General features: G+C 45.8%; 6 protein-coding genes across 11 annotated transcripts; 4 read left to right on the top strand and 2 right to left on the bottom strand.

Moving 5' to 3' along the window:
- Positions 1-112,033: 112,033 nt before the first annotated feature.
- CLDN5 (claudin 5) lies at positions 112,034-114,505 on the top strand. Its single transcript, XM_077874689.1, has one exon. It carries the CDS (start codon positions 113,041-113,043, stop codon positions 113,893-113,895), a length of 855 nt encoding a protein of 284 aa, XP_077730815.1. The 5' UTR covers positions 112,034-113,040; the 3' UTR covers positions 113,896-114,505.
- Positions 114,506-117,078: 2,573 nt separating this feature from the next.
- On the bottom strand, positions 117,079-149,594 carry CDC45 (cell division cycle 45). Of its 2 annotated transcripts, XM_077874686.1 has the most exons (19): positions 149,318-149,585; positions 149,127-149,186; positions 148,061-148,153; positions 146,957-147,094; positions 145,868-146,020; positions 137,805-137,860; positions 136,147-136,195; positions 134,776-134,837; positions 133,275-133,325; positions 131,799-131,918; positions 130,107-130,238; positions 129,604-129,702; positions 128,708-128,869; positions 125,126-125,264; positions 124,942-125,025; positions 123,271-123,389; positions 120,819-120,890; positions 118,710-118,781; positions 117,079-117,209 (listed from the first exon to the last, which is right to left on the bottom strand). In XM_077874686.1, the coding sequence occupies exons 1-18, from the start codon at positions 149,366-149,368 to the stop codon at positions 118,712-118,714; spliced, it is 1,710 nt and encodes a 569-aa protein (XP_077730812.1). In that variant the 5' UTR covers positions 149,369-149,585; the 3' UTR covers positions 117,079-117,209; positions 118,710-118,711. The 2 variants fall into 2 exon arrangements, with proteins under 2 accessions (XP_077730812.1, XP_077730813.1); XM_077874687.1 differs by lacking the exon at positions 128,708-128,869 and having other exon boundaries at positions 149,318-149,594.
- A 502-nt stretch (positions 149,595-150,096) lies between these two features.
- UFD1 (ubiquitin recognition factor in ER associated degradation 1) lies at positions 150,097-174,334 on the top strand. Its single transcript, XM_077874688.1, has 12 exons — positions 150,097-150,252; positions 153,363-153,495; positions 153,877-153,909; positions 156,853-156,974; positions 160,581-160,711; positions 163,080-163,152; positions 167,125-167,193; positions 167,993-168,058; positions 168,292-168,339; positions 169,057-169,145; positions 170,284-170,365; positions 174,211-174,334. Exons 1-12 carry the CDS (start codon positions 150,250-150,252, stop codon positions 174,283-174,285), a joined length of 924 nt encoding a protein of 307 aa, XP_077730814.1. The 5' UTR covers positions 150,097-150,249; the 3' UTR covers positions 174,286-174,334.
- A 146-nt stretch (positions 174,335-174,480) lies between these two features.
- Positions 174,481-181,123, top strand: C27H22orf39 (chromosome 27 C22orf39 homolog). 2 transcript variants are annotated; one of them, XM_077874694.1, is made up of 3 exons: positions 176,860-177,017; positions 177,140-177,307; positions 180,047-181,123. In XM_077874694.1, the coding sequence occupies exons 1-3, from the start codon at positions 176,994-176,996 to the stop codon at positions 180,173-180,175; spliced, it is 321 nt and encodes a 106-aa protein (XP_077730820.1). In that variant the 5' UTR covers positions 176,860-176,993; the 3' UTR covers positions 180,176-181,123. The 2 variants fall into 2 exon arrangements, with proteins under 2 accessions (XP_077730819.1, XP_077730820.1); XM_077874693.1 differs by lacking the exon at positions 177,140-177,307 and having other exon boundaries at positions 174,481-177,017; positions 180,047-180,187.
- Positions 181,124-184,418: 3,295 nt separating this feature from the next.
- Positions 184,419-188,867, bottom strand: MRPL40 (mitochondrial ribosomal protein L40). Of its 2 annotated transcripts, none has more exons than XM_077874691.1 (4): positions 188,732-188,867; positions 187,763-187,846; positions 186,074-186,232; positions 184,419-184,859 (listed from the first exon to the last, which is right to left on the bottom strand). In XM_077874691.1, exons 2-4 carry the CDS (start codon positions 187,819-187,821, stop codon positions 184,535-184,537), a joined length of 543 nt encoding a protein of 180 aa, XP_077730817.1. In that variant the 5' UTR covers positions 187,822-187,846; positions 188,732-188,867; the 3' UTR covers positions 184,419-184,534. The 2 variants fall into 2 exon arrangements, with proteins under 2 accessions (XP_077730817.1, XP_077730816.1); XM_077874690.1 differs by lacking the exon at positions 188,732-188,867 and adding an exon at positions 188,139-188,304.
- Positions 188,868-189,157: 290 nt separating this feature from the next.
- On the top strand, positions 189,158-277,316 carry HIRA (histone cell cycle regulator). Of its 3 annotated transcripts, XM_077874685.1 has the most exons (25): positions 189,158-189,313; positions 207,870-207,932; positions 209,790-209,900; positions 211,122-211,212; positions 212,547-212,641; positions 218,991-219,086; positions 220,315-220,475; positions 222,287-222,454; positions 224,791-224,904; positions 226,732-226,802; positions 227,661-227,766; positions 229,260-229,475; positions 230,449-230,534; positions 234,909-235,106; positions 236,219-236,380; positions 254,181-254,385; positions 254,753-254,857; positions 256,112-256,260; positions 257,437-257,598; positions 258,112-258,170; positions 258,580-258,685; positions 260,191-260,313; positions 260,809-260,972; positions 263,048-263,136; positions 276,429-276,684. In XM_077874685.1, the coding sequence occupies exons 1-25, from the start codon at positions 189,277-189,279 to the stop codon at positions 276,543-276,545; spliced, it is 3,054 nt and encodes a 1,017-aa protein (XP_077730811.1). In that variant the 5' UTR covers positions 189,158-189,276; the 3' UTR covers positions 276,546-276,684. The 3 variants fall into 3 exon arrangements, with proteins under 3 accessions (XP_077730811.1, XP_077730808.1, XP_077730810.1); XM_077874682.1 differs by lacking the exon at positions 263,048-263,136 and having other exon boundaries at positions 276,429-277,316; XM_077874684.1 differs by lacking the exons at positions 189,158-189,313; positions 207,870-207,932; positions 209,790-209,900; positions 263,048-263,136 and adding an exon at positions 209,914-210,109 and having other exon boundaries at positions 276,429-277,316.
- The last annotated feature ends 9,994 nt before the right edge of the window (positions 277,317-287,310 follow it).

Genomic DNA, 287,310 nt, shown 5'->3' with positions numbered 1-287,310 from the left:
TTTATTTTGAAGTATTTTTTATATAAGGTACATGATTTAGGTTGAGTCTCTTTTTTGCCTAGGGATGTCTAATTGTTCCAACAATGTTTGCTTCATCCTTTCTTCACTGAGTTGCTTTTGAGCTTTTGTTCAAAATCAGTTGGGCATGTTTATGTGGATCTATTTCTTGAGGGGTTCTCTACCCTGTTTCACTGATCTATGCGTGTATCCCTTTGCTAATACCATACAGTTTTAATAACTATAGCCATAGAACACATACACATTATATTTTATATATTAATAAGGTAGACTATTTCTTCTCATTTCAGCAAGGTTGCAGAGTACAAGATCAATATATAAAAATCCATTGCATTTCTATATAATAGCAATGAACATGTGGAAACCAAAACTATAAATACAATACCATTTACAATCTTCCAAAAAAATGAAATACTTAGTGTAAGTCTAAAAATAAAAGACACCAATATTATTAACATGCTGAGAAAACAGAATACAGATGAGAAATGAAAGAAAATCTAAACAAAAGGAGTGACATACCATGTTCATGGATTGGAAGACTCAAAATTGTAAAGATGTCAGTTCTCCTCATCTTGATACATAGTTGCTATTCCTATCAATTTACATAAAAATACCAGAATTCCTGCAAGATTTTTTGTAGATATGGTTAAAGTTATTCTAAAATTAATGCAGAAAGGCAAAGGAGCTAGAATAGCAAGCAATGTTATTTTAACCCACTTAACATAAATTGGGCATTTCACTTTTTGTTCTAAATTATTTTATCGAGGTAGAATTTTTATGCAGTGAAATGGAAGATCTTTTTTAAAATTTTTTTTAAATTTATTTATGATAGTCACAGAGAGAGAGAGAGAGAGGCAGAGACACAGGCAGAGGGAGAAGAAGGCTCCATGCACTGGGAGCCCGACGTGGGATTCGATCGCGTCTCCAGGATCGCGTCTCCAGGATCGCGCCCTGGGCCAAAGGCAGGCGCCAAACCGCTGCGCCACCCAGGGATCCCTGAAATGGAAGATCTTAAATGCTCAATTAATAGATATTGTCAAATATATAGAACCGTGTAGCCAAAACTCCAATCAAGACCCCATTTTCATTGTCCTGTAAAGTTTCCTGTGCCTCTTCCCAGTTAATTCTGACCACTGTCACACTTGCCCCAGCCCCACATAACTGTGGATCTGCTTTCTATCACTGCAGAATAATTTTGCCTATTTTAGGACTTCAAATAAATGGAGTTATACAATACCTACTTTCAAAAACTCTGACTTTAACTCAGCATAATTATCCTGAGATTTATCCATGTTCCTAAGTGTATCAATATGTCATTTTTTACAGCTGAGTAATATTCCCTTGTGTAGATATGCCAAAACTTGTTTATCCATTCACTTGATGGACATTTGGGTTGTTTCCAGTTTTAGGCTATTACAGATATAGCAGCTATGAATATATATGTTTCAACGTATATTTCCCTTCCCCTTGAGTATGTAGTTAGGAGTAGAATGGATGAATCACATAGGTATATGTTTAATGTTATAAGAAACTGTCAACTGCTTCCATAAAGGTGGTACCATTTTACTTCCACAAGCAATATATGAGAGTTCTAGTTGTTCTGTAGCCTAGTCAATATTTTTTGGGGTCAGTCTTCTATTTTAGCTATTTTAATGGTTGTATATGGATAGCTCATTATGGTTTTTGTTTGTATTTCCTTGATGGCTAATGATTCTGAATATTTCTTCAGTGCTTATTGGCCATTTTATATGTTTTCTTTTTTAAAAATTTTTAAAATTTATTTATTCAGAAGAGACACACACACAGAGAGAGAGAGGCAGAGACACAGGCAGAGGGAGAAGCAGGCTCCATGCAGGGAGCCTGATGAGGAACTCAATCCTGGAACTCCAGGATCATGCCCTGGACCAAAGACAGGCTCTAAACCACCAAGCCACCCAGGCATCCCCTATATGTCTTCTTTTGTGAAGTGTCTATTCAAATATTTTGCCCATTTAAAAATTAGATTATCTTATTATTTATTTACAGGTATTTTTAAAATGCATTCTGGGTACAAATTTAGCTTCACATAGGTTCACTGCAGATATTTTCCCCCAGACAATGGCTTGATTTTCAACCTCTTAATGGTGTTTTTGAGAAATAAATGTTCATAATTTTAATAAATTTCAATTTATCAGTTTTTTAATATTTCATGCTTTCTTTGTTCTCTCCAAGAAATCTTGGTGGGACTTATATCAAGGTCCAAATATACTCTTCTCTGTTTCTTCTAGAAAGTTTATAATTTCAACGTTATGTTTAAGACTATGATCCAGCTTGAATTCATTTTTATGTGTAGTGCTAGGTAGATGTCAAAGTTCATTCTGTCTGTCCCCCACCCCCAGCTTATCCAAGAGTCCTAACACCATTTATTGAAAAACTGGCTTTCCCTATTGGATTGCCATGACACCATGGATGAAAATAAAGATTTTGAAAAAAATAAATAAAAAATAAAATAAAATAAATAAAAAAAAAGGTTTTGGAGATACATGATTCTTGATTCTTTTCTGAAACAATTATCTGTAACCACATAACAATTCAAAACTTTGTGGCTTAAGCATCAGTCTAGATATTTTAGTATCTATCATGGATTCTATGGGTCAGAAATTCAGGAGGGCTCAGCTGGGTAGTTCCTATGATTTCAGGCAGAGAATGTCTGGAGTTAAAGCAGCTGGCTGGACATCTCCCTTTCCATGAAGTCTCAGGGCTTCTTTATATCATCTCTGCAGGTGGGCTAGTCTGACAACTGGCTCTGGAGCTGAGCTAGCCTGGGTCCTGAAAGCATGGAGGCCTCAAGGCCCTAAGCACAAGTACCCCAGCCTCAGAAGTTGCACAGCATCGCTTCTGTTGTAATCTATTGTTTATAAGACAGTATCAGATCACTCACGTTCAGGGGGTGAGTATCAAGGCTTTAAGAGCACATGTAGGATGGAAGACATCGTCGTGGCCATCTCTGAAAAATACGATCAGTAAAAACTCATCCTGTTTTGGGGTCAATCTTTTCTCTTGGTGTTCTGCAGACTGAATAATCTATATTGATCTGTTTCTGGCCAGCAGGGTGGGGGTGGAGCTGGTGGCAAGGAGACTCCTCCATCGAGGTGACGGAGGCCTGCAGGACGAGGGCAGGATGGTGGAGAGGAGTGGGCCCATCCAAGCCCATCAGGGATGACTGCAACAGACACGGTGGGAGAAAGCGTGTGCCCGTGGGACCCCAGTGTGCCTCGGAGACATGGTGCTGAGTACAGGAGTCTGGGCCCCACGAAGGATGTGTTCCGGGAGCTGAGGGCTGCAGGGTGGGGGGGGTGGGTGATCGGGTTCAGGGGCACGGCAGGGGAGCTGGGGGGTGGGCGGCTTGGTGGGCCTGGGAGCGATGCTGAAAGCCCAGCCCGCGGCTGCACGGCCCTGACTCGTGTTTGAGTTGGCCGGGGTTCGCGTGGAGGACGGGGGAGCTGAGTGCCGCCGTCTCGGGCTCCAGGGGAGGCGCTGAGTGAGAGGGCGCATTCCGTGCCGGCGGCCGCCTGCTGGAGGACCGCCGAGGACAGGCCTGGCGCTGTCCTGGCTGCGGGGCGGGGGGGACACTGGGCTGTGTTCCGCTGGCTCTCTCTAAAAGTCGGCACCCCCCAGGGCCCACAGAGTCTCAGACCATCTCTGTGTTTTTCCTGCGTAGACAACCCCCCTTCCCAACTCACAGATCCAAAGGGATCCCTAGGAAACCACCGTTGACAGCAGGTCAAGCAGCTGTAACCCTGCCCCAAGGTGGCTGCGCTGCCTTCAGCAAACGCCCCAGCTTCTTGGGTCCAATCCAGGGGTGGGGACCACCCAGCCCCTCCCCCTTAGGCTGTCTCCCTGGCTCCACCATTTCCCTCTCTTCCCTCGGGCTGAACCCCATCCCACCTAGGGCCTTTGCTCGTCCTTGTCTCCTGGAGGCCGGCTCCTCCTTGCTGCCATCTCAGCCCACTGGCCTTGCCCGATGGACTGCTCCGCCTCGGCGCCACCACCGCATCTGTCTCGGGCACACGTGGATTTTCATTTCTGTGTCAGTGTCCCTCTCGCATGAACCCAACCCCCGAGGGCAGGCCCCTGGCCCGTCTGGTTCACATGCTTCCCTGTGACACGTAACGGGCACAGTGCACAGAACCCATGGGGTCGAAGCAACCATCTCCCACAGACACTCACCCAAGGGAGCCTCGTGGGTTTTGTTTTGGCCTGTTGCGGTGTAGGCAGTGAGGGGACCTCGGTGAGTGCCACTGCGGGAAAGGCGCCCGTGGAAGAGGCTGCGGCCCCCGAGTTCGGGTGGGGCCTGCACTCCTGGGCCCCTGCCCCAGATCCCCAGGCCGGCTGCAGCCCCCCACGGCAGCATGTACAGCCTCATGGGCATGGCCCTTGGCGGACCCACAGGGGACATCCCCGGCTCCAAGCCGGGCCCGTCTGACCTGACACAGCACCGCCCACCAGGTGTCAAAGAGCAGTCTCAAAGCCACATCACCTGTTCCTCTCCCTCATCCTCCACATCGGTCAGCAGGTCCCAAACAGACTCAGATTTGCTGTCTTCACTCCGTCACCACTGGTCTGGCCTGCTCGGGCTGCTGTGACAAAGGCCACAGAGCTGGCGGCTTAAACCACAGAATGTGTTTCCTCACTGCTCTGGGGGTGGAAATCTGCATTCAAGTGTTGGCAGCGCTGGTCTCTCCCGAGGCTTCTGTCCTTGGCTGGTCGACGTCTGTCGTCTCCCTGTGTCTTCACACGGTGATGCCTCTGTGAGTGTGTGTGCCCTAATCCCCTCTTCTTGTGAAGACACCAGTCATGCTGGATCAGGACCCACTCACCGGGCTTCATTTACCTTGAGGACCCGATCTCTAAACACAGTCACATTTGGAGGTGCTGGGGTCAGGGGCTCAGCACGTGAACTTCGGAGGACACAGTCATCAAGCACATGGCATGAGAAGCCCGAGCCCACTCTCCAGTGCCTGCCCTCCCTTCTCCCTTTACCCTGGGGGCTCTGGCCAACAGGCCTCATCACCTTCCTTCAAACATGCCAGACTCATTCCAGTCCCAGGGCCTTCGCTCTACCTGGAGCCAAAGATGAGGAGCACCCACGGCTTCTTGCACAGCTCTGGTCATGAGTCTGTATTAATTAATCAGCTAATTAATTAATTTTTAAGATGATTTTATTTACTTGAGACAGAGAGAGAGAGAGAGAGAGCACAAGTGGGGGGGTGCAAAGGGAGAGGGAGAGACAGGCTCCCTGCTGAGCAGGAAGCCCAAGGTGGGGCTCAATCCCAGGACCCTGAGGTCATGACCTGAGCTCAAGGCAGATGCTTAACTGACTTAAGCATCACCTAAGCCGCCCAGGTGACCCTGTATTTATTTTTTAATAACAACTGAGACAACTCACATACCATACAATTCACCCATGTAAAGTGTGCCTTCAAAAGTTTGTAGTATCTTCAGAGTTGTTCAACCATCCCCCAAATCAAATTTAGAACTTTTTATTGAAGTACAATTTGCATACCATAAAATCCACCCTCATAAAATGTGTAATTGAGTGGATTTTAGTTCATTCACAAAGTTGTGCATCGGTTACCACTCTCTAATGCTAGAATATTTCCATCACCCAAAAAGAAACCCTGGGGTCTGGGTCCGGAGATTGGAGTCTGGGGCTGGGGCTGAGGACTGAGTTTCGGTTTGGGGTCTGGGTCTGGAGCCTAAGGCTGGGGTCTGGGTCGGGAGTCTGGAACTGGAGTCTGGGTTTGGGTCTCTGTCTAAGGGCTGGGACTGGGATTTAAGGCCAGACTCTGGGTCTAGGGGCTGGGTTCAGTTCTACAGAGGACACTAGCCACCATTACAGACATGCAAGGATATCTTCCTACATGCTTATTGGAAAGATCCTGAGATTCCCTCCTTAAACGTGTGTGTGTATTTGTGTGTGTGTGTGTGTGTGTGTGTGTGTGTGGTAAAATATGCATAACGAAAGCGACCATTTTAAGATAGCTCAGTGGCATTAAGCACTGAGCATTCACATTGCGTGCTACCTTCAGCACCATCCATCTCCAGAACCGTTTCTCCTTCCCAAACAAAAACTCCACTCCCCTTAAACAACCCCTACACGCCCTCCCCAGTCTCTGGCCACCTTTGTTCTGCTTTCTGTTTCTATGGGTCTGACTATTCCAGGGACTTCATATAAGTGCAATCATACAGTGCTTCTCCTTCCATGTCCAGCTTCTTTCACTTAGGGTGGTGTCCTCATGGCTCATTTGTGCTGTAGCAGGTGCTGGGATGTCCTGCCTTTTCGAAGGCTGGATGATGTTCCAGTGTATGCACCTACCACATTTGTTTGTCCATTCATCCTTGAATAGTGGAACAAAAGTGAGCCCCCCAGACAGAAATTCTGCGCTTCATGGGACTTAGTCTCTAGAATAGTCAAATCCATAGAGATGGGAAGGACAATGGTGGTTCGCAGGGGCTGGGGGTGGAAATGGGAGTTAGTGTTTGACGGGGACCAGAGGGTCAGGTGGGGCTCACGGAAAGCTCTGGGGATGGATGGTGGGGATGGTTGCACGACAATGTGAGGGACCTTAACGTCCACACAACTGGATACTTAACAGTAGTTATGATGGTAAACGTAGTCATGTATAAATTACTACAATTCAAACAAATAAATAATTTAAAAAACCAATTCAATGGGTATGAAGTTTCAGGAATGCAAGATGATGAAGCTCCTGCCGTGTGCATCTTTTTCTGGTTCTGGAATCTTGCATTTTAAGACCCTGCTACCTACTGGGAAAAAGAGTCAAAAAATAGGTTGCTGACAGAGGCCAAGCGGAGGAAAACAGGCAAAGCCCAGGATGCCCCCCCACCCCCGCACTGCGGGGCGCTTGCTTGGCAAGGGGGAGCCCGTCAGCCCTGGAAGAAGACGGGCTTCCTCTGCAGACGCAGCAGCCCTGCCCTGCGCACAATTCTCCAGATGAAAACTTGAAGCTCCCGTTCGGTGGGGAGCTGAGTAATGGTGACGAGTGTCTGCATACCAAGCCGGGTCAGCGGGGAGGGAGGCGATCTTGTTTATCGTCCCCCCACGGCTAACCTCGCCGTCTTCCTCTCCGACGTCCAGCGGTGTGGTCAGCCTGGCCCGGCTGGCGAGACCAAAGAGGCCAAACAGATTTGCTTGGGCTGTGGAATTCAGGGCAGAAGGCAGGGCAGGAAGAGCTGGGGCGTTCCCTAAGGCCACGCTCAAACCCAGGGCACCAACTCCCAGCAGAAAGCTGCCTCCGGACCTCTACTGGGCAAGAGCCTCACACAGGGAGGATTATCCACAGCGGAAAGAGTGAAATGGAATAAGCAGAAAAAGCTAAGGTTTGCGGAAAGGCAATTAAAATCTACTTAGTGTAAAGTCAGGGATGCTAGCTCAGACACATGCCTTAAAACACACACACACACACACACACACACACACACACACAGTCCATTTTATTCAGAATTATATTCCAGCAGCCCAAGACGTCAGGCACTTACTTAATTAAGGAACAATAATAAGATGTATAATAAGCCTTCTATTTTTATTTTCACATTTCAGAAAATTTCCAAGTAAGTTATTGTTACAAAGCTGGTTGGAGGCTTGAGAATCGGAAGAAAATTCAGTACTCAGGGCAGCCCGGGTGGCTCAAGAGGTTTAGTGCCGCCTTCAGCCCAGGGCGTGATCCTGGAGTCCCGGGATCGAGTCCCACGTCAGGCTCCTTGCATGGCGCCTGCTTCTCTCTCTGCCTGTGTCTCTGCTTCTCTCTCCTCTCTGTGTATTCTCAGAAATAAATAAATAAAATCTTTGAAAAAAAATTTCAGTACTCAAATTAAGGGGTCATTTTGCAGTATCCAACAGATGAACACACCTGCATTAGCAAAAAGAAAGAGAGACACATTTTCCTAGCCTGAATTTCCCCCCAAATAGAAAGCTCTTGGGCTTTCTCACCAAAATGGCAGCTGCCCCTGCTGCACCTAGAAGACAAGTCCTGAGAATGAGAATATTCTCTGGGGGAGAGAGGCACCAGCACTGAGCAAAGTCGGCCTCCAGTGGAAAGAACAATGGCCCTTTGGGACTTGCAAACACCCTCTATACCCTTCTAACCACCATAGTGCAGGGGTGTCCCCAGTGGGCAGGAGGGACAGGATGGCATGGCCTTCTTGTCCACGAGTGGCCGCTGAGCCCCTGGGATGTGACTGGTCCTGATGGAGACGAGCTGCAAGAGCGACACAGACAATCTTGTGAATGAAATAGTCACGCTACGTCATCAACCATTTGCTTGTATTGACCGTATGTTGAAATGGCTTTCCGGCTACCTTAAGTTAAAAATATTAAGATTCATCTTCCCTGCTTCTTGTTATTTTTTTTAACATGGTTCCTAGACAATTTAAAATTCTACAGGGTTCTGGCATTCTATTCCTACTAGATGGCACTGGTATAGAAAATTCAGGAATGTTTGGAGATTTGGTATATGACAAAGGCAGGGGAAAGACGGGCTTATTTTTTTTTTAATTTTTTTTAATTTTTATTTATTTATGATAGTCACAGAGAGAGAAAGGCACAGAGACACAGGCAGAGGGAGAAGCAGGCTCCATGCACCGGGAGCCCGATGTGGGATTCGATCCCGGGTCTCCAGGATCGCGCCCTGGGCCAAAGGCAGGCGCCAAACCGCTGCGCCACCCAGGGATCCCAAGACGGGCTTATTAAAACAAAGTGTCACGAAAGCCATTTAGAAAAAGGCAAAATTGGATGGATACCTCACACCGTCACAAAGTTAAACTGCCAACAGTCCAAAGTTCTACACGTAACAATGAAACCATACAGGGACCAGGGGAAAACATGGCCAAATTCCTTTGTGCACAGACTCAAAACACCGCAAAGGATGGAAGAAAAGATTAAAGTTCAATGATGTGGGAAAAAATACAGCTGCCCCATGGTGAAAGGTGGCATAAATAGACGGATGAAGCACGACAGATGCAGAGTGCCTGCAGGTCATGTGCCAACATCCCTCATAGATAAAGAACTCTTAACAGCCAAGGATGGAGACAGAAAGGAAAATGGGCAAAAGATACAGACAAGACGTAACACAAGATAGACACGGTCTTAAACACCCAAAGAGATGCTCAAGTTCATCTATAAAGAGGAACCTGCTCATTGACTCACCCCGAGACAGCTCATCTGCAGTTGGACAGCTCATTGCAGGGTAGGTACACCTCATAAGCCCAGGCTGCAAAATGTCTCAGTGCCAAAGGGAATCTGGGGGTACCTAATGAGACTGCATATGCCTTTACCCTTGGATCTGTGACGCTAGTTCTGGGAATTCACCCTGAAGATACACCTCCGACAGTGTGAAATGCATGGGAACAAATGTACTCATTACAGGCCATTACAAGTATGGGAACAATCTAGAACCACGGAGCAGCAGCCAGGCAGGGGAATGCCTCACGAAGTGACCTCTTGGGCCATTAGGAGTAGTTCCAGGCTACATTTACAGGCATAGCTAATATGCTACCTTTTGTGGAGAAAGAAACGTAAGAACACAGGTGAAGGTATGTATCTCCTGATATGTGCAAAAGCAACCACATCTATAATTCCAATTTTGGACCTTGTTCATGTTTGCTACAGTCATCAATAAAATTCAGTGAAGAACAATGCATAGGGAACCCTAAAATTGAATCCAAACAGAAAACCAAACCCAACCATATTTCAAATGAACAAGAAAACCATGGAGGAGAAAACAAAAAAACAAACCCAATTAACCCAAGTTAACCGAACACAAAACTCTTACTATATAGACTCGGTCTAAAGACAGGAAGTGCAGACAAAGCTTCGTAGGTTTGACATTTGTGGTGGCGGGTACAGCAATTCTGGAACTGTCTTGCAGGTTCAGAGGACAAGCTGGACCAGAAATCCAGAGATGCTGTCAGCAGTTGGGGAAGGTGGTGCAGATGTGGCCTGGAGCGGGGCAGGGGTGCAAGGAGGAACCCGAGGTGTTGGGGTAGGGCCGGAAGTGACAGTGAGGACTCATGATGCTGTTTACTATACCTCTTTCTAGCACCCAGATGACACTGGGTGAAAATGAGCACCTAGCTCCTAGATTTTGGTGTTGAAGAAACATCCTGCTCTGAAGGAACCCAGAAGTGGCAGGCTCCAGGGCCGGGGCAGTGAAAGCATAAGCTGGGTTTGTTTTTTTTTTTTTTTCTTTTTTTTTTTTTTTAAAGATTTTACTTTATTTAATCATGAGAGATACAGAGCAGGAGAGAGAGAGGCAGAGACACAGGCAGAGGGAGAAGCAGGCTCCATGCCGGGAGCCCGACGTGGGACTCGATCCCGGATCTCCAGGATCACGCCCTGGGCTGCAGGCGGCGCTAAACCGCTGCGCCACCCAGGCTGCCCCCATAAGCTGGGTTTGGAGCAAGTTATGGTGGCAGAGAGCAAGGAGGTGCTCAAAGCAGACGGGGACACATCGGAGGACAAGGAGCCAGCCTGACAGCATCAGCATGAGCAACGGCAGTAACGGATTATAACTTGCTGAATAAAGCAAAAACCTGCAAGGCCATACTCGCAAGGAACAAACGAGGTCAGAACCCAACAGTTCTTCCTTGCAATAGGACGCCAACCAATAAATGGAGAACAAGTGAAGGAGCTCAAGGGTCATTATCTTGCAACCACCAGAGTAATAACTGACTCCGGCAAGAATTGCCAACAGATGCTAGAAAACGGTTGGGGAAGAGGTCCTGGGGAGATGTTTACTCAGCCTCAGAGTTTCTCCCAGGGGCTCCCTTATCATTGGCACAGGTGAGCACCCCGAGGAGGCACGACCTTCATCCGGGAGTGTTACGGGCCTTTGGAGAAGGACTCAGTGTCACTCCTAACGCGTGGCTATGAACATCCGATCTAGAAGAAGCGGTCAGGGCCACCAAGCAAGGGACATGCTGCAGAACGGGTGGCCTGTGCCAAGGTCAGGGACACAGTCAGGGCCAGGGGGCCACTCCAGAACCCTGACAGCAAAGTTCAGGGCATGGTCCTGGATGGGAGAAAATAGGATATTAGTGGTACAACTAGCCAGATTTGAACGTGGACCATGTATTCATAAGAGCGTTGCATCGACATTAAATTTCCCGAATTGAATACTTGACAAAACACATTGAGGTATTACCTCGCACCTGTGAGAACGCTGTTATCAAAAAAGACAAGAAATAACAAGTGTTGCTGAGGACGTGGGGAACAGGGAACTCCTTTGCACTGTCGGTGGGAGCGTAAATTGGTTCAGTTCTATGGAAAACAGCATGGAGGTTTCTCAAAAAATGAACTACCATAGGATCCAGGAAGCCCACTCTGGGGTATTTATCTGAAGAAAATGAAGTCACTAACTCAAAGAGATATCTACGCCCCCATGCTCATTGCAGCATTATTTACAATATCCAAGATATGGGAGCAGCCTAAGTGTCCATTGAAGGATGAATTGGATTAAAAAATTGTGGTATATGGAATATTATTCAGCCATGAGTGAGAAGGAAATCCTGCCATTTGAGACAACATGGATGGAGTTTGAGAGCATTATGCGAAGTGAGATAAGTCAGACAGGGAAAGAAAAATACAGTATGATCTCTCTTATATGTGGAATGTAAAACCAAAAATAATGGACTCAAGCCACAGGGAACAGATGGATAGTTAACCAGGGGCAGGAGGGGAGGGAGTGCAGTGGGGACAAGGGGACGATAAACACTTGAGCTGAGTGTTCTTGCCCTTGAGTGAAATACTCCATAGTTTTAGGGCTAAAAGACCTGACTCCTCAAATTGTCCAAGAATAATACTCATCGTAGCAGGGTGGCAGGGATGGGGCCGTGCCTATTTATACAGAAAGTGAGAAGCAAAATGAGACAAAACAGAAACAGCTGGTAAAGAAGGTGAAAGGTTAAGGGACTCATTGGACTTTCCTTTTCTGTGTTCTGGAACAGCTCGCAGAGAGCCTGTGGCCACTGGGGGTGTCTGGCCACGAAGGGGGGAGGCTGTGGCCCCATGGATCCGTCGCAGCATCTGAGGTCGTTCACGGGAGACAGTGACACCTCCACACACAGGCACACAGCAGGAAGAAGCTGACCTGCCCCTACGGGACCCCAAGCTCAGGGAGGGATCAAGGATGAGACTCTGGCCAGAGCTCAACTCCATGCTGCCCTGCCCCAGGCGCTCGTCCCGGCGGGTGCCACACCATCGGCTGTCCACCCTGACCGTGAGGACGCGGCGCCTCGGGCTCTACACATCGCACTTAATTAAGGACCCGGCTGTGGTCTGGCCTCACCGGGGCAGCACTGGTTGAAGCGCTTCCAAGCACACGTGGTGGGCTGTCGTCCCTTGGAAACGTGTGGCTAAGTAGGAACAGCCTGTGACAGGGCAAGAGGGTCCTGTGCCAACCCGAGCCACAGATGCCCCATCACCTCCTGGGGAGGGGAGGGGAACACACGCCAGGCATGGACGGTGGGGTGGGCCCCCTAAGCCAGAGAGACAGGACCCCATTTGACCTCGCATACTGCCGCGGTGACCCCGACCCCGTCCCCCCACCGATGGAGCGACACTGACTGCCCCTGGCGCCTGGTGCTTCCTCCTTCTGTGAGCTGGTCCCTGGCTGCCTGCGGGCGGAGCGGAGGGCAGCCAAGTGAAGAGCCCCTGGCAAAGGAGGCCACGGGGACACCCCCGCCCAGGGCCCCTCCTGGTGGGTCTGGAGACAGGCAGCTCTGGGGAGCTGGGAGGGAGCCGAGCCTGTGGCCCAGGGGCTGAGGGCAGGGCTCCCAAACCCCGACCCAGTGTATCCATCCTGCCTCTCACCTCGGAGGCGGGTTCTGGGGGTGAGACACCCATCAACCACAAGTCCCGGAGCCCAGCAAACCCTGCCTCCGAGCCGGAGGAGTCTGAGGCCTGGCACACAGGCGCCTGGGGAAAGGCTCTGGGCCAGCGCTTGAGCCTAGAAGACAGATCTGAGGGCAGCTGCGGAGACCAGAGCCTGCAGGGCTGGAGGTGCCAGGGCAGCGTGCGGGGCCTGGGCCTGGGCCAGGGCCTGGGCCGAGGGGGCTGAGGGGGCCGAGGGCCCAGGTCTGTAATGGCGAGAGAGGCCGGGGTGGTTCTTTTTTTTTTTTTTTTTTTTTATCTTTTTAAAAAATTATTTTAATTTTAATTTTTTTTTTTTTTTTTTTTTTTTTTTGATTCATGAGAGACACACAGAGAAAGAGGCAGGGACACAGGCAGTGGGAAAAGCAGGCTCCATGCAGGGAGCCCGACGTGGGTCTCGATCCCAGGACTTCAGGATCACACCCTGGGCTTGAAAGGCAGGAGCTCAACTGCTGAGCCACCTGGGCGTCCCATGAAGGGGGGTGGCATGAGCAGACCGGGGTTTGAGGGGGAATAGCGTGGTTGTGGCTGCAGCTTCCCATATCCCTGGGGGACAGGGTGATGCCCCGCACCCAGAGGCCGCAGACGGCTGAGGCTGAGGGCCAGGTAGAGAGAGAGCAGGGGTGGGAGGGGGAGCAAGGAGCCTGGAAGGAGGGCGGCCCGGGGCAGGATGCACAGTGACACGCAGAGTGAGGACACCGGGTGAAGCAACCCCAGCAGCTGGCTCTGCCGAGGCCGGTCCTGCTGTGGTTTCCACACACGCCGGCTGTCACCACAAATGAAAGAGCCAACTGCAGACTCCAGGGCGCTGTAGCTATGGCACTCCACTCCTCCTGTCTCCTGCCAGCCGCCCGTGCGCCCAGCACGTTCCCGCTGCCCTGCGCACAGCCCATCCAGCTCCACGGGCAGGTGACAGGCAGGGTCACTGGGCACAGGGTGTGGCTGTGATCCCACACAGCCGTGGGGAGGGGAAGCCGGAGAGGCCAGCTGGCTGCGACGTGTGCAGGACCGGGATGCAGAGAGGCACCTTCCAGCCTCCCCAACAGGTTCCTGCGGTGGAAGGTCAGCCCCCTCCCCAGACGTGTGGAAACATGCAGGGCTGTGTTGCAACCCATTTCTTTAGCAAGTATGACCCAAGAGGGAGCCTGGCCTGAATACAGGGCGGAAGATAAACGGGCTCCTTGACTAGGATGTCCTTGTCACAGGGAGAGCTGCAAGTGCAAGGTGAGGAGCCTCCGTGGGGAACCCACATGCCATGCCATTGCTTAGGGTGCTGTGGGCCCCAGGAGAAGCCAGGCCCCTTCTCCTTGAGGGGGACCTGAGGGAGGAGGAGATGCAAGCTTTGCAGGGGTGTGGAGGTTACAGACAGGAGGAGGCAGAGAGCAGAGCCCTGAGGGTGCAGCAGTGGGGTGGTGACGGGGAGGGAGGAGCATGGACTAAGCACAGAGGAATACAAACCTATGGCCCCTTCCCCAAAGTGAGGCTTAAAAGCTTTAAAAACACAATGTCTGGGTTCTGTGCGAGAGCTCCCAATGGGGTCTCTGATTCTATTTTTCAAAAAATGCAAATACTAGTTTATTGCTAGGTGAGCAGGGAAGCAAACACCGGCCTCACAGTCTGCATGCTTGGGATTTGTTCTGCACGAACCAAATTACACATTATTCCCTGTTCTGTACTTCAAAAAAAAAAAAACATTTTAATTGAACATTTTAATTTTTTTTGACATAATTATAGATTCACATTCAGTTGTAAGAAATAACACAGAGCAGTCCCTTGGCCCTTTCTCCAGTTCCTCCCAACGGTAACATCTTGCAAAACTGTAGTACAGCCTCATAGCCCGGATACCAACCCCGGGAGGCTCAGGTGACAGGACATCTCTGTCACCATAGGCTCCCCACGGGGGCCCTTCTATACCTACACCCATCCTCCTCCTGCCCCTCACTCCTGGCTACCACTAACCCATTCTCCATTCTTGTGATTTTGCCATTTCAAAAATGTCACAGCAATGGAAATGAGATGATCTAGTTTGTGATTTTTCAGGATTGAGTTTTTTTCCCCCCACTAGATTTAATTCTCTGGATATCCATCCAGGTTGTACAGCAAACAGTTCGGTTCTTCTTTCTCTCAGTGTTGTGCACTTTTCTGTGTCCAAATTCTGCATATGTTTTGTTAGATTTACATCTAAGTTTTTACTTTTTGACCATTTTAAATGGTACAGTATTTTTTAAATTTCAGCATCTATGTATTTATTGCCAGCATATAGAAATATAATTAATTTTTTTGGATGTATATATTGGGTGACCTTGCTAAATTCACTTATTAGTTCTGAGAGGGAGCTTTGGTAGATTCCTTGGAACTTTCCCTGTAGACAAATATGTTTTCTGCAAATCAGGGCACTGTTATTTGTTTCTTTCCTATCTTAGTGACTTTTCTTGCCTTATTGCACTGGCCAGAACTTCTGGCACCATGTTGAGTAAGACTGGTGAGGGCAGACATCCTTGCCCTATTCCTGACCTTGGAGGAAGAACATTTAGTCTTAATGTTAATTGTAGGTATTTCATAGATGCTCTTTAACAAACTGAGGAAATTCCCCCCTTTTTCCCTATTTTTAGAATTTTTATCATTAATGTGAGTTAAATGTTTTCAAATGCTTTTTCTGATCATATGATAGGATCATGTGAGTTTTCTTCTTTAGCATGTTAATATGGTAGGATACTTTGATTGCTTTTTGAATGCTGAGCCAGCCTGGTACCCCAGGAATAAACCCCACCTGTGCCTTGGCCTGCTCTGGCTGCCTTCCGATTAGCAAACCCCTGAGAGGTCCCCCAGTTTCTTAGACAACTGGGACAAAAGAGAATCGCTTCTAGATCTGAGCTAAAAGTGTCTGCCAAGGCCTTGGGGATGGTCCTCCCAAGGGGTCAGTCCTGGACTGGAACCAGGAACTCTGGGAACAGTACCTCCTATAGGCTGCACTGCCCTCTGGTGGCAGGGCCTGACCAGAACTAAGCTGCAGCCTGATGGGGGCTCTGGATCCCCCAGACTGTGGGCTGAGACCTCTGGAACAGGTACTAGAGATGGAAATGCATATGGAGAAAGTGCATGTACTTTCTAGAAACCCTCCCAAGGTTTTGTGATGCACAAGGTAATCCCACCTGTCTTAGAGATTAGTTGTCCGGATGGCAGGACTCCAGATGGCAGATCTTGGAACACAGGGAATAAGGCCCTAGAGTGTCTTGCTGGGTGTTCAGTCCAGCTCCGGCCCAGAGAGGAGGCAGCTTGACCCTCGGAGGCCAGACACCTGGGTTCCGTGAACACCTTCTAGGGGTCAGGGCCCCTCTCAGAGAAGGGCTTCTCCTTAGCATCCTGCCTCCAGCCCACTGGATTATGATGACAGGCCTGAAGAAGCCCGATTCCTCCAGAGGGCTCCTCCCTCCCAACACTGCCCAAGAGCTTCTTCCTGCACCTTCCTCCCCTTCACTCCTCCACTGACCCCCAGGGACCCCGCACAGGGGCCTGAAGAAGGCCCAGTGAGGACACTGCCCAGGATTGCTGAAATGGCCCCTCCACTCATCCAGATAACTGGGAACTTGGGTATAAGTGAACGTCAAGAGAAAACTCACAAAACAGGAAATAGAGTCGGTTAATCAACATTAAAAGAAGGGTTCCCTTCACTGACTTTTTTTTTTATTATTGTGGTAAAATATACATAAGATTTACAATTTTAGAGATGCCTGGGTGGCTCAGTGGTTGAGCATCTGCCTTTGGCTCAGGTCATGGTCCCGGGGTCCTGGGATCAAGTTCCACATCAGGCTCCTCACATGGAGCCTGCTTCTCCCTCTGCCTGTGTCTCTGCCTCTCTCTCTGTGTCTTTCATGAATAAATAGATAAATCTTTAAAAAAAAGATTCACAACTTTACCCACATTTAAGTGTGCAGTTCAGTGACATCAAGTACACTCACATTGTTGTGCTCTCATCCCCACCACCCATCTCCAGATCCCTTTTCATCTGGCAAAAGTGACTCTCTCCCTATTAGACACCATCTCCCCTCATCCTCCTCCCAGGCCCTGGTCCCCAGCATTCCACCTTCGGTCTCTATTAATTAGACCACTCCAGGGACCTCATGCAATTGGAATCGTACCGTCATGGTCCTTCTGTGACTGGCTTATTTCACTTAGCACAGGATCCTCAAAGTTCATTCACCTGGTAGCTTATCAGGACTTTGTTTCTAAGGCTGAATAATATTCCATTGTATAGATATATATTTTGCTTATCCATCATCTGTCAATGGATATTTGCTTTTTTTCTACCTTTTGGCTATTGTGAATTATGTTGCTATGAACATGGGTGTACAAGTATATATATATATATATATATATATATATATATTTGTGTGTGTGTGTGTGTGTGTGTGTGTGTGTGTGGCAGAGAGAAAATGCACAGGGGCAGGGAGAAACACCTGTATAGGCTGGTGTTGGTGACCCAAGTATCAAAGGGTCTTGGAACCCAGCACAGCCTTGAGCCATGGCAGCCCAGAACTAGCTCACATGGGCTGTGTGAGCAGGGGCTAGAGCCAGAGTGAGCTCCCCATCCTCCTATACTCAGATCCACCTCTCCAGGAGCTCCATGGTCATCCCTGGAGCCTACCTGGAGTGGGGTAGGGGCATTAGAAGCACATCTGGAGGGTCAGCCAGGGTCGGGAGGGTCACAGAGCCTGTCTCCTTGAGGCATGTGGGCCTCCTGGCTTACGGAAGGGCAGCCTTGGGGATGGCCCTTTACCCTCTGCAGATGGCAGATGGGCTGGTCTGGTGCCCCAAGAACAGCCTTCCTATTTTTACAGATAGACAGTGACCCTTCTTTGTGCAGATACTCAGATGGATCAAATAGCCACTTTATGTTTAACTTTTTTTTTTAAGATTTTATTTATTCATGAGAGACACAGGCGTCCCTATGTTTAACTTTTTAAGGAGCCACCATATTGCTTTCCACAGTGGCTGCACCATTTTACATTTCCCCCAGCAAAGCACCGGGTTCATTTCTCCACATTCTTATTAACATTCACTATTATTATTACTATTGTCATCTTAATGGGTGTGGGGTGGCCTGTCACTAATTTTTACAGATATATAAATTTAAACCGTGTTGAGATACTTGGCCTATCCATATTAGAAACTTTTTTTTTTTTAAATTAGAATACTTAAGGATGGACACCCTTCTCCCACATGGGTGCAGTCTCTTTGGAAAGTGGTTGGTGGCATGCCCAGGAACCTCCAAAGGCTCATAATTCTATTCCATAATTCTCATAATTCATAATATGAGGCTCATAATTCTCCAAAGGCCTGTAGTTCTATTTCAGGAAACCTAAGCCCAGAAAATGTACTCACATGAACAAAGATGCACCCATGCTGGAGAGTCTCTGAACTGTTACTCATAGGAGCAGAAAATGGTCAGACCAGTCAACAAATTTGGGATGACAGGTTAGCCACTAGAAAAAAAATAAAGATTTGAGTCATATATGAAAAATGAATTGCAGACTGAAGAGCTCTAGGGACACAGCAAAACTGTTAAACTGGTAGAAGAAATGACTGGAACTTAAGGTTTTAGCATACCCAGCTTCATCCTGGCTCTCCATCCCTAATCCTTGCAAACATGACAGCAAGAGGAAGCAGATTTGGGCCACAGAGTGGGGGGCGGGCTGCGGATTGACACGGCACCCAGATCAAGTGGGGACCGTGGCCCTGGACGTAGCGAGGGGCACCAGGACCCAGAGGGGAGGCTGAGGCAGGTGGGGAGGCCCGGCACCTTTCTGGGAAGCAGCTGGTTGGGCCAGGCAGCAGGATGAGTTCCTCACCTGGCAGAGGACTATGCATTAAACAGTGTCAGTGCTGGTGGAGGTGTGAAGAGGCCTCAGGAGAACAGGTGTGTATGTGCCCAGGTGCAAACTTCTGTGTGTGAGAAATATGCCAAAATGTTATGTTATCTCTCTGTGCCTTAACATAATACTAAAAAATTTAAAGGCTTTTTTTTTTGTTTTTAAAAAGCTTAAACATCCCTGTAATCATTATCATTTATTGCTGTTTTAAAAATATTATGTGTCACCATTTCTTGCTTTAAGCAAATATTATATTCTCTGACAACACTTTTTGACATTGTCATTCTCAAATCCAGAGCAAAAACATTAATGTCTTTTTTTACCCCCCCAAACTATAATTGGATTTTCTGGAATGTCCACTGCCTAAAACAAAGACCCATTCCTTCATCTCATTAAATCAAAGATACTAGGAACAGTTTGATTTGTTGGTCACTGTCTAAATTTAAATTTATTCAAATCTTTTGTCAGAGTTCTTTTGTTTACTAAATTCAGGGTGAAAAAAGAAGGAAAAAATCAAAAGAGGAATTTGGCTTAATAATGGTTACTAATATAGGTTAATAATGAGTACATTGCATGTATTTCAGTATTGTGTACCTTTTGGGTTAAAAAATACTCATATTCATGCCCAATGACTGGCATAACAACTTAACAACTGTCTACAAAAATATCTTGTGTTTGGGCTTAAGCATGGTTGCCAATTGCTGATATTTTTAATTCACTTAAAGGAATAAACCAAGGACCTCGAGGTCTTCCTCTCTCTGGATAATGACTAAATGAATCACTCATTAGTTGTGCAATGCTTCAATCGGGGATTCTCTGTTCTGATAAAGTGAGTGATTGTAATAAATGAATCTGGGTCACTTGGCCTCGCTGTTGACAGGGGTTTCTGCTTGCTACTTCTATTCACCGGGAGGCTCCTGCTGTACATGAAGGTCGGGAATTGAACCTGTGGAAGAGACGTCATCACAAACTGTCCAGGGAAACTGTGAGCAGGGCTGCCACAGGGCAGTGCCGGTGTCACCACCACGGACCTGCATCTGGGGCAGGGTCTCGTGCCCATGGGGTCCCTGAGCAGAGGATGGCATGAAGAACGCTCCCACCCCCTGCCATGGGCTTCTCTGCAGGTTTCTGGTTTTTATCTCAGCCCTCTCCCCTTCTCTGCGGATTCAGGTGGTACACTGCTGGCAACACCCCTGCTCCTTAGTAATGGTACCCCTGGGACCCTGACCCAGGACAGTCACCAGGGACAGAAGACAGAACGAATTCTTTAAACTCAAACAAAGCTGAACAAACTATACCCAGATCAAAGGGTCATCTAAAAAGGATCACTGGAGGCTTGTTTTGTGCCTTAGTAAAAACCCCTGTCTTAAAACAAAACAAAACAAAACAAAACAAAAAAAAACCCTGTCTTGGTGTTTATCCATCAGGTGTGTGAGCCCAGGTTCTGGAATGCTGCTGTCCTCCCAAATAGTCCCATCAGGGGAACAAGGAGGCTGGATGTGGCAGGCATCAGATGGTTACCATTTTGATTGGACGTGCAAATGACCGGTGGTGCAGGTCTGGACTGAGGCTGTGCCCAGAGACAGCAGCCCTTATTCGTCCCTGGATGTCCAGGAGGGTGACCAGAAGAAGGACTGCTCAGGTCCTGCTGGCATCCAGGTTCTTGGGGGAACTGAAAATTGAAACAGAAGCCACAGCTTGCCACAGCTGACTCACAAAACAGATAAACCGTGCCAGACTAAGCCATGACAGGCACCGTCTTTTAATGCCAGCTCATTCTGAATCATATGTTCTAAGATAAGCCTTTGCCACTGCCGTAATGCTTGTGTCAAATTTCGTAAACTGAAATCCTAATCCCCAATGTGATGGTACTAGGAGGTGGCACCTTTGGCGGGGGGATTAGGTCATCAGGGTGAAGCCCTCAGGAATGGCGTTAGTGCCCTTATGAAAGAGACCCCAGAAAGCTCCCTTGCCCCTTCGTCCATGTGAGACTACAATGAGAGGTCACCACCTATGAGCCGGAAAACAGGCCCTCGCCAGACACCCAGTCTGCCAGGGACTTGATTTTGGACCTCCAGCCTCCAAAACTTTAAGAAATAAATTTCTGTTGTTTATAAGCTACCCAGTCTATGGTATTCTGTTAGACTAGCCCGGACAGACTGACACAGCCCTGGACAACATTGTCCAACAGTGACTCCACATGAACTCACGTGCTCTAAAGACAGGACCAGGGATCCCTGGGTGGTGCAGCAGTTTGGCGCCTGCCTTTGGCCCAGGGCACGATCCTGGAGACCCGGGATCGAATCCCACGTCGGACTCCCGGTGCATGGAGCCTGCTTCTCCCTCTGCCTGTGTCTCTGCCTCTCTCTCTGTCTCTCTCTCTCTGTCTCTCTCTCTCTATCATAAATAAATAAAAATAAATAAAGACAGGACCACTCACTGGCTGTTCCAGCAACCCCTCAGTTTACAAACTCTGTCCAGTCCCTGCCAAGGCATCCTAACGTCCTACCCCTGTAAGTGCTTTTCCATCACTCCCCCCACCCCTATCCTTGCAGACTCCTTCCATCCCCATGGCCTGCAGGCTCTGTCCCTGGCACAGAGCAATAAACTGATTTTGTTAAATAAAGATGTCCCTGGTGATCTGTGTCTGCAGGACATTGATGCTGGGGAGAGACAAAAGAAAAATAAAATAAGAAAAATCAGTTTATGAACATAGACTAGGGTATGCAAAACATAGCTTTGAAGAGCCATAATGAAGATACTGATAAAGGAGACCACACAAGTACTGAGACTTCTCTATGACAAAATCAAAGTTACAAGAGAATGAACAGGTGGGATCTAGGAGAAAAATGGAACATATATCACAGGCAAAGCATTGGTAGCAGAACCCATAAAGAATCTTCCCTTAGCAACGAAAGGACTAAGTACCTAATAAAGACAGACAATTCACACAAGAAAGGAAGCATAAATGATCAATAAATGTATTGCAGGAGAGTCCAAAGTCAGTGAAACGTGAATTTAAATGAGATACCCTGTCATCCATCAGATTATTGGACATTAAAAAGTTTGGAAATATTGAGTAATAGCAAGGATGATGAGAAATGATACTCAGGTACACTGCTGGTAAGAGGGTAGTTAATACAGACATGACACAGGGCAATATGGCATTATCAATATGACTAAAAATTTTAAATATGCATCCCCTGGGACCCAGAAGCTCTGCTTCTTGACTTCCCCTACAAGACCACTCACGTGTGTGTGTGTGTGTGTGTGTGTGTGTGTGAAGGAAAACACTGAGCACGGCAGTGTGGTTTATAAGAGCAAAATCTCTCTGGGTGCAATCCGAATGTTCACGCATAGAGGGAGGCAAACCTAACACAGCGCGTGCACAGCTTGGGACATCACGAAGCAATGAAAAGAATGTGCATCAGCAACATGTCTGGTCATGGAAAGATACTAAGACATATTATCAAATAGGAAACTGGTGAGCCACACATGGATGCCATGTATGGTGAGGTGCCAAAAAAAAAATTCCAAAACTATATTGTCACTTAATATGTAGGTGCGGGAATGCAGAGAAAAAGGCTTAGAATGCCACGCACCGATCTGATGACAGCAGCCTCGTGTAGCAAGGGGCCTGGGTGGGACTCCAAGCAACTGGAAAATGGGGATGACGTAACATTATCCGGGAGAGAACAGACAGAGAAAACCACCCCCAGGTTACAGGCTCACCCGTAGGAATGAGGCACTCACAGTGCTTTATTTTTTTAATTTTTTTAAAAAGATTTTATCCATTTTTTCATAGAGACACACAGAGAGAGAGAGAGAGAGAGAGAGAGGCAGAGGGAGAAGCAGGCTCCATGCAGGGAGCCCGACGTGGGACTCGATCCTGAGTCTACAGGATCAGGCCCCAGGCCGAAGGTGCTGCTAAACCGCTGAGCCACCCGGGCTGCCCCCACAGTGCTTTATGAGCAGGGTGGGAGTCAGAATCATCCGCGAGCTGTCCCAGCCCCCTCCCACCCAGCTCTGCCCCCCGAGGCTCCAGCGGGGCATGTCTGGGTGGGCCCTGGCTGTGCCCTGGGACAGCTCACCTCACTCCACTCTCCTGACACACTGAGGCCAGCACACTTTCTAGCTCCTCCTCTAGAGTTCCGCCACCAACAAACAGGACTTTCAAACCCAGATAAGAATTTTCTTTTTTTAAGAGAAGTCAGAAAAAATGTGTCTGTTCCTTCCTCATCTGGGCTGTTCCTTCTCAGGGTAGTTGAGTGTGTGCCACCCTCAGGTACCAAGTCCAGGCTAGGGCCCTTATCTGCCCCCACTCCCCAGGAATGGGAGTGGGTTTCGGAATCCACATACTCTAAAGGAATCCTCATGCATGTCTTGCTATGCAGGGCTTTGCCCCCACTGTGTCAACAGGAAGTTCATTCCTTCAGCAAGAATTTCTGGGTGTCTGCTCTGAGTCAGCTGGGTTGACTAGCTCTTTAATACTTATCACATTAACCTAAAACTGCCACAAAATGGCACAGCAGTTGCCATGATCCTCATTCTAAAGAAGAAGAGATTGGAAGGCCGGCGCAGGAAAGTTGATTGCTAAAGAGTCCCGATTCAGGACTTCCTCCCTGGCTCTCCTCCTCTGGACCAGAAGCCAAAGCACTTTCTGAAAAGGTTACCACTTAACCACATGCATGAGATGAACACACACACAGCAGCCAAGGGCATGACCATTTTTAGGTTCTGTTGCCGCAGACAACATCCAAGATGGCCCCATGACTCCCCTCCTGGAATGCATGGCCAGTGTGATCCTTGAGTAACTCCCCTCTAACCAGCAGAATGTGATAATGTTGAGGATGTCACTCTGGGATTAGATTAGAAAAGACTCAGACTCTCCCTCTTGCTGCTTTGATGAAGCAAACTGATGTGTCGGGGAGGCCCCTGTGCCAAGGATCTGAAGGTGGCTTCCGTCCAACAGTCCACAGGAACTAGGTCCTGCCAACAAGCAAGTGAGTGAGCTTAGGAGGGGATCCCACCCAGTGGAGCTTTCTGGTGAGATCATAGCCCCAGCCCCACCTTGATTGCAGCTTCACAAGAGGCCCCATGCAGAGGACCTAACTAATGGCCAAATTCCTGACCCACAGAAACTGTGAGATCACAAATCTGTGCTGTTTTGAGATCGCTAAATGCGTGCTAATTTGTTACGCAGCAGGAGATAACTAACGCACCTTCCTAACTTAGTGATTGCTGGTGTATCTCACTTTTGTTTTGCTGGCTCCCAGCCAGAGCATGCCGTTAACTGAGGAGTAGGAGCATCACCACCTGGCTGGGAGGGGCTGGGCCACCCACTTGCCCTGCCTGGGACATGTCATATAGTCTGGTCCTTTATACCTTCTACTTTGCTTTCATAGATTGGGGGCAGGAGAAAGGAGAAGGAATAACTGTAGGGGAATGCCAATTTCCTCAGTTCTATCCACGCTTCAGTCTGAAACCTAAATGAACAAAAATAGACATCCCACTGAGTGACTTAGGCTCTTTAGGGAGGAAGGTTGGGGGTGGGACAGGGTTGATTTTAGATTACAGACACGCCAGCAACTTCAGGATGTTCCCACGATACTGGCTGCATTTGTTAAAAATACCTTCAATTCCAAAAATTACAAAGAGTGTAACTAATCCTGTTCATTAAAGCCAAGAAAAACACATCGAGTCAAACCCAATGTATGGCTGAAAGAGAGGGATTTCCACTAAGAAAGGGAACGTGCTGCTGCCCTCTAGGCCAGGCTGGCCCCATATGCTGCGTGCCCTGCCCCTGGCCCCAGACAGCAGAGCCCAGCTTCTCCCGAGAAAGCAGGCTCAGCCCCCCTTCTAGGCTCGGCCACCCCCGGGGTTTCTCCGAGGCCCCATACCCTCTACAACTCAAAGTCCAACCCAAACAGGCTGTTTCTCTCCCTAGCAGGGTCCTTACCAGGCACCAGGGACACCCCAGGCACAGGAGGGGCCCCATGACCCGGAGAAGCAAGCAAGTCACTGCTTTAGAGTGGTTTCTCCCCCGCCCCCAGTGTCCCCAGTGAACACTGGGGGAGCAGGCCAGGTGGCTGCAGAATCACAGAATGTCCCAGGTGACAACAACAGCCTGGGGACTGGGTAGTTGACCTTCCACTCGAGGTTGGCCAGGCAGGCCAGGCAGGCCACGCAACCCTGAGTTGGGCCACCATCCTCTGAGCACTGCCTAGTGGTGCCCTCCCTTCCACTGCCCACAGCATCCTCTCCTGACCCTTGCAGTTGCAGGAGCTTCATGCTCGGGGCTCCTTCCCCCTGTGCCCCCCGCCCAGCAGGCCCAGGTGGCACTGGTTTCACAGCTCCCGAAGGCTAATATCCTCCAGGAAAGGGGCAGGGCCTTCCAGAGGAAGAAGTGCCGCCTGGGCCGTCCTCATGCTGGCCACTGCCACCTTCAGGTCAGGTCTCCCGCTGACCTGTAGCAAGGGATGTGCCTGCTGGTGACTCAAAGTGACAGTGCCAGAGAGCCTGGACGAGGCAGCAAAGAGCCATGGGCAGGCCCAGGGACGAGCAGGAACCGCTCCACATCCCCATTCTCAGAGGTGGCTCTCTGCCCACTCCAAGGGCCAGGCCCCAGGCTCAGCAAGCCTGCTTCTCCCCGATGGGTGGGGACAGCATGCGCCAGCCAGCTCTGTTCCTGGGACCCACCTCGGCCACCATCATGCTGTGACCCAGTCTCGCTGAGCCTCATAGTTGCTTAAAAAAGTTTTAGTAGACTTAATTTTTTTTAGAGCAGTTTTAGGGTCACAGCAAAATTGAACAGGAAGCACAGAGATTTCCCATATGTCTCCAGTCCCCACACATGACAACCTCCTCCCCCACCAGAGTGCGACACTGGTCACAATTAATGGACATACACTAACACATCATTGTCACCCAGAGTCCACAGGTGACATTTAGGGCTCACTCTTGGTGTTGTACATCCTAGGGGTTTGCACAAATGTACAATGACATTATGCGTCGTTATAACATCATACAGAGTAGTTTCACTGCCCTAAAAATTCCCCGCTACCCCTGGCAACCGCTGATCATTGTGTCTCCATGGTTTTGCCTTTTCCAGAATGTCCTATTGTTGGAATCCTACAGTATGCAGCCTTTTCAGATTGGCTCCTTTCACTTAGTAATTTGCATTTAAGTTTCCTCCAGGTCTTTTCATGGCTTGCTAGCTCATTCCTTCTTAGCGCCAAGTAATATTCCATTGTCTGGATGAACCCTGGGTTATCTCTCCCTTCATTTCTTGAAGGATGTCTTGGTTGCTTCCAGGTTCTGGCAATTATGAATGAAACTGCTATTCACACCCATGTGCAGGTTTTTGTTGGACATATGTTTTCAACTCCTTTTTTTTAAAGATTTTATTTATTTATTCATGAGAGACACAGAGGCAGAGACATAGGCAGAGTGGGAGGCAGGCTCCACGTGGGGAGCCCGATGCGGGGCTCGATCCAGGAACTCCAGGATCACGCCCCAGGCCGAAGGCAAAGGCTCAACCTATGGGCCACCCAGGTATCTCTGTTTTCAACTCCTTTGAGTAAATACCAAGGAGCATGATCTCTGGGCCATAGGGTAAGAGTATGTTTAGTTTTGTGAGACGCCACCAAGCTGTCTTCCCAAGCGGCTGTAGCATTTCACATCCCCCCCTGCAATGAATGAGAGTCTCTGTTGCTGCACACACATTTACTTTTAAAGGCAACATTAAAAAATAATAATAAAAAAATAAAAATAAATAAAGGCAACATTTATTATTATTATTTTTGGTAAAAAATGCCTTCTTTACAGAAAATCGGAAAACATAAAGGTTAAGATGAAAATCACTCATGATTCCCTGACCCTTCACTTACTCAGCAAATCAAGGAGCATCTACCACGGGGGCCCGGGTCCAGGGCCAGGCTGCTCAGGGACCTGCCAGGTCCGTCTTCACTTAGCGGAGGCTGACTGTCCAAATCCCGACAAGTCCTTACGACAGTAGGTGGTGGAGGGAGCCTCAGATGGTGAGGAGGTGGGAGGGAAGCAGGGATGTGCCCAGCAGGGGGCCAGCTGACACCAGAGGGAGCTGCTCTGCGCAACGCAAAACACATTTTACCTAATAGCAAGTTAAGCAACTAGGCCTCCCTGCTGGAGGCTTGGGGTGACTGATCCCAGTGTACCCAGCTGTGTGCTTCCCACTGGGCCACATTGTGACTTTTGGTGGTGGCCCAGCAATCCCCGGCATTCATCCAGCCTCCTTCTGAGAAGTGTTGGCTGCCTGGCCTTGGGTAGATAATCCCACAGTGAATCCCCTTGTTTGCAACTGGGTTAGTCAACTCAGGCTAGTGCCCTGGCCACCGGACGAGAAGCTGAGGCATTTGGGGGTTTGTGTTCGTTTTAATAATCTATAGGGCTTCTAAATCTCATTATTCTATTTCATTTCCAAAGTGATAAGATCGTGGCATCCTGTGGTTTGTGTTCAAAGAGCCTGGCTGGCTCAGTTGGTAGAACGTGTGACTCTTGATCTTGGGGTTTTGAGTTCGAGCCCCATGGGGGAGGTAGAGATTACTTAAAAAATAAAACCTTTATTTCTTATTTTATTTTTTTATTTATTCTTGAGAGACAGAGAGAGAGAGAGAGAGAGAGAGGCAGAGACACCATGCAGGGAGCCCGACGTGGGACTCGATCCCAGGTCTCCAGGATCAGGCCCTGGGCTGAAGGTGGCGCTAAACCACTGAGCCACCTGGGCTAAAAATAAAATCTTTAAAAGAACCACCACCACCACAACAAAGAGCAAAATTCTCTAGAAGTAATGAGTTAAGTGAAAAAAAAAAAATACCTTTGTGGGTGGCTGGGTGGCTCAGGTGGTTAAGCATCGGATAGGATTTCAGCTCAGGTCATGATCTCAGGGTCGTGAGATAGAGCCCCAAGGCTCCACCCAGTGTGGAGCCTACTTAAGATTCTCTCTTTCTCTCTCTCTCTCTCTCTCTGCCCCTTCCTACACCCAGCTCTGTAAAGGAAAAAAAAATAAAGGGGAAAAAAACACCTTTGAGTGTGCACTTCCATGTAGGCACTTTTTAAATGGAAAATCGTCATATTTAGACAGATATAGATATTTATTAACAAAACATTAATACTTTTAAAATCTAGCTGATGAGTCTATGGAGATTCCATTTAACATTTTCTTTTTCTTTCTTTTTTTTAAAGATTTTATTTATTTACTCATGAGAGACACAGAGAGAGAGAAGCAGGCTCCATGCAGGGAGCCCGACGTGGGACCCGACCCCGGGTCTCCAGGATCACGCCCTGGACCGAAGGCTGCGCTAAACCGCTGAGCCACCGGGCTGCCCTCCATTTAACATTTTCTTATGTAAAGATATGAGATATAGCACAGATGCAGGTATATGAGAATTCCATTTAATTTTTCTCACATAACTATAGATATTAAGCAGATAGACATCTATATACCTATATGGATACAGATATTAGCTACATAGAGAAGCGATATAGAGACACATGGATATAGCTCTAGATCTGTCTGAGAAAACACTAAATGCAACCCATATCCCCATCAGCTAAATTTAAATAATACTAACGTTTTGTCATATCTATTTCATCTCTCTCTCTCTCTTTTTTTCCCTTTTGCTCAAGTGTTTGCCAGCACTGCCCAGACACATTTTATCCCTCAATATTCTGGGAGACATTAAAAGCTAAGAATTTAAAAATATAATCCTAATCCCATCACCGCATCTGACAGCATAACAAACAATAGAACACAGTTCCTTCCAACCACCTGACACCAGCCGGCTCTGGTTTCTTCCCGAGGGTTCCATGGGCGCCCCTCTGCCATGGGGTGGGAACATTTTGAATCCTGGCTCTGAGCAGAGGGTGTGGGCAGGAGCACAGACACTGCCCCGCGTAGCTCCTTCTGCCAGGGCTGCGTGGGCAGGGGTGGGGGGGATCCTTCCCACACCAGGCACAGACACACTTCATCAAACCTGTTCGTGAGCAAAAAGACATTTATTTTATCCTGGAAGAGAAAGAAACACAAAGTATTTTAGCCACGCTGCTTTTTCTGGTACTGGCCTGTTATTTATAAGGAAAATGGTCCAAGTCTACTCATTGGGACCCTCACTCTGCAAGGAAGTGAAGAGCAGACCTCCCTCGGTCCTCCAGCTGCACCCCCACAACACACCCACCATCCTTCTAGTCGGATCAAGGCGCTCTCGCTCTCTCTCACTCCCTCTTTGATTTGGATTTTCATGTGTGTGTTTTAATGGCATGTAATTCGTTCGCCGTGAGTCACTTTTTAAAGTGTATGAGTCAGTGGTTGTTAGTATATTTTAAAAGTTGTGCAACATCATAAACTATCCGGTCCCAGAATCTTTTCATCGCCTCCCCCAAAAGCTCCATACCCCTCATCAGTCACTCCCCACTCTCGCCTCTGCCCTGAACCTGTCTCTACAGCTTCGCTTACTCTGGGCGCTCAGGTAATCATAGTATGTGGCCTTTTGTGTCTGACTTCTTCCGCTTCGCAGGATTTCAAGGTTCATCCGTGTCGTAGCCTGAATCAGAACTTAATTCCTTTTCATAGCTGAATAGTATTCCACTGTACGTGTATACGACGTGCTGTGCAGCCGTACTTCCGTGGATTGACATCTGGGTCATTTCCATCTCTTGGCTGTTATGAATAATGCTGCCAGAAGCAATTGTGTACCAGTTTTTGCATGGGCACGTGCTTTCAGTTCTCTTGGGTATATCCGTACATGTGGAATTGCCGAGTTTTATGGTTATTCTGTATTTAACTTTTTGAGTAACTGCCAGAATGTTTTCCACAGCAGCTGCATCACTTTACACTCTCCTGAGCAACGTAGGAAGGTTCACATTTCCCATGTCCTTGCAGTACTTGTTATGGTCTATCTTTTTGATTACAGCCATCCTAGTGGGTATGAAATCAGATCTACCTCATTGTGGCTTTGATTTACATTTCCTTGGTGGCTAATTATGTTGAATATCTTTCTATGTACTTATTTTTATTTATTTTTATTTTTTTAAAGATTTATTTATTTATTTATGACAGACATAGAGAGAGAGAGAGAGAGAGAGAGAGAGAGGCAGAGACACAGGAGGAGGGAGAAGCAGGCTCCATGCTGGGAGCCTGACGCGGGACTCGATCACGGGACTCCAGAATCGCGCCCTGGGCCAAAGGCAGCCGCTAAACCGCTGAGCCACCCGGGGATTCCCTGTACTTATTTTTATATCTTCTTTGGAGAAATGTTTATCCGAGTCCTTTGCTTATTTTTAAATTGGGTTATTTGGCTTTCCATTGTTGGATTGTAAAAGCTCTTTACACATTCTAGATATCCATCCCTCATCAGACATATAATTTGCAAGTATTTTCTCCCATTCTGTGGGGGTTGTGTTTTCACCTTTTTTTTAAGGGATAGAGGGATAGACAGATAGAGAACCCCAAGCAGGCACTACACCCAGTGCTGAGCCCATTGTGGGGTTCAATCTCATGACCCTGAGATATGACCTGAGTTGAAATCAAGGGTCAGACGCTTAGCATACTGAACCGCCTAGGCACCCCTGTCTTTTCACTTTCTTGGTGGTATCCTTTGAAACACGAAAGTATTGAAGTTCTGAAGATGTCCAGTTTGTCTATTTTCTTCTTTGGTTGCCTGTACTTTTGGTGTGATTTATCTAGGAAACCACTGCCAAATTCAAGGTCATGAAGATGTATACTTACGTTTTCTTTGAACAGTTTTATAGTTTTAGTCCTTACCCTAGTTCTAAGTTCTTACTTTAGTTCTTATAGTTTAGTTCTTACTAGTGCTGATCAATTTTGAGTCAATTTTTGTGTATGGTGTGAGATGAGGGTCTAACTTCATTCTTTTGAAACTGGATATCTAGTTCTTCCAGCATGATTTGTTGTAAAGAGTCTTCTTTTCCCCCACTGAATTGTCTGACACCTTTATCAAAAATTTGCACATAAATGTGTGAGTTTGTGGATTCTTGGCTCTATGCCATTGACCTATATGTCTATCTTTATGCCAATAACATAGAACCTTGATTATTGCAGCTCTGTAATACGTTTTGACATCAGGAAATAGGAATCCTCCAATTTTGTTCTTCTATTTCAAGATTATTTTGGTTATTCAGGGATCCCTCAACTTCCACCTGAATATTAGGATCAGCTTGTCAGTTTCCTCAACAAAGTCACATTGTTCTGGATCTGTAAATCAGTTTGGGGAGTATTGCCATTGCTATATTATGTCTTCTAATTCACAAATATAAAATGTCTTTCCATTTACTTACGTCTTCTTTAATTTCTTCTACAATGTTTTGTACAAGAGCACTGGTACAAGTGCAAGACCACTTCTTTGATTAAATGTATTCCGAGTATTGTATTATTTTCATGCTATTGTACAAGGAACCGTTTTCTTACTTTCATTTTCATATTGCTCGTTTTTAGTGTGTAGGCATAGAATTGAGTTTTGTATATTGACCTTATATCCTGCAACATTGCTGAAGTAGTTTATTAGCTCTAATTGTTTTAATTCCTGAGGATTTTCTAGATATGAGATCGTGTTATTTGCAAATAGTTTCACTTTTCCTTTTCTAATCTTTTATTTTGTTTTCTTTCTTTTTTTAAGCTTTTATTTTTAAGTAATCTCTACACCAAACGTGGGGCTCAAATCCACAGCCCCGAGATCAAGAGTCACATGCTTCATTGACTCAACCACCCAGGTGCCCCTCATTTTCTTTCTTAATTGGCCTGACTAGAGCCTCCAGCACAATTTTGGATACAGCAGCAAAAGAGAACGGCCTTGTTTTGTTCCTGATCATCAGGGAAAGCTTTCAGTCTTAGGATGTAACCTGTGAGGATCAGGTTGAGGAAGTTCCCTTATATTCCTACTTTGTTTGTTTTTAATATAAAAGCTTGCTGGATTCCATCAGATGCTTTTTTCTGCATCTGTTGAGATGGTCATGCATTTCTTTGGTCCTTTATTCCATTGATATGGTTATTGCATCGGTTGATTATTGAACCAACATTCCTGATACAAATACTACTTAGTCACGGTATAGAATCCTTTTTAGATGTTCTGGATTTGATTCACTAGTTTTTGTTGAAGATTTTGATGTTTAGATTCATAGGGGATATTGTAGTTTTCATAGGGGCTTGTAGTTTTCTCCTTTTGTGATGTTTTTGTTTGGTCCTGCAAGCAGGATAACTCTGGCCTCATAGAGCAAGTTGGGGGTGTCCCCTCCCCTTCAATTTTTTGGGGGGAGAGTTTGAATAGATTGGTGGTAAACCTTTAAACATTTGGTAGCTGGGCAGCCTGGATAGCTCAGCGGTTTAGCGCCGCCTTCAGCCCAGGGCATGATCCTGGAGTCCTGGGATTGAGTCCCATGTCGGGCTCCCTGCATGGAGCCTGCTTCTCCCTCTGTCTGTGTCTCTGCCTCTCTCTCTCTCTCTCTCTCTCTGTGTGTCTCTCATGAATAAATAAATAAAATATTAAAAAAAAACATTTGGTAGCTATACTGTATGTTGGCAAATCGAACTTCATTAAAAACAAATGAAAAAAAAAACAATTAAAAAAATATTTGGTAGTATTCACCAGTTTCACCATCTGGCCCTGGGCTTTTCTCATGGAAAATTTTTGATTAACAACTGAATCTCTCTACTCATAAGTATACTCAGATATTCTTTTTCTTCTCTAGTCAGTTTCAGTAGTTTCTAGCTTTCTAGAAATGTGTCTTTTTTATGTAAGGTTATCTAATGTGTTGGCATATATACTCGTTTCTTATTGCACTGAAACAATGATCACAAATTTACTGGCGTAAAGTAACACAAATTTAATATCATAGAGCTCCTGAGGTTAGGTAACTGAAATGAATTTTGCAGAGCTAAAATCAAGGTGTCAGCAAGGCTGCATACCTTCTGAAGTCTCCGGGGGACAATCTGTTCCCTTAGCCTTTTCCAATTTTCAAAGGCCACTTGTATTCTTTTAAAGCCAGCAGTGTAGTATCTTCAAATCCCTGACTAACCCTCTGCCTCCTTTCTCTTATAAGGATCCATGTGATTGCATTGGCCCGTCCAGATCAAGAACCTTAACTTAGGGGCACCAGGTGGCTCAGTGGTTGAGTGTCTGCGGCTCAGGTTGGAAACCTGGGGTCCTGGGATCGAGTCCCTCATCAGGCTCCCTGAAGGGAGCCTGCCTCTCTCTGTGTGTCTCTCATGAATCAATAAATAACATCTTTTAAAAAAAAAAAGAACCTTAATTTAGTCATATCTTCAAAATCTTATTTACCACATAACATAACATATTCATGGGCTCCAGGGGTTATGACATTGACATTATTCTGCACACTGTGGCAGTCAAGTGTTCATAGTATCCCTTTCTAGTCTTTTAAATTTCTGTAACATTGATAGTGATGAGCTCTCTTTCATTTCTGATTTTAGCAATTCGTGTCTTCTCTTTTTTCTTGGTCAGTCTAGCAAAAGATAATCATAAAACACGAACTTTTGGTTTTGTTGATTTCTTTATTGTTTTTCTATTCTTTTTTTTTCTCTTAATTTTCTATTCTTTTTAAAAAAATTTTATTTATTTATTCATGAGAGACACAGAGACAGAGAGGCAGAGACACAGGCAGAGGGAGAAGCAGGCTCCATGCAGGGAGCAGGACATGGGACTCGATCCCTGGTCTCCAAGAACAGGCCCTGGGCTGAAGGTGGCGCTAAACCGCTGAGCCACCCCAGCTGCCCATGTTTTTCTGTTCTTTTTAATACACTTTCATTCTAATTTTTATTATTTTCTTCCTTTGGCTTGCATTAGGTTTACTCTTTCTTTTCCAGTTTTTAAGTTCCTTAAGTTTCTTAAGGTGGAAATTTTGGTTATTGATTTGAAATTTTTCTTCTTTCCTAATATAAGTGCTTAGAGCTTTACATTTCTCTCTCAGCACGGTTTTAGCTGTATCATGTAAGCGTTAGTATGTTGTATTTTTATTTTAATATATCTCAAAGTATTTTCTAATTTCCTTTATGACTTCTTCTTTGACCCAATGTTTATTTAGTTCAATGTTGTTTAATTTCCACATTCTTGTGAATTTCCTGAATTTCCTTCGGATTATTGATCTCTAAATTTTATTCAGTTGTGGTTGGAGAAGATACTTTGTGTGATTTCAATCTTTTAAAATTTATTGAAGGGGACGCCTGCGTGGCTCAGCGATTTAGCATCTGCCTTCCACCCAGGGTGTGATCCTGGAGTCCTGGTATCGAGTCCCACATCAGGCTCCCTGCATGGGGCCTGCTTCTCTCTCTCTGCCTGTGTCTCCGCCTCTCTCTCTCTCTCTCTCTCTCTGTGTTTCTCATGAATAAATAAAAAAATCTTAAAAAAAATAAAATTTATTGAAGCCTGTCTTATGGCCTCATAGAGTATGAATCCTGGAGAATGTTCCATATGAACTTGAGAAGAATGTAATCAGCTCCTTAAAGCTTCCTTCTTCAGGGGCAGGCTGGCTCAGTCGGAAAAGCCTGTGGCTGTTGATTTCAGGGTGGTGAGTTCAAGCCCCACATCCGGTGTAGAAATTACTTAAATAAACAAAACTTAAAAAAAAATAAAGGCCCCATCTCCAAACAATGTCGCATTCCGAGGTACTGGGGGTTAGGACATACGACTTTTCAGAGGACACAACTCAGCCTGTCACCGTGTGTAATTCATCTCCTATGCGCACAGCACCTGAGGCGTGTACTGAAACCGCGTGGGAGGGGAGGATCCCGGGCTTTGCCTGCAATCGCTCAGCAGCCGCCGTTCCGGGAGCACGATCCCAAACACTGCACCTGCCTCCATCGCACCGCTAGAGGGCAGTGAGCGCCCGCAGGCACAGAGCCCAGGCCTGGGTGGTGGCCTTGCGACCCCGCCCTCCTCAGCCCAGAAGGCCAGGTGCTCTGAGCTTCCCTCTCACCCAGCACCACTAGGATGGGCCCTGCTCCTCTCTTCAGTGAGGGGAGAAAACTGTACATCCCCAGGCCCCTTCTCTGTAACATCGGACCTGAGACTCAGGACAGATTCTAGAAGGATTCAGAGAAGCCAGTGAATTCAAGTGGTAATCTCCAGCAGTGAGGCCAAGAAAGGGAACCTCTTGTTCCAACCCCCTGGTACCCCACAGGCACCCATCCTCTCTAACCAAGGGCTCCTGGGTACCACCTCCCAACACTGTCCAGATCGTGGAGGCCTTAACCAGCTCTCTGCCATGCACTCGAGGGCCATTGGCCAGCGATGACTGGGGGGCTGGGTGGAGTTGCATCTAGTCCCGATTTCTATCCTGGGCAGTCAGGTGTGCACACATCTCTCATGAGATGAGAGGCCATCTGGCTGATTTTTCCTCTCAGGGTCTGGGATTAAAGCCTCCACGACCCCACGGTCTGGCTGGTCTCTGCCTGTTGAGATGATGGAAGCGCGGCTGCTGCTGATGCCCCGGTCCAAGTGAGCACACAGGTCCCCCCACCGGTCCCCCGGGCCACCAAGTGTGTTGGGAACATGAAAAAAACTGTGGAACCATGGAACTAAAATGACTCGGGGTCACTGCCAAACCCTTTCCAAGTGTAAAAAAAAATCTAAATGGTAACATTCATAGAAGCAGGAAAATGTCAAACGTCTGAAAGCACCCGTCCTTGCACCCATGCTCATGGCAGCAAGATTCACAACAGCCAAAAGGTGGAAGCAACCCAACTGTCACCAACAGAGCAATGGATGGACAAAATATAGTCTATCCACGTGTTGGAACATTACTCAGCCTTAAAAAGGAAGGAGATTGTGACACGTGCTACAATGAGGATGGGCTCTGGGGACAGTGAAACAAGCCACACACAGAGGACAAATACTGGAGGATTCCACGTATGTGCGGTCCCCTAGAGGAGTCAAATTTATAGACCCAGAAAGAGAAGCGTGGCTGCCCGGGGCTGGGGGAGGATGGGGAGTTAGGGCTTCACGGGACAGAGCTTCAGTTTTGCAGGTTGAAAGAGCTCTGGGGATGGATGGTGCTGACGGCTGCTCAGTGTGAATGTACTTAATGCCACTGAATTGTACACTTAAAAATGGTTAAAATGATAAGTTTTATTATGTATTTTTTGCCCTAGCCAGAAAACAACTGTACACAGAAAGTACCCCTCTTAAGGCGATGCCCCATCAGGAAGGGACCATGAGACCCAGAGGCTGGTGTCCCAGCATGGAAAGATGCTCTACAGGCCTGGGGGAAGGCAGGTGACCAGAAGCAGAGGTCCCAAGGTTTTTGCCCACCATTGGAGGAGCATCACACCCACCTCACGAGATTCTTCTCAACTCTAGGACAGAATCTTCCACAGTGGAGGGGTGAAGACTGTCTGCAGCCTATCTGGGGTGCCCTCGTGCCGCCGTAGTGCTCACATGCCTTCTGCCTGCAGGTTAGGCTCCCTGCCCCCTGACCCCTCCCCCTGGGGTCTGCTCTGTCCTCTTCCCCATCAAAGGCTCTATAGCTGGCATGGGCTCTAACCCTGACCAAACGTGAAAACCCAGCCCAGAGTGTGTCATGCCTCCTGGAGTCTGGTCCCAGCCCCGAATGGAGACAAAGTCTGGAGCAAAGTGAAACAGGAGGCAGGTCTGGGAGCTAGAGGAGGTAGGCTCCATTTGCAGAAACCACACTTTGCAAATGCCTCTCCCTGGTGGCTGTGCACACCTTGGGACCATCGATATGTTTGTACATGCCTGTCCCAGGGCTTCCTAGCTGGGCCCATGGAGGGTGTTCAGGGTGTCCACAAAGGTGGATGGGGAAACAAAATGCATCTTTAAGGCAGCCCCTGTGGCGCAGCGGTTTAGCACCGCCTGCAGCCCAGGGTGTGATCCTGGAGGCCCTGGATAGAGTCCCACGTCGGGCTCTCTGTATGATGCCTGCTTCTCCCTCTGCCTGTGTCTCTGCCTCTCTCTCTCTCTCTGTCTCTATGAATAAATAAAGATAAAATCTTAAAAAAAAACAAAAAAATGCGTCTTTATTTTCAGTCACCTTGAGCCAAGATTTAGCAGTTCTTCCATCTATGAATGTAGACCACTTTTAGGGGTTCTTTAGGGCTCACCAAGCTACTTAAGGGGTTCATGCTCCACCCCCACCCCCAAGGGGTTAAGGACTGCTTTGTCCTATAGCACTTGCAGGGAACCAGGAGGCTGGGAAAGGAAGGATCCTTCCAAGAGCCTGGGTTGGGAGGTCAGTTGTGTGCGTGCTCTCACAGTGATGGTCAGTAGGATAGCAAACTCCAGGGAGGGGGGTCCTGCATGCCAGGGGGGACAGTGTTCCAGGTTGGAGAACCCCCCCTCCTCCTACACTCCCCACTTAGACCATGGGGCCAAGGAGAGGTGACGGGAAAGGGAGCAGGTGTGATGGCTCATCTGTAGTGAGTTTGCTGGCAGCAGCAATCTTCCAGGCACAGGAGCAGGAACCCCTCAGGACCCCCAGCGGCAGCACAGAGCTTCCCTCTGAGACTCTCAGCTGGGGCTCAGCAGCCAGGAGGAAAGTTGGGGTAAAGCAACAGGTGAGCAGCGAAGAGATGTGGCCCATTCCATGGCCGGTTCTCCTGGACAGCCCCAGAGGGTCACAGCCAGATCCCAGTGCGCTCCTGCCCCAGCAGGGTCTCGGAGGCTACCAGCTCCCACATACGCTGTATCTTTAGAAGGAAAATAGAAGTGGATACTGGACCAAATCATCCCTCTGGATCCTGCTCCGCTGCTCTGCGGTGTCACCTGGCCTGGAGAAAACAGGAAAAGCAGCCACACCCTCATCGGGAGGTGCTTCCGCCAAGCCAGGCCAGTGGGTGTGACATTCAGGCTCTCATGTTGGTTCAGGGTACAGGAGGCTGTGTGCCACAGGGGTGTGTCATGAACGCTGCCTGTGCCCCCCCCCCCACACACACACATACCTGGGAGTCCTTGGTGCTGGGGGCCTGCTGGCACCCACTCGTGTGGCCAGTGTGCCAGGCCTGGCTCTGGGGGTGGGCCGAGGCAGCCCGGTGGGCACCTGCTGCTGCCTCTACATGCTGTCATTTTGTTTGGCCTCAGGTGGTCCTGCTGTCTCTACTTTGCAGGTGAGGTGCTGTCCGGTGTCCCTATTCACAAGAAGGCTGGGATGAGCCTAGCATGAGAAAATACACGTTAGATGAGCCTCATTCAAGCCCAATGTAGCCCTGTTGGCTGTGAGTTTAATGTTAAAGAATTAACAATACATATTCAATATAGAGTCTTTAGGGCAGCCCGGGTGGCTCAGTAATTTAGCGCCACCTTTGGCCCAGGGCGTGATCCCGGAGACCTAGGATCGAGTCCCATGTCAGGCTCCCTGCATGGAGCCTGCTTCTCCCTCTGCCTGTGTCTCTGCCTCTCTCTCTCTCTCCCCGTGTCTCTCATGAATAAATAAATAAAATCTTTTAAAAATATATAGTCTTTAGAACTTTTTTTTAAATTATTTATTTATTTGAGAGAGAGAGCACGAGTACGGAGGAGAGGGAGAAGCAGATGCCCTGCAAGCAGGAGGCCCGACACGGGGCTCGATCCCAGACCCTGAGATCATGACCCAAGCTGAAGGCAGACGCTTAACTAAGCCACCCAGGTGCCCCTCAATATAGTGTCTTTAACACCAAAACGTGTACGTTGTATATTGATGATGAATGAAATGTTGTGACCAGTGGCTCATGAGGCTGTACTTTCCCTGGGAGCAGCGGTTCAGTATCGGCAGGTTAAAGGTTTAGGTAAGACAGTCCCAACCCAGGTGGGATTCCTGGAGCGCTGTGGCCTCATTCCGCCCAAGCACAGGCTCTGCCCAGCCCTCGCAGATCCCCGAACTCTCAAGAGCCCTAAGTGATAGAAGACACTGCGACGGGTCTGTGCCCCGGCACACCAGCTGGGGAGGATGTGATACCTTTCTTCCCCCAAGATTAAAAGAAAATCCCATTTTAACAGAAGCAGAGCACTGCTGACAACCATGACTACCACAAACAAGGACAGCATTTTCATGTGATATATGCTCCTTCTAGATGAATTTAACTTTCCACACGGTTCAAATGGTGTGTTAGAGCTCACCCTGGGACAGATGGTAGGTGGGGCTGCCCAGAGCCGTCTCACGAGGTCTGGGCGTCAGACACACACAAGGGTCAGGCTGGGGGTTTCAGGCAGACACAGGAGGGGCCTTTCTGGGCTCCCTGTCAGTGGAGGACCTAGGCGCTCCTGGATGACTCATTTCTGGGCAGTTAAAGAGGGATTTACATGCTGAGACCCCCAAATCGTTCATCTAGGCCTCTGTTTCAGATGTCGCCATCCTCCAATTTAGAATCAAATCTCCCCAGGCCTCCTCGAGCAGGACAGGAGGCCCCCTCCACTAGCCCTGCAAATAAACTCCAGGGCTCAGGGCTCAGGGCTAGGTCCCTGCTCCCTCCAGTTAACTGGACGGCTCCATCTGGGAGCTACCGGGGTAGAATGGGAACCCCACACCCCCTGCCTCCTCCCTCCTTTCCTTGCCTAGACTTCCCCACTATTGAACTCCACTCAGTTCCCACACATTGAACTGTCCTCTTGCACATGAAGGTGTTTCGGCTCTCTGCATGATGCTCTAGGTCCCCTGCATCCATCCTGACATTCCAGGGCAGTGACCCCAGCCCGTGATGCTACGTCATTTCTGCCTCTGGTTGTATGTTTCTGTACAGTAAGTGGCTTCTCATGACCAGACGCAGGGGGCAGCCAGAGCGCTCAGACCCAGCAGGCTGGACCTCGCTGAACCCCACCACCGAGGCACCCACAAGTGCAAAGACAGGCTTTTGACCCATGGCAGGTGCCTGCACACCTGCCCACCTGCCCGCCCGAGGCGGGGCTGGGAAACTCGGAGGGGACAGTCCGGAGACGCTGCCATCCCGCTGACCCCGCTGAGCTGGTTTCAAGGCCGCTCAGGGCCATTTGCAACCCGAAAGCATGGTAACGGGGCCACTCGCGGGGAACCCCGGGCAGCCCGGCGGCGGGAACCAGTACATGAAACAAGCACGGCATTGAACTTGACACAGATCTCGGTGATAAAAAGGCAGCTGGAACAATGGGGGGAAAGCCAGAACCAGGGGGTGCAAGAAAAATCTATCAGGGCCCTTAACCCAGTGCTCTTCCTGAAGGGAAAAAAGAAAAGCAATAAAAACAAACTGGAGTTCTCGGTGGCAACAATGAAACAATCTCACTTCTCCTACTGCCCCGTTTTATTGGCCTCCCGAGGTTCTGTGTTTCTCCAGATTAGCTTTCCCTTGGGAAATGAGAATAACAAGAAAAACCAGCAGATTTTCTTCTGCTCTCATGAAGTCATTCTTTTGAGCGGGTTTCCTCAAGAGATCCAGGCCGCACAGCTTGGGCGGCTGTGCCCGGGGCCTCTCGGCTGAGCGCGGGAACAGGCTTCCCCGTCTCTTTGGATCCCAGCGAGACAAAACAGGAACGGCCCCCAGCCGCGCTTCCTCCCCAGGCAGTGCTCGAGCTCGGCCGCCCAGCCCCGAAGAATGGGACCCCGAGCGCCCGCCCCGACGGGCCCGTCTCCCACATCTCCCGGCAGCAGAGGGTCCGGCTGGGCCTGCAGGACAAACGCTGATTTTTCCCACTGATTATTAGTTAATTGTGCGCGAGAGATGTTTTCAGCTGAAATAATATACAAGAGTTTCCCCAGAGAAAATATACACGCTCGATTTTTGGAACCACTTAACACAACCCCGGAGCAAGCAAACGTACGTTTGGAACAACATAACACATTTCTTAACTCGGAAGAACTGCCTGGTACAAATTGATGTCATCACAATAGAGATTAATGTGCCCGTTTTATTAGCCTCACAGGCCGCAGGTGAATGGTGAGCTATTGTTATTCCACTGGTTAATATTATTTTTTCATAAATCAAGGTAACGCCTAACAACGTCTTAAGTCTTTAAATCAACCCGCCTTTTCCTATTTGGAACATGAGGTCGGGCCGTTGCCAAGAGCGCCGGGAAGCCGAGGGCTGAAAGTGGCATTTCACTAAGGAGCGTACCCATTCACGACAGGATGCCGGGCTCACGGCTCACAACCACTTGCCAATATTACAAGCGAGGCTTGGGAGAGTTTCACAATAACGCTGACAGTGGGATGCGGCTGCTGGAGGTCCTAAGTGACTCCTGGGGTTCTATTGGGGGAAAGAAGGGGTCCCCGGGGGGTGTTTCCCGGCTCGCTGGGGCTGCCGGAGCGAAGTAGCACAGACCGCAGGGCTTGAACAGCAGAAATGTGTTTCTCTCATCTCTGGAGGCTGGAAGCCCCAGATCAAGGTGGTGGCCGGGGGCTTTCTCCCGAGGCCTCTCTCCGTGGCTTGTGATGGCTCTCATTCTCTTGTGTCCCCTCACGTGGTCTTCCTCCGTGTCTGTGTCCCAACTTCCTTTTCTTAGGAGGACCCTAGTCAGGAGGGATTAGGGCTCACCCATGTGATCTCATTTTAAACTTAACCACATCTAGGAGATCCCTGGGTGGCTCAGCGCTTTAGCGCCTGCCTTTGGCCCAGGGTGTGATCCTGGAGTCCCAGGATCGAGTCCCGTGTCGGGCTTCCGGCATGGAGCCTGCTTCTCCCTCCTCCTGTGTCTCTGCCCCCCTCTCTCTCTCTCTCTATCATAAATAAATAAATCTTTAAAAAAATAAATAAACTTAACCACATCTTTATAAAGACCCTGTGTCCAGGGGATCCCTGAGTGGCTCAGTGGTTTAGCACCTGCCCAAGGGCATGATCCTGGAGTCCCGGGATCGAGTCCCACATCAGGCTCCCGGCATGGAGCCTGCTTCTCTCTCTGCCTCTCTCTCTCTCTCTCTCTCTGTGTCTCTCATGAATAAATAAAATCTTAAAAAAAATAAAGACCCTGTGTCCAAATGTAGTCCCGTTATAAAAATCCTGGGAGTTATGATGGGTTTAGGGGGTGGGGGGCACAATTCAGCCCATAGCAAGGGGACACAGGAAAACCTCACCATCTTTTTGCTGTTGTAAAAAGAAATGGAAAGAAAGGAAGGAAAAAGAAAGGAATAGATAACTCCCAGTTCCCTGTTCTTGTTTCTACTAAGGCTCAGCTGGCGTGGCCAAGCTTGGATGGACAGATGAGAGGGAGCAGAGGGGAGGGAGGTCTGCCCCAAGACCCCCACAGAGGCCCTCCAACACCAGCCAATGAGCTGGACATGGGCTGTGCGCGGTTTTCAAAAGACAGAGGAGGTGGCCCGAGGGGTGAGGCCAGCCCCAGGTGTGGGGAAGGCAGGGGAGGGGGGGGCCCACTGTAACACACAAAGGCAGCAACACACCCTCTCTGACCCCTGGCTGCTCAGAGCTCCCAGTCCAGGACCCAGATCAGAGCAGGGGCTCTAAGCGCCCTTTGAGTACTGAACGGAGATGGTCGGCAACCTCTGGAGATGTTCTTTCTCTCTTACTGGTCAAAACTTTTTGTCTTTACTTTTTATTTTCAGCAAACCAATAATGCTTCCTTGTTCAAAGGGGCTTTGCTCTTTTTTGGAACTGACACTAGGATCTGGCTCTCTCTGCACTGCCCCCATGGATCCGAAAGAAAAACACCTAGGACCAGCTGCCAACCCCCATCTCCCTCAGGTGAGGGCAATCTGCTTTGGCAAATCTCAGGAACAACACTGATTTTGCCATGAAGAACTTTCATGAATTCCAAGTCTAAGAGCTTCAGGCTGGAAGGAAATCAAGAAATATGACCACAGGATACCCTGGCTTGATAACACATCACCAGAAATAGGAGAACCCCTACAGAGTTTTGAGCCCACGCAGGCATATAGTTAACAAAATCAAGACACATAGGACCACATCAAACTTCAAAACTTTCATTCATCAAAAGACACATTCAACACACTGGAAAGGAATAAGAGGAAATACTGATAATATCTAATAAGGGGTTAATATCCAGAGTATATTAAGAACTCCTACAACTCAACAATAAAAAAATCAAATAGCCCAGTTAAAAAATGGGTAGGGGATTTGAGTAGACATTTCTCCAAGAATGATATGCAACTGGCCCATAAACATATGAAAAGAGGCTCAACTTCAGTAACCATCAGAAAAGTACAAATCAAAACCACAAGGAGACATTACAATATCCATTAGGATGGCCATTATGAAAAACCAGAAAAAGAAAAGAAGTGTTGGCAAAAATATGGAGAAATTGGAACTTTTTGTGCATTGCTGGAGGAAATGTAAATCAATGCAGTTGCTATAGAAGACAGTATGAAGTTTCCTCAAAACACTAAAAACAGAACTACCATTTGGTCCAGGAATCCTACTTCTGGTTATATACCCAAAAGAACTGAAAGCATATATCTCTAAGAGATATCTGAACACTCACATTCAAAGTGGCATCTTTCACAAGAGCTGAGAGGTGGAAACAGTTTAAGTGTCCATCGATAGATGATTGGCTGAGAAGACTGAAGTGCACCCACACAGTGGAACATTATTCAGACTTAAAAAGGCAGAAAATTCTGACATGTGCTACAATATGGTTGGAATAAGCCAGCCATAAAAGGACTGCATACATAGTGTATGACTCCATTTCTCTGAGCTTCCTAGAGTCAAACTCATGGAGACAGAAAGTAGAAGGGTTGTTGCCAGGGACTTTGGGAGGGGGATTGGGGAGTTACTGTTTTATGGAGCTAGAGTCTCAGTTCCACAAGATGGAAAGGTTCTGAAGATCTGTTGCACAACAGTGTAAGTAGACTTAACACTGCTGAATTGGACACTTAAAACTATTAAGGTGGCAAATGTTATCTTTATGTTGGGTTTTCTTGTTTTGTTTTTACCACACACACAATCAAACCATAGTGATCATGCCCCAGTCCATTTCGATGTCTTCCTGGTATCTGAGCAGTGTCTGGAATGACAAGTGACTCCTTCCTACTTTCCGACTTTTAGGTAAAATGATAATACCAACTTCTCCCCAATGGTATCACATTCTTCCAGGAATGCAAAGTCAACCAAAGTTTTTATCCAAAGACCACTGTGAATGAGGTGGCTTCTAATGGTTTGGGAAAGACTCCCTTTCAATGGCAGCACATGGCGTGAATAGGGATCGCTGCTAACCCAAACCCAAGAAGTGCCCCCACCTTGCACACGTGAACTCCCCCACTCATGTCCTTCCCAACCACTGTGGGTCAATCATCTAAGATGTGGCTAGGGCCAGCTCTCCACGAAGGGACCTCCAACACCACCTGTGCTGCACAGAAGGATGGTCCTGGAGCAGAGGAGAGAAGGAGACATGTCATTTGCACCCGCTGCCCATCTTGGTGCACAGAACAGGGAAGAGAAAAGAAGGCAACGGCAATAAGAAATTGCATTTTAAAAATAAGAGAAAGAAATTCTGTTTAAACAAATGCCTAGGTAAACGGCAAGCGCTAACTTTCTGCGCTAAACAACCTGCCCATCTTGTTAAATGACAATGGCAGAAACATGAAAGAAGACAAATGCTGTCCAACTTAGACCAGAGTGCAAAGAGACAGAAAGAAGGACACAGTTTTTTAGGACTTAGACCCCGGACGCTTTCCTGTTGTCTACTCTGTGGCCACCAGGCTGGCAACCTGGCTGTAACCGGAGATATGTCTTGTCTTTTCTTTCTTTCTTTTTTTTTTCCCCCTGCTACCCTACATTATTTTCCCTTATAAAAGGGGAAAGATAGCCTGAAAATAATTGTAAAAGATACAGCAAAGGGGCAATAAAAAGTATGCCTGTTTCTTTTAGATCCAGATTTTGAAATTTTTATTTTTCCTGGGAAACCATTCATTTCAATGAAAGGGTCAAATATATTAGCACAGGGGCATCTGACTGGTGCAGTCAGTTAAGCATCAGACTCTTGGTTTTAGCTCAGGTGGTGATCTCAGGGTCATGGGATCAAGCCTGGCGACAGGCTCCAAGTTCAGTGCAGAATCTGCTTGAGATTCTCTCTCCTTCTCCCTCTGCCCTCCCTCATGTGCCCTCTCTCTCTCTCTAAAATAAATAAATAAAGATCTTTAAAAAATATATTAGCATATAGTTGGGCATCACATCCTCTTATTATTTTAAAGTTTCTTCTGTATCATGCCTGCCGTCACTCCTACTTTCCAATATGGTGGTGAAGATCCTAGGTCATGTCAAAGGTCAGCAAGAGGATGTGAGTGTCAGAAAGGGACAAATGGGTGGACTTGCATGGCAGGTCATGGCTGAGTGATTATCAAAGGGAGCAAAAGAGCTGCAATATCAGTACTGAAAACTCTGCTTCCTCTATATTCACCAGCACAACGATTAGGAAATGTGGTTTTAAAAACTATCCTTTACATAGCAACACATTTAAAAGGTACTTAAGGATAAATCTTAAAAATGCAAGGCCTTTACAAATAAAATAATGAAATTTGAGGGCACCTGGGTGGCTCAGTTGGTTAAGTGTCCACATTCAGCTCAGGTCATGGTCTCAGGGTCCCGGGATCAGCCCTGCGATGCATTCCCTGCTCAGTGAGGAGCCTGCTTCTCCTTCTCCTTCTGCAGCTCCCCCTGCCTGTGCTCTCTGGCCCCCTCTCTCTCTGTCAAATAAATAAAATCCCTAAAAAAAAAAAATAAAATAAGTAAAATAAAATAACAAAACTTCATTAGAAACATAAAGACCCCAATAGTACTAAAAAATAGAAAGACTCAATATTATAATCATATCTGTTCTGCAGAAATTGCTCCTAATTTTCAAGCAACGGCCATCAAAACCCAATAAGAGGGCGCCCAGTGGCCCAGTGGTTTAGCACCGCCTTCAGCCCGGGGTGTGATCCTAGAGATCCCGGATCAAGTCCCACGTCGGGCTCCCTGGCACGAAGCTGCTTCTAACCTCTGCCTGTGTCTCTGCATCTCTCTGTCTGTCTCTCTGTCATGAATACATAAATAAAATCTTTAAAAAAAAATCGATAAGATTTTCACTGGAACTTCACAGGCTGATTCCAAAATGTGCTAAGAGAGCAAACTGCCCAGAAGAACCTGCCTACTCTGAAGAACAAAGGGGAGGTCCCCACCTCTGGATATAAAAATGAATTAGGAAGCTGAACTAACTGAAGGCTTTCCTGCCTTAGGAGAGATGAGCTGTCCAACAATTGAGAACAGTGACCTGAGAAAATGTGGAAATGTGACGGATTGCCCTCTGTAGGGGAGAGAGGGGACTTTCAATTCATGTCCTGGGACTGTGGGTTATCCGCATGAAGAAAAAATAGAATTGAATTTCCACCTAAAGATAAAACCTAAAGATAAAACCCTACGCCCTGCAGAATGAAATCCAAGAAGGCAATCTTTATGACTTTGGGGATGGAGTAGAACTTTTTTTTTTTTTTTTTTTTTTTTTTAGATTTAGTTATTAGAGGGAGAGAGAGTGAGCGCGGGGAGGAGATGAGGGAGAGGGAGAGAGAAACTTTAGCAGACTCCACCGGGCTCAATCTCGAGACCCTGAGATCATGACCTGACCCCAGGCCAAGAGTCGGTCGCCTAACGGACTGAGCCACCCTGGCGGCCCTGGAGTAAGCTTCCGACTTAAAGCACTACAAGCACAAAGAAGGCCGATAAAGCAGTCCATACTAAAACTCAAAGCCAAAGTTAAAAGGCACTACAAAGTAGTGAGAGACAAGCCACAGATGGGGAGAAAATATTTGCAGAGGCAGAGTCAAAGAATCCTTACAAACGAGTCAGAAAAAGAGCAATAGGGGATCCCTGGGTGGCTCAGTGATTTAGCGCCTGCCTCTGGCCCAGGGTGCGATCCTGGAGCCCTGAGATCAAGTCCCATGTCAGGCTCCCGGCAGCGAGCCTGCCTCTCCTTCTGCCTATGTCTCTGCCTCTCTCTCTCTCTATGTCTATCATAAATAAATAAAATCTTAAAAAATAAAAAGAGCAATAACCTAACTGGAAAAGGGGCGAGCATGAAGTAGTAATTCATCATTTGGAGACGGAATGGCCAATAAATACGGGGAAAAGGTCGATCTCACGCCTGCCTGTGAGGGGGGACCTGGAGCAGCTTTGGTGGCATCCAGCAGGATTGAGTATGTCCATGCTGTGCATCATGGCAAGTCTCTGTTTATTTTTATCTTTTCTTCTTTTTTTTTCTGCGACTCTTTATTTAAATTCCAGCTAGTTGGGCAGCCCCGGTGGCGCAGCGGTTTAGTGCCGCCTGCAGCCTGGGGTGTGGTCCTGGAGACCCTGGATCGAGTCCCACATCAGGCTCTCTGTATGACGCCTGCTTCTCCCTCTGCCTGTGTCTCTGCCTCTCTCCCGCTCTCTCTGAATAAATAAATCTTTAAAAAAAAAATTCCAGCTAGTTGACCTACAGGGCAATATTTGTTTCAGGTGTAGAGTTTTTCGTGCTTCATCACTTACATGCAACACTCGGTGCTCATCACAGGTGCCCTGTCTAACCCATCCCCTCCCCCACTGCACCCCTGATCCGAATGCACCCCATTCACCACACTTAGGTTGATATTCAGGTAATGCGCTATCACCTGTTCATGCCTCTCTCCCCCACTACCTGTCCTGCTCAGTTCCGTGTCACAAGCACCTGGCAGAAATAATCGTGTGTTGACAAATCAACGAAAAGGCAAAGTTCTGAAAGAGAAAAAGACTTGACCACTTGTCACTCAGCAGATGCACCGTGAGGGTGAGACTCCGCTCACCCCTGGCAGCGGCCTGGACTCGCAGGATGGCAGCTTTTCAGGAACCTGCTGTTCAGAAAAAGTGCACCGTTTTTAAGGTTTGAACGTATTTGGGGAAAAGCTATTGTAAGCATTGCGGCATGTCATTGGCTCAGTGTCCCAGCCCTGTCTTCGGGAACCTTCCCCCCACCCCAGCCTCTACCCCATCCCCACCCCCCAGCCCTGCCCGGGAAGCACCTGGATTGACATCACTCCCCTGTCATCCAGCAGAGGACAACGCATCCTGTGCTGAGTCCTCCAAAAGCAAACAATCTCTGCTGGGGGAGAGGCCAGGAGCTGGGACACAGCCCGGTGCCGAAGGAAACTCCGCAAGCCGCAAACAAAGATCCTCTCCCAGACCCCGATGGCGCAATGGCATCTTCTTCCCCGGCGGGGACAGTGGCCCTGGCCCCACGGGCACGAGAGGTGTGCTGGGCTCCACAAAACCCTCCCCAGTCCCCACCGTGGGAGTCCCGCTGCAGTCGGAGCGGAGCGGGGAGGGGCACGGCCCTCCCATGGGGACAGCTCTCTGTTGGCGGGCTGGGACGCACTGACGGGAAAGGTGGAGGAAATTTTCCAGAATGCTGGAAATGTTCTCTCTTGATGGGATGTGGATTTCATGAGGGTGTTCACCTGTCCGAGCTCCTCTAATGGGAAATAAGAGCCGTGCATTTCATTGTATGAAACTATGCCTTGTTTAAAAACAAAACAAAATAAATTCACCCCACACCCATTAGGATGGCTACCAAAAAAAAAAAAGGAAAACTAGAAATAGCAAGTATTGGCGAGGGTTTGGAGAAACCACAGCCCTTGTGCATTGTTGATGGGAATGTAAAATGGTTACAGCTGCTGTAGCAGCTTCCTCGAACATTATGAAACACTATTCCTCAAAACTGTATAAAGCTTCCTCAAAAATTAAAAATAGAAGATCACCTCAGTGGCTCAGCGGTTGAGCGTCTGCCTTCGGCTCAGGGCTTGATCCCGGGGTCCTGGGATTGAGTTGCATGTCAGGCTTCCTGCAGGGAGCCGGCTTCTCCCTCTGCCTATGTCTCTGCCTCTCTCCATGTCTCTCGTGAATAAATAAATAAAATTTTTAAAAAAAAATTAAAGATAGAACTACCCTAGGATCCAGCAATCATACATACTTGTTGGTATTGAAAGCAGGGTCTCAAAGAGGTATTTGCACACCCCTGTTCATGGCATTATTGTTCACGATAGCCAAGAGGTGGAAGCAACCCAAGAGTCCCTTGATGGATGACTGAAGCAGCGACATGTGGCTGTATGATAAGCAAAATATACATCTGATGGCATATTAGCCTCAAAAGGGAAGGAATTTCTGATACATGCTACAAAGTAGATGAAATTGAGGATTTTATACTAAGTGAAAGAGGCCAATCACAAAAGGACAAATATCATATGATTCTACTTACGTGAGGTAACCGGAGGAGTCAAATTCATAGAACAGTGGTTGCGGGGGGCTGGGGCGGGGTCTGGGGAGTTGTTTAATGGGGACAGAGTCTCAGTTTGGGAAGATGAAAAAGTCCTGGAGATGGATAGTGGTGATGGCTGCGCAACAATGTGAATGTGCTTAATGCCACCAAGCTGGACACTCAAAAAGGGGTAAGATAGTAAATTTCATGCTATGTATATTTTATCATAATAGAAAAATGGAAAAAAACACACACACACAAAAACCCAAAACCAAACAAAAAATCACAATGATACAGAACAAGCAACACCTGGCCTCATCTGAACCTGGGCAATGTATTTTTACCCAAGAAATTTCGGATTTCAACAAGAGAGCCATGCTCTTGAATAACAATGCTGATGGGGAAGTGAGCGCACACAGACCTCATCTTGTAACGGAAGTCCAGTGTAACGCCCTTGACCATGTTCTGTGCGTGATTACAGATAATGCAAACAGTTCATTCCTATTTCCTCACCATTTGTCAACTCGGGGCCTCTTCTTTTTCTTTCCAAGAAGACTGAGTTCTACATTGATGTGGTTAAAGTCCCTTTGCAGGGTTCCTCTGGGGTCCTCCGCAGTAATAGCGCGTCCCTTCGCATTTTCTGGAACGTCGACAGTCTGATAGCGAAGAATGGTCTTCATTCTCGAAGTAGATGTGGCAAAGAGTGTATGAAACATTTTTGAAGAAAGAGTATTTTAATGGAATAGTGTTCTAGGTAGAGGGATAGCGAAGCCGGAGGGTTTGACTGCATTTCTGGCTAGATCCTGTAAAAGTGTGCATTTTAATACATTAATACATTTTCATACATTACTAACTTGACTTCTAAGAAGGTCTTCTACTGAAGAGATAATTCTACAACCAGCCTGGGCTCCCAGTGAAGTAATAAGCTTGAGTCATCATATTTTTTTTTTTTTTTTTTTTTTTTTTACATTTAAGATTTCAGACATCCTAAGCTTGAACAGTTACATTTCTAGGTCTCAGGGGCTGCAGGCTAGCAGACCCTGGACTTTCCCTGCCAACTTTAAGGGTAAGCATTTGATAATTTACGGTCAGCAGGGAAATCTGTTTGTCATATGATTGTTGTTTTTGTATCTCTGATACCTGGCATACCACTTGGTATACAGTGGGGCACTCAATAAACATTTGTCAAAGGGGAAAAATGGTTAAGATGGTAAATTTTATGTTATATGTATTTTATCACAATTTTTTTAAAAGCTGCACAGTGAAAGGGGGCAAAGAGTCTTTGCAAAGCCCACCTTGTCCTCATCCTCAATTTTTATGTGAACACTGAAGGGTACCGAGGGTACTGAGATGCCATGTGGCCCTGGCCCTTCTGCATGAGTCCCGTTTTCAGAGGAACTGCAGGTCCCCAGGGCTGAGTCCAGGACTGCCTCCCCACTGACTAGCTCAAGGCCTGGCCAGTGCTTCAGTGGTTTCTCAGCTCTTCCTGCCATCTCAAGAAATGGCTTCCCAGGGCAAATCTAGAACTGCTACTGTAGGACCAGACAGTGCTGAGAGGCCCAGAGCCATAGTCACATGGACAGGCTATTGTCACACACACACACACACACACACACAGATAAGTCAGGGCAGGAGGTTCTATTGGAGTTGCTCTGGCAACACAAGGAAGTCTCCCCAGTCAGTGTCCCTTTGAAGAGAATCCCATGAGCTCTGGCCACAGGCCTGAACTGCCTGCCTGGGGCCACAGCAGAGCCTGGCCCTCCCAGTGAAGTACGGGTACCTCTGATTGGCCTCAGGCCCCCAGCAGCCAGAGGAAGGGACCATTAGAGTACCCATGACCGCTGCTCCATCTCTGGGGATCATGCAGGCTGACCCTCCCCACACTTTCCACATTTTCCACTCTGACTGTGACTGAGAGCCAGAGGTTTGAACTGACGATGTGAAATGCTACCACTAATCTCAATTTCTGTCATCACAGAAATGAGGACTCCGTGCCTGGGCTTGGCAAACTTTGGAGAGAGGACAGAGAGGAGATATTTTTGGCTCTTTGGGCCACGCAGTCCCTAATCGTACCGGGAGAGCAGTCACAGACGATGCCCAAACAAACGTGTGACTGTGTTTATTAAGCTTTATTGTGGACACCGACACTGCAATTTCACATAATTTGCAGGGATCACGAGATCTTCTTTTAATTTTTTCCAGCCATTTAACAATGCAGTGACCATTCTGCATGGCAAAGTGGGAGGGTGTAGGGCCTGGGGGGGAGGGGGCTCAGCCGGCAGGTGGCCCGCAGGTGGCCCTCATCACCCCTCTCCCCAGGGAGCAGCCTAGGGCAAAATATGAAGTCACGATGACATCAGCTGCAGGAAGCAGAGTGGATAAACACAGAGACAGCAGGGCCGGAGGGTCAGAGCCCACGCACGCTGCAGCCTGGCCCCGCGCCCAGAGCTGACGCTGTCACTCACTCACCCAGAGTCAGCGGCTCCAGCCCCGCCCAAGATCCTCAGCATCACTCTTTCCCTTTCCCAAAGCCATTTGCAAAACACACGTACTGATTCATGTCCCTGAAGGCCTGGAGTGGACCTTTGCACTAGAAAACGAACCCAGAAATGACACGGGCCAGTCACTCCCCCCAGGAGAGGAAGCTGCTCTGAGCACACACTCTGGCCCTCGATGCAGGTGGTGTCCCAGCGCCGACAAGGCCCAGAGAGACTGGGGCACTGTCCAGACACAGGGCAGCCCCGGCCTCGCCCCCCTCCTGCCACCCAGCCACACGCACCTGCAGCAGAGGCAGCGGGACGCGCGACCATGCAGCAGCCACCAGCCCCCAGCTCGTGCAGGAATCCCCGCTTCACCCCTCATCCTGGTCCAGAAGCAACATACCCCGAGATTTAATTTCTCTGCGCCTGTTTTCTCAGATGCAAAATGGGCAATGAAATATCTATGGTCCTTGCAAGTCATTGTGGGGATTGGGACTAACACAAAGTAAGAAAAACCCCAGCCCAGCCTCTGAGAGTCTCTCCTTCTTCACCCCACAGTCCAGGGTGGGGATTAGTGAAACTGGCTTCTGCTGCATCCTGCTGCATCCGTTCAGTAAGGATGAGACCAAAGGTGGCTGAAGGACATGAACGGTGTGCAGGGGCTTCAGGACAGTGCTGGGGACACAGGTGCAACACACATGTCAGCTGTGACCACCATGAAGATGAGTGACAGGGCGCCTGGGTGGCTCAGTCAATCAAGGGTCTGACTTTGGCTCAGATCATGATCTTGGGGTCCTGGGATTGAGACCCATGGAGGGCTCCCTGCTCAAGTGGGGAGTCTGCTAGTCCCTCTCCCTCTGCCCCTCCTCGTTTGTAGTCTCTCTCTCAAATAAATAAATAAATAAATAAATAAATAAATAAATAAATAAAATCTTAAAAAAAAAAAGATGACCGACATCAGACAGATCCCCTTTCTTCAGAGGGGAACAGCTGTTCTCAGCTCCACCCAGGGCCACACCAGGAGAGTTTGGAGCTAGGACACAAGGCCACCCTGTACCCCATGCATGTCTGCAGAGATGGCACCTCGGCTGTGGCTCCTGGGTACCTGGGTACCTGGGTGGGAGGCAGCTCTCACACAGGCTCCCAGCAGAAGCATGGGGTCAGGGAGTTCATGTGTAACAGGGCAGCGTTTCCACGGGGGAAGATGAAGAGCTAGAGGTGGCTGGTGGGGACGGCTGCACAGCGATGTGAATGTGCTTAATGTCCCTGAATTGTGCCCTTAGAAATGGTGACAATGGTCAGTTTTACGTTATGTAGATTTCACCACAATAAAAAACAAGAAGGAAAAATCAACTTGGGAGAAAATTAAAAAAAAAAAACAAAACTGGGAGCATTTCCAAGGTTATGCTTAGTTTTTTGCTTCCTAAGCCAGGAAACATGTAACTTGGCGTTTGATTTATTCCGTTCCCATCTTATCAGCACTTCCAAAGAAGTGAAAACGGAATTGGAGCGCTCACAGCCTCTGAGCGAAGACAGGCAAAAGATTAAAGTGCCCAGCACCCGTCGCAGCCTGCCAACCCGCTTCCTGGCAGGCCTGCCCCTTGCCCAGTCCTGGGACCACGGCCCGGCCAGCCCCTCAGGTCCCTGATCAGAGCTCGGGGTTTGCAGCATTCACCCAGGGTCCTCATGGCCTCTTTCCAGCTCACGTTAGTTCAGATGGCAGCCCCCCTCAAGAGATGCTGTCCAAGCTCAACCCAGTGGCGTGTGACATACAGACTCTACTGAGCCGGCACATCCAGGGGCTCTTGGTGGGAGGCCCCTTTATGGCTCCCCCAGACTGTGATGTCGGGCTCCCTCATCTGGGCCACGGCCAGCCCAGGGGCATGATCTGTGTGTGCCCTGCACCCCAAGCACTGATTAGCATCTGGCTGGCCCTGAGTGACCCCACCCCAGGCTCTCACCCATGCTCCTCCCAGCAGGACAGAAGGGCTTACTGCACGAGTCCACGAGGCGGTACGGTGGCCATGTGCCTACAAATCTTCCTCTGTTCCTGGTACATCATGCCAACAGCAGCAAAGTGCACAAATGGCCCAGGACAGATAGGACAGCAGCACAGGCTGGAGAGGAGGTTGAGCAGCCCCAATAGAACCTTGGGGAACTGTTGTTTCTTTTGTTTTTTTTTTTTTTTAATTTTTCCAATAAGTGAACTTGCTTTGGAATCTGAGTATGGTAATACCTTTGCCCTAACAACCTGTGTGATGGGAATCTGTCCCATGCATCCCTGGGATCGTTGGATTCCAAAACCCACACACCCACAGGCCTAGGATTTCAGCTGTGGGGAGAGACCCATCTGAAACAAGCCGCTCGTCTAGGTGGAGTTTCCTAAACCCAATGAACCTGCGAGAAAACCGAGCGATGAATAAGTATTTAGTTTTCTGTCCACTGCTCTTTGCAACAAACTGCCATTTGTGATAAACATTGTAGAGAACAAGTTCAGCAGTATTAGAGAAAACAGGAAAAATAAACTCTGAGTCTTTATATAAATATATATTCTACCCAAATCTAAATTTAATCTATGAACTAGCACAAGATAAATGTAAAGGTCACTCAAAGTTCTCTGCTGCGACTCACACAGAAAATAATATCTCAATGTTGTACCAGTTGGTCCTATACAATATGAAACTTTGAACTGTTTATAAAATAATACAACAGACGCCCAATCACTCAAGAACATAGTTATTCTGCCCTTTGAAGCCTGCAGCTCAACTATTATACAGGCAGGAAGTAGAAATCAGCGCTTTGATTTGTTTAAAATAAATTAAACACAAATGGCAACCATATTTCCTCTTATTCAGAGGAAGTTACAAAAGGTACAGAAGACCAAAAATACCAGGTGACTTTGAAATGAAGAGCCAGCAAAAAAACCCAAATTACTTCCCTTTAGCATACATTGGAAGACTGCATGCACACATTTTAAAGGATTACCACTGTTCAAAAGAATTTGGAAATAATTCTGGGTTTCCTTCAGTTTGAAAAGTAAGTCATTCAAATAAATGACTCTCAATATTTTAGAATCAAGCCTTTTTTCTTTTTTCATTTGAAATTCAAACCTATGCTTCGTTTTGCTGAGCCACTCTGTTGGGCCTAGCAGCTTCAAAACCTGTCCATGGAGGAAACCATGCAGATTTGGTGCTGGAGTCAGAGTCCAGGAGGCGGAACACAGTGCCAGGGGCCAGGCTCCCTCTGGGGACACCAGGGACTGTCTGTTTCTGAGCAGCAGAGAAGCAGGCAGCCCAGAGCGAGGGCAGAAACCCATGACCAGGGCTCATTGGCCCCTCCCATACTCTCCCTGTGTGAACAAGACAGATCCATCCATCCTGGGTGTGGGCAGCACGGGGAGGCCTGGGACCTATCTGTACCAGGTGGGTGGCCTTGCAGGGTATCATGAGAAGCACACACAAGGTGCAAACCACCAGGGGCCTCCTGAGTCATTGCTTTCATCATCCCAAGCCAGAGCAGCAAAGCATGGCATGGAGGCATGGGCTCAGAGCCTAGCGTCACTGTATGGAATGTGGCCTCAGGTCCCTCATCTGTAAAATGGGGGTAATTGTACCCACTTCAGAGAGGTGTGAGTGTGAAGTGATTTAATATTCATAAAACTTTTATTTCTTTTTAAAGCTTGTATTTTATTTATGAGAGACAAAGAGAAAGAGAGGCAGAGACATAGACAGAGGGAGAAGCAGGCTCCCTATGGGGAGCCTGATGAGGGACTCGATCCCAGGACCCCGGTATCACGACCTGAGCCGAATGCAGATGTTCAACCACTGAGTTACCCAGGCGTCCCTCATGAAGCTTTTAGAGTAATGTTTGGCACCCAGAAAGCCCTCCAGATGGTGGTGTTTTTTTAAAGGCCACTAGTAATGAAACCCCGGTGGCTCTTGGTCCCCCCCACGCAGAGCAGAAGGTGATGCCAGGCTGATGTGCAGCAGGCGCTGCCGGTACTCGAACACGCCCTCATTGTTGATGGTTCGGTCCTTGCGCACCCATTTTCCCCTTCTTTATCTCCAGGGCACCTGCTTCTGCCCCTGCTGCTCTGATCCTGCTTGTGCTTCCGGGAAGCTCTCCCCCCACCTCCCCAACATGTTCAGTATTAAATAAAGGCCTGTGTGTCTCTGGCCTGGATCTCTCATGGTGCTGTCACTGTCCCGTTGCAGACTCCGCGTGCCATCTCCGGCATTCTCCTCCATCTTCCTACCAGTGTGCAGCAGCTCCACCTCCCTGCAACTTCCAGTTTTGCCTCTAACTCAACGACTCCCAAACTATGTCTCTGGAGCCCAGAAGTTCTCCCTGAGTTTCCGACCATCTATCCTTCTGACTGCCCTTTAGACGTCCTGCAAGGACTTTGAAGCCAAAGTAATCCATTCTCCACTGAACTGGCCTTCTGCTTTCTCAAAAATCAATGGACCCCAACTGTATGGGGCTATTTCTGGACTCTGTATTCTGTTCCATTGATGTGTGCACCCACCCCTTCTGCAATGCCACCCAGTCTTAATGACTGTAGCTCTGTAGTAAGTCTTGAGATCAGATGGTGCATGTCCTTGGAAAGACCCATGCAAACCCATGGAAGAGTTGTTCTCCTCTGAAGCTGTCTTTCAAGGTGAATTTTAGAACTGGCTTGACAATTTCTATAAAAAAAGCCTGCTAAGATTTTGATTGGGACTGAGTTTAATCTCTACACCAATTTGGGGGAACAGATCTCTCCAACCCACGCACACAATATATAATTCCAGTTATTCAAGGAATTGTTTGATTTCTTTCACCAGTATTTTGTAGTTTGCAGCAAAAAAAAAGTCCTTACACCTATTTTGTAGGATTTTTCTGATGCTAATATAAGTTAAAATGTTTTTAATGTCAACTTCTAATGGTTCTTTGCTAGTACACAGATAAATTCATTGTTATATGACTCACTTTTGCATAGATTCCATTGGGTTTTCTGCATAGAAAATCATATCATTTGCAAATAAAGATGTATTTATTTCTTCCTTTTCAATATATGTGCCTATGACATTTTTTTTTCTTGCCTCTGCACTTGCTAGAACCTCCATTACAATGGTGAATAGAAGCAGTGAGGTCAGATACCCTTGCCTTGTTCCTGATCGTGAGGGAGAACATCCAGTCTTTCTCCTTTAACTGTGGGGCTAGCTGCAGGGGCTTGCTAGATGCTTTTATCAGATTAAGGAAAATCTCTTTTAATCCTGGCTTGCTGGGTTCCTTTCTTTAAAATCACAAGTGGATGTTGAATTTTGTTAAATACTGTTTCTAGATCTATTGAAATGATCATAAAATTTTCCTTCTTGAGTGTGTTGATATGAAGAATTACGTTGATAGACTTTTTTTTTAAAGATTTTATTAAAAAAAGATTTTATTTATTTATTCATGAGAGGCACATAGAAAGAGAGAGGCAGAGACATAGGCAGAGGGAGAAGCAGGCTCCATGCAGGGAGCCCAATGTAGGACTCCATCCTGGGTCTCCAGGATCGCACCCTGGGCTGAAGGCAGCACTAAACCACTGAGCCACCCGGGCTGCCCTGATTGACTTTCAAATGTTGAACCAACCTTTTATTCCTGGGATAAACTCTACTGACCATGACACATTATCTTTTTTATACATGGCTGAGTTAAGATTCGATAATATCTTATTGTGGATTTCACATCTGTGTTCACAAAGGATCTATAGTTTTCCTTTCTTCTGTGCCTCTTTAGATGGACAGTTAAGTCCTTAGCTTGACCCTTTCAAGCTATACTTTTAAGATTTGTTGGGGAGGTTCAATGTACACTCCCTATAGGGCTTGCTTAGCTCACTACTAAGGTGGAACCCTGTGGGAGTCTCTACAGCGTGCTTGTAGGTCACTGAGAGTTGTCCACTGTGGCTGCGCCCTTGAAATTGGCCTCCTTGCAGTTACTCGGCATTAGTTCTTGGTCCATCTGCATGGCATCTCACACCACACATGCGCAGCTCAGTAACTCACAAACCTTCAGGCACCCTGTGAGGATTTCTGGAGCTCCTTTCCTGCATGAATTCCCTTCTCTCCAGGACTCTGTTCCACAAATCACAACCAAGTCCCTGCACTCCCATGTCCGATCCTCAAGGCAGCTGAGGCACCAGACACTGCTTAGGTCCTTGTTCTCTGAGCTGTGGTCCATGAAGTTGCCCCCAGGCAGAAATCCAGGGCAACATCAACACCTACCTTTCTTCTTTTTCTTTTCCCAGGGATCATAGCTCTGTGCTGCCTGTTGTTCAATATCTGAAAGGAGCTGATTCATGAATTTTGTCCAGGTTTCCAGTTGCTTAGGGGGGCAGGATACATGCATTACACTTACCCCATCCTGTTGACTTGACTTTGGTCTGGCCCACACCAGTCCAGTCATGCATCTGTGCCTGACCAGCCTCATGGCAGACATGGCCCTAGAGAGCCATGTGTCCAGCCCCAAGAGTGGGCCTGAAGGGGCCTGTCTTTCGAAAATGCTACTGCTGGGGGTGAGGGAGCACTCCTTGCTGGTGGCTCCCTCTAGAAGTCTGATATAAGAGGAATGAAGGAGCAATGGCAACACCCAGGTGGTTGAGAATCTGACTCTTGATCTCAGCCCATCAGGTCTTGATCCCAGGATTGTGAGTTCAAGCCCCATATTGGGCTCCATGCTGGGTGTGGAGCCTACTTTAAAAATAAATAAATAAAGGGGATTTTTTTTAAGTTTCAAAGGATAAATTATGAAAAATGATTTTCATTATTCAAAAGAGATGTCAGTAGATCCTGTCAGTCATTTGAATGCAATGGAGACTGGGGCTCATTTTAATTATAGTTTTAACAACTGAAACCTAAGCCCATATATTTTACACACTGCATAAAACCAAGGATAGGTAAATAAAATAAAATTCATGATCATGGAACATTGGGGAAAACTGAATGCCAATTATAGAGGAATGTCCAAATAAATGATATGTTAACCCGATTGATTATCATCGGGCTAACATATCCCGATGTTATTTTTTTAACTACAAATACTACTAAAAATAAATAAAGTGACACAGAAAAGATATTTGTGAGCAAAGCTGAGCAGAGAGAACCCAAGTTGCCCACATATAGTGTTACAACAATGTAAAATACGGGTTGATAAGAGAAGAGACCAGAAATAATTCTGCAGAGATGAAGGCAGCTACTATTCTATAATGGTGGGAATATGAGTGACATGTACTTTTTTATTTTTTTCAAGTGCTGTTAATAAACTTAAAGAATTAAAAAGGTTTTAGCAAAACTGCCTAACGCCCAGCCATCATCCTATTCAAACTTAACAATAATAATAGGAAAGGACGAGGAAGTGACCCACCAGCTCCCACAAGGGTGAGAGCAGAGCCCTTCGTGGCAGACTTCCTGTGTACCCAGCAAGCCAAAGCCTGTGTCGCCCGTGGCCTCAGTGGGAGCTGGAATGCACAGCAGATGCATTAGGAGTGAAGAGCTGCGAAAGTATCGGTCAGGCCCCCCAAGACATAACATACATATTTTTGCCTTGCAAATGCCAATTAAAAAAAAACTGAAAACTTACACTGCTGGGGAGTTGGCAGTTTGCCATTTGAGGGCTAAGATCTTCATGGTAGACAAGCCTGTAGGAAGAGAAGGGACAGTTGGGTGACAGCCCCAAGCAACACAGAGCATTCACTCTTGAATTCACTCTTGTTCAAGGGGTCCTGAGAGTATGTGCATGTACCCCAGTCACCAAACTGCTCCAGGCAATCCTGAGGAAAACCAGGTGTGTGAACCCCATGCTCAGGTCACGGTTAGGGGCACCTGCGGCATCATCTCAGGCTTGCTGTCACTATTACGGCAATTCCATCAGGCTCTCTGCACACACTTGAGACGCATGGGAAGCAGTGCACCTTGCTGCCTGCTGTGCTTCCTAAAGCACATGTGAAAAGACAGGGGGCAGGAGCCAGAACCACCCAGCCTCTGTGAGACCCCTCTTCCTGCTTCATGAGAGGAAGGGATGTGCTGGCACTCCCCTGAGCTACGTGGCCCCTTCCATGATGTCTACACCTCCCTTCTGTTCATTGTGCACATCTCCAGGGGGTGCGTCTGACTCAACCCCAGCTTCCGGCCCCTGGTGCACGGTGCTGCCCTTCTACTATGGTCTCTGTGGAGCCCGAGGAGATCCAGGGAAGGGGCGTGGATTGCAAAGTTGGCAGATTTCCGACATTCTGATCTTCACTAGTAGCGATGACGGTGATGATACCAGCATTTATTACAGTGCCACGTTTGCAAGCCTTAAGTCATTTATGTACAGTTGTTCATTTAAATATCACGACCACACTAGAATGATAATATTATCATTTCCTGAATTTTTGAATTGGGGAAACTGAGGCACCGAGAGCTTAAGTTCCCTGAAATTGTTTTTTCAGCAGATCAGAGACATTGGAGAGATTCGAACCCTCCTGCACTGCCAGTGGGAACGTAAAATGGTTCAACCACTGTGGAAAACAGTTTGGTCATTCCTCAAAAAGTCAAAAATAGGATTTACCACGTGACTCACCAATTCCACTTCTAGGTATACATGCAAGAGAACTGAAAGGAAGGACTCAAACAAATGCTTGTACCCCAATATTCATAGCAGCATTATTTGCAACAACCAAAAGGTGGAGATAAGCAGAGCGCCCATTAGTAGATACGTGGATTAACAAAATGTAGCCTGTCCATACAATGGAATATTGTTCAGCCATAAAAAGAAAGTTCTGACACATGCTATGGTGTGGATGAACCTTGAAAACATGCTAAATGAAGTAAGTTAGACACAAAAGGACAAATACTGTATGATTCCACTTATACGAGGTCCCCAGAGCAGTTGAATTCATTCTGGTTTATTTTTTTTTATTTTATTTATTTATTCATGAGAGACACACAGAGAGAGTCAGAGACACAGATAGAGGGAGAAGCAGGCTCCCTGTGGGGGGCCCGATGTGGGACTTGATCCGGATCCCAGGATCACCACCTGAGCCAAAGGCAGGCGCTCAATCACTGAGCCACCCAGGTGCCCCGAATTCATTCTGGTTTGAAGATGGAGAATGGGGGGAGGGTGCAAAACTAAAGCAAAAGGGCTTTCTACATTGATATGGGTGAAAAATGAAGACTTGCTCATAACAGTGGCTGGTAAGATCTATTTGAGAGAGATTAGGAGATTAAAATTGATTGGACATGGTGGTTCTTGGGTTTGGAAAACAAAAGGTGGAATCAAAAATAATCCCTAGGTTTCTGCTTGGTCAACTGGACAGGTGACTGCTCTGCTCGATGGTTTCATTATCCAGGAAGCTCTCATTCATCACTTTTCTAGAAGTTACTAGCAGGTAATGAGGAAGCAGGTAATTTTTAAAAATCATTTGAGGAATACTATACTATTCAGCAACCCAAGGGAATGCATGCAGCACCATGGATAAATCTGAAGACTGTCGTGCTGAGAAAGGTGCCAGGCAAGTATCTACTGGATGACTCCATTTATATGAAACTCTCAAGATAAATCTAACCCCCAGTATCAGAAATTTGATCACAAGTGTTTGCCTGGGGCTGTGAAGGTGGAGACTCAGGGAGCCTGGGACACAGGGAAACTTCCTGGGGTGATGGGAATATTGCAGATTTTGATGGTGACAGTGGTTACAACGATCAGTTCACTTAAAAACAAATGCATTTTATTGTATATAGATTATAGTTCAATAAACTTGATCTGATTTTTTTTTAAATCAGAACTTTAGGTAAATGTATTCTCTTCCCTTGGAGCAGGGATTATCCTAGAGAAGGTCACAGACTTGAACTAGTAACAAGCTTTGCAGTCACACACATTTCTACTTCATGAACCTATTACTTAAGGAGTTTAAGACTCAAAAAACATGTGTATGTGGTTCTAAACCTGTGAGCTTTTCCTTATACCCCATTCACAAAAATAAGTTTAATTGTATTCTTGAAGTTACCAAAATTTCATTTCTTGGATAATTGTGATTTTAGATTATACCGAGTGACCATATACTGGGATTATTGTATTACAGCCAGCAATGTAAGGGAACAAATGGGGTATCTTGCTTTGGGAGGCACATGGCTTCTGCTTATGTGAACACTCTTATGTTTAGCCCTCATCTTCCAACAAACTGGATTTTTGCTGTGATTTGGTGTGTTCAGGAAAGTGTGGATGAGAGTGACACAGGGCTGGACAGGGCCACAGAGCCTGTTGGTGGCAGTGCCAGGACATACACTGCCTCTGGCTCCCGGCAGCACAGGAGGCCACTTCTGGGAAGACTCACCCTCATCACTCAGACTAGAAGTCTAGGACTGCACCACCCAGCACTTTGGTTTCCTTAGCACTATTTCCAGATCATTTATCTCCCAGTCCCAGGCTGAATGGCACCATTTTTAGTGTGATCAATGGTAGATCAGAAGTTTTGGTTTCTGTTAGGAAACCGATGCACCTGATGAAAAATACACGTGTCTCTCCCACTCCACCTATCCCCCATCCCTGGGAGCAACTGTGGGTCTTTACAAGAAGGTTCTGTGCAATGACTGTCCCTGACAAGCATATGGGCAAAGAGAGCCTTTAAAAATGGTAGCAATCTTTATGTACCATTCTGTGTTTCCATTTTTTTTTTATATAAATTGTGGTTATATTGGAAAATACAGGGTAGGTATACTGTACATCAGTTCTTTGCTGTTGTTGTTTTACATAAAGGATTTTTGGGAGTCAACTTTATTAAGGTATTGTCTACACAATAGAGTGCACTTAGTTTAAATGAGTTTAATGAGTTCTGACAAGTGTGTATACCTGTATAAGTAACTACTGTCACAATCAAGACAGAACATTTCTATCACCCATGAAGTTCCCTTGTGACTCTTTCTGGTCAACTCCCTCACCCCCCACACCAGGCCCTGGGGAACCACTGACCTGTTTTCTGTCACTCCAGATTAGATTTGTGTTTCTAGAGTTTTCTATAAATGGAGCCACACTGCCTATACATTTTTTTATCTGACTTCTTTTATTCAATATAATGTCTGTAAGATTCCTCTATCTGTGGCATCTTCAGTAGTTTATTGCTATTAGTGCTCCGCTGCATGACTTATGCCACAACTGTTTATCACATGTTGACGGACATTTAAATTGTTTTCAGTTTTTGGCTATTATTAAATAAAATTGCTGTGAACATTCCTGTATGAATCTTTGCAAATGTTTTCTATTGTGTATTATCTAGCAGTGGAATTGCTGGGTTGTAAATGGTACATAAATGTTTAAGAGTAACAAAAACTGCCCAGCTTTTCCAATCACACCATTTTCATTCTCAACAAGTAATATATGTCTTCTTGGCATCACTTGATACAGTCAGTCTTTTATTAAATTTTGGTCATTCGAATGGATGTCTAATGCCAATGTCTCATCATGATTTTAATTTGCATTTCCCTTATAACTAGGGATATTAAACATCTTTTCATGTGCCCACTGGCCACTGGTTTATCTTCTGTAAAACACCTACTCAAATGTTTTGCTTGATTCATAATGAAGTTTTGTCTTCTGACTTTGGGCTATAAGTTCTGTATGTATTCTGAATAAAAGTCCTTTGTCAAATGTACAGGTTTTGCCTCATCTTTTTTTTCTTAAGGGTGCTTTTAAAAGAAGTTTCTAATTTTGATGAAGTTCAATTAATCAATTGTTTTTCTTTTATGGTTTATGCTTTTTCGTTTCCTAAGAAATCTGCCAACGTGGCAAATAGTTTCTTCTGTTTTCTTCTTCAAGTTTTACAATGTTAACTTTTATATTTAGGTTTACGATCCATTTCAGGTTAATTTTTGTATATTTTATCAGATAAGGATCGATTCATTTCTCCCCATGTGGATATCCAACAGTCCCAGCACCAACTGTTGGAAAAAAATTATCCTTTTCCCCATTGAATTCCTTTGGCAACTTTGTCAAAATCAATTGCCTAGGTATCTGTGAGTTTATTTCTGGACCCTATTCTGTTTCATTGATCTATGTCTACTTTTACGCCAGTACCACACTGTCCTGATGATTATAGCTTTGTAGTGAGTTTTGAAATAAGATAGTATAAGTTTTACAACTTTGCTTTTAATTTTCAAAATTGTTTCAATTTAAAAAAAAATTAGCCTCAGTCCTTTGGATTTCCACATACTTTTTAGAATGAACTTACCGTTTTTACATAAAAGCTATTGGGATTTTTATTTGGGATTGCATTGAATCTGTAGATTAATATGGAGGAGTTGGAAATTTAACAATATTAAGGTTTCTGATTCATGAACTTGGCATATATTTAAGTCATTTTAAATTTCAGCAATATTTTGTAATTTTTAGCATACCTCTCTTGCATAAATTTTTGTTATATTTCTCCCTGTTTTGTTTTTTTGATGATATTATAAATGGTATTCCTTAAAATTTCAAGTTCAAATTGCTTATTGCCAGCATTTGAAGAAACAACTGATTTCTGAATATTAACTTTGTAACCTGTGACTATGCTATATCAATTATTATTCCAGTAGCTTTTTTGGTAGATTCCTTGGAGTTTTTACGGTACATGACCATGTCCTATCTAAGATGGACATGTTTGTGAATAAAGAGGGTTTTACTTCTTTCCAGTCCGTATGCTTTTTTTTCTTGCCTTATTCCACTAGCTAGCATTCCCACTAAAATGTTGAATAAAAATATCAAAAACAGATATCCTTGTCTTATTACTGACTTCAGGAGGAAATATTCATTTTGTCCTATGATATTAGCTTTAAGTTTTTAGTATTTGCCTTGTATAAAGTTACGGAGATTCTCTTCCCTTCTTGGTTTGCTGAGATGTTTTGTTTTGAATCATGAATAGGTATTGGATTCTGTCAATGCCTTTTTTTTTTTTTGCAACTATTGAGATGATCTTTTTCTTAAAAAGTCTGTTAATATAATAAATTACATTTATTTATTTATTTATTTATTTATTTATTTATTTATTTATTTATTTTTAAGACTTTGAGAGACATGAGCAGCCCAGGTGGCTCAGCGGTTTAGTGTCGCCTTCAGCCCAGGGTGTGATCCTTGAGACCCAGAATCGAATCCCGCGTCGGGCTCCCTACATGGCGCCTGCTTCGCCCGCTGCCTGTGTCTCTGCCTCTGTGGGTCTCTCATGAATAAATAAGTAAAAATCTTAAAAAAAAAAAAAGACTTTGAGAGACATACAGAGAGAGAGGCAGAAACACAGGCAGCGGGAGAAGCAGGCGTCCTGTGAGGAGCCTGATGTGAGACTCAATCCCAGGACCCTGGGATCACAACCTGAGCCAAAGGTAGATGCTCAACCACTGAGCCACCCAGGTGTCCCTACATTGATTTTTTTAAATGTTAAATCAATCTCGCATTACTGGGATAAACTCCACTTGTCCATGGTTTATAGTCTTTTTTATGTTTCTCGATTCAACTGGCTAATATTTTGACAGAATTTTAGCATCTATTTCCTGAGACATACTGGCTTGTAGATTTCTCCTAATCTCCTTGTCAGGTTTTGGTATTAGGGTGGTGCCGACTTCATAGAATGAGTTGAGAAGTATTCCCTCCTCTTTCGTTCTCTCAAAGATTTTGTGTAAGATTGGTACTATTTTTTCCATAAATGTTGGGTAAAGCTCACTACTGAAGCCCCATGGGCTTGGTGTTTTCCTTGTCAGAAGGTTTTTAAATACAAGTTAATTTCTTTAGTTCATATAGGGCTACTCAGATTTTTTTCCTCTTGAATCTATTTTGGTAATTGGAGTATTTAAGATAGTTTATTTCACCCAAGTTTTTGGACCTATTAACATAAAGTTGTTTATAATGTTCTCTTATCTCCCTTTTAGTATTTGTGGAATCTTTTTTCCTGTGTCATTGCCTATATCAGTAACTTGTGTTTCTCTCTTTTTTTCTTAATCAACCTAACAAGAGGTTTATCAGTTGTATTGCTCTTTTAAAGAACCAGCTATTGATTTCATTGATTTTTTTTTGTTCTGTTTGTTTTGTTGATTTTGGATCTTTACTATTTTCTTCTATTTTGGACTTAATTTGGTATTTTGTTTTGCTTTTTAGCTTCTTAAATGTGAGGCTTAGATCATGGTTCCTAAGATCTTTCTTTCTACCCAATACAAAATTTTAAAGTTATGTTTCCCTCTAACTCTGCTTTAGCTGCATCCCACAAATTTTACTATATTTTTCATCATCATTCAATTAAAAACATCTTCTAATTTACTTTGTGACTTCTTTAACTTATGGATTATTTGAAAATATATTAATTTCCAGATATTTAGGGTTTTTTTCCCCAGATGTCCTGTTATTGGTTTCTAATTTTTGTTGTGATCAGAAAACATACCATGTCAATTAAGTCATATTGTTTGATAGGGTTGTTCAGGTGTTCTGTATTCTGTATCCTTAAACTGGTTTTCTGCTACTTGTTCTATCATTTACTGAAAGTGCTGAAATCTCTAACCACAAGTGTGTATCTATCTACTCATTCTTTTAGTTTGGTCAGTTTTTGCTTCATGTATTTTGAAGCTCTGTATTGGGTGTATATTTATTTAGAATAATTATGTCTTCTTGATGAGTTGACCCCTTTACCAATATGAAATCTCTCTCTTTCTCCTCTAATAATGGTCCTTGCTCTGAAATCTACTGTCAGGTATTAATATAGCCACTCTAGCATTCTCATAATTCATATTTGCATCATCTCTCTTACTCTATCACTTTACCTTTTTTTGGTATTTTTTAAAGTGTACAATCCAGTGGCATTAAATATGTATATTCACGCTGTTGGGTAACTGTCACCACCATCCACATCCAGAACTTTTTCATCTTCCCAAATTGAAACTCTGTACCTATTAAACAATAAATCCTCATCCCTTCTTCCCGTAGCCTCCGGCAACCACCATCCTATTTTCTATCTCTATGAGTTTAACTGCTCTAGTTCACTCAGCATAATGCATTCAAGGTTCATCCATATTGTAGCATGTGTCAGAATTTCCTACCTTTTTTTGTGGCTTAATTCCATTATGTGTATATATCACATTTTGTTCATCTATTCATCTGATAATGGATATTTGGGCTGTTTCCACCTATTGGCTATTGTACATAATGCTGCTATTAACGTGGGTGTATGAGTATCTGAGTTCTGCTTTCAGTTCTTTTCAATTTAAAGAATTCCTAAGAATGGAATGGCTGAGTCATATGGTAATCCTACGTCTAACTTTTCAAGAAACTGCCAAACTCTTTTCCATGGGTGCACCAGGTTACATTTCCACCAGCAATGCACAAGGGATCCAATTTCTCCACATCTTCTGAGCACTTGTTATTTTTTGTTTTGATAGTAGCCATTCTAAGGGGTGTGAGGTGATATCTCAACATAGATTGGATTTGCATTTCTCTAGTGACTAGCGATGTTGAGCATTTTCCATGTGCTTATTGGCCACTCATATGTCTTCTTTGGAGGAATGTTTGTCCAAGTACTTTGTCTATTTTTCAATTGAACTGCTTGGTTTTTTGTTGTTGAGTAACATTATTTAAAAAAAAACACACATTTTATCTTGGTTTTGCCAATTGAGAGACGTTTTGAATATCAAAAGCTGAAAGAAAAAAAAGTGATGTCATACTCAAAGTCACATTTTTTCTTCCATTCAGCACCACAATTTTTAACAATAATTGACATTCCACTGAAGTGACTCAATATGAGAGTTATATTTCTCTCCATCATTCATGTAAGAATCCACATTTAGCAGTGTGGCAGAAAACAATTTGTACATAAACTAAAAGCAAAATCAGTTTCTTCCTATCCTACTGGAACATTAGCATTCCTCAAATCACTGATATTCATGATTTTGATCACACTTTCTTATAAATATGTGGCACCAACCCTGATAGTAAATGAATAGTTATTAGATCAAGGTACTGTTCTCCCCGTGTTTCAAAAACCATGACAGGAAATGGAAAAAAGGAAAACCCCTCTGAGTTTTCAAGCTGGTGATGGTGTCCCTGACCAGCACAGGAAGGAAATGACCAGGGGGACACCTGTGGAGTGGCTAGTCAGGCTTTCCTCTTTTGGATGTCAAGCAAACAGCACACAGACCCGCTCACAGTGGGTCACACAGTATCCTGGGCATAATCCGACCAGCCAGCAGAATATGGGGATTAGCGGTTCATCTCTCCCTCAGGCTTTCCTTCTAGAAGCCTCATTTTGGATACAAACTGTAATACTTAAGGGTGGCATATCTTTGGTTTGCTTCTAATTAATACAGGGATGAGGATGGGGGGCTGGATGAAACAGAACGGGTATGAATTGGGACTTGTGAGGGCTGGGGCTGAGGCTGGGTCATGGGCGGTCACAATGCTATTCCACCCATGCATATATTTATATTTTTCTGTGACAAAGTTATTTTTAAAAAGAAGCTTCCCCCCTTTTTCCTCCTTGGAGCAAATATCTAAATATTTCTAACTATCTAAATGCTCTCTAGACAAAAACTGAGGAGTGATCATCTCAGCAGAAATGACTCAACTCTAATCTAGCTGAACTCAGCCAGATGTCTTACAAATGAACTCTATATATTTGTCCATGTGCTGTATTTATTGGGAAGCCACACTGTACCAGGTCCTCTTCTAAGTCACTGAGGCACAGTGGGGAGCAAGGTATCTTATGGGGGGTAGTGGAGAGGACAGTATGTGGGCAGAGTTGAAAGCAGAACTGAGTGAGGGTGGTCCTTGGGTTGGGGATGGGTGTTCTGTGAGGCCACAGTGTGGCTGGGCCAGGCTGGGCTGGGCTGGGCTGGGTGGGTGGACTTGCAGGTCCTGGACAAACTGTGGTTTGCATCTAGGAGACATGGCCACCTGCCTTCACACAGGCCTAACTAATCACTAACCACATCCTAACCACAGTTTACTATTTTACCAAGGGATAAAGAGGGACTCCACCCCACTGGGACCTTGAAACCCCAGGTAGAAGACAGGAAGTATCCAGCTTTGGCCTTCTCCATAGCCCAGCAGCCAAGCCAAGCAACCAGCCCAAGGAAGGCAGTGACACAGGCCATCCTCAGGCTACAGAGTAGAGCTGGGCTCTGCAGTAGCAGAAGGGAACTTGGCCTCCAGCCCTCTGCACAGGTTCATACCCTCTGAGAGGCCCCAGGGGGCAGAGGCTGATTCTCTGGGCCCCCTTTCTCCTAGACTCCAGTAATGTCAGAACTGCCAAGTGCATGAAGGAGCCAAACAGTCCTCTTTTTTATTTTTTTTTTAAGATTTTTTTTAATTCATAAGAGACAGAGAGAGAGAGAGGCCAGAGACACAGGCAGAGGAAGAAGCTCCCTGCAGGGAGCCCGATGTGGGACTCGATCCCAGGACCCCGGGATCACCACCTGAGCCAAAGGCTGATGCTCAACCACTGAGCCACACAGGTGCCCCCCAAACAGTCCTCTTAATGACAGAAACCCAAGGCCCTGTGAGACCAAGGACTCTTCCACTGGGGCCCTGACTTTCCACATTCATGTGAGAGCTGTTCACTACTTCTTCCAGCAGATATTTACTGTGCACCTACACCTACTGATCACCAGGCCCTGCGCTAGGAACTGAGAAAGGAGCATCTGAACAGACTTGGGAGAAGTGAGTAGGGGACAGGGCCCATTTCAGATAGCAGGGACAGTCCATGCAAAGGCCCTGATGCAGAAACATGCCTGCTTGCTGGGGACCAAGGTGGCTGGTGGGAGTGAAGGAGCAGCAGGTCACATAGGCCACAGTAACTGTCCCTGAGTAAACGGATGCCATAGCAACAAGATCTGTACAGTTATGTCTTATCTTGAATACTACTGGAGAGAAGGTTCTTGGACAACCTTGCTCATATTTCCCACAGGGCTTCCCGAGCACAGCACCTGATATGCCAGGGAATCAGGGTTCCCAGTATATTCTGAAGCCAATTACCACAACTAAGGTGACTGGGGACTTCCAAGCACATTGAATTGTTTTCTTCGAGGTGTTAAGAAGAAAGTGCCTAAATTAAAATAATTCACCCTAAGATGTGAATGAATGAAAATGAATGTTAAGACTCTCCAGAGAAGCTTAAGAGAGCAAACACAGTGAAGAAAATCACTCCAGGGGCACCTGGGTGGCTCAGTGGGTTAAGCATCTGCCTTTGGCTTAGGTCTTGATTCTGGGGTCCTGGGATCGAGTCCCGCACTGGGCTCCCTGCTCAGAGGGAGCCTGCTTCTCCCTCTCCCTCTGCAGCTCACCCTGTTTGTGCCTGTTCTCTCTCTCTCTCTCTCTCTCTCCCTCTGTCAAATAAATAAATAAATAAAATCTTTTTTAAAAATTCCAAGTAATAGAATGTAAAGTATCGATAAAATGAGCTTTTTCACCCAACAGACTAGGAAAAAACTCAGAAAGGTAAAATCCAGTGCTGATTAAAGTGTGTGTGTGGTGGGGGGGAGGAATAGGCCTGCTGGGGCAATCAAACAACATCTGTTAAAACTCTGAAATGTGCATGCTCTCTGACCCAGTGATCCTACCTGGAGGACTCTGGCCTACCCAACTACTCACAAATGCACACAAATGAATACATGCCCTCATTGACCTTCACTGCAGCACTATTTTTAATAGCAGGAAATATGTAGACAACCTACATGTCCTTCGAGAGAGGAACAATTAAATAAATCATGATGCATCTGTATGATAAGATACCACATGGGCACAGGAGAAAAAGCTGAAGGAGTATGTTAACAGCCATGCCCTCTGAAGACAGGGTTTTAGGAGTCTTTACAATGCAGAAACATCAGGGCAAAACATTTCAAAGCAAAGAAGCTACTGAGTTGGTGGTATGAGTAAAAAGGTAAAATATAGGTAAAATTTAGGTAAAATAGAAAGGCATTTGTGCACATACATATGTATAACTGTGTGGGGTCCGTGTCTGGATGCACTTGCTATGGTTTGCTTTTATGACAAGCATGCTTAACTATAGCTTGTTTAATTTTTAAAAGGAAGATACCCAAGCTGGCCTGGAGTTGGCCACGCCTGTCCTGTCTTGGTTCCCTGTAACCAGTGCCTCTCTTCGAGCCACTCTGGCTCCCAGCACCAACGCACATGTCAGGAATCGCCAGCTTCTTCTCTCTGCTACATCTTGGCCCTGAGCTCCAACATCATGTGACCGGCTGCTTTAGCAATATCTCCCTCCACCTCCACCAGCACAAATGCGAGCCTTCTCCACACCAGGCCTTCTCTTCTGGTGTCCCATCTCAGCACATGATGGCTCATGATGGCTGAATCCACATGGTCACCAGCTTAGATTCTAGCTGTTAGAACACGCCTTTGTCCCCACTTCCACCAGACGGCCTGCACATCAACTCCTGCCCCCCACTCACCTTCCATGTTGCAGCCAAAATGGTGCCTGAGAAGGGAAGGTGGATCCACAGCTATGTCCTGCATCAGCTCTTTACTGGCTGTCCATGGCTCCCAGGACCAAGGGCAATTCCTTAACAAGGCCAGGGAACATGTCCCGGCCCAGCTCCTAGCCACCATCCCTTCCCTCTGGGCTCCATTACCCTGTCCCTGGCCATGTCCCTCATGTCCCTGGCCAGTCCTACCTTCTAGAACTTTCTTCTCCCTCTCTCCTTGGCACTCTGTTAGTTCCCAGTCATGCTTCAGAGCTTGGCTTGGTAAATCCTTCTGTGAAGGAATCCTCCCTCTCCCTAGCAGTTTCCACTATTCAAGGTTTTCCTAACCTAATATCCCATCTCTGTGTTTCAAAGAATGCCTCTCTGTTTGATATTCAGTATTGGTGTGATGTTAGTTAGATTCACATCTGTCCCTCATCAGCTCTGAGCACCGTGAAAGTAGAGAATTGCCACTGTACCCAAACACCCAGCACAGCATTTCAGCAAAACTGGGGTATAGGGAGTACTGTACGGACCAAACGTTTACACCAATGTTTAAACACTGCACATACTTTTAAAGTTTTTTATTTTGGAATTTTCAAATATACACAGAAGCAGAGAGAAGAGTACAAGGAATTCCCATGTGGTCAGGATCCAGCCTTGCTATCAACAGGCTGCCATTTCTCTCTCCACTCCTCACACCTTTTTGCTTCTTCGTTCTTTCACTTGTGCGACTCACGAAAACCTCAGTATGTACACAGCGACGCTTCTACGCGTGCACAAGCACATAGAGCAGCCCTCTGTACCTACTCGGCACGCACATGCAGAGCGGCCTTCACGCAGAGTGCTGGGCGCACCACGCAGGGCCGTCTGCCTCACACACTACTCTTGGCTTCTCAAGCATCTGAGGCTGGACCCCTCGGAAGAGCCGCTCGGACCCCAGGTGGAAAAGTTATTTGGCCATGAGCCGAATATCTCCCAGTGCGCTGTCACACCCTTCCCGATCCGAACAAACACAAAGAGACGCGTCCCATCAAGTCACCTACTTGGCTGAACTGTGCACCTGGTCGCCCTCTGAGAAGCTTCCTTCGTGGGTATTTTTCTTCCCTACACAAAGCATGCCTACGAAGTAAACTGAGAATGACAAAAACAGGAAAGCCCGATCTTGCAGAGGCTGAGGAGCCAAGGCCTGCCTCCTAATGGGGCCCAAACTCCTAACTCGGATCCCAAAGAAAACAAACGATGCCACGGTTTCTGTGTCCACTTCCAAACTAAGAAATACACTGGGGAGAATAAATCATGGTTTTACAGATAGGAACTGCTAGCACTTGCTGATCATATAACGAAGAGGGACAAATATGTTTATCCTTAACAGTCACAAATAATTTTGCAGCTGTTAGTTTTGGCAGCCACCGCTTTGAAGGCAGTATGGGCTCATGGCACACATCATCATCATCGGCCCAGGCAAAAATCCCATATGCCAAAGGCACGTAACCATCTGAAGGGAAAAGCAGCTCAAATAACAAGAGTTTTTTTTTAATAGTTCATGTGCTTTAAAAGCACATGAAAAGTGGTTTTTTAAGCCCAATAATAAATTTAGAGATGTACTGGCCCCAACGCCTTATCCACTTACCAACCCAGATCACATGGCTGCACCCCACTGACCCTGCTGGCTAGATATCCTGAGCAGGACTGTACGGAGAACACCGCAGAGAAGCCCTGCTTGAAGGAGTCTGCTTCTCTTGTGCCCACACCCTCCACCCCTGCACCAGCTGAGCCCCAGCACTTCTGTTCCCTTAAGCCCTGCTCTGAGTGTTGCCCTGGACCCCACCACCCCTGGCTGCCACTGGGCTCCATCTCTACCATCATTATATCTGAGAGCCTAGAAGGCCAGACACAGGCAAGTGACAGCCACATGGTCAAGGAGGGTAATGAAGGCAGGTGGCCCTCAGCCCTCCCAGATTAAGCCAGTAACCAAGAGACTCAGAGGTGTTTAAGTCACTGCATCTTATTTTTCAGAAAAAAACTTGGAATTTCAGAAAGTTATCTTCTATGCACACACCAAATCTTTTTGAGTTTTCACACACTTAGTACCAGTCATTGAACAGCCACACTGAGGCCCACCTTAGGATGCCAACTCAGTTATGTCTCCCTCCCAAGGGCAGGGGCCAATGCTGCTTACTGCCTCAGTTTCCACAAACTCAAAGCTGCACAATTTGTGTACACCCTCAAGTCCTCCAGGAAATTCCCATTTCAGTTAATTTGACGAGAAAAGCTGCCCCTTATTTAGCTTGAACAACAAAGAAGTGTAAGAAGGTGTGCAAAGATCTTGCAAGCAACAAAAACCAAAACAACAATTTTGGCTGAGTGCAAGAGCTGGTTCTGCCTCTCACTGACCAATCCCTTGGACCTGTTCCTCTACCTCATTCTACCTCACTCCATTATTCCACCTCACTCCAAACTTCCTCCACCCCACTCCACCTCACTCCAACCTTCCTCTCCCTCACTCCAACCTTATTGTAACCTTTGTCCACTTCACTCGTCTTGCTCCACCCCTCTTTACCTCACTCCAACCTCACTTTACTCATTTTAAACATCATATTGATGTGCTATTTACATTGATCTGACAAGAGCTTTGAAATACGTCTGGGACACAGCTCAGATAGTTAAGGAAAAGAAAAATCCTTCAGATAACTGTGTAGCCTCTGGCAGGGTACCTAATCTCTTCATGCCTTAATCTTCTCAACTATAAAGCAGAACAATTAGCCTATTCTTTTTATTTTTTTTAATTTTTATTTATGTATTCATGAGATACACACAGAGAGACAGAGACACAGGCAGAGGGAGAAGCAGGCTCCTCATAGGGAGCCCGATGTGAGACTTGATCCCAGGACCCCAGGATCACGCCCTGAGCTCAAGGCAGATGCTCAACTGCTGAGCCACCCAGGCACCCACAATTAGCCTACTCTAAAGAGTGGTGATAAAAGCCAGTATTTCCCTCGTAGGTACCTAGCAAATACACGATCCTTGGAAAACAGTGTATCTGAGAGAAGGCAGACTCCCAGCAGTGCTCCACGGGCCCGAGGCTCTCCCAGCAGACCCCCTGGATCTTGGTTCCAGTTGGTTCCATAGCTAAGCTCCAAGTCAACTCCTCCACACACAGAAATGGAGGCATACAGGTAATCACCAGAAGTTATGACACCAGACAAGAGCTTAGAGATCATCCAGCCCCAAACCATCCTTTTACAGATGGCCAGGCCACAGACCGGGGCTCAGTTTCTCCTGTTGCCAGCCTCCACCTTGCCCTGCAGCTGGGGGAATCTTGTTCACTCAGGGCTCATCTGCCTCTTTTCCAGGAGGTAAATGTGGATGACAGCTAAATCTGCACCTCTAAATGTGCCCTCTCTTTTGAACTTAATCTGAAATGTATTTCCTGTGTAGTTTATACCACAGCAGTCCAGCTGTATCCTGGGCACTTAGAATACAGCTGGAAAGTGCTCAGTAATATCTGTCAACTGAATTGCCCCAACATCACGAGGTGAGTACTGCCGTCCTGCCATCCCCATTTGGCAGAGAGAGAAGACAAGCTTACCAAGGTAAGTGAACTGCCTCTCCACCCAGCTAGTAAACTGCCATTGGGCATCTCTAGGCCTCCTCCCAGGGCCCCACACATCCCCCGTCCTCCACTTCCCACTCTACCACCCCCGCACCAGTCTTCTCCCTGTGTGTTCCACCATGCCCCGCTTCAGCCCCCACTCTAACTCATCAGCACTTCCTGCAACAGCCTCTCCCCTTTACCACTGCTCCCCATGAGGCGCCCAGAGCAAGCCATCTCAGGAGAATCTCAACAAGCTCTCCTCTTTGTAAGGCCCTGAAATGGCTCCCCAGTCTACAGAGAATAGACCTCAAGCTCTACCTCCCTCTCACACTCCAGCACCTTGTTCCACTAGTTTATCTGGTTTGATATTCCAGCATCTGCATCTAGTGCTCTAAGCATATCATAAATGACACGGCCTTCCCACCCACGCATCTTCTCTACCTTGGTGTCCACACTGTTAGGAACTTCTGTTTCCAGGAAGCACAGTCCTCCCTCCTCCAAGAAGCCCTCCCCCACCCCCCGCCCTCACCTCAGGTTCAGGTAGGGACACCTGTAATGCTCTACACCACATGGATAAAGATATAATCAGCCAGTTGTATGTCCATCTTCTCTATTCTACTACAAACACCTAGAAGGCAGAGACTAGGTCTTTTCTTTATTTTAGATACTGAGCGCCTGGAAAAAGTTCTGCACTTGGTAGAAACTCAAGTGTCTGGGATCCCTGGGTGGCTCAGCGGTTTAGCGCCTGCCTTTGGTCCAGGCCGTGATCCTGGGGTCCCGGGATTGAGTCCCACGTCGGGCGTCCGGCATGGAGCCTGCTTCTCCCTCTGCCTGTGTCTCTGCCTCATTCTCTCTCTCTCTCTCTGTGTCTCTCATTAATAAATATAATGTTTTTTTTTTAAAAAAAGAAAGAAAGAAAGAAAGAGAAAGAAAGAAAGAAAGAAGAGAGAAGAGAAAGAAAGAAGAAAGAAAGAAAGAAAGAAAGAAAGAAAGAAAGAAAGAAAGAAGAAAGAAAGAAGAAAGAAAGAAAAGGAAAAGAAAAGAAAAGAAAAGAAAAGAAAAGAAAAGAGAGGAAAAAACTCAACTATCTTAATGACTTATTCCTCCCTGGTTTTCCAGACCCGGGAGTCATCCCAGGGTAGGCTGTAGCAGGGGCCACCGAAGCCTGTCGATGACAATCTTCAAAATCTCCCTGAAATCCTGCTTGTGTCTCCATCCCCGCTGCGCTCCCAGGCTCAGGCCCTCATTACTCCCAGGACTATGAGATTAACTTCCTTCCTCCAACATCCCCTTTGTATAATTACAATTCCTGTCTGGTTCCTGCCAGGATTTACTTTACTGAAACACACATCTGATGCCAGTGCTCTGCCTAAAGACCCTCTGCAGCCCCCCTCCCCGGCCTGCAGGGGCTTTCAGGGCCCCACCCCCACCCCCTTCCCCTCTTCCAGCCCACCTGCTGCCTCCCACACACTCAACGCTGGCCTCGCAGCTATCCCCAGAACTCTCTAGACACATCGACAGCCTGCCTGTGCTGGCTGTCAGGCATCCCGCGTGCCAGGAGCACCCGCTCCCATCTCAGCCTTCCAGGCTCGGTTCGGAGATCATCTCGGGGTGAAAGCTGAGCTGGCGCCCCCCCACCCCGCCGTGCAGTCACCCCGGCCCCCACCCCGGCCTCTGCTGCACTTGCAACACTCCTCGTGTCACCACAAAGCCAGGCCGCTCCGCCCCTCGGGGGATCCCTAGCAGGTGAGCGAGGCCAGAGCCAGGCCAGATCCCGGCTTCGACATCCAGGGCGAGCGCGTGCATCAGTCAGTCAAGTGGCCATCTCGCTTCCTCCAATTTAATAATCTGCGATGTTGGAACAGCGGCGCACCCTCCTCGTTCTAACAATGGGAATAAAGGGCTCAGGAATAGGACGTGCCTGGCCCAAAGCCACGGTGTCGGCAGAGCTGGGCCCTCGCCCCCGGTCAGGAATCCTATTCACCCAGAGTCAAAGCCCCGCGCCCACGGCGACGAGGGCGGCAGGGAACCCGCCGGCTTGGGAGGGGCCCAGCGGCTGCGCGCGGCGTTCGGTTCCCACACTCGCCTGACTGGAACTCGGCCCTGCCACGACCGGCGGAAGGCTGCCGGTCACGGTCCCGCGCGCCGGACTGTCCGCGCCGCGCTCACCCGGCGGCCCCACAGCGTCACCTCAGCGGGCGGCGCCTCCAGCCTCCGGCCCCGCCCCGCGCGCATGCGCGCCCCCCCGCCGCCGCGCCCCTCCCCCCGCGCACGCCGTGCGCACGCGCAGTCTCTGCTCTGCCACGCGCCCCGGGCTCGGTGGCGGCAGACGTCGTCGGGAACCGGCGGCGGGTGTGGGGGGTGCCGGGGTGCCGGGAGGCGGGAACGGTGGGCGCGGCCGACGTGTCCTCCCCCGCCTCCCGCAGGGAAGGCTGTGGATCCGCCCCGGGCCCTAAGTGCCCGCCGCGGCACGGGCGCCTGCCCCTCGAGTTGGGGTGCTGGGCAGAGGGGCGGACGGGAGCTGCGGCGGCGCGGAAGGTGGGGCGCTTGGGGGGCAGGACGCGCGGGGCTCCTCCTCCTCTTTCTCCTTCTCCTCCTCCCCTTCCTCCCCCTTTCTCCTCCTCACCCTCCTCCTCCAACCCCCTCTTTCTCCTCCTCCTCCTCCCCTTCTCCCCTCCCCCTCCCCTCCCCCTCCCTTCCCCCTCCTTTCCCTCCTCCTCCTCCCCTTTCTCCTTCTCCTCCACCTCCTCCTCCCCCTCTTTCTCCTTCTCCCCCTCCTGCTTCCCTTCCTCCTCCCCCGCCTCCTCCTCCTCCTCCCCCTCTTTCTCCTTCTCCTCCCCCTCCTCCTCCCCCTCCTCCTCCCCCTCCCCCTCCCCCTCCACCACCAGGGTACCTTCGGTGCGGGACGTGGGCTTTGTCCCCCCCTCCCCACGGGGAAGGCGGCACAGGTGGTGCCTGGCATCGTGGACTTAACCACACTCCCGGAGTCTCACTGCGGCTCCATGTCTGCCTCGCCCCAAGAGCTTGGCCAGTTTACCTTACCTCTCCTGTGCCTCAGTTTCCTCAGCTGGAAAAGGAGTCAGGGATCGTGCTTCACAGGATGGCCTGTTGTGAAGATCCAATGAGTCAGTGTAGGAGAATGACATTGGTGCCTAACAAACATTTTATGAGCGCGCGGGTGTTACTATTACTGTTTTTTATTAGAGCTGTGTGTAACAGGATGTTTAATGGGTCTTTTCCTGTTACCCTAGAATTTATGAGTCAGGGCACAAAGATGACCCAGAGGTGTTAGGTATTCCACACAGTAAAGACAATACCGGACATATAAGCAGAGCTTATTAAAAGCCTGTTGAACCTGCCAGAAGAGAGAATGGAGGAGTCCAGGGAAGGTGATGGGAATATTCCATATTTTGATTATCGTGGTCAATTTTGTTGAACTCTAAACCTAAAAGGGTGAATGTTACTTACACAAATTAAACAATAATAAACCTGAAGAATATTAATGAAAGACCCATTCAGAAAATGAAAGGCAAGCCACAAACTGGAAGGAAATCAAAACACACATCTGATAAAGGATTTTATACAGACTACATAAAGAACTCACTCAACTCTCTAATAAAACTACAAAAATAACAGATACTCCCAACAAAGAAGTTGTACAAATGGCAAATAAGCACGTGAAGGATCATTAGGGGAACACAAAGCACACTGAGATGCCACTAAACCACTACACATCCAATATAAAGGGCAAGATCAAGTGTTGATGAGGCTGCAGAGAGACTAGAATTCTGATACATTATTGATAAGAGTGCAAAATAGTACAATTTGGAAACATTTTGGTGGTTTCTTAGAAAGTTGCCATACGCTAACCATTCGACCCAGCAAAAATCCTACTCTTCATTTACCCAATAGAGATGAAAACATCCACAGTAGACTTGTACTCAACTGTTCACAGAAGCAGCATTAATAGTCAAAAACTAGAAATAACCTAAATGTTATCAATTAGTGCACTGGTAAATTGTGATAGATCCATACAATGGGGTACTCTTCAGCAAAAACAGGACCAAACTACTCATATATGCACAAACATGGATGAATCTGAAATTTGATAGGCTAAATGAAAGAAGCCAGATGCCAAAAGCCTACCTACTGCCATTACCAATGACATTCTGAAGACAAAACTTTAGTGACAGAGCAGATCAGCAGTTAGGGGGTGTGAATCAGGGGAGAGAATTCTCTGTAAAGGAACACAAGGTGAACTCTCAGGGTGGTTGGGGATGTTCTAGATCATAATTGTGACTACATTCATCAAAACTCATTAGTTATACTCTCAAAATGGGTGAACTTTGTTGTAAACAAACCATACCTGAATTTAAAAAAAGAAAACAGAGTTGGCCCAAGAGGAAGCTATAAGCAGTAGGCCCTTTAGGTAGAGAGAACTTTGCTCTTTCTACGACTTCATTCTCCATGACCCAACATCAGAGAAGCAAGAAACTAAGGTTGGTGGAAGGAGGAGATGGTTTTGAATCAAGAGGCAGCCACATCCCATCCTTCCTATTAAGGTACTAAGCCGTAAACTCAGCTGGCAATGGGAGTGGGCAAAGGTTTACCTTGTATTTGAGATTGAACTTGCTGGACTTTGAATAACTGCTAGGCATTGGCAAGTTATACATTCTGCCCAAAATATGATTAAGGGGAAATGTGGGAAATTTGACAGGGATTGATTGAAAGCAGCAATTAGAGAAAGCAACTTTATATACCTTCTGTGATGAGATGGTTCAATCATTTGATTGCATATGTCATTAAATTAATAAACCTCCAGAACATATCATGTGTGACTCATATGTAATGTGTTGTTAAACAACCAGATTCACCGGAATAAATTTCAAAGATATAATTGGCTTTATTAAATGATTCATGAACTGAGCAGCATCTCATCTAGCAAGTAGAGGAGGGCTCCAAAGGGCCACAGAAAGGGAAAGGTTTTGAAAGGCAGGACAAGGAAGTCATAAACAGAAAAACGGATTCTTTCATGTGAGGTCACCTTCCTTTGGGGAAAATCGGGTTTTAGTTGGATTACGTCATCTTCCTTTGGGGGATGGAGAGGGCCCATAGCACTGGTTACCTTGTTGGTGCTGACCAGAAAATTCCTAATAAACCAGTTAAGACTACATTTCTGGGGGACATTGAAATTGCAGTTAGGTTAGGTATTTAAACCCTGGTTTGGTGATGCGGCCTAGCATGAGTGACTCCATTTTGGGCTTTTGGTTTTCTTTTTCAAGGTATTTTTCAAGTGTATGTAGGTGCTGTTGCTGTTAATAAAGTACAAAATCACTTAAAATATTACTGAACTCATACCTTTGTCATTATGTATTTTCTTGATCAGCAGGTACTGAAAGTGTAACTGCTATAATGGGGAGCCCCCCCCCAAAAAAATTGTCTTTATAAAGGAGTCTTTGTCCTTGGAAGCATTGGTATAGGGGAACCATCATAGTCCTTAGGGAACAAGAATGGGAATGGATCCTTCTGGGGACTGGAGATGTCAAGCAGGAGAGAAGAACCAGGATAGTGCCATGTTGTATACATTACAAGTGAAGAACTTTTCAAGAAATCAGGAGTCTGGGAGCCTGGCTCTGTTTCTGAGCAGAGTCTGACCTCCTGTCCTACCCGTGGGCCCCAGATTGGCTGACCGGTCACTGTGGCTGTCCGGCTGTATCCCCTATACCTAGGATACTGGAAGGTGCTTGGTAAATATTTGCAGATAAATAAACACTTAAATGTTATGAGGTTAGTACTGCCATCCCCATCTCACATGTAAGGAGAAAAGCTCACTCAGGTTAAGAGAATTGCACTTTAGCTAGTAAATAGTAGACTTGAGGGCGGGATTGAACCTAGGCCTATTGAACTGGAGAGCCCAAGTTCATAACTGTGCTAGCAGCCCCTGAAGCATGCAAGGTGCCCACGATAAGAAGCCCACAGCAGCTCGGCTGATGCTCTGGTGTTAATGCAGAAGTGGCAAGGGCCCAGGGCCATGGGAGGGTGCCCTTAGAGCCAGCCAGGCTCCTAGTGGACAGCTGGGTGGCCAGGATACAGAAAAGGAAGATGACTCGCCATCACCAGGGCCACATACAAGCTTGGAAAGGGGCCTGAGTGGGAGAGGTGTGCAGCTGTCAGTGTTTCAAGGCCACATGTTGGCTACAGGCCTGGCCCTACAAGGACTCTTAGGGGGAATCAATGCTGTATACCCACCCACCAAGTGCAGGACAAAAGCTAGCCCCTTCTGTATACCCCAAGGACCACTTCCCAGCCAGTCTCTGGCCTTCCTCGAAGTCCCTGTGGCTAGGTTCCCTGCTTGGAGGCCACTGTGAGGCACCACACATCAGCACACATTGCACTTTTTAAACGAGGTGAAAAATTCAGCTGTGATTTTGGGCGTGCTCACCTGTCACAGTTTGTAGAATGTCTGCTCCAACATGTCCCAGGGACACTCTTTGAGTCCAATAATATAGGTGATCTTTGAGCAACACAAGTTTGAACTGTGTGGGTCCATTTATACGCAGATTTTTTTAGAGTGCAATGCTGTAAATGTATTTTCTCTTCTTTAGAAATTTCTTTTTTTTTTTCTATTTCTTTAGGAATTTCTTAATAACATTTTCTTTTCTTGTGCTTACTTTACTGTAAGAATGCAGTATATGATATGTGTAACATACACAATGTGTGGTAATCGACTGTTTGTGTTATCAGGAAGGCTTCCGGTCAACAGAAGACTATTAGTAGTTAAGTTTTGGGGGGAATCAAAAGTTATATGTGGATTTTTTACTTCATGGGAAGTCAATGCCCCTAACCCCTGCCTTGTTCAGGGATCTATTGTATTTGAGGAATAAAAATGAGCAATGATAAAAATATGTTTTTACTTCCACTTTCTTTGCTAATTCCCCAGAATAGGCCACCCAAATCGACTTATTTTTTGAAATTTAAAACTTTTAAAATTAAGACTTCAAAATGTGGTGCAGTGAAGACTAAAAACACTGACTATGAGAGTATCCCTTTTTTGCCTTTAATTTTCTACAACTCCCCAATTCCTCTTTGCTTTCTTTACATTTTTTTGAAATTTAAATTCAATTTGCCAACATATAACACCTAGTGCTTATCCCATCAGGTGCCCTCCTCAGTGCCCTTCACCCAGGAACCCCCCTACCTCCCCTTCTGCAACCCTTTGTTTCCCAGAGTTAGGAGTCTCTCATGTTGTCTCCCTCTCTGATTTTCCCTACTCAGTTCCCCTCCTTTCCCCTATAATCCCTTTCACTATTTCTTACATTCCACGTATGAGTGAAATCATATGATGATTGTCCTTCTCCAATTAACTTATTTGGATGCTAATCTGCTCCCTCCACCTTCAGAAGGCAGCCCCTCAAGTGTGTCTTTTCTCTTATTGCTGCCAGATGGAGCACCCTTTTGTTTTAGTGAGGGTATCCCTTGGAGATCATGGCCATGCCCTGCCTCCACACTTCCAAATCTCTGCACCACTTGGAATACCTTGCTCTTCCCGAAAGTTAGGATAGACGTATGCCACCCTCATAGCCAGTGCTGGGTTTCTCTTTTGGGTGGGCAGCAATAAGTTGGTTGCTGACAGCTCTCTCTGCATTAGTTGCTTTTTTAAAAGATTTTATTTATTTATTCATGAGAGACAGAGAGAGGCAGAGACACATGTAGAGGGAGAAGCAGGCTCCATGCAGGGAGCCCGACGTAGGACTCGATCCCGGGACTCCAGGATTACGCCCTGGGCCAAAGGCAGGCACTCAACCGCTGAGCCACCCAGGCATCCCTTGCATTAGTTAGTTAGTTTTAATCACCCTTTTTGTCTTCTTGGGGTTCAATTTCCCAAAGACCTAACATGGCAGGCAGAGCTTGGAAGGCAGACCTCAAGAAGCCCTTCCCTGGGCTATTCAATCAAATGGTGCTCCTGGTACTACTGTGAAGGTCCTCAGCAGGTGGAAGGAAGGTTAGAACCAGGGAGGTGAAATGAGACTGCTCATCCTGGATGGCTTGGGGCACCGTGGAACCACAAGAGCCCCTGGATGCCTTGGCAAGAGGCAGAGCCGCACAAGTGCAGAGTTGCAGGGGGAGGGAGGAGACAATGGGGGGTGTCGCAGACAGCCACCAAGGGGTGAGAAGGGATCCCAGTAGGGCTTCATGAGTCCACGAGAACATGATGGCTCATCTCTGTAGTCACGAGGCCCAGCAAAGGACTCTACCTGCCCTTGGGGGCTTTGAGGGGCCTTGAGTCAGGGATTCGGACAGCCTCTGGAAATCGACAATGATGTCTGATCGACAGCCAGCAAGGAAATGGGGACGTCAGCTCTGCGACCTCATGGAACTACATTTTGCCCACAACCTGAAGGAGTGTAGAAGTGGATGCATCATCTTTGGAGCACCCAGAGAAGAGCGTGGCCTTGTCAACACCTTGATTTCACCCTCATGAAACCCGAAAGTTGAGAACAAGCCATGCCTTTTGAGTGTTGAAGGGGGGTAGGATATGCCACCCCCAAATGTGCCACTTTGGCATGTGGAGTTTTTTGAGCTGAAATCAATCAAGGCCTAACAGACTCGAGAAAAACTTTTACCTCTCTCTTAATAACTTAAAGGAACTTAGAGGGGGCCTGGCCCAGAAAGAGAGCTATTAGCAGAGAACACTTTTTATCTGAAAGACCGATTTGCTGGGCAGGGCGCACATCTAATTACTAAACATCTGCTCTTTGCACAGTCCTGCAGATTACCCTCCTCCCTCCTCCCTTTTGAAGCCAGGCCCCTAACCCATTCTTCAACTCAGGGTGGCAAATAAGCCTCAACTGTGGAACTTGCCCTTGAGCCTCATGCTTTTAGAGCTCCTGTATGTAGGAAGTTGAGTTTGTTTTTCTTCTGTTCATCTGTCTTATATCAACTTAACAGACCAGCCAATGAACTAGAAGAGAAGAAAGGGAAAATTTCCCACCTCCGCAGTATACACACTATTTCCAAATGTCTCACATCTTTATGCAGCCCTCCAATTATATTTTTTTTTAGATTTTATTTATTTATTCATGAGAGACACAGAGAGAGAGAGAGGCAGAGACACAGGCAGAGGGAGAAGCAGACTCCTTGTGGGGAGCCTGATGTGGGACTCGATCCCGGGACCCTAGGATCACGCCCTGCGCCGAAGGCAGATGTTCAATCACTGAGCCACCCAGGCACTCCAGCAGCCCTCCAATTATGATATGAAGGTTGTAGCTGGTCACACTGACTCAAGCACTGATCACCATTTGTTTTATTGTGGCTCCTGAGGACATGTTGATACCCTTCTGTTAATTTTACCTGTATCCCTTACAGTTATAGTAACAGTCTATTTTGTGTACTGGAGATTTGTGGATACTCATTTCCACTCTTTGGTTTAGCAAACACTGGGGTTAAGTGGTGTTTTGCTGGGCCTCGTGACAAGAGAGATGAGCAGTCATGTTCTCGTGGACTCGTGAAGGAGCAGAAGAGCAAAAGGCCAAGAGCAATGGCCTGGTTAGATCCTGGCTGTGCCATTCCCTAGCCCAGTGACGTGTCACTGTGTCCTCCTCTCAGTTGGTGTACTGATGGCTGTGCCCAAGGGTTACAGTCTGTGATATTGTGATTTGTAATAAATATTTATTTGGTCTTCGTCCTGTTCCTGGTATAGAGCTCCTAAAACTTGGAATTTCATAAATGAGAAGACTACTAAAGGTGTCTTTTGTTCTGTTACTGAAGTGACTTTTGGAAGCACCTAGGGATGGGATCTGGTTGCCAAGGAAACCAGCCTTGGGTTAGAGATTTGGAACTTTCAGCCCCATGCCTCTGACCTCTGCCGAGGGGAGAGGGTCTGGAGATTGAGTTCAGGCACCAATAGCCAATGATTTAATCTGTTTTGTCTGTGTAATAAAGTCCCCACGAAACCCCTGAAAGACAGGATTTGAAGAGCTTCAGAGTTGGTGAACAAGGAGATTTGGAGAAAGTGGTGCATTCAAAGGACATGGAAACTCCACACGCTTTCCCCAGACCTTGCTTTGTGCATCTCTTTCATCTGGCTGTTCCTGATTTGTATTCTTTTATAATAAACTGGTCATCTAATAAGTCTAATAATGTTCTCTGAGTTCAGCAAGCCACTCTAGCAAAGTAAGTAAACCTCAGGAGGGGGTCATGACCACCTCTGATTTATAGCCAGTGGGTCAGAAGCGCAGGTGACAACCTGGACTTGTGATTGGCATCTAAGGTGGGGCAGTCTTATAGGACTGAGCCCCCACCCTGTGGAATCTGATGGTATCTCCAGGTGGACAGTGTCAGAATTGAGTTAAATTGTAGGACACCCAGGAAAAATGCTTAGTGGTGGAGAAAACTCCAAATGTCAAAATTGGGAGAACCAGAGAATCATATACATGCATCACTCTGAACAGTGTCTGGCACACCCAGTGCCAGGTGAGTATGCTTGTGGCTACTGTCATCAAGTCACTAGCCAGACAGCTCAGATAGGCTTTGGCATTGTGATGATGACACCTAAGACACACCTATAGGTCCATTTGTCAGGTAGGTAAAGAAGCTGAAGGTAGGAGATGCCAACCACACCTGGTCAAGAACTGAGGAAGAGCCAGAGCTGATTCTCACCATCCTCAAAGCCAGGTGTGAGAGCAAAAGAACTAACACCAACACAGACATGAATTCTTTTTAAGAAGCATAATGTTGGAGAGCACCTGGCTGGCTCAGTTGGCAGAGCTTAGGACTCCTGATCTCGGGGTCATGAATTCAAGCCCTACATTGCGTCTAGAAATTACTTAAATAAATAAGCTTAAAAACGTGTTTTTTTGTTTTGTTTTGTTTTGTTTTGTTTTACTTCTTAAAAAAAAAAAAGAGCATAGCATTTACCTTGTGAACTGGGAGCTGACAGGGGCCTCTAGGTGGGGTGTTATCTGGTGATGCCTACAAGGTTCCCCCAGCTTTCCCAAGCTCATTTCAGGAGGCCTGTAGAGCAAGAGTCAAGGTTGACCTGATTGGCAAGCCACATTATGTCACTGCGCCTTCCCGCCCCTCAAAGTAGGAGAGCTCCTCTGCCTTCCTGCGTCCAGAGCTTGCCCAGCTGCCAGGCTCAGCTCATGTTCTGTTTCTTGTGAGAAGCCTCTCTGCCACAGTGACCCTGCCTGACTTCTCATGACACTATGGGGATCCCAAACACTAACTCCTCAAGTCTATTGCTTAGCTCATCAGAGCACAGCATCACCCTGGCTGGGGAGGGGGTGTCACCTCCCATTAAGACCTCCCTCCCCATCCCTGCTCCTGAGTAGACTGTGGGCTCCATCAAAAAGAAGCTTTCTGACTTTTCTGTTTGGAGGTGCTTCCCACACCAGTACAGGATGTTTGGGAAGGGAGAAACATCTCCACTGTAGAAAGGACAACGAGTCTCTGGCATTTGCTTTGGAACGGAGAGCTTTGGGCTGGACAGTCTAGATAACGTTCACCCTGAAAACAGCCTTGCAGAGCAGGGGTGCTGGGGGAACTACATCCCTCCACTGTGCAGGGGAGTGGCTTGTCATCGCCCATCCCTTCCCCAGAAGCAGCCATCCCCACTTGGCTCCCCAGCATATCCTGTCGGGTGGCTCCCTGCTCAGGCCTCTGAAACAGTTGGCTGGTGAATCTATGGTGTAAGCTAAGCCAACCACCCACAGCCAGCTTCCAAGCAAAGCTTGTTTTTGATTTTACGCATGTTTTTAAGCCCCAAAGACTACTGGTTCTGGGAAGGACTGGGTCACTATATGACCTTGGGTAGGCACTTTGCAGCCTCTGTGACTCCAGGTTGTAACTTGGCTTCCTTGGATTACAACGTTCTCCTCATCTTGTCGGTGTGCACTTGCCAGCGCCCTCTTCTCTGGAGAAAAGCCATGAGGGCATGGTCCACACTAAAGGAAAGGAACTCTACTCCATGGCACTCTGCTCCAGGTACCAGGCTGCACAGTGCAGCTGTAGCCACTGGCTAGTGGGCAGGACTGGGTTGGCCAGGGTACCAAAAAGGCAAGGCAGGGTTGTCGGCCAGCAACCCCTCCTACTGACTTCCCTGTCGCTTTTGTTTTTATCTGTTTTATTATAAAGATAACAGTTCCATTTGAAAAAGAAAGTTCAAACTGTAAAGAAAAAAGTCAGAGTTGCCCTGTCTCACTCCAGCCCCCTCCCTGAAGGCCACCTCCCTTCACCATTTCTGTTTCCAGTTTTTTACTATGGTTACCTCCATAACTCTAACATGCACACCCATGTCTTGATTTTTCAACTGTACATGGTTTCTCTTGGCTGTGATCTATGAAAAATGTGAAATGAGCACATTTACATGACCTCTGCTTGTTATTACTTTTCAAATCCAGTACTTCCGAAGGATCCACACTGAGTGCCTGCCTAAAATGCAGACCCCCAGACCCCAGAGAAAATTATCTGAATGTGTGATGGGACCTAAAAATATGCATTTTTATCATCAACTCTAGTTAATTCTTATGTACATTATGGTTTGAGAATCATCATCCTAATGCCTACCTTTATGACTAAATACATCTCTTATCCCTTGGGATGCTTTTGTCTACTCTATCAGAAACCCAACTAAGGAGTGACATCAGCAAAAATGGAGAAGTAGGGAACTCCACATTCTATCCCATCATAAAACAATGAAACCATGGGCAGAAAATTTCAGGACCACCTTTTTTTGGAATTCAGAACATGAACCAAAGGGTTGCAGCAGCCTGGGAAAAACTGATTCCAGAAAAATGACTGATGGAATGAATAAGTCACAGGGATGAAAGGTACAGCATAGGGAATACAGTTAATGGTATTGTAATAGTGATGTTTGGTGACAGATGGTAGCTACACTTGTGGTGAGCAGAACATAACATACAGAGTAGGTAAATCACTATGTCCTACACCTGACACTAATGTAACACTTTGTGTTAATTATAGTTCAATGAAAAAAATTTTTTAAAGATTTTATTTATTTATTCATGAGAGACGCAGAGGCAGAGACACAGGCAGAGGGAGAAGCAGGCTCCTCACAAGGAGCCCGATGTGGGACTTGATCTCAGATCCCAGCATCACACCCTGAGCTGAAGGCCGACACTCAACCACTGAGCCACTCAGGTGTCCCATGAAAAAAAATTTTAATGAAAACGTGGATGGAACTGGAGGGTATTATGCTGAGTGAAGTAAGCCAGTCGGAGAAGGACAAACATTATATGTTCTCATTCATTTGGGGAATATAAATAATAGTGAAAGGGAATATAAGGGAAGGGGGAAGAAATGTGTGGGAAATATCAGAAAGGGAGACAGAACGTAAAGACTGCTAACTCTGGGAAACGAACTAGGGGTGTTGGAAGGGGAGGAGGGCGGGGGGTGGGAGTGAATGGGTGACGGGCACTGGGGGTTATTCTGTATGTTAGTAAATTGAACACCAATAAAAAAAAAAGAAAAAAGAAAAAATTTAAATAAGAAATGTAAAGTATTATATATCAAAAAGAAAAAAAGGCTGATTCTTAGTAAAAAAACCAAGGCTGAACTCTTCCCAAATTTGATGAATTTTAGTTAATAATAAAAAGATGTCTAACAAAGAAAAGCCCAGGGTCAGAGGATTCCACTAGTGAATTCTATCAAGTGTTTAAAGAAAAATTAACATCAATCCAAAAAATAGAAGAGGGAATACTTCCTAACTCATCCTACGAAGTGGTGTTACCCTGACCCCAAAGACAAAGACATCACAAGGAAAGTACAAATTGGTACCTCTTACGAATGTAAATGCAAAAATCCACAACAAAATACTAGCAACTGAATCCAATAGCATATTAAAAAGGATTATACACCATGACCAAGTGGGATTTATCCCAGCAATTCAAATTTGGTTTAACATACAAAAATCAGTCAATACAATATACCATATTAATAAAATAAGGGAGGAAAACACATGATCATGTCAATAGACACAGAAAAAGCGTTTGACAAAGCCAAATACCCTTTCATGACAAAAACATGCAACAAACTAGGACAAGAAGGGAACTTTCTCAATCTAATAAAGGGCATCTATGAAAAACCCAGAGCTAACATTATATTTAATGGTGAAAGACTGAACACTTTCCCCCTAAGAACAGGAATAAGACAAGGATATTCACTCTTACTGCTTCTATTCAACATTGTGCTGGAGGTTGCAGGCAGGATAATTAGACAAGAAAAAGAAATAAAGACATCCAGATTGAAAAGGAAGAGATAAAATTATATTTTCAGGTGACATGATCTTGTGTATAGAACATCCTAAGAAGCTATGAAAAAAAAAACCCTCAAAAAACTATTAGAGCTAATAAGGGAGTTCAGTAAAGTTGCAGGACACAAAATCAATATACAATATCAGTTACACTTTTATATACTAGCAATGAGCAATCTGAAAATGAAATTAAAATAATTCCATTTACAATAGTGTCAAAATAATAAAAATACTTAGGAATGAACTAAAGAAGTGCAAGTATTAATGTATGAAAAACTATAAAATGTTGTTGAAAGACAATGGAAAGATCTGTGTTCATAGACAAGAAGACAATATCAAGATGGTACTCTCCAAATTGATCTTCAGATTCCAGTGCACTCCTATCCAAACTCTGCCTTTTTTTTTTTTTTAAGTAGGCTGACTCTAGGGGCACCTGGGTGGCTCTGCTGGTTAGGTGTCTGCCTTTGGCTCAGGTCATGATTCCAGGATCCTGGGATCAAGCCCATATTTGGCTCACTGTTCAGTGGAGAGTCTGCTTCTCCCTCTCTCTCTGACCATACCGCCTCCACCCCCGCTTGTATTCTCACACTCTCTCATATGAACAAATAAAAAATCTTTTTTAAAAAGGTTTGGAATTGCAAGGGATACAGAAGAGCCAACACTGTCTTAAACAATGTTGGAAGACTCATACTTGGTGATTCCAAAACTTAATACAAAAACTACAGTAATCAAGACTATGTGGTACTAGCATTTAGACATATAAACCAGTGGAATAGAATTGAAAGTGCAAAAACAGGTCCATACATTTATGGTCAGTTGATTTTTGACAAGGCTTCCAATGGGGAAAAAAGTCTTTTTAACAAATGGTGCTGTAACAACTGGATATCCACATACCAAAGGATGAATGAACTTGGACCCGTACCTCATACCATATACGCAAATTAGCTCAAAATGGACTACATACCTAAATATAAGAGCTAAAACCGTAAAACTCATGGGTGAAAACATAGGTGAAAATCTGCAAGACCTTAGATTAGATAACTACTTCTTAGATATGACACCAAAAACACAATCAAAGCAATCAAAGAAAAAATATATATAAATTGCACCTTACCAAAATTAAAAAACTTTTGTGCAGCAAAGAGCATCGTTAGGGGCACCTGGCTGGCTCAGTCAGTGGAGCGTGCAACTCTTGATCTCGGGGTTGTGAGTTTGTCCTCCATGTTGGGTGTAGAGTTTACTTTTAAACACAACAACAATGGGCATTATAAAAAAAAAAAGTGTAAAGACAGATCACAGAATGGGAAAAATATTTGGAAATCCTATATCTGATAAGCATTGAGTTTACAAAATTATAAAGTACTCTTACAACTCAGTAAAAAAAGGCCACTCAATTTTAAAATGGGAAAGGAATTTGAACTGACAGTTCTCCAGAGAAGATATACAAATGGTCAATAAACACATGAAAAGATGCTCAATATTATTGGTCATCAGGGAAATGCAAATCAAAGATATGAGACACCACTTCACACCAACTGGGTTTAAAAAATAGTAACGACAAGGGGCACCCGGGTGGCCCAGTTGGTTAAACATCCGCCTTTATCTTGGGTCATGATCCCAGGGTCCTGGGATTGAGGCCCATGTAGGATTCCCTCCTCAGCAAGGAGCTTGTTTCTCCCTCTCTCTCTCCGCTGCTTCCCCTTCTTGTGGTCTCTTGCTCTCTCACTCTCTCTTAAATAAATAAAATCTTTTTTTTTAAAGGTGATGACAATAACAATAATTGGTGAGGATGTGGAGAAATTGGAACTCTTATACACAGCTGGTGGGGATGCCAGATGGTGCGGCTGCTGCGCAAAAGTTTAGCAGTTCCTCAAAAAATTAAACATATGGGGATGCCGCCAACATATAGCGGTTGGGTGCCTGCCTTGGGCTCAGGTTGTGATCTTGGAGGCCCGGGATCGAGTCCCGCATCAGACTCCCTGCATGGAGCCTGCTTCTCTCTCTGCCTGTATCTCTGCCTCTCTCTCTTAGTCTGTGTCTCTCATGAATAAATAAATAAATCTTTAAAAAAATTAAACATATAGTTACCATACAACCCAGCAATTTCTCATCTACTTCTTTGAGAGAAATGAAAACATATGTCCACCCAAAACAGAAAACACACTTGTACATAAGTGTTCACAGCGGCTTTATTCACATAGCTGAAAAGTGTAAATAAACCAATGTCCATCAACTGATGAGAGGATAGCAAATGTGTAGAGTAGCTCTCCCTTATCTGTGGTTCTGCTTTCCGTGGTTTCAGTTACCATGGTCTCTTGCATCTGGAAGCAGCGTCAGAAGGTCAGGCTAACGTTACGTCACAATGCCTACGTCATTCACTCACTCCATCTCATCACCTAGGCATCTTATTGATCATCACAAGAAGAGAAAGAGGGAGTATAATACAATAAGCTATTTGGAGAGAGAGAGACCACATTCACATAACTTTCATAACAGTATATTGTTATAGTTGTTATATTATTAGCTACAGTTGTTTTTCTTACTGCCCCTAATTTATAAATCAAACTCCATCATAGGTGTGTATGTTGGGGAGAAAACATAGTATATAAAGGGTTTGCTATTTCCCACAGTTTTAGGCATCCGCAAGGGGTCTTGGAACATAACCCCATGGTTAAGAGAGAACTGTAATTATTTTTGAGCCATAAAAAGAAGGAACGTGCTGACAGGCTAGAATGTGGGTGAACCTAGAAAACATGATGCTAAGTGAAAGAAGCCGGACACAAAAGGCCACATATTACATGATACTATTTAAATGAAATGTCCAGAACAGGCAAAGTCATAGACACCGGAAGTAGATTAGTGGTTGCCAGGGCTTTACCATATTTCACGTTGTCGAGGTTTCTAATGTTTGCCTTTGTTCTCTCATTAGCTGGCTTCCATCTGAGACTTCCAGATGGGCTCTACAGTCACTGTGTGGCTGGCATGGGTTCCCCATGGTCATGCTGGCCTGTCGCTCCCAAGGGCTTGCACCCTGTGTGGGAGGGTGGCTGCAGAGTGCAGAGGTCCAAGGCCAGGCTGTTCGGTAGGATGGTTGGTGGGGGTGATTTGTGGGGGCCACACCCCACATCATCCAAGCCCAGAGAATGTTTTTTTTTTTTGCCTTTCTTTAAAAAATCCTTTTTTATTGTGAAAGATAGCATTCAACATAGACAAATAGCTTCACAGATTATTATCAAGTGAACAATTCAGTCCCCAGGTATCATCTTAGGGTCTCCATATGTCCTTCCGCTCACCTTTCCCCAGAGGTAAAGGCTGTCTACTTTCTTTCTTTTTTTTTTTTTTAAGATTTTGTTTATTTATTTGACAGAAAGAGAGAGCAGGGGCAGTGGCAGGCAGAGGGAGAGGGAGAAGCAGGCTCCCCAAGGAGCAGGAAGCCCGACACAGGGCTTGATCCCAGGACCGCAGAATCATGACCTGAGCCACAGGCAGACACTTAACTGACTGAGGTGCCCAGGCGCCCCATATCCTCACTTTCATGGTAATAATTTCTTTGCTCCTCATAGTTTCATCATGTATATATGCATTCCTATGTAATACGGTTTAATTCTGGCTGCTTTTAAACTTTATAGAAATAAAATATATCCCTGCAGAGCAAATACCCCAAACCTCAGAAGCCTGAAGCAAAGACAATTCTGTGATTCTCAAGAACTTGTGTTGACTGGGTTCAGGGTGGATGATTCTTGCTCAAGGCCTTGCATATGGTCATGGGGGCGAGGAGCACCTTTGGGACCCCTCCCCTCTATCTCTGGTAGTCATTGCTAGCTGTTGGCTGGACCATCCACACCTGGCCTCTATGTCCGATCTAAGCTTGCTCCTTACACAGTGCCTGGGCTCCAAGAAGGGGCTGCTGGAGGGGACTGGGAGGAAGCTATATCACCCTTTAGGACCTAGCCTGGAAGTCACAGAGCATCATTCTTGTGGCCTTCCCTGATCCTAGGGGAAGAAACTCAGACCCCCCTCCCATGTTTCAATGATGGAGGTGGGGGTAGGAAATCAACAACCTGGAAGATCATGTACGTGTATGCACATGTGCATAGTGGCATAACACAACAGCCAAAAGATGGTGGCAACCCAAGTGTCCATTGATGGATGAATGGATGAACATTATATGGTCCATCTATACACTGGAATATTACTCAGCCTTAAAGAAGGAAATTCTGGCACATGCTACCAAATGGATTACATTGAGGACATTAGGTTAAGTGAACTAAGCCAGTCACAAAAAGCCAGATGCTGTCTGATTCTATGTGTATGAGGGACCTGGAGTAGTCAAATTCATAGAAACAGAAGGTAGAGTGGTGGTTGCCAGGGGAAGAAATGGGGAGTTATTGTTTAATAGGTGTAGAGTTTTGGTTTGGGAAGCTGAAAAGGTTCTGGAGAAGGATGGTGGTGATGGCTGCACAATGGGAACGTACTTAACTTTGCTGAAATGCACAAAATTTAAGATGGTAAGTTTTATGTATATTTTACCACAATTTTTTTAAAAATTAACTTAAGTTTTAAAAAGAAGAGAATGTGTGATTAATAATATCTTTGGATATTTCTTTTTCTTTTTTTAAAGATTTTACTTATTTATTCATGGGAGACACAGAGAGGCAGAGACACAGGCAGAAGGGGAAGCAGGCTCTATGCAGGGAGCCTGATGTGGGACTCGATCCCAGGACCCCGGGATCACGACCTGAGCCAAAGGTAGACGCTCAACCACTGAGCCACCCAGACGTCCCCTCTTTGGATATTTCTAAATTTATGGCGTTTTTGGAAAATACAACCTGCCACCGAATCATACAACTTATAGTTTGGGGTCTTGTATCTCTTTACCCAACACTGAGTTTATAAAATTCTCACAAGTTGTGTGTTGCTAAGTTTTTGTGGCTGCATACTATTACCCCGTGTGGCTATGCTGCGATATTTACCCCTCCTGTGGATGGACATTTGGGGACACTCCGGCTTGGGGCTAAGAAAAACAATGGTGCTACAGATGTTCCTGTACCTGTACCCCAGTGCACATGGGCACTTGTTTCCCTAATTATGGGACAGATGCTCATTCAACTTTTTTTTTTCAACTGAAAACAGCCAAAGATTTTCTAATGTGGTTGTACCAATATGCACCCCAGCATGCGTGTGAGAGGAGCTGTTTCTTCACCAACTCCCTGACACTCTGGGGGTGCCAGAAGATCTTTAACTGACCCTACTTGGCATTCTTCCTGGCAGGGCCTGGTTTTCTCCCCCCAGCTGCTCAGGCTGGCATTTTCAGAGGTGCATGTCTGCATCTTCCTGGGCCACAGCCCATCTGGGGAGGCCCTCCCAGGACAAAGTGGCTCCCAGGGATACACTTGGAAGCTGCAGCCCTCTCTCTCCCAGTTCCTGGCTCCTGGTCCACACACACAGTTCATATTTACCTCCACTGTAGTTTATCTGTCCATCTGATCCCATCTCCTTCCTCACTTCCAAAAATTATCCAAAGACTCTCAAAATTTCTGGTCCACTGATGAAATTTTAAATTATTTTCCATATTGCCATGGGTCTGTTCACTAGCTCTCTATATGGTTATTATTGTGCACAATGGGACATTCTATATTGGGAGGGAGGGGAGTCTATCTGTTGTCTTGGACCTCATCCTCAGCCCAGGGTCTCTGACTCACTCCTGCCTCTCAGGTCCGGGGTTGTGAGCCCCAAGACCCCAGCATGCCCTGGGGATGGCCCTTTCCCCCCTGGAAATAAGAGGCCTACTGAGTTTGTGTCCACCCAGCTGAAAGACTACATTTCACCTTTCCCGGCAGCTAGATGTGGCCATGTGACTATTGTGGAATGGCAGCTTCTGGAAAGGTGGGTCCTTGATTTTTCTCCTTTGAACTTTCTTCCAGGTACCACCCAGGCCAAGCCCAGCCATACTGGTTCTTCCATTGTTCTACTGCTATTTCCCCTAGCCCACTCCACAGTGCTTGTTACTGTTCTGTCCCAAGGTCTCCCCTTTCCCAGAAAGCCTGTTCCATTTTCACCCTGGCGAACTCCTACTCATTCTTCTAAACCACATACAGGGCAGCTTTTCTCTACAACCTCCCAGCCTCATAGGTAGGTGGCGAGTCTCTTCTGCCTAACGCCTCTCCACCCACTATCACTGAGTCTGCAGGGTCTGGAATGAGAGCAGAAGTTACAGTCTGAGGCAGCATCCTTGCATTGTGGATGTCCAGCTAGCATGTGCTGCAGGGGGCAGACCCAGCCAAAGCCAATGGTAAGACTGGGCATCCCCAGCTCTGCATCTTTGGTGAGAGGGTGCAGAGAAGGGGGTGTCTGCAGGGGGAAAACAAGGGCAACTAGAGATGAATCTGCACTCCAGGCCCTGCCAGACTCCCTGGGCATGCAGGCAAATGGGCAAGCCAGGAGGCACCACATCCTCCCAATCCTGGGAAGGCAGCATGAGTGTCCCCATGTCCTTGGCATGGTTAACCTGGCCCTGGTTATCCAGTTCTGACTCACTCCTTGTTTGGGCAAAATTCTGGCCTGGGTGCCAAGTCCTGAGAGCTTGACAAAGGCCAAGGGGAGTAACAAGATAGGATCTGAGGGCCAGCTCCTGGGAACAGTGTGGGTACCCAGGCTGTGTTTACAGCTGCTTCCTGCTCTGGCTCTCTGTCTGGTGAGCTGGGTGTGGCTACCGTCTGAGGAGGTGGGGGATCCTCTCCCAGCCCTCCGGGTGGACCCTCCACACCAGTCCGGAGTGTATGAAACAATCAGAGGGCAGTGGGGACAATAGCATGAGAGCTGGCAGCAGGTAGCAGGGGTAAAATATTCTAAGGTTTTGGAGCAAAGATACTGTTAGAGGTTATTCACTTTAGAAGGTGACCACTGACACCAGCAAGGAAGATATCATTTGCAAACAAGTAAAAGAAAAAAAATAAGAAAGAGACAAAAACAATCCAAAAGAAATCAGAAAGGAGGAGTAGAGAGGGATATCTGGACATAAAATGTTACAAGTAGATCCAAATATACCTATAATCACAAAAAATATAAAGGGACCAAATGCTCCAGATACAGAAAAAGATTGCCACCTTATATGAAAAATAATCCAGCTTTCTGCAATTATAGGAGGCTCTCCTGAAACATAAATAAACACAATATTGAAGGTCAAGGGAGAGAAAGATACACTGTGCAAAAACCAACCAAGAGTGAACTTGTAAGCTATGTCAATATCAGAAATGCAATTTAAGGCAGTAAACTCCAAAGTTGATTTGTTGGAAACACAAATATAAAGCCAAGCTTCTGGGAATATGAACAAGAAAAAGAGAAATCACTAATAATAATAATAATAATAATAATAACAACAACAACAACAATAACCAGCCAGTAGGAAAGAGAAGGAGACTTAACCATAAATGCTCCAGCAAGTAAACAAACATCAGGAGCTATTTCTCAAGTGTATGGCAACAAATTTGAAAACAGATGAACTGGATAATTTCTTGGAAAAGCACAGTTTTCCAGAATGGAATCCAAGAGAAATAAAAACCCTGCATTGTCTTACAATTGATGAAATGTAATCGGTAATTTAAAAACTACTCCTCCCCAAATGTTTCAATAGCTTTACACAGAAATTCTAAGTTTCAAGAAACTGATCATTTCAATCTTGTACAAACTATTTCAGAGAATGAAAAAATAGGAAATGTTCTCACCTCTTTTTCACAAGGCTAATATAACCTTAATATACAAACTTAACAAGAATAGGACAAGGAAAAAAATTAATGGTAAATCTCACTCATGGAAACTGACGCAAACTGAATCTAATGATGTATCAAAAAGATAAATCACTGTGTACATCCTCAAAATGTGAGGCTGGTATAAAATTACCTAATGTAAATCATCACATTAACAGAATAAAGGAGAAAAAACCCACAGTAATATGTGAATAGATGCAAAACTGTCCAATAAAATTAAATTCATTCACAATTTTTTTTTTAAAGAATGAAAATAGGAATAGAAGCTAATAGGGCAGCCTGGGTGGCTCAGTGGTTTAGCACTGCCTTCAGCCCAGGGCCTGATCCTGGAGACCTGGGATCGAGTCCCCCGTTGGGCTCCCTGCGTGAAGCCTGCTTCTCCCTCTGCCTGTGTCTCTGCCTCTCTCTCTCTCTCTCTCTGTGTCTCTCAAGAATAAATAAAATCTTTTTTTAAAAAAGAATAGAAGGTAATAAAGAGCATCTCCTAAGAAACTGTAGCAGACAGCATAGCAGTAACAGCATTTTCTGCAAGACCAGAAACCTGACTTGAGACCTACAATGAACATCTCTCTCTTTTTTTTTTTTTTTTAGGTGGGAGAGGGGCAAAGGGCAAGAGAGAATCTTTTTTTAAAGTTTTTTTTTTTAATTTTTATTTATTTATGATAGTCACAGAGAGAGAGAGAGGCAGAGACATAGGCAGAGGGAGAAGCAGGCTCCATGCACCGGGAGCCCGACGTGGGACTCGATCCCGGGTCTCCAGGATCGCGCCCTGGGCCAAAGGCAGGCGCCAAACCGCTGCGCCACCCAGGGATCCCCAGCAAGAGAGAATCTTAAGCAGGCTCCATGCTGGGCACAAGACACGGGGCTCAATCTCATAGACCTGAAATCATGACCTAAGCCCAAAGCAAGAGTTGGGTAGCACTTAACCAACTGAGCTACCCAGGTGCCCCACAATGAGGACTTCTATTTAATGAGCTACTGGACATCCTAATCAGTGCAATAAAACAAGATGAGGAAGATGAGGAAATAAAAGCGACTGGATTTAGAAAGAAAAACACAAGGTAAACATAGTACACGTGGATACTACAAAAGTCGATAGAAAAGACAAAATTCAAGAAAACAAAATCAGCTCACCACTGTTACCTTGTTCAGATACATTTCCTCTGGCCTCCATTCCGATTCATTCCCATATGGTGTGGGTCACTCCGACTTTGGGAACCACAGCCCCTCCTCAAGCCCAGGCAGCCTTCATCCTAAGTTCTCTCAAGGCTGATCATTGAATAATGAGACTGTGGCCAATGGGATAATACTTTTTCTTTGGCTTGGTGTTGCTTCAAATAAACTAATTCAAAATCAGAGATTTTCTCCACTTTGCTACTGTAAGACATACTCCTTGTCTCAAAGATGTTTCCCAGACCAGGCTGCTTGTTTTGGCAGAGCTGTCCTTGCCAATGAACCCCAGCTACTGGTATCTTTTGACAGAGAGAGAGCTCTGCCCCTGGCCTTTTCCCTTAAATGGTGATGTGAATGTGTTAGGTATTGTCAGAGGGCCTCGCACTAGCTGCAGGGAAGTGAGCCCACCTTGTCTGTCTTCTGTTGCCATGTTGGGAGTTGGGAGACTCCAGGTATGTGTCATCTTCTCCTGGTGGATGAGGGACTTACATTCCCTACCATTGTGTTGCTCTTTCTGTTCTGGAGCCCAGGTCAGTTCACTTTCCTCTTACACCTTTCAGAGTTCTCTCCTGGGTGACTCTGGAATTATTTCCAGAGTTTGTCATTGTACTTGATGGAGAGGAGTAGGGAGAGATAAGTCTATGCCATCTTGTCCAGACCAGATGCATCCTTTTACTTTGACCTATTTGCATCTTTCTATTTAGAATGAGTTTCGTGTAGGCAGCATATAGTTGCAATCTGGCTTTTTAAATCCAGTTGGACAATCTCTGTCTTTTAATTGGGATGTTTAGATCATTAATATTTAATATGAATATTAAGATGGTTGAATTTAAATCTATCAGCTCGCTATTTTTTTATTCATCCCATCTCTTATTTGTTCTCCTTTTCATATTTTTTTGTCTTTTTGTTAAGTATCTGTTAAGATTCCATATCTCCTTTAACTATATCTTTTTGATTTGCTTCATTTTTTTAGTGGTTCCTTTTTAAATTTCTAGTATAGATTTTTGGGTTATCACTCTCTACCTTCACATAATATCATAATGATATCACATATACTTTATAGACCTTAAAATAATATATTCCTGTCAGCCTGTATGGAGACAGATGGCAGCTACACTTGTGAGCATAGCATAACATATAGACCTATCAAAACACTACAAAGCACCCCTAAACGTAACATTGTATGTTAGCTATATTTCAATAATAATAATAATAATAATAATAATAATGTATGCTCAGCTTTTGTGCAAATATTGCCATCCATTTTACCTGTTCATCCCCACAATACGTGGGATTGTTATAATTTCTGTGTTATAATTTAAATGTTATAATTTCTGTGTTAAACAACAAAGTATTTTAAAAGAGATTTTTAGGGGATCCCTGAGTGGCGCAGCAGTTTGGCGCCTGCCTTTGGCCCAGGGCGCGATCCTGGAGACCCGGGATCGAGTCCCACGTCGGGCTCCCGGTGCATGGAGCCTGCTTCTCCCTCTGCCTATGTCTCTGCCTCTCTCTCTCTCTCTCTGTGACTATCATAAATAAATAAAAAAAATTTTTAAAAAAAGAGATTTTTAAAAATAATTTAAAATTTGTTAATTTGACTCCCATATTTACCATTTCTGGTGCTTTTTATTCCTCTGTGTACATTCCCATTCCCATCTGGTATCATTTACCTTGTGCATAAAGGACTTCCTTTAATATCTTTTGCAGTGCTGGTCTGTTGGTGATGAATTGTCAGCTCTTCTATGCCTGAAAAAAAGGTTTTATTTTTATTTTATTAATTATTTATTTATTTTTACTTTATTTATTATTTATTTATTTATTTATTTATTTATTTATTTATTATTGGTGTTCAATTTGCCAACATATAGAATAACACCCAGTGCTCATCCCATCAAGTGCCCCCCTCAGTGCCCGTCACCCAGTCACCCCCACCCCCCACCCACCTCCCTTTCCACAACCCCTTGTTCGTTTCCCAGAGTTAGGAGTCTCTCATATTCTGTCTCCCTTTCTAATATTTCCCACTCATTTTTTCTCCTTTCCCCTTTATTCCCTTTCACTATTTTTTATATTCCCCAAATGAATGAGACCATATAATGTTTGTCCTTCTCCGATTTACTTATTTCACTCAGCATAATACCCTCCAGGTCCATCCACGTCGAAGCAAATGGTGGGTATTTGTCATTTCTAATGGCTGAGGAATATTCCATTGTATACATAGACCACATCTTTATCCATTCATCTTTCGATGGACACCGAGGCTCCTTCCACAGTTTGGCTATTGTGGACATTGCTGCTAGAAACATCGGGGTGCGGGTGTCCCGGCGTTTCATTGCGTCTGTATCTTTGGGGTAAATCCCCAGCAGTGCAATTGCTGAGTCATAGGGCAGATCTAGTCTACTCTCACCACTGCTATTCAACATAGTACTAGAAGTCCTAGCCTCAGCAATCAGGCAACAAAAAGAAATAAAAGGCATTCAAATTGGCAAAGAAGTCAAACTCCCTCTTCGCAGATGACATGATACTGTACATAGAAAACCCAAAAGACTCCACCCCAAGATTGCTAGAACTCATACAGCAATTTGGCAGTGTGGCAGGATACAAAATCAATGCCCGGAAGTCAGTGGCATTTCTAGACACTAACAATGAGACTGAAGAAAGAGAAATTAAGGAGTCAATCCCATTTACAATTGCACCCAAAAGCATAAGACACCTAGGAATAAACCTAACCAAAGAGGTAAAGGATCTTTACCCTAAAAACTACAGAACACTTCTGAAAGAAATTGAGGAAGACACAAAGAGATGGAAAAATATTCCATGCTCATGGATTGGAAGAATTAATATTGTGAAAATGTCAATGTTACCCAGGGAAATTTACACGTTTAATGCAATCCCTATCAAAATACCATGGACTTTCTTCAGAGAGTTGGAACAAATTATCTTAAGATTTGTGTGAAATCAGAAAAGACCCCGAATAGCCAGGGGAATTTTAAAAAAGAAAGCCATAGCTGGGGGCATCACAATGCCAGATTCCAGGTTGTACTACAAAGCTGTGGTCATCAAGACAGTGTGGTCCTGGCACAAAAACAGACACATAGATCAATGGAACAGAATAGAGAGTCCAGAAGTGGACCCTCAACTTTATGGTCAACTAATATTCGACAAAGGAGGAAAGACTATCCACTGGAAAAGAAAAACAGTCTCTTCAATAAATGGTGCTGGGAAAACTGGACATCCACATGCAGAAGAATGAAACTAGACCACTCTCTTGCACCAGACACAAAGATAAACTCAAAATGGATGAAAGATCTAAATGTGAGACAAGATTCCATCAAAATCCTAGGGGAGAACACAGGCAACACCCTTTTTGAACTTGGCCACAGTAACTTCTTGCAAAATACATCCATGAAGGCAAGAGAAACAAAAGCAAAAGTGAACTATTGGGACTTCATCAAGATAAGAAGCTTTTGCACAGCAAAGGATACAGTCCACAAAACTAAAAGACAACCTACAGAATGGGAGAAGATATTTGCAAATGACGTGTCAGATAAAGGACTAGTTTCCAAGATCTATAAAGAACTTCTTAAACTCAACAGCAAAGAAACAAACAATCCAATCATGAAATGCAGGAGACAGGAACAGAAATCTCACAGAGGAAGACACAGACATGGCCAACAAGCACATGAGAAAATGCTCCGCATCACTTGCCATCAGGGAAATACAAATCAAAACCACAATGAGATACCATCTCACACCAGTGAGAATGGGGAAAATTAACAAGGCAGGAAACCACAAATGTTGGAGAGGGTGTGGAGAAAGGGGAAACTCCTGCACTGTTGGTGGGAATGTGAACTGGTGCAGCCACTCTGGAAAACTGTGTGGAGGTTCCTCAAAGAGTATTTATTTATTTTAGGTTTTTATTTATTCATTCATGAGAGACACACAGAGAGAGGCAGAGACATAGGCAGAGGGAGACACAGGCACCCCCCTGAGCAGGGAGCCCGATGCAGGACTCGATCCCAAGACCCCGGGATCACCACCTGAGCCAAAGATAGAGGCTCAACCACTGAGTCACCCAGTCATCCCTTTATTTTTCTTTTTAAAAGATTTTATTTTGAACTTATTCTAGATCCACAAGAACTTACAAATATAGTATAGAAATGTCCTGTGTACCCTTCACCCAGTTATCCCTAGTGATTACATTCTACATAATTTTAGTCCAGTATCAAAATCAGGAATTTGACATGGGTACAACGTGTTCTTATAATTCGATATCACTATGTATACACAATGTGTATATGTAATTCTATGCATGTAATTTATCAAATGTGTAGATTCATGTAACCACTGCCTAAATCAAGGTATAGACTACTCTACCACCAGAAAGATCTGCCTTGTACTATCCCTTTATAACCATATCCACCCTCTTCCTCTGCCTTAATCCCTAACCCCTAGGAAACACACATCTGTTTCATCTCTATAATTTTGTCATTTTATAGAAATAGAAGCGGAGTATGTATTCAGTTGGGGTTGGCTTTTGTCACTTAATACCCTTGAGATCCATCTAAGTTAATTGTGTATATTGATGCTTTCTTTGGTCTCTTTTATTGCTGAATTCTATAGTTTGTTTAACCACTAACCTATTAGGGGACATTTGGGTCATTTCCAGTTTGAGGCTATTACAAATAAAGCTATCAACAATCATGTACAGGTTTTTGTGCACTCATTTTTTTTTCCTGGAATAAAGGCCCAGAAGTGCAATTGCTGGATTATATTGTAATATGTGTTTCGTCTTTTTTTTAAAGATCTTTTTAAAAGATTTATTTATTTATGATAGACACAGAGAGAGAGAGAGGGGCAGAGACACAGGCAGAGGGAGAAGCAGGCTCCATGCCGGGAGCCCGACATGGGACTCGATCCCTGGACTCCAGGATCGCGCCCTGGGCCAAAGGCAGGCGCCAAACCGCTGAGCCACCCAGGGATCCCACATTCTCTGTGAGAGTCACAGAGAGGCAAAGGGAGAAGCAGGCTCCCTACAGGGATCCCAATGAGGGACTCAATCCCAAAATCCCGGGATCACGCCTTGAGCCAAAGGCAAATGCTCAACCACTGAGCCACCCAGGTGTCCCAGTTCTAAAGCTTTTTTAAAAAGATCCCATGAGGGGCACCTGGGTGGCTCAGTCATTTAGGCATCTGCCTTCGGCTCAGGTCATGATCCCAGGGTCCTGGGATGGAGCTTCACATTGGGTTCCCTGCTCAGTGGGGTTCCCTGCTTCTCCCTCTGCTGCTCCTCCCTGCTTATGCTCTCTCTCTCATAAATAAAAAAGTCTTAAAAAAAAGATTCCATGAAATTACTACATTGACAATTATGTCAAGAACAAAAAGGGACAGTATTTTCCCCAGCTTTATTGAGATATAACTGACATAAACTTTGTATGTATAACTTAAAGGTATATAACCCAGTGGTTTGATATGCATATTGCAAAATGATTACCACCATAAGTTGCCTTAACACATCCATGCCTCACATAGCTATAACATATAGCTATGTTTCTCTTGTGATGAGAACTTTTAAGATCTACTCTCTTAGCAACTTTCAAATACACAAAACAATACTGGTTAACCTTAGTCACCATGCTGCCCATCACATCCCCAGAACTTATTTTGCTTACTACTAGATTGGGACAATTTTAGTTCTTCCTTTCTGATCTGTATTTCTTCTATTTTTTTTCTTGCTTTTTGGAATTTCAAGTAGTATCTTCAACAAAAGTGGTGAGAGTATAATTCTTGTGTTGTCTCCAGGCTTTGTAGGAAGTTTTGAAATTAGTTTGGAGTCCTTCAACTTTGTTGTTTTGTTTTGTTTTTTTCTTCAATATCATTATGGCTATTCTGGATTTCACTTCGAATATTAGGGCCAGCTTATCAACCTCTGACATAAACTCATCTGGGATTTTGCTGAATCTATAGATCAATTTGGGGAGTGTTGCCATCTTAACAATAGTAAGTGTTGTGATCTAGGAACATGAAATATCTTTCCATGTATTTAGGTCTTCTTTAATTTCTTTCAACAATGTTTGTAGTTTTCAGAGTGTAAGTTTTACACTTATTTTGTTAAATTCCCAACTATTTCATTCGTTTAAGTATTTTATTCTTTCCAATGCTATTGCAAATGGAATCATTTTTGTAATTTCCATATTGCTCTTGCTGGTGTGTAGAAACATGATTGTTTTGTGTTTTAATCTTGGACCCTGTATCCTTCATAAACTTGTTTTGTTAGTTCTAATAATTTTTTAGTGGCTTCCTTAGGATTTCCTATGTACAGTACCATGTCATCAATAAATAGTGGTAGTTTTACTTCTTCCTTTCCAGTCTTGGCCTTCTAATTTTTACTTGCCTCATTGCCTAGTTTGAAATCCCTAGTACAATATTAAATAAAAGTTATGAGAACAAACATCTTTGTCTTACTCCTGATCCCAGGGGAAAAATGTTCATTCTTTCATCATTAATATGATGAAAACTAGCTGTGGGTTTTTCATAGATGCCCTTTATCGGAGGGAGGAAGAGCCCTTTCATTCCTAGCTTGCTATGTGTTTTTATCAAGAAAGGATATTAGATTTGTGAAATACCCTTTCTTTGTCTATTGAGATGATGATACTGTTCTTGTCTTGATTCTACTGATATGGTGTGCTACATTAATTGATTTTTAAATGTTAAATCAATTTTACATTCCTGGAATAAGTCCCATTTGGTCATATAGTGTGTGTGTGTGTGTGTGTGTGTGTGTGTGTGTGTGTGTGTTACTGGATTCTGTTTGTTAGTATATTGTTGGGTATTTTTGCATCTTTATTTTTAAAAGTTATTGGTTGTAGTTTTCTTATGATGTCTTTGACTTTGGAGCAGGGCAATGCTGGCCTCATAGAGTGAGTCAGGAAGTGTTCCCACCTCTTCTGTTTTTTAGTAACAGTTTGAGATTGATTGGTGTTAGTTCTTATTGACATAGTTGGTAGAATTTTACTAGAGAATTCCTTCTGGTCCTTGACTTCTCATTGTTGGTAGTTTTTGTTTTGTTTTGTTTTTTTTTATTAACTCAACCTCATGTTACAGATCTATTAAGATTTCCTATTTCTTCTTGAGTCAGTTTAAGTAGTTTGTGTTTCTAGGAATTCATCTATTTCACCTAGTTATCCACTTTGTTGGCAGACAATTGTTCATAGTATTCCCTTATAATCAGTTTTTATTTCTGTAAGGTCATTCATTGGTGGTATCTCATCTTTCATTCCTGATTTTAGTAATTTGAGTCTTCTCCCTTTTTTAGGTCAACTTAACTAAAGTTCTGTTAATTTTGTTGACTTCAAAGAATCAACTTCTGCTTTCATTTAATTTTGAGGTTTTTGTTTGTTTCTTTTTTATGGCTCAGGATATGGTCCATGTTGGCAGAGGTTCTCTGGGCACTTGAAAAGAATATGTATTCTGCTTCATTGGGTAGTGCTATATGGGTAGTGCTATATGGATGTTGACAAGAGTCTGTTGTTTAATAGTGTTGTTGAGTTCTTCTATCTTCTTTCTGATTTTTTGTCCATTTGTTCTATCAATTATTGAGAGAGGAGTATTAAAGCTTTGATTATAATCATCTATTTCTTGTCTACTTCTCCACTCAGTTTTATTGTTTTATCAGTTTCACATTGTTTCCCAGCTCTCATGCTTGGTGCATATGCATTTGTGATTGCTACATCTTCTTGATGGATTGACCCTTTTTATGACTAGGTAATGCTCTCTCTGTGCTTGGTAATTTTCTTAGGAAGTCTACTTTATCTGACATTAATTCAGATACCCTGCTGGGGAGAGGCAGAAGAAGAGGGAGAAACAGACTCCCTGCTGAGGAGAGAGCCCAATGCAGGGCTCGATCTCAAGACCCTGGGATCATGACCTGAGCCACAGGCAGATACTTAACAGACTGAGGCACCCAGGTGTCCCTATCCTTTCACTTTCAGCCTATACATGGCATCATACTTAAAGGGAATTAATTTTAAATAGCATATATTTAGGTCATATAGTTTTGTCTACTCTATCAATCTGTTTTTTTTTTTTAAGATTTTATTTATTCATGAGAGACACAGAGAGAGAGGCAGAGACACAGGCAGAGAGAGAAGCAGGCTCCATGCAGGGAGCCCGATGTGGGACTCAATCCCGGGTCTCCAGGATCACACCCCAGGCTGAAAGCGGCATCAAACTACTGGGCCACTGGAGCTTAAGTAATGTAATTATTGATATTAAGTCTGTCACTTGATTTTTGTTTCTGTTTGCAGTCTCTCTTTTTGTTTCTCTGTTTATTATTCCTGACTTCCTGTGGTTTACTTAAACATTTTTTAGAATTCCATTTTGAATTATCTATAGTGTTTTTGAGTGTATCTCTTTGTATAGCTCTTTAATGACTGATCTAGGAGTACACTAAATATACATAACTCATCCAGGTCTACTGGTATCAATATTTATCAGTTAGAGGACACCTGGGTGGCTCAGTGGTTGAGCGCCTGCCTTCAGCCCAGGGCGTGATCCTGGAGTCCTGGGATCGAGTCCCACGTGGGGCTCCCTGCATGGAGCCTGCTTCTCCCTCTGCCTGTGTCTCTGCCTCTCTCTCTATCTCTCTCTCTCTCTCTCATGAATAAATAGAATCTTTTTAAAAATATATTTATCAGTTAGAATAAAGTGTAGAAATTACCGTTCCCTAATTATAGTATAATTATCTTAGGTATTTCCTCTACATAGACTGAGAATGATTTTAGGCAGTGCAATTTTTGCATCAAGCATCAAACATAACTTAGAAAACTCAAGAGAAGGGATGCCTGGGTAGCTCAGTGGTTGAGCATCTGCCTTCAGCCCAGGGCGTGATCCTGGAGTCCCAGGATCAAGTCCCACATTGGGCTCCCTGTATGGAGTCTTCTTCTCCCTCTGCCTGTGTCTCTGTCTCTCTCTGTGTGTCTCTCATGAGTAAATAAACAAAATCTTTAAAAAGAAAGAAAAGAAAACTCAAGAGAAGAGTCTGTTATATACCAGAAGTTCGCTTATCATGTTCTTCTTTCCTGATATATCAAGATTCCTCCTTTATCATTTCCTTTCTGTTTAAAGAACTTCCTTTAGTCATTCTTTTAGGGTATATCTGCTGGTGATAGATTTCTTAGTTTTTCCCACATCTGAGAAGATATTTATCTCCCTTATATTCCTGAAGAATCTATTCGGATATACAATTTTGGGTTGACACTTTTTTCTTCCAGCACCTAAAAAAACAAAGTGCTACTTTCTCTGTTTTCCATGGTTTCTGATGAGAAATCTTTGGCCATTTGATTTGTTTTTCCCCTATAGGTGAGGTGTCCTTTTTCTCTGATTCTTCTCAATATTTTTCTTTGTCTTTAGTTTTCAGAAATTTAATTATGATGTGTCTTGGTGTCAATTTCTTTGTATTTATCCTGTTTGGGATTCAGGCAACATCTTGAATCTGTAGGATTTTTTATTTTGTTTTGTCTGCTAAATTTAGGAAATTTTCAGTTATTATTCCCTTGAATACTTGTTTTTAATCCCTACCCTCTTTCTCTCTTCCTTTTGGAACTACAATGACCTACCTGTATGTTAAATCTTTAGTTATCATCATACATTTCTCCAAAGCTTTGTTCTTTTTTTATTATTTTTTCCACATTCTCTCTCTTGTTCAGAGGAAATAATCCTATTGTTCTATCTTCAGATTTACTTATTCTTTCCTCTATCCCCTCCATTTTGCTGCTGAGCAGAACTCTAATCTGCTTAGTCCCATCCATTTTTGTCAGAATGGGAAGCCCTTCTTGGCATGAGGAGGAGAAGGGAACTATACTAAAATATAATTTAACTTATCTTCTTTACATAGAAGCACTTTTAAATAGTTAAAAACAAAGATAGAAGTCACATAGAGAAAACCTTAATAGATTCAAACATTCAAAAATTCAAATACTCTATAACATTCTGAAAAAACTCAGTAATAGCAAAAGTAGCAAATGGCAAAAGTTATGTGCCACATATATGACAGCAATTGTTTCTAACATATAAAGTCAGAAAAACATCAATGCTCTGTATTTATGTGGGTACACAGACAATTCACCAAAGAGGAAATAAAAATAGGCAATATAAATTGAAAACAATTTTAACCACATTACTGTTCAAAGAAATGAGAGTTAAAGACACCATTTTCTATCTATTCAATAAGTATGCTTTTAAATCTGTGAATACCCAATGCTGGTGACCGGCAATGAAAACACGTACTCAGATAAGGGGTTAATGTGATACAACCTCCTGGATGTGAGCTAAAAGTCTTTGGGGGATTTTTCCTGAGGCGACCATTCAAAATACCAAGGTTTACTTTGGTAGTAGTAGTATTTATCATTGAAAAATCATCTTTTATCAAAATATGTCTTGAGGGATGGTTGCATAATTAATCATCATCGTTACTGTCAATTCAGTATTCACCTTGAGCCAAGGAATGCTGTCCACTAAGTCACTTGACAACCCTTTAATGTAAATCCCATTATCATCCCCACTTTACACAATGTCAGAACACATTGCCCTAGTCACATCCCACCCCTGGGAATGGTGGAGGTAGATTCCATCTTGCCTCTGTCCAGCCCCCAAGACCATTTTCCAGGCAGTTAGAAACAATAGTAGTCATAGGGGATCCCTGGGTGGCGCAGCGGTTTAGCGCCTGCCTTTGGCCCAGGGTGCGATCGGGATCGAATCCCACATCGGGCTCCCGGTGCATGGAGCCTGCTTCTCCCTATGCCTGTGTCTCTGCCTCTCTCTCTCTCTGACTATCATAAATAAATAAATTAATTAATTAAAAAATTAAAAAAAAAACAACAGTAGTCATGAATGTGTTTTGTTTTAAGTAAGCTCTATGCCCAATGTGGAGCCCAATGAGGGGCTTGAACCCACAACCCTGAGATCAAGACCTCAGCTGAGACAAGAGTCAGAGGCTTAATCGACTGAGCCACCCAGATGCCCCCATGATGGCATTTTTTTTTTAAGATCTTATTTATTTATTCATGAGAATGCACAGAGAGGAGAGAGAGAGAGGCAGAGACGCAGGCAGAGGGAGAAGCAGGCTCCATGCACCGGGAGCCCGACATGGGACCCGATCCCGGGTCCCCAGGATCGCGCCCTGGGCCAAAGGCAGGCGCCAAACTGCTGCGCCACCCAGGGATCCCCATGATGGCATTTTTAACAAAATGTAAACATGTTTAGCATCTAGAATCACTTTATGATGTTAAGTGGGAAGAGTATATAAAATTGTTGCAAAATGCATGCAGAGAAGGAAATCATCAGAGAAGGTAGGGGTTTAGTGAGAGAAGGTGGATAGAAGTAGAGGCCATGGAAGCAGTGCAGGCATGAGAGGTGAGAGGTGGGTGTGGAGTAGAGGGCCACAACTTGCCCCTAAGGGCACTACTGCTGTCAGCTGACCTCCTCCAGGTGCCCAAAGGGGGCCTGGACTATGCAGAGACCACCATCCGGTACAGTCTATGATGGCATGAGGGGTCTACAGAACCCTAGGTCTCTGTCAACCAGAGCTCCCTGCCCCTCACTCCCCTATACACTGGGAAGTTAGAGCCACAATGTCCTCCAATTTGGACAAAGAGCCAGTGGCATCTGCTCTGAGTTCTGAACTCAGATGAGCTGCAAAGTCAAGGGAGCCAGGGAGGACATCTCAGGAACCCATAGGATACCCAGGAATGGCAGCAGAGGGCCTGGGATTGGTGATAGCCTCCCTTCCAAACTTGCAGTCTCCATAGTGGAGGGCTTTGTTACCAACCAGAAACTGACACAAGGAAGGGCTAATTCACTAGTCTGAATTGTGAATTCACTGACTGTCGAAGGGTGCTCTGCACATCATCGCAAGCCCCTACCCCCCTCCCAGGCCTCCAGAGCAGGGCCAGTGATCTGGGAATTCACATTGCCTCTGGGACCACCAAGAAAGGGCACCAGGAGGTGTTCTGTGATCAGAGACTCTACAGACATTGTTGCGCTGGAAGAAAACATCCTTAACTGTTTCAACACCAAAAGATAGAAGGAACGCTGTTTTTCACTTCCTCTGAAATGAAATTAGCCACTAGGAGCTTCCCAAACCCCAATCCCCAGGAATCTGGAGCCTAAATTTAGATTGTCCTTGGAAGGTCACTGGATCACCCTGGCGCAGGGTCAGTCGGCAGCTGCTCAAGATAAACTTGCTTTTCTGCTGACTCAGGTCTTTCCCTCACACAATTAATGAGATCCTGCTGCACTTCCCCTGGGAAAGCAGAACAATAGCTGTAGATGAGCAGGTGGCCTTGGTTGGCGCTGGCCTGGGAGCCCCTCTCCAGAGATCAGGGAGTCCTGGCCCTGCCCAGCCCTAAACCCCTCTGACCTCAGCCGCAGGCCCTCGCCCACTGTCCTGCCCTAGCCTCACCAAGCTCCATCTGCCCCCCTCCACTGTGCCCCCTCCCACCTCTGGACTCTTGCATGGAACTTCTTTCCTGGATCTTGGCTGAACTCTCACCTCCTCAGAGAGGGCCCTGTCGCACTACCCCACAGCCATGGGCACACCTGAAATGGCCCTACCCAGTTACTGGTTGAGGGCAGGAACTTGCTGGGCATGTCCTCCACCCAGAGGCAGTGCTCAGTGAGCAGCAGGGGGTCAGGAGACCACCATGAGTGGAAGGAAGGGCAGGTGCATTCTCATGCCCCTCCTAGGTCTGGGCTGGGCCTCTCTGCAGTGGTTCTGGTTCCACTGCACGTCTGGGCCACAATGAACACAGTTGTGTTGGGATAGAAATCAGATTGTGATAGGTGGAGACTGAGGCCTTTCCATCAAGTCCCCAAAATACTGTGAAGCTGTCCCCAAAGAGGCAGGGGCTTGCTAGGGCCATCTGCAGCCTGGGGGTGGACCCTGGGGTAGACCCATGGTGGTGGAGAGAGGGGGGAAGGTGGGCAGACATGGGGGAGATCCTTGTGCAGGCTGCAGCTCCAAGCTGGCTGGAGGGGGTGGTCATGGCCAGAGGTCAGCCACGAATCACAGGAAGCCCCTCGCCAGGGATAGATGCATGGAGATGGCCACTGTGTGGAAGCTCATTCCTGAATGCTGATGGGGAAAACCAATAAGTGCACGGACAGTTCCAACTTGGGCCTCCAAGCAACGCTGGGGGCAGGGGCAGAAAAGGCCTCCAAGAGTTGCGATCTCAGCAACACAACTTAGAAGATGAGCAGCCTCCACCTGAGGGAGGCACTGCCGGCAGAAGAGGCCACGGTGAGAGCCAGACCAGCCTGAGGGCCCGGGGAAAGGAGCGCAGAGTGCGCTGCCGCAGTGACCAGGCCCAGGGAAGGCAGTGCGAGCCATGGTGTGGGTTTCAGGCAGAGCAGGACCCAGGAGAGGGGCCTGCCCTGAGGAGAGCAGCCTGAGTGGGCAAGGATGGGGCCCAGCTGGCCCGAGGAGGCTCCAGCAGTCATCCTGGAAAGACAGCGGTGTGGAGCATAGTGGGGGACCTTGGGCAGGGTCCCTGGACTCAGGGCTGGAGGGAGTAGGACTGGGAGAGTGGGGTGCGTGGTACAGCTGAGCTCCCTGGGGTGCACCAGAGGGGAGGACAGGCCAGGGAAGTGGAGGGGGAGTAGCCAATGGGTCTGCAGTGGAAGTGGCGAGGCTGCAGTGAGGCGAGGGCTCGGAGGAGCCTGGGGTCTGCAGAGCCCCATCAGATCCGTTGGAGGAGGGTGAGGAAGAGGGTAAAACTTTCTCCCGAACCCCACATTCACACACAGGGCCCAGCAAACTTGCCTCGGGTGCCTCCCCATGCCAGATAAACAGGGTGTCAGCCTTATCTCTGAGCCCTATGAAGAGAGAGAAGGAATCAGGTCCAGGAGGGACAGATTTGTCAAAACTCCTAGGCTGCGGCTGGCCTCCACGGCAGGCCTTCTCTGGAGGGCCCGGTCCAGCACAGCCAAGCATCTTGGACCAGAAGAAAGACCCAGGGTCCCAGCCACTTCAGTCAGACGCAGAGTATAGGCTCTGCTGGAAAAACAAGAGCTGCCGGGAAATGGGGAGGGAGCTGCCAGAAGGGGCTGGTGCCCCCCTGGGGTTTGGGACTGCAGGGTCTGGTGCCCCCACCTGAGTCTCAGGGGGGCCTGGTGTCCATCCCAGCGGGCCTTTCGAGAAACGGCTGGGCCATTGTGCAGAAGAATGCCCGGAAATCCCGAGCCTCCCGCCTCCAGCGAGGATGGGGGCTCTTCCTCCTGGCCAGGAAACTCCAAGTTGGCTTCCGGAGGGTGGCCTGGGGCCTGAGGCCTGGGGTGCCCGGGGTCCCACTGCCACTGGTGGGAGGGCCGCGCACAGCACTTCCGTGTCCCTTTGTGTTTCTGCTGAGGGCTAGGGTAGGCCCCCAAGCCTGGGGCCACGGGCTGCTCCTAGGAGGACAGACTGTTGAGTCACTGGAGAACACTGGGGACTTCCCGAAGTGGTGTCCACGGAGCTGGGGCCTCAAGGATGGGGGATGGGAAGCGTCGCAGGAAGAGGAGCAGCCAGTGCAAAGGTTGGGAGGTCTGGGAAGTCCCGGAGGCAGGGGCAGAGTGAGGGTCTGCAGAGGTGCTGGTGAGCCCCCCCTTCGCCCCCCCCCCCGTTCCAACCTGCTTCCTGTTGGGGTCTCAGGCTGGGCAGTGGCGCTAGGCAGGACCTTGGGCTGGAGGTTTCAGGCCTGCCGGGCCCCTTGGCCTCCGGGAGACAAAGTGCCAGGACTCAGAGGGGAAGCGCGCAGTAAGGGCACGAAGGGGTCGGGGATGGGATCGGACTCCCGGGCGACAGTCCTGGAGTAACAGGCCGGGCTGTGCCCCGCGAACTCAGGAGAAGAGGCCCAAGAGTCCCTCTCGCAAACCCCTGCGCGACAGTGATGGTGGGGGGCCCGGCAGACCTTGGCCAGGGAAGAGTGGAGCTGGCCTGGGGGGTTAGGGACCTTCGCGCTCGCTCCGGGTTGCGGCGCGGGCAGCTGGTGCAGTCATGCAGCTCCTGAAGTGGGAGAGCTGGGACACGGGGAGGTGGCCCGCGGAGCGCGCGCCCAGCCACCCCAGGTCAGTCCAGAACGAGCTCTGGACATCTGTGGGTGCACGGCTCGGGGGGCGGCGGCCGGGCGGGGAGCGGTGCCGGCGCCCTCCGAGGCCCCCAAGGGCAGGGCTGTCCCTAACTCCGGCTGCCGGGGGCGCCCGTGATTGGCCGAGGGTCGGTGGCCAGCGCGCGGATTGGCTGCTTGGAGGCCAGGGGCCGGGCAGGCGGGGTGGATCCGCCCCCGAACCTTCAAATGGGAAGCCCCCCCAGAGGCGCCCGCAGATCCGAGGCTGTGCCAGACCCGCCGGGGCCGCGGACCGGAGGCGGTGAGCCGAGCGCCCGGGCGCAGAGGCACCAGGGCCCGCTCAGGGCGCCCAGCCGCTCCACCGAGGCACCGCCGCGCCCCGCCCCGAGGCCCGGGGGCCGTCGGGCGCCCGTCTCGCCTCCAGCCATGGGGTCGGCGGCGCTGGAGATCCTCGGCCTGGTGCTGTGCCTGGTGGGCTGGGTGGGCCTGATCCTGGCGTGCGGGCTGCCCATGTGGCAGGTGACCGCCTTCCTGGACCACAACATCGTGACGGCGCAGACCACCTGGAAGGGGCTGTGGATGTCGTGCGTGGTGCAGAGCACGGGGCACATGCAGTGCAAGGTGTACGACTCGGTGCTGGCGCTGAGCACCGAGGTGCAGGCGGCGCGGGCTCTCACCGTGGGCGCCGTGCTGCTGGCGCTCGTCGCGCTCTTCGTGACCCTGGCGGGCGCGCAGTGCACCACCTGCGTGGCCCCCGGGCCGGCCAAGGCGCGCGTGGCCCTGACGGGCGGTGCGCTCTACGCGCTGTGCGGGCTGCTGGCGCTCGTGCCGCTCTGCTGGTTCGCCAACATCGTGGTCCGCGAGTTCTACGACCCGACCGTGCCCATGTCGCAGAAGTACGAGCTGGGCGCGGCGCTGTACATCGGCTGGGCGGCCTCGGCGCTGCTCATGTGCGGCGGCGGCCTCGTGTGCTGCGGCGCCTGGGTGTGCGCCGGCCGCCCCGACTTCAGCTTCCCGGTCAAGTACTCCGCGCCGCGGCGGCCCACGGCCACCGGCGACTACGACAAGAAGAACTACGTCTGAGGGCGCGGGACTCGGCGGGGCCCCCGGCGCCAGCCCCTCTCCCGAGCGGGCCGCCCGGGCCTGGGAGCCCCGCGTGGGCCCCCCCGGAAAGGCGGGCTCTGGGCTGGACGTGGCGCGCTGACCGGCGGGGACCCTGCTCGCGGCCTCAGCGCGTCCTCTCCAGGCGCCACTAGCCGCGCCCTGGGGCCACGCACTTGGGAGGACTTGCCGGTCTCTTTCTCTGGGCGCAGAGCTTGCTCGGATGCGGGCGGGGCGCGGGTCCCTTTGGCTGAGCGGGCAATGGACCGAAATGCGATTCCCTCCCGGACCCTCAAGGTCTTGGACGCCGTCATCCTCCCCAGCGGCTCCTGCTGCCTCCAGCGGGGCAGACGGAGAGCCCAGGGGCCGCGGGCTGGGCTGTCGGAGGGGTGCGGACAGCTGGCCTTTACCCCAGCAGCGGGGCCTGAGCCTAGGCGGACTAAGACTTGGCCTGGACGTCCCTGCCTCCCCCAGCAGCTCCCTAGGAGAGGCTTATGGGCACCAGGTCCTGAGTGTGGAGCTGGGGCCCTGTCCTCCGCTGCAGCTTGTGGGGAGGGTAAGAATTTGCTTAGTAAATGGTTTGAATACCCTCCCACCTGTGTCCTGTCCTCTGTCCAGTCACTGCTCCTGCCCAGCAGCCCCCTTCATCCACCTGCCCACCAACTGCTCACCGAAAGGCTTTTTCCGAGACCTCCCAGGGCTGCCCCTGGGATCCAGAAGATCCATTGCCTTATCCCTGGTCCTCCCTGCCACCCAGTCGCCTTCCTGCTGGGTGGTAAAAACACACAGCTACAGTTTGCGGCAACCCAGGAAGGTGAGATCTGCAGAGCCTGGGGCCAGAGGATGATGCAGATCTGAGGAGAGGATGCAGGTTGGAAATCCACCTCCCCCTCCAAGCCCCCCAGCCAGTACCCAGACTGTGGGGTGTTCAGATGCAGGAAGTGGTAAGCGAAAGCTGCCAGGCTGCCGGCTTTGAGAAGAGGCTGGGCTCCATGCACCACAGGTTGGGTGTTTTCCACCTGCCCTCTCGGGGCTTGCCTGTGCATCGCGGCAAATGGCCAGACATCTGGGACCTTCCAGCCACCACTGCAGCAGGAACAGGAGCAAATCCACGATGTGTGCTGGGCTCCAGCAGACCTAGTGGCAGGTCCACAAGCATGTGGCTATGGGAAGGAGGCACTTGTGCAGGTTGCCTAGAGTACCCGGGCTGGGCTCCAGCCCCTTGGTCCTGGCTCTGTTTCCAGTCTCAGCGCAGCTCAGTGCAGGGCTTGTGCTCATCTTGCTGGCCTGGCGGCCAGCCCAGACTTGTGCTGACCATTAGCACCTCTGTGCCAGCCCCTGCTGGAAGCACCCTGTGTAACCTTCCTCCTATGAGGGCCCCCCAGGAGCCAGTGCTGGCCTGGGCCAGGAACCTGGGGGCTGGGGGTCACAGAACAGAGCACACCAGAGCTATCTGTCACAGTCACTGAGGGTTCATTGCTTCCAGCCCCATTCTAGGCACTCCAAATTAATGCAGTTTTACTTTCTGCCAAAAGCCAGGAGTAAAGACAGCAATGGATGGAGGTGGGGCCTGTAGGGAGGAGCTGGAAGCCCAGCCAGCAGGGCTTGGCATCTGCCCCCAAACCTGGCCTTGGGGGCCCTGTCCAGAAATGCTTGGGCCAAATCCAATGGCAAGCAGTCTCCCAGGCATGGTCAGGCTACCCCCTGTGAGGAAGGGGAAGAACCTAAGGACGGCTGCAATGAACATTGCCCTGAATCCCAGGAGTTGGACTTTGAGAGACCAAAATATTCGGTAGCCTGAGCTCCTTGCAGTGGGATGAGCTGCAGCGGGATGTGTCCCATGGCACAGAAGTCCTCGGCAGCCCCCCTTGGGTCTGGGCAGCAGGGACCACAAACAGCCCTTGAGTGCAAGAGTGTGTGATCCAGGGCCTCCACGCGGCTGCTGGAACAAAGGTCCTGGGGCCAGCCAGGCTGGTGTTTGGCCAGGTGTACAGACCCAAGCCTGTATCCCACATGAGTCCAGAACTCTCAGATTCCTTTGGGTCCTTTGGGCCCTAAGCATCAGCAAGATTCCAAAGGAATGGTGCAGTCGCAATAATGCAAATGGTCAAGGTGGGCAGCTTATGGGCCCTGGGGATCGGGATGCTGCTGCCTGACTCCTGCTGGGATGGCTAGGGGCACACTCCATTTGCCAGAGGTCAGGCAAGAGGAGCTGGCCTCCAATGCAGCCAACCCTACTGTGCCCACTAGCCCTTCCCAATGGCCACCCTGAGACCTGGCCCCACCCACCTCTGTCCTCAGTTCCAGGCCACTGTTTCTGGGCTCTTTACCAGCCTAAAGCCTACCCAAACCACTCTGCTTCCTCCTGCCCAAGGCCCCAGGCGCCACACCCAGGAGGCTGTGTCGCTCCAGCCTGCTTGCTTCCCTGGCACCCTTACTCCAGGCAGAGCAGCCGAATGGCCTTGAGCACTTATGTGAACAGCTGTCTCCTCCCCAAAGGGCAGGAATGGCATTCTCCTCGCCTCTAGATCCCCTCAACCCTCACAGGGGCTCTGGGGACATCTGGGAGAGTGGGGCCAGCTGATTGCACAGCTCCTCTGAGAACGCTTGCTGTTCTGCACACTTTGAAAGCTGCCAAGGTTCTCTCTAGCTTGAACCTTTTGTGACCAGGATGCCGGTGAAGCCATCTCTGTCTGGGGCCCCTTAGCCAGCCCCACCCTTCCTGGGTCGGGACTTTGCCTTTGCTATCTGTCCAACTCTCCCAGCAGCCTGGGGGTACTGTGTGCCTGTGGGGGTAGGAGGTTATGGGGATAGGAGGTACGGGAGGGTGACGATGGGGAGAGGGGGGACTGGAGGGAGGCACAATCAAAAGGGTGGGCTCGAGATGCTGCCCAGGCCAGGCAGATGGGAAGAAGTGGTGGGAGGGCAGGGCCAGGTCCCAGCTGGCAACGCTGGGCAGTGGTCGGCACAGAGCCATGCAGAGATCCAGGTGCTGAGGTGCCCAACCTCCACCCACTGCTCTCCAGGGAGCTGGGAGGCCACCCCCCACACTTATTTACTGCTGGGCCTCAAGGCCACCCAGGGCACAGGAAAGGTTCCTCTGTACCCACAGAAAGCTCAGGGCAAAACCAAGTGCTGACACTATGACCACAACCAAGACCGAGGGACCTTGTCTAAAATATTTTATTCCATAAAAACCAACTGTCCCTGCATCTAAAACTACATCCATAACTTATGGTCCAATAAAACCCAGTTAATATAAATAAGGAGGAGGTCATGTCTGCGGAGATCAAACTCTAGAGAAGAAAGAAAGAAAAGTAAATTTCAACGATTCTGATGTCTCTCTGAATTAAGCAAACAAACTGCCCAGGCCTTCCCTCTGGCACGCCAGGCTTGCTTCTGAGTAGCCCCCACCACTGACAGGGCAGAGCAGTGCTGGCCGTGAGTGGAGAGCCACTGCAGAACCAGGGTGCCCACTGGCTGGGTCCAGGTTGTCGTTTGCTGGAGAACCCCCAGGGCCTCACAGCCCTCCACCACCATGTCACCTCAGAGACCCTGCCTCAGCCCCGAGGGGACCTCACAGGGCTTCTCCCCTACATTGCTCCTCCCCCGCCCAGCTGGTCCACCCTGCACTGTCTTGCTGGCAGGACACTGGTGTCATCACTGATCAGGCCGCAGGGGAGGGCTTATGCCCCACACACCGGCCCCCTGCTGAGAGCTCCCACTTGTAACCTTTGATTTGGGTCCCACACTTATACCCTGCCCCCATCCTAAGGCTCAGTACTCACTGCCCAAGGGGTGTCAGCCCAGTTTCAGTTGAGGAAACAGTCCCAGCTTTGTGAGGTACCCAACAGATCTTGCTGAGGACCCAGAGGGTCTGAGCCCAGAGCCTCTCCCCAACATGAACCCTGTAAGTCTTTGCCTACCCTGAAAGAGGGACTGTGGGTCCCTGAGGTCCCCTATACCATTCTCAGCAGAGCCCACTGAGGCCCTGACAGGGGAAGGGCACCTGGCCCCAGCCAGCTTCCAGCTTACTCTGGATGGTAGGGGTGGGGGAGGACACTATGGGGCATCCACTGTGTGGGGGGCCTCGGGCTGAGAAGTGGACACCAGGTACAGAACGGGCCCCCGGCCCATTTGCTGAGGGGCCCTTCAAGAAAGAGATGGTGTACGTGGCACTGGGATCAGCTCTGGCTGGTGAGCATCACTGTAGACCTCACCCCCGTGCAAGGCCCACAGAGATGACATTTTATAGTTATCTGCTGAGTGGCTGCCAACAGCTTTGTCTTCTTCTAAGTCAGGCACACAGGAGCCTAGATAGAAGCCTCTGTAATTCTCTAGCCCAGGGCCTGGTATAAGGCTGCAAAGGGTGGCAAGGCTCCAGGTGGCCCCCAAGGGTCGCCCTCTTTCCCAGCAGTGCCAGGAGGCCTGTATGTCACTCACTGATGCCCAGCCCACAGCATGGTCAAGAGAGGGTCAATGCCAGGTCTTGCTGAAGGGGTCCCAGGAGCTTAATGAAATTAGCTCCTTCAAAAATGCCCGAATCGTGGCTCTGCCGCCAGCCCTGGGACAGACGCCCCTGGGAAAAATGTGTTGGCCCCAAATCTCCTCAGGAACCCTGCTTGGGTCTGAAATGGAAGTAGAAGCCTTGGTTGGAGGACAAAAAAAAGCAGGGAACTCAAAGCAGGGAATGAGAGGCCCTCTTTACCCCTCAGGGCTGGTTTTGCGGCAGCAGCCCCCACCCCCCCAAAGTACCCCACTAACTCTCCAGCTCCCGCCCCTCCCCCACGTCTCACCATCAGGACAGGAGGGAAACAAGCGCATCCAGAAACTTGCTCCGATCCTCTGCTTTCAGTTCAATTACTGAGGTAATGAAAGAAAAACATCTAGTGAGGTGGAGGAGTCGGGCCGAGAGTGAGGCACGGTAGGAAAAACAGGTCAGAGTGTATTAACTCCCTCTTCCCGGTCATCTAAGATGGGAACCACCCTTTAGCACATTCCAAAATGTACTCAGCCCCTTAATGGCCTGGAATATTCTAAATTCAGAGCTTGTTTCTCTGTCCCTCTGTATTTAATCCTCAGGAACTGCTGGCTGCCCTGTTAGTGAGGCTGGCTGGGGTTACAGTCTGTGGGAGACCCTCCGGGCTGCTAGGGGACCAGCAGTGACCGTCAATGGAGAGGACACAGGGATGTGGTGGTTTGGAACAGATCTGGGCAGAGAAAGGCCTTCCCACTCTGCTGGACACGGAGCCATGCCCCAAGGTGGGTTACAGGAGGCCCTGAGGCCGGGCAGGAGGATAGCCTGCAGTCTTGCACTGCCAGTCTCTCTGCTTCAGTGTCCTCTTCTACAGAAGGGAGACACAATGTGAGCTGCCCCCATTTCTGGGGGCCATCAGGCTCAGATAAGCATGTGGGCCCTCATCAAACAGGGCAAAACAGGCCAGCCTGGTCCTATGAGCCATCTGTGCCACAGGCCATGGCTCCAGGGACCCTGGGCCCAGCCTATCCATGTGGGTGCTGGCCTGACTCCCTCTGCTGCACATCCCTCCTCCCCCAGGTCTCCACCCACATGGGAAGCCAAGCAGCTTCCAGCCCACAAATCCTCCCTTGTGAGAAGCTGGGACATCCTGCAGGCTGGCCAGCACCAACCTCTCCCACATCTTGGACATGAAGTAGGAATGGGAGTGAACGCACCCAACACAGAATTGCAGCCTGAGTGGGCCTGGTATGGAGCAGCTCTAGACTCCAAGGCAGCTGGAGCGAACACTGGGTCTCTGGGACTCATTGTAACAAATCAGCTGATGGTGATGCAAGAAACTGTCCTTTCTGACAGATGGGGGTTATGGGCTGGAGTATACTGTCCCCAAATTCATGTGTGGAAGGCCCAACCCTGGGCACCTCAGATAGAATGTGTTGTATTTGGAGATGGGGCTTTTGAAGATGTTTTTAGGTTAAATGAAATCACATGGGTGGGCCCTAATCCAATCTGACTGGGGTCCTCATAAGAAGAGGTTAGGACACAGACACAGAGGGATGACCATGTGAGAACACAGCCAGGAGATGGCCATCTGTAAGCCAAGGAGAGAAGCCTCAGAAGAAACCGACCCCGTGGACACCTTGATCTCGGACTTCAGCCTCCGGAACTGTGAGATACATTTCTGTTGTTTAAGGCCCTCGTCTATGGTATGTTGTTAGGGCAGCCCAAGCACACTAACCAAAGCAGTGAGGGGTCACTACGTCCATTTTACTTAAAAATCTATCAGCAAGAATAAAAAGCAGATGTGGCGGAACGTGAACCATGTTCCACATTGGCCTATGGAGAAGCTGTTGGGTGTTGCAGGGAGCACTGACCAGTCTACAAAGCCACCTGGACTGGTTCTTCCGTTCCCTGGGCTCGTGCAACATCAGGGTGGGGCCAATGCCCAGGCCAGCACTCAGGACCATGTGGCAGCCCTCAGGTGGGACTCTGCATGACAGCAGACAGGAGCTGCTGGCCTGTGGTGGTGGCCAGCATAGCCTTGGAGGTGGTGCCCTCAGGCTGCTGCTGGCCCTGCTGTTTCTACACCCACAGGAGGGGCAGGTGACCCTGGCAAGGTGAGGCTGGCCCAGGAGGCTCTAGTGGCCAGTACTCCAGACTCCTTGGTGAAGTGGTCTCAAGGGCTGGACTGTAAGGCTGAAGCCAGGCCTAGGGCTTTATGGGCAACACCCATTCCCTCTCTGCCCTGGGAGCCCATCGAGGCCCAGAGAGGAGCGTAGACCTTGGGCATCCTAGAGCTCCCTGAGCTGCCTGGACCAGACAGGCCCAGGGGTGGCTCCAGGAAAGTGAGAGGGCTGTTGACAAGGTATTCCTGGCGATGTCAGCACTGAGCTTAAAAGGGCCCCAGTGCAGCAGACTCTTACCTGAGAGGTCGAAATGGTTGTGTAGTGTCCGGGAGTTGGTGCCCTCCGCTGCCTTCTCAAATGCCCGCCCAAAAAAGCTGTAGACACATAAGAGCATGTTGGGGGGCCCATCCACTGTAATGGATCTTCCTAAGGCCCCGGGACAGACATTGGAGTTAGCCCAGACTCCTCCCTGGCCACCAGTTCTGCTTATTGGCATTCGTACCCCTTCCTGGGCCAGTCTTCTGAGGCCTTACCCCCACTCACTGGACAGTCACCATCTCTCACTGCTGCTCCCACCTGCATCCAGCTGAACCTTTCTCAGCCCTCAAGGCACAAGTGTCCCTGGGCACCTTCCACGGTGCCCTAACTGCAGCCTCCCTCATACCTGGCACTGTGCTGACAGCTGGGACAGGAGAGGCAGAGGCTCAATGGGAACCATGTTGGCATGCGGGGGCCTCAGATGAGACTGAGTCGCATACAGCAGGGTGGGGAATGGGAGGAGCCTGTAGGGTTGGGTGCAGTAACTATAACTGGTTGGGTGCCACTGTAACTCAGTGGGGGGCAGGAGTATGCCAGGGTGCAGCCCACTTGGGGCTGCTAAGGGCAAGGTGTGGGGCAGAGGGATGGCCAGGAGCTCGTATCCACCCCTTGGGAGCTCAGGGTTGCAGCAGGTAGTGAGGCTGACGGTGGAGGGAGAACATCCTGGGAAAGGGACTCTTTTGGCTGATTACAGTCAGGGAGAACAGGCAAAGGAGGGGCATGTGCTTCAGGCCTCCACATTAACTCTCACAGAGACTGTGCACACCAGTCAGAGCTAACCACAAACCAGCACAGTCACAAATAGCAACAGATCGATGGCCACAATGAGGACGCAGGTGGCTGTGGTGGTCCACGGGGGAAGTGCTTGTTGGCTGCCTTGGGAACCCAGCCCAGGAGCTCCTGGCCAGCTCCACCCCATGTGACTACGAATCCAAGATCCACAGCATGGCTTTGGAAAGCAGCCCAGCAACATGGAAGCACTTGTCTTAAAAAAAGTCCATTGTCTCTCTCAACTTGCTACTAAATGGCCTTTGCAGACACAGGAGGAGGTCAAAGCTCACAAGAGCAGAGCTAGGATTGATCCAGATCCAAGACCATGTCTTCCATGGCAGAGGCCACTAAGAGCTAATTGGGAAAGCTGAAGGGCGCAGGACACCGAGTGGTCCATGGCTCCTGAGCTGCCCCACCAGGGAGCTGTGTGGGGGTGTCTTGCTCCCGGCTGTCAGTACCTCACCAAGGTTACTTCTTGGGATGTGCTGGGGAGCACTGACTCTGCCAGAGAGGCAAAGACACCCAAGGACGGTGACATGTGGCCCCTGGGATTTGTCCCAGGGCTCTCTGGCCATGCAGAGCAAGAAGGGAGCAGCAGAGAGAACTGGGGACCCCCTCAAGGCCCAGCCTGCTGGGCCGACACCAGGTGTGGAGTGGGTGGGAGAAAACCTGACCTTGCTCTAGGAGGAGAGTGAGAACTCAGATCAGCAGATGCAAGGAAAACACTTAGAACACGGTGGGAGAAGCTTCTCAAAAGCACAAAAAGATGAGCCTGTGCATTCACAAACCCACTAATACATTGCTTATAACAACAAAAAGTTGAAAATAACCTAAATGTCCAATAAGAGACAACAGGTAAATTGTCATCCATTTAACAGGCTTCCTACCATTCGAAGTCACTTTCGTAAAAATATGCACAAAGGGCTGATGCGGGTGGAGCTGGACCCTCTACCTGTTGCCCAAACCATGGAAGCACAGGTGAGCTCTGCTTCAGGAGTGGTAGCAAGCTCAGGCAGGCAGGCAGTCTGGGTGTGCACATCCCCGCCCACACCTAGTGAACACTTTCTTGTATGTTAGTTCTTGTAACTGAACTTTTAAATGTTTGGCAAATGCCTGAATTTGGGGTTCAGTGAGCAGTGAATTTGACTCACAGAGGTGGGGGTGGGGATGGGAGATACTGTCTGGCTCTGCTCAAAGGTTAGTGTGAGGCCCAAGTAAGATGGTGAATGATCATTCATGAGGGTTTTGAAGGCATCATACAGAGCTGGTCTTGAGGAACTTTGCATGTAAAGCCTAATTTCTGGAGTGGGTGACCTGAGGTTCCCATGCAAGGCCACACAGAGCCAGGGCACATAATCACACCTCCGTGTAGGTGTGAGCCTATCCTGGGTGGGTCTGACGCTGGTCCTGCTGGGGGAGTCAGACACTCTTGCCTGGGAGGCCTTCAACAAACTAAAAGCATTTAAAAGTCCAGTCAAGTGGTAAGGCAGAGGCTCAATGGTTAACCTGCAGCCCACATATTTAAGCCCTCAAAGTCTTGCCACATGGTGGAAAAGGCTATCTTTGATGTGGCATTCAAGGTAAAGATATCCAATTCAGCAGAGTCCCTAGGCCAATGACACCCCCAGGGCTCCCAACTCCCAGGAAATGCAGAACCTAGCTCACTTCTTTCTGTCTGAGCTGTCAGTCTCTGGAGGGATGCCCACCACAGTCACTGTGCCCTGCTCCACACTCAGGGGTGCAGCCATCACCAAGGGCAGCAGCTTGCAGCGCCGGTTCTTCGTCTGTGAAGGGAAAGTGTACCCTTAGTCATGGTCCCATGGGGTGAGTGCACCATTCAGTGCCTAGGAGCCCTAATAGGGCTAGCCATCCACTCCCCAAAAGCCTCCAGGGACTTCCTTTCATCAGAGATGCTCAAATCTCCAGCTGCCCTCCCACGCTGTGACACCCTATTCCCAGCCTCCTTCTGTGCCAATGTCTCTTGGCTGTTCCTTCCTTCAACTCTTTTAGATTCTTGGCAGTTGTCACCTCCTCCAGGACCTCCTCAACCAACCCCTCTCTCATCCTGCTTCAGTTTGTTCTATAGTGTGTGCTACCATCTGACACTATAAATAATCTTTCCACATCTGTCTGTTTTACCAACATGCAATACTCCCTCAACATGGAGACTCAATTTCCTTCATAGATGTATCCATTGTATCTACATCCTACAACAAAGGTGACCAACTATCCTGGTTTGTCCAGGACTAAAGGGCATTCGAGAACATAAACCAGGATAGTTGGTCACCTTATGACATAAGAGCCTGGCTGGTGGTGATTGCTTAAGAAATGTCTGAGGGGTGGCTCAGTTGGCTAAGCATCTGCCTTCGGATGCCTGCTCAGCAGAGAGCCTGCTTATCCCTCTCCTTCTACCCTGCCCCCCTCATGGTCTCTCTCTCTCTCCCCCCTAAATAAACAAATAAATAAAATCTAAAAAAAAAAAAAAAATGTCTGATAAATGATGGGTCCTGTGAAAATATTCACCGATCTTACAGATGAGGAAACTGAGGCTTAGAGGTCAAATAATTGACCTCCCATCATACAACTGGTAAATGAGAAGGCTGAGATTTGAATGGAGCCTAGAAGACTTTTGTCCCTGGGGACTTTTGTCATTATTTGATTGTCTTCACATAATCCTCAATCATTTCATAGGTCCACCTTTTGTCATTATTTGATTGTCTTCACATAATCCTCAATCATTTCATAGGTCAGTTCAGCAGTATGAGATAATGTCAACCTCCTATTAAGCATTTTGTTTAAAGCAGTTCCCAGTGTAAACCTTCATCCAGGAAGCAGAGTAAGACTTTGATTGTTGAAATATGCAGGATCCTCCCTTTTGTGATCATACCCAGTGGGAAGCCTGATGTTAGCTGGGTAGGGGGGTTGTCCCAGCCAGGCAAAGAAGAATGTTAGGCCATACAGAAGATGGAACCATACATGGAAAAGGGAAAGCCAGCCCAGAAAACAAACTTTTGCTGTGAAGCAAGTCTGTGCTACAATCAACTTCATTTTCCCTTCATCTGCCATAGCTGAACACAAGCCCTAGCCCCACGTACTCCATAAGGTGCCTTCCTACTTGTCCAAGTGACCAGGATGGCCAAGTGATGAAATCAGAGCTTATAGGAACTGAGATTCCCAAGGATCAGCTAAGGAAAAACACAGCTCAGAAAAAATGAGCTTTTCCTAGACCCCATAGCTGGTATACAACCACCAGTACCCCATGGCCAGCTTCTCATGCCCAGTCCTAGCTCTTCTCTGAGGTTCTACCTTCTGGCACCCACCCACCCAGTTCCTCACCGAAAAAACGAAGGACTTAAGCAGGTGTCTGCTAAGCAGGCTCAGGGACGCTGGCTTGGAAAACAGCACAATGTCCGGAGTGCCCTGTAGGGGAGGACACAGAGATAGTCAGAGGGGGCTGTTGGCAGGCATGGCCTGGTACCCATCTGTTCATGGGAACCCATCTGTCCATGGGAAGGCTGACCTCCATGAGGGAGCAGTAGAGGAAGGGCCCCTGGGAGATGACAAGGTTGGTGCAGAGGCAGCTGGCAATGGTCTGCTGTGTGGCTCGCAGCTGTTTCTTGGCAAGTTCCAGGCCATGGTAGAGCTTGTCCAGGTTACTCCTGTAACAGGGCAGACACACAACTTCAGCACAGTCACAAATAGAACCTTTGGTTCCTGGGAGGGTATGTGGGTATGAGTTTTATTCTTTTCTTCCTGAGTTCCCTTTCAAATAAAAGGAAGGATTAGGGGTGCCCGGGTGGCTCATTTGATTAAGCGTCTAGACTCTTGGTTTTGGCTCAGGTCATGATCTCAGGGTTGTGAGATCGAGCCCCACATCAGGCTCCATGATGGGCATGAAACCTACTTAAGATTCTCTCTCTCTCTCTATCCCTCTGCACAACCCCCTGCTCATGCTCTCTCTCTCAAAAGAAAAAGAAAGACAGTTAGAAAGGATTAAAACATGTATAAATTCACAGTGACCAACATGAGAGGTGAGAGGGGGTACTGGCATCAGAAGACAGGAGACTGAAAGCCAAGAGGGAAGACACCGCCCAGCAGGTCCTGGAAAGTGCCCAGAGGGCTCTGACAGAGGAGTGGAAAGGGCAAGGGCAAAAGGGAGGATATAAGGGACCCTAACACTCGATGGATGGATTTTTATCCACCCACCTCCATCCCAGAAAGGAGCGTTCTCCTCTAAATACATTAAAATGAACTCTATGGAGAAGGGCACCCAGAAGTTAAGAGTCCCAAAGTGTTATATTGGCTCCCCACCCACCAAGATAGAAGCAATGCCTTCTAGCCAGTAGGCTACACCCAGAGACCTAAGGCCTCACAAGGCTTCCACAGTCCCTGTCTTGAATGTGAGTACCACCAGATATTTAAGAAATGCCTCCCCTGAAAAAAATGATCCTATATGAAACAGAGATAATTTGGAGAACAAAATAAAACTTAAAATGAACTCTAATTAATATCTTCAAAGAGATCTGGGGAACTAAGACATTCATAAACCACTAACAGGATGCCATGAAAAAGGAACAATCAGAAACTGGAAGTGTTTGTGAAAAGTAAAGTGACTGCAAAAAATTTAAAAATTCACTCAAAGACTACAGGATAAAGAAGCTTCCTTCACATTGATAACAAGACAGATGTGGAAAACATAAGTCAAAATCAGAGACAGAGTATTGTTCTAGGAAACCAGGAGAAAACAAAAAACACTGATGTATGTGTAAGAGAAATAATAAAGAAATAGTATAAAAGCATTCCCAAGCTGGAAAATCTGTGGCTTTGGATTAAAAGGGCTCACCTGAGAACCCAATACAACCTATGAAGCAAGATTCACCCTAGACATATCACTATGAAATCACAAAACACTAAAAAGAAAAGAAAAAATCCTACAAGCTTCTTTAGGTGGGATGGGTATGCATTTACAAAGAAATAAGAACCAAGATGGCTCAGATTTCAATTAGTACAACTTGCTGCTAGAAGGCAGGATAGACATACCAGTTGATAGAACATTAATTGAGAATCTGGAAATAAATTCCCACATTTATGATTTTCAACACAGGCACCAAAATGATTCTGCAGGGGAAAGAAGTCTTTTCAACAGATGATGTTAGAACAATTTGGATGTCCAAAGGAATTAAGTTGAACCCTTGCACCAGACATAAAATTTTACCTCTAATGAATCATACATCTAATGTAAAGGCCCAAACTATAAAACTCTTAAATGGCTTTTTAGATATGACATATCAAAACCATAAGAAACAAGAATAAAGATAAACTGGACATTGATAATTGAGATTAAAAACTTGGGGTTCAAATTCAAACTCTCATACACCGATGATGGGAATGTAAAACGATGTAGTCACTTTGGAAAACAGTCTAGCCATTATTCAAAAAGTCAAACAGGGATCCCTGGGTGGCGCAGTGGGATCCCTGGGTAGCGCAGCGGTTTAGCGCCTGCCTTTGGCCCAGGGCGTGATCCTGGAGACACGTGATCGAATCCCACGTCGGGCTCCCAGTGCATGGAGCCTGCATCTCCCTCTGCCTGTGTGTCTGCCTCTCTCTCTCTCTGTGTGACTATCATAAATAAATAAAAATTAAAAAAAAAAAAAGTCAAACAGACTTATCATATAACCCAGCAATTCTACTGTACCCAAGAGCAACGAATGTATCCACACAATGTATCCATGTGTACTTATGGTGGCATATTCATAACAGTCAAAAGGTAGAAACTACCAAATGTCTGTCAACTGATTAATGGATGAATAAAATATGGGATGTCCAAACAGTTTTATTTGTAATAAAAAGGAAAGAAATTCCTTCATGTTGCAACACGGATGAACCTTGGGAATATTAGTCTAAGGGAAAGGAGCCTCAAATTTATAGACCAAGGATTGTCTGATTCCATTTATATGAAATGTCCAAAATAGTAAATCTATAAAGATAGAAAGTAGATTGGTGGTTGCTTGGGGCTGGGAGAGATGGGAGATTTGGAAGGTGACGGCTAAGGGGAGCAAGTTTTCTTTATGAGGCAATGAAAATGTTCTAAAATTAGGTAGTGGTGATATTTGTACAACCTCGTAAACATACTGAAATCCATTGAATTGTACGCTTTAAATGGGTGAACTACATAGTATATGAATTATAGCTCAGTAAAGCTGCTTAGAAAAAGTATGCTAGGAAACAGGGCCAGGAAACCCCAGAAAGCCTACCCTTACATTTTTTTAACACTGCACAAAGGCAAAAGAAAGGGCAGTTCTCTGAAGTTCAAAAAGCTGTCTGAATCATGCCTCCCCCGAAAGACAGGGAAGCAAAATTCACACACAAAAAGAACAACAGACAAGAACCAAGGTCAAATCTTCTCAAAGTTACTATCAGTAAAAAAGGGATAAGGAGCCACTGAGCATCCCTATGGACAATGAAGTATTCTAGAAAGATGTGCCCCCAAAAGGTCAACACTGTAATGTTCTATTTCAAAGCAAACTAAGAGACATTAAAACACAAAACAAGGCATCTCAGGAAATGAGATAAGAAAAATTAGAAATAAAAGGAAAATAATTGTTAAATAAAGATTAGAAAAAAACACAAGGATGAATAAACACCACAAATAATGCTTAAAGAGGGAAAGGAGGTGAAAAAAATTTTTAAATCAAAAAGAAAGGAGATTAGGGATGCCTGGGTGGTTCAGTGGCTGGGCGTCTGTCTGCCTTTGGCTTGGGGTGTGATCTCGGGGTCTGAGATTGAGTCCCGCATTGGGCTTCCTATATGGAGCCTGCTTCTCTCTCTGCCTATGTCTCTGTCTCTCTGATGAATAAATAAAGTTTTTAACAACAAAAAAAAGGAGATTAAAAGGATTCAAGAGGAAGTGGCATATTAAAGATATTAAAGATGGATAGGAAAGGTGTCACATGCACCCCTGGTTCTGACAAACTGTGATTCAGTTTCTGCAGAACATAGTCATCCCCACACCTGGGTTCCCTGTGATGTGCCTCCTGAAGAGTGTTAGGTTGAGATCCAGAGGTGGCCTGTGGGGAAAGCAGCCCACAGCCACACCCACTACCTGGAGAGACTGTCAAGAGCCTGGATGAAGTTATCTGTCCCTGAGTCATCCTTCTCGGGGCTCTCCATCAGCGACATGGTGGCAAAGGCCACATCGCTGGCCAGGAACTTATGCTTGAACCCAAAGTGAATGCTGAAAGTCTGCACGCGCATGTCCTTCATCCTGCAGTGGGAGGAAGCAACACTGCTGTTATCCCTGCATGCATGTGGGAGTGCTCTCAAGTTGTGGTGCGCTCTCACTGCCAGGCCAGGCCAGCAGATGTACTAGTGACCTTCCCTGGCCCCTGCTAAGGCTCATGGCAAGACCATTCTGGTCCCAGAATGCAGAAGACCTGACATCCTAGCCCTGTAATCTGGGGCACTAAGAGCCTTGTCCAAAGCTGTTCCACTGGTGGGGAGCAGAGCAGAGATGTGTGTGTGGCCCCCTCCCACATCCCGGGATACTAGGAGCAGCCACAGCATCTCCTAGGCAAAGCTTGCCTGAACCTGGCTTCAGGGGGCCCTTCCCAGGGCCATTGCCTGTGTTCAGTGAGTGATAGATCAGGTCAACCTAGAGGTCTGCATCTTGGCCCCAGATGTAAGGACCTGGACTTCTCTAGACCCACTTTTTTTTTTTTTTTTTTTTAAATCAAGTAATTTTACTTATTTTTTATTATTACTATTTTTTAACTTTTTTTTTTTTGGAGTTCAATTTGCCAACATTTAGCATAACGCCCAGTGCTCATCCCGCCAAGTGCCTCCCACCCCCCCGGACCCACTTTTAACCCAAAGTTAAAAGGCTAGTGAAAGGCTAGACAGGATCACACTCATTTGTGCTATCTTGTTTTTGCATTACTTTAGGAACATGGTTAAAGCTGAAGCCTGAACCAAGCTTAATCCAGAAAAACGGGAGTTTACCCAAATTTATTTGCAGACTCTTCGATCATCTCCCGCAAATTCTCCTTCAAGGAAATGTCCATGGACTGGAACTTCTGCTTCACCTGTTTCAAGGGCAGGCTGGAAAGATGACAAGCGCTGGTCACAAGAGGGACCTGGCTTTATTTTATTTATTTATTTATTTTTAAAGATAGATAGATTGATTTATGATAGACACAGAGAGAGGCAGAGACACAGGCAGAGGGAGAAGCAGGCTCCACGCCGGGAGCCCGATGCGGGACTCAATCCCGGGACCCCAGGATCACGCCCTGGGCCAAAGGCAGGCGGAGGGACCTGGCTTTAGACGGAGATTGCTCAATACCAGTAGGACGGAGAGCATGCAAACAGGGGATCTTTAGATGATACTCTGGAGTCTCCAGGTGAGGCGCTTCAGGTAGAAACAGGCAACCGCTGGATGTTGGTCACAGTAAAGGGGAGGGACCTTTTCCTCAGGGGCTGAGGGGCAGGCCAAAGTGGTCACTTACCCCACGTCAGCAAGGAACTCTTGGAGCCGCTTCTGCCCGTGCACAGACCAGAGCTTGAACCTGGCCGCAGTGTAGCAAGTGTTACACAGGCTGTCATGGAGGGACCAGTGCTGGTAGAGTGCCAGGCGGAGGCTGGGTCCAGTCAAGGAGGTTGTGGCTGAGCGGCGACCCACGGCTGGCAGTGCATGGCCCCACCCGTCCCAGGACAGCCTGCCTGCACGGCCAGTCATCATATAGGTGACCTGGAGCTCTTTGACCTTCTTAGCTTAATTTGACCCACACAGAGAGCTTGTAAGGGGGTATGCACACATCATTATCACTGTTGGACTGATGGGGAAACTGAGACCCAAGGGTTCTGAGATACCGTGGTGACACTGAGTCCTCGTGGCCACACAGGCAGTCCAGGCTGTCATCCCATCTGCTCCCCGTGTGCTACACCTAGCTCGGCCCTACCCCACAGCAGACCTCTGCTGGGACCCCTGGAACAAAACCTCTGTCTTCACCCTTCTTCTTAAACATGCTCTTTATTGCTGGTGGGGCTGCAAGTGTGGCTGTGCGTGAGGACCGTCCTGTACTCCCTCCTGCCTCTTGTTCCCTACTCTACGGGTCTCAGCAAGATGCCAGGCTGGCTCTGCCTGGATCCCATGCTCACGCTGGTGTCCTGACACCACGTCTGCCAACACACCTGCCCTGAGGCCCCGCCTCTAGGCACACGGTGGGCTCTGTCCTCTGTGCTGCCCGTCCTGATGGCTGGGCCCTGATCCCCAGATGTCATATGTCAGGTCCTGGTGGGATCCCCGTCCTGGGAGCCTAGCTGCCTCATATTGGCACCTCTTCCTAGACCTGTCTAAACCCATGTTTATTGGTCTCCATCCATCCCAATAGGCACAGGGCAGCCTCACTCCTGCCATCACTATCCATTACAGAAACAGCCAGGCCCCAGCCATGCCTTACACCTGTGGGCACCACAGTCTGTCTCCCCACAACCAGCAGCCTAGGGACCTTTTAAGCACGAAGTACTGAACTCCCCAACTTCCTCAATCTCCCACTGCCCTAGGCCCTCTGACCCTTGGGCTGCACCCATCTCTCCAGCCACTTCCTCAAGCTCACCTCAGGGCCTCTGCACGGCCACAGCCCTGGCTCAGGCTGTCCTCTCTCCCATGGAGTGAGTCTAAGTCTCAGCCTGAGATATGGTCTCCCAAAGGCCTTTCCTGAGCACTGCCACCCAACAACCTTCTGGTTATTCCATCAATGCCCTACCTTCCTCTCATGAGACATTTGCACTCTAATCATACGCTGACTTACTTCTTCCTGACTGGCTTGGCAAGAATCTGCACTCATCGCCAAACCACCTGGGCTGCACAGGTGGGCCCTACCATGCACTTGCCCACGTGCGCCAGGCCCATGATGATGATGCGTCTAAGCAGCGCTGGCATTTAGGAGCCAAGCCAGACAGAGGAGCCAGGACAGAGCTTGCTCCCCAGGCCCTGGTGCTCTGGCAGAGCTGGAGAGCAGGCCAGGGCCCCATTCTCACGGCAGCCACAGCAGCACAATCCAGGCCTGCAGCTCCGCAGCTCTGACCACACCATGCACAGGGGTATGTGGGAAAGGTCTACAGAGGCGACCAAACACACAGTGCACTGCTGAGCAAAACTGAGGGAGGGTGCCTGAGGGCCTGTGCTGTAAGGATACTCGTATTCAAAGGAGATCCGAGTACAGTCCACAGAGAGGGCGTGCTCCTCATCCTCATTCCGGTGGTTGTGCCGGGACACGTGGCGCTGCAAGATGCCGACGTCGGTCACGTACTTCATCCTGGAAAGAAAGCCCCGCCAGCTGCCTGGGTGGGCGCCTTCCTCTCACACACGGCCAGGCCATGCGGCTTCCGGGGGGGGCCCCCCCTCACACCACACGGGCAGTTCCTGCCAGGACTGAGGGAGCTCCGGCACCACCGTGGAGAAGCCAAGTGTGGCTATGTCACGAGGGCCTGGAGGCCGGGGGTGTGAGGAGACAGAGCTGGAAGGAGGGGGCACTGGCTGTGCCATATCCCCCTTGCACTCTTCTCTGGGCAGTGGCTGTCCTGCCCTTTACTTATTTGAGCCTCCTGACAGCAGGCACTAAGGGAGGCCACGGCCTCCCACCCACCCACCACAGTCAAGTGGACAGACCACATAGTGCCGGTAATCCCAGCAGAGGGTGTGGGTCGTTCACAGGAAGTGCTCCTGAGCTCAGCAGGAGAGGGCGGGCCCCAGTCCAGGTCTGCCTGCAGGTGGCCACTGAACAGGACAGTGACAGCGAAGCCTCACCTGAGGGACTGCCACAGGTCGGGGACGGTGCCTGGCACTGTACACACCCCATACCATCCTTAACAGAGAAGGGGGAGTGAGGCCCAGCAAAGTGTCCAAGCCTGTGAGACTCAGAACCCTCCTGGTCCCCGGGCTATACTGCAGGATCTGGCGGGCACAGTGGGGTGGGAAAGGCAGGAAGTGGGGACATAGATGGCTCTGCAAACTATACAGTAAGTCCAGTAGGCATAAAAGCTGTGTCAAGTAACAGGTCAGGGTACCCTTGGACGGGTTAGGGTATGGGTCCCTCTCGATTCCCTTAGAGGCCCCACCAGATGGCCACCAGAATGGAGATGAGAGGGGGTGCGAGTACCCCATGCTTCCTAGGTGTCCGCATTCTGGGGTAGCTCTTCAGCTCTCTATCAGGAGTGACAGTGAGCACCAAAGCCTGCCCACCAAGGGGCTAAAGAGGACTTGGCTCCATGCCAGTCCTTTTGGCAGTCCTTGCCAGCCTTCCCCTTGCCTTTGAGGGCACACTCACCGTCCCTGGCAGGACTCCTGGGGCCCTCACCTCCTCCTCCCAACCCCAGTGTCCACCATGGAAAGACCAATGGCGAGGCGGGAGACTGAGCTCCCTCCTCTCATCTCTGGCTCCATCTGGTGGGCTCCCTGAGGGTGGACAAAGCATCCACACCAGGCCACACACCATTCCACCACAGGCCTGGTCCTAAGCCCTTACTCAGTGACGAGGATCCAGGCCCAAGGCCAGCTCCCTCAACAGGGATCTGCCACCCATCTTCCCACTGCAAACTTGGGCTGCAGCCAGGCCATGCATATGGCCACAGCACAGGCCAACCTCAGACAGGCTGAGGGAGCACATCCTTACTGGGTGATCTTGTCTTGTACCCACTGGCCTGTTAGTCCCACGATGGCCCACCTGGAAAAGAAGAGAGTCACAAAGTTTACAGGCATGTCCTGCCAGTGTGGCCTGGCCCAGCCCACTGTCAGACAGGCAGTCTCTCTTCTGCAGGGTGTAGAAAGGTTACAGGGCCAACTCAGGGCTCCGGGCACAGTGTCACAGTGGGAGGTTTCAGGACCCAGGAGGGATATCTCCCAGGGCAAGGATGGCAGGCCTGATGCTATCTGTGTCCCAGCTGACCCCACCATCCTCCCCACTCAACCCGCTAGAAGGTGCTAGTGGATCTTGGCAGGTCATCTGCCCCTCTGCAATATGCCCTTCAGCACAGCTGACCTTCATCACGTCCATGTCTCCGTCTTGAAATGGTGGGACACAGAGCAACAGCATTTAGACCTCTCAAAGGCCTTCCAAGGTCCTATCTCTTAGCTTTTTCTAGAGTTTTCTGGAAGCATTTCATGGGGGGCATATTCTGACATCATTCTAAACCGGAGGAGCTTGTTATGAGAGGGCAGTCAAGGGTGCCCCTGAGCAAACAGCAGGTGCTCACCAAAGGCTCTCCATTGCTGATGTGGCTGTGGCAACAGGGCACAGTACAGGGCTCCCACCTGGCCTTACTGTAAGATCTCTTGATGCACAAACTGGCCCCTGTGCCAGGGCATGGGATTGTCAGTCTATACCATGGAGGAGGATCTGAGGCTAAGAGAGCTGAGCCAAATATCTGAGGATGACAGGCAGGCACACAGCCGGGCACCAGCTCAGGGGGATGACAGAGCACCTCTGGGCTTAGGTGTGGCCAGTGCCTTGGTCCTGCCCCAGCTCCTGGCTCTCCTGAAACCCCGATTCAGCAAAGACCATTAAAATCCCCACCATGGGCTCAGGGCCGAGAAGGGCCTCCCCTCCTCATCTCCTGGAGAGAACCTGGACCAGAACAGAGGGCTGAGGGGGTAGAGCAGGCCAGACCTATGCTTTCTTTGCTCAGACTCTGGGTTTAGTTTCTAAATCAACCTAAGTTATGCTGAACACTCATGCTTGTGGCCCATGTAGCAAACTCAGAGGTGGGCTAATGGGCATTCCTATACCAGATTTCACCGCATGCCAGGGATGCAAAGATGCTGACCTAGCAAGGGCTGCTTTGTTCAAATCTCATGCTCCTTCTGTTACCCAAATTTACCAGGCAGCAAAGCTGAGCAGTAGGGTGGGAAGGGTAGAGCTGTAGTCAGGCCCCACCCTCGATCCTCTGCACCCAACAGTGCTCCCTCCATTTTACGCAGGGGTTTGTATGTAGCCAAGAGCCTCATAGGAAGAAAGCAAGGGCTATGCAAATTCCCAGAAAGGGGCTGTGCCTGATATTCCTGGTGGGGACTACACAGTGATGTCTTCCTCCAGACCCTGTTCTCATTGTGGGAGGACAGAGCTACTTGGAGAAGGAAGCCCTACACAGTACTGGTCTTGACTGGGGCCTACATACCATAGCATATCGTTCAAGTCCTTGGACATCATCCACGCCAAGTCGAACATCACCATGGCTGACTGTAAGACAGAAGGAAGCCTGAGGTCCAAGGCAGCTGTGTTCATGAGAGGGGTGTGTGCTGGGGCTGGGCTGCATGGCTGGGCCACATCTGAGCTGTCCAGGATCCCAGCCATGCCCTGCAGATTAAAGGCCTTCCCAGGTAGGCAAGGAAGTGTGGGTGGATTCCAAGCCAAACCGAAGGAGGAAGACAGAGTAACTCAAGTGACTTGCACTGTCTCCTCTGCTGACTAGTCATTCCTATGTGCACACTTGATTACGCAAGGGAGAACATCTGTGCTAGGGCCTCTACACATCTCACTGGGTGCCTTGGTGATACTGGGGAGGCACTGAAGCCAGGAGGTTGGGGGCCTATGTCCACATGCTCTTCTCAGCTGGCCAGCGGTCTTACATACATACTCCTGTGAAGGCTGGGCCTTAGTTTCCATTACCTGGATGTTAAAGAGGGAGGGTGCCTCAGGACCTTGGTGAAGAAGATCTTTCTAACAGGGCTGTCTGCGTACAGAAGCATTTAGCTCCCTGTGAGCAGAGTCTGGGTTTTGGTAGAAAACAACAAAGGGGATTACTGCCTGACCAGAAGACTCTAAAGTCCCATTAGCCATGCAAAGCTGGGCTTCCCACCAGAGAAGATTTCCAAGGGAATGATCCACAAATACAGAGGGAACTGGGCATCTGCCTCACCACCCACCTCACCCACTTAGTCCTAGGGCAGAGCAGAGAGGACAAAAGATGATCTTTCAAAGGACGATGGGACCTTGACAGTAAAAGAGATGCTATAAATATGGTGCTCAGAGCTCAAGGCCCCAGGGCCAAATGCTAATACAAACACATGATATTTTACTGGAAACTTATTTTCTAGGGCTTCTTAAAGCCCTGAGTTCTGCTCAACACTACCAGAGTCAACGAAGTATGTTTTCCATGTGAAATTCTGTTCTGTAACACACACAGTGATAGGCCTCTATAATTCTAGAGCTTTATCTTCTTGCACAGAGTCTGAAATAGACTTGCTCGGTATTTTTGATGATGAACAAAAATAATAGCTGCTGTCCTATTTAGGCACCTAATGGGTGTGCAGGACCATCCTAACAACTGCCTTGGAAATGAGGGTAATTCTTTTTCCTTTTACAGAGGAGAAGTTTAAGTCTCAGAGAGGCTGCCCCACCTGCCCTAGGTCACACAGCGGAAGTTGTGGGGCTCAGATTCAAACCAGGCTTTTGTGGTTCTCAAACCTATGCTCATTCCTCCTCATGTTTTAGGACACTGACACCTACAGTCAGAACCTTATGGTGAAGTAGACCTATCCGCACGTACCGACGTCCCATGATACTCGTACTGTTCATAGTCGAAGAGGATGTCTCTTCTGTAACAACATAAAATGCAGGTCCTCAACAAGAAGCAGTGCAAGGAAGACAAACATTGGAAAATACTGAAACTTGACAGTACTCAGAGAAATGCAGATTAAGTCAAAGCACTCTTTGTATCCACTTATGGATCCTTTCACAGAGTGTACATTTACAAGGCCAGTAGGGAAGTAATATTGACATAAAAGGCTTGTGGCAGGGCAGCCCGGGTGGCTCAGTGGTCTAGCGCCGCCTTCAGCCCAGGTCCTGATCCTGGAGACCCGGAATGGAGTCCCACATCGGGCTTCCTGCATGGAGCCTGCTTCTCCCTTTGCCTATTTCTACCTCTTTCTCTCTCTCTGTGTCTCTCATGAATAAATAAAATCTTTAAAAAAAAAAAAAAAAGCCTTGTGGCAATGAAAGATATAAAACGGCATAGAATAGTCCTAGAATCCCACTTCTAAGAAATTATTCTAAGACAGCAATTCAAAGAAAGCAGGAGACAGCAGTATGTGCACAACGTTGTTCATTGCAGCCTTATCTGTCGTGGCAAAATACTGGAAGTGATCTCCAGTTCAAAAAAGGAAGGGGATTGGCCAGGTAAGTATACTGCAGTTTATAAAAGCTATTTGGAACCATCGAAAATGGTTATATTAAGTGAAAAAAAAAAAAAAAAAGCAAAATTAAGTATATATTATGATCATATAAAATAGGCAATTTGCACAAGTTTGGATACCCCAGGAAGACTGACACATAGCCAGAATCTCTTCTGATCAGTGAATACGGATTATATTCACTTTTCTTTCCTTATACTTCCCAAAATGGTTTTTCATTGTCCTTCCTTGAGGGGGTGGCTGAGGACAACACCCTCAGTTCAAACAGCAGAGGTCTTCAGGGACTGGATCAAGCAAGGAATTCTCAGCTCAACAGCCCTGCTACATGGTCACCTCAAGCTATAATAACCTTTCCAGGGTTTTTTTTTTTTTTTAATTATTTTAGAGTATTTCACTTAAAAAAAAAAGAGAGAAAGATTTTATTTATTCATTTGAAAGAGAATGAGTGGGAGAGGGAGAAAGAATCTGAAGCACCGAGCACAGAGCCAGATGTGGGGCCCCACCCACAACCACGAGATGATCTGAGCCAAAACCAAGAGTTGGATGCTCAACCGACTGACCCACCCAGGTGCCCCTACGGCAGTTTACTTTTTACATTTGCAATATGGACAGCAATGATGGATAGTTCAGTTTCCTTTTCATACACTTTTTTTCTATGAAAACTTTCACACAATTAGCATCTATCTCATTTATAAAGAACTTACAAATAAGAGTACATCTGGAAAACCACAAAAATAAGAGACAATGGGCTATCACCCCTAACAGCATGTATTTGGGAGATCTCTGGGCCCAGTCCTGCTATTCGTGAGACCACCAGGTGATACAGAGGGGACCCAGAGCTCTTCTCCAATGCAGGGGCCACATGCTTACTCCTGGAGCCACCAATCCAGAGTTTCTAAACTAAATTATTCTCAAATGGGAGAAAAAAAACTTTCCAGTTCCCATGGAAAACACAGATATCCCCCAGGGATCGTGAGCTCCGTGACACAGGGTACTGCTTGAAGTGCACACTCACCTCCGAGCCTCCCACTCTCTTCGCTGTCTCCTCTTCATGGTTTGTGCCACTACCTCCTGATGCAGGGACAAAGAGAACAAAAGGTTGAACAAAAAAAACCAGAATTTTATCCCTGTAGCCTGAGAAGTTTCTGATTAGGCAGAAACCATTGGCACAGAGCCCCAAGGAAAACATGGATCGTTCATTCCCATGTCCTGAGCTCAGGCTGGTCCTAGAGGAAGGAAATGAGGTGGGCAATGGCCAGGACCCCTCTGGCCCACTGGCACTGAGGATAATTGTGGACAGGAGCAGATGCTTCCCCAGGGCCTGTTCACGCTGTAGCTGATGCATCCGCCCCATCTGTCCACACCAGCCTTCCACTGCCCCCACCACTGTGTGATCTAGGTGAGGTGCATAGCCACTTCATACTGGCTTCCCCTCCTGATTAACAAGCACTACTATTTCCTACAGCCCTCCATGTACCAGCCACTATGCTAATTTTATAGGCACAATCCATTTAGTTCTCACAGCAAAGGCATGAGGTAGTATGACTGTTTTAAAAATCCATGGTCCTAAATGCATGGTCCTAAGACTTCTGCTTCCAGAAAAATGGTAACTTTCCATCTCATTTTCCCTATATGTCCACTAAATATATCTGAAAACACTGTCAATATATATAAGGCAAACAAAATAAGATTCTGGAAGATGAAAAGGAAAGCCAACCAGCTAGGGACCCTGGGATCTGAGGAGTGATGTGTGGATGAGTTCACCAGGCTTTCTTTTTGGCTTATATATCCCAGACTTGAAGCTGAATGAAGCCAGTAATCTGGAAACACCAATAGGCACAGAGGAAAAACATCCCCAACAAAAGCCAAAGGACCCAGAGGAGCAGCCCTGAAAGACATAAAACTGGGGTGCCTGGGTGACTCAGTCAGTTAAGTGTCTGCCTTTGGCTCAGGTCATGATCAGGTCCTGGGATCAAGCCCGGTGTCAGGCTCCCTGCTCAGTGGGGAGTGTGCTTATTTTTCTGCCCCTCCCTCTGCTCCCATGCATGTGCACATCTCTCTCTCTCTTTAATAAAGTCTTAAAAAAAAAAAAAAAACAGAAAACTTTTAGACAATATTTGATCTACCCTAGCCACCACCACTAAAACACTGTGGCCCCACCTCTATCCACCCAGCAAAGACCAAGTGGGAGCCTAGGAGCCTAGGCCCTCACCCTGGTGAACACGTCCTGCCTGTAACACCTCCACATTTCACTTGCAATAGGTTCCAACACGCTCACTGGGGTGGTATCAGAGGAAGCCAAGTGGTGAGCCTGGATCTTCCTTGCACTGTGGTACAAGGAGCCACTCTTCTTATGCTTAATGGAGGTCAAGTGGTGAACCTTGAACTTCTACCTCCACCTGGCTATAAAGGGACCAGACTGCCCACCCCCTCCTTTGGCAGAGTAATGTCAGAGAAAGCAGATAAAATGGAAGACTTAAATAAGACCAAGAGTCTCAAAATATAATATAAAAATGTCCAGGTTTCATGTGAAAAGCACTCATCATATCATATATCAGCACATATTATATCAGCACTCATCATATCATATATATATATATTTTTTTTTTCTTCTCATTCAATCTCCTCTTTACTGTGGATGTCACGGTCATCATCACAGCCACGTGGAAGGGCACACAACTTTAACCCCTGTGTACCGAGGGGAAGGGTGGGGGCCTTTGGTGCTATAAAACTAGCTATGTACACAGAGCATTCCAGGAGAAAGCCACCCCAAGCACGTGCATGTGCAGGCACAGTGGGAGTGGGGGTCTGGAGCCCAAGCGGGACTGTGTCGGTGTGGGGCTAAACACTAAAAAGGAAATCCAGGGCAGCCCGTGTGGCTCAGCAGTTTAGCGCCACCTTCAGCCCAGGGTGTGATCCTGGAGACCTGGGATCGAGTCCCACGTTGGGCTCCCTGCATGGAGCCTGCTTCTCCCTCTGCCTGTGTCTCTGCCTCTCTCTCTCTGTGTCTTTCATGAATAAATAAAAAATCTTTAAAAAAAATAAATAAAATAAAAAGGAAATCCATAAATGCCAACACCAAGATGACAAAGATGTTACAATTATCTGACAAAGATTTTAAAGCAGCCACCACAAAAATGCTTCAATAGGCAATTAGAAACATAGTTGAAAACACATGAAAAAAAATTAGGAAGTTTTAGTAAATAAGTAGAAAAATAGAGAAGAACCAAAGAGAAACTTACAAATGCAAAGTACAATAACTGAAGTAGAAACCCCGTGGATCGGCTTAAGAGCAGAATGGAGGAACAGAGGAAAGAACCAGCAGATACACTGATAGAAATTATCCAGTCTAATGAACAGAGGAAAAATAGACTGGAAAAACAAACAGAACCTTGTTTACGCTTGAGCCTACAACAAAAGACCTACATGTCATTGGTGTCCTGGAAGGAGAGAAGGAGGGTGGGCTAAAAACACTTGAAAAACAATGGCTGAAAATGAAGAAATATGGTTCAAAATTTGGCATAAGAGACAAACATAAACCTACAGATTCAAGAAGCTGACTGAATCCCAACAGGTTAAACTCAAAGAAATCCACACCAAAACACATTGTAATTAAACTTCTGACCATTAGGGACACCTGGGTGGCTCAGCTGTTGAGCATCTGCCTTCAGCTCAGGGCATGATCTCAAGGTCCTGGGATTGAGTCCCACATTGGGCTCCCTGCAGGGAGCCTGCTTGTCCCTCTGTCTCTCTCTCTGTGTCTCTCATGAATAAATATAAATAAATAAATAAATAAGCAAACTTCTGAGCATTAGCCCCCCAATTTTTTTTTAAATTTCGAGAACAGCAAAAGAAAAATGATGTTTTACATATAAGACAATATGAACGCCAGCAGATTTCTCACCCGAAACCGTGGAAGCCAGAAGTGCATAACATTTTCAAGTGCAGACAGAAAAGAACTGTTAACCCCGAATCCCAAACCCTGTGAAAATATCTTTCAGGAATGAAGAGAAAAATTAAGAAATTCTCAGAAAAAGCAAAACTAAGAAAATTTACTGCAGATTGCCCCTCCCAAAAATGGTTAAAGGCCTTTCCGTGAATGGAAGAAAATGACAAAAGAGAAAACCCTGGAACATGAGGATAGAAGAAAGAACATGCTGAGTAAAAACTGGGTAAATAAAATAGGCTTCCCTTAATCCTCTTGAGTTTTATAATCATGTTTAGTTGTCAAAGCAAAACTTATCCCACAGTATGATGTGGATCTAAATTTACATACAGGCTATATTTAAGAAACCTGCATCATAAACAGAGGACAGTAAGGGAAATAAAAGTTAGGTTTCTACATTTATAGCCTGTTGTTTCTCAATCTCTGAGTGTGCACCTTTATCAATAAAAATACTTCTGAGAAAGTATATTGGATACATGTGTATGTACAAATCATGCAGATTTTATTACATTTGGAGTATTCTCAAAAGTGTTAACTCTTACTAAAATCAAGCATGATGGCCTAAACTTGGATAATAGCAAATGCAAGGTTACAGGACCAAGTGAAAGTACTCCATGAACAAGTGATAACAACTAGAAAGCTGGAATGGCCTCCAATGTCATTCAAAAAACAGAAAAAAGAGATGGGATCCTGGTCTAGGTTAAAAGGCAAGAGAATAGCTAAATGCAAATGTGCCAATCCTGGTTGGCTGACACTTCAAACACAAAACAGATGCAAAATCTATTTTGAAGACAATTAAGGAAATTGGAATATGGGTTGAATATGTGACATTATTAATTTCTTACATATGATAATGGTACTGTATTTATAGAGGAGAATGTTCTTAGAAGATGCATATGGAAGAATTTGTCAGGGAGTATCATGGTGTCTGCAACCTATTCTCAAATGATCTAGCAAAATAAGTAAATAAATAATAAAAAACAAACAAACAAAAAGCATATATAGAAGGAAGGCAAATGTGAAAAACTGCCGAATCTAGGTGAAAGGTATATAGGTATTCACCACACAATCTTTTCAAATGTTGTATGTTAAGAAAATTTCAAAATAAAAACTCTGGAAAACAGTATGGAGGTTCCTCAAAAAAAGTTAAAAATAGAGCTACCCTACAGCTCAGCAATCACACTGCTAGGTATTTATCCAAAGGGTACAAACATAGTAATTTGAAGGGGCACATGCACCCCAATGTTTATAGCAGCAATGTCCACAATAGCCAAAATATGGAAAGAGTTCCGATGAAAGATACATGCATCATGCCCACCAACAGATACGTGCATCAAGAATATATGGTGTAGGGATCCCTGGGTGGCGCAGCGGTTTGGCGCCTGCCTTTGGCCCAGGGCGCGATCCTGGAGACCTGGGATCGAATCCCATGTCGGGCTCCCGGTGCATGGAGCCTGCTTCTCCCTCTGCCTGTGTCTCTGCCTCTCTCTCTGTGACTATCATAAATAATAAATAAAAATTTAAAAAAAAAAAAAAAAAAAAAAGAATATATGGTGTATGTATACACTGGAATATTAGTCATCAAGAAGAATGAAATCTTGCCATTTGCAACAACATTGATGGAACTAGAGATTATTATGCTAAGTAAAATCAGTCTGTCAGAGAAAGACATATACCATGCAATTCCACTCATATGTGGAATTTAAGAAACAAAACAAATGAAATAGGGGAAGAGATGAAAAAATAAAATAAGATGAAAAGAGAGAAGGAGACCAACTATAAGAGAGACTGAACTCTACAAAACAAACTAGAGTTGCTGGAGGGGAGGTGGGTGGGGGAATGGAATAATTGGGTGATGGGCATTAAGGAGGGCAATTGACTGAGCATTGTTATATGTTATATGCAAATGATAAATCACTCAATTCTATCCCTGAAATTAATAATAATTAATATGTTAACTAAACTGAATTTAAATAAAGAATTTCTAAAGAACTAAAATTATAAAACTTCTGAGGAAAAAAAAAGTCAGTGGGAAGTTATGCATATTATATATCATGAATATTATAGAAAGCATTCACAAACAAATAGATGCACTAAGCATGTCAAAGGAAGCTCTGACAGGTTCTGACATCTCATCAAGAACCATTCTCTTTACTGCCAAACCTGGTGGCAGTTCTAGCTTGCCTGTCCCCCCCTCTCCCCTCTTCCCACAGAGCCCTGGCATCTGTGGACACTCTGCACTGGATGCAGAGAAGATCCTAGGGACCTTTTTTTTTTATTTTAAGATTTTGAAACAAAAGCAAAAATGAACTATTGGGACTTCATCAAGATAAGAAGCTTTTGCACAGCAAAGGATACAGTCAACAAAACTCAAAGACAACCTACAGAATGGGAGAAGATATTTGCAAATGACATATCAGATAAAGGGCTAGTTTCCAAGATCTATAAAGAACTTATTAAACTCAACACCAAAGAAACAAACAATCCAATCATGAAATGGGCAAAAGACATGAACAGAAATCTCACAGAAGAAGACATAGACATGGCCAACATGCACATGAGAAAATGCTCTGCATCACTTGCCATCAGGGAAATACAAATTAAAACCACAATGAGATACCACCTCACACCAGTGAGAATGGGAAAAATTAACAAGGCAGGAAACAACAAATGTTGGAGAGGATGTGGAGAAAAGGGAACCCTCTTACACTGTTGGTGGGAATGTGAACTGGTGCAGCCACTGTGGAAAACTGTGTGGAGGTTCCTCAAACAGTTAAAAATATACCTGCCCTACGACCCAGCAATTGCACTGTTGGGGATTTACCCCAAAGATACAAATGCAATGAAACGCCGGGACACCTGCACCCCGATGTTTCTAGCAGCAATGGCCACGATAGCCAAACTGTGGAAGGAGCCTCGGTGTCCAACGAAAGATGAATGGATAAAGAAGATGTGGTTTATGTATACAATGGAATATTACTCAGCTATTAGAAATGACAAATACCCACCATTTGCTTCAACGTGGATGGAACTGGAGGGTATTATGCTGAGTGAAGTAAGTCAGTCGGAGAAGGACAAACATTATATGTTCTCATTCATTTGGGGAATATAAATAATAGTGAAAGGGAAAATAAGGGAAGGGAGAAGAAATGTGTGGGAAATATCAGAAAGGGAGACAGAACGTAAAGACTGCTAACTCTGGGAAACGAACTAGGGGTGGTAGAAGGGGAGGAGGGCGGGGGGTGGGAGTGAATGGGTGACGGGCACTGGGTGTTATTCTGTATGTTAGTAAATTGAACACCAATAAAAATAATAATAATAAGATTTTATTTATTTATTCACGATAGACATAGAGAGAGAGAGAGAGGCAGAGACACAGGCAGAGGGAGAAGCAGGCTCCATGTCAGGAGCCCGACGCGGGAGTCGATCCCGGGACTCCAGGATCGCGCCCTGGGCCAAAGGCAGGCGCCAAATGGCTGAGCCACCCAGGGAGATCCTAGGGATCTTCTTGACTCTTTCCTTCATTATTCAGGTCAAGTGTCCATGGCCATTTTCATAAATACAGCCCATTCCCCATCCAGCCCCTTACCCTGCTTTATTTTTCCTTATATGACCACAGCTCTTCACCTGAAACCATCCTTGAACTATGCTCATTTACACATTCTTACATCTCCCCCCACTGGAAAGGAAGCTTTGTGAAGGCAGGACTTTGTGCTCCCCTGGGGACCTCAGAAACTAACGGATACCTGGCACATATTAGGTGCTAAAATATATTAGTCAGGATGGAGAATTCCAAGACTCTGACCTGCAGAACATGAATGTTTCCAGGGACAATCCCACCACATTACTGATATTGGGGGCCTGATGGAAAGCAGCTCATGAACAGAAGAAATAATGCTATAAAAAAGGAGCATCAGGTAACAGAAAAAAAGAGCTCTTAGGAATCAAAGATTAGAAGATGAAGACTAGAAGTTGGCCAGAGAATGGAACAGATAAGAGTTGGACTAGAGGAAAGAGAATCTAAGAATGTGTCTGAGGTGACTATCCAAAGCTCCAGAGAAGGGACTGGCCAAAGGTAGGGAAGGCAAGGGGAAAACATTCCTACCTTTGCAGAACATGCCCCCTAAATGGACAGAATGTCCTGAATGTCCCCAAAATGGTTCAAAAGAGCTCTGCTAAAGCACATTATTGGAAAATGTCAGGTCAAGGATGAAGAAAATACTCCAAAACATTTTGGTGACAAATTTCAGCATGCATACCAAGGACTGGGAGCCAAAGGGCTTTAACTTCTTCCACAACTAGAATAAACACTAGAATGCTAGAATAAACCATGGCCCTCCAGTTAAAAGAATGACTACCTCCCACCTTTAGTTTTCCATCTAGCAGAAGCCATTGGCGTTGGGTAGGCTACTTCCATTGGCCAGGCCCCAGACTGGGTAAGCGCCTCAGACACAAGACTCACAAGGCTCAAACCACTCTTATCTTTGCACACAAGATGCTTCCCCTGGAGTGACCATTGGGGACTGAGCCTGGCTGAGAGCCACAGACCCATGTCGTTCCTCCATGGTGACTGTAGAGTGAGTTTTGAGAAAAGCGGGGAAGGGAGGTGATGCTTTTGCTATTTATTGTTTCTCTGTATTGCTTTTTTTTTTAATATATTATTTTTATTTATTTTAGAGAGAGAGAGAAAGAGCAGGAGGAGGAGCAGAGTGGGAGAGAGGGAATCTTGAGCAGATTCTGCACTGAGCAAGGAACTTGATGTGGGACTTGACCTCACAACCCTGAGATCATGGCCTGAGCAAAAAAACCAAGTGTCAGACCCTTAACCAACTGAGCCACCCAGGCATTCTTCTGTAACACTTTTTAAAAATGTATGCTATCTAACGGGAAGAGCTGAGCTGTCCTAATTTTCATTTCAACTGATGAAATTCTACTGCATGGACGAGGATGTCAAAGCTCAGAGAAATTCAGTAACCTGTCTGAGGCCATACAGCCAGGGGAAAAGCAGAGCCCAGGATCAACACCCACACCTGCTGATTCCCAGCTAACTCCGGGGCCCCATAGGCTCCAGTCTGAGCTCTGACCTCTGGGAATGACAAGTCCCTCAAGACTGTGGGGAGGCCCAAACCCACCTCTTCCAACCGTGTGCGCTTCTCAGAAGGCTCTGATCCATTGTCACTTTCACTTCCTGAGTGCTCTTCAGCCTCTTCTTCTTCATCATCCCTGAAGATATCATCATAGGCAGGAACTTCAAGGTCATCATCTTGTTTAATGAGTAGTTTGATCTAAGATTAAAACAAAAAGCAACAAACACTCTCCTCTCTCGTTAACAGAAAATTCTCCATCTCAGGTTTTTCTCTTGCACAATCTTACTTCCCACTGAGCTGACTCAGTTTTCTGTACAAAGAGTCCCTCATTTGAGAGAATTTCAGACCTCTCAAGCATTTTCTTGTTTTCATTTCTGTTCACTGAGGCAGTGGAGTTGTACCACACGTTATGCAAAAATTCCAAAAGTTTAAAAACTATCCACTGTCATTTAGTCTGAGAAAAAATGTTTCCTCTTATGCCACACAGCAAGCAAACAAAATGAATATCCTGCAACTTGGACTCTAATGGAAGACGTGAAGGTGTGTGACACCTACTTGAATAAAACTGTCGGCTTAAAAAGCGGTTCCAAGCTGAGAACTTTGGGGCCAACACTTTGATAACACAAGAGTGGGGGTGGGTGGTGGGGGACTCAACTCAGAGAATGGTTAGGTGGCTGCCCTATGCCAGGCTCCATGCTTGCTACTGGGGGTTCAAAGGAAAAGCACAGCACCACCATTTCAGGCTAATGGTGGCCTCTTACACTATCATCTTGCTGGTCCTCATACCACCCTTTTGATGGGCAGGGAAATCCTGGCCCCACTTCTAGAGCTAATGCCTCTAGATCTTGATATTCAATGATGCTGGGCTGGGCCTGAGCTCTGAGGGCAGGCCCAGTGCAGGGTCCTGGTCCCTACACTTCTTAGGTTAAATGAATTCCAAAATGCATTCTGAGCACCTCTAAGACTTAGGTACCATGGTGCTCACCAGAGATAAACAAGACCAGGTTCTTGCCCTCAGGCTGTTCCAACTCCTACAGCAGAGGTGGATACAATGCCTTGCTTAGAACAGCAGGTATGATATTGTCCACGGACAGGAGGACTCAGGGAAGACATGGGCCCCAAAGGCTGAGTTACCTGGGCTTCGTTGTATACATTCACGACGTTGACTGGCCTGTGGGTGTCACACACAAAAAATACAGCCTCTTCATCAGGCTGAAGAATATCCAATAGGTCTACGTTGGCTCCACAGTTTATGAGGACAAAATAATGAAACTGGAAAAAAGAGAGATATTGTGACGTAAGTGCCTTGAGTAGGTCCTTCACCTTCAGCATTCTAGGCCCCTGAGCCCTTCTGCTGAGACATGTCAAGCCCCTGACACTGGGCAGGACCTGACAATTAAAAGACTCCAAAAATGGCCACAGCTGGCCTGTGTTAAGTGCTTTAACATATTCCAAATGCTATTTCATTTCCACAGTAATACCATGAGATAGGCCCCATGACTGGCCCTGTGGTTGTCTCTGCTCTGCAGAGCAGTATGTGGAGACTCAACATGACCCAGGCTCATGCATAGGGCCACGAAGCTGACAAGGAGCAGACCAAGACTTCAAATGCATAAGAGAGCCTCTCCAGATCTCAGTCACCCTACTGGACTGGGCTGGCTCTCTGAAAATGGCATTATACAGGCTTAAATTTTTTTTTTTTTTTTTTTTTTTTTTATTTATTTATGATAGTCACAGAGAGAGAGAGAGAGAGGCGCAGAGACATAGGCAGAGGGAGAAGCAGGCTCCATGCACCGGGAGCCTGATGTGGGATTCGATCCCGGGTCTCCAGGATCGCGCCCTGGGCCAAAGGCAGGCGCCAAACCGCTGCGCCACCCAGGGATCCCTATACAGGCTTAAATTTATAGCATGTCTTGGGCAGCCTCTCTATCTCATGAATAAATAAATAAAGTCTTTCTTTTTTTTAAAGATTTTATTTATTTATTCAAGAGACACAGAGAGAGGGGAGAGAGAGAGGCAGAGACACAGGCAGAGGGAGAAGCAGGCTCCATGCAGGGAGCCCGACGTGGGACTCAATCCCGGGTCTCCAGGATCAGGCCCTGGGCTGAAGCGGCGCTAAACCGCTGAGCCACCTGGGCTGCCCTAAAATCTTGAAAAGAAAAGAAAAGAAAAAAGAAAAGAAAAGAAATTACAACCAAATAAAATAAGACTAATTATTCTAAAATGCTTTTTCCATACCTGTTCTTTATGCTCAAGAAATGCAGTTTCAAGTTCTTGCCACCCAGAAACTGGAACCAGGGTATACTGCACGTGATCGCACTGGAACAAGGCCTGAGAGAGATCATTTTTCAATCTATCAAATTAAGGACGTCCGCAATTTACTTTGCTTTTTTTTTTTTTTAATTTTTTATTTATTTATGATAGTCACAGAGAGAGAGAGAGAGAGAGAGAGGCAGAGACACAGGCAGAGGGAGAAGCAGGCTCCATGCACCGGGGGCCCGATGTGGGATTCGATCCCGGGTCTCCAGGATCGCGCCCTGGGCCAAAGGCAGGCGCCAAACCGCTGCGCCACCCAGGGATCCCCGCAATTTACTTTGAAGTGCACTTAAGAACAATATAGCTTGAGAAACGAATGACAGGTGACAAAGTAAGACTAGTAAAACGCTCATGGGAGAAAGTAAGTGATGGGGATGTGAGTGATCACTGTATCATTCTGTCAACTTTGCCTAATTTTTGAAAATTACCAAAGGAAAACATTGGGAGGGAAAGCCGATCTTATTTCTAGGTCTTCTGAGGAGTAGTTCCTGACCCAAGGTCATGTAAACACTGCATCATATTCAAAAGAGAACCAATGATCGTCCTTAACAGACAAAGGAATCTGAGTTTCCAGTGTTGTTGATGACCCCACTGTGTCCTCCGTTGTCAGAGTCCTCTACCCGAACCGTACACTGGTGAAGCCACTCCATGTCTAAGGGTCTCTCCGATGCAAGCATTTTTTGGCCCAGGTTATTGCAAAAATACTAGCTGGTATTCCTGCCTTTTCCCGAGTCCTTCTCTAACCTACCCAACGCTTCTGCCCTCTAGGCGACCTCTCTGAGTGCCCCTCCGCAGCTTTCCTTGGCTCCAGGCGCTACCGCAGCCTGCGCCCTCCCTGGGGGAGAGTAGGGCCGGGGGGGGGGGGGGGGGGGTGGGGGGACAGAGGTGGGAGGGTGAGGGGTGGCTCCCGCTCTGCTCCACACCTCCCGCCCTGCACGCAACTCAGCCCGGGGCCCCGCCCTTCCCTTCCAGGGTACACAAGGCTCACCTGAAGGATCTTGCAAGCGCACAGGGCGTCCACGTCCGAGGCCACGAAGAGAAGAACCCTCTGTCAGGAGAAGAGCGGGCCAGCTGAAGGCAGAGACCCCCAACACTGGGGCCCCCGTGCCCTCCCACGGCCGCTCCCCCTCATCCCTACCCCCCCCCGACAAGGCCACGAGGTCCAAGAGGAGGGGTCACCTGGCTCTGGACCACCTCGTAGAACTCCTTGCGGAAATCGGACACGAACATGGCCACGGCGGCCGGACACCGACAGCTGGCGCGGAGACTCCCAGAGCTTCCGCGGCGGTCAAGACTCCCGCCAAACCAGGGCTCTTCCGATTGGCCCAGGATCCAACCAATCGCTGCTCAGTGCCCCGCTTTTCCCTCTTTCTGATTGGGTCCTGTTGGAGGCGGGTACGAGCGCTCAGCCATTCAGGTAAAATCAGACTCACTCCTAGGCGAGCGCGGTCCCCAGGCGGAACGCAAGCCCGGTGGCCCACTTCTGGTCTGACTCCCATTTACCCACAAATCCGCCGCTTGGTGGACATCTTTAGTTTGGGAACAGAAGCCTATTGTCTCCCACTGGGAACTCCGGGGGTGGGGGCGGAAAGAAACTTCTCCAAGAATTAAATTCACTTATACATCGATGTCATCAGTTTACGATTTTAATAAGGGCGGGGCGCAGTTCGAAGGCGGATGTGTAGCGTCCTTCCGCCAGCTTCCTCGATGGCCGCCGCAAAGGCAGGAAGGGCCACGTGCATTCTGGGTAGTGTAGTCCACAAGGAGAGTGGGCCCACGAAATTCGTCTGCAGGGGAGTACTATAAAAATGTGACTTAGAATAATTATAAAAGTTATTCTAGAGCAGACAAAAAATTAGGAGGGGGTATTTCAGTATATACTCCAGGAAAGTTTTAGGCCCTCGCGCTTTTGCCTGCTCTTTCTCTTTTTGCCGCCCACCCCTGTCTGCCGCACCTCCCCCGGTGTCAGTTCGGGCACTTCCGGTGAGCCTCCCAGGGCGTCGGAGCGGAAGCGGCGGCGGCGGAGGCGGCGGCTGCGAGCGGAGGGTCGGCGGGCCCCGGTCCAAACGTTCTCTGGGCGAAGCGGCGTCTGCGAGGCAGGGGTGTCCACCATGGTGAGAGCGGCTTGGCAGGGGCTGGCGGCTGGGGGCCGGGGCCGGGCGGCGGGCTGGCGGACCGGACGGCCGCGGAGATGCCGAGTCACCTCGGCCGGCAGCAGCCGGACCCTTGACCACGGTCGGCCTTGGCTGGTCTCCGCGGGTCCCCGACGCGCAGCCAATTTCCTCTCAGTTGGACTTAGACCCCCCCGACGGTGTCGCGCGCTCACGGGTCTCCCAAGGGCTAACTAAGCACGTAACAGGTTTCCGTGACACCGAAGTAACTGAAGGGTGGCCGGGGGCGCGGGGGCAGAGTCGGGGCCCCGGGGCGGGGACCCTCCGCCCTCGCTCCCGGGCCTCGGCGCGGTCCTCGGGGGGCCGTGCCTCTGGTTAGGCCGCCTTTGGCCACTGAAGCGATTCAGGAGAGAGAACAGTAGCAGCTAGATTTTGCTGGTGCTTTTTTTGTTTCACAGCTTTTAACACCCACAGTCCCTGATTAAATCGTATCTCACTGAATCCCTCTCGTACCTTTGGAGGCCAGGACCATGAAAAACACCAAGGTTTAAAGAAGTTGGTAGTTGACTCGAGGTCAGACAAGTAGGGACTGGAAATTTGAGGCCAAATCCGTCTGGCCGCAAAGCTTGGTCTCCTAGCCTCAATCAGTGTCACTTTGTTTATTTTAGCAAAAAAAAAAAAAAAGAAGAAGAAGAAGTAATGGTTATTCAGTCTTATCCGAAAGTGACATCCGTTTTCTGTCCTTGTGGAATCGTGTTTCCATTCTCAAGTTCATCCACTTAAAGACGTTGAGAAAGGTCTAGGCACTGTGATAAGGCTTTGGAATATAAAGGAGAGTAGGACTCGGGGTAGGGAGCAGCTGGGAGGGGCACAAGGTCAGGCTCCTGGGTGGATTGAAGGCAAATTGTTAAGGGTGTTAAATACTTTGGGGCGATTTTCTTATTTAAGGAGGAACGGAAGCAAAGAAAAAAAAATGGCTTAGGTGGAGCGGTGTAGTGAAAGGCTCAGAGAAGCCCCCCCCCCCCCCCCCGACTCCTCCCCACATCTCCCTTCACATCTGTTATGCCTCTGGCAAGACTGCAAGAGTTCTGCTTAAAAGGGGGGACAGAGGCTTGAAAACTACTACACTAAAGCTCCCAGGGATTGAAGAGCCATTTGAGATTTTAAGCAGGAACATTCTGTGTTTATATTTTAGGAAGACCGCAGATTCATCTTGCTAATTTTGGAATGGCTTAGTAAAGGACCTTTTCAGTTGATGGCTTTCCCTCTATTTAATGTACGCTTGGAATCAAGTCAAGAAATATTTGTCTATTGTGAGATGTTTTTTTAAAACGTGTAAAAAACACAAATTCGCCATCTTAATCATTTTTAAGGGTAGATTCTGTAGCGTTAACTACATTCACATTGTTGTGTATTGAGTGTCCAGAATTTTTTCATCCTGTAAAACTGAAACTGTACCCATTAAACAAGTCCCCCATTTCCCCTCACCTGTCTCCTAGCAACCGACATTTTACTTTTTGTCCCTGTGAATTTGACAACTCTAGGGACCTCATAAAAGTGAGATCATATAGTATTTGTCTTTTTGTGATTGACTTATTTCCCTGGGCATAACGTCTTCAAGGTTCATCCACATTTTAGTATGTGATACGATTTTCCTCTCTTTTAAAGGCCGAATAATATTCCGTTGTGTGAGTGGACCACATGTTTTTAGCCTTTCATCTGTTGACGGACACTTGGATTGTTTCCAACTCTAAGCTTTTATGAGTAGTGCTGCTATGAACATGCAAACATTAGACAAATAGTCTTTTCGAGAGCCTACCTTCAGTTCTTTTGGATATATACCCTATTGTGCAGTTTTATATGGGGAGGGGCGTCATGGTAACTTTGAGAAGACTCCAGATTGCTATGTAATGTGTTTTCTTTCTTTTATTTTTTTTTTTTTTAAGATTTTATTTACTTATTCATGAGAGACAGAGAGAGAGAGAAACAGACAGAGGGAGAAGCAGGCTCCATGCAGGGAGCCCGATACGGCCTCAATCCCGGGTCTCCAGGATCATGCCCTGGGCCGAAGGTGGCGCTAAACTGCTGAGCCACCTGGGCTGCCCTGTAATGTGTTTTCTAAGCCTCACCATAATCCACGTGTGAAGAACTGGTGTATTTAATCTTTTTGGTAGCATGTCTTGGCTTATTAACATGAGGGAGTACCTCAGTGTAACAACATGAGAGCACCTTTGTGGGGCACCAGCCCAGATCCTGGGCAAAGCAGGGAAGGTTCCTGGAACAAGGAGAGGATGGTCATGGAAGCCGGGGGAGGGTTAGAGACCCCTCATGCCTACTCTGCCTGCATCCTGGGATGCCATTCCCTGTTTTTTACCTGGCTCCCTCCTGGCATTCAGGTCTGTGCAGAATTCCTTCCTGACCACCCATTTAAAACAGCATTCCCAGGAGCTCTCTGTCCCTTACCCTGTCTTGTCCTTAGAGCATTTATCAACCCCAGACATGCAGGCATTTTCTCTTACTTGTTTCCCTTGTCTTGAATGTCAGCTTCTCCAGGGCTGGTGTGCCTGTTTTGTTAGTGAGCACACATCATAGAGTAATATTTTGCTAGTGCTTAGAGCAGAGCCTGGCAGATAGTGGGCACTCAATAAATAAATGTGTTTCTTTTAATTAACGAAAAGAGGGAAAGTTCCGTTGGCGGAACCCGGTGTGGCAGGCATAGGAGATTGCAGGGCCATCGGTAACCAGTCCCTGAGGTATGTGTGAGGTCTGACCTGGAGCCTTGGGTGAGGGGTGGGAGACTGAAAGAGGTTAATGACAGGCGTGGTGGGGCCAATTGTATATTTTAGTAGGATTGCACTTTCTAAAAGTAGTGGAATTGAGATGGGAGGGATGAGACTGGGCAGGTATGTAGAAAGATATGAGATTCACCGTGCTACCAGGAAGTACTTTAGGCAGACTGTTCTGGTTCATGGAGATGTTGGTGCGAGAAGTGGTGTGTCTTACTCTTTGAGGACATTCAGCAGCATTAACTGCCCTAACTTGTGTGGACTTTCAATGGGAAGAAATGTGCCTTTGTTTTGTTCTAACTCCAGCATCTCTTTCCTTCCTTGTAGTTCTCCTTCAACATGTTCGACCACCCGATTCCCCGGGTCTTCCAGAACCGCTTCTCCACGCAGTACCGCTGCTTCTCCGTGTCTATGCTTGCAGGGCCTAATGACAGGTCAGATGTGGAGAAAGGAGGGAAGAGTATGTGCTCGTTTTTATTTTGAATAGTAACCTTTCCTGCCCTCCGCCCACAGTACTTATAGTCTTCAGTAGCCCTTGTTTTGCATGTGTAACCAGAAGCTAGTTATAGTGAAAATCTTACTTGCCGTAGACTTGCTAAGGGGAGGACTGGGGGTGAGAGGGAGAGTCCTGATTATGATTAGATTTATGGCTGATGGCCATTTGGCTCCCCACAATGAATTACAGCAAGTAAAATTCCTCATAAAAGATCATTATGAAATTCTGGCTATTTCACAAATTCCATTTAGTATGTTTTAAAGACATGACAGAAATTTAATTTTGGTTTTTGTTCTGCCTTTTTAATTTTATTTTCTTAATGTTTCTTAAATATTCTTTCCACAGTAATTATGCCACCCTCAGCCCTCGATCAACTCAGTAAGTATTCTCTCCATGACTAGGGAATTTAAATACGGACATCAGAAACTTTGCACATGCTCTTCAGTATGTCCAAGCATAGGTAACCTTCTCCGTGTCTGGTTGGCAGTTGTCCCTGGAGGGTGCGTACTAGGCTGGAGAGCTTGGCCTGCAGATGCTCCAGTGAGTGGCCAGCTGTCTAGGCTGGGGCCAGTGAGTACTCACTCTGGGTCCCTCCCCTATGAAGGGGGCTCTATCCTTTTTACCGCCCCCCCCAACACACACACATACACACAAATATACACCTTATTCAGATCCTATCAGGACTAAAAGAAAGTTCGAGCACCGTTGCTTTTCACCCTGTTGAGGCATCACCCTGATGCTATCACCTGGGTTCACTAGGTTTTCTCCTAAAGAAGACAATGGGCTCCTCATCTGCTCCCCAAACATGTTTCCTTAGCTCCAGGCACAAATTTCTAGCTCTGTCTGCCCCATTGCATTGAAAAGCACATCAAAAATTGAGCTATTGTCTTCTACCCTAGACGCTGCCCCTCTCATCAGATACTTTCTCTTTTCTCAACCCTTTATCCCATGAGGAACCTCATGACCCCAGCCACAGGCATAACCAGTGGCTTTTGAGACTCAGTGGTCTTTCTAGTGTGAATTCTTCCCATGTGAGGCAGGAGATGGTGGAAGCCACCAGAGGGCAGTTCCACGCTTGGCGTCTCATACATGTGGGGCAGCACTGTAGAGAAGGGGTATGGGTCCACTATCATTCCAGCTTGGTCTTTGCACCTGGCTATAGACTAGTGACTTGGCCTCTGAACTTTAGTGTCCTCATATTTATTTTATTTATTTATTTTTTTTTTTTTAAAGATTTTATTTATTCATGAGAAAGAGAGAGGCAGAGACACAGACAGAGGGAGAAGCAGGCTCCATGCAGGGAGCCCGACGTGGGACTCGATCCTGGGTCTCCAGGATCATGCCCTGGGCTGAAGGTGGCGCTAAACCGCTGAGCCACCCAGGCTGCCCGTGTCCTCATCTTTAAACAGGGACACACGCACCTGTCCATCAAAGCTTCTGTGTGACAGGAGTACTTCCCCTAGATGGTACCCTGTGGTATGTGCATAAATAGCCCAAGTCCATGTGATGCCAGTAAGGCAGGAGGTGGCCTTTAACCAGCAGGGCTAAAGTAAAGCAGCAGCAGTGACTACGACCCAGTGAAGGCCCTTTAATTCTGGCCTCTGCACAGCCAGTGGGTTAATAGAGCTTTCGGGTTCATAGCCCCATCATAGAGGAGGAAATAAGACCTCCCAGAGAGCCTGCCTTTCTGTTTGCGCTGACCCAGGAACTGAGTGCCCTGTGTGACTCTTGGTTCAAGCATCTGAGAAGAGACTCGGATTGAGACAGTGGGACTTAGATCAGTGTTCAAATCTTTTAAGTTGTGGAAGGAACTTTGTCCAAATAAAATCTTACAGAGTCTTCATTTATAAAAGGATTACTGCTGTATTTGGAGGAGGTGAGGGGGTGCAGAGGGCTCAGGAGCCCCAAGTCACTTCTCTAAATCAGAAAATGCTGTGTGAAAACCACAGCAGACTAAGGAGCACAGGGGTTTCTTCCAACTGCAAGAATCTTGGATCCTTGGCTAGAGCCTGACCTGCTTCACGCTGAATGACCACCATCCTCCTTCACGACTCCATAGCCGAGAGGTGCGCTGCCCTCTGGGCCCTTGGCCACTGTACTCCAGCATCCAGGTCACCCTTAGTGATGGGGGAGGATACCCACACCCGCCTCTGCCACTTCTGGAGGCTCTTCCCCCATCTGTGGCTGCCTTCCCAAGCTTCTTACTTGATCTGCAGCACCATAATTTTTAGAGAGACCCCAGGAGGAGTATCTTCTGCTACTGAACAGGGTTTTTGCAGCTATGTTTGCTTAAAGTGACAGGCTAAAGTGGGCTTCTGTGGTTAAGCCCCAGTGTCATTGCTCCTGGGCTGCGTGGTTCTGGGCTTCTTGCTGACTGGGCATGTTAGTGCCCCATAGATAAAAGGAGTGACAATAGTCTTTACCTCACTGGTCTCGAAATAGTAAGTGAGAGCCTGAAACATGGCAAACTTGTCTGCATCAGTCTGTCCCAGACCCCTCTCCCAGGTCCCCGACTCTCTTAGGTCCTCCTGTTCCACATTGCCTGCCCCTCCTGCCCTCCTGGGTCAGCCTGCCTGTAGTACCGTTTGCCTGCCTCCTGCTGTCCCTGCAGCCTCATCTCAGGACCACTAGCGCAAGGGGATATGCTGTGTCATGACCTTGCAGAGAGCCCGCATTGCTGAATGCTCCCCCACTGTGTGGTGTCTGGCCCTGCCTCTCCTCCCGACTACACTCACACCCTTGTTCTCAGTCTTAAACGATGAGCAGCCATTCCCAGACTGGCTGGGCTCCCCGTGCCTCCATGCCTTTGTTCGGGCTGCCTCCTCTTTGGCCATCCCTCCCTGGCAGTCTTGCCCAGGACCCACACGGTGTTCTGTCGGCATGCTGCCTCCCCCACACCATCTTGCCCATAGCACTGCAGCATCTCGGTGCACGTGTTTCTTTCCCACCTTTCTAACTAGAAACCTGCAGGTGGGGATTTTGTCCGGCACATGGTTGGCAATTACATTAACTCATTTATTTGTTAGTGACTTGCCATTTTTTTACATTGGAATTTCAGAAAACCTCGAGTGTAAGCTGGTACTGTGTCCCTGGGTCACCAAACATTCCTGAGCTCTGGGCCAAGTGATGTGCACAGGGTTGGGGGTGGGCAGGCACCCAGAGGCCTAAGCGCCTCGTGGGTCTGAGTCTCGGCTCTGGGGAGCAAGACTATGTGGAGCCACAGTGGACATCCAGGGAGGCTGATTTTCAGAGGAATGCATTTGGGAAATAGAACTTCCCCTTCACAGTAGCTGTGCCTCTCATCCTCTTTCTTCTTTTTAGGCCGACTCAACATTACCTACCCCATGCTGTTCAAACTGACCAACAAGAACTCGGACCGCATGACGCACTGTGGTGTGCTAGAGTTTGTGGCCGATGAGGGCATCTGCTACCTCCCACACTGGGTGAGTGGGGCCGTGCCAGTCTCTGAGAGTCTGTGGCCTGTCTCAGGATTGGGGTTCTGTAGGAGGGCAGTTCCCAGCATGTATGATGGCTACAAGGAGGGATTCAGAACAAGGCTCTGCGGGCTGGGGCACGGCTATTTCTTGAAAGATGATCAGCTCATAGCCCAGAAACCACAGCCTTGCTGTTTACCTCCTATCTCCTGGGTAAGGCTTTCATGAAAATAGTAAAGCAGGAATATTTTTGAAGTGGACTGAGTACAGGATTTTAGATTTTAACACATGTACTCCCCGCTTCTACTAATTTTTCCCCAGTTCTGTTGTGTGTGTGCATGTGCATGCGCTTAGATACTTCTCTGTAACTGAGTCTTTCCAGAGCACATCATTTCCTTGCTAAGGAAACAAAGCCTCTCTTTTTGCCTTCAGACTTTCTCTTGAGCCTGGGTCCTTCCTGAGTGCTAGCCTCTGCCAGCCTCTTCCCCACAGGAATCTTGCACTCCCATCTCACTTGCTGCCTATCCTGTCCTGTGTTGTTTTCCAGCCCCAGTCCCCCAGGGAGCTCTTACTCATGCCACAAAGCCCAGACTCAACTTGCTTCCCTGCTCACTTGCCCTCCCCAGCACTTGCTGCTCACTGCCTTATTGTCCTGTGGGTTTACAGGTGCCCTTCATGGGACTGAGGCCTTGTCCTACACTCATCAGATAGAGTGCTGTGGGTGGCTGAATGGTGGGGCACTGACAGTTTCCCAGGGCTATTCTGGATCCTCAGAGCCCCTCTGTGACCTTTATGAGGTAGTAACACTGGAAAGAACTGTACCTTAAAAGTGCACTCTCCAACCCATAGACATAGAGTTTGGGGGGCCTCTTGTCCAGACTCTCAGACCATTTTGGATCAGAAAACTAATTGTATCCCTTTTGCTGAGAAATAGTTATCCCCTGGGAAGCTTCTTAAGATAGCATGGCCCAGCCTCTTTCTGAGCTGGCCTTGCAGCTCTTGGCTAGAGTAGGTGGTTGCCTGGGCTTTCCCAGCTGGTGCTGCAGAGCCGGCCTAAGGATCTTTCCACCCGCAGTGGATATGTGAGCAGGTGCCTTCTGTTAGCTCCTTGGTGGGCTCCATCCCACTTGGAGCTCTCAGGCTTCTTCAGGGTAAGTCAGCCTAGAACAGATGCTGGCCTTTCTCTTAGCGCCTGAGGCCTCATCTGCTGGCCTAGATCAAGATCCCTGCCCAGGACCACTGGGAGTGTGTGGATGCCTCCTGTGGGGTCCCCGTCATACTTTCTATGCTCCATGGCCAGTACTGGCCTGCAGGGGCTCGTGCACACAAGGAAGGGCCAGACCTGGAGCAGGCCTCCTCACTGCCGTCCACCAGCTGTTTCTCTCCACAAGTCATGTCTGAGCCTGCCACAAGAAGGTGACCTGGGCTTGTGCCCTTTCTCCTTGAGCTGCCAGTGGGCTGTGTCCTTCCTCTAGCCATCAGTTTTTACCTGCTGGTTTGCTAAAGGAATGTGAGTTTGGGCTGCAGGAGGCTGACTTCCAGGCTTAGAGCACTTTCCGTGAAAGCGTCCTTCTCCAGGGTCACCGAGCATCCAGTTACCAAGTCTGTCAGCCTGCCTGTAGCATCTGGTGGAGTGACCACCCCAGCCTGATGAGCACCCTTCAACGAGAGTGTGTCAGGACCTCTGCAGGTCCCTGCTCACCCTGCAGCTTCACTCATGACCTCTGCCCACTTTGGCCATGGCCTTCTTTCTTACCAGCATCCTGTCTGTGGACTCTTAGAGTCACCTCATAACTAACTGCCTCCGTGGAGCCTCTGTGGGCAGCACTGCTGTTGGCAGTGCCATCTGGGTGAAGTGTTCTCGGAAGGATATGACACCTGGGACTGACTCGGTGTGGGATGGGGCCAGGGAGTGGGGAGCAGTGACTGAGGAGCCGAGGTCAGCTGTAACCTGGTCACTGTTGAACCAGGGTTGGGTGTGTAGAGGCTTGCTCATGCAGTTCTTCTTTTTGTTTTTTTGTTTTTAGTAGTCTGTACCCAACATGGGGCTCTAGCTCAGAACCTCAAGATTAAGTCACATGCCCTACCAACTGAACCCACCAGCTGTCCCTGGTTCTCTCTACTTTTTTTAAAATTTATTTTATTTTAAAGATTTTATTTCTTTTTTTTTTAAAGATTTATTTATTTACTTATTCATGATAGATATAGAGAGAGAAAGAGAGGCAGAGACACAGGAGGAGGGAGAAGCAGGCTCCATGCCGGGAGCCTGACGCGGGACTTGATCCCGAGGCTCCAGGATCGCGCCCTGGGCCAAAGGCAGGCGCCAAACCACTGAGCCACCCAGGGATCCCCAAGATTTTATTTCTTTATTCATAAGAGACACAGAGAGAGACAGAGGCAGAGACACAAGCAGAGGGAAAAGCAGGCTCCATGCAGGGAGCCCCATGTGGGACTCCATCCCGGGACTCCAAGATCATGCCCCAGGCTGAAAGCGGTGCTAAACCACTGAGCCACCCGGGCTACCCTTCTCTCTGCTTTTATATGTTTGAAGTTCTCTTTAAGAAACTATATGTTGGCAAATCGAACTCCAATAAAAAAAATATACAATAAGTAAAAATTAAAAAAAGAAACTCTAAGGGGTCCCTTGGTGGCTCAGTTAAGTGGCTGACTCTTGATTTTGGCTCAGGTCTTGATGTCAGGGTCATGAGATCAAGCCCTGTGTCGGGCTCCATGTTCAGTATGCATTCTGCTTCCTCTCCCTCCCCCCCCCCCGCCCCGTTTATACTTACATGGGTGCTCTCTCCCAAATAAATAAAATCTTAAAGGAAAAAAGAAAGAAACTCTAAAATAAGACAAAAAAACCATTCCAAGACGTGCAAGGTTTTTCATTTCTAGCCCGCCCTCCTTGTCTCAGACCCCTGAGTGTCAGCCTTGTTGTGGTATCTTGACTCCTGCACACCAGGTACTCACAGGCCTGTGTTTTTCTTTCTCTATCTTGTTCCTCAGCCAGCGTCCACTACACAGAGTGGTTTCATAGAGATGTGGGGGTGTCTTACCAGTTTTCTGTGACCCCCTGTAGCAGACCTCTGGGGACTTGTCACCACCCCTGTGCCTGAGCTGTAAGGCCATTCCATGTGAAATGAGCCCACTTGGTGACATGATTATCCTGTCTTTGTTGCAGCCCTGTTTGCCCTAAGACCTTGTAAGTTGGGTGTGGGACAGCTCAGTGGTATGGAAGAGTGAGCTTCCCTGGGGAAACACTGCCCCTAGGAGACCTGGAACTGGTGGTCATGCCTTCCAGGCGACCCTACCAGTGGATCATGTTTTTTCAGAGGCTGGTAGAGACCCAATGCCCGCTGAAGCCACCTGGGTAGCACCCTGAGACCTCCTTCCTTTCATGTCTGACTTGTTTGCCACCTTGCTTTTTTCCTTCCTCCTAACATCAAATCACAATTAAATTACCTGTCCCCAAGTCCTCATCTCAGGTTCCTCTTCCAGGGGCCCAAGGAAGAGGCCGTCTGAATGTCAGACTTGGGCCTGCTGTGTATGTTTAGATGATGCTCATGCTGGCCATTTGATTTCCAGGAAGCTCATGTAGCCTTCTTCTTCCTTTAGATGATGCAGAATTTGCTGTTGGAAGAAGGGGGCTTGGTTCAGGTGGAGAGTGTCAACCTTCAAGTGGCCACATACTCCAAATTCCAGCCTCAGAGCCCTGACTTCTTGGACATCACCAACCCCAAAGCAGTGTATCCTTTTGAGATAAGAAGCGTTCTTCTGGACAAAGGAAGGGTGTGCTGGCAGTCTGTAAACAGCGAGCTCTTTGTGGAGCATGTGCCTACTTTGGGGATCACATATTTGTTTATGATTGAAGTTGTGATTTGAGAATAATGGCGGTCAGCCAGCATGTTCGCCCTAGCCTGGCCCTGGCTCTCGATAAGCATGCTGGGTGCTCGATGGGCCTCACCTGGTTGCTCTCCAGACACTTCCTTGAGGGCAAAGTGGAACCCTCCCCCCAAGGGACTGGGGCACCTGGCACAAAACTCAGTGTGCTATGGTGAAAGGAGGCTGGCTGCTCTTCCTCTAGACCCTAACCCGGTGGATCCCTGGTGCCCCAGCTCAGCTGTGAGCCTGCCTTAGCCTCTCCTTTTACCCAGGGTTAGCGCTTTTCACTCCACAAACCAGGGGGGAACGTGACACAGTACATTTTCTGTCAGCAAGAGGAAAGAAAAGATTTTAGACTTTAGTAGTTTTTGATACGTTCTCTGAACATAAGCTAGACGTGTGTATTGATAATTTAAGGAGTAACTAGTGTGGGCAAGGAGCATGCTGTGTGTGATCTGTGGTCTAGACCTCTGCCTTGAAGGCCCCAGCTTAGCTTGTGGGATCATCTTATAGAGCAGTCATTCCACCACCTGTTTTTTATTTATTTATTTATTTTAAACATTTTTTTTTCTTAAGATTTTATTTATTTATTTATTCATAAGAGACACAGAGAGAGAGGCAGAGACATAGGCAGAGGGAGAAGCAGGTTCCATACAGGGAGCCTGATGTGGGACTCGATCCCGGGTCTCCAGGATCAGGCCCTGGGCTGAAGGCGGCGCTAAACTGCTGAGCCACCCGGGCTGCCCCACACCACCTGTTTTTTGAAAGGGTTGAAAAAACACAATTGAAAATTACAGATAGGTAGACAGTTAAAAAAATAATAATAAAAGCTGCATCCACTCTCCTTACTTGCACACTGTCCTCGCCCCAAACCCAGGAGCAAACCAGCCATGTCCTGGATGTGGGTGAGCTGCGTTGAGTCTTGCAGAGTGTATCTGTGGATGAGCCTGTTGGGTCCCCTGTGACTGGGCCCTGGACAGGGTGGGGTTTTAGGCAGCTGTGCTCATGGCACTCGTTGGATGCTTCCCATCTTGTAGGCAGGAGGTCATCCTGTGGCAAGGTCTGCTTGTCTGGCTGGCAGTGCCCAGGAGTGTCTGCCTCTGTGACTGCAGCCTCTTACTGATCTTCCTCTGGATTTTCACTTGTGTCTTGGTGCAGATTTACCAGATTGTTTTCAGAGGCCATTTCTTTTTTTTTTTTTTTTAAAGATTTTATTTATTTATTCATGAGAGACAGAGAGAGAGAGAGGCAGAGACACAGGCAGAGGGAGAACGCTAGGAGCCTGATGTGGGACTCGATCCCGGGTCTCCAGGATCATGCTCTGAGCTGAAGGCGGCTCTAAACCGCTGAGCCACTGGGGCTGCCCCTCAGAGGCCATTTCAAGCATAGGCATGGTTAACTCTTCAGCCTGTGGAGAAAAAGTGTCAATTTCGGCAGCTGAGAGGCAATCTGGTATTCCCTGGAGCCACAGTGCATGTTTGACCATTCTATTTAAAATAATTTTCTGAATTGACGACGATGTGGTTAAAATATTCCATGTGATTAGGCCGTACTCCCTTGCCTGGGCATTTGGGTTATTCAGTGTTTAAGAAATTATTATTATTTACTATTAGAAAAAAAGCTTACAGGTTACTTTTTCCTTTTCAATTTTTATTTTAGTTTTTATTTTGGGATATACCCCTAAAGTTGGATTACCACCCAAAAGATAGAAACAGCAAAAGTGTCAAAGAGAACATCTTTGGTTTTTGAGGGGGCCTATTCATGATTCTCTCGGTCTTTTTTTCTTCCACGTTCCCATAGGATTGTTAAGTTCAATTTGTTCAGGTGTAGTTTACAGTAAGACGCACGGTTTGAGGAGTTGACAAATGTGAACACCCATGTAACCAAAACATCTCCATCTTTCCAAAAGCTCCTCTGTGCCCTTGCCTGGCCATCCTCGCCCGACCTCCCACTGCTTCCCACCCCTCAGAGAGCTATCTTTCTCGAAGGAGTACTTTGGCGGGTTCTTTCCCTCATTGGTGTTTGTGAGATTCACTCATGCAAGTAGTTCACCCTTTCTTACTGCTGAGTAGTATCCCATTGTATCAAAGCCATGTGCTTCAGTACCAGCCTGGTACCTGTCTGCCAGGTGTACTTCGTGACAGTGACCATCTAATCCAGACCCCTCATGGAACTTGCCTCAGATTGAAGGTGCTCATTTTGCCATGTTGCCTTGACAGTGTGTGTCTGCAGGTTAGAAAATGCCTTGAGAAACTTTGCCTGTCTGACCACAGGGGATGTGATTGCCATCAACTATAATGAGAAGGTGAGTGTCTCCACCATGGAGCCAGCAGGGCCTGGAGCCCAGTCAGCAGAGGTCACATCTAATGAGGACCTGCTGTGTCCATTCTGGGGTTTGAATGGGGGGGGGGGGGGGTTCTTTTTTTTTTTTTTTTTGAAAGATTTTATTTATTTATTCATAAGAGAGAGGCAGAGACACAGGCAGAGGGAGAAGCAGGCTCCATGCTGGGAGCCCGATGTGGGACTTGATCCTGGGTCTCCAGGATCACGCCCTGGGCTAAAGGTGGCATTAAATTGCTGAGCCACCCAGGCTACCCGAATGGGGGTTCTTTTTAAGCAGGGTATGCCTGGCTTTTACCATGATTGCTGCCTACTGTTTGCTCTTTTAAGTCTCTGTGGGTTCATGTTTAGAGCCTTGTAGTAATTCATTCAGCAGCTCTGTTTCAAGAATTGATTGATGGTGTTTACAGGTGCCTGAGCTTAACGTCATTAATCACATGTCTTTTGCCCATGGTGCCCAGGGTGCTGATTTTTGCCTCCGTTAGAAAGCTCTCCACCACACCCATCATCTGAGCTCATCCCTTTGCTAGTCTTTGGGGATGCAGAAACAAAGCAGCCTGAGTCCTTGTCCTTGTCTTATTCCTTCCCTTGGATAGGAAGAGGCCCTGCCATGTGCTCCAAGTGCTGTGGGGCACAGGGGAAGCAGAGCCTGGCTCTGGCTGAGGACAGTGTCACCTGAAGTCACTTCTCCTTCTCATGGGAGCACACGTCCTCTTCCCCTGTTTCCTGCAGCTTTGGTTTTCCCTCAGTAGTTCCTCTGGTACATAAGTCTTTTGGGTCCAAACATCACATATGCTTATCCATGATTCCGTGCTTCCCAACTGTTTGGACCTAGACAATTTAGCCGTAAAGTGAAATGCCAGCTTTCATCCTTCCATTTCTCATTTATCTCGTGTATAAGTGACACAAAGTTCAAGACATTATCCACCTCCCCATTATTCGTGGTTAACAAACTGGGAAAAGATTTAATAGTTGGTAAGCCTGCTCATAACCCATCCTGCCACGGGCATTGAGCATGGCAAGTGTGGATCCCTCGTCTATGGTGACAGTGGATGTTGACTGTCCTGGAGCTACTTGCTGCCAGGGCAGACCTCCTGGTGCTCTGGGGTGACTACAGCTCCTGCCTGGCTTTCCCTGAGGCCAGCTCTCTGTTCCGTCATACTCTCTCGTCCCGTCAGAGGCTTGGGCCCTCACAACTGAAAATAGGTGCCTGTGGTTCAGCCAGTCGCTTCCTCCATGACAATGTAGGGATCCAGTGTGTTCTCTTGAGTTTCCTTGTATTTGAGGCATTTGTTACTGAGAGTCCTTATTTTTCAATTTTGTGGGTTTTGAATCACACCTTTATATTTTTTCATAAACTAAGAAGTAATCTCATTCCTTTTATCTTTGTGAGGAACATTTTAGATACTCTCCACCTTAACTGAATACTTGAAGCTTTCATAATTCATTATGGGCCACCTTAGTGTTAGTGTTCTTTTTTTTTTTTTAATTTTTAAAAGATTTTTATTTTATTCATTCATGAGAGACACAGAGAGAGAGGCAGAGATACAGGCAGAGGGAGAAGCAGGCTCCATGCAGGGAGCCTGACGTGAGACTCGATCCCGGGTCTCCAGGATCAGGCCCTGGGATGAAGGCAAAACACTAAACCACTGAGCCACCCGGGTTGCCCAGTGTTAGTGTTCTTAACATTAAGGTAATAATGCTGAATATAACCCAAATTTACAATAAAAGACAATATTGAAACTTCTGCACTAGAAGGTAAGCTACATAGAATATACATAGAATTGAAATGCATGTTTGGACTTCTACTTTTGGAGGTATGGAAGGCTAGATACTCTAAAGAGCTCTTCTGATAAAACCCAATTAATTTTAGGATAAAGTCTAGATTATGACTGCATTGTTGGTCTTGCTAATAAAAACATAGAAGTTTTTCGAGAATATCTCACAGGATAGTCCTGAGTGCAAATGACCATGTCAGTGCTTTAGCGGGAGACCTGAACTGGAGTCTTCCACATTAAAGTGAGACCCTTAAAGGGGCTTAAATAGACCCAGAGGTGGATGTTGTCCTCATCCCAGGAGAAGGAACCCAAATTCTCCCTGGGAAAAGCAGCCTGTTTAGTTAAGCCCTCAGGATTGCTGTAGATGGAACAAGCAAACAAGAACTCATAATAAAACCACCAGACATCCAAGCAGAGACAATAGAAGCAGAAATAAGCCCTTAAGGAAATCAGTATTGGCATTTCACATGCAAGCATAAAGTAATTATGTATAAAATACTCAAATTTTTTTAATGGAATCACAAAATTTAGCAATTAACAAAAGACTACCAAAAATAACTAGAAAGATTTGAAAAACAGAGTTAAATAACAGCTGACAAAGAATTCATGAAATGAAAGCTAAATCTGGAGAAGTGCCTTAGAATTCTACGCAGAGAATCAAGGCCAAGAGCATGGGGGAGATAGGGGTATCCTGAGAAAGGTACACGTACTCAGTGAAAATGCCAGCAAGAAAGAATGGCGGAGTGGTGATGTTTGAAGAGAAGGTAAGTGAACTTGTTTTAGAGCTGGCCTTCAGCCCACAGTTCCAGGGAGTATACATCTGCCACACAGGATGTGTTGCAGACGCTGAATACCAGCTACGGAGAGGTAAGCAGAGAGAAGGTACTTTAAAAAACAGCAGCCGTGATAGCCCAAAGAGCAGAATACAGTAGACCCTTGGGGTTGCCCCAGTCCTACACAGTGAAAAATCTGTGTACAACTTCTCACTTGCCAGAACTTCACTACCAGTAGCCTACTATTGACCTAGAGCCTTACCACCAGCCAGTGAACACATAGTGTATATTATATGTGTCATATACTATGCTGTTACAGTACAATAAGCTGGAGAAAAAATGTTACTAAGAGTCACAAGCAAGAGAGAATACATTTAAGGTACTAGACTGGAAAAAAAAAATCCCTGTGTGGGTGGACCAGCACAGTTCAAGTCCATGTTGTTCAAGGATCAACTGTATCTTCAAAGGTTGACAGTAACTCACCAAAGCCATCTTCATCCTTAAAGAATGAAGGCAAAATCAAAATATTTTCTAATAAACGAAATTAAGAGAGTTTATTTACCAATGGAATTTCAGAAGGAGGGTCTTAAGGAATAAGCAGTATTCTAGAACGCCACCCAGGCGTCCCAGCCTTCTGGACTTTTTTATGTTTGTTACATATTTGGGATTATCTTGGACACACAGCAATATAACTGGTTTTTTTAACTTACTTTCCTATTGGCTGAGTAGTATTCCACTAGTTTCTGTAATTTTTTTTTTTTTTTTTTACATGTGAACAAATATCTATTGATAGTTATTTTGAGTATGTGCTATTAGCAGTGTTGGAGCAAGCCTTCTTAGGATTTTCTCTTAGGTGTTTAGCTAATTATTTACTTATAAATTCCTAGAGGGACACCTGGGTGGCTCAGTGGTTTAGCGCCTGCCTTTGGCCCAGGGCATGATCCTGGAGTCCCAGGTCAAGTCCCACATCGGGCTCCCTGCATGGAGCCTGCTTCTCCCTCTGCCTGTCTGTCTCTCATGAATAAACCAATAAAATCTTTTTTTAAAAAAATAAAAGGAATAAATTCCTAGAAGTGAACTTCCTGGAATAAAGGTTGTGTTTTTTTTGCAATGTGATACATAGCTACCCTGTGTGATGTTAACCACATAGAGGGAACAGCCTCTGCTGAGTGATGGACAGGCATCAAAGCAGCCTCCCACCCCCCTACCTCCCACAAAGGCAGCCCCCTTGTCACAGCAATATGTGCAGCAGGGGGATGGTGTCACGGCGGTGAACAGTGTGTCTGCAGGAGCTAGGTAGGGAGCTGCAGTAACATGAATGATGACAACCTCCCCCCCCCATGCTGCCACAAAACCATGCTACTGATTTTTGTTGTTTTCCCACAGATCTATGAACTGCGGGTGATGGAGACCAAGCCTGACAAGGCCGTATCCATCATTGAGTGTGACATGAACGTGAGTACCTTCGATGCTTACAGTGCACTTGGGTCACGGGAAGATGGGCAGTTGATGAACCCTGCAGGCCAGTGCCCCATGAGGGTGTCATGCAGCCCCGGGGACTGTTTGGGTGAGAGAGAAGGAAGTTGATGCCAGAACGCCTGCGAGGAGGTTGTTGACCTGGTGACACATCTCCAGCCAAGAGAGGTGGCTGCACTCACCAGCAGCATGGATATTCTGGAAAGTTAAGGAAGCTTATTCAGCTGTATAGGAAGAAACTACTGGTTGGTACATACAACAGCCTGGTGGGTCTCCAGGGAATGCTTCTGAGCAAGAGAGGCCAGTCCCAAAAGGTTATATTCTCTCTGGTTCCATTTGTATTACATCCTTGAAATCGGCGAGGCTTTAGAAATGGAAGACGGGTTGGTGGTTGCCAGGAGTTAGGAGAAGGCCAGGAGAGAGGCACGTGTGGTTATAACAGGACAACTCAGAGAGGTCCCTGGGAGGTTGGAACAGCCTAGTACTTCGACTGAGGGTGGACAATGACCAATACTCATGATAAAATTGGGAGAACTTAACTGGGAAATCTGAATAGGAGGGCCGGATGGTGCAGCTGCTGCTTATCTTGGTGGTGATACTCTGTGATTTTATAAAACGTTACCATTGGGAAAATTGGGCAGAGTATATAGGGGCAGCTTTCTGTTGCATCTTTTAACAACCACATATGACCCTGCCGTTGTCTCAATTAAAAACAAAAGCTAAGGAAGCCTAAGTGTCACCGTATCTCAAAATTATTCTTTTCATCTCGGGACCAAAGGTGGACTTCGATGCCCCACTGGGCTATAAGGAGCCTGAGAGACAAGTCCAGCATGAGGAGTCCGCTGTAAGTTCTGCCCAGCGACCCTCCCCAGCCCCAGCACTGTTTGCCCCCTTCAGTAACGGGGCCTCTGGGAGGGCGTCCTCGGTGGGTCCCAGCAGCCAACTTGAGTTTGGCTTCTGCTGGTGCTGACATGGTCACATGTCCTGCTCCTGGGGAATAGTGTGTCCCAGCTGTTGGGGGTGCAGGGATAGCAGTAGCAATGAGAGGCTCATCACCTGTTTTTGTGCTCCCATCAGGAGGGTGAAGCTGACCACAGCGGCTATGCTGGAGAGCTGGGCTTCCGTGTGAGTACCAGGCCACACGTTTTACTTTCTATGCTCCTGCCGTGCCATCTGGGGACCTCTGCAGAGATTGGACCTTTGGGTTTCTGTGCATGCACATATCTGGCACTCTCAGTTACACAGCCTTTTACATTCACTTTGTCCTGGAATCCTAAAGGCAGGCCCTGATTTTTCTTCTCCTTTTGAAAATTTCTAACCCACCAAGTAGGACACATGTATATGCTTCTCTTCAATTCACTAGATGTGACCCCATTTGCTTTATTGTCTGAGAACATGACCTCCCAGCACCGCGGCCAGCCAGACTCCCTGGGAAGCAGGTAGAGATGGCTAGTGCGCTGGCATCGGGGAGCTGGGAGGCAGCAGAGGAATCATGACTAGAAAGTGGAGCTGAGCTGTGGGGCAGTTGCAACAGAGGCCTTAGCCTGCCCCTGGACCCTGAGCTGGGTGGTCCTGCAGAGGCTGGAGCCAAAACTTTGAATCTGTCCTTTAACTACTGGCTGTCCTTGTAAGGTGGCTGTGCTTGGGCCAGGAGGTTCCTTTCATCTCACATCAGTCCCCTGAGAGGCCGGGTGGAAAGTTCTTGTCTGTCAGGAAGTGAAGGTTTCAGTCCTTAAGGGGTCTGGACTACACCTCCCAGCACACATCCTGGCTGCAGTGTCTGGGCACAGGGCACATGTATGCTCGCTAAGCTCTTGCGCACTCTCCTGCTCGCTCGTCTAGGCCTTCTCCGGCTCCGGGAATAGATTGGACGGGAAGAAGAAAGGTGTAGAGCCCAGCCCCTCCCCAATCAAGCCTGGAGACATTAAAAGGTAGGTCTGCTCTGGCTCTGCTTCCCCTGTGATGCTTTGTCCTCCTCCAGGAAGGCTCTCCGCCAGATTCCTGGGGTGGGACCACCTCACTCGAGCTCTGGAGACGAAGTCTGGACCAGGGAGGCTGGCGTGTGGATGGATGGCACCCTGCCTGCTCTCCTGGGCCACCAGAGCAGGCATTTCCCGGTGCACGTTGGTGAGGGAAGGATACTGGTGCCCTGCCTCATCCGCCAGGCCTCTCCCACTGCAATCTAGCCTCACTCTGTCCCTCCTCCTCAGCCTCCGCCTGCCCCCAGGTGCTCCCTAATCAGCTTGCCCTCCTGTTTCACATCTTTCTGGTTCCTGTTTAGTAATCTCTTTTTCTATTTTGTGACTTCTGATAATTGATCAAGACCCCATTATGTAGACTTCCCTCAGACAGGAGGCAGGAGCTGCCTTAATGTGTTTTTACCATTTAGGGATCCTGGGTGGCGCAGTGGCTTAGCGCCTGTCTTTGGCCCAGGGCGCGATCCTGGAGACCCGGGATCAAATCCCACGTCGGGCTCCCGGTGCATGGAGCCTGCTTCTCCCTCTGCCTGTGTCTCTGCCGTTCTCTTTCTCTCTCTGTGTGTGACTATCATAAATTAAAAAAAAAAAAAAAAAAAAAGTGTTTTTACCATTTGGCTTAGGGACTGTCAGAGGAGGTTTCTTGCTCTGATGACTGTCATGGACGTGGTAGGGATGAGATATGTCACCTGTCTGCTGTGTGTTAGAGCAGAGGGAGAACACTGCAAGTGTGGTTTTTACCCAGACTCTTAAGAGAGTGTAAGGAGTTTAGTGAGAAGGTGGCCCCTACAGGGTCTATGAGGCTACAGGACAGAGATGGTGAGGGCCCCTCAAGCCTCCAGATGGCCTCTCACTGCAGGCCAAGCACTAGGTCAACAGGCCTCTGCTCCAGTTGCCTTCTGGTTACTTCAGGAAGGTTCCTGGGGAGCGCCAGAGGGCTGGCTCGAGGCCAGAGTGGGTACAGCGGTAAACCCCAGAGTGAGTCACCAGGACCACACTTGTCTCTTTGCTTGCCTTTCTCTTGATTGGCAGGAGCAAATTTTAATGTCTTTATCCTGCAACTAACATTCTTCTTTCTTTCTCTCTTTCACAGAGGAATTCCCAACTATGAATTTAAACTTGGTAAGATAACTTTCATCAGAAATTCACGTCCCCTGGTCAAAAAAGTTGAAGAGGTGAGTTTATTTCACTGGTAATGAGAAGTTTTGTTAGTGATGACTGGAAAGTTCTTTCTATTCTGAATGAGGCTTTTTATGTTACATTTTTCCCCATGCCTGGGGCCCTCCTCTCCCTGGTACCTTGATTGTCCTGTGTATGCAGTCCACAGCTCTAGTGTCACCTGGTAGTAGTGACCAGTGCCATACCAGCTCACAGAGCCCTGACCCAAGTGTCAGGCTTCATATTGGTGCTTTATATTTAATTAATTTAATCCCCAGCACGGTCCCTTGAGGTGGCTGCTCTGATCATCTGCATCTGCATTTTTACAGATGTGAGCGCAGAGGTGAGAGCATCCAGAGCACAGGAGCAAGCTCCTGCCTCTGTGCCACCCACTCTAGAAATGGCCTCCACTGAGACCTGAGGGGAACAGCCTCCTCTGGCCCAGGAGTGCCCCTGTAACAGGAAGGGAGGGCTGCAGGTGGGGACAGATTGTTGGCAAAGGGTAGGTTTCTACTTTGCAGGTATTTCTTCCCAGTGTTAGAAACCGGCTCAGAAAACCCAGCACACCCTACTGCAGATGGTCCACCCCACCTCGCAGCCATGGCCATTGTGCTGTGTATTTCTAGAACTCCAACACTTTTACACCCACCACTCTCCTGGTTCCTTTTTTCAGATGGTCAGTCTCTTAAGGATCTAGAGTAGGCTAGAGGGCAGATGATCTGTGAGCCCATTCAGGATGGGCTGCTAGATAGGATCAGTCACTGGCTAGCTCCTGACTGTAGGGCCATCAAGCAGCCTCTTCCCCTCTACCTGTGGGGTGGTTGGGGATAGAGGCCAGAACACTGTCTACACCTTTCCTACCCCTTTACAGTCCACCGTGGCCTTAATGTTCCTCCAACTAACACAGTGTTGGGGAACTTCCAGGCTCAGAGGAACAAGTGTGGTCCTGTGAGACCTCAGCCTCTGACTCCTCTGTGAGTGCCTTTCCAGTCCTTTGCCAGCTACAGCCTGGGGCTTGCTGCCTCGGGCCTAGAGGCCTTAGCCGGGGGCTTCCTCCAGGCTGACTTGTGACCTGCCTGTTGGAGATGTGGGAAAAGGAAGGGAGGCTGGCAGGCACAGCTGGAGCTGTTTAATTCATAAGTACTCAAGAAGAAATGCATGGCTAACGATGGGATCGAAGGCACATGCTTAGCTCTACCCCATCCTGAACCCCTACTAAAGCTGTGGCAGGAGGATAATAAGGTAATAAGGACATTGACGAGAAGAGGAGGCAACTGCTACAGAATTTTGAAAGCCCAAGAACAGGAGGATGAGTGGTAACTGACCTCACAGGCCATGGGAAGCTGCATCCTGAGCTTCCTGTGGGGAAAGCCGGGAGGCAATTGGTGTAGATAGTAGAGCTCTGAAAGGCACCTCTGGAAATGGGGGGCTAAAGATGGAATGTGTGTCACAAGGAACTTAGAACCACAGCAGCCACCCCTCCTCCCTGCTAGGGCTTCACCTGCCTGACCCTAGGAGAAGGCTGGAGGCTCATCTTCTGAAAGAAGCATCACAGCAGATCCCTAGACCGGGGCCATCAGCCCAGTGGATAGCAGAACTGAACTAAAAGAATGAGTGACAGTTTGCATCCTGAACATTGTCACCCTTGGTGTCCTTCCCTTGCTTAGCTCCCTCACACTCCCTGCCAGGGTTGCTCATTGCAGTTGGAGGAGCTTTCTGTGGACAGTCTGACAAGCCCTGGGGAATGTCCCAGCCAGCTCACCCCGGTGTGGAGACTGCAGTCAGAAAGTTTCTACTTTCTGAAGAGTTGTGAAAAGAGATGAGAGAAACCAAAGGATCAGGAACCATCAAGGAAATAATTTCCACAAATGGAAGGGCCAGAGTTTGCGGCTAAGAGGACCCCTGAGTGTCCAGCACCATGAATGAAAATAGCCCCCTATCAAGCAAAGAAAAGATCCTAAAGCTTCCAGAAGGAGAAAAGAGGTTGTACCACAGATTAAGAATGGCATCATTTTAGTGCAGGACACAGGAAGCTAGGAGATGACGCAGTAGCGTCTCCAAAATTCTGAGAGGAAACCCAAAAAATTCTGCACCCAGCTCTTATGGGCTGAATTGTGTTCCCCCAAATCCTGTTTTGAAGCTCTAACGCCCAGCACCTCAGGTATCTTGAGACCAGGCCTTTACAGAGGTGATTCTGTTAAAATGAGGCCAGTAGGGTACCCCTAATCCAGTCTGACTCTTCTTCTAAGAGGAAAGTTGGATGTACAGAGGAGAGACCGTGTGAGAATACCACAAGAAGGCAGCAGTCTGCAAGCCAAGGAAGGCCTCAGAAGAAACCAAAACTGTCAGAACCTTGATCTTGGGCTTCTAGTTTCCAGAACTATGAGAAACCAAACATCTGTTTTTTAAGCCTCCCAGTCTGTGGTGTTTTGTTAGGGAAGCCCTAGCATGCTAACACCAGTCAACCTGTCAGGGAAACATGTGAGTGGAAGAAGCTATTTTCAGACATGTAGGATCTCACAAAAAGATACTCTTCAAGCAGCCTTTCTCAGGAAGCATTTGGAGAGTGTACCCAACTAAAACGAGGGGATAAAGTAGAAATAAGAAAGCCTTGGATCCAGAAAACAGGGAGCCCTGAAGCCATTCGCAGCACCAAGACGATGGCCAGTGAGGCGGGGCAGCCTAAGACCCCAAGGAGAAACCCCTTCAAGCAGACAGAACCAGCAGGGTGCCTGCTGTCATTGAAGGTGTTCAGAAGAGAGAAACCAGACACCGGGCCATCACAACAAACAGAAGGCCCTGCAGGAAAGGAAGACTGAGCCGCTCAGCTATGACTCAAACATACACGGTTGCCACCACATAAGCCCTGTACAGCCCCGCCAGTGATGCCCTTTTCCAGGGGGGGAGGGGAGAGGCAGGTGCAGGGGTACGTATCAGGGAATGTGAAATCCTCCTCTTCCATGGAGAATGCCTCCAACTGACTAGCATTACAAGTTCAGTAAAGACACTTGCTGTGGTGACAAAATAGCTCGTTAGGATGGTTCTCAGGGCTGGTTAGTGACCGTAATATTAAAAGCCTTAAAAATATGTGCGATTCTAAATTTACTTATTTATTTACTTACTTAAAATGCAATCCTTTTACGAAAGAATAACACTTCTAAGAAAAAAAATCAAGAGTTGTGTGCAAAAACATTAAGCTGCCACAGCAGCTTAATATACCACAAACTTAGAAGTAACATCCAGGGCAGCCTGGGTGGCTCAGCAGTTTAGCGCCGCCTTCAGCCCAGGGCGTGATCCTGGAGTCCCGGGATCGAGTCCCACATAGGGCTCCCTGCGTGGAGCCTGCTTCTCCCTCTGCCTCTCTCTGTGTCTCTCTCATGAATAAATAGGTAAAATCTTAAAAAAAAAAAAAAAAAAAAAAAAGGAAGTAACATCCAATGGTGGAAAACTGCCAGAATTCTCTGTAGCCTTTGGAGTATCTTAGCAGAGAAATTCATCAACTAGAGGCTTGGGAAGCATGAGAATTGGCCGGAAGTCTTCTTGGGTGGTAGAGTTACAGATATTTTTCTTTTGGGTGGGGGGGGGTGTATTTTATATTTTTTTACATTTTGAAAACGTAATGCTTCTGCAAAAGGATGTACATTCAACCTGAGAATAAAAGCTGTTGGTAGAGGCATAGTTGTGATTCTCTGGTTTCGTTTCTCGATTCAATAGATTATGATTTCTATTTCAAGGCCATTTCTTATTATGAATAATGTGGAAGTAAGGGAAATGGGTGGCTGGCACTTGAGTCAACAGAATCAAGCATTTACTCTAAGGCTCCAAGGAGTTTCTGAAAATAGTATTTTATCTTCACACTCAGGATGAAGCTGGAGGCAGATTCGTCGCTTTCTCTGGAGAAGGACAGTCGTTGCGTAAAAAGGGAAGAAAGCCATAAGTTGGGACTCTTGGTTGACTGGAAAATAAAATAATCAATTGCAACATAATGGCTTTTAGTTACTGGCTCTGATGGGGATGAGACTGTTGCAGAGGATGCTGTCATTTTAGGTTTTGTTTAGAGTTACCTAAGAATTACCGAGTGTGACCTGGAAGTCGGAACAGTCAGACCTAGTGGTTGATTTTGGGAAGGAGAAATCTCACTCTGAGGTCCCACAGGCAACCTCCTCCTTGCCCCTTCTTGCTTTCAGCCCTTGAGGGGTATTCCCACTGCCTTAGCCAAAGCAGAGTTCCCCAATTCCTGATAAAAAACCAACAGAGGGGATGGAATTACTTTAACTTGAGGTTTCTCTTTTTTTCACTTATCCTTTGTTTTTCCAGGTCAATGCCTTAGAGCGTTGCCTCTGGCCTAGAAAAAAGTGGCTTAAATAGATATGTGCTCTATAAATAGTAGTTATCCCATTACTCTGGCTGCCGTTTAAGTGTAGATGGAAGGCTGTTTCTATTTTTATTTTACATATTAATTTTCTTTTCCAAAAGAACCATTCTTCAGAAGGTGGATTCCTGATCTGAATACATTTCATCTTGTATTTTGATTTTATATGGAAATAATTAGCTTCTTAATCTACAGTAAACATGATGAAGCACAAATATGAATATTAGAAAAAATAAGTGCTAAAGATACATTTCTCTTTTCTCCTTCCCTACCCCCACTCCCAGGTTTAATGTATTAAATTATCCAAGGTTATGCTGGCCTTTTTTATTAGCATTAATTTGGTCTCAGATCATTTTCTATAATGTGAGATCTTTTGACATGTTAATTTAATCTCTTTTGTTCCTTGAAAATAATTTTACATCAAGAATTTCAAATAAAAACAGGCAATGATTAAACCTGGATTGCCTCTAAATGTTTGATTAAGGTATCAACATGGGTTGGTGTTTGGGCCACCAACCAGAAGCTGGAGGAAGACTTGCTTGCAAGTGTCCCTTGTTCCATCCTGCCATTAGAAAAGAGCTCCTCGGGGCACCTGGGTGGCTCAGTTTGTTAAACGTCTGTCTTTGGCTCAGGGCATGATCCCGGGGTCCTGGAATCAAACCCTGCATCGGACACCTTGGCTCAGTGGAGAGCCTGCTGCTCCCCTGTTTGTGCTCGCTCACTCTCTCTGTGTCAAATAAATAAATAAATAAATAAATAAATAAATAAATAAATAAATAATCTTTTAAAAAAAAGAGAGAAAAGAGCTCTTCCGGGGGCTTTTGGAGAATATATGGAGAGATGAGGCTCTGACCCCTGCATTGGGGATGGTCAGCCTGAACAGGGTCTCCTCTTGGAGGAGGACTCCTGCTTAGAGATAGAGGGGTCCATCTCTTAACGGAACTTCCAACAGTCAAGACGATGCTTCCTTCAGGATGGTGGTCCGGGGTCTACCCGTACGTCCAAGAGTATATGATGGTCACGCAGATTAGGCCAGGCTATGGCCCAAAAGGTCACTAATGATGGACAGGGTGTCAAGAGGCATGAAGCACTGCTATGACTTCCCTGATCCTCCATTAAGGAGTCTCTTTCAGTAGCTGAGGTAGAATCCCTCCTTGGTGGGTAGGCAGCCTCCTTTTGCAGGATCACATTGGCTAATGTGTCATTTGATGCATAATGAATATTACAGAAAGGCACGGACTGGTCTTGGGTTTTTGTCTTCCTCCCTAAGCAACACCTACGTGTATGCAATGAAACCACCCCTGATCCTTTGCTTGAGCCACTCTTCCTTCCCTAGGCCAGGGGCAGTCCCTGTTGGGCTTCTGGTAGCAGAGGGGAGGGGCCATCCAGAGCAAACTTCTGGGTTATCCGTGCTGCACCCTGGTCTGCAGGCTTCCCCGTCTCCAAGCTTGGTCTGTGGCCAGCTTGGCCGGACCGCTGGTAAAGCGGCAGCCTCTGCCCCACCTCGAGGGCGTCTAACCCAGCCTCGGTCCCGGGGCAGGCGAGCAGCAGTTGTAAGGGGCTCCCCACAGGGAATTAAGTTCGTGGAAGTCGGAGAACCACTGCATGGATATTGCAGGGCTACTCTGCAGATCACCAGCCTCTGCTTTTATTGCCTCTTGTGCATCTGTCCTGTTTATAAATGTTCGGTGTCTTCCATACCTCGGAGTAAAACTTCACTCCTAATCCGACGTGCGAGGCACCCTACGCTGGCACTGCCCTGTCCTCTACCCCAGGTCACACCGGCCTCCACTTTTGACAGGCCCGGCTTCCATCGGGAGATCATCCGGCGCCCTAGAGCCTCAACTCCCACTGGTCCTGCCTGGCCACCCTCCACCCCGCCAGCGCCGCAGCCTCGGCAGCTTCGCCATGTGGAGTTGATGCTCATTGTGTGCTCACGGAAATGAACCCTATCTGTGCAGATTTAGTAAACCTGAAAATAAGCCTGGACTCCGTGGTTTCAGAAAGAGCTCACTTCGTGGCTGTGCCGCCCGGGAAGCCCGCCAGGCACCGGGCGGACTGCACGCCAGGCGTTGGGACCTCGGGACCGCCGCACACGCCCCCGCCCGCCCGGGCCCCGCTCCCGGGCTCCCGCAGGCCCCGCCTCCGCGTGTCACCGCCCCCGGCTGCTATTGGCTGCTCGGCCGGACGTCAAGGAGGTAGGCGCGGAGTCGAGGGTGCGCTGCCCCAGTCCCGGCCCGCGAGCTGGGGGCGGGGTGCCGCAGGCGCGGGCCATGGCGGACGCAGGCGGTTGGCGGGTAAGTCCGGGGCCGCGGGGCGTGTGGAGAGCCCGTGACCCGAGGCCTCTCCCGAGGAGGGCGCGGGGCTGGGTCCCCGGGGGCGGTGCGGGGCCCCTGGCTCAAGCTCCCTGTCGCCGCAGCCGCCGCGCCCCTGCGAGGCCTACCGCGCCGAGTGGACGCTCTGCCGCAGCGCCGGACACCTCCTGCACCACTACTACGTCCACGGCGAGCGGCCCGCCTGCGAGCAGTGGCGGCGGGACCTGGCCAGCTGCCGGGAGTGGGAGGAGCGCCGCAGCGCCGAGGCCCAGGTGCGGGGGAGCCCGGGGGGCGCTGGGGCACCGACCGCGCCCTCCCCACCGTCAGGCCCCCGGCCCCCGGCCCCTGGAGAGGAGTCGGCCTGGGTCCTCCTCCGCTTGTGCTTCCTTCCTTTTGAGAAATATCAAAAATCAGTTTATCAACAGGGCTTTACAGTGAAGAAAGGAGGAGAATGTAGAGTGGTTTGGGGGAGAAAGAAGAGGGATCCCCTAACAGTGTTAGTGTCGGCAGCCCTGCGCAGGAGGTGGTATTTCTGAGGCCTTTGGGACATGGCCAGCTGGTCCCAGCCTCAACAGCCTTCACCAACCCAGGGCGGGACACATCTAAGGAGCAGAAAGAGCCGGGTGCTTGGAGCAGGAGGGTCGGCTGTAGACTGGTAGGGGTTGAGGCTGGAGAGGTACCAGGGAGCTGGTGGGCCTTTATGAAGTGTTTAGATTCAGCCTAAACGTATGCTGAGAAGCATGACTTGGTTTATATCTTTAAAAGATTAGTGTGAGGGTTCTGGGTGCCTGAGTCAGTTAAGCATCTGACTCTTGGTATCAGCTCAGGTCTTGATCTCTGGCTCATGAGTTCAAGCCTCTTATTGGGTGCCAGGCTGGGTATGAAGCCTGCTTAAAACAGGGGTGGAGGAGTGCCTGGGTGATTCATCTGGGGACTGACTCTTGATTTAAGGCTCAGGTTGTCATCTCCAAGTTGTGGGATCCAGCTGTGAGGAGCCTGCTTGGGATTCTCTTGTCTCTCTCTCTCTGTCTTTCCCTCCCTCCTTCTGCTCCTCCCTATCCCCCTTCCCAGTCTTAAAAAAATATATAGATAGAAAGACAGATAGAGATCAGTCTGACTGCCAGGGTGGGAGAGTGTATTACCGAGGGGCAAAGAGACAGTGAGGAGGTGGGTCTGGTTTTCCATTCATTCAGCATTCAGCAAGTATTTATCATGTTGGGTGGTCTTACAAATACAGGAATGAGAACAGAGCCCTGCCCTTCTGGCACCTTCGTTCCAGTCTAGAATAGGCAGTGGTGCCTTGGAACTATTGTGGGTGGGGAGACATGAAGAGAAGCTTGAGGGTGCAGTGCTTATGGGGAAGGGAAAACGGGCCCCAGCAGGACTGGAGGCTGGTTAAATGTATGTGATTATTGAAACAAACTCATGTGGAAACCAAGCTACCATATAAAAGAAAATGATGACAGGTCCATTATAAGTGGAAATCAAAAAATTGGGAAAGGACTTGTGTAGCAAGAGATTATTATTATTTTTTTGAGAGAGAGAGAGCTCTCATACATCGGTAAGAAAATGGGGATGATTTCAGAATAGAAAAGTGGGAAAAGGTCATGAGAAAGGAATTCATTCAAAAAGAAAATCAAATGGCCTGGTATACAAGGTCAACTGACAAATGGCTTCTGCCCAGTGAAGTGTCAGAGTGCTGATAAAGGTCTGGAGAGTCAGGGGTACTTATGCAGTATTGGTGGAGTGTTACGTGTTCTGATTATCTGTCAAAAGGATACCTTTTGACTGCCTGGTTTTACTTCCGAAAGCCCATCCTAGGGAAGTAACTGGGTAATAGTGCACAGTTAAAAAATTCACAATATCTGTTGCCTCACTGTTTGTGATAGTGCAAAAACGGAAAGCACCCTAGATGCCACTAATAGACATGTAACCAAATAACTTCGTCGACCCAGTGGGATATGACATAGCCATTAAAAAAAATAGATAATAATCTATCTGGGCAGGGAAAGGTACCTGTATGTATGTTGCTTAGTAAAAAATGGAGGATGTACACTAGCCAGTAAGTGATTCCATCTTCAGGAAAACATGTAGCCCTAACATTTAGGTCTCAGTTGGGTTGGGGAAACTTAATTTCACCACAGGGACAGAGGTCTTGGAAATTTTTCATATTCTTTGCATTTGATTGCTTTTTAAATAAGAACAAAAACACTGTTTAAGACAATACAGCTTGAGGAAAGACAGATTAGATAGAGGAGGTGAAATTATATATATAAAAAGGCCAGCATAGTGCCTGGCACCTACCAAGTGCACCTTTCATAAGGTGCTGTCCCGTGTTCCTTCTGGGAGGAGAATGGCAGAAAAAAAGCCAGCTAGTTGAGTGGCACCTATTTTCTTTCTCCTCTGGATTCCTCCTCATCTGTCTGGGGCTCCCTGCGCACGTGTCTCTTGCCTCATCCTCCCCACTGTGGCCACTCTTTCAGACTCTTCTCTCTTCTTAGCTCAGCACCATGCTGATCTCAGCAGGTAAATCTGATTAGGTCGACTGAAGGCATCAAGTCCTGAGGCCCAGAAGAAATTTTAAAATTTACCCAAATTATGGTGATCTACACAGTTTTTCACAGGAGCTTGAGAGAAAGAATGATCTAGATTTGTGCATTTTATAATTTTTTTAAATTTTTATTTATTTATGATAGTTACACGGCGGGGGGGGGGGGGCGGGGGGCAGAGACACAGGCAGAGGGAGAAGCAGGCTCCATGCACCGGAAGCCCAACGTGGGATGCGATCCCGGGTCTCCAGGATCGCGCCATGGGCCAAAGGCAGGCACTAAACCGCTGCGCCACCCAGGGATCCCGATTTGTGCATTTTAATACAGCATAATCGCCAAGGTTTATTAGATGTATTAGTGTATGTGCCATACACTTTGACTTGTTGGGGGGTGGGGGGTGCTAAGGAGGAGGGAGGTACAGGACCATGGGAGCCCAAGGTGACTGGAGTCTCCTTTGCACAGCGGTCCCTCTGTGAGAGTGAGCGTGCCAGAGTCCAGGCGACACGGAAGCACGCCCTGGTGTGGACCCTGAGGCAGAGCCCTCCTGCGGACTGGCATCTCCCACTACCACAGGAGGAGAAAGACCAGTGATGAGCTTTCCAGAATGGCTTCCTCTGATCTGTTTCAAGTGGGGCTGTGGCAGGACCTGAAGGATGGTGACCGGCCCAAGCAGCCTAGTGGGTCCCTGAGAGTTTCCACTCAGCTTAGAACATGAAGCCTGAGGTCTCCAGGTCTACTTGCCCACCCCGGACCTGCATTCAGGGCACCCTGCCACTGCCTGGCTCTGACAGACAACTTCACCCACTGCACAGCTTCCAGGCTGCCAAACACCATTGCGGATCCCAATGAGCAGCTGGGTCAGGCTGGTTCATGCTACCCCCACGTGAGCACAACAGCCCTCTCAGGTAAACTCGAGTGGTAGCCCTGACCCATGTGGACACACAAATGAAGTAACTCAATGGTTGTTCTGTGGTGAACACCCTCCCTGGTGCTGGCTTGGTGAGACTGCATTGCCAGCCCCTGGTGCTTACACGGAGCTACAGCCCACTCACTAAGTTCCTCTGCGGACACAGGTGGGGTGTTTCTTCTTGTAGGAGATGAACCTCTTGAAGACTCTGGGTTTTAAGAAATTCATACAAAAAAAAATGCATACAGCTATAGAATATACAACCTCGCATTAAAAGCGTTCATAGACTCTTGGTTTAAGAAACCCAAACCCAAAACACATGGAATTTTGGTCTCTTGCTTTAAAATTTCCCTTGGTCAGTTTTGTAGATTATATCTAACATAGAAAATGTAGATTATAGCTAACACCATTTGGCACATTTGATTTCAAATAGAAGCTGAAAATTAAACCACAATTTAGTAGTTAAGATTTTAGATTCAGCACCTGACACTGTTCTGCTCGTAGTATTGGAATTTTGTATACTTACACACTTGTAGATGTTTTTAAAATATATGCATATGAACCAACAAGAACACTATTCTTGAAGAGGCCTTTTAATCACTAATAAAACGATTTGGTGGGATTCCTAGGTGGCTCAGCGGTTGAGCATCTGCCTTTGGCTCAGGGTGTGATCCCAGAGTCCCAGGATTGGGTCCCGCATTGGGCTTCCTGCATGGAGCCTGCTTCTCCCTCTGCCTGTGTGTCTGCCTCTCTCTCTCTGTCTCATGAATAAATAAGATCTTAAAAAAAATTTTTTTTTGGCATCTCTTGACTGCAGAGCTGGCTCCATGATGTGGTGTTGAGGGTGAGGCTGGCTGTGCTCCCTCACAGGATTTTAGTACCTCCTTCACAACTGGGCCCCAACCTGGCCACAGGCAGTGAGTCAGACATCTTTTAACTCATTCTTTGGGGCAAAATAATCCCATCAATTCAGAAGGGCATACAATAAAGAATAGACTTTGCCCTCTCATGTGCATCTTCTCTTGTGTTACCCCAAGAGTCTGCGACTGCTCATCCCTGTAAGTGATGGGGATCTGCAGATAGGACCCCAAGCCTCTCCATGTGTATGTACCTGAGTGGTGGTGGTGTGTGCACACAAGTCCCCAGTGGTCCTTCCCTGTAACTCTGAGTACCTGTGAGTGGTGGGGGTGGGGTGTGCACATAGGAGCCAGGAGCAGAGGTGAGTATAAAAAGCCTGTCTCAGGGTGTATGTCTTGATATCTCAGTCAACCAAGGTATCTCCCTTGTGTCTGTGGCTACTTTCTGGAGCATTTCCAGCAAAGGAGAGAGGTAAGGCTGCTGGGAATCTACAAGCATTCTCTTCACTCTGAAACACAGGAAGGGACATTTGAATTTGCAATCTGCATAGGATCCCTTAGGGTCCCTGGGTGGGGCTGCAGTCACAGCTGGCACAGCGGTCCTGAGGGGCTCACCTGAAGGGATCCACACTCTACGTCCTTGTTTAGGGCCAGGGCCTGCCCACCACTAACTGCTCTGTTAGGAAGTCATATTCCTTCTCTGCTGTTCAAGGAGTTCCACACGGACAGATAATCCTCCCTGCACAGAATGTTCCTACATCTGCTCCTGTGTTCACCCTTCACAACATCTGGGTAACTGCTACATGCCAGCTGCTCTGGGATTACAGTCTTGAAATGGGCAACTTGCCTTGAAGAGTTCCAGTTGAGTTTAGGGGACAGACGTAAATATTTATACTTCATTAAATAAGTCTAAAATAATCATAAGTGCTGTGAAGAAAATGGGCAGTGAGAAGATAGAGCAGTAGCTCTTAAATTTTTTGCACAAAACCCATAATAAGTGTTTTAATTATCTGGCAAATCTTCATATACTGCATGTATGGTTGAAACAAGCTTCACAGAACAGTCCTTCGTATGGCGTGTGATACATTTCCATTTCTATGACATTTGCAGTTCTATGCCACCAAAAATAAACCACTATACGTGCAGCAACTTAGGTGAAACTCAGGGAAATTATGCCAAGTTAAAAAATCTTTTTCTTTTTTCCAAGTTAAAAAATCTTAAATGGATGCAATGACTTAGTTCCATTGATGTAACATTGGTAAGATGATGTAATAATAGGGAGAATAGTTAATGGTACCAAGGGTTAGGGGTGGAAAGGGGGTGTAGATGTGGCTGTAAAGGGGTACAAAGGGGTATCCTGTGGTAATGGAACCATGATTCATAGAGTTGCATGTGTTCTGAAATTGTGTAGTGCTAGACATACACACGGATGAGCGTAGACATAGTGGGAAACCGGGATACATTCTGGCCTGTAACTGTCAGTCTCCGGGTACTGACAGTATTGGTGTGTAAGATGTTAACACTTGGGGAGGCTGGGAAATCCACACATAGCCCCTCCCTACATCTTTATTTTCAACCTCTTGTGAATCTAACTACTTCAAAATATAAAGTTAAAATTGCTGGCTGTGATGCATGAATTGATGATACAACCTAATGCATGGAACTACATGCATGTTATAAAACACTACTACAAAGCACCTGCAATGGCAGGGAGGTGGAGAAGGCCTCAGCATCTGAACCCAAACCTGGATGAAGAGGCCTTGAACCTTGCAGAGGAAGGGGCACACAGGCCACAAGGAACAATTGAGTGCCATGTGCTGACGGGGGAAGGTGGATGGGGATGGTAGACAGCCTAATGCCTGCTCTGGCTTGTGTTCCACGGAGCCCTCTGGTTGCTGTGCAGAGGAGCTTAAAAGCGGGAAGTGCCCACATGGCTGCTGCAGAACGGGCAAAAGGTGGCAATGGTGTGGACCTCAGACATAGCAGTGAGGCTGCGAAAAGTGGCTGGATTCAGTGTTTGTCTCAGGTAGAGCTAAAGAACCTAGAATCCTTAGGCAGTGTTTTATTCCAGTAAAAACGTTTGGTAAGTTTTTAAACCATAAGTGAACCATACACCAGGAAAACACCTTGGAAGGAGATAAAAAAATCTGAATTTTTCCTCAAGGAAATGTTTCCCTGGTTTATCTACAGTAAGGTAGTGAAAAACCTAAAGCCTTTCAGAGGGAGCAATTCAAGTCATTAGGAGAAATGGCTGTATTTGCTTACTGGACCTTTACTATTCTGGGCTGAATTATGTCGTTCCCCACCCCACCCCCCAAATTCCTGTGTTGAAGCTCTATCCCCTAGAACCTCTGAATGTGACTTAAAGAGGTAGTTAATTTAAAATGAGGTCATCATATGGGGTCCTAATCCAATATGACTGGTACCCTTATTATATGAGACAGGCACAGAGGGATGACCCTGAGGACCCAGGGAGAAGGCAGCTCTCTATAAGCAAAGGAGAGAGTCTTCAGGAGAAACCAGTCCTGCCAACACCTTGGAGTTATGGCCTCCAGAACTGAGAAATTGCTGTTGTTTCAGCCCCTGGGTCTGTGGTACTTTGTTCTGGCAGCCCAACACACTAAAACATTTACTATTCCATACTAATAACACTTGAATAAGAACCAGGTGCCACACCCTCCTAGGGAACACAGCAACATTAAGTAGTGTGTCCCAGGCTTGTTCCAATCTCTTCAGCCTCCCTCCCCAGCTTAAAACCCAAAGCTGGCCCTGCCAAAGATGCGAGGAAGCTCTCATACTCCATTTGCCTAATGAGAAGGCCCTGCCTCTTCTGTCTGCACAGGCAGGTATGCAGACAACACACAGCACACAGGCTGCACATCCTTCACCTCTCCTTGACGTACTCTATGTCTCTTGCTGGTAGTGTCTGCCCCACACAACTGGAATCTTCCTTTTAAATGGGGAGCAGCGGTAGAAGTCTTGGTCATCCTGTCCCCAGTATCAGACAAGGGCAGCATCTCTCAACACCATCAATCCTCAGGTGAACTAATTTTGACTCTAACAAGACAGAGACACTTGATTAAACATATTTATTCACAGCATGCCTGATTCTGTGACAAGCAGGCCTGTGCCCTGGTTATTCTGGCTTGAAAGGGCACTGTGTTCTGCAGACAGGTGCCTGCAGCTCTACCTCTTAAACTCCACCTGTGTGTACACCTTGGTGATGTCATGGTACCTGCCCTCAGGGGGCTGGTAGCTGGAGATTGGTGGTGTGTAATCTGGCCCTTCTCTTTCAAAGGGGAACAAATTGGGGTCCCGCTTGGTAGCCTCTTCATGTAGCTCTGGGGATATGAGTTTCAGCTCCTCCAGAGCTTCCTGCTGGGACTCAAGCATAGATGTGATGGCATCCCTCTCCTTCTCGTGCTCTTGATGCTTGTACAGGGACCACTTCTTGAGAAGCAGAGCTCTCCGCTCACTCTCCTCAAAGGAAAGCTCCACCTTAGGCCGCTGTCTTGGAACACACAAATCCAAAGGTGTCAAGTTAGGGAGAACCGATCTCACTGGCCAGGTAGTCTGGGAGACTGCCTATGACCAAGTGACTCAGGAAAAATGTGGAAGTTAGGGACAAATCAAAGAATGGAATGTTGAAGTGGTAGCAGCTGCAACTGATGCTGGAAGCCAATGTCATTTGCTTTACGTGGACACAAAAATCAGCGATGTTCTAAGAAGACCCGGTAGCACCTCCTCTATCCCAGGCTGAAACTACTTTTGGTGAGAGGTGACTGTGGAAATGTAAAGTGGTGTTATGAAAATGGACACCCAAGCCCAGGGCAGCTGTAAAATACCAAAAAGCACCTGCCATGTCCCACCTGTATGGCAAGGTGCTACTTTATAAGTGATACACACCTTTTGCAAGGCATCAACCTTGTAAAGCCTGTACACAAACACATTCCAACTAGGAGCATCAGTATATTAAAGCTAGAGACTGGGCACCTGGGTGGCTCAGCAGTTGAGCATCTGCCTTTGGCTCAGGTCATGATCCCGGGGTCCTGGGATCGAGTCCCACGTCGGGCTCTCTATGAGGAGCCTGCTTCTCCCTCTGCCTATGTCTCTCTCTCTCAGTGTCTCTCATGAATAAATAAATAAAATCTTAAAAAAAAAAAAGCTAGAGGCTAAAGGGCAGCCTGGGTGGCTCAGCAGTTTAGCGCCGCCTTCAGCCCAGGGTGTGATCCTGAAGACCCAGGATTGAGTCCCATGTCAGGCTTCCTGCATGGAGCCTGCTTCTCCCTCTGCCTGTGTCTCTGCCCCTCTCTCTCTCTCTCTGTGTCTCTCATGAAATAAATAAATAAAATCGTAAAAAAAAAAAAAAAAAAGCTAGAGGCTAAGGGTTTTCTACCACCAAGATGGGGCAGTGGCTGCAGACCCAGGCCCAAGTCTTCAATCACAGCCAAAACTCATCTTGCAAAAAAGCAACAATATGAACTGGCTTATCAAACAGTTATTTCTGAGTTTTTTTTTTTTTTTTTTCCCCATTTCAGCCTTTCAAAAGCACCACCCAGGAATGCTTTTTGCCAACTCCCACAAGACAGAGTCAAGACAGAGACTAGGACCTAGTCAGCCCATGCCCACTCACCTCTTCCTGTCACAGGCATGAAATGCAGACAGAACTGCCTGAAGGTGATGGAACTCTTTGTCCCAAGAACCTCAACCCTAGAGGACCCTTACCTTGTTTTATCCAAGAGCTTCACAGGTGTAATAAAATCTTCAATGGGAATTAGCTCCTGGCTAGCTTTCTCCAGTCGTCTGATCCTTTTTTTCAAACGGTCCTTTACTGCTTGATCTTTTTTAGGATCTACCTTTTTCTTCTTTCGTAGAGGTTCTGCTCTAACGGATAAAGCAAACATTAGACATTTTCCTCTTCAGTCTCACAAACATCCTGAGATGTTCACTGGGTGAAGTGCCGGGAACTCATACTATGGTCTCCTCTGGGAAAAGAACTATGCATGGGTCTAACCTCACACGCTGAGTGTGAAAAGGAGATGGCCTCCAGCCCAGGGTCCTTGTGAGAACTGTGTGAGCACTGTCAACCCAAGAAGAGCCAGAAAACTTCATGGGGCATCAGGATATAAATTAAGAATACGTACTCATCTTGAGCATTGGGTTCAAAGGTGCCTTAGAGTTGCAATGGAAACTGGAAATACCAAGCTGGCAAATTAGAAAATCATTACTCACACTGTAAACAGATTTGTGATTGTAAAAGTGATTTGAGTAAGACTTAGTGTAAGAAAGTGACTGGCATGTCCCTGTGGACTTTTCAGGATTTCTTAACAAATTTCCATGTCCTAAAGCACTAGGATGTCTGAGGTACTCTCAGGAACATATGTTCTATGGTAATAACATACTATTAAAAATGAGTAAATCCTCAGGGGCACCTGGGTGGCTCAGCCGGTTAAGAGTCTGCCTTCTTCTGGGCAGCCCGAGTGGCTCAGCGGCTCAGCACCTGCCTTCGGCGGAGGGCGTGATCCTGGGGTCCTGGAATTGAGTTCTGCATCGGGCTCCCTGCATGGGGCCTGCTTCTCCCTCTGTCTCTGTCTCATTAATAAATAAAATCTTTCAAAGAAAAAAAAAAAAAAGAGTCTGCCTTCTGCTCAGGTCATAATCCTGGAGTCCTGGGATCCAGCCCCACTGCTATAGGTGGGCTCCCTGCTGAACACCAGTTGGCTTCTCCCCCTCTTTCTGCCCCCCCCAACCTGTGCTCTCTTACTCTCTCAAATAAATAAACAAAATCTTAAAAAAAAAAAAAAATCCTCTAGCATCAAGACTCAGCTTTGTCAATCAAGTCCCTAAGAAAGCATCCAGACCTCCCAGGTGGAAAATCTCATCCTTATGCCTCTGCCGACCTCTCCAGGGAATCACAAGTCCACGCTGTGTCCTCTAAATCATACAACAGTCCCTTTAAAACTAATTTTTATTTAAACCATTTTTACGTTTATTTTTTTGTTTTGTTTTCTGACTACAAGCAGCAGCACTCCACATACAGAATGCTGAAAGACAGAAAAGTATCCATCTGAATTTACACAAGAAACTTCCCTGGCGGGATCCCTGGGTGGCGCAGCGGTTTGGCGCCTGCCTTTGCCCAGGGCGCGATCCTGGAGACCCGGGATCGAATCCCATATTGGGCTCCCGGTGCATGGAGCCTGCTTCTCCCTCTGCCTGTGTCTCTGCCTCTCTCTCTTTCTCTCTGTGTTACTATCATAAATAAATAAAAATTAAAAAAAAAAAAAGAAACTTTCCTGGCAATTAATTCTGCAAATCCAACGTGCAGGGGTGTTGTTTGTTCTGTGCACACGCACATGGGTCTCCCGCTGACCCCCGCCCCAGGCCCCCGAAGAGGTCAGGCCCAGGGCCCTTTACCTCATGGGAATGAGCTCCCAGAAGGACAGTAACGCAGCTCGCTGGTGAGTCTCTCTCATCTGTGTCTGCCAAGGGCCCAAAAGCCTGAAGGACACAGGAAGATATAATAAATACCCGATTCTCCTCACTACACAGGAAAAGAGGAAGCAATTATGCTACCCCCCCAAGACCTGGCGCCCTGGTCACCGCTGGATGTGACAAGGTCAACGTGGGAGCCCTCCCAAAACTTCCCGCCCCCTCGAGAGCCCTCGGGCAGGGTCCCTGCTCGCCAGGGCGCAAGCGGACAGCGCCAGCTCCCCTCTTAGATAAAGTGGTCGAGGCGTCCGGCGAGAGCGCAGGCGAGGGGCCTCGCGACCCCGCTGGGGGCCGCACTCACCCGCTCCGCGAGCGCAGAGCACGAGCGGAAGCTCCCAGGGCCGCGACGGCCATGGCCCCTCCGCCGCTCTCCACAGGTCGCTTCCGGGCGCGCGCCCCTTGGCGGTCCGGCCCGCAGCGCCCCGCGCAAAGCTCCGGCCTCGCTGTCTGCCCGCGTTCGCGCGTTCCGGGGGCGGAACCCGCCCCGCCCCCGACGTGGCCCCGCCCCGCACGTCCCGGCGGCGCGCGTCACGCCCCGAGCGCCTCCGACCTCCCGCGGCGCCCTCCCTCCGCTTCCTGCCGGCGGCCGAGAGCAGGACCCCGCCGGCCGTGGTTCCGGCCGGTCGGTGGCGTCCCCGCCAGGGCCAGGGCCAGGGCCCCGCAGTGCAGCCGGAGTGGCCGGGCGGGCGTCCTTCTGGGTCCAGGTGCCCACGTCTGTGAAAACGGCCCCGATCTTCCATAAGCGCGCTCGTCTCGGCCTCCCCCGTGACCCCCACCCCCGGGGCTTGCTCATCCCCCCACGTCTGTCCGAGCCCAGGGCCGCGGTCCCCGCAGGCACAGCGTCCAGCTCCGGCACGTGGCCCGGCCCTCGCGAGACGCCCAATAAACGCGTACCGATGAATGACGGAAGCTAGCTCAGGAGTAGGACTGGGAACCGGCGAGGTGGAGCTGGGGAGAGGCCGTCCGCGCCGTCCCGACCCCGCCTGACCCCGCCGGCCCAGGCCGCCGCTCGAGGCGCCGCTCGCCGGCAGTCCTCCTAGCTCCCCCTTTGGCGGCGGCCGCGCCCGGGACGCGCCCCCAGCGGAGCCGCCCCGCTGTGCCCCGGCCCGTGGAGGAGCCCGGGCGGCCCCGTCCGCGCGGGGAGCGGTTTCCCGCCGGGGCGATTTGGCAGGTGCGCGCCGTGACTTCCGGCGTTGCCCGGGAGCCGCCGGAGGAGGAGCGGCGCAGGGGATGCGGCTGTGGCGGCGGCGGCGGCGGCCGAGCGCAGGGGGCGGCTGTGGCGGCGGCGGGGGGCGCGGGCCGGCGATGGCGCGGCGGCGCTGAGGGCGCGGGGCGGGCGGCGGCCGGAGAGCGGCGCGGGAGGAAGCGGTGGCTCCATGGCCCGGGCGCGCTGAGGGACGCGGCTCTCGCCTCAGCCCGGCGGCGGCGGCGGCCGAACAATGAAGCTCCTGAAGCCGACCTGGGTCAACCACAATGGTGAGTGCGCGCAGGGGTCGCGGGAGGCCGAGCCCGGAGTCGGGTCGGGGTCTGCGGGAAGGTCCGAGCGGCGCGCAGGCCCTGCCCGCCTCGCCCCGACGCGCCCGGTGCCCAAATTGCGGGGGGTCGGCGGAGCGGACTTTGTCCTCCGCCCGGGGCAGCCTGCGGGCACGGGCACGTGCTCCGCCCGGCCTCGGCGAATCCGCCCGCACGCCGGCGCCTGCACCGGGCCCGCGGTCGCCCACCCGTGGTCCGCGGAGGAGCCGCGGCCCGCCTCCGGGGAGCGGCCCTGGGCGCCGGCCAGCGCCTGCCACTCGTCTGCATCCGCCAGGATGTGCTCGGACGGTCCAGGGGCCGAAACCCGGGGCCGGGCCCCACTGTGGCCTCTCAGTGGTGGGGTGAACACCTGAAACCAACCCTGCTGGTGGGGCTGGTACTGCCATGGCCGAGGCCTGAATCCGGTGACGGTGCTCCCATTTGGGGACCTGTGGCTTGGTCCCCGAGGTCCCCCAGCTGAACGAACCACCTTTATGCTGAGCTGAGATGTGAGGGTGTCTTGGGTTGGAGCCCCCGGGCAAGGAGTGATGGAGGAGAGGGGCCTCCCAAAGCACACCCCGGAGAAACAGACTTCCCATCTTGTGGCTGAGGACAAATCAGCCCCCCAGACTGGTAGAGCAGTTCCTCATAGTTGTACTGTGTTGGCACAGCTGCTGCAGGAGGTGGCCCTTGCTCCCCAGGGAGGTGAGGGGGGGGAGAGAGAGAGAGAGAGAGAGAGAGAGAGAGAGAGAGAGAGAGAGAGAGAGAGATCTGAGACCCCCCATCCCCTTGCTGACAGCGCTGAAGCAGCCTGGGGCCAGTAGCCCTGATTCCAGCCTGTCTCTGCTGGCAGGAAAAGGGTCACCCTGATTCTGTCTTGTTCCTCATTTCTACTTTGCAGCTCGACTAGAGGGAGCTAGTATTTTCTTTGAGAGCAAGTGCAGGCCCCCTTTTAAGACATGTGTAGCTTTTTAGTTTTGAACTTAATTCTAGGATGCTTTCTGCTGCTGCAACTGGATTGAACTTCTATGTCGGTTCAGTCACATGTGTTCTCTCCCCTTCTGTCTTGGTTCGTGACATCTCTCTCATTTTTCAGGGTCCAGATGAGGTTACAGTTTCTGTTAACATTCCTCCTGTTTTATTCCACTAGATGTGCCCTGTCCCTGTGGGTGTACTTTCCATAGGCCCCCCCTCCACCACCCACTCCCTCAGGGCAGGGGACTGCCTCATTCCCCTCTGTATTCCCTGCTACATTCAACAATACCTCTGTACAGAGGGTCTATGGTAAATATTGGTTGCAACAGGTAAGCTGAAGTTTCTGTAATTTACACATACACAGGTAGGCTTACTGTGCATGAAAGCAAAAGTGCAACTTTTGCAACTTTAGTTGCATTTTTTCCTGTACCTGACTTCCAAGAGCTTTTCCTGATGTGTAGTGTGTATATCTTTCCCTGGAGAACTGGGCAAATGTTCAGTAATTATAAATTATGGTGCTCGTGAGTCAGAAAAGGAAAAAATTTTGCTCTGTAAGTGAAGGTCTGAAGGAATTTTTATTTTTAAATGCTTGGTCTAGGGGATCCCTGGGTGGCGCAGCGGTTTGGCGCCTGCCTTTGGCCCAGGGCGCGATCCTGGAGACCTGGGATTGAATCCCACATCGGGCTCCCGGTGCATGGAGCCTGCTTCTCCCTCTGCCTGTGTCTCTACCTCTCTGTCTCTCTCTCTCTCTCTCTCTCTCTCTCTGTGACTATCATAAATTAAAAAAAAAAAAATGCTTGGTCTAGATCATTTTTTTTTAAAGATTTACTTATTTATTTGAGAGAGAAGATGAGAGGGTGCGAACAGGGGGGAGACGCAAAGGGAGCCCAAGAGAGAATCCTCAAGCCGACTACCCATTGAGCACAGAGCCAGATGAGGGGCTCAATCACAAGACCCCAAGGTTATGACTGGAGAGGAAATCAAGAGTCAGCCACTCAGGGACACCTGGGTGGCTCAGTGATTGAGTGTCTGACTTCAGCTTCAGGGCGTGAAGCCTGCTTCTCCCTCTGCCTATGTCTCTGCCTCTCTGTGTGTCTCTCATGAATAAACATATAAAATATTTAAAAAAAAAAAAAGCCACTCAACTGACTGACATGCCTAGGAACCCCCTAGATCAATTTTTGTGTGTAGTCTACCTTTCTTCAGTCTCTCTTCTACCTCTTGCCATAATAAGCTCTTCCATAGGACACAAGTGTTATGCTATGTAAGCATAAGTATGTCAAGACGCTTAAGTGATTAGGTACAAATGAGTGAGAGTCTGCGACCGAAGCAGCAGCCAAACATCCCAGCCTGACAGAGTGGGTAGAGCAGTGGGCCTTGGCGTCTTGTTGCTGCAGTCCCTCGGTGGTCCTAGGATGGAACAGGATGGTATCTGCTCTGCTTTCTTCATAGTATAGTTGTGATCTTAGGTTGCAAAGGTAGACACAGAAGTGCTTCCCAGACTATAAAGTGCTTTAGAAATCTAAGAGATAGTAATAAAAGAAACTGAGCCTGGCAGGATAGGATTTAACTTTCCTTTCTTTTAAAATTTCCTAAAATCAGCCTCTGTCTCTTTAAGTGTTCAAAAGGACTGCCAGGGTAAATTACCAGTATCTTGAAGGACATGTTGATGATCTGGGTCACTCCTGAGCAGTCTCTTGAAGACTGGTAAATAGTTGGAGCTGCTGGGAGCAGGGGCTGCTTAGCCAGAAACCAGAGTTGTGGGTAGTGGCCAGTGAAGTCACGCTTATTTTGGATTAACAAACCCCTAAGACCATGGTGCTGTGGAGAGTGCATCATAGCACTTTTTGGCTTCTTGACTCTGCGTTCATGTCTCCTGACTCTTTATGTGGCTGAACATACTTTTTCTGGTGTCTGGGACTCCCAAGAAGGAAGGAGCTGAGAGCCCAGCATTTTCCCTGTTCTGTCAGAATCCATTCAGCCGCAGTGGAGAGGCCAGCTAGAATAGAGCAGGCAAAGAAAAAATTACCTGTTGGGGTGTGAGCATACTGTCAGTCTCCATTTTCCTGACCAATAATAGTGGCAAGAACTTTCCTGTAAGGTAGGGTTTCTCAGCCTCAGCACTGTTGACATTTTGGACCATATAATTGTTGTGAGGACCATCCCATGTGTCTGTCATAGGATGTTTTAGCATCCCTGGCTTCAACCCGTCGAGATACCAGTGCCACCACCCCCACACACACCCAGTTGTGACAATCAAAATGTCTCCAGATGTTGCCAATATCCCCTGGTAGCCAGAATCAGCCCCAGTTGAGAATCACTGCTCTAAGGTGATCGGTAAGGTAATAAATCTTCAAGTTGTTACATCACAGCAGAATGAGCCTTGAACATGGAATCAGACTGGATTCAAGATGCCATCATTTATTGGCTGTAAATTCTTAGGCTTGTGACTTCACTTCTAGGCCTTGGTAAAGTTGAGGAAATATAAGATTTGTTCCTGTGCTTTCATTCTGTAGCCAAATATAAAAGACAGTCTTAAATTACACAGTGGGGATCTGGGTGGCTCAGCAGTTTAGCACCTGCCTTCGGCCCAGGGCGTGACTGCGGGGGTCCTGAGATCGAGTCCCACATCGGGTTCCCTGCATGGAGCCTGCTTCTCTCTCTGCCTGTGTCTCTGCCTCTCTCTCTGTGTCTCTCATGAATAAATAAAGTCTTTAAAAAAAATTAAGATACACAATAAGAGGTAATGATATTTATCACTTATATGGAAGTTATGTGTGCTAGCCACTGTTAACACATATGCCTGTTTTATTCTGTGTTCTTGGATATAGTATTCCTTATATACTTATTTTTATTTTAGGCTTGGCCAAAATAAAGTGCATTTCTAAGTTAAGTCAGAAAGTGAATGAATTTTGGTTGTAGAAAAAATTAATTTAGAAAATTTCAATGAAGTCAGCCTGGGTGGCTCAGCGGTTTAGTGCCGCCTTCAGCCCAAAGGCATGATCCTGGAGACTTGGATTAAGTCCCACATCAGGCTCCCTGAATGGAGCCTGCTTCTCCCTCTGCCTATGTCTCTACCTCTCTCTGTCTCTCTCTGTGTCTCTCATGAATAAATAAGATCTTTTAAAAAATTTTTTTTCATTTAGATTCATGGTTCTTCCCATCCCTGGGCCTTTTCTCCTAAGAGTTTCTGGAATTTTTCACTCCTGGTCAGACAGTGTCTGTGCTCAGCTTATCAGGGAAGCCCATTCTAACCAGAAGGACCAAACTGAAAGAACTCTTGTCCTCCCTTGGCCTCTGGCTCACACTTTGATGGCATTGTTGTAAAAAAGCATTTGGCAAATTTTCAACACTGGGATAATTTGTCAGTTAATCACATTGCTTTATGGTGTGTGTTTTTCCTCCTGCCCTGTAATTGGATTATTTTCCCCCCTACTCTGTGTCTTTCTAGAAAGGATTTCAAGACATCTTTCTGAGACACATACTGATGAAAATAAATAAGCTTGAAGGGGCAATGCAGGCAGTGTGGTACAATAATGAAGTCAGCAGTGGGTGTGGAAAGGGCCTGCACAGCTGCTAGAGGAGTACTGCAGACCTATCTCTGAGAACAGGCTGGGGGGGATCCTAATGGTGATATTTTATGATTGCAGTGGTCATTAAGATAAGCTTTGCAGTTTGTCTACATCAGGGGTTCTTAAACAGGCCAATATCTGGAAAAATGTTTTATTTTCACAACTGAAGGGGTGTGCTACTGGCAGATAGAGGGCAGGTCTGCTGCTAAACACTACAGCATATAGGACATTCCCCCACAATAAAGCTGGCCTAAAATGTCAGTGGTGCCGAGGTTGAGAAATCCTGCTTTAGACAAGAACATTTATCATTGTTTGCCTTTATCATTGTTTGCCTTTTCGTGTATTCGTCTCATGGTTCCAGATAGATTATAAGCTTCTTGAGGACAAGAATTTTGCTTTTTATTTTGGAGTCAGGTAGTCTTGAGTCTATCTGTGCCCTGCTCCCTCACCAAATATGTGTTACAGAAGGTTCTTTTTATCTCATTTCCTGATTTGTTAAATGAAGCCAATAATACCAGCCTCATCTGCTACCTGTGAAGGCTCAGAAAATCTGAGCTCTCTCATGCTCTCTCTCTCACTGAGTCATGCCTGAAGACAGTAGATTGATTTTTTTTGAAGATTTATTTATTTATTCATGATACAGAGAGAGAGAGAGAGAGAGAGAGAGGCAGAGACACAGGCAGAGGAAGAAGCAGGCTCCATGCCGGGAACCTGACACGGGACTCGATCCCGGCTCTCCAGGATCACACCCCGAGTTGAAGACGGTGCCAAACCCCTGGGCCACCGGGACTGCCCTTTTTTTTTTTTTTTCTTAAATGACCAAAATTCCTCATGAAGATTCAGAAGAAAATGGGTGGCATTTTACCCTAGATAACACACATGTGGATCTTCTGCTTATTAATGAACAAAACTTTGAACCCTTCTGGAGAGAAGGCCTGTGGTGATCAGAGGTAAATAAGGCTTGTATGGAAGGCTGTGTTGTAGGTGGGAGAGAAGGACAGATAGACCACATTCTAGAATACAGGGCAGGTAGAAACCAGAGTTACACAAAAGTGAGCCATGATAGCTCTAGGGACAAGGGCCTGGTTTGTCAGTGTACCTAGGGCTGAGCCTTGATGGGAGGTGGTTTGTGGTGGTAGGAAAGGCACTGCTGCTGTGGAAGTGTCAGAAGCAGAGGCCCGGGGAGGGTTGAGAGCATTTTAGGGAAAAGAATAGATGAAACAAACAGCAAGAGGTTTAGAACACCTCTGGCAAAAAGAAAATCCATTTAGGTCAAAACTCATTGCTTTTGAAAGCAATACCTGCTTTGATGCATTAACCAACCTAGGACAGACCAAGTCATAGGGAAGTTGCCCTGTAATGAGGGACAGCCAGAAGAGGCAGTGAGCTTCATTTGAGGGCCAGGAATAGACCTTCATAGGAACTGACTCCAGGTCTGCTGCATTGTCCCATCAGAAGGTCCTGCACAGAGAGACACTCAGTGAATTCACCATTCAATGAATAATGAGTACAGATTGTATGCCAGGGCTAAGTGCTGGAAATGTAGCAGTGAACCAAGCAGCATAGCAGGATCTTTTGGGGAACAGCATGTGATGATGCATGCATTCTAGACAGACTGGGAGGGCTATTTGCTGGAGGCATCTTGTCTAAGTGGACAGGCTGATGAAGAAGGGGAGCTCACTAGAGAGAGCAACAGCAGACATCATAAACAAGACCAGTTGCAGAGAGCATTAGATGCGTTAGGTGTGGGGAGAGACAGATAAGGAGTGCTGTGGTAGGGGTGGAGGGTGAGAGAATTTTAAGTAGGGAAAGCCTGAGTGTGAAGGTAACTTGAGCAGACTTCACAGGAAGCAGACTCTGAGAGAGGCTTGTGTACAGGAAAACTATTGAAGAGTGCTGGAATCAGGACTGGACAGGAAGAAGTTGAGCTGTAGTGCAAAAGTGCAACACAAGCTGCAGCCCGACCCTTTTGGAGGCTCTGCAGCTAGTCCTTGTGAGTGTCCTGAATTGGGTGAAGGGCCAGGGCTTTCTATAGCCACATCCACAGTCATTGGGCCCAGGCTGTCCTAGGGAGGAGACCTGACCTTGCTCAAAGCAGTTCTTCCATTAGGGTGGGTCCCCTATGGAGAAGACCTCCCCTGGGAGTTTTCATAGGCTGCCAACACTCCTGCAGCTGGGGGCAGGTGCTTCATTCCTGGAGGGAAGGGCCCTAGCCTAGTACCACAGCATCCATGCCAGGCCTCGTGGAGGTGAGGAAGGAAGCTATCTGAAGGAGGAGGATTCCCGCCAGAGAGAACACGCAGAACGTGCCTGGTGGGTTTGAGGAATAGCATGGATGTCTCTGATTTGGAGTGAGAGTGGAGCAGCAAATGGGCAAGAGCACTAAGAGTTGAGGCTGGAGAGAGCTGGGGATTAACTGGGACCTGGTGTCTGTTAGACTTCAGTTCCCAGTGCCATGTGAGCAGAGGAATAATGTGGCCTGACTTGACTATTACAGATCCTTCTGACTTCTGCACTGGGACTAAAATGGGTGTGGGAGCAAAAAGAGAGCCGGGAAACCCATTTAAGAGGCAGTTGCAACTAGGGGTGGTGGAAGGGGAGGAGGGCGGGGGGTGGGGGTGAATGGGTGACCGGCACTGAGGGGGGCACTTGACGGGATGAGCACTGGGTGTTATTCTGTATGTTGGTAAATTGAACACCAATAAAAAATAAATTTATTAAAAAAAAGAAATAAAAATGTTTTTATTCAGCCAAAAAAAAAAGAGGCAGTTGCAATGATCCAGGCAAGAGATGACTGTGGTTTGGACCAGGGTGATGGAGGTAACTGTGCTGATGAGAAATGGCTGGATTCTGTATTAGTGTATGTATATTATTTTTGCATATTTTATATATTTTTAATTATATAAAATTAGGTACACAAATTATATAAATATGTAAGTATAGTTCACATAGTGAAATGTATAGACAGTTTGTATACGATTTGATGAATTTTGGCAAACAAATACACTCTCTAACTCATTCCCAACTCAAGATATGGAATGTTTGCACCTCTAGAAAGTTATAAACATACTGTGAAGGTAGAGTCACCAGGGTAAAATGTGGGATGTGAAATGGGGTGGCTCCTGGGCAAAGGGCAGCATTGTCGTCCAGTGAGATCAGTAAGAGAATAGAGCAGATGGAAAGGAAGAGCCGGGATTCAATTAGACAAGGTAAGCCAAATGATGCCACTACGTGGGGCCTCCCTCTCCCAGTGTCCTGTTTGATAAATGGCTTCTTCATCTTCACCCTTTTGAAAACACTGGAGCTCTATTCTAGAGATATTGTTAAGGAATAGGACAAACACCTACATTTTTGGCTAGAGACAATTGTCATATAATTATACTAGGATATGTCTTATGGTGTATGAGTGGATCTGGATAATGAAGCATTTTGTGATCGGGCACTTAGAATTCTTATTATCACAGTAATAACTTGTTCAATTTAGGAAAAACTAGAAAATGCTAAAACTTTTTATATGGTCCTTGAGACCATTTGGAAAGAAATAACTGAGTAACTTGGTGCTTTTAAAAAAACACATTTTATTTAGTGTACATACCACTATGTAAAAGTATCTAGATTCTTTAAGATCTTAGCCAAATCCCTGATACCATGACAAATTCAGTGTTTTATTGTATACCCCCCCTTCAGATCTTGCATTGCAGGTATAACTGGAATAGCTAAAATGTTGCTGTGCATTTTCTACTTAAAAAATCCTGCAGGTTTATTTTTTTCCTTTTTTTTTAAATTGAGGTATAATTAACATATAGCATTAATGTTAACATAATGATCCTGTATTTGTGTATCACAAAATGATCACCACAGTAAGTATAGTTAACATCCATCACCATACATAGATACAGAATTTTTTTCTTGAGATGAAAACTTTTTTTTTTTTTTTAAGATTTATTTATTTATTCATGAGAGACACAGATTGAGAGGAAAGGCAGAGACATAGGCAGAGGGAGAAGCAGGCTCCTCGCAGGGAGCCCGATGCGGGACTCGATCCTGGATCCGGGGATCACGACCTGAGCCAAAGGCAGGCGCCCAACCACAGAGCCCACAGGAGTCCTGAGATGAAAACTTTGAAGATTTACTTTCCTCAACTTTCAAGTGTGGGATACAGTATTATTAGCCGTAGTGTTACTTTCTTAATTGTAAACCAGTTAATAGATTTCCAGCCCCCATAGAAATGTTTTAATTGCTCTTACTTTTTTTTTAAACATTTATTTATTTATTCATGAGAGACACAGAGAGAGAGAGAGGCAGAGAGACACAGGCAGAGGTAGAAGCAGGCTCCATGCAGGGATCCCGATGCGGGATTCAGTCCTGGATCCTGGGATCACGCCGAGCCGAAGGCAGACGCCCAACCGCTGAGTCACCCAGGTGTCCCTGCTCTTAATTTTCTAATGGAAACTGTATAGAAGAGATGATTATGTTTAGAGAAATCTATTTTGCAGGTAACTTTTAAGGAATATCTCTGTTCTGCAAAAGTAAAGGAGAAAAAAGTATGAAGAAACAGGTAGTGACTGTTAGCAAAACTTCCTTGATTATGCATTGGCAAATGTTGCAGGAGAAGTGATTAAGGTTTATAAATGGTATGTCTGTAACTTTCTTTTACTTCACTTTGTGGCAAAACACACAGACACACTAAAACAGTTGCATGATTGCTACACACACACATACACACACACACACACACACACACACACAAACGGTTGCATGATTGCTACAGCTTCCTTCCTGTGCTATGTTTTGAATCTTTCAGCCACCTGATACCTATGAGATGTCATCGTGGTAGTGCTTACTTGAGGAGACTGGAGAAGTTTTGTGGTTGAAAGCAATAGAGATAACAGCAACAGATGGCTTTGTGAACCAGCCAAGGAAGGCCATGCCTCCCATTTGCAGGTGCTTAGTGACATCTGAGTCCTCAGTTCAGGAGATGAAGACCCTGCCTTTCAAAGATTGGGATGCTAGCGACCCTGAAGGTGTTTTTGAATTTGGGGCCTCTGGTGCAGACTTTCTCCAGCAATTAACAAGTACTTAGCAAGTACATAGTGTGTGCCTAGCCACAGCTCTAGGTACCATGGTGACTCTGTGACTAAAACAGACAAAAATTACTGAGCTCCCAGAGTTTACATTCTGGTGGTTGGGGTGGACAAACATGAAGTAAAGGAAATTATACAATATGTAAGAAATTGCTAAGAAAAAAAGTAGATGAGAATTGGGATTGGTTGTGCCAAGTTGAGGAAGTAGTACTTTCAGGTAGAGTGCTTAGGGCAGATCTCAGTGAGAGGGTGGCATTTGAGCAAAGACTAAAAAATGATGAGAAAAGAATGTGTGTGTCTAGGAAGGAAGCAGTGCAGGGCACTCTGTGGAAGCACTCCTGCGCAGTCTAGGAACAGAGGGGAGGCCAGGGCATGAGGCCAATGATTGGGGGCGGAGTCAGAAGATGAGGCCAGAAAAGTCATGGGGGGGTGGCGTGTTGTGCTGGGCCTGTTGGTTTCCCCTGTCCCAGGCATGGTCTTTGCTGATGGGAAGATGATGGGTAGAGCAGGTTTGGGTGGAAGATTGGGAGTTCCGTTGTGGAGAAGTTAAAGATGAAATGTCTGTAGACAGCTGGATAGAGGAACGAGCTGCACATTAGAGTGTTTAGGTGCACACGTCTCTCGAGAGATGGCTGGTTGTAGATGTAAATATACATTATTACCTGCATTAGGAGTCTGTTTTGCTGACAGCCACTGATGTTTTGATATTTACCTTTATTTTATATTACTACACACAGACATATATACTTGTGTGTGTGTGTATGTGTGTATATATATATATATATATATTAGATTTTATTTATTTATTCATGAGAGACACAGAGAGAGAGAGAGGCAGAGACACAGGCAGAGGGAGAAGCAGGCTCCATGCAGGGAGCCTGACATGGGACTGGATCCCGGGTCTCCAGGATCACTCCCTGGGCCGAAGGCAGCACTAAACTGCTGAGCCACCTGGGCTGCCCCACACAGGCATATTTAAAAACAGACCATAGATATGTGTGTACTTATTATTGAGATAGTTGTAGATGACCACACAGTGGAATGAAACAATACTAAGAGATTCTTTGTACTCTTTTCTCAGTTTCTCCCACTGGTAACATTTTTAAAACAGTGTAATATCACATTGACATTGATATTGACACAATCCATCTGTCTTACTCAGACTTCTCCACTTGTATTTGTACTCATTTGTGTTTGGGTAGGAGTTTAGTTCTTTTTTTTTTTTTTTTTTTTTTTTTTTTTTAGTAATTTTATTTGTTTATTTGAGAGAGAGAGAGAGAGAGAGAGCCGAGGAGGAGCAGAGGCAGAGGGACAAGCCTACTTTGTGCTGAGCATGGAGCCCGACACAGGGCTCAATCCTGGGACCTGAGATCAGAACCTAAGCTGAAATCAAGAGTCAGTGGCTTTATTGACTGAAGAGGCACCCAGGCACCCCTGGTTGTTTAGTTCTCTATAGTGTTTCACCTGTGTAGGTTCATGTATCCACCACTATAGTCAAGGCATTGAGGAGTTGTAATGAATACCTTTTATAACCCTCTCATGCCCCATACCTTACAGATAGGTAGGTAGGTGTGTGGATAGAGTTATACAGGTATATAGATAGATTGGTTTGGTTTGGTTTGGGTTAGCATTTTTTTCAAGTTGTGGCAAAATATACTTAACAAAATTTATCATCTTAACCACCTTTCAGGTGTATAATTCAGTAGTGTTTTGTATGTTCACACTGTTGTAAAACCAATCTCCAGAACTTCTTCATCTTGCAAACTGAAACTTCCCATTCTCCCTACTTCCAGGCCCTGGCAACCACCACTCTACTTTCTGTCTATAAATTTGACTACTCTAGAGACCTCATATAAATTACATCATGTATTATTTGTGACTAGCTTATGTTAATTATAACGTTTTCAGGATTCATCCATGTTGTAGACTGCATCAGAATCCTTTTCCTCTGTAAGGCTAAATGATACTCTGTTATATGTATACACCACAGTTTGCTTATCCATGCATCTGTCAATGAATTCTTATATTGCTTCTACTTCATGGCTATTGTGACTAATGCTGCTGTGAACCTGGGGGTACAATATCTCTTCCAGATCCTGCTTTCAGTTCTTTTGGATATATATCCAGAGGTGGAATTGCTGGATCATGAGTAATTCTATTTTTAATTTTTTAAGGAATGTCCATACTGCCTTGATAGTGGCTATACCATTTTACATTCCTACCAGCAATGCACAGGATTCCAATTTCTCCACATCCCTACTAGCACCTGTTATTCTTTCCTTCTCTCTTTTTCAATAGTAGTTCACCTAATAGATGTGAGGTAATAATCTCATTCTGGTTTTGATTTGCATTTTTGTGGTAGCTAATGATGTTGAGCATCTTTTTTATGTTTGTTGGCCATCTGTCTGTCTTCTTTGGAAAAATGTCTGTTCAAGTCCTTTACCCATTTTTGAATGTTTTTTTCTGCTTTCTGTCATTGAGTTTTAGGAGTTCTCTGTATTTCTAGACATTAATCCCTCATCAAATATGTGGTTTACAAATATTTTCTCCTGGGGCAGCTGGGGTGGCTCAGCAGTTTAGTGTTGCCTTTAGCCCAGAGCGTGATCCTGGAGACCTGGGATGGAGCCCCACATCAGGCTCCCTGTATGGAGCCTGCTTCTCCCTCTGCCTGTGTCTCTGCCTCTCTCTCTGTTTCTCATGAATAAATAAATAAAATCTTAAAAAAAATAAAAAAAAAACAAATATTTTCTCCTGTTTTGTGGGTTGCTTTTTTATTCTGTTGATAGTGCCCTTTGGTGGGCAAAAGTTTTTAATTTTCAAGAAGTCCAATTTGTCTTTTCTTTTTTCTTTAAATGCCTGTGTCTTTGGTGTTATATCTAAGAATCATTGCCAAATCCAGTGGTGTTGAACTTTCTTTCATGTTTTTTTTTTTTTTTTGAGTTTTATAATGTTGGGTTTTACATTTGGATCATTGATCCATTTTGAGTTAAATTCTGTATATGTATAAGGATCTAGCTTCATTCTTTTGCATGTGAGTGTTCATTTTTCCTGGCATCATTTGTTAACAAAACTGTCCTTTTCTCATGGACTGGTCCCTTGTTGAAAATCACTTGACCACATATGCAAGGGTTTATTTCTATGCTCTCTATTCTGCTATGCTGGTATATAGGTCTTTTTTCATGCCAATAAAACACTGTATTGATTACTGTAGCTTTGTAGTCACTTTTGAGACCAGGAAGTGTAAGACTCCAACTTTGTTCTTTTCCAAGATTCTTTTGTCTATCCGGGGTCCCATGAGACTCCATAAGAATAATAGGATTGTTTTTTTCTATTTCTGCAAAAAATGTCATTGCTTTTTTGTTTTGTTTTGTTTTGTTTTTAAGTGAACTCTATTCCCCAACAAGCAGCCGGAACTCACAACCCTGAGATCAAGATTCGCACACTTGGTACTGACTGAGCCAGCCAATGCCTCTATCATTGCAGTTTTGATAGGCATTGCATTAAATCTGTAGAACTTTGGGTATTGTTGACCTCTTAACAGTATTAAGTCTTTCAGTTTGTGAACACAGGATATTTTTCCATTTATTTGTGTCTTTAATTCTTTCTGTCCTGTTTTCTAGTCTTCAGTGTTCAAGTCTTTGGCCCTCTTGGTTAAGTTTATTATTTCTAAAAATTTTTTTATTCTATTTGAAATGGAATTGTTTTCTTAGTTTCTTCTTAGGATTTTTCACTGTTGATGTATAGAAATGAAACTAATGTTTGTTGATTTTATGTCATTCAACTTTATTAAATTTTTTTATTCTGTGGAATCTTCAAGGTTTTCTACATACAAGATCATGTCTTTTGCACCCACCTTATATTTTAATGCTGTTCTGTAACTTTTTTTGCTTAATTAATGTTTCAAACATTTCCCCATGTTTCATTTTTAGTTACAAATTTGCCAAAATTTGTTAAAACCAGGTATTAATTGGCTGTACAGAAGTGTTTCTAGGAACAATGTGCAGTAGGCAAAGGGCCTCAACTTCCCCCAAGCTTCCATTCCAGCAAGACGTGCTCACAGGTGTTGCAGTTGGATCTGTCTGGTGAGCTGTCAGATTGTAAAGGCCCAAAGACAGGAGTCCAAACCACAGATCTGAAGGCCACCAAGAGGGCCAGCTATTCTTAAGTTCTACATTTTGGCCTCCTTCCTTGGGTCTTTTCCCCTCATGTGAAGGAGGAGGATTCTCTCTGGCCACACATGTCAGAATTCAGCTTCTGTACCTTACACGCTATTCCTGCCAGAGGAGAGCACTCATGCTGCAGTCGTCAGATTGGCAGCTCCCAGACAGGGAACAGTGGCTGTCATAGCTCTGTGGAGAGAGTGACAGCAGGGTACTATCTGTTGTCTGAGGAGGGGTGCAAGGTGTCCAGGAAGGGTGACGTGGAAGCAGAGCCCCAAGGAGAACGGGCTTTGGTGGGTGTACAGGGAGAACATGCTGGCCACTGTCATTCAGAGGATGTGAGATTGCCTGGCAGCTCTAGGGCCCAGGTACTGGATTAATTTCTCTTTTGTCTCTGTTTTTGTACAAAGAAAGATGGAATGCAGGAAGTAGTTGGGAATTCATCTTTATAAATTTTTTTTTTTTTTTTTTTTTTTTTTTTTATGATAGGCACACAGTGAGAGAGAGAGAGGCAGAGACACAGGCAGAGGGAGAAGCAGGCTCCATGCACCGGGAGCCTGATGTGGGATTCGATCCCGGGTCTCCAGGATCGCGCCCTGGGCCAAAGGCAGGCGCCAAACCGCTGCGCCACCCAGGGATCCCAGGAATTCATCTTTAATATTGTGCTGTTCCACAGGAAAAGTTTTGTAACTAGTCAAGCCATAGATCCTTTCCCTCAGCTCTACCTCAAAGAGCCCTTTAAAAAAAAGGGGGGGGATCCCTGGGTGGCGCAGCGGTTTAACGCCTGCTTTAAGTGGGGTCTTGCTGGCCCCTACCCATCTCCTGAGCCTCTTCACTCCCTGTACTCTGGCTTGTCAGGAGTATTCTGTATTCCATACCATGTCCCCTCTGCCTGAAATTCCCTTCGCTACCCTTCTGGCTGACTCCTCCTCAGCCTTTGGGACTCACTTCAGTTGTGGTTTCTGTAGGAAGCCCAAGCTGTTTTAGGTAGCTTTCCACCTGTGCAGACACCTGCCACTGAGAGCTTCCTGAGGGTAGGGTTGAACCTTTCGTAGCTTTAGTCCCATAGCAGGCCTCATAGACAACCACCAAGGTGGATGGATGAGAAAACATCCCATTGATGCTGTGAATGGGTATGGTGGGGAAGACTTGGGGCTGTGGTGGGTACCTGTGCAACGGAGCCCCTCTGCTCAGCTCGGATTGACTATGTGTGCTCTTGGGGAGTCAGGTTTGTCTTTGACTTGCACATGAGTCATTTTGATGTGCTTCTTGAAGGGACATGTAATACAGTATCTCACAGACCTAAGGAACTGAAAAGTACTCCTATGGCCAGGTGGATGTTCCTCCCTGATGGCCTTCTCAAGTCTGATGCTGAGTCAGAACTTTTTTTTTTTTTTTTTTTTTTTTTTTTTTTGGTGAAAATGACAAATATGCAGCTCCAGTTGCCTTAGGCAGAAAACTGAATGAATTAGCATTTTGAGTTATCTCTTGTATAGCAAACTATCCCAAAACTTGCTGGCTTAAAACAATAGCTATTTTATTATTTGTTTGTGATTGTGAAACCTGGCCAGGCTCAGCAGGGCAGCTCATCTTAGTTCTGCACAGTACCTGCTGGGATGGCTGGAGCAGTTTGGGGCCAGAACAGTTCACCCTGGGTCCTGTGTCAGAGCCCTGGTTCTCACTGTCATCTGGGTTCTTTGACCTTTCCTATGTGGCCAGCTTGGGGGTCTCAGGACAGTGGTCTCAGAGTACATGCTCTTATTACATGGAAACTGCCTTTTTCCAGAGGGCAAAAGCTGAACTTCTTTAGGCTTAATCTCAGAACTGGAGCAGCATCACTTCAGTCACTTCTGTTAGTTAAAACAGATCACAGAACTAACCCAAATTCAAGGGAAGGGAAGCATGCAAGGTCAGGAGTCCTGAGAAATCTGGTTTGCCAGAGGGTGATCAATGCTTAGTATAGCAGTCCAAGACCAAGTCCAGGTCATCAGGACTAGTTACGCATGTGTGCATAGCTCTGGCTCTCGCTCCCTACTTCACCTTTCACCTATGAGCTTTGAATCAGTTCCCTCCAGGCAGTATCATCTGAGCCCTCCCAGCATCTCCAGGCATGTCCCCTCCTAGCTTCACCTGGAAGGGCAGCACATTACATACTTAAAGCTCAGGGTCTGGAGAAGGCAGCTGTGTGGCCTTGGGCAACTTTCCTAACTTGTGTGCCTCATTTTCCCCCTCTGTCAAATGAGGATGTCAGAACTATCCGCTTCATGGGACAGTGTGAGATTTAAGAGAATACACCAGACCATGCTGCCTGCAGGGCTTGAAGAGGTACATCAGATGCTCAGTAGAGCATGTCATGGGCTGGGAAGGAGAGCTCCACTGGGCTATACCCACTGTGGCTCTGTCTCTCCTGGAAGGAGTAGCATGGCTGGCATCTACAAGGACTGGCCCACTGCAGTTTTCTAGGAGGTCCTGAGTGGAGATGGCAGCACTGATGGGGTTGAGGCTTCCTGCCACTGTCCTCACCATACTTGGAGATGTCTGTTCTTCTGAATTTCACAAGGCTCTTAGTGGTGCTAATTAGTCCCCTTCCTCTGTTGTCTGGCAGGACACTGAACTTCAGGCTCAGCACTAGATGCCATGGTGTGCATAGCTCTAGCCTGGGCACAGAGCCCTAATTGTCCTTACTTGTTTCTTGAGGCTTCCCTGTCAGGCACTTGTCATGGCCCAAGTGGTCAAGAAAGCCACCTTCTTGCTACTGCTTCCCTCAAGTCCTGTTTCCCAGCCTCTGGGAAAATGTGGCACATGCTCAGCAGCAGTGTGTCAGGCTCTCAGGCTTAAAACATGTGGCAGCTACCTGACCTAGGAAGGATGTGGCATGCCAGTGTAGGTCTGAGTGCATAGGCACCAGAGCACCAATTTGAACATTTCCAGTCCTTACTTGTGTTCCCCCAGTACCTACCACTCTTTTACCCACTGTATATAGTTGTCTAGATTCTTTTCTTAAAGATGAAGATGGGGCTAATTAGGGTCTGCACATCTGGGGAAGCTTTGAGTATACTGCATGTACTCCAGGAAGGCAATCAGCTACTGGGTTGAACTCGACCTGTTATTATAGAGCCCTGGCTCTTAGGTATGGGCTGGGAGGTGACTGAGGGTCTCAGGGACAAAGCTGGAGCTGCCAGGATGACTGGGGCCTGCTGTAGCAGCCCTTGTTGTATTGGGTTTCAGTAAGTAGTAGAGATGAAATAATATGTGATGTGATTTCCAACTTTCCTAGGATTTCTGCTTGTTCTCTGAGACAAAATAAGGCCCTTGGCATTTGGCACATCTGCTTACTGGTGGCCTTACACAGCTGTTTCCCCACTACCATGTAATGACAAGAAGGAGAGCACATTTCCCCTTGTCTTGTGGAAGCTCAGGCTCAGTTTGCCTGTTAGGGGTGTGGCTCTGTGGAAAAAGGTAAGGTGAGCCGTCTATTGTTTGGGGCTCATGCTGGCGATTGCCTTTTTGGGTACCAATATTTGACTTTCCACACTTTGACAGTAGCCCTGGGAGGACTTTCAGCCACTGCCTGCCCCTGTCTCATCCTACCCTGCCTGTACTTGCCATCATGTGATTCTAGTGCTAGTAACCTTCTTTCTGGTGTCCATGCCAACTCCTCTTGGGTAATGGAGACAGAGCAGCCTCAACCAAGAGACTCCTTGGCAACGGCACCTTGTCTATAATAGTGATTGCTGATGTTCAGTCTATTGTCATGCTTCTGATTGTCACTGAATGAATGTTACTGAGCCACCACTCACTGGGCCTATGCTAGAAGCTGAGGCTATGGTGATGAACTTGACAACAATTGACCTGCCACTCTTAGCATGAAAGCATACCAGGGAGCTGACAAACACCATAGGGCCCAGGTCTCAGGAATACTTCTAGCCTGCTGGATTTTCAAGCTGTCATGATGCCTTTGCCAGTCTGATCCACCAAGCTAGCCATACAGCTTTATGGGCTCTGCACCCTATGGAGACTCCAAGGAGCTAAAAACTATAGTCCTTCCCCCTAGAGGGACTGAACATCCAGTTGAACAGGGTACATCCTGTGGAGGAAGTTCAACCATCAGAGATGCCAAGAAGGCTGATTCTCTATGGACTTTGATGCAGCACAAATACACAGGAGAATTTTTGCAAACAGAAGCATGAGGGAGGTGATACCTGTGATCACAGTCAGCTGTTGGTCCTACCCAGCTGTCAGACAGTGAGGCAGAAAGGCCAGGGTGCTTGTGTCCAAGCTGCCAGCTAATAAGTGCAGGTCCATGGGATGGAGAGATGGCTGGAGAGGTAAACCCTGTGACTCAGAGATACTGCATAAATACCTCATAACCTTTACAAAGCACGTCCCCACTATGTGGCCACCTACTATCCGCTGAACCTCTGTGCAAATGCTCAGGCGATCTATGGACTCAGTTGTTTTAGTGACAGAATGCCTTGTCTCCCTTTTAGACTCAGCTATTTAATGTCACTTGGAGAGTCTTCCAGCAGCTCATACTTTAACTGAAACTTTTAGATCACTGCAGTTTTAAGGTAATTTATGGGCAGCCTATTATTTTTTCCTAGGAGCAGTGATGAGAGATATTACTTAAATAACCTCTATTTCAAAATTTTTAACTCTTTTGCTGTTCTCCAGTGAATACAAGCCAAGGTAGATGTTGTGTGTGTGTGTTTTTTTCCTTTGTTTCCAGGCAAGCCAATTTTTTCGGTTGATATTCACCCTGACGGGACCAAGTTCGCAACTGGAGGACAAGGTACGTTCACAAGAGGGAGCACTCACAGTCCTGACACCTTGCTCTGATTCTCCTGGTTGCCCACTGAGCTGAAGATAGAATACTTAACGTTTTTCAATATGCATATGACTCCATTTAAAATGTATTATTATAATCTATTATCTGAACAGGTTAAATCAAAATCCTTTTTTGGCTCTAATGTGCTTGCTCTGTATAAATATTTTGGTAATAGGTGTATCTTTCTAATTCCTGTTCATTGGGTTAATGTTAAAATCAGTTTGCATCCCCAAGCTGCAGCGTATTGAACATGGAGAATGATGGGTGGTTCCATGGATAGATTCCCAGCTCCAGAGGCTAAGATTGGGTCCTTATCTTCGTCCTGGCAGCACTTTCTCATCTGAAAAAGGGGAAGAAGTGGTTAAAGTAAATATGGAAGTGATCATATAGTTACTAGGCTCATCTTTTGGCCTCAGAGGAGTTCGACTAAGATAGAGAACAAGTACACTGTGGGCAAGTAAAAGTGCCCATGCCATTTGAAAATATATGGTCCACAGTGTACTTCATCCAGTGTTGCAGTGTCACAATAACAGCCCTGCTTGGAAAGACAGTCATTTTTCAAGCCAAGACACCAAGATGTATATATGGTAGCACAAGGTAGCATTCCCACAGATCCTAGCCCCAGCAGCTTTGGCCTAGAGCAGTGTCTTTCTCTGGCCAGTGCCTCCCTGGACAGCACCTGCAGAGCACCTCTGTGAGTTCCAGGTACTCAAGCCAGGTGCTACAGGGTGCGTTGTCTATGGACTTCCTGCTGCAAGGGTATTCAGGGAGGCCTTGATCTCCTTCTGGACATTGTGGACTGCACTAGAAGGTACCCCCTGATGTTACCTACGAGCATTGGACTAAGTTGGGGGACAGAGTTTTTCCCTCATCCATAAGAAGAGGCATACCTTCCCACCCTTCTCAGTATAGTAAGGTCAGGAAGAGCTGTGTAGGAAACATTTTTACATACTGGCCAATAGGCAGCTTTAGGTATGCCTTATGGTAATTCTGACATGCCCATTTGTAGACATTTATTGGTTTTTGCTTCTCTGTAAGAGTTAAATAAGGGGCCAGACTTTCATTAGTTACCAGTAAATTGAAAGCTTAGAAAGAAAAATCATGGCCAAAAGAAAAAAAAAAAAAGAAGAAGAATCATTGTCAAATGCATAGATAAATTTTTTAGCAGAGTAGTACATCGCCTTATGATCCCGGGAACCCTAAATGCCTTCCTTTGGTTGATCTCCCATCTGTAGGTGACAGCAGAGGGCAGATAGGTAATCAGCCTTTTTTTCCTATGTTCAGGGCAATTTAATTCAGACTTAGGTCTCAAAGCATCCAGTCAGCTCTGGAAGCAGCCATGGACTCCAGGCAGCACCTAGAAAGGGATCAAAGTACTGGGAGGGATGTGCTGTTCCCCTTGGTTGCTAGGGTTCCCATGTACATACCTGAAAGGATCCTGGGACATCCATCAGCTTTTCTAGCTCTTTAGCTTACGGATGAGGAGTGAGGGTCTGGGCAGGGATGAGGAGCTTCTATAGAGGGGCTCCTAAGGGATCTGTATTAGAGACAGACTAGAGCTCAGTCCCCTCTCCTGATTTCTAGTCCAAAGTTCTTTTCAAAGTCAGGTTGGCTTCCCCCTACTACTAAATCCATATGCTTTTTGATCCCTATTAGCACTTTTCTTCATTTCTTTTCTATAACTTACGTGAGTAATGCAAATTTATTCTTCTCCAATCCAGTCCCTTATAGTTTGTGAAAGCTAAATTAGGACTATGTCTCAGAGTTAGTATCAGATTTCTACTTCTTGAACATTGAATTATTTCTGCTCCTTCGTTCCAGGACAGGATTCTGGGAAGGTTGTGATCTGGAATATGTCTCCAGTCCTCCAGGAGGATGACGAGAAGGATGAAAATATTCCCAAGATGCTTTGCCAGATGGACAATCACTTAGGTATTACAGAGTGGCCCTTTGCAGGCTTTGCGTGTTGGCAGAGTGCCCAAGGTTAGCACATGTGTTTGTAATTAGAAAGATAAGGCCCCGTGCGGCGGTAACTCCCCTCGGCCTGCTGTCTGAAGGCACAGATGTTGGCTGCACACCTGGGTGAGTTATTCGGCAGAAGACTCGGCCCGCCCACAGAACCATCTTTGGACAGTCTGCAGGTACCTCTGGTGATTTCCTGCTCATGAGTCGTTACTGCCTGATTCCATGGGGCTTTGGGGCCAGCAACCTGGAAGCAGTAGGGTTCTGGGGAAGGGTGTATTAAAGACAATTCACCAAAATGTCTCAGATTGCCACTGTGTCACTCTGAGGCCCTCTGCCAGGATCTTTTGATGGTTGGACAGTGTTGTGGTTTCCTTTCCTATGTTTAGCGCCTTATTTTCCTGCCTCTGAGCATCAGGGTGACTGTATCTGGCTCTGGTTTCCAACCTAGCTGCCTCCCCTGAGATGCTCCATTAACAGTTATGTCCCCTCCCTTACCTCTGTGTGTTTTGCTCTCCCAATATGCCTCCGTGCCCTCCAACCTAGAACACAAGTCCTACAACTTGGATATATCCCTTGTATTGCAGGGTTCCCAAAGGCTGAGCTGCGAGTGCTCCCAGAGGCTCTAACCCATTTGGGGGCCTAGGAGGCATTTCTGCTGGTTTTAATTTATAAGTGCAGAACCAGACAACCTGAAGTGCTGACAAGTTTGGAAAATCCAAATTTAAAAGTGTTAGATGGGATGAAGTCAGGGTTTTATGCTCTAGCAGGCTTGTTCCCCTGAAAGTTTTGGAAAAGGCATCTCAGCCTTTTTAGTTCATGCCCTCATTTCAAAAATTCTCCCTGCTCAGAAACACATCTCATCATGAGGTAACCCTTTTGAAATAATGAGATTTAGTTATCAGTTTTCATGGAAATTCACTTCCTTGTATTGATTGTTTCATCCAGCACTAACACTTCTCAGGTTATATAGACTTTCCCCCTCCAAACTCTGTCCTGGTCATTTGTTATTACAGCATAAGTAGGATAGTATTTGATCTGGATTGTTCTTCTGGGACTCACCCATAGTGGATGCCTTGAATAGTTGAGAGAGAATAGGTTTTATAAACCCTTTGCATCTTGCCAGACTCTGCATAAAACAAATGGGCGTGACTATTGGATTTTCATCACCCTATTTTTTTTTCTTCCCAGCATGTGTGAACTGTGTGCGGTGGTCAAACAGTGGGATGTATTTAGCTTCTGGGGGAGATGACAAACTGATTATGGTGTGGAAGCGGGCTACGTAAGCATCATTTTCCTTTCTTCACATTTTATTTTTAGAAGCTTCTTTGCTGGTCTTAATCATAGTCACCTTTCCCTACTCTGACACTGAAGTCCCTAGAGCTCCAACTTCCTGAGTAGCAGGAAGCACACACAGTCCAGGAGCAGCTAGGGCCTGACTAAGGCTTTGGGAGGCCACCCACCTGCCTGGAGACCTGCTCAGTCGCCCCCTCACAGGGCTGCAGGGTTTCCACCTGAAGAGGAATGCTAATCGTTTCCTTTGCTGACATTGGTAGCTTTGTTTGTTTTGCTTTTCAAATGAAATTTCCCAACATACAACATAGGTAAAAGTCAAAGTGCTCTGATGGAATCTGGGGGAGGGGATCTGGAGCCCACCCTCTTTGCCGTTCATTCTCTGTCAGCCACACCCTAGGTCTCTAAGGAGCCCCTTTGAAAGTGCCTGCTCTGTACCCATAATGAACTAATCATCACCTAGAAAACTTTTTGTATAAACTTAGAGCCTCTCAGGGTGGGTCCTGGGACTCTACTCCATAACCAGCTCACTAAGTGACTCTGGGGCCAGACTAGGAAACCAGATTCTACTTCACTGCTTAGCCAGAGTGACCCTATAGCCATGGCCATGAGAACAGAGGTGCGCTGTCTCCTTTGGCTCACTCAGTGAGCTCTTTCTGGGAGTTCGTAAAGAGTTCTATAGGAGCAAATTGTGTTAACAGAGGCTCTGTGCATCAGTTGTGTCAGTGCTACCTCCATGGGGAACTCCCAGACTGCTTGCACAGCAAGAGCTAGTACCTGTGCTTTCAATGCTTTGCAAGAGGGCTTTAAAAAGACTGTCATTGATTTTGCTGTTTTAGTCAACATAAATAACGTATTTAGTGTATAGTTTGGAAATCTGAAGAAATATATAAAAATCACCATCCAAAGAAAGCCATGGGTAATATTTTGGTATTTTTCATGTCTGTCTTTCTGATCCATTTTCCATGCATAGATGATATCCATGTTACATGTATTTTATTTATTTATTTACATAATGATATCTATCATATTGTATAGAATGTCCTGTGGCCTGCTTCTTTCACTTAATTATATATGGTGAACATTTCCCCATGCAGTAGATAGTCTTTTACCACAAGATTTGTGATGGCTATGTAGTATTTCATCAAGTGCATGGAACATGACTTACTTAATCAGCCCCTGTTGTTCAGCAATTTGATGCTTTCCAGCCATTGCCTGATTTTGCTTTGTTCTGTCTGCCATGATAAGCCGCGCTGCAGTGAGTATCTCTGTGCAGTGCCTAGAGCATGCTTGGAGTGCCTTTCTGACTCCTCTTTCACACAGGTACATCGGCCCCAGCACCGTGTTTGGCTCCAGTGGTAAGCTTGCCAATGTGGAGCAGTGGCGATGTGTCTCCATCCTCCGGAGTCACTCAGGCGGTGAGTGGGGCTGCCTGTTGGGGTGGGCGGCCCTGGCAGCTGTCTGAGGTCAGCAGCAGTACCTCCATGGCCCCTGTGGACTGTTTTGGTCCTTAAAACAGCCTTATGTCTGGGCCGTCCCTCCCCATCACCATTGGTCACACCATGCCTGTCCTTCAGGGTCTTTGTAGTCACTGTCTCCACTGCCTGCCTCCAGCTGCATTCAGTGCCCCCACTCCTGCCTCATGGGGTATATGTTTATATCTTCAATGTAGAAATCCCCATGTTCTGCTGTTTATCCTGGTGAACTGAATCAATACCTTCATCAGTGGATCACTAAGTCCGTAAGCACACTTTATTTATTCCACAGAAACTAGCACACATGAAAAGGGGCCCAATGACCCCCTTGACCTTGCGTATATTTGCAAAGTGTTTAATAGACTTGGAATGAAAAAGGACACATTTTGCAGATTTGGACTGAAGAGAAGGAAGGTCAGTTAATAGCAGTCAAAAGCCATGTGCTGTACACTCATGCAGGGATGCCAGAGTGACTGTACCTCAGAAAGCCTGTGGTCTAGTGCCCAAGAATGGCCTGAAGCATTTTCCAGACAGGGGGATAGCAGAAGCCAGAAAGGCCTGGTGTGCATGGATTCACCACAGTTGAACTTTGCATACAAGGCAGGAAGCTGCAACAGAGTGGGGCTGGCTGAATGTCAAGGGCCAGATCATTGAAGGCTTATGTTCCCTGTTAATGAAGGTGACCTTTATTGTGGAAGAGATAGGGAGGCTTTAAAACCTTTGAGGTGTAAGAGGGAGATCAATCTGACACAGTTGTAGAAAATGAGCTTGTTTCAGTGGTTCAGATGGAAACTACAAAAACCTGAACCGGGTCTGGGATAATTGGTTTGGAGGGGAGAGACTGACTTGGGAAATTCTTAGGACAAAGCGGGGGAGAGATGAGAGAGATTCCTAGCTGGTGCCTGCATAGCCAGGGGTGTCCCCTTTCAGACCGTAATGATAGTGGGCTTACAAGAGTGGACAACAATTCAGCATGGGATGCTGAGTTTTGGGAGTAGGGGCAGTGAAGAATGTCACAAGATCATTGGAATTGAGCCTGGAGCTCTGGGAGAAGATAGGGCAAGAGGGAGTGGTTTGAAAGGCATCGGTTGTAATCCACTGACAGTATATGTTCTACAGATACTCCATAGACAATTTAAAGGTGAACAAACCCATCTCTTGGTGACCATAGCTTAATTCCACATTTTTTTTTAAATTTTATTTATTCATTCATAAGAGATAGAGAGAGAGAGAGGCAGAGAGACACAGGCAGAGGGAGAAGCAGGCTCCATGCAGGTAGCCTGGGTCTCCAGGATCACGCCCTGGGCTGAAGGTAGCGCTAAACTGCTGAGCCACCCAGGCTGCCCCTAATTCCACATTTTTAAAAGCTGACAGAGTAGCATTGTATAATTGTTGATAACCATAAAAATGTGTAATTTAACCTCACTTACTCACAATTGCCCACAGAGAGTCTAATTGGACTCCTCTGGAACTTGAAGAAAGTATCCATGCAGGTGTTTAAATGTAAGGTGGGGCTTCCATGAGGCTCTTGATGGGTTCCTTAACCTGAGACTTGGACTGAGCCAAACCTCAACTTCTCTCCAGGCCCACCATGCCAGGGCTCTCCTTTACCAGGCAAGTCGAGTTGCCTACTTTCAGCAGAAACACCCACTCCTTGTTTGGTGGTCCTGATAGCAGCTGTGAGCAGAACTCTTTAAGAAGAAACATCAGTGAGAAGGCAGAAATAAATAGAAAGCACTGGGTCTTTGAAAGCAAAGTTGGCATATTTAATGGGGAGGGGATAGGGGGAAAAAAACCTAGGTGAAATTAGATGTAAAGGATCTAGAGAAACATTTAACCCAGAGGGAAAAAAATTATCAGAGTATAGCATAATGTTTATTAAACTAAAAAAAAAATGCTAAAAGAAATACAGTTTTCTAGAAAATAGGAATTTTCAGAATTGACAGCATAAGGTTAAGAAAACTTAAATAACCAGTGAAAATTTTGAAATAATCAGAAATGCTTCCTTTTCAAAATTACTTTTTGATTTGTTGATGTATTGTTTCAAGCTTTTAAGAAAAATTATTCCAGAATGTAGAAATATTTATTCTTCAAAGGAAGCTGTCACCCTGGGTTCCCAAAACCTAAAAAAATAATAGTAAAAATATAGACGAATATGAAAAAATAAAAAACGTATGCTCATGATTTTGATAACTTTTAAAAACAGTAATTCATTTTGACTAAACATGATTTATATAAAAGTGAGAGTTTTGTGTAAAGGGAATCTGTTACTATAACAACATACTAGAAGATTAAATAAGAAAAGACCCTTGGGGCTCCTAGTTGGCTCAGTCAGTAGAGCATGTGACTCTTAATCTCAGGATCGTGAGTTCAAGCTCCAAGTTGGGCATGGAGCATCCTTTAAAAAAAAACAAAAACAAAACAAAAAAACAGTCATCTTAGGAGGTGTTCTGAAAGGGATATTAGATAATTCAGCATCAATTTTTAATAAAAATATTTTTTAAAGATTTTTTATTTATTTATTCATGAGAGGCAGAGACATAGGCAGAGTTCTGGAGAAGCAGGCTCTATGCAGGAAGCCCAATGTGGGACCCGATCCCAGGACTTCAGGATCACGCCCTGAGCCGAAGGCAGATGCTCAATTGCTGAGCCATCCAGGCATCCCAATAAAAATATATACATATATATTATAAATTTTTATTTATTTATGATAGTCACACAGAGAGAGAGAGAGAGAGGCAGAGACATAGGCAGAGGGAGAAGCAGACTCCATGCACTGGGAGCCCGATGTGGGATTCGATCCCAGGTCTCCAGGATCGCGCTCTGGGCCAAAGGCAGGCGCTAAACCGCTGCGCCACCCAGGGATCCCCCCAATAAAAATATTTTTAAGTGGACATAGGAAGCTATTTCCTTAACATGAAAAAAGTCCTATGTCTTTCAAACTAATGGCAAAACATTAAGTTCACAGTTGTTAGAACTTAAAAAGTGTTGAAAAGCACCTAGAACTAATAAAAATGAGTTGTTGAATTGATATATAGGAAAATTTTTAATTATTCATCTTTCACTAGTAATAGTGAATTAGAATATCTGATGCTACGAAGAGAACACTTACACAGCAGGAAGAAAAAATTGTAAATACTCGGGAATGCTCTTACCAAGAAATGTTTGAGATCTGTAAGAATTAAACCACAAACCTTTTTTGAGAGAGATAAAATGGGCACTTCATAAATGGAAAGACCAAATAAAATAAAGATGCTTTTTTCCCCCCAAGTTTATTTAACAAATATTTATTGAGAACCTGATATGTTCTGGGTGCTTTTCTACTCTCAGGGAGTTTACATTCTTAGAAACAGACAACTAGTCACATCAGAAACTAGAAAATAAGTGCTATGGAGCAAAATAAGATGGCATTCTCCGGGAGGCCTTCCTGAGAAGGTGACACCCAAGGGAAGACCACATTGAGGTTAGAGGACAATGGTGTGCACATTCAGAGAGTTTTCCAGGCCAAAGGAATAGCCAGGACAGCAGCCTTGGAATGTGGGCATGTGCTTGATATGTTCAGAGAACCACCTGAGGCTAGGACATGGGGAATGAACAGGGAGGGAAGCAGGAGCATCTGCATTTGAGTGAGATGGGAAGGCTCAGGGTTTTGAGCAGAGGAGTAAGGAGGCCTGTAGCAGCTGCATGGACTATAGGCAGCACTAGAGAGACCACCGACGAGACTGCTGACATAATCTTGGTGAGAGATGGGGGACTTGGGTCACAGCAGTGGAAGTCAGGAGGAGCAGTGGGGATGGTATGTAGGGTGTGAGATAAGCAAAGGAATCAGGACAGCTTCCTGGAAACTGGTGTGGAGGGTGTCAAGGATACAGTTACCATCACCTGATGGAAGGTGTGTGGGTGGGACAGAAATGTTTGCTGAAGGAAATATTTAGGAATTGGCTTTGGGGCACGTTTGCATTGCCTAGCAGAGGTATAAGTGGCCCTGCTGCATAAGCATTTTGATATGTGAGAGTGGAGTACAGGGAAGAAGTATATGTGGGACTGGAGACCAAGGGTAGATCTAGGCTGGGCTTTGGGGGTGATGAGGAACCAGTGAAAAAGGCTGTGATGGAGAGGAGGCCAGTTAGATAGTGGAAGAATGTTTGAGGGAGAAGCAATTGAGCAGCCCATTACGTGTTGCTTTGAGGTCAGGTGAGGACTGAGGATATTGATCACTGGACTTGATATGGAGGCCTCCCATGGCCTTAGCTAAGTGCTGTTCATGTTGGTGAAGTTGGATGGAAGCCTCATTAGAGAATGCTCAAGAAAGACCCAGAAGAGGACAGAGCTAGACTGAAACCAACCAACACAGTTTATAGATGAGGAGAGAGAAATGTAGAGCCTCACTAAATACACCATGCACTGAAATAAATTCTAGATATTAAAGAGAGAAACAGTCTAAATAATTAAAGCAGAAGAAAACAATTGAATATTCATCAAACCTCTAGCAGAGGGAATATTTTTAAGGTTAACAGGCAATAAAAGAGGTCACAAAGGAGAATAAGAGATTTTACTACATAAATCTCCTATAGGATAGGAAGATAAACTGATAGAATTTGAAGCTAATGTCTGTATTATCAGTAGTCCATGGTAATTGGATGGAAAAATCACATCTCTCTTCTGGTATTCCCAGCTGACCACTTCTCTGCTCTCAGACTTAGGTACCATGGTGAAATTCTGATGTTAACATGTCTGCCCCTCCTGGCCTCTAAGCTCCTAGAGGAGGTTTTTAGTCCTCATTTTTATAGGCACTACATTGGTGTTTGTTAGACCCACTGAACAAAAGAGTTCCCAACAGACAGAAGGTAGGAGCAAAACAGTCCAAGAAGACTTTAGACAGATAAGAAAAATGTTCACTTTTTACTAATCAAAGTTTAAACATCAAAATGTACTTAATAAATGAGGGAAACAAATCATACCCTCAAGCTAATAAGAGGATTTTTAAATGAACATTCTGCTTATAAAAGTGTGAAGTCCTAGAGGTTTCAGGAAAGCAGCCTACAGAGTTAGAGTCCAGACTTAGAAAAATCTTCAGGCACTCTGCCTAGAGTCCCACTTTGGGATATCAGTCACAGAAATAAGCCAGAGTGTAGAGAGTGGCATACACCTGCGTGCTTGTTGGCATAAAAACTTGGGACCGAGTTAACAGTTCATTGTTGAATTAGGTCTGTTTATGGTAGTGAATGCTTTCAAAGACCTAGAATGCACAGCCGAACAAACGAAGCCCTCAGGATCACATAGGCTATGAGGATACTAAATGCAGCACCCTAGTGTGTATGCAGTGTGAAATACAAAGTGCAGTACCTTGTGGAGAAAATTCATCAAGCTGTCCCTGAAAATTTTTTTAAAATAGAAAAAAAAATAGAAGTTTTGAGTATTTTGCTTACACTTTTTCAAAAAATCTTATGGGGAGAGGACTAGATAGCTATTAACTTGCTGCTGTGTTTCTGTTTCTTCGCCTCGCCAGCCATTCTTCTGTACACCTAGCACTGCACCAGGCACAGAGGCTAGAAAAATCACATCTGCACGGCAAGATGGGCCCAGTCATCGTCACCATCACAGCTGACCTTTATCGATGCCTTGGTGTGTGCCTGGCACCGTGCTACAGCAATTCTCACATTTAATTTTCATAATAACACTCTGAGCATAGGGTGTTTTTTTTTTTAATCTGCATTTTACAGATGAGAAAACTGTTCATAAAGAAGTAAACATGAGTACTGCGTTTGGGGGCTCTCTAGGGAAGGGATGCTCTGATGGGGTCTTAGAGGTGAGGTCCAGTTCTTGAGAAAGGCCTAAAAATGGCCTCCCGCTTATTCAGCAGCTGTTGAACTTTGGCTGCGTGCTAAGCATTCTGCTGAGTGTTGTGCCTGTAATGCTCAAAGGGCTCAGGCCCATTTGGGATCAGAGAAGCATGCTTAGCGAGCCTGAGGCCACAGACCCAGCAGGTATCAGAGCCAGGGTTCTTCTATTTGGCCCCAAACTCTCAGCTATGCCCCTAGTTACCTTGTTTGTCAGAGGGATGAGCGAGGTCACATAGATGCTTCAAATGTCATGACCAGTTCAAAAACCTTAGTGGGGTAGTTTTGCAGATTGGTTAAAAAACAGTCTAGTTATGATTATCTGAAGTTAAGTTTCCTAAAATGTCAGATGCTAGGGGCTGCAGGCCCACCTGGCAGACAAGTGTCGAGTGCCCCCCTTGCTGAGTCTGCATACCAGGTAAGAGACTCACTGCCAGCCCTCTGTCTTCCAGATGTGATGGATGTAGCGTGGTCTCCCCATGATGCCTGGCTGGCCTCGTGCAGTGTGGATAATACTGTCGTCATCTGGAATGCTGTGAAGTTCCCAGGTCTGGGCCTCTGACTGGGTGGTGGCAAAAATGAGCTGATCATCTGGAGCAGGGTGGACTCTCTGTCTCCTAAGGCTGGTGGTAATAAGTATCTCACAGTGAATGGAGATACATGTGTCTTGTCAGCAATTCAGTTCTTTTTTTCTTATTCAGTGACACTTGTTTAAGGTTTTAAAAGAGGTATATGTTAAAGAAAAATAGTAACTGAGTGCTAGCATGTATGTGCCACATCCACCCTGTCATGAAGGTGATAGGGTAGCGTTGCATGTTCTTGGGCATCTGGCACCCCCCTACACACACATATATCTTTGAAAGCATGCCTCCTCACTGCTGGGCTTCTGGCCTTCCACTTAGTTAACATCTCCTCTCTGAAGCCCTTAAGCAGATAAAGGCTAACAAATCCAGTTGTGCAAAAGATTGGTATTTCTTATTAATGTGTTTAAAGTCATAACAGATGGATGGCATGACCTGGCATTTCACTGCAGTTTATAACTCTTAAGCTACTTCTATTCCTTGTTAGTATTTGGAATATATTTTGCTCGTGGGCTAAAAAGCATCCTCCATGAACTTGACCCATGTCATTTTCTCTCTTTATAAGCTACTATGTGTATGGGGGCATTTTTGTCCAGGTCACAGAGGGCCAGATTTAGAGTTGGGGTGGCATTTAGATTGCAGACCTCTAGGATGTGCTGTCTTGCACACTTTTGTTCTCAGTGATGACTTACAAAGAACTTTCAGCACAGTGCTGTGTCCCCCTGAGCTGTCAGCCCTGTTCTTTATCAGGGAGCTGCCAGAGTGGTTCATAATCAGAAATATTGATGTTACAGCCCAGATGGGCATGGCCTTCTGTTCTGCAGGGGAAACCCCTGACAGAGCTGCCAACTGCAAACAAGTCAAAGGGGCAGAATTTGGCTCTGGCCCAAGCCTGGATCCCTGTTTGCCTGCCCTTTAGGGGACCTGTGCAGGCTCAGTATTAGCTGTGACTGAAAGAAAATCACAGTGTCCACCTCCCAGGAGCAGTTCTTCCTTCAGGTTGCTTTTGTCTTAACAGAAGATCAGAGGGGGCTCTTCTGCTTGTGCCCAGGGTTGGGAGCTGGCCAAGGTAGACTCCTGAGTTCCCTTCTCTTGGCCAGCCTTTCCATTGCCCATGGATTACAGCTCATGTTTCTATGTAGACTCGTCATTTTCCCCTAGCTAATGCTTTCCAATCTATTCTTTTCCTCCACAGAAATTCTAGCTACTCTGAGAGGCCATTCTGGCTTGGTAAAGGGGTTGACTTGGGACCCTGTTGGTAAATACATTGCCTCTCAAGCTGATGACCGCAGCCTAAAGGTGTGGAGAACGCTAGACTGGCAGCTGGAGACCAGCATCACCAAGCCTTTTGATGAGGTAAGGAGCTCGGTCCAGCAGCCTCCCTGGCCTCTGTGGACAGAGGAGTTGGCTGGGGTCCAGACCTTGTGGGTGAATGCAGAGTCTAGAGGCCTGAGCAGACGGGTCAGCATTTTCTGGGATGGGCATTCGGGCCCAAGAGTCAAATGATGAAAATCTTCCATTTCTCAAACTGTATTAAATGTCCAACTTTGAAGTGAGAAAAAACTGAAAAGAATCTTGGTGATTCCTCTATACCATTGTGCCACACAGGTGGAGGAGGCCCTATCTTTTATTTTTTCTGACTGTGCTGTGGCTTTACTCACTGATTTGCACTTTACAGGCCTGCCAGCTTCTTTTCTTAGGTATTATAAACAGTACAGTGTGCAGAATGTCTGGAGGTCAGACTACAGTGACTTGTATAGTATCTTACTACCTTTTCCTTTATTTGCGTTCTTGTTTCATGTGGAATCAGAGTTCAAGTTCTCCATTATTTGTTAGATTTTGTTTTTAAGTCCCTACTATGAGAAGGATAGTACTAGATAAAGGAAATGAAAGTGGACTGAGATGAAGTCTCTCCCTTAAAGGTTAGAGCCTAGTGTGAAGGTAGACTTTCACATCTGTTATGAATATGGTGATGAGTTGTCCAGAATGTGCAGAAACAGCCCAGGAGTGCTGATTGCATCAGAGGAAGGGCTGTGAGCAAGTTTTGCAGGAGATATAGACATTTGCCCACAGGTTAGGGCTGGCTGCAGAAGGAAGGTGGAAATCATGTATTCAGTTTTCCCTAAACCAACAGCACCACATTAGCAATACTATTCACCCTACTTAACCCTGCCCTCATTGGCTGCAGCCTGGTACAGGGGACATGGGCCCTCCTGCCTTCCGGAGCTTCCCCTCAGGGCTCCAGCAACTAGGCAGCAGGGTCCCACTAGCAGGGTTCCTGGGGGCAGCTATGGTAGATAGGTAGGAATGTTTGGAATCCCAGTGGGAGCTGGCGGGACTCCTCAACCTCAGGTGGGCCTGGACCGCCTGCATCTGTGACCCAGATGGAAGTTGAGGCCGATGCATCACTGCACTCAGTCCACGCCTTGTCATGTCCTTCTCTGGGGCTATGAGGCAAGATCTTAATTCCTAAGTCTTAAAGGCTGACCCTAGACTGACCTTGAGCTTTAGGGAACTGGTTTTCTGGCTCATGTCATCTCATTTGGCAGGAATAATAATGTGGAGGGATGCCTTGCTTCAGCCCTAGTCGAGGTCAGGGGAGCAGTCCCTTTCTGCTACGCATATTATGGTTTATATGGACTTTACGAAGCTCTTTCCTTTGCGAGTACCACCACTTCAGTTGAAGCAGGCTAGAGAAAGTACATAGTGGCTCATTGCCACTGGCTACATTACAGAGACAGGCTCCTAGAGGTCCACAGAGTTCTTTCTCCACTGAAGTCAATGCTCTGCAGACCTAATGTGATAGAGTTAATGTGCTAGGCAAAAGAAAGAGGTCAGTGGCCAGATAGATTTGGCCCAAACAGAATTGACAGTTAAAAGAGGTGGCTATCCTACTGGTCCCCTCAGGTCTATGCCATTCTGTTGTGCTCAGCATCCATAGAGGAATATAGGATACTGCAGCTCCCAGTCTCATCTGACACAGCCTTTTTTATTAGATCATCTGGAGAGATTGGAATGTTAACAGCTGTCAGCATAGCCAGAAGCTTGTGTACATGCTCCATCACCATATATTTCTAAATTAGAAGTCCACTTTATTCTTAAGGACAGAGTTTTGGTCACACAGTTGGTCTTGAGCTGCCTCCAAGTACAGATGTTTCTTCTTTCAGTGTGGAGGGACGACCCATGTGTTACGGCTCAGCTGGTCACCGGATGGGCACTACCTGGTATCTGCCCACGCCATGAACAACTCTGGCCCCACTGCCCAGATCATTGAACGGGAGGGCTGGAAGACCAACATGGACTTTGTCGGGCACCGGAAAGCTGTGACAGTCGTGGTGAGTATGCTTAGCCTCCACCTGAGTAGGGCCTGGCCCCATGGCTGGATCACATGTGGAACTGAGATGGTGGGCTCTGAGAGTCAGCACATGTCACATTCTTATGGCTTGCATGCTTCATTTTACTTATGTTTCATAATTTTTTTTCATATTTATGTTTCATAATTTTTAACAGATTTTACAAAACAGAATACATACTCACATGTTTTAATGAGTATTACAAAAATCAATCTTTAGAAACATTATAGCTCCACACTAGCCTTTTTATACATTTGGGTCAGGTCATGGGTGCTTAAGCATAGTGATCTGGGTAGCTCAGTGGTTGAGCGTCTGCCTTTGGCTCAGGTCATGATCCTGGGGTCCTGGGATTGAGTCCCACATTGGGCCGTGAGGAGCCTGTTTCTCCCTCAGCCTATGTCTCTGCCTCTCTCTGTGTGTCTCTCATGAATAAGTAAGTAAAATCTTAAAAAAAAAAAAAAAACAAAAAAAAACATGATGGTCCTAATGAGTGCCAGACTCTAGGGAACACAGGTACAGTGTGTGTGCCTGAACCCCAGCAGCAGTTAGTCATAGCTGTGAGGCTATACTGTGGATCACCTGAGTCTGAGCTGCCCTGCCCATTCTTGACATGGAAGGTGAAGGGTATCAGAAGATACGGGCTACCATTAACGAGGATTTTCTCAGCACTGGGCAACCAAAGCAAAATAAATAGGTTGGTGGGCCAAGGTTGATAAAAATGAAAGATAAGGGGCACCTGGGTGGCTCAATGGTTGAGCGTTTGCCTTTGGCTCAGGTTATGATCCTGGGGTCCTGGGTTCGAGTTCTGCATCAGGCTCCTTGCAGGGAGCCTGCTTCTCCCTCTGTCTATGTCTCTGCCTCTCTCTGTGTGTCTCTCGTGAATAAATAAAATCTTTAAAAAAAAAAAAAAAAAGATCATCTGGGTTCCTGATCTCAATTTTTTGTGTTCCTTAAAATGGATTCATCCTTCCCATTGTTTGAATTAACAATAAATATTATAGGGGTGCCTGGGTAGCTCAATTGGTGAAGCACCTGACTCGTGATTTCAGCTCAGGTCATGGTCTCATGGGTCATGAGATTGAGCCCAGCATCAGACTCCACGTTCAGCAGGGAGTCTACTGGAATTTCTCTATCTTCCTCTCCCTCTGCCCTTCCCCCTACATGTTGGCTTGCATGCTCTTTCTCTCCCTCTCTCTCTCTAAAATAAATCTTTAAAATGGTGATAATAAATATTATATGCTGTGATTTAAAATATATATATATGTTTTGTACAAATAAAATATTGCTGCTTTAATTTTTTTTGTATTGGAGCCCATGTAGGACTTTGAAACCAGGTCCTTGTTAGGAAAATGTTAGAAAATCACCGCTTCAGGTTAGCATAGTGGTTCCACATGACTGTCAGGTGGTCCTCATAGGCACTGGATGAGTGGCTCTCTGAGATTGCGGTACTGAGGCCCCTCAGCCAACTCAGGGTAGCTGAAGATTCAAACCCAGGGTGTACACCTCCAGGTGCCATGTTGTCTGGTCTCTGTGTACCACTGGCCATTCCTGCCTGCCCTCTGGGATTAGAAGCCCTGTGGGCCAGGCCAGCTGATATCAGTCTCCAGGGATCCACCCTTCCTCCTCAGTTGTCCTGGCTAGGGGATTCCGCTCTGAATCTAGAGTTCCCACTCCTTTCAATCCAGGAATGTGGCAGGAACTCATTGTGTGCTTCCAACCTTGCCAAAAGCAGCACCCAGATTACATTGTGAGGATGGTCCCCAGTGTACATTTTAGCATGACTTAGCCACCATCCCTGGCCAAGTGAGATTATTCAGGGTTGATCAGGATCTGCTAGACAGTTTTGACTCTGAGCAACAACTACAGTGAAGGAAGGGATTAATGGAATAGATATCTGATAATCCCGTTGCCCTCTGTCAAGACTTTGTCCCTAAAGCCAGGTCCTGGAACTGCCTTTGCCCAGGCCAAGGGGAATTCAGAGAGCCAGTTTCAGTAGCTCCCATATGCTGTCAGTCTGGCTGCAGGCCCAGAAATGGAGAGTTGGTAGAGCCAGCTTCAAATCCTTGTTTGACCACTTACTTACTCATCGGGTGACTTGGCCTGCATTTCCTAGCCTCCCTGAAACTCCATTTCAACCTCAGCAAAATGCCTCCCAGGTAGTTATGAAGATGAAGTAAAGCATGCTGAGTGCTTGGGGCTGGGAGAATGTCAGTGTGAGTTTCCCGTAGACAGGCTGGTATTATATATTTCTGATACTTGGCATGGGGTATATGTTTGATGCTTGATTAATTATTTTAACATTTGTTGTTTGGCTTTAGAAATTCAACCCAAAAATCTTCAAAAAAAAGCAGAAGAATGGAAGTTCTGCAAAGCCCAGCTGCCCATATTGCTGCTGTGCTGTTGGCAGCAAGGACCGTTCTCTCTCTGTCTGGGTGAGCCCCAACCCCCCCTGCCCAAGAGCTTTTGTGGCTCCTTCAGGGAGAAGGAAAGGAGCTGGTGAAGGAGGTAGAGCCCAGAGGCCTGAAAGAAGAGTGACCTCCCCCTCACTTTTGGTGGTGCTCAGTGTGTGCTTCTGCCCCACACCTGAGGTTAGGCCCTCTCGTTACCCCTGGAAGGAGGAAGGACTCGAGACTAGGCATGTACTTAGCTAGGAGAGGCTACCCTGGGACCCAGTCAGAGCAGCTCTTGTGTCCAGACTCAGGACACAAGGCACTGGATGGTCCTCATAGGCACTGGATGCCATGTCATGTCTGCTTCCTTTCAGAAAACCTTTGTTATCTATATATAATGTACAGCAAATGTATTCACCTAAAGTATACACTGTAGTGTATTATCATACATGTTAATATGATAAGGAACCCCTCATCCCTGCCCAGTCAAGGCCCCATTTCCCAATACCCCTTGGCCAATGCAGCTACTCCAGTGATGTCTGTCATATTGATGAGTTGTGCAGTATTTCTTTGCATCTTGCATTGCTTTCACTTGGCATAATATTGTTAAGATTCATGTTTATTGTTATGTTTAGTAATCAATAGTTTGTTCCAAACTAATTATTAATTGCCACATAAACAGAATGGACTTATAGTTGTAGACTTGGAGGTTATCTTCTGGCCGCATTTATTATAGTTGTTTGTCGGAGAAATTAATTGTTGTGTACACTGTGATTTTTTTTTTTTCAGGCCTTTATTCATGTGACATTTCAGAACCTGAACCCAGGTTCTGCCATTATAGGCAATTCTAGGCATGTTCTTCCTAAGCTCCTTTTGGCCTAAGGCTCCATTTTGTGGTTCTTTGACCAAAACATCACTGATCACGTGCTCATTTTCTTATAATGCTGAGGTCAGGGGTTCACACAGGTTCCAGATTTTTTAGTGGTCTGCAGGCATATTTTCTGGGAGGAGAGATGGGGCTATTTTTTTCTGGAAGTAGAATTGGAGGAGGAGCAAGATTCTTCTTATGAGATCCAGGTAGCTCAGATTCCCTATCCTCAGAACTAGGGTAGCTGCAGCAGCTCTTCCCCCCAGAAACAGCACCTGTTGGGAGCCATGCAGAAGGTATTCCCTCCCAGCCCACTCCACTGTGGCCCCTGGACCTGTAAGCAAGGTGGTCATACTCTAGCATGTGAGCTGTGGGAATGTAGAGATGGCATACAGTCCAACCTTTAAGTGACTAGATACAAGTATACACATGGTGTCATGCAGTCATTAAAAAAGAGAGGTTTCAATATATTTAATAACATTCTTATTATGTATCAAATGAAAAAGCAAGCACAATCGTGCCAAAGAATAAAATATTTGTTCAGGATAGACCCCAAAAAAATTACTCAGGTGTTAATAGTAGTTAACTTTGGGTCTAGATTTGGAGCAACTTAAACTGCTTTTGGTGGTGCTGCATGGTGCTACTTGGTGCTACTTTGCTGCCTCATCTTTTGCCTAGGCCTTGGCATCCTGTCCCTGCTTATAGACCTCTGCTCAGATCATGGCCTTTCTAGAACCACCATTCTTGGTTGTCTATGTGTACGGCCATCTCCCCTGCCAGACCAGAGCAAGCCCTTCAGACAGGGGCCATACTGAAAATGCATATTTTGGCAGGTCTTGGTTCCCAAAGTTTGGGATCTTGCTGGTTGCTATTTGAATAGAGTCAAATATGTCAACAAAAACTCAGACCAAGGCTTTAAGTACTGTTGGTGGTAACTGAGTTAAGTGGACAGAAAGCAGTTTCATTCATTTCATTAGCCTTTGCTGCTTCTTTCCTTCCAGCTCACGTGTCTGAAACGGCCTTTGGTTGTCATCCATGAGCTATTCGACAAATCCATCATGGATATTTCCTGGTAAGATGGATTCTTCTTACAATGCACGGGCTAGGAAAAGAGAAGCCACATGTTGGAACATAAGGCCTCTGGATGCGATTAGGGTCAGGCAGCCAGGGACTCCCCCCACCCCCAATTTTGGGGGGTGGCAACTAGAGCAGACCCCTGCTGGGTCTGCACATGATTCAGAAAAGGGCAGCTTGGGCCTGCCATTGGGAGCATGTCTGCTGCTATGCTCCTTGCTTTGTTGGCATTAGGCCCTGGAAAATACCTCCTCAGGCAAACATATTTGGGAAAAGGAAAGTGTTGTGATTCTGGTTTTACTTCACTTTGTTGTTGCATGAACCAGATTAGAAGTGTGGAGACACATTTTCTGCTTCTCAATGACCTCCTTTAGATGTACACTTCATGTTTTTTTTAAAAATGTTTTCAAAAATAAAACAAAAATGAGGGCAGCCCAGGTGGCTCAGCGGTTTAGCACCACCTTCGGCCCAGGGCGTGATGCTGGAGACCCAGGATTGAGTCCCACATCAGGCTTCCTGTGTGGAGCCTGCTTCTCCCTCTGCCTGTGCCTTTGCCTCTCTCTCTCTCTCTGTCTCTCATGAATAAATAAATAAAATCTTTAAAAAAAATTTTTTTTAAAGAGGAAATTCTTACAAAATACATAAGATATACTTTGTATATATGCTTAGGGCACCAGAACCTTCTAGATATGATTGTCTCCCCTACCCCCACCCTACCAATGAATTCCACAGAAGGGAATGAAGAGTTTCCAGCATCTGTTAGAGTCCTGCATGCTATCCCCCAGTCCAGCCTTGGAGGTATGGGTAAACCCCGTAGGCACTTGCTCCCCAGGCTGCTAATGGTTCTCTCTTTCAGGACTCTGAACGGGCTGGGCATCTTGGTGTGCTCCATGGATGGCTCTGTGGCGTTTCTAGATTTCTCCCAGGATGAGCTTGGAGACCCCTTGAGTGAGGAGGAGAAGGTAAAAGAACAGTATACCTCCAGCTAGTGGCCTGAATGCTGCACTTGCTCTCAGGCCACAGAAATAGCCGCCATAGCTCTGAGAGGCCCCTTTGATTAGACCCTCCTCTTAGGATATACATGGGGACATTGTTTCTTAAGGTATTATTGGGTATCTTTTATAGATTGTAATGCTAATCTTCTTTACAAGATAGATTAAAGATGAGACTCTTATTTGTGTCAGAAATCCATTCTGGAACTAAGAATAAAACAACTTTGGGCATCTTTTCTTGAGCTTAAAATTAGCCACACCCAGGGAGGTTTTTACCCTGGGAGATAGTGGGAATGATCTCAAGGGCCCCTGCTCACATCATTTTCTTCATTGTCTTGTAAGGACATAGATGCCATGAAGCAGCAACTATAACAGTAATATTGGTTATTTCTTAGCATTTATTGCATACCAGACTCCGGGCCATGCATTTTGCATGTTTTATTTCATATGAATTATACAAAACCTTTTAAGGCAGGGCTCATTCATTTTATCAGTGAAGTAACTAAGCCTCAGAAAATAGTGTGGCCCTTTGCAGAGACCATATATGACCCTTAGATATGAGAATAGAACCATGAGCCATGCCCATAGGCCTCCTCCCCTCTGTGCTTTGCCCAGGACAGGGTGGCCCATGTGCTTTTAAGGATTTTGGGAAAGGCCATGCTTTATGGACCGTAGACTTAGAAAGCAGATGTTTCTACAAAGGGGCCTTTGACAACACTTAGCAGAATGTGTTTGTTTGTCTGAAAGGAGCCTAATGAAAGCCCAGACCAGGTGGGCATCTCTCCCCTTCAGGGTGCAATTGCTGGGAGAACCCCTCATAAGCTACTGTGTGGACCTCCCACTATGATGTAAACCCCTTAGGGGTAGAGTTCTGCTTTGTAGCAGCACCTAGAATGGCCTGGCTCCCCCAAGAGTCAGTTGTCAGTGAAGGGATGAGTGTTTCAGTGGCCTCAAGTCTTCTTTCTTTCAAGTCTTCTTTCTACCCTGTTACTGTCATTAGGTAACCTGGTAACCTGTGTACTCCCTTCCCACTTGGAGAGTCCTGGTTGGTTGGAAGGAGATGGGCACCCTACAAAATAACACTATGTAGCTTATCATTTCTCAAATGGCAGGCAGGGACCCCATGTTTAAGAAACAGGTAAACATCTGCCAAACTTAATTCTGCCTCCAGAGTCCAGGGGAGAGAGTGAAGGGAGAAGGGACAAGTAGCAAGAGAAGGAAGTTCCTGGCCACATAACAGCACACCAGGCCCTGCAGAAATGGATCCCAGGGCATCACCTCCCCATGCCTAGTATCCTCTGCCATGAGGCATATGTCCTATTGGCCTCCATGTTGGTCATTAGCACATCCTTGTATAAATCACACCAGTCACTGATGTGCTGGGGACACTGTCCCTGCCCACATGGGGTCTACCACTTTGCTGCTCACAACTGGTCTGTTGCACTTCTCTCTGGTTCCTCTAGAGCCGTATTCACCAGTCCACGTATGGCAAGAGCTTGGCCATCATGACTGAAGCCCAGCTATCCACAGCTGTCATTGAGAACCCAGAAATGCTCAAATACCAACGCAGGCAGCAACAACAACAGCTGGACCAGAAGAGTGCCTCATCTAGAGAGACGAGCTCTGCTGCTTCAGTTGCTGGCGTCGTCAATGGGGAAAGTCTAGAAGACATTAGGAAGGTGAGGGCTCAGCCCCATAGCACCGAGGACTTGAGTACACACCCAGGGACAGGGCAAGGGAAGTGTGCAGTCTGAACAGAGCACAGATACGAATGGTAGGGAGGTAAGTGTATGCAGTACCTAGAACAGAACCCAGGGCTAAGCCAGCTTGGGGCCACTTGCTCCTATTGCCATCAGCTGCATGAAGTACTAATGGGGCCTAAGGCACTTTGTCCAAAGGCCTCTTTGTCCCAAGAAACTCTAGAGGAAGTCATCTCTTGTGGGAACTTCCAAACCTCACTTCTCGCCTTTCTAGGAAATTCTAGATACTGAGAAGAGTAGGTTTCAGGTTCTGTCCTTAGGAGATGTCTGTGGGCTCCTCACTTCTTCCTCTGGAAGCCCATGTCTCACTGGGTGGGAGTGGAGTTGGAGCAGGAATGGAGCAGGAAATATTGGGATCACCTGGGGAGCTTAAACCATTTCCAGGAGCTTGTACAGGGTGACAAACCTCCCCAAGTGATTGAGACACAATTTGTGACTGGGAACCTTTGGTTTTATGAGTCTGCAGTGGAAGAAATGACTCTGATGAAAGGTTTGCATATCACAGCTTAGAGACAGGAGTGGCTTGCAAGTGCAGGTTTCATTCATTTGTTCCCTCAGTGAGCCCCATGGCTGCTGGGCAGGAGTGGCCAGACTGGCACGTGCTTACTGCCCAGGAAACCTAGCCAGGCCTGCAGTGCTGGTGATGGAGAGCAAGGTGCTGCAGCTAGTTCAACTGGGAACTTTCTGCCCTTACTGCTTTATGGTGCAGAAATTCAAACACACACCCTGACAAAAATTCTTGTTCTTTGATTCAGTGGCTTAGTTTAGTTGGACTTGAAAGGCCATAGAAAGGGAAGTTAAAAATCATTTCCTTTAGAAGCCTTATTTTTTTTTATATGTAGAGGTACTTTGGCAGAAACTTCTATTCATATATGTTACTCTACTTTACCAGAATCTTTTGAAGAAACAAGTTGAAACTCGGACAGCAGATGGTCGCAGAAGAATCACACCTCTCTGCATAGCACAGCTGGACACCGGGTACTTGTTCACTCACCGAGCTTTCTGTGGCCTTAACCTGGGGAGGTCTTCCTCTCTCCTTTCACCAGTTAGCACTTTCATAATCAGAGTCTTCACAGGCTCTTGGGCCAATCTGACCCATAGAATCTGGAAATGGGAGAGGTGAGCCCAGCTTCCCACCAGCCTCAAAGCCCTGTGCTTCCTACAGAGCCTTATGTGCATTTGACTCATGCAGAAGGTGGGCAGGGAGGAACCTGTGACAGGCCGGAGGGCGAGGGCGCCTTCACAGGGCCAGTGTGTCTACATGGCCAGCTGTGCTTCATTGTTGGTGGGGCATTGAAGACACCAGGGAGAGAAGTCGGACTGATTTTTTTTCTGTGTCATTTTTCCCTTCTATATACACACTGTTGAATACTAAAAACCCAAAAAAGGACATAAACATTACCCGTAATCCAGTCTCTGAGATATAATTACTGTTAACGTTTTGGCATCTGTATCTCTGGTCTTTTTTCCCCACTTGTTCCTGTATCTTGACCTTGCATCCTTTTTAATAAATAGTCCTCTGAAGCATTGGCTTGCTGATTGTCCAGGTTCCCAGGCTGTGAATGCACCATGATTTACTTGACCAGCCCCTTAACTGTGGACTTAAAAGTTTGTGTCCGGTGTTTTGTGATTGTTAATGAATTTTTGAGCACGCTCATGACTGTTACCTCAGGATACTTCCCAGAGGTGGAATTGCTGGACAGAGAATAAGGCTCTAAGGCACATTTTCTTGAGGAAGCAAAGAAGGGGGAAGTGGAATCAGTCACCATTTGATGTTGTCTCAGCATTTGTAGTCAGACTTGCTTTTATATTGGTCCTTCTCCCCAAAACAATGTTGATTCAAAGGATGATAAGGCCCTGCATGAAAAAAATAGACCCCCCACTATCAAGGTGATTCATTCTGGTTTTATACTCATTCAACCGATCTGCATAAGGCACCACACATGGTGGCCTCCTGCACTTTGCAGTTGTTCATCCGTGAGCAGTTCTGAATCTTCCTTGAAGTCTGAAGAGACCTTCAGTCACATGAAATGCTGATCTGACCTCTCATGTTAGGGTATGCAGAGACCTGATCAGGTGGAGCCAGAACCGGGTCTCCTGACTCCTCCTGGAGAGTGGTTTTCCTTTTGATCAAGCCTTTTTCCCATTGTTAACCTATCAGTGGGTAATGCCACATGCTTAGTTTATATTAGGACCAAATGAGACCAGTATGTCTGTGCTTTGAACACTGAAGGGCTTGTGGGAGTGAGGGTCATGGAGGTGGCGGTGATGGTGGTGCTTTTCTTCTATGGATCCTTTCAGGCCTTACTTGATGAGGAGACAGAGGTGGTAGGTGGCTTTCTACCTGGACTTAAACCAGCTTTCTGCCACAGGGCACATATTTCTGGCACCAGAACTTGATTCTTTTGGTCTTAAAGGCTGTTTTGCCCTCTTGATTCCCATGTTAAAGCAAGTAGCAACAGAATAGATCAAGATTAGCTTAGCTAATCAAGCAAGAAAACAAAAAGCCACAAATTTTTTAAATGGAAATAATCACAGATAAAGAATAAATCGAAAGTTTGAAAGACTTTTTTTTACTGAATTCTGTACAAATAAATTTGAAGGTAGATGATTTTGAGGAAAATAAAATGATCAAAACTGAAGAAAATCTATACAACTGAATTATTATAGAAGAAAATAGAGGATGATGTCACAGAGCTAATCTACCAAAAGCCACCAGACTCAGAAGGTGTTACAGAGAAATTCTAATAAAGTTTTCATTCTAATGATTAGAGGAACAGATCATTCTAATACTATTGAAAATACTGCAATTAATAGAAAAAGGAGGAAAACTTGCAAAACTTTTCTTGAACATAATTATATCAAAAACATGAAGATATAGAACATAATAAGTTCCTGATCTATCGCATTTCTGAATGTAAATGCAAAAATGCTAAATAAAATAGTAACAAACTTACAGCGTGTTACATTGCTAAAAAAGATGACCAATTAAGGTTTATTTCAGGGAAGCAGGGTGGTCGGAATTTTGGGAAACTTAATTTGCTTCTGCATGTCAAAAAATCAAAAGAAATATTTGATCATCTCTGCAAATGCCTGAGACATTTTACTAAACATTGTTCTGATTTAAAATTTAGTTAAATACAAATAGATGTATACTTCTTAACTTGATAAAACCTATCTTAAAGTAATTGAAAAACAAGTGTCCACTCTTGTTGACCATACTTTAACATTGGTCTGGAGGTTTGGGCTCATATAATTAGTCAAGAGAGAGAATAAATTGGACAGGAGTTGGTAAAATGTATCATTATTTAAAGATGGTATGATCTACAAGAGAATCAACTGGGAAAACTGCCGTAGACAAGAAGGCAATAAAATGTACATAAGCTGCAGCTACCTTTAGAAGATAAAAAGGAAGAAATCGTTTTCACGGATGCAATACCTAGAATGTAACAAAGAAATGTAGATCTTTATGAAGAAAAAATTTAAACCCTACTGAGAGAACTAAAAGAAAATTCAAAGAAATAACTAGAAATGAATACCATTTATTCCCTAGGATGACTCAACATTATAAAATGATAGATCTCTTTCAACATGAGCCCATACAAATAACCGACAGTGTTTTCAGAATTAGATGATTCTAAATTAAAGGGAAAAATAAGTAAGAATAGCTGAAATATTTCTGAAAAAAGAAAATCAGGGAAGACTAGCTCCACCAGAAATTAAAACTTGTAAACTAGAATAAGATGGGTACTGACACATGAATAGAGCCGTGGAATGCAATGGAAAACCCAAAAGTAAACCCAAATATTGAAGGGAATTTTAAAAACAGCATCTTGCATCAGTAATGAAACATCAGTTAATCAAATAAATGAGAATCAGGACTACCTACCCTCCAGAAACAAAGTTGGATTCCCTACTTCACAGCTTAAAATTAGATAAATTCTGAACAGGTCAGAGACTTTTTTTTTCTTAATGTTCAGCTTTTACATTGTTTAAAATTTTAGAAGATTCCCTAAAAATATTTTTATGATTAAAAAAAAGTCATTTTTTAAAATGGCACAAAATTTGGACCACATAAAAATAACATTCTGAGGGCAAGGAAAATGCACGATAAGTCAAAACACAGCATACGGCGGGCTCTTGGCTGCTTCAGTTAGAAGCTCACATAGCTCTTAATCTCAGGGTTGTAAACTCAAGCTCTACAATGGTTGTAGAGATTACTTAAAGTCTTTTTAACAAAATTCTAGGGAAAATACTTCCTGCTCATAGAAGGAATTTTTTTAATAAGTAAGTCTCACAATCAATAATAAAGACTAGTAACCAAATAGAACAATATACAGAGGATATAAACAGTTCACCAAAAAAGGAAATCAAATGCTTCTATATGAAAAAATTTCAATCTCACGTCAAAATAATTGAAAATTAAAACTATAGTAAGATAACTGTTTTCATCAGATTGTCAAGTATCAAGAAATTTGGTAAGACTGTTGAGGATTTGGGGAAATAAGCACTCATACAGAGCTGGAATTTAAACCTCCAAGGAAGGCACTTTTTATCAAAACTTGATATTTATATACTAAGAACTATTTATCAAAACTCTTTAATGAACATTCCATCTGCTGCTGCAATTCCACTTCTAGGAATTTATCCCATGTAATATGTGAAACAACTGGTACAATGATGATTATAATAGGGGAGCATTTTTGAGCAGCTACTATGTATTCTAAGTGTGTGCTATGCTAACCACATTAGTCCCGACCTCACAAGGAGGGTCCTGTCACTTTCTGTTTTGCAGATAGGAGCCTGAAGCTTAGAGTGGTAAAAGTGCTTAAGGTCACAGAGCTTGTGTATGGCGTAGGAGTGAAACCTGGCTGGGTTGGCCCAGAGCTCTTAGCCTTAACACTGCAGTATCTTGCTTCCTAATACAGCAGTGTCTACTAAAGAAAAAGCTGGGAGACAGCCCTGGCATTCCTCAGTGGAGGCTGGTTAGGTAAATTGTGGTATATCCATGCAGCCCATAATGAAAGGGAGTTTTGCCCTATAGGCTGCATTTCATGAATCCTGAGACACATGTTTGCACATTTTAACATCTCTTAGATTAGTGTATATCTAATAATTACATTTGGTAGTAACTTTTTCTTTCTTAGTGGTACACAAAGTACCAGCTCATCTTAGATTCAATTACACATAGTATATGACATAATTTTAGTTTTCTTTTTACTTTTCTTAACTTTGCACGTTTTCTTCCACAAAAATACTTCACCTTTGGACCCAGAAAAAAATTACTTCAAACATAGAAAGTACTTGATGTGGTATCTGATTTCCCAGGCTGATTTTTGTTCTTGACAACAGGGACTTCTCCACGGCATTCTTTAACAGCATCCCACTCTCGGGCTCCCTGGCGGGCACCATGCTCTCCTCTCATAGCAATCCACAGCTACTGCCACTGGACTCCAGTACCCCCAACTCCTTTGGCGCCTCGAAGCCCTCCACAGAGCCTGTGGCAACAACTGGCGCCAGGCCGGCTGGTGATACTGTCAGTAAGGACAGGTGAGTAGGCATGCCAAGGCTTGCTCCTATCCCTGGGGAAAGTTCAGATATGGACACAGTTGCACTGACACTTCATGGCTCCTTCAATAAAAAAAGAAAGATGCTTAATTTTTGTTATGAGGGCCAGGTTGGGAGGGAGTTCTTGTTCAGGTGAGTCTGTGATACAAGATGCAGTCCCAAGATGTGCTCCTAAGGGTGGGAACTGGCTAGGGACATATGGCCTGCCTCAGGGTCAGCCCTACCTTTCAGCAATTTTACACTGGAAGCGGCTTAGGCCCTCTTCACTGCACAGTCAGGAGTGTTGCCATACCAGTCATCTCAGGAAGGGTATCTGGGGAAGGTCAGACAGCTCTAGATCTGAGAGACGTTTTAACAGTTGGCCCTGCAGGTCCTGGGAGAGGAGGAAGGGGCTCCCAGATGCCTGCCAGGTATCTAGTCTGGGGTCCAGGCAGGTGAATGTGGTCAGTAGGAGGGCCAGTGGCTTTGGGACCCAGCATGTGTGATGTGCTTGGGCATGGGGTGAAGCTTGCAGGCTCATGCTTAGGCCTCTCCTATGGAGAAGATAAGGGCTGTGAGGTGTGTGCTTGGAGGAGAATATGAAGAATGCATAATTGTCCAGGTAAGATGAGAAGGGCCACTCAGGCCACAGTGTGTTTGGGCAAGGATGAAGGCCAGGAATAGACAGTGGCTTAAGGATTCCGGGTGCATCTTCTTGTTAGACCATTTGTGGAAGCGGGAAAAGCTGGTGGTTTGGAGTGGTTTGGGGTAGAGACGCTGTATTCAGATTGTGAAAATACGACTGTATTGTGGGATAAAAGGATGGTAAGAGCTACTTTCTAGGCCTCATGCTACCCCCAGAAGCTCTCAGAACAATGCAGTGGGGCACAAACATGAATGCATTTGCTTATGATCTCCTTAGTTAGCCAGACTTCCAGATTTTAACACATTAAAGTAGTAAAGAAATAGGACTATTAATTACATCTTGAAATTGTGTTTACATAAGTTTGTTTGTGCCCTTTTAACTGGCTCCAAGTAACACAAATCTAGGACTCCCAAATGCTTGATGGATTGTGCTTGATGTGCTCTCCCACATTCTTACCCCCCACCCCCAGTGTGAATGCTACCTCTACTCCTGCTGCATCGTCACCCTCCGTGTTAACAACCCCGTCCAAGATTGAACCCATGAAAGCATTTGACTCCCGATTCACTGAGCGGTCCAAAGCCACGCCAGGTGCTCCTGCCTTGACCAGTGTGACTCCAACAGCCATGGAAAGGTAGGTGGTGGCTGTGTGGGGCCCCAAGAGACCAGAGAGGGTATAGTCTTAGCCAGCAGTGCAGTGTCTGCTTTCCCACCAAGCAGCCTGCCTTCCCATGCAAGTGCAGACTCTCATCCCTCTATACTCAGGAGCCCCCGGGTCGTAAGAGAAAGTAGCTTCTTCAAGGGGGAAGGTGGTTAGAAGGAGCCATGGGAGCCACAGAACAGGCATAAAGGCCAATGAAGGCAACAACACCAGGTCTGATCAGTGCAGAGACTATGCTGAGAATAAGGTCATCATTTGAACAGAGCCCAGAGTTTGCCCAGAAGAGGAACAGGAGGCTCTGACACTGTTGCACCATGGAAGTAATGGCTTGCTCAGAACTGACCAGGCGTTTGGGAGCTGAGATAAAAAGTGATAGAGGAGAGGTCTTTATGAAATTAGATAGACTTATGAGTTCTTGCAGGCTCTATGCTACTCACCCATTCTCTGCACCCCCCTTAGCACACAACAGCCAAGCTATATAGGAGGTAGTCTGTTTCTTAGAATTGCAGGAGTGTGGCCAGGGCAGGTGTGTATGTTGGCACAGAACTTTTCTGATTTCTGGGGAGTGTGTCCCCACCCCCACGAACCTACCACAACATAGAGCTAGCTCACTGCATAGCCCAGTTATTTGGGGGCTGGGGAAGTTAGAGGTTGACTGGGCCAGTTAGAGGTGGACTGGGCCCCTCCTACAGAGGGGCCATGGGCTTAAGTAATTATGTCCTTTTGGGGTTGCACTCCACCTTGAGGCGATAGGGGCTCAGCAGCCCTGAATGGATGTACCTAGCCTTTGTGCCACTATCAGCCAAATGCAAGGACATTGGTCACAGACTGTTGGAGTGGCCACTCAACCAGCAGATGCTCAATGAAGGGAGCATTTGTGATGAGACCTGACCTTGCAGTAGATGATGTCTTAGAGCTAAAACTGTAGTACACTGTCCCCAGGACTTGACTCATGATCTCAAAATTGCTTATCTGATCAGGATTTGTTCTCCTTGGAGAATAGCCTTTGGAAACCAGCATGGGAGGACTCTCCAGGTCAGCTGCTGCATCTATGATCTTGATGTAGAGCCTCATATTCTACTCTGTAGTGTGATTGTACCTGTTTCATATACAGGTGGTCCATGTGATCTCCGTGATCTAGCAGTTCCTCTGTCCAGCAGTATGGAGGATCTGAAAATCTTCTTGCTGCTCAGTATTTTGAAATGGTGGATGAACTACAATACATATCCCTAAAACATGTAACCAGTTCATGAGAAAGTAAGGGAGGTCCGCAGGAGCCAAACCCAGGGTAGGACTACGCTGTGGATGTTGGGCTGGGGATTACTGACATGGTGACTTTAAGTTTTGATGGCCATACAGATTCAAGAGAGGATGTTAAGCCTGAGCCATGTACAGGGTTGGAACTAAGACACTAGCATTAAGTCAAGCTGCTTGAGAAAGTACACTTCAGTGAGGGAGAAGACAGAAAAAACCTGAAGGGCAGCGTGAGAACACCACCAAAAAGTTGAAATGTCTCAGCCAGTCCTCAGGGTTAGGAAAATAGACTGTATAGCCATATACCTTCCCTCCTGTGAGTTGGGGGTGATTAACACTACCCAGGTCATCTGGAAATCAAGCAAAGAAATGAACACAAAAAGGAAATTTGGACTTGATTAACACCCAGAGGCACTTGGCAAAACCCATGCAAACCCCCCCTCTGCCAGCGACATTTCCCTGACCCCAGAATATACAGCATTCCCACTGATGAAGTACTGACAAAAAGGTACTCAAAATCCAGAGTAGCAAACCACATAAAGAAACAATGCATTACAAAGACATAATGAGTAGCTTTAGAACTTTTTATAAATTTGATCATAGAAATTATCATAGAGAATTGCCAGATAAAGACTATAAGATAAATATGCTTAATCACAGAGACATGAAAGATAAAATGTGAGGCGAAAGATTAATATACCATCTTATATACAAAAACTAACTCAAAGTGGGTCAAAGAACTAAATGTAAGAGCTAAAAATTTAAAGCTCTTAGAAGAAAATAGATGTAGAGCTATATGACCTTGGATTAGGAAACCATTTCTTAGATATAATACCCAAAATACAAGCAACTAAAGAAAAAATAGATTGGACTTCATCAAAATTTAAAACTTTTGTGCTTTAAAGAAAGCTCTATCAACAGAGTGATAAGACAGCCTACAGAATGGAAGAAAATATTTGTAACTTACATCTGATTCTAGGATCTAAAATGTATAAAGAACTTACAACTCAACAATAAAACCCAATTTAAAAATGAACAAAAGGTTTGGATAGAAATATTTCCAAAAATTACAAATGACCAATAAGCACATAAAGTCATTAGTCATCAGGGAATACAAATTGGAAACTACAGTGAGATACTGCTTTATACACGCTAGGATGGCTATAATCAAAAAATCAGACAATAAGTGTTGACAAGGGTGGGAAGAAATCAGAACCCTCATAAGTTGCTGATGGAATTCTAAAATGGTTCAACTGCTTTAGAACACAATCTGGCAGTGTCTGAAATGGTTAAACATAGATTTACCATATGACCCAGCAATTTCATACCTATATATATACCCAAGAGAACTGAAAGCATATTCATGTAAAAATTTATACACAAATGTTCATATCAGTATTACTCATAATAACCACAAAGTAGAAACAACTCAAATGTCTATCAACTGATGAATGGATAAACAAAATGTGGTATACCCATTCAATATATTTAGCAATAAAAAGGATTAGAGGACTTAACACATGCTGCCACACATACAAACTTTGAAAACATTATGCTAAATGAAAGCCAGTCACAAAGGACCACATGTTGTTTAATTCCATTGCTATGAAATGTCCAATATAGACAAATAGACAAATCTACAGAGACAGAAAGTAGGTTAGTGGTTGCCAGGGATGAAGGAATAGTAGGTTGGGATGATTGCTAGTAGATACAGAATTTCTTTTTGGGATTATCAAAATGCTCTGCTGTTAGATGGTGGTAGTTGTTTAACTGTACAAGTATATCAAAAACTACTGAATTTTTTACTTTGAAATGATGAATTTTGTAGTATGTGAATTATGGCTCAAAAGGAATAATGAACCATCAAAAAAGATCAGATAGATATGGAAATAAACCAAAAATTACTTATCTTTGTTTATTTAGATGGAGCAGGGAGGGGCAGAGGGAGAGGGAGAATCTTAAGTGTCACAGGGCTCAGTCTCACAACCCTGAGATCATGACCTGAGCTGAAATTGAGAGACACAAACCGACTGAGCTACCCAGGTGCCCCTCAAAAATTACTTTTAGAAAAGAGAAATTAAAAAATTGCAATTGAAAAGCCACAAAGAGGGGCAGCCCCGGTGGCACAGCAGTTTAGCGCCACCTGCGGCTCCAGGTGTGATCCTGGAGACCCTGGATCGAGTCCCACGTCTGACTCTCTGTGATGCCTGCTTCTCCCTCTGCCTGTGTCTCTGCCTCTCTCTCTCTCTCTCTCTCTATGTCTCTATGAATAAATAAATAAAATCTTAAAAAAAAGAAAAGCCACAAAGAGCAATAGCAACAGCAGATAAGACCCAGCTAAATAGAGCATTACATCTGAGGAACTGGCTGATGCAGAGGCGAGGAAGTAGAACTTGAGGGGAGACTAGAGATGAGGGCAGATAGAAAGGACAGTGCACTTAGCAAGAGTTCCCTCAAAGAGGGCATGCTATAGGGTAATTGTCAAGAGGGAGAGGCTAATGTTTTCAGGCTTAATTCAAACGTTGAAAACTCAGTTTGGAAATGGAGTGAGTTCTGAACAGAATAAGGAAACCTAAATCCCCACCTTAGAGAAACTAAGCACCATAGACAGAAACTGTCTTTTAGTTGGGAAAGGCACTCCACATTTGTCTAATAGGTTTCTGTGACCTTTGCTGTACTATTTTCTGTCTTGGGGAATACAAACCCTGATTGGAGGAGCACATGGCATACCCCTTGAATTAGGCTGCTGAAAAGCAATCTTGATAGCATGATCTGGGCCCTCATGCCACCATGATTGGTCCCTCAACAGCTGTGTCACTGAGGGTCTCACAAGACCTGTCAGCCAGCCATATGTACAGCTCCAGGAACAACTATAGAATCAAGGTAGCATCAAGTTTGTCATTCACTTGAAAATAGCAGTGAGTGAGCATTCACTTTGGGCTGAGTTTCCTGCCTTTAAGGCAGTAAGAACACCTGGTGGGGCTCCCAAGAGCCTGGTGCTAAATTCTAAGAAGTTATGGTTGGATCCTCATATAAGAAAGATAGAATAAAATAAAGCACAGTATCTTTATAAAAGTTTAACAGAAAATACAGTTTTCTTGATATGGCCGTTTCTTGTATTGATTCTCAGTAAAAGCCAAGAGGAATCCTTTAAATCACCCATCAGTGGAGGTCTTCCTTTGGGAGCACAGTGTCATACATAGTTAGGAGCAGCACTCAGAGCCACATACTCTGATGTTAAGTCCTAACTACTCCCTTTCTGGTGGGTAATCTTAAGCAAGACACCATCTTTGTCAGCCCATCTTCCCCCAGGTAAAATAGCTCTCTGAGGAGTACCTAATTCCTAGGAGATAGATCTTGAAGACTGAAGAGGAAGGGAGTGCCTCTAAAGCCATATCTTGATCCGGGTCTCACAGTGAGCAGTACATATCAGTTCCTCTGTTACTCCTTCACTATACCTCATGGTGGTTTGGCAATTTGGTCTCTGTAACCTTACTGGTACTTCTTTGCCAAAAGTGTTGAATGAGTCTGGGGGCCTAATGCTAGCCTCCCAGGTACAGGGTGGCAGTCCTAGTTGAACCTGTGGGTCCTCCTCTCCATCCTGCCTTAAGGCTACGTGTTAGTGAAAGGCACAGAGGTGGTTTCCAACGTGGCCTGTGCCGGCAGAACCTAGGATGGAGCCCATTTGTAAGTGGGGTAAGTGGGGCAGCTCTGGCCAGCTGTGCTCTTCCTCAGCAGATATCTGGATCTAGGGAACAGCTGCTATAGGTCCATTGACTATGCTCCTAAGGGTACTGGGCAACCTCTGGTACAGGCCCACATAGGCTAGGAAGTGCAATTTTCAGTGGGTCCCTAGCCTAGGGGCCCTGAATGGGATGGTCGGGCAGAGGTAGGAGGTGGGAAGACTACCGAGGGCTCTCAAAGAAGTCCTACCCCTAGGGAGTGGTGTAGCTTGAACTAGGGTAGAGCTAAGCAAGTGGGGTTCATGCATTGGTATTGAGCTCAGAAAGTGATCAAATAATTTAGAAGCTTATATAACAGTTTGACATTCTTATTATATTTTATAAAACTATAATTACAAATCAAAAGTTTTAGAAAGGATTTTGGGAAGGATTTTGAGAAGCACTAACTTAGGGCTTCTAGAACATGAATCTACACCCCCAGAGGTGAATGTTTTGCCCTGCTGTAGGGCATCAGAAGAATAAGAAGCAGGCTCTTTGGTTTCATGGAGCAGAACTAGGAATTTATTGGTTTTCCCAGTTCTGTACATGGGTACAGATGGAAAGAGTTCAAGATTTGTACACACTGGTGTGCCTGACTACCTTTATATGACCTGGTGCTACCAAGAGGAAGAACAGCAGAAGACGTTGCCCAAAGGAGGGGCTAACAGTCCTAGAGTCCATTTTCACACATTCTGGTTAGCAAAGAGAATGCAAGTAGGTATGAGGGCTCTGAGGCTATAGGCTGGAATGTAATTTACCATGAATTCCTTGAGGAAAGGTGTCCAGTGATGGTGTCTGACCCAGGGATTTTGTCATGTCCAGAGATATCTATTGCAGCATTATAATTATAATAGAGAGCATTTGGCCAACTGCCTCAAAAAAAAAGTGTGTTGAGGAAATAAGCTATTGATTTTGTAGCCCCTAATTAATATCTATGACAACTGAAGTACTATGGAAAAATAGTTCACATGGCATGTTATTTGAAAAAAAACAACAACATGAAGTTGTATTCAGTTGTAATTGCAATATAAATAAAGACAATCAGAAATAAGAATGTTACTACTGACTTTGCAAAAATAAAAAAGATGAAAGTATTACATTTAATTGCATACCAATAAATCAGATAATTTAAATAAAATGGGAGAAATTTCTAGAAAGATATGAACCACCAAAACTGACAAAAGAAATAGACAATCTGAAGAGACCTATAACAAGTGAAAAAATTGAATAAGTAATCAAACAATAGCCTACAAAGAAAAGCCCAGGTCCAGGTGGCTTTACTAATTTATTCTACCAATCAAAAAAATTAATGCCAATTCTTCATAAACTCTTAAAAAGTAGGAGAGCAGAACTCAGCTGGCTCAGTCAATGGAGTGTGCAACTCTTTTTTTTTTTTAAGATTTTATTTATTTATTCATGACAGAGAGAGAGGCAGAGATACAGGCAGAGGGAGAAGCAGGCTCCACACAGGGAGCCTGATATGGGACTCAATTCCAGGTCTCTAGGATTACACCCTGGGCCGAAGGCGGCACTAAACGACTGGGCCACAAGGGCTGCCCCGGAGTGTGCAACTCTTGATGTCAGGGTTGTAGGTTCAAGCCCCACATTGGGTGCATAGATTACATAAAAATAAAATCTTTTAAAAAAATAGAAGAGAACATTTCCCAATTCATTCTGTGAGGCCAGTATCATGAGGATACCAAAAGCAAAGATGGAGAAAACTACAATATTTCTTATGCATAAGGACACGCAAATCCTCAAAAATAAAACAACATATATTTTTTTTAATCATACATGACCAAGTGGGATTTATCCTAGGAATACAAGGTTGGTTCAACATATGAAAATCAGCTGATACAATAATATACTATATCAATAGAGCAAAAACAGACACCATATAATTGAATCTAGCACTCATTCATGACCTAAACAAAAACTAGGAATAAATGGAACTCCATCAACATGATAAAAGGACATCTTTGAAAAACCCACATAATTAAAATCATACTTAATGGTAGAACACCAGATGCTTTCCCCCTAAGGAAAATGAACAGGAACGAGACAGGATGTCAGCTCTTGCCACTTCTGTTCAACATTGTACTAGAATTTCTAGACTAAATGACTTCAAGATTGCAAGATACAAGATCAATATATAAAAATCACTTACATTTCCCTACATTTATAAAGAACAATCCAAAAAAAAAAGAACTTAAGACAATAGTTCTATTACAATAGCACAGAGAAGAATAAAATGTTTAGTATTAAATTTAACAAAAGGAATACAGTATAAAAACTATACTTTGGAAACTACAACACATTGTTGAAAGATAGACCTAAATAAATGGAAAGACATTCTGGATGACAATATTGTTAAAATGGTAGTAGCCCCTAAATTGGTCTACAGATTCAACACAGTCCTTTGCAGAATTCCAACAGGCTTCTTTTTAGAAATTAACAAGCTGATCCCAAAGTTCATTTGGAAACTCAAGGGCCCCTAAATAGCCAAAATAGTCTTGGGAAGAAAGAGCAGAGTTGGAGAACTCACACTTCCTGAGTTAAAAACTTAATACAGAACAATAATATAGTGTGGTACTACCAAGGACAGATACATAGATCAGAAGATTAGAGCTGAAATCCCAGAAATAAACTCACATGTCTGCGGTCAGTTGATTCTCAGCAAGGGCGCCAAGACTATTCAATGAATGGAGAAAGAAGAGTCTTGCAAACAATGGTGCTGGGACAGCAGGATATCCACATGCAAAAAAATAAAGTTAGATCCTTACTTCACACTGCATACTTCACACTGCAAAATTAACTCAGGGCAGTCCGGGTGGCTCAGCGGTTTAGCACCGCCTTCAGCCCAGGGCGTGATCCTGGAGGCCCAGGATCAAGTCCCACGTCAGGCTCCCTGCATAGAGCCTGCTTCTCCCTCTGCTTGTGTCTCTGCCTCTCTCTCTCTCTCGAATAAATCAATTAAATCTTTTTTAAAAAGTAACTGAAAATTGATCAAAGAACTAAATTTAAGAGCCAAACTACAAAATTCTTTGTGACTTTGGATTTGTTCATGAATTCTCAGATATGACAGCAAAATCACAAGCAGTCAAAGAAGAAAGGTAGATTGGACTTCATTAAAATTTGAATCTTTTCTGCTTTAAAGAAGACCATCAAGATGATGAGGGAAAAAAACTGTAGAACTGAAGAAAATATTTGCTAATCCTGTATCTAAGGAAGGACTTATGTCTAGAATACAAATATTCTTACCACTCAGTAGTAGACTAATGCAGTTTTTAAGTGGGCCAAGGATTTAAATGGGCATTTTTAAAATATGATATACAAGGGGTGCCTGGATGGCTCATTCAGTTGAGCATCTGACTCTTGATTTCAGCTCAGTTCATGATCCCAGGGTCCTGGGATCGTGTCCCACATCAGGCTCCATGCTCAGTTGGAGAGTCTGCTTAGGATTCTCTCTCTCCCTCTGTCTCTCTCCCTACTCACAATCTCTTTCTCTCTCTCAAAAATAAATAAATAAAAATCATTTTTAAAAATATGATATACAAGTAGCCAATAAGCAAATGAAAAGATACTCAACATTATTAGCTATTGGGGAAATAGAAGTAAAGCCACAAGATTATACTTCACACTGCTGGGAAATCAAAAAATAGATTATTAAGTGTTGGCATCAATGTGAAGAAATTGGTGGGTATATAAAATGGTACAGACACTTTGGAAAATAGTCTGACAGTTCTTTAAAAAGTTAAACATAGGGGATCCCTGGGTGGCTCAGCGGTTTAGCACCTGCCTTTGGCCCAGGGCGCAGTCCTGGAGACCCGGGATCAAGTCCCGCATCGGGCTCCCGGCGTGGATCCTGCTTCTCCCTCCTCCTGTGTCTCTGCCTCTCTCTCTCTCTATGTCTATCATAAATAAATAAATAAGTCTTTTTAAAAAAATAAAAATAAAATAAATAAAAAGTTAAACGTAACTTAACATTTGACACAATTTCAGTGCTGGGAAAACACCCAAGAAAAATGAAAACATGCCTAAACAAATAACTTTTACATGAATGTTCAAATCAGCATTATGTGTAATAGCCCAAAGCTTGAAACTAAGCAAATGTCTATAAGCTAAAGTATGGATAAACAAGGTATGGCTATCCATACAAAGAAATATTATTCAGTCATTAAAAAGGAGTAAAGTAGCAGTATATTCTACAGCATGAATGAACCTTGAATACATGCTAAGTGAAAGAAACCAATCCTGGATACCTCTTGTTCTGTGATTTCATTTATAAGAAATATCCAGAATGGGGACATCTATGGAAATACAAAGTTAAGCTGTGGCAAATGGGAGAATTGGTGGGACCAGAGTTGAGAAATGATACCAAGAAGTATAGGGAGTTTTTTTTTTTGGGGGGGGATGATGAAAATATTCTGAAATTGCTATTGTGATTGTCGTACAACTTTGTGAAGACACCAAGAACTACTGAAACACTATTTAAACACATACAATGTACACATACACGTATACACAGATTGCAATGGAGAATTGCAAGAAAATGCATGAGATACTGTGTTTCTGTATCAGCAGCACCAAGGACTTCTAAGTGGAGTTTTTTATTGACTTTTGTTTTGAAAACTTGAAAACCTTCAGCAACATGGAAACATAGTCCATTAAATGCCTTTGTACCCTTCACCTAGTTTCACCAATTTTTTGTCACTTTTGCCAGTTTTGATTTTACTTTTACTCTACCCATGATAGAAACACAAAACTTCTCTCTTTCCTGGTATGAGAGTCCCTTCGTAAGCAAGAATGTTCTCCTACACAGTTGCATTCCATTATTACACTCCAGTAGGTAGTCAGTCCTACACTTCAAAAAATTTTTTTTAATTTTATGAAGTACTGTCCATCATTTAGAGTTTTCTCTTTGTGTTGTACAGTTGTATGTGTTTTGACAAATGCATAATGTCTTATGTCCAGCATCACCATGTACAGTAATTTCACCTCCCTGAATATCCTTGTACTTTAGGAGTTTATCCTTCCTCCTCCATGAATCACTGAACAATCACTGAACCTTTTTTTTTTTTTTTTAAGATTTTATTTATTCTTTTTTTTTTTTTTTTTTTTTTTTTTTTTTTTTTTTTTTTAGATTTTATTTATTCTTGAGAGAACAGAGAGAGAGGCAGAGGGAGAAGCAGGCTTCCTCTAGGGAGCCGATGCAGGACTCAATCCCAGGACCCCAGGATCACACCCTGAGCCAAAGGCAGACACTCAACCACTGAGCTACCCAGGCATCCCAATCACTGAACTTTTTACTGCCTCCATAGTTTTGCCTTTTCTAGAATGTCGTATAATTGGAATCATACCAGATATACCCTTTTCTAATGTTTGTCTTTCCCTTAGCAATATCCATTTAATATTCTTACATGCATTTTTATGGTTTAATAGTTCATTTATTATCAAGTAATATTCCATTGTATGGATGTACCACAGTTTATCCATTCCCCCATTGAAGGACACTTTAGTTGCTTCTATTTGGCGCAGTATGTATAAACATTGTATAAGGCTGCTGTGAACATTCATGCATAGCTTTTTCTGTGAATACATGTTTTCAAGTCAGTTTTGAGCAAGTACCTAGAAGTGCAATCACTAGATTGTGTGATAAGACTAGATTTAGCTTTGTAAGAAACTGCCAGACTGTCTTTTACAATGACTGCAATTCCCACCAACAATGATATCCTTTGATCCACATTCTTGTCCACAGTTATAAGTTTTTTAGGTTTTAGCCATTTTAATAAGTGTTGAATGATCCCTCATTATTGTTTTAATTTTCTGTTCCCTGACTTACACTTCCTAATGTTGACTATTTTCATATGCTTATTAGCCATCTGGATCTTCTTTGGTGAGGTGCCCGTTTAAATTTTTTTATTTTTTGGATTAAGTTGCTTGTTTTCTTACTGTCAAGTTCTACAAATTCTTTATATTTTGGATTCAAATCCTTACTCAGATAATGTGATTTGCAAATATTGTCCCTTGGTCTTTGGCTTGTCTTTTCATTCTTTTAACAGTGTCTTAGAGCAGAAATTTCTAATGTTAATGAAGTTCAACTGAACTAGACTTTTTTCTGTCATGGATCATGCTTTCAGCATTATATCAAAAACTCATTGCCAACATATTCAATCTAATGTTAATTAAGTCCAACTGAATTAGATTTTTTCTGTCATGGGTCGTGCTTTCAGCATTGTATCAAAAACTCATTGCCAATATATTCAATAATAATATTCAATAATTATTCAATAATAACTTTGTATGGTGACAGATGGTAACTACACTGCCATGGTAAGCACTGCAGTGTAAAAAATAAATTTTCCAAACCCAGATTCATCTAGACCTCCTGCCATATTTTCTTCTAAGTTCTCCTTTTATAGTTTTGCATTTTATATGTAGATCTGTTCCATTTTGAGTTAATCTTTGTGGGAGATGTAAGGTGTCTAGATTCAGTTTTTGCATGTGGTTGTCCAGTTGTTCCAGCATCATTTTTTGAAAAGACTATCCTTTCTATGCCTTTGTCTTAATCAAAGATCACTTGACTATATTTGTATGGATCTGTTTCTAGGGCTTTTTTTTTATCTTTCCATGTAACTTTAGAATAAGTTTATCAGTATATACAATATAATTTCCTGGGGCTTTTAATGGGATTCCATTTAATATCTAGATCAAAAAAAAAAATTCTAGATCAAATAATGAAAAATTGACCTCTTAACAATATTAACTCTTCTTATCCATGAACATGGAATATTTCCATTTATGGAGATCTTTGATTTATTTTAATCAGAGTTTTATAGTTTTCTTCATATGGAATTTAGACATATTTTGTTAGATTTATATCTAATTCATTTTTTTGATGCTAATGTAAATAGTATTGTATTTAGAATTTCAAATACCAGTTATTCATTATTGGTATTTGGAAAAGCAATTGACTTTCTTCATATATTTTTTTAAGATTTTATTTATGTGAGAGAGAGATTATGAGCAGGGGGGAAGGGCAGAGGAAGAAGCAGACTCCCTACTGAATAAGGAGCCTAATGCGGGACTCGATCCCAGGACCCTGGGATCATGACCTGAACTGAAAGCAGGACTTAACCAGCTGAGCTACACAGGCACCCTTGACTTTTGTATATTAACTTGATATCCTATAGCCTTGCCATAATTGCTTACTAGTTCCATTTTTTGTTGTTGTCTTTGATTCTTTGATATTTTCTACAAAGACAATTATGTCATCTGCAAATAAAGATAATTTTATTTCTCCTTCCCAACCTGTATGCCTTTTATTTCTTTCTCTTATCTTATTGCATTAGCTAGGATTTCTAGTACCATATTAAATAGAAGCAGTGAGAGGGGACATCCTTGCCCTCTCAGTCTTATGGAGAAAGCATTTAGTGTCTCACCATTAAGTATGATGTTAGCTCTAGGGTTTTTTGTGAATATCCCTTATCAAATTGAGGAAGTTCACCTCTAATCCTGGTTTATTAGGAGTTTTTATCATGAATGGATGTTGGGTTTTGTCAAATGCCAGATCATATGATTATAAGATTTTTCTTCTTTAGCTTTATTGGATGTGATAGATTACATTAACCACTTTGAATTTTGAGTTCGTGCGCATATCTGGAATAAATATCGTTTGGTTTTGTTTTCTTTTTTTTTTAAGATTTTTTTCATTTATTCATGAGAGATACAGAAAGAGAGGCAGCGACACGGGCAGAGGGAGGAGAAGCAGGTTCCATGCAAGGAGCTCTATGCGAGACTCAGTCCCGGGAATCCAGGATCAGGCCCTGAGCCAAACTGCTGAGGCTCAACTCCTGAGCCACCCAGGCATCCCCCATTTGGTTACTGTATATAGTTGTTATACATTGTTGGATTCAATTTGCCAATATTTTGTTGAAAACTTTTACATCTATGTCCAAAAGGTTTTTTTTTCTTGTAATAGTTTTATTTTTTTCTTATCAGTATTTGGTTTTTATATTTGGGTAATGCTTGCCTCATGGGTGTTAGATTTATTTCCTCTGCTTCTCTTTTCTGGAGTGTATTTTAGAGAATTGGTATAATTTCTTCCTTAAATACTTGGTAGAATTCACTAGTAAAATTATGTGGGCCTGGTACTTTTTTTTCTTGGAAGGTTATTAATTGTTGATTCATTTTCTTTACTAGGCCTAGTCAGATTAGCTATTTTTCCTTATATGAATTTTAGTTGTTTTTTGTTTTTTTCAGGGAACTGATCCATTTCATCAAAGTTATCCAATCTGTGGGTTTAGAATTATTCATAATACTCTTTTATGTTCATTTTATTGTCCGTGGGAGCAGTAGTGAAGGCCCCTTTGCATTTCTGACATTAGTGATTTGTGTTCTCTTTTTATCTTGATTAGCCTGGCTGAAAGTTTATAAATTTTATTATTTTCAAAGAATCAACCTTTTATTTAATTGATTTTTCTCTATTTTTTTTTAAAGATTTTATTTATTCATGAGAGACCCAGAGAGAGAGAGAAGCAGAGACACAGGCAGAGGGAGAAGCAGTCTCTATGCAGGGACCCCAATGTGGGATTCGATCCCGGGACTCCAGGATCATGCCCTGGGGCAGAGGCAGGCACCAAACCGCTGAGCCACCCAGGGATCCCCAATTTTTCTCTATTGTTTTCCTGTTTTGAATTTCATGGATTTCTCCTCCAATTTTTACTATTTATTTTCTTCTACTTGCTTTATATTACTTTGCTTATCATGGCCTTATTATTATATTACTATATTGCTGTTTATTATTTATTTCCTTCTGCTTGCTAAAGTTTTTCTAGTTCCTAAAGGTAAAGTTTAGGTTTTTCATTTCACGTCTTTCTTCTTTCCTAAAATAGGCATTCTTGGGGAGCGTGGGTGGCTCAGTTGGGTAGGCAACCAGATTGATTTTGGCTCTGTTGTGATCTCAGGGTCAGGAGATTGAGCCCCATGTCTGGGTTCACGCTCAGCAGAGTTTGCTTGAAGATTCTCTCCCTCTGTCCTTCCTCCTACTCTCACTCTTGGATACTCTCTCTCTAAAATAAATAAATCTTTAAAAAATAATAATAAAGGGAGTGCATACTTGACAGTCAGTTATCATCTGACTCTTGGTTTTGGCCAAGGTGGTGATTTCAGGGTCCTGAGATCAAGCCCTGCATTGAAGTCCATGCTCAGTACAGAGTTTGCTTAAGACTCTCTCCTTCTGTCCCTCCCCACCTCTATAAATAAATAAATAAATCTTTTAAAAATAATAAAAATAAAATAGGTTCTCTGCTATAAAGTTCCCTAACCACTGCTTTCACTGTATTCTACAAGTTTTGATAAATTACTTTTTTTTTTTCATTTAATTAAATACTTTTACGCTTGAGGCTTTTTTTTTTTTTTTTTTTTAACTATATATTGTTCAAAAGTGTGTGGTTTAATCTCTGGGGTTTCTCCAGGGATCTTTCTGTTATTGTTGTCTAGTTTAGTTCTGTTGTGTGTTTAAAGCATATTTTGTATGATTTTTACTCATTTAAATTTGTTAGAATATGTATTTTGACCCAGAATGTGATCTAACTTAGTGAATATTCCATGTGATCTTGAGAAGAATGTATATTCTGCTCTTGTTATATGAAGTATTTTATAAATATCAACTAAATTCAAATAAACTATAGTACTCTTCATCTGATTATTTCCTTATTGATTTTCTGTCTGGTGGATCTGTCAGTTAGAGAGGTAAATTGAAATCTCCACTTATAATTGTGGAGTTGTCTAGTTCTCCTTATGGTTCTATCAGTTTTTGACAGGTGTATTTTGATGATCTGTTGTTAGGCGTGTATACATTAAGGATTGCTATGTCTTCTTGGAAAATTGACCCTTTTATTATGTAATGTTTCTCTTTATCCTTAGTAATTTTCCTTACTTTGGTGTCCACTATCTCTGAAATTAATATAGCTACTCCAGTTTTCTTCTAATTAGAGTTAGAATGTCATACAGACATATGCTGGAGATATTGCAGGTTTGGTTCCAGACCACAACAATAAATAGAATATTGCAATAAAGCAAGTCAAATGAATTTTTTGGTTTCCCAGTACATGTTAAAAGTTGTTTACAACCTACTGTAGTTTATTAAGTGTGCAATAATAGCATTATATCTAAGGAAGCAATGTATATACCTAAATGGAAAAGAGTACTTCCTTGCTAAAAAATGTTAAGCATCATCTGAGCTTTCAGCAAGTCATAATCTTTTGCTGGTGGAGAGTCTTTGCTCAGTGTTGATGGCTACTAACTGTTCAGGGTGATGGTTGCTGAAGGTTGGAGTGGCTATGGCAGCTTTTTAAGACTATTACGTTTGCCTCATCAATTAACTCTCCCTGTTATGAACAATTTCTCTGTAGCATGTGATGCTGTTTGATAGGATTTTATACACAGCAGAACTTCTTTCAGAATTAGAGTCAGTCCTCTCAAAGCCTGCCACTGTTTTATCAGCTACATTTATGTAGTATTCTAAATGCTTTGATCTCATTTCAATGATCCTTACAGCATCTTCTCCAGAAGTAGATTCCATCTCAAGAAATTACTCTCTCTCCTCCTCCATGAGCAGCAACTTCTCATCCATTCGGGTTTTATCATGAGATTGCAGCAGTTCAGTCACATCTTGAGGTTCCCCCTCTAATTCTACATTTCTTGCTATTTCCACCATATCTGCAGTTACTTCCTACACTGAAGTCTTGAACCCGTGAAAGTCATCCATGAGGGTTGGAATTTACTTCTTCCAAATTCCTCTTCATGTTGCTATTTTGACCCCTTGCCATGAATCTTGAATGTTCTTAATGGCATCTAGATGATGAATCCTTTCCAGAAGGTTTTCCATTTGCTTTGTCCAGATCCATCATAGGAATCACTATCTGTGGCAGCTGTAGCCTTATAAAATGTATTTCTTCAGTAATATGACTTGAAAGTCAAAACTACTTAATCCATGGTTTGCGGAACAGATGTGATGGTAGCAGGCATGAAAACATTAATTTCATGCATCTCTATCAGAGTTTTGGGTGACCAGGTGTATTGGCAATGAACAGTAATATATTTAAAGAAATCTTTTTTTTTTTTCTTCTGAGCAGTAGGTCTCAACAGTGAGCTTAAAATACTTAGTAAAACATATTGTAAACAGATATGCTCTCATCTAGACTTTGTTCTGCTTATATAGGGTATAGGCAGAGGAAATTTAGCATAATTCTTAAGGCCCTAGGATTTTTGGAATGGTAAATGAGCATTGGCTTCCACTTAAAGTCACTAGCTGCATTTACCCCTAATGAGAGTCAGCCTGTCCTTTGAAGCCAGGCACTGACTTCTCTTCTCCAGCTATGAAAGTCCTACTAGATAGCTTGTTTGTTTGTTTGTTTGTTTGTTTGTTTGTTTAAAAGATTTTATTTATTCATGAGAGATACACAGAGAGAGAGAGAGAGGCAGAGACACAGGCAGAGGGAGAAGCAGGCTCCATGCAGGGAGCCCAATGTGGGACTCGATCCCAGTACTCCAGGATCACTCCCTGGGCCAAAGGCAGCGCTAAACTGCTGAGCCACCCAGGGACCCCCAGCTCCTACTTTTTTTTAAAGATTTTATTTATTTATTCATGAGAGACACAGAGAGAGAGAGAGGCAGAGACACAGGCAGGGGGAGAAGCAGGCTCCATGCAGGGAGCCCGACGTGGAGACTCGATCCCGGGTCTCCAGGAATACGCCCTGGGCTGAAGGTGGCACTAAATCGCTGAGCCACCCAAGGATCCCCAGCTTCTACTTTTAATACAAGGTTGTTTCATGTATATTGAAAATCTGTCATTTAGTATAGCCACCTTCGCTAATTATCTTAGCTAGATCTTCTGGATAACTTGCTGCAGCTTCTACATTAGCACTTCAAGCTTCTACCTTGCAGTCTTCGTTATGGAGCCGCTTCTTTCCTTAAAACTCACGAACTACTCTCTGCTAGCTTCAAATTAGTTATTCTACTCCTGTTATACCAGACCCCTGTTGAACTGGTGGTAAGGTTTGGGGGAAAATAAGCATTCTGTTAGCTTATGATTAAATCTTGTGTTGTTGTTGGACCTGTGACCCTGGGCCATGACCTTCAGAAGAATTCCTTAGCCTGGTTGGGGGCTGTAGGGGGTGCCTAGGCTGTAGTTGGTTAATTGCCCTGCCCCTGAGTCACATGGGGCTCTAGTAAAGTAGTTTCCCTTGAAGGCAGGGTTTTGTTAAGGTTTTTCTTCCCCCTCCCCAGCCCAAAACACACGGGATTTTTCCATCCCTGATCTTCACCTATGAGAGCCTGTTAGAGCTCCTGGAGGTAAACCTAAGTATGGGTACCCTCCTGCCACTGAACCCCCAAGAGTTCTAACTTACAAGCCAGTCCTCACTCAGCCCCCAGCAGTATGCCAGTTACTTTAATTCTTTCTACCAGTTAGGGCTCCAGGAGCTCCAACTCCAGGTAAGCTCTGGCTTTCTGTCCTCACCTGCTAGCTCCAGTTTCTAGGGTGGCAGTTTGCCTTGTGACCTTACTTTTCTGATGAATGTAAGAAAAGTTGATTTTCAGCTTTCCTCTTACTTTGAGGTTAGGAGTGACAACTTCCAAGCTCTTTGCAAGTGGAACAGAATTTGGAACAGAAACCAGAAATCTTTTTTTTACTATTTTTATTTATTAACTTTTAGTGATGAGTGTGGATTTTATTAATTATTACAAACTTAATAGTCATATAGAGAAAGCCACGGGTATCTGTGTTTGCGCAGGTTGAAAGAGCAGAACCTTGTGAAAGAGCTGAGGCCCCGGGATCTCCTGGAGAGCAGCAGTGATAGTGATGAAAAGGTCCCTGTGACCAAGCCCTCCTCATTGTCCAAGCGAAAACTGGAGCTTGAGGTGGAAACAGTGGAAAAGAAGAAGAAAGGGCGGCCTCGGAAGGACTCTCGGCTCATGCCTGTGTCTTTGTCTGTCCAGGTGAGGCCAGCAGGCCCATGCTGTCTCCCCCAGCCTACCTTATGAGCTCAGTGCTGGGATCCGCACATGCCCGAGTGGGATGAGAGAGGCCGTGCATGCCAGTGTGCCTCATTAGTGTGGAACAGTTGGCATAGATATGCAGTCCCCCACACCTGCCCTCAGCCCACTCAGAGTCCTTGAACGGTTCCCTGGAGTCAGCTACTCATCTGGAAGTGGGGTCTTTATGGTGTTCATCTGCACTTTCACCCTCACAGAGTAGGCGGAAATGCCTAGGGAACTGGCCTGACCTCACCACTAGGTGACTCACCTTTACCTGACGTTGCCCTATAGTGTGGGGTGGGGCTTAGAAATATTTTTGCTCTTGTAGTCCCCAGCTGCCCTGACCGCAGAGAAGGACGCCGTGTGTTTGTCTGTACCAGCACCTGCACTGAAACTGCCCATGCCAGGCCCCCAAAGAGCATTCACTCTCCAGGTGAGCAGGCTTCCTACCTCCCCACAAGCATGCATACTTTCTCCCTCTCTGTGTAAACCTTGAATTGTCACTGACTTAGGGCTGCTTTTCAGTGGCTCTCCATTACTTTCTGGGACAAGTTGTAGTTAATCAGGGCCAACTCAATACCCTCTTCCCCAGGAGCTCCCTTGCTGCTGCCCCCACCTCACATTTCTCTCCTCTGTGCTTTGCTCTTACAGTCCTGCTGCCATCTTCTAGATGGCTAGCTCCTTCAAGGGTTGTCTCAGGTATCCTCTCTGGAAGCCTCCTTGAGCCCCACACTCAGCCCTGGCAGCCTCAGGCTTGGTGCAGTTGGGCTGCATGATGGTGGCCTATCTTCCAATCAGCTCACTGGTCCTGTCTACTTCCTAGGACCGAGCAGAGTCATCATCAGGCCTATTTGAGTTCTTGGAGTAGAAGCGTAGGTTCATGTGCTTGTTGAAAACACAGCTCTAGAACAAAGAATCCTTTATGCCCAGAGGCCTTGCATTCACTCCATCTAGCAATTGACTTTGGACATGCCATAGGTTCATGCCTATTGTTACTCAGCTCAGGTGCACATCCTCAGGAAACCTAGTACCCCACATGCAGGTCACTTTCCACTGGCCACATACTGCCCCATGCAGGTTGGTCCTCATAGGACACCAGAAAGCCGATGTCAGCCCTTCCCACCACAAGTCCTTCTGGGCCAAAGGATAGGAATCCACGTGGTTTGTTCTTGTTGCTACTGCTTGTAAAGCCAGGGTACACAAACCCCCTTCCAAACTCTAGCCATTGACTCCCAACCCCTCATCCAGGGGCTTTACCACTGAGTGCTGCTTGGTCTGTTCTTGGTTTCCGGGAGTCTGTGAAAGGGCGTGTCTTCCCAGCTACATCCAGCCCTCTGCTCTAGCTCACCCACTTTTGTGGCTACATGAGTGCAAACCATTCAGTCATTCTGCCTGAGTTTTCCATTCGGGGATATCCATCCATCAGCTCCCTAGGCATGAGAGATGAGACTGAGCCAGCTCTCAGCCCTCTCTTTGCCCTAGGGGCCACACATCCAGACCTCTGGCCTTCTTGTCTCACTCTGTTACTGCACACACCATCACGCTCCTCTTTACTAACCGGTTCTGTCTGTTTCTCTGTGTCTGCTCCTGCTTTGGGGCCTCTGATCACCTCACCTGGCACATGACCCAAGTCTCAGTGGGCCCACCATCACCTGAAAAGACATTGTGTTTGCTTTCCTCCACCCAGGTGAGCTCTGACCCCTCCATGTACATCGAGGTGGAGAATGAAGTGACTGCCGTAGGGGGCGTGAAGCTAAGTCGTTTGAAGTGTAACCGGGAAGGGAAGGAGTGGGAGACGGTACTCACCAGCCGGATTCTCACTGCTGCCGGCAGCTGGTAAGGGGAAGGATCTTTGCCCAGCCCAGCTTTTAATGTCAAGCAAGCACCATGTGCTATGCTATGTGGCAAGGCAGAAGGCATTGCGCTGCCTGTAGGCTAGCTCCCACAGAGACCTATACATACATCCCTCGCCCTGGGCTAAGCATGTGCTTGTCTTCTTGGTCCCCCAAGACCTAATAAAGTCAGCATAATTATCACCATATTATAGGTGGGAAAACTACTTTAGAGGGTCACCCAAGGCAGGATTTCCATCCAGATGTTCTGATTATCTTATCTGGACAGACTCCTAGTTTCAGGTTCCAGGCTCACTGATATGGAATGGTTCTTTCTCTGGACCCCAGATTTTCATCTAGGGAGGTCGGGATGGATTTCTAATTGTCCTGTGAGTCCCCAGCCCAGCCCTCTCCATATTCTGCACTTTGAGGGTACACCTTAATTCAGTGGTTAGTTCCCCAGAGTCTTCCCATGGACTTCGAGGCCACAGTCCCCTGGAGGGGTTTTCACATGCGCTTAATCTAGAAAAGGGGCCAGCATTTTCCTCAGGTGCCTGCTGGGGCTTAGGGTCTCCAGTCAGGACCCTGTATTTGATACTCTTAGAAGGATTTTACAAAGATAATTGGCTTAGATACAGTTACATTACTTAGACCTTTAATCAGTTATCATGAGGCTGCATGTTAAATGCTTTCTTAGTGTCTGTAAGTACTTGGCCTTCCATCTTAGGTCAGGGTTGCCATGGGACCCTGATATTACACTTAGAAGGAACCATGATTTTTGTATCTCCTTTTCGTTCTCTGCCAAGATGAGCAAACTGAGCTTCCCGATCCCAGGCACCCACAAAGGGCAAATAGACCTGTGTGCTGGCTGTTCTGTGGGCTCCCCCTCGATCAGCATTAATGTGAGCTCCGAAAAGCTGAAGCAGCCCCTGAAGGGAAAGAGAACACATTCTTTTTAATCAGAGGTCTTATTTAGGCTAGGCTCCATCCACCCTGCTTCTGTGGTCCTTGCAGTAAACCCTTGCACAGCCTCTGTCCCTTGGCTGCACCTGCTCAGAGGAAGACTACAGTAGGCACAGGGCAGGCACAGACAGAGGGAAGCTGCTGCATTTCAGGGCTGCTGCCTCTGCCACAGCCTCTCCCAATGATTGTGACACCTGTTCCCTCTCTGCCTTTCCAGTGACGTGGTATGTGTCGCCTGTGAAAAGAGGATGCTGTCCGTGTTCTCCGCCTGTGGTCGCCGCCTCCTCCCTCCCATCCTCCTGCCGTCCCCAATCTCTACTTTGCACTGCACGGGCTCCTACGTCATGGCGCTCACTGCTGCAGCCACATTGTCTGTCTGGTGAGAGGCAGGTCCCGGGTGGAGTGGGCTCCAAGCAGGATAGGATGGAGCTATGCAGATCCCCCATCACTGCAGGAATATGGAAGGCAGCAAAGGAAGCCACTTGGTCGACATGTCCTTGGGCCCTCCTGGCCTGGGGATCTTAATGCCTAAGGATCCCTGAGCCATCCTGCTGCCATCCTTATGACAAATCACAATGCCTGGTTGCATGTGCTAGGGGCCAGGAAGGTGATCTTAGCTACCAGAGCATGGCAACACTTCTCCCAGAGTTGACATGGTGTTGGTGGCAGTCCCCACAGCTCTGTTGCCTAGACCCTCTGCTATAGACTTATGCAGAGGTAGCATAGTGCCACTTAGTGACACATAGTAGAAGCCATTTGTAGCACGAAGCCCCTTTCAGGGAAGCAGGGCTGGGTGTGCACCAGGGACCATGGAGTGGGGTCTTATTACCGAGGCATGTTCTGATGCTTTTACCCCAGCTGCAGAGTAAGCTGTTCCCTATCTCCCTCCTAGGGATGTTCACAGACAGGTGGTTGTGGTGAAAGAAGAATCTCTACACTCCATCTTGGCAGGTAACCTCAGTAGTAGACCACCTCTTGTTCCCTGGGGTGGGGACAGGGCATACCAAGGCAGGGCAGCTTGGGTTCCTGACCTGAAAGCACCCTATTCAGCCTAGATGGAGAACCAAGCTCTGGGCCCAGCCCAAGGTATTTCATGTTGTAGGGGGTATACTTAGATTGTAGGGAGATGCATTCTCTCCAGGGGCATAGTTGAATGGGTCCCTGAGAGGTGACAAGCAGCCTGAGTGGCAGTGAGACCAGCATGCACAGAGTAGAACAGTGACTGCCTTGTTGTGAGTCCGTGTTAAGGCACCTGTTGCTGGGACTGTGGAAGCTGTGATTTACATTTTTCCTTAGGTGCATATGCAGGCACCTGCTGATAAGAACGCACCCAGAATCCATTCTTGTGCTGTCTCCCCAGGAAGTGATATGACGGTGTCACAGATCTTGTTGACACAGCATGGAATCCCAGTGATGAACCTGTCCGATGGGAAGGCATACTGCTTTAATCCGTCACTTTCTACATGGTAAGTAAGCCAGCTCCTGGCCCTGCCCCTCTGAGAGAGTATCCATCTGAGCTGGAACAAAAGCGATCAGGCCTGCCTGGCTCAGTTTCTCCTGACAGGCCCTAGAGTGAACACCATGGTGGCAGACCGGCTGGGCCCCTGTCCACTAGAGGAGAGTGCTCAAATCTGCCAGTACAGGCCCCACTGTCCCTATGGGCAGCTTCACCACCATTTCTCAATTTTTGTATCTTAGCAGAAGCTAAGTAGCACTCCTGGCTGACTTTGCAAATTAGTAAGGTAACATAATCACCGTGTGTCATGGTCTGTGTCTTTTCTCGGCCCGTTTTGGAACTTGGAGCCCTTTTCTGTATTTATAAAATCTCTATTCCTCCAAAATTTTTATTTTTAAAGATTTTATTTATTTATTTGAGAGAATAGGAAAGAAAAGCATGAGTAGCAGGGAGGAAGGAGACAAGGAGACTCCATGCTGAGCGTGGAGCCCAGTGTGGGGCTTGGTCCCAGGACCCTGAGATCATGACCTGAGTTGATGGCAGATGCTTAACCAACTAAGCCACCCAGGTGCCCTCTCCTCTAAGACTTTAATCCAGACATATGAAGTATATACATTGTGTACCAGCCACTCGGAAATTCTTTTCTCCTGCCTCCACCTTTGGTCCTACATACCCAAACCAGCTGCCTTCCAGACGTCTTCTGTTAAGAGTTGCTAGGTACAAGTTTATCCTCCCATTGAGATTTCTTTCTTAAGTTTAAAAAAAAAAAAAAAAAAAAAAAGGTTGGTGTTTGGGGTGGTGCACCTGGCTGGCTCAGTCTTTAAAACATCCAACTCTTGATCTCTTAGTTGTAAGTTCAAGCCCCACATTGGGGGTGGAGGTTACTTTAAAAAATCTTTTAAAAAAAATTTTTTTTTTAATTAAAAAATAAAAAATAAAATAATCTTTTTAAAAGAAAAAACAACCCAAAACTCCCCATTCCCAGCTCTTCCAAGTTGCAAACTCTTGTGTATTATATGTGATTGCTATAATAATGGAAACAGGTTGGTTATTTAAGAAGAAAATGTTGGCTTGGTATTTTGGACACATTTTTACACACCCAACTATTTTTAAAGTGTGGGTTGAATGTTTTCAACAAAGATGTGAAAGGTCCAGAGAAGGTGAAGAGCTGACTGTCTGGAATGCTGGCATTCCTAGAAGCTTCCAGGGGCCAGGCCATGTGGACCCCCGGGCAGATTAGGCATCGTACACTCATTTCATACACAGGCCCCTCTCCTCAAGTTCTGAGATCACAGAGCTCAGGTGGTCCCTGTTGATGACCTTCACTGTCACTGATTTTGACTCATTATGAAACCTGTCCCTGAGGGCCCTGTGGAGAGAATGCAGTGATACTCAGCCTCTGCTGGCACTCTGGCAGAGGGTCATGTGATGCCTGCTTCTTGGCAGCCTCACCACCAGCCTTTCTGGTAGGCCTCCTGGTTTTTCTGACCTCTGCTCCTGCTGTTGCCTCCCCAGGAACCTGGTTTCTGACAAGCAGGACTCCTTGGCCCAGTGTGCGGACTTCAGGAGCAGCCTGCCTCCCCAGGACGCCATGCTGTGCTCCGGACCTTTAGCCATAGTCCAGGGCCGTGCCTCCACGTAGGTGACCCAAGTGCTGGGAGAGGTGGCCAGGTCATGAAGCACAGTCCCACCCAGGCCTGCTCTCTAACTACCCACCCCCTATGCCTAGCTGCTATTTAGCACAAGCAGGCTCGAGGGTGCCAAGGGTTGTGAGTCCACACTGGGTAATATCTCAGGGTACTGGGTTACCAGCCTTGTCACTTCAGGGCACAGATGGCGGTCTGAGGTGCTATGAGTCATGGACACTCTGATGGGCAGTATGTTGGGTGGGAAGGAATGAACTGCTGATCTGTCACCTCAGGGGCATAGATAGGAGGTACAGGGTGGGATATACCTGAGGTGCTGAGTGGCCAGGAGGCCTGTGGCTAGGACATGGGAACAGGTTAGCTATCATGGAATCTGACACCTGCCCCTTTACTGGCTCCTTACTGGTGCCTAGGGGCTCACAGTAGCAGCCTCCTAACCCCTGCAGTGCCCACTGCCTCATGATGCTTGCTTTGCCGGTCTCTGCAGTTCAGGAAGACAGGCAGCCCGGCTCTTCTCCGTGCCTCATGTAGTGCAGCAGGAGACCACCCTGGCCTATCTGGAGAATCAGGTTGCAGCAGCACTCACCCTGCAGTCCAGCCATGAGTACCGCCATTGGCTCCTTCTCTACGCTCGGTACCTTGTGAACGAAGGTAAGGTTTCTGGTGGCCCTTCCATCTTCCTGAGCCTGACTGAGTTTTTATCCCAACATTACCCTCCTGGAAACCCATGAATCAAGGCAGATGCAGTGGCCTAGGGCTTTCTGCACTCTCCTGTCTTTGAGTCTCCTATGTTCACCCCCAGAGCCTCTGGCCCTCAGCTCTACCATTAGCAAGACGGCCCTCAGCCCCCATCTCTCAGCAGGCACCCAACCCATTATAGGCTCTGAGATCCTGAATCAGGTAGGCCCTGAGGGTCAGGAGGATTGGCAGCGGGAGGGGGTGGGTACACAAGATGTTCAGATAGACATGCTCCAGAGGAGCAGATGAGATGTTCATACTCCTGCCCTCCCTCACACTCTGGAGCTTCAGGGGTCAGCCAGTCACTCCAGGGAAGGGCATCTTCTGGTAGCATCCAATGAGCCTGCATTTCTCTCCCTCAAAGCCCTTCCTGCCCTGGAAGGGCCAGCCTGTCCAGCACCTCCTCATGGCCTTCCAGCCCAGCTTTTCCTGCCAGCACTTCTGTCCCCTTCCCAGTATCTCCCCCACTACCTCCTTTTCCCCTTTTGGCCAGAAGAAAGCTAGGTATGTGGAAGAGGTGGCCATCCTGTGCTCAGGGCAACCTTTCGTCTCTCCTCTAGGCAAGTGTGAGGTTGTTTCTTACTAGCCTTTCTCCTCGCTGAGCTTGGCTTCCAGGATTGTGGCTTGGGAACCAGCTCTCCAAAAACTCCCTATGTTACCACCCAGCTCTAGGCCTGGTCACAGAACAGCCTTCACCACAGCCTTTCCTGGCCTTCCTGATTTGCTTTTTGACAAGAGTACAGAAAAGAAAAAAAAAAACATGCTGAGCCCCTGCAAATGTCACTCCCAGAACTCAAACATGTCAGATTGCCCCTGATGACATAACTGTGTGTCTATGTACACCTCTGATGACAACAAACCTGGCTGACCCAACTTGAAGCCCCTCACCCCTCCGTAGCAGACTCCAGTGATAAGTTTAATTTTTCTCTTCCTGCCCAATCTGTGTGGTTGCCCAGCCTGTGTGGTCGCCCAGCCTGCGTGGTCACTGACTCTTCTAAATACTCAATCTTCCCAAGCCCATACCTTTGCTGGGGTGCTCCTGTCCTATCTGGGCCTCATACCCCATTCCACTGGGGAGACTTCTCTAGGCTCCTCTAATTTGCTTCATCCTGGGTGTTGATTGGGACTCATCCTAAGTTCTGCACAAAGTCGCTGCCTCTTCTGGCGCCTGCACCCACTTGTGGGGTCACTTCTACCACTTGCTTCTCTTTCTCCATCTTCCACACGTGTATGTTCATACACAAGTCCCCTCCACTCTATCTCTTGCTTCCTCGACCATATAAGGCCTCAAATTATAAAGGGAGAGCCCTCTTACTTCTAAAATTCCTCAGATTCCAGCATTACCCTCTTAATTCTCTACCCTCATCTTTGGGTGATTTCATCATTTCCTGTGGCTTCAGCTGCCGCCAGGACTGACAGGCCCCCAGGTTCTGCCACCAGCATTTCTGGCACTCCATGTGGCTATGCCATAACCCAGGAGTTGACAGGCTGTGACTGCTTCTCCTGTCTTTGCTCCGTCACTACCTCCTCAGCCTAAATTCATACCCTTGCCATCTCTTACTTCCTGAAGGCTGCCTCCTGACCTGCTGATCTCCTCTCACTCCCAGTATATCTTCTGTGAAACAAATCTGACCAGCCCACTCCCCTCCTTCCACAATTCCTGCGTTTTCCCATCACCTTGGGGAGTTTGTCCCAGAGCTGGCCACATCTCATTTTTCCCATGGGCCCAGCACAACAAAGGGCTGCTGTATATGCTGTCAAGGGAGTGGGTTCATAAGTGAGTCTGTCATTATGGGTCTCAGTGCCCCAAACTTTGAGACATGCAAGAGACATTTTGCCCAAAGCAGGCAATAAAATAAACATTTGTTCAATCTGGTTTGATATACACAACTTAGCATATTCTTGATTTTTTATTTCTTTTTGTAATGTGTTCCTATTTCTGTTTTGTTTTGTTGTTTTGTTTTGTTTTGTTTTGTTTCTGTAATTAGGGTTTGAATACCGACTCCGAGAAATATGCAAAGACTTACTGGGTCCGGTTCACTACTCCACTGGAAGCCAGTGGGAGTCAACGGTAGTGGTAGGTGCTGCTTTCATTCTTGCCACAAGAATTCTGTCTTGAAAAGTGAAAGTGGAGATGAAAAATAAGCCAAAGTGCTTTCAAATTCTTCCCCGTTAGACTTCTTGAGCACACTGCCTTGGGCCCCAACATCAGTGAGAGGGTGAGATGCCAGCACCGTACTGCAGGCAGCATCTGTATCCTTGGCATCAGGGGGCTAGGAAGTGCTCAGCCATGCACACACCTGTGCTGAGGAGAGCTGCCTGCCAGGGGCTGTGGGTTTGTTCAGTGGAGAAGATGAAAGATCCTTCCCTGTCTTCATGGACCTCCCAGGCTGGTAGCAAGGCAGACAGAAGCAAGGAAGCAATTCAGTCACCAAGATAGTTTTAGACTATGGATTATACTATGCCCAGAAATAAGCAAAACAATCAGATGAGGGTGCCTGGGAATGAGTGGCCAGGGAAGACAGAAGGGGATTTTTAGGATGAAAGCCAGGGATAAGAATGAGCCAGCTCTACAGAGACCTGGAGTCTCCTGGTACATAGAAGCAATAGCGAATGCAAACCAGGCTTGGTACAATGAAAGCCACTGTGGCTGGAGCATAGTAGGCAAAGGAGAGGGTGATATGAGATGAAGCAAGACAGGTGAACAAGAAGGAGATCCCTGAGATCTTGTGAGGAGCTGGAGCTTTTGGAAGAGTTTGCAACATGACGTGACCTAGATCAGTCAGCAGAGGTGATGTGAATTGATGGAGGAACCAGTTGGGGCTTATTTTCTGCAGCAGTCCTGGCAGTAGATGAAGGTGACTTGGATCAGTGTGATGGCCATGGAGAGGGGAAAGGAGACAGATCTGAGTTGTATTTTGGAGGCAGACCCAGCAAGGCTTGTTGGGTGAATGGATGACTATGGAATAGATTAAGAGATGGAGAATAATCAACATGCATACAGTTACCTCCAATTTTTTTGGCTTGCACATGTGTCTGCTAGTGCCTTGGAAGGAGCAGGTTGGTGAGGGATGGGGGTTATGGATAAAAGTTAGCTCCCCTGCTTCATGTAGTCACTGAGTAAATACTGATGGAGCACCCGCTCTGTCCAGGCATGCGACAGTGAGCAGTAAACAAAGCTGACTGGCCCCACCTTCATAGGTCAACATTCTTGTGCAGAGAGGCAGATTCTAAACTGAGCAAGTATATGTATTGTGTTTGGTGGGAGTGGGTGCTGTGAACAAACATAAAGTAAAGTGGCCAGGGGTATACTGGCAGGATGCTATTTTATATTGAGTAATCAAGGAAGTCCTAACTAACTGAGCAGAGACCAGAAAAGGTGAGGGGCAAAGCCCCACAGATATTTGGGGGATGAACATCCAGGCAGAGGGAACAGCAAGGCCAAAGACCCTGAGGTGAAAGGGCTTGCAGTGTAGAAGGAATAGCCAAGCAGAATAGCAGACGGAGGGTGAGAGGTTGGAGGGTCACACCTCACAGGCTCTACAAGCCTTGGTGTGCGATTGGCCTGTGTGTTTTATTTTTTTTATTTTGTTGCAGTAGATACTAATTTGGTTGGTTACTAGAATCCTAACTTCAGAGTTCAATTCCCCTTACATCTTTGAAGGTATGGTGCCACAGACTTATCTCCTGTTGCTAAAATCTCTGCTGAAAATCTGATTTCCATTGCTTTGTATGTTCTTTTGGCACCCTCTCTTGTTTTGAAGTTTCACAAAGCTCAAAGTGTTTCTTTCACTCATTCTGTGGATTTTCCTTGGTTCTCTTCTTCAATATCTTCCCTTCCATTTTCTCCATCATCAGAGAGATGTAACATCCTCTTTTTAAAATTTGCTCTATCATTTTTTTATAGTTTCAGTTCTCCCCCACCCCCAGATTTTCAATTTAGTCTTTTATCTGCTTGAGCCTAGTAAGCTTAATTATTTTAGTTTATTTTTTTGGATTATAAAATTTTAATTTATTATTTTATTTAAATTCAATTAAGATATAATGTATTATTGGATTTAGAGGCAGGGGTCAGTGATTTACATCTTATATAACACCCAGTACTCATTACATCACATGTCCTCCTTCATACCCATCATCCAGTTACCCCATCCTCTACCCTGTTCCCCTCCTACAACCCTCAGTTTCTTTCCTATGATATGAATCTCTTATGGTTCGTCTCCCTCTCTGATTTCATCTTGTTTTATTTTTTCCTCTTTTCCCCTATGATTCTGTTTTGTTTCTTAAATTCTACATATTATAATTGACTTTCTCCGTTGACTTATTTCGCTTTGCATAATATCCTCTAGTTCCATCCACGTCATTGCAAATGGCAAGATTACTTTTTTTTTTTTTTGATGGCTGAGTAGTATTTTAAAGTTGTATGTCTAATAGTTCAACTATCAGGAGCCCTTGTGGATCTGTTTCTATTGCCTATAAATGTCTCTACTGGTTTTCATTTATATTATCTTATTTCCTTATATGCCTGATTATTTTTAACTGTCTGCTGGACGTATTATTTGAAAAGTTATTTGTAGAAATGGTTTGAGGCCTTGTGATGTTACCTTCTTTCACAGAGTACTTTTATTTGCTGCTGCCATTTCTTGAGGCACCAGCACTACAAAGTCCCCTCAACCTAGTTCAGGTTTTCTGGGCTATCTCAGGATTCAAAGCCAGACATTCATTTGTGCAGGGGCTGGTTTATTTCCAGTTTACCTTTATTCTTTGGGGTAGCCAAAAGAAGGGACCCCCACTTTTCATTTTGGTCCCTGCTTTGATCCCCCTAGGCCCTCAAGTCTGGTAGAAACTTCCTCAGCCTCTTTCTCATCAATAGATGTTCCAAGGCAAAGGCATCCCTCTTTGGATTTCTGTCTTCCTCACATTCCAGCTCAACCCTTTTTTGCCAGCACATTAGTTCTCTGAGGTCTCATTTCTGTTTTTGTAGCTTGATCCCCTGTTCTCAACAGTAAGCATTGTTTTGAATTAACAGTAAGAGTAGAGCTGTTTCCCTAGCACATGTCACCTCCAGGACACCCTGACAGGACATCTTGGATGGGAGATAGGTCAGCATGTCCCTGATCAACCTCTCCCCTGGCCAAGTTCTAGAGCTTCATTCTGATTCAGCTGCCATTCTGGGAGCCTTAGCCCAAGACATCAGCTGGAGCTCTGCATAACAGTTTCCTGGCTCAGCCTAAAGGCAAGCGTGCTAGGCCAATGTGGCGCAGAGGGAAGGAGGCACAAACAGGCCACGAGTTATTAGCCATGTGCTTTTTTCTCCCACCCCTTCCTGAGACTTGTTCTTGCCAGCTCCAAGCAGGATACCTCATTGGAGCTTTGCCCAGAAGAGCCTGGGGCTCCCTTCCCAGGAGTACCATCAGTGTGGTCCTACCTTCTTTCCACCTTCTGTAAACTGCCTAACATAGCTGGCCTGCTCATGGCCTATGACAGATACTTCCAGCTGCAGGTAAATAATGCTCCTTCTTGGAGATCGTCCAAGTTCAAGGAAAGAGGGGACAAGGGGAAGCCAGTACCAGAAATATTTACCATTCTTTACCAGAATAAGGAAAGCTCTCCCAAAAGCTAGTCTGTGCCTTATAGTCAACTGGCAAGTCACTTGAGCACCCTTGTTGCAAGGGAGTCTGGGGAAATGAACAGTAAAGTGTATGTAGAAGAAAAGAGGTCTTAGAGCAGGTGTGGACATAGCCAACTCCTAATGTCTACCACATTCCCTCCTGACATCAGCACTATGCTGAATTTATAACTTAAAAAAAAGAAAAAACTTTTTTACTATCTCTTTATCTAGATATTGAGAGCAAGTTTGACTATGAGTATTCTGCTCTCTTGTTGAGTTTCTTTGTGAACACTTTTATGATAAGAATTGGCCATTCAAATGGAACTAGTTCTCAAGGTGGCTGGGAAAGTGGAGCAGTAGATGGAAGATGGACTTAACAACCAACATTGCTGACTTCAGCAACCCTCCCAAGAGGCTTATTAGAAACATAATTTATTTAAGAGCCACTTACACTTCCTTTTTTTTAACTATTTCTTGAAATACTTTGTCATCATATGTTTTTCTTACTGGTTTGTAGGAACTCTTTATATACTGGGAAATTACTCTTTGGGATATGAGCTACCTGTTTGCTTCAGGAGACCCCAAAGGTCCAGACTTCTTTGTCTCAAAGATCATGGTTCAATGTGCACAGGAGGGAGACAGGAAGCCAAGGATTGGGCCACTAAGCAACTATCCTTCAGGTGCCTGAGCCCTATGCACAGTCTCCCCAGCCAGATCCTGCTTTTGGAAACCTCCCTCTGCCAGTCTTCATGGTGGGACCTGTAACAATGGCCAGAAATGTGGTGATGAGCTATGTTCCAGGCCGCTGCCTTAAACAATAAGGAGACATACTAGAGCCCAAAGTGGGAGCTGGTACTTGGTGGCAGTTGATACTGACACCAGCCTTCAGGCCAGAGGGCAGATCCTCTGGCCTGAAGCTTTCCCCTGGTGCCACACAGACAAGCAGAATATACTGCTTTGTTTATAGCAATTTACTTCATCCTTTCAGTTTTTTAATTAAATTTTTCAGCTTTTTAATTTAAAATTTTATTTTGGATGGTAACATAGTCACATAGGTCAAAAATTAAAAGGTACAATAGTTTTGAAATAAGTTTTGTGGGTTTTACTTACATTTATTTTATGCAGAATTTACTCCCAGGCCCTAAGTTTTTCTCTCTTCATTTCCTTCTGGGATATCTTTTTCTTCTGTGCAACCTCTTCTTCTGGTTTAGGAACAGTCTGCTCTTTTTCAGTAAGGCTCATATCTGTGGCAGGGAGAGCTCATATATAGGTTAGCCTGAACATGTGCTCTGTGAGTTCTCACCACACGTCAGGGGGTTTTGTTCACCTGGATATGCTCAATGACTAGAGAATCTACATCTAAACCCTTAAGTTCAGTGTTACTCTGCATTTTAACCTGTGTAGTAAAAATTCACTCTTTTCAGATCACTAACCCTGTCCAGCCCCACTGTTTGGCCTTAGCACACCTACCAACTCAACCATTAGAGCAACAGAATGGCACACATTGCTTCTATAAAGTAATATCCTTCAGATACATGGTGGCTTTTCAGATATGCATACCATTGATATGTTCATAAAATGAACACAAAGCTTGAACCTCGTGATTTGCATGATTTTGTAGGGCTTTCTGGATCAAGTGAATAGTGAACCGTTTTTAGAGGTCACCTCAGGCCACTTATGGAAAGAACAGAAATAAGTTTTGAAGTCAGAAACTGTGAGGCCTCCAGCATTCATTTTCAAGAGTCTTGTCGTTATTCAGGGTCCCTTGAGATTCCATATGAATTTTAGGATGAATTATTCTGTTTAGATTGTTTTGATGTTATTGGCGTCTTAGCCATATTAAGTCTTCCAGTCCATGAACAGGGGATGTCTTTCCATTTACTTGAGTCTTCTTTAATTTCTTTCAGCCATATTTTGTAGTTTTATTATGAAGTAGCTGACTTATATTATTAGTCTCTTTTTGTAATGAAAGTGTTGAACTTGATAAAAAAAAATTTGCATCAACTGAAGATTGTTAATTCTTTGAATATTTGGTGCTATTTACCAGTGAAGCCATTTGGTCAGTCATAAGCTCTTTTTTGTTCGGAAATTTGTGATTACCGATTCAGTCTTCTGCTAGTTATACATTCATTCTTATTTTGTATTTCTTCATGATTTGGTCTTGGTAGGCAATGTGTTTCTAAGCATTTGTCCATTTTATGTAGATTGTCCAATTTGTTGGCGTACAATTGTTTATAGTATTCCCTTATTTATAATTTTGACTTGTGGCATCAGTTGTAATGTTCCTGTTTGATTTGATTATCATTCCATTCTTTTCTCTTTTTCCATCTGGCTAACAGTTTATCAATTTTTATGATCTTTTCAAATAGTATATTTTGGTTTCATTCTTTTCTCTATTTTTTTATTCTCTTTATTATTTTCACTCAAATATCTATGATTTTCTTGCTTCTTTTTTATTTGGGTTTAGCTTGCCTTTATTTTTCTAGTTTCAAAGGATGGAAGGTTACTGATTTGAGGTCCTGCTATATAGATTCTTACAGCTATGATTTTTCTGTCTAAAAAGTGCTTTTGCTACATCCTATAATTCTTGGTATGTTGTTTTCATTCCTTGGTCTCAAGATATTCTCTAATTTCCCTTGTGATTTCTTCACATTGCTTAACAATGTGTTGTTTCATTTCCACATATTTGCAGATTGTCCACTTTCCCTTTAGCTTTTGATTTCTGGTTTCATTCCATTGTGATTAGAAAAGATACCTTTAAGATGTCATTCTTTTTAAACCTATTGAAATTTGTTTTGTGATCCAACATGTGGTCTCTCCTGGAGAATGTTCAATATGCACTTGAAAACAATATATTCTGCTGTTGTTAAGTGGAATGTTCTATATATGTACATAAGGTACAATTGGTCTATATTGCTTTTTTAAGTCTTCTGGTTCCTTATTAATCCCCTATCTAGTTGTATCCATTATTGAAAGTGGGATATTGAAGTCTCCTTCAATTATTGTAAAACTATTTTTCCTTTCAACTCAATGCTTTCTTCGTATATTTAGAAGCTCTGATGTTTGTTGCATATGTTTATAATTGTTACATCATCTTTGGTGAATTGACCCTTTTATCATTTTACAATGTCCTTCTTTGTCTGTTGTAATGTTTTTTTAAATAAAATCTATTTCTATGATATGAGTATAGCCATTTTGGTTAGTATTTCCATGGACTATCTTTTTCTATTCTTTCATATTCAACCTATGTGTGTCCTTAGATATAAAGTGAGTTTCTTATAGATAGCATATAGTTTGATTCTGGCTTTTTACCCTTTTTTTTTTTTTTTTTTAATTGAGGAGTTTAATCCATTTACATTTGAAGTAATTACTGGCAGGTGCCTCAGTGGTTCAGTCGGTTAAGTATCCAATTCTTGATTTTGGCTCAGGTCATGATCTCAGAGTTGGGAGACTGAGTCCCACATCTGACCCTGCACCATGCATGGAGTCTGTTTAAGATTTTCTCTCTCCTCTTCTTCCGATGGCCCTTCTCTCTCTCTCTCTCTTCTCAAAAAAAAGTAATGAAGTAATTACTGACAGATAAATACTTAATATTGCCATTTTGTTATTTTCTGTATGTTTCATAGCTTTTTGTACCTCATTTCCTCCTTTATTATTTTACTTTGTGTTTATTTTTTTAGTGACATGTTTTGACATGTTTTGATTCTCTCTTTTCCTTTTATATATATTCTATATTTTCTTTTTGATAACCAGGTGTAACAAAAACATTCTAAAGCTATAGCAATCTATTTTAAAGTGATTACAATTTAATTTCAATTGTATATAGAAACATTGCCTACTCCTTTACAGTTCCATTCCACCTACTTTATGTTATTGAAGTCACAATTATATCTTTATATATTCTATAGCCTTTAACATAGAATCATAGTTTTTTATGCTTTTGTCTTTTAAATCTTAGAATGAAAAATGGAATTACCAAACAAAATTACATAATATGGGTTTTTATATTTGTCCTTATTTTTACCTTTACCAGAGAACATTATATTTTATTGTCTAGCATCCTTTCATATCAACTTGGACTCCCTTTAGTATTTCTTGTAGGGTAGATCTAATGGTAATGAATTCCATTGGTTTTTGTTTATCTAGAATGTGTTCATTTTGTTTTTGAAGGGTAGTTTTGCTGGATATAGTATTCTCAAATGTCTTTTTGTTTTTGGAGGGTAGTTTGCTGGATATGGTATTCTCAGATGTCAGTTTTTCTCTTAGCACCTTAAATACGTCATCCCACTGCCTTCTGGCCTTCAGTGTTCCTGCTGAGAAATATCCTTATTGAGTATGCTTTTTACTTAATGAGCCACGTTTCTGCTTTCAAGATTATTTGTCTTTGATGTTCCATGGTTTGATTTTGGGGGGGGGGGGGGATACAAAGTATTTAATGCATTTAACAGATTCTTACAAGCATGTATTTTGTGTCAGGCTCTATTTTAAGAGCATTCCTCAAACGCATTCCTTCAGTCCTCATAATAATGCTCTGAGGTGGGTACTGTTACTATCCCTCCATGAGAGATAGGGAAACTGAGCCATAGAGAAGTTATGGACTTTGACCAAGAATCCTGAGTCTGGTTTGAAGCCAGACTGGCTGGCTCCAGAGCCAACGCTGTCCATCCTGACCCTGTGCTGCCTTGTGTGTACACATGACAACTGATAAAACATCAAGGGATGGTTCTTGTGAGTATTTCTTTTTCCCCCCGAATACAACACTTAAAAAATCATCTCTAGTTTGGCCTTTATCTTTTGCTGATTTTTCTCAATCCTTGTAATACCTCAAGGGCAAAATCCATTTGTCCTTAAATATTTAATGAGAGACATACAACCCATCTCATAGACACAAATGCTTCACTCTGTCTTGACATGGATGGGTCACTGTTGTGTGTTATGGGGTCAGTCCTTTCTACTGGTTTGTAAGTTCCCTTAGGACAAGTATCCCATCTTGTATTTCTTTCTTTCTTTCTTTCTTTCTTTTTTTATTGTATTTTTTTCTTTTTCTTTTTTTTTTAATAAATTTAGTTTTTATTGGTGTTCAATTTGCCAACATACAGAATAACACCCAGTGTTCATCCTGTCAAGTGCCCCCCTCAGTGCCCATCACCCATTCAATTCCCACCCCTCGCCCCCTCCCCTTCCACCACCCCTAGTTTGATTAAAATCTGTCACAATATGGGTTCCTTTGGGGTTTTCCTACATGGAGTGTCTGTTGAGCTTGGATTTGTAAATCCATGTCTTTCCTCAAATATGGGAACTTTTTAGCCATTATTTCTCCAAATAAGCTCTCTTCCTCTCTCTTGCTCTCTCTGTTATTCTTCTGGGACTTGCAAAAATGCATATATTGGTCTGCTTGTTGGTGTCCTGTAAGTCCCTTAGGCTATTTTCATTTTTCTTCATTCTATTTTCTTTTTGCTGTTTGTATTCAGTAATTTCAAATAACTTGAATTCCAGTTCATTGATTCTTTCTTTTGTCTCTTCAAGTCTACTGTTGCACCCCTCGAGTGAATTTTTCTATTTAGTTTTTACTATGTTTTTAAGCTCTAGAATTTTAGTTTGGTTCTTCTTTATAATTTTTACCTCTTTGTTGATATTCTTATTCTGTTTACGTATCATTTTCCTGATACGTCTATCTGTTCGTGTTCTCTTTGAGCATATTTAAGACAATTGTTTTAAAGTCTTTGTCACATAAGTTCCAGGGCTGTGTTTCTTTAGCATCAGTTTCTGGAAGTATTTATTTTGAATGGGTCAGTACCATATCTAACCATATCTGTGTTTCTCTGTTTCTTTGTATGCCCTCTGATCTTTTGTTTGATATTAGGCATTTGAAAAAAAATGACCACCTTTCCCAGTCTTTGCAGACTGGCTCCCCTCTTTAGCCAGTCATAAAGGCTCATTTTAAGAATTTTTTTTCTAATGTCTTTTTCTTTCTTTCTTTTCTTCCTTCTTTCCTAATACCATAGGTTGGGCTTAGGTAATTGGTTATCATTCTGATATATGATGATATATATCTCTCTGATATATGATGTTTTATGTTTCTAAGTATCCCTTTTTTTTCTTTTTTCTTTTTTAAGATTTTGTTTATTTATTCATCAGAGACACACAGAGAGAGACAGAGACACAGGCAGAGGGAAAAGCAGGCTGCCCTCAGTGAGCCCGATGTGGGACTTGGTCCTGGGACCATGGGATCATGCCCTGAGCTGAAGGCGGACACAACTGCTGAGCCTCCAAGGCATCCCATTTTATTTTTTTCTTTTTTCAAAGATTTTATTGTGTCTGAGTATCCTCATGAAAGCCTCACTTCTGTGGCATTTCACCAACTTGACAGCAGTTAGTGTTTTTATTACCATTTACTTGTATGAACCATTTTTAATTTCAGTTAACTAACATTAATTTAATGAATTAATTGATTAATTAGTCATAAGTTCTACTCAGTTGTATTTTGGTTAGAGAACAGGATTTATATCAGGAGTTGGCAAACTTCCTCTGTCAGGAATTAGAGAGTAAACATTTCAGGCTTTGTAAATCTAGTCTCTGTTGCAACTACTCCACTCTGCTGTATTTGTGTAAACAAATAGGCAGGTATGGCTGCATTTTGATAAAATTACTTACAAAAATAGATAGTAGGCTGTATTTGGCATGCCAATCTGCAGTCTACATGATACCTGCTATTTTGTTGAGGTTTGCTTTTAGAGCAATTTTTTATGTGTCCATGTGTACCAAAGAATGTTTGTTTTCATTTTGTATATGCCATTAAGTCATGTTTACTAACTGTTCAGTTCAGACCACCTGAATCTGCAGATTTCTGCCTTGCTATGACTCATCATTATTTGAATGTGTATTAAAATATCCCTGAGGGTGGTTTTGTCCCTCTCTTTTGACTTGCTCTTTCCCCAGTGATGTTTCTGTCACAAAATCTACTTTGGTATTTATATAATACTAGTAGCTCTTTTTTTATTCTTTTCTAATGTACTTTCTCTATCTTTTATCACCAAGCTTAAGCCTTTTGTATTTTTTGTTTTCTTGGTTTTCTTAAGGCCAATATAAACTTTAGCCAGAGTTGTTTTTTTTTGTTTTGTTTTGTTTTTTTGTTTTGTTTTACTTTTTATTTTTAAAGATTTTATTTTACATATTCATGAGAGACAGAGAGAGAGAGAGAGAGGCAGAGACACAGGCAGAGGGAGAAGCAGGCTCCCTGCAGGAGCCGGATGTGGGACTTGATCCCGTAGCTCTGGGATCATGACCTGAGTCACCCAGGCGTCCCAGTATTGTCGGTATTTTTATTTTAGCCATTCTGATAGGTGTGTCATGGTATCTCCTTCTTAGCTTTAATTTTTTAGCCAGAGTTGACTGTATTTTTTTCGTATCTCTTTTAGCATTGTCTGGATTTATGTCTTCTTTGAATATTTCCTCCAAAACATTTTCATGGTGGATATTTCTTGTGGCAAACCTTTAGAGGTCTTAAAAGCCTAAGAATATTTTTTATTATACTCTTATATGAATATCTGTTTGAGTAAAAAAGTTTAAGTTGGGATCCCTGGGTGGCGCAGTGGCTTGGCGCCTGCCTTTGGCCCAGGGCGCGATCCTGGAGACCCGGGATCGAATCCCACGTCGGGCTCCCGGTGCATGGAGCCTGCTTCTCCCTCTGCCTGTGTCTCTGCCTCTCTCTCTCTCTCTCTCTGTGACTATTATAAATAAATAAAAAAAATTAAAAAAAAAAAAAGTTTAAGTTAACGAGGTTTTTTTCTAATATATTAAAAATACTACTTTATTGTATATCTTGGTCCCTCTTTTGTAGGTGATAAATATGCTTTTGTTTTTTTAAGAAACTTCCAGGTTTTTTCTATCTTTGATATTTTCAAACTCTATGTTTCATCCTAAAGTATCTAAATATCAGTCTTTCCATATCTTTTTTTTTTCCTTAGTTCTATGAAAAATGTTGGTATTTTGATAGGGATTGCATTAAGTCTATAGACTGCTTGGATAATACAGACATTTTCACAATATTGATTGTTCTAATATGTGACCATGGAATATCTTCCCATTTATTTGTGTCATCTTTAATTTCTTTGATCAGTGTTTTATAGTTTTTGGAGTAAAGGTCTTTCATGTCCTTGGTTAGGTTTACTCCTAGGTATTTTATTATTCTTTGTACAATTGTAAATAGGGTTGTTTTCTTAATTTCTCTTCTGCCACTTTGTTATTATTAGTGTGAAGACATGCAACAGATTTCTGTATATTAATTTTCTGTCCTTTGATTTTGCTGAATTCATTTATCAGTTCTAGTAATTTTTTGGAGTCTTTAGGATTTTCTATGTAGTAATGTATAGTAGTATCATGTCACCTGCAAATAGCAAAAGTACTACTTACTCCTTAACAATTTAGATTCCTGTTTCTTTTTCTTTTTTCTTTTTTTTTTTTTTTTTTTTTTTCCTGTTTCTTTTTCTTATCTGACTACTGTGGCTAGGACTCCCAGTATTATGTTGAAAAACTAAGTAGTAGAGAATGGACACCCTTGTCTTATAACTGATCTTAGAGGAAAAGCTCTCAGTTTTTCACCTTGAGCATGTTAGCTGTGGCTTTTTCATATATGGCCTTAATTATGTTTTTGTGTCTTACATGATCAGCACTCATGGAGGCTTTCAACCTAAGGCCATTTGATTTTCTTTAATTCCATGAAATAACTGTATTATTTCCTTAAATATTTCCTTCTCTCTCCTTTCTCTCTCTCCTGAGGGACTCATTTTGTAGATATTAGGCCCATCTGTCATCCTCCATCTGCCTTACTTTTCCTATATGGTTTCTCCTCTTACATTTTCTTCCTCGGGCATGGCCTGGTCCTCCATCCAACTCCACTCAGACTTGGTTTTCAGCAGTACCCATTCTCCTGCAGATCCCATCCCTTAACCACTGTGTTGCTCAAAATTAATATCTATACTTGGTTCTTTTCTATAATTCCTTGTCTTGATACCATACTTATTTTAATATCTTAGGCCTTCCTTCTCTTCCAGCAGTCAGTATTGTCGTTTGGTGGTTTTTATTTTTATTTTTTGCAGCAGCAGCTGTGTTCCTCAGTCAGGGTTCTGTGCAGTGGAGATCCCTCCTTGCAGTACATGTTGCAGAGGAGCCCAGGCAGACCATGGTGCCAGTGTATCCACCCAGGCATGAAAGAGTCTTGGGCAAGGCCCAAAGACAGATGCCCCAGGATTGTAAAACTAAGGCCAGCCACTGCCTCCCAGGTGCCTCTTCCCCCCTTAGACTTGACCTCACGCCCCCAGAGAGCATCCACATGAGGGAACAACTCCTCCTGGATGGCCAGCCACCTGCCCCTCTACCCCTAATATTCTACTTCCATCCTGCTCTGAAAGACCAAGCTACTGTGGCCACTAATCAGTGTAGTTGAAGGCCAGCAATGACTGTGCTAGCAGACTTAGGGGACACAGAGGAGCAGAACGTACCCTAGTTTTCTTTGCTGTATCCTTGCACTGTGTCCCTCCCTTGCTCCCTGCCACTCTACCTCACACGCGCCAGCTCAGGCTTTTAGCTTGCCTGGTACTTCCCAGCATGTAGAGAAATTGTTCTCACCATCTGTAGTTTCTCCAGGGGATGTCTGGGGGTCAGATGGGCACAAGGGCCTCTGCCTGACCAGGGAAGCCCAGCACAGTCCAGGTCTCCTCATTGACACTTGCACTCAATTGTCACTTTTGTGTCCACAGGGTCTGCGGAAGAGGGAGCTACTGAAGGAGCTGCTGCCAGTCATTGGGCAGAATCTCCGCTTTCAGCGCCTCTTTACCGAGTGTCAAGAACAGCTCGACATCCTGAGGGACAAGTAGCCTGCCCAGGCCTTCCCTGGCTGCAGCAAGGGCAGGGCCACACTCTCGCCACTAACAACGTGCAGGGCCCCCTCTCACCTCGTCAGGCTACAGAAGGACGAGGAGACACTGGCAGGAGGTGGGTTGTCCTGTGCCAGCGCTGGCCCAGCAACCTGGGCAGACTTCCCCTATGTCCTGGGCCTCTTGCTCCCTCAGAACGGGGCAGCTCTGCCAGCCACTCATCCCTCCCTCCAGGATCCCCGTATGGAGCAGGGGCTGGAGCCCTGCCCTGCTGCCCTGGAGTCACTGAGGCACTCCCAGGCCTGCCGTCTCCAGCACGGTCCCGAGGTGGACACTAGTCCCTGCCGCTGCAGGCACCGTGCTGCTTCAGCTATGACGAATGAGCCATTTGTGAAAGAGAGAACCCTGAAATGTTAGTGTATTATGCAGTCAGTAGACTGACCTGAGACCTATGTAAAAGGAAAGGCTATTCCAACACGGACTATTTTTGTACTAGAATTTGCTAACTTGTAATATGGAATTTTCCTTTTGGCCAATAATCAGGATTTCCCTATAAGTCACTTGGACATTGGTCACTTGTAGGAAATTTAAACTCTAATTATGACAGCTACATTGAAAAATAATTGTACTGAAATTAACTTGTCTATCTTCATTTGGTTTTAATTTTTAAATGTTTGTAAAAAGAGACTGTTTTTTGGGGAATGGGGCAGAGGGGTGGGCGATTTCTTTTGTAAGTGTAAAATAAATGAACACGCATTGGATACCAAATCATCCTGGCTTCCCCTGCCTTTTCCTTCTAATTTCTATCTTCCTACCCCTACTATTGATCCCTATCCCAAAATGGGCAGTTATGGAACATCAAAACCAGAAGGATCTTTGATGTCATCTAATGACCTCAACCTCTCTGTGGAGAAACTCATTTCCCAGCATGGAGGTCATTTCCTTGACCATGAAGCATCTCAGGCTTCTGGGGCTAGCAGGTAGGCCACCTCCCATGAGTCTCTTCCCAAACCAGGCATTAAGGTCTTTGCTTCCAGCTCTGCTGTGCCTCTTGGTCCCTGATCATGCTGGGCACCAAAGGCTTGTCAATTTCATGGAAGGAAATCAGCAAGTACAGACTTGTGTTTTCTGAAGAATTATCTGAAAGCTGTGATTTTCCTAGAAAGTGGTCCAGAAGCTGACCCACGGGAGAGGAAATAGCCGGAATCACAAAATCTTCAAGCATGGTGAGAATGGAACATCTTTACCTCTGTGTTACGTACCTGAGGGTTGCCTCCCTGCCAGCTATGTGGGATCCTGAGTCTCAAGACAGAGGCCTGGATTTGGACTCTGGCCACTAATTTCTCCTCTCTGGAAGCTTTCTTACCTAGTGGCCATCTTACTGCCTTCTCATTCATGTCAAGTAGCTGGATGAGACACAGGCATACATGCATGCCTGAAAAAGCTGGAGTGTACAGAGTACCTGTGGGTATGAACACTTCAAAAGCCAGGCTGCAAGTATAAGCTTTTCTTTAAGGAATGAGGAGCCAGAGATGCGATGTGGGTCAGGCAGCTCCCCTGGCAATTCTGCAGCATGGCATGGAGAACTTTGTGGACCACAAGATGCAGATGGCCTCAGGACTGATAGGCTTGTCCGGAATCCAAACCAGCAAAAATCTGGGCCTTGCTTTTCAACTGTCAAATGGAAGTTAAGGAAACCTGCATAGTTGTGAGGACTAACTAGGATCATATAGGCAAAGTCCTGGTGCTTTACAAATGCCTCCTAGAAGAAAACTTTAACAGTCAGTGTTTTTACACTATTATTTGTGAATTTTTTGTCTGTTTTTTTAAGTAGGCTTCTGCCCCGAGATCAAGAGTCAGACCCCCAACTGACTGAGCCACCTGATGCTATTATTTGGAGAGGATAGGAAAATAAGCAGAAAGATGTCAGGGACTTCTTCCAGCCAAAACGGAATAACAGACCAAATTGACCCTCCTACCTGAACCAACCAAAAAAGCCAGTCAACATACATGAAACAATGATCTCAAGACACTGAATATCCGAAAACAAAAGACAGTAACTCTGGGAGATGGAAAAAACAAACAAGATGAGCTCTATGAATGCGGTAGCTTACTACTCAGAGTTTCCAGGCTGCAGCAAAGGAAGGGGAAACTGAGGTAGAACCCAGCCAACTACGTGAGCTAAAGAAATAAAGCTGAGAGCCCAGGGAGACCGAGGCAGCCAGAGTTCACAGGACAGAATACCAGATAGGAGAAGCTCCATAGAGAACCCTGGAGCTCAGTAGAGGGAGCCCTACCCTATCAATGCATACTCAACTGACCACTGTAAGGCTGTGCAAATGAGACAGCCCACGGTAGGCAGAGAACCACCTGAAATGATTAAAGTGAAAATTGCCTACGTATTACTCAGGGCTAAGAAAAGTATTGTTCCTACCAACCGGACTAGAAAAACTTGTAATTTATAGGCTTGGGGTAGAGTACTCAGGAAATATTGCCTAAATATTGAAAAATAATTAGAATACTGCTCCAGATTCATCTAAGTAAAATAAAAGCAAGACCCAAAAAGGATCAAACTGGTTCCAACTAATTAATTACATTGCAAAGCAAATTTCAAGAGGCTTTATAACAAAACAAAAGTATGCAACATCCAACAGTAAAGTTCACAATGACTACCAGGCACATGAAGCAAGGACACAATCCAAAATGAGAATAATCAATCTTGACTGATCAATCAAAACTGACCCTGAACTTACACAGAGATTATAACTAGCAGAGGACATTAAAATGGTTAATACGATCCATTGTGTTCAAAAAATTAAGTACAAACATAGAAGACTATAAAAAAGTCACAAACCTTTAGAGATGAAAAAGATGAAGCCTTGTGGAAGAAAAGATCTGTTTTGTTTTTTTTTTTAAAAGATTTGTGAATGTAAAGCCATAGCAATAAAAATGTTCCAAAACAGATGTAAAAAAAATCTGTAAGAAGAAAGAAAAAAAATAGTGTCAATAATCCATGGGACAGCATCAGGTAATGTAATATACAAGCAATAGAAGTCCTCAAAAGACAGGGGAAAAGAGAAAAGGGGATGACAAAAGTGTTTGGAGAAATCATGGCAAAAAAATTGCTCCACCCTTATTCTTTGTGCTTCTGCTGGTGACTCCTATGCCACTGTCCCCTTTCTCCTCATCCTACCCCTAATGCCTACTGACCTCCCTACTCTGTCCACTGATGCTCACACCTTCCCACTACCTCTGCCTGCTGACCTCATTTGCAAGCGGAAACACTAGGGGCCTGTATCTCCCAGGGCTGCACTCCTTGTCTCTCAAAATTCTGACCTAATTGTCTTGGGCACTTCCCAACTTTAGCCTCACTTTAGCCTCCAGATCACATGAAAAGTCAGAACCCTTTACAGTTAGGTTGGTGCAGTGAGAGATTGTATATATCCACAGCAGGTACACCAAGAGAAAGCAAAATCCATCATCTCTTCCCATACTAGACCTCATCCCTGTCCTTTCACATACATGGCAAATATTTTCTCCTGATTGTTCTTCATCTTTAAAGGTTATTTGTGTTTTGGTTTTAGTTTATAATTTTGTGAAATTTAATTATTGTTCTGTTGTAACTTAAATTTAATTAAAATTCAACTACTTTTGCAATTAATTATTTTAAACTTAGAACACTTCACCAAAGATACATGGAAGACAACTAAATAAGTACACAAAAAGATGTTCAACATTAGTCATTCAGAAAATGCAAATGAGGGACGCTTGGGTGGCTCAGCAGTTGGGCATCTGCCTTCAGCTCAGGTCATGATCCCGGGATCCGGGATTTGGCATCCAGCTCCTGCAAGGTGTCTACTTCTCCCTCTGTGTCTCTGCCTTCTCTCTGTGTCTCTCATGAATAAATAAATCTTAAAAAAAAAGAAAGTGCAAATGATGATAAAACCACAATGACATAACAAGACATACCTATTAGAATGACTTAAATTTTTAAAAATTATATGTAATACTGAATATTGATGAAATGTACAGCAACTGGAACTTTTATAAATTGCTAGCAGGGAAGCAACATAGTCACTTTGATAAAGTTTGATGGTCCTTATAAAGTTAAATATATACACTTACCATAGGAACCATTCCTAGGTTTTGTTTCTGTTTGCTTTTAAAGATACAAAACATTTTCATCAATACAAGAATGCCTCGTGTTGCCCTTAAAAAATTTACTGAAATATAATTCACACAACATGCTGTTCACCTATCTAAAATGTACAATTCAATGGTTTTTAGTAGAGTCACACATATGTGCAACCATCACCATTGTCACATTTTCATCACCTCAAAAAGAAACTCCATAGGCTTTATTATGACCCATTCCCAACATCCCTAAACAACCATCAATCTACTTTCTGCCTCTATAATTTCCAATTCTGGATATTTCATATAAATGGAATCATAGAATATGTAGTATTTTGTGATTGGCTTCTTGCACTTAGTATAATGTTATCAAGGTTCAACCATGTTGTAGCCTGTATTAATATTTAATTCCTTCCTATGGTCAAGTAATATTCCATTGTTTGGATTACAGCATTTGGCTTATCTATTCATCCACTGATGGACATTTGTGTCAGTTTCACATTTTGTGAAATTACAATTATGTGTAATGCCATCAGCATTTGTGTACAAGTTTTTGTATGGACATGTTTTTATTTCTCATGAATACATACATAGGAGTAGAACTGCTAGGTCATATGGTGACTCAATTAACTGAGGAACTTCTAGATTACCTTCCAAATGACTCTACCATTTTACATTTGTTGCCAGTAGTATATTAGGGTTCCGATTTATACACATTCTCACCAACTATCTAACTTCTTTATTATAGCTGTCCAACTGAGTGTGGAAAGGTATTTCAATGTGGTTTTCATTTTCATTTCCATAGTGACTAAATATGATGAGCATTTTTTAATGTACTTATTGGTCATTTAAATATCTTATTTAGAGAAATGTCTTTTCAGATTTTGCCAATTTTTAAAGTGGATTATTTGTCTTTATTATTGAGTTGTAAGGGTTTTTTATGCATTCTAATACAAGTTCCTTATTGGGTATGATTTACAAATATTTCCTCCCATTCTGCAGGTTGCTCTTTACATTCTTGATAATGTCTCTGAAGCTTTCAGTTTTGATGAAGTCCAGTTTTTTTCAATTGTTGCTTATTCTTCCAGTTTCATATCTAAGAAACCATTGATAAATCTGAGGTTATGTAAACTTACCCCTGTGTTTCCTACTAAGAATTTTATAGTTTTGGCTCTTATATTTAGGACTTTGATCCATTTTTTTATATTACCCATTCTGTGACTTTTTAAATTCAATTAATTAACATATAATGTATTATTAGTGTCATAGGTAGAGTTCAGTGATTCATCAGTCTTATATAATACCCGGTCCTCATTACATCACATGCCCTCCTTAATGTCCCTCACACAGTTATCTCATCCCCCCAGCCCTCTTCTCCAGCAACCCTCAGTTTCTTTCCTATGATTAAGAGTCTCTTATGGTTTGTCTCTCTCTGATTTCATGGTTTTATTTTTCCCTCCCTTCCCTATGATCCTGTTTTGTTTCTTAAATTCCACATATGAGTGAGATCATATAATTCTCTTTTTCTGGTTGACTTATTTCACTCAACATAATACCCTCCAGTTCTATCCATGTTATTGCAAATGGCAAGATTTCATTTTTTTGGTGGCTGAGTGGTATTCCAGTGTGTGTGTGTGTGTCACATCTTCTTTATCCATTCATCTTCTTGAGGAACCTCCATACTGTTTTCTAGAGTGGCTGCACCAGCTTGCATTCCCACCAAGAGTGTAAGAGGGTTATCCTTCCTCTGCATCCTCGCAACATCTGTCGTTCCCTACTTGTTAATTTTTTTTTCAATGTTAACAGCTTTTATTTCACAGTCAGTAAAAGGCTAGGTGCAGAGGTGACATTTTAAGTTCTACTTGTTAATTTTAGCCATTCTGGCTGACTTGGGGATGGTATTTTTTTTTTAAGATTTATTTATTTATTTATTTATTTATTTATTTATTTATTTATTTACGAGAGAGAGAGAGAGGCAGAGGAATAAGCAGGCTCTATGCCAGGAGTCTGACGCGGGACTCGATCCCAGGACTCCAGGATTGCGCCCTGGGCCAAAGGCAGGCACTAAACCGCTGAGCCACCCAGGGATCCCCGGGGCGGGTATTTCATTGTGGCTTCAATTTGTATTTCCCTGATGTCAAGTGATGTGGGGCATTTTCTCATGTGTCTGTTGGCCATTTGTATGTCTTCCTTGGAGAAATGTCTGTTCATATTTTCTGCCAATTTCTCAATTGGATTATTTGCTCTTTGGGTGTTGAGTTTGATGAGTTCTTAATAGATTTTGGATACTAGCCCTTTATCTGATATGTCATTTGGAAATACCTTCTCCCATTCTGTTGGTTGTCTTTTGGTTTTGTCGACTGTTTCCTTTGCTATGCAGAAGCTTTTTACCTTGATAAAGTCTCAATAGTTCATTTTTGCCTTTGTTTCCCTTGCCTTTGGAGACATGTCTAGTTAGAATTTACTGTGGCTGAGGTCAAAGAGGTTGCTGCTTCTGTTCTCTAGGATTTTGATGAATTCCTGAATTCCATTCAGGTCTTTCATCCACTTGAGTCTATTTTTGTGTATGGTGTAAAAAAGTGATCCAGTTTCATTCTTCTGCATGTCCAATTTTCCCAGCACCATTTGTTGAAGAGACTATTCTTTGTTGAAGAGATATTCTTTCCTACTTTGTTGAAGATTAGTTGACCATGGAGTTGAAGGTCCATTACTGAGTTCTCTATTATGTTCCATTGATCTCTATGTCTGTTCTTGTGCCAATACTATAGTATCTTGATGATTACAGCTTTATAATATAGCACGAACTCCAGAATTGTGATGCCACCATCTTTGGTTTTCTCTTTCAACATTCCTTTGGCTATTTGGGGTCTTTTCTAGTTCCATACAAATTTTAGGATTATTTGTTCCAGCTCTGTGAAAAATCTCTATGATATTTTGGTAAGGACTGCATTGAATGTGTGGATTGCTCTGGGTAGCATAGACATTTTAACAATATTTGTTCTTCTAATCCATGAACATGGGATGTTTTTCCATTTCTTTGTGTCTTCCTCAATTCTCCCATGAGTGCTCTGTAGTTTTCTGAGTATGGATCTTTTGCCTCTTTGGTTAGGTTTACTCCTAGGTATCTTACGGGTTTTAGTGCAGTTGTAAATGGGATCGAATCCTTAATTTATCTTTCTTCTGTCTCATTGTTAGTGTATAGAAATGCAACTGATTTCTGTGCATTGATTTTTACATCCTGCCACTTTGCTGAATTCCTGTATGAGTTCTAGGAATTTGGGTTGAAGTCTTTTGGGTTTTCCACGTAGGATGTCACGTCATCTGTGAAAAGTGAGAGTTTGACTTCTTTGCTGATTCAGATGTTTTTAAATTTTGTTGTTGTCTGATTGCTGGGGCTAGGACTTCTAGTACTATGTTGAACAACAGTGGTAATAGTGAACATCTCTGTCATGTTCCTGACCTTGAGGGAAAAGCTCTCAGTTTTTCCCCATTGAGAATGATATTCACTGTAGACTTTTTGTATATGGCTTTTATAATATTGAGATATGCTCTCTTTATCCCTACACTGTGAAGAGTTTTAAGAAAAGATGCTGTACTTTGCCAAATGCTTTTTCTGCAATAATTCAGTCAATAAGATGGTATAATTTTTCTTAGCCAGTTAATACGGTGGATTACATTGATTGATACTTGAACATTGAACCAGCCTTCCATGTCTGGAATAAATCCCACTTGATTATGGTATATAGTTCCATATACATATATAAAATATATATGTATATCCTTAATAGGATATATATACATATATAATAGGATATAATAGGACATGTGTATATGATATAATAGGGATATATATATTTATATATATATTTATATATATTATATAAATTTATTTATATGTGTATCTGTGTGTGTGTGTGTGTGTGTGTGTGTATCCTTTTAGGAATTTTTATAATGCAGGATCCCTGGTGGCTCAGTGGTTTAGCGCTTGCCTTCCGCCCAAGGCGATCCTGGAGTCGCGGGATCCAGTCCTACATTGGGCTCCCTGCATAGAGCCCGCTTCTCCCTCTTCCTATGTCTCTGCCTCTGTGTGTGTGTGTGTGTGTGTGTGTGTGTGTCTTTGTAATGTGCATTCATGCCTGTACTTTCCCTTCTTATACAATTTGTCTTGCTTTTGTATCAGGGTAACACTAACTTCATAAAATATGTAATTTTTTAAAGATTTATTTATTTATTTATGATAGAGAGAGAGAGAATGGCAGAGGCACAGAAGAAGGGAGAAGTAGGCTCCATGCCGGGAGCCCAATGCGGGACCCGATCCCTGGACCCTAGGATGGCGCCCTGGGCCAAAGGCAGGCGCTAAACCGCTGAGCCACCCAGGGATCCCCCATAAAATATATTTAGAAGCATTCCCTCCTCTTCTATTTCCTGGAAGACAATGTATAGAATTAGTATCAATTATTTAAACAGATTAGTAGAACTTTTTAATGAAATCATCTAGCAATGGAGACTTCTATTTTGATATTTATTTACAAATCTAATATCTTTAATATTTGCATGACTATCCAGATTACTTCATATTATATGTGTGGTAGTTTGTGTTTTTTGAGGAACTGATCCATTTCAACAAAATTATGTTTATGTAGTTGTACCTACTAGTCCCTTGTCCTTTTTATGTCTGCAGAGTTTGTAATGATAATTCATATTTAATCCCCTATTCCATTCCTAATATTGGTCATTTGTGGCTTCATTTTCCCCTTTGTCCAGTTTGCTACAGATTTATCAGTTTTATTTATCCTTTTTTTTTTTTGAGTTTGGAAGTTTTCCTTCTATTTTTATTTTTTGGAAGTTTGAGAATAGATTTATTTATTTATTTATTTATTTATTTATTTACTTATTTATTTATTATATTTATTTTTTATTGATGTTCAATTTGCCAACATATAGAATAACACCCAGTGCTCATCCCATCAAGTGCCCCCCTCAACGCCCGTCTCCCAGTCACCCCCACCCTCCGCCCACCTCCCCTTCCACCACCCCTAGTTCGTTTCCCAGAGTTAGGAGTCCTCATGTTCTGTCTCCCTTTCTGATACTTCCCACTCATTTTTTCTCCTTTCCCCTTTATTCCCTTTCACTATTTTTTATATTCCCCAAATGAATGAGACCATATAATGTTTATCCTTCTCCGATTGACTTATTTCACTCAGCATAATACCCTCCAGGTCCATCCACGTCGAAGCAAATGGTGGGTATTTGTCGTGTCTAATGGCTGAGGAATATTCCATTGTATAAATAGACCACATCTTCTTTATCCATTCATCTTTCGTTGGACACTGAGGCTCCTTCCACAGTTTGGCTATTGTGGACATTGCTGCTAGAAACATTGGGGTGCAGGTGTCTCAGCGTTTCATTGCATCTGTATCTTTGTGGTAAATCCCCAACAGTGCAATTGCTGGGTCGCAGGGCAGATCTATTTTTACCTCTTTGAGGAACCTCCACACAGTTTTCCAGAGTGGCTGCACCAGTTCCCATTCCCACCAACAGCGCAAGAGGGTTCCCCTTTCTCCACATCCTCTCCAACATTTGTTGTTTCCTGCCTTGTTAATTTTCCCCATTCTCACTGGTGTGAGGTGGTATCTCATTGTGGTTTTGATTTGTATTTCCCTGATGGCAAGTGATGCGGAGCATTTTCTCATGTGCTTGTTGGCCATGTCTGTGTCTTCCTCTGTGACATTTCTGTTCATGTCTTTTGCCCATTTCATGATTGGATTGTTTGTTTCTTTGCTGCTGAGTTTAATAAGTTCTTTATAGATCTTGGAAACTAGCCCTTTATCTGATACGTCATTTGCAAATTTCTTCTCCCATTCTGTCGGTTGTCTTTTAGTTTTGTGGACTGTTTCTTTTGCTGTGCAAAAGCTTCTTATCTTGATGAAGTCCCAATAAAGAATGAAACTAGACCACTCTCTAGCACCATACACAAAAATAAACTCAAAATGAATGAAAGATCTAAATGTGAGACAAGATTCCATCCAAATCCTAGAGGACAACACAGGCAACACCCTTTTTGAACTTGGCCACAGTAACTTCTTGCAAGATACATCCATGAAGGCTAGAGAAACAAAAGTTTTATTTATCTTTCAGAAGTTTTAGTTGAATTGATTTTTCTCTATTTTTCTGCTTTCAATTTAATTGATTCATGCTCCCATTTATTTGCTTCTGCTTGTTTGGGTTTTATTTTGGGTTTTTTTTTTAAGATTTTATTTATTTATTTATTTGAGAGAGAACGAAACACAACTAGGAGGGAGGGACAGAGGGAGAAGGAGAAGCAGACTCCCTGTTGAGCAGGGAGCCTGACTCAGGGCTAGATCCTAGGGCCCTGGGATCGTGATCTGAGCCCAAGGCAGGCACTTAACCAACTGAGCCACCCGGTGCTCCTGCTTTTCTTTTTACAGGTTTATGAAGTAGGACCTTATATTATTGATTTGAGACATTTCTCCTTCCCAGCTTTATTGAGATATAATTGACATATAACATTGTGTAAATTTCAAGTGTACAATGTGATGTTTTGATACTTACATATTGCAAAATGACTACCACAGTAGGGTTAGTTAAGACCTCTCTCACCTCACATAAT

Source organism: Canis aureus, chromosome 27 (assembly GCF_053574225.1).
Source record: "Canis aureus isolate CA01 chromosome 27, VMU_Caureus_v.1.0, whole genome shotgun sequence".
Taxonomy (NCBI): Eukaryota; Metazoa; Chordata; class Mammalia; order Carnivora; family Canidae; genus Canis; species Canis aureus.
The sequence above is the reverse complement of the archived record's forward strand: the minus strand, read 5'-3'. Positions and strand labels throughout refer to the sequence as shown.

Excerpts from the sequence above, each read along its gene's own strand:
- CDC45 (XM_077874686.1), bottom strand. The coding sequence starts at position 149,368 with ATGTTCGTGTCCGATTTCCGCAAGGAGTTCTACGAGGTGGTCCAGAGC. Across the intron at positions 129,703-130,106 it reads GAGTTCCTTGCTGACGTGGG|CCTGCCCTTGAAACAGGTGA; the intron begins GTAAGTGACCAC and ends TCATCTTTCCAG. Across the intron at positions 120,891-123,270 it reads GACAGCTCAGACAGAAAGAA|CTTTTTTGGGCGGGCATTTG; the intron begins GTGAGCTAGGTT and ends ATGTGTCTACAG.
- MRPL40 (XM_077874690.1), bottom strand. The coding sequence starts at position 188,191 with ATGGCCGTCGCGGCCCTGGGAGCTTCCGCTCGTGCTCTGCGCTCGCGG. Across the intron at positions 186,233-187,762 it reads TGGGAGCTCATTCCCATGAG|AGCAGAACCTCTACGAAAGA; the intron begins GTAAAGGGCCCT and ends TTTATCCGTTAG. Across the intron at positions 184,860-186,073 it reads AAGCTCTTGGATAAAACAAG|ACAGCGGCCTAAGGTGGAGC; the intron begins GTAAGGGTCCTC and ends GTGTGTTCCAAG.
- UFD1 (XM_077874688.1), top strand. Across the intron at positions 153,496-153,876 it reads TGTGGAGAAAGGAGGGAAGA|TAATTATGCCACCCTCAGCC; the intron begins GTATGTGCTCGT and ends TTCTTTCCACAG. Across the intron at positions 163,153-167,124 it reads CCATCAACTATAATGAGAAG|ATCTATGAACTGCGGGTGAT; the intron begins GTGAGTGTCTCC and ends GTTTTCCCACAG.
- C27H22orf39 (XM_077874693.1), top strand. The coding sequence starts at position 176,663 with ATGAACCCTATCTGTGCAGATTTAGTAAACCTGAAAATAAGCCTGGAC.
- HIRA (XM_077874682.1), top strand. The coding sequence starts at position 189,277 with ATGAAGCTCCTGAAGCCGACCTGGGTCAACCACAATG. Across the intron at positions 212,642-218,990 it reads CCTCCGGAGTCACTCAGGCG|ATGTGATGGATGTAGCGTGG; the intron begins GTGAGTGGGGCT and ends TCTGTCTTCCAG. Across the intron at positions 236,381-254,180 it reads ACTCCAACAGCCATGGAAAG|GTTGAAAGAGCAGAACCTTG; the intron begins GTAGGTGGTGGC and ends GTGTTTGCGCAG.
- CLDN5 (XM_077874689.1), top strand. The coding sequence starts at position 113,041 with ATGGGAAGCCCCCCCAGAGGCGCCCGCAGATCCGAGGCTGTGCCAGAC.